General features: G+C 35.3%; 1 protein-coding gene and 1 pseudogene across 1 annotated transcript; both read right to left on the reverse strand.

The window, feature by feature from the left end:
- Positions 1-60551: 60551 nt before the first annotated feature.
- Positions 60552-237855, reverse strand: FAT4 (FAT atypical cadherin 4). Its single transcript, XM_036997876.2, has 18 exons — positions 237739-237855; positions 232134-237320; positions 157708-157839; positions 141449-141710; positions 139794-140144; positions 133215-134137; positions 132400-132574; positions 113473-113653; positions 102514-102764; positions 96214-100563; positions 86696-86800; positions 81712-82019; positions 76639-76724; positions 75801-75980; positions 72226-72350; positions 70374-70591; positions 65833-66094; positions 60552-63579 (listed from the first exon to the last, which is right to left on the reverse strand). The coding sequence occupies exons 2-18, from the start codon at positions 237306-237308 to the stop codon at positions 61715-61717; spliced, it is 14949 nt and encodes a 4982-aa protein (XP_036853771.2). The 5' UTR covers positions 237309-237320; positions 237739-237855; the 3' UTR covers positions 60552-61714.
- Positions 237856-281118: 43263 nt separating this feature from the next.
- LOC108409547 (nuclear distribution protein nudE-like 1 pseudogene) lies at positions 281119-281724 on the reverse strand (annotated as a pseudogene).
- Positions 281725-288358: the final 6634 nt, after the last annotated feature.

Consider the following 288358-nt stretch of genomic DNA (forward strand, 5'->3'; position numbering starts at 1 on the left):
GAAACCTTACAAATTTAGCTCATGTAATTTTAGAATGAAAGGAACCCTATTCAAAAAATAAAACCTAAGGAGCATTACAACATTTGGATCTCACTTAGGTGATAAAATCCAGAACTTTGAACTGATTCTGTATTGGGATGAAACTTTAAGGGTCTTAGGAAGGATTGAATGTATTTTTTAGAGGAAGAGGGCCAGAAAACAAATAATAAATAACTACAGGGTGTACTATGCTGGATTAGAGATCATCAGGCATTCTTCAAAGCTTCTCCCATCAAGATGTGGGACCCATCTCCCCCTCCTTTGACCACAGAAGGGATCTCTGACCACTTTGACCAACAGAGTAAGATGGAAGTGAGACTGAGCTAGATTGTTGTCTCAGTCCTTAAGACACTGACAGCATTTATTTCCTATCCTTTAGAAAATTTGCTTTTTGATTCCATTTGCCATGCTGTGAGAAGCTGAAGCCACATGGAAACACCACATGCAGGCCCCCAGCAGACAGCCCTGAGTTCCCAAATAGTAGTCAAAATCAATTGCCAGCTCTAATAGTGAGACATCTTGGCTATTCAGCACAGCTGAGTGTCAGCTTTTATCCCCAGTAACTAAATGACTGTAACCATGAGAGCCTTCAAATAAGAGCCATCCATCTGCTCCTAGTCAAATCTCAGTGCTAGGAGAAAAAATGATGAATTCTAGTTTTAAGTTAGTATGTTTGTGGAGGTATATTATATGACACTAGAAAAATTCCCATCTTACTCTTTTGCTGTCCAACAATTTCAATAGTCTCACCAAAACTGTGTCATTTTTGCTACAAGTAGTTGTGTAGCCATGTACTATAATTTGCAGACCCTGGATTCAGGAGTGTCCTTGAGATTACAACCAATTGAATGTGAGCAGAAATGAATTCCCTTACCTAACCACCATGTCTCTGCTCCAGATTTAATTTCCACTTACAGTAGCTCATTACTATTATTATTATTTGCCCAGAAAAACATTTTTTTTTAGGTTCATTTGAAATCTCACCTCCTTCTAGATGATCCATTCTCTTACACATGCAGACTCATCACACTTTTTCTGCCATTGGAACCAGTACCTCTTCTTCTGTTATCCCATCACACTTGAATATACTCCATATATGGAAGTAGGTAAATCTCCCCATTCATTATTGTTTTAGTCTGTTTGGGCCTTTCTAACAAAATACCACAGACTGAATGGCTTATAATCAACATAAATTTCTTTCTCACATTACTGGAGTCTGGAAGTCCAAGATCAGAGTGCCACTGTGTTGGGTGAGGGCCCTGACTTGACTTGTATCATCACGTTGTGAAAGGGGCTAGGAACTCCGTGGGACTGCTTTTACAAGAGCATTGATCCCATTCATGAGGGGCACTTCCTAAAGGTGCCACCTACTAATACCATTCCATTTGTGGGTCAGGATTTCAACATGAATTTTGAGGCAACACAAGCATTCATACCATAGAAAATATGTTAACATCTAGATTTCAAGGAACTAAATTTCTAGTATGCAGCCCAATGCCAGATACATAGTAAATAGCTTAAACATGTTGAATAGAAGAGGAATACATTAATTAACTAAAGTCTTCATTTATATTCCTTAGAATTTATTAAGGTAAATTGTAAAAGCCAAATTTTAGATACTATGTTTTATATCTTTTTTTTTGCCCAAATAAGTAAAACCTTTTAAGGAAAACTTTGGAGTTTCCTTCTATAAAATGAGGACTGATGCAAATTTATACATCATTGCTTTGGGTAGATACAAGTGAAAGGATGAAGAAAGACACTGAGAAATTTACTTGAAAATAAATTCACTTCAAATATCCCCCTCCAAAAAAATTTCACCAAAGTTGCAAAACATTTAATATTGTACCAAGCAAGTTAATAATTTGCTATAATTAAAGTCAGATTACTATTTCAGTCATACTGCTATCTGTTTTAGGATTATTTTAAAATTAACTGTTAGCAAAGAGTATCTTCATGTTACTGTCATAAGTTCTGGCTAAATAAATTTCACTTCTTCAGAGCTCATTAGATCTTCTCTTTCATGTACTTTAGAATGCCAGCACAATTTTAAATAGAAAACAAAGAAAGAAAACTCCAAACTTGAAGCAAATTATTTATTTTTTATTTATCATGGAGTGATATTTATAGTTCAGTCTGTACTAGCACGTGTACTTGAAGTTTTCATAAAAGAAAACATACACTAATTTGAAATGTGGTTTCTTCCTTAAAGCCTTGCATAAATAGCATATGTATGAAGAAAAATCATTGTTGTTGCAATAGTAACTTCAAGTGAGGGACAAAATTTGTCTAGTCTCTTCAGTACCTTACAATATTTTATTATTTCACTGTACCTTGGGATATAGACACAGATTATCTTTATTTTGCAGGGAAGTAGACTGCTGGAGTCTCAGATCTTTCCATTTGAATGATAATCCTGTTACTATTTCAAGTCAACACTTGGGCTGAAGGAAGATCTGGTCAGCACTGTGAACTTGAAGTTGTATGTCTCAAGTTCATACAGTCTCAAGAAACTGCTCAATATTTTCTTTCTGAAGTTTGAGTTTTTTTACATGTCAACATTTTTATATTTAAGAAAAATAATGTTATAGTCTGATCTATAGGGGATAAAATATTGCTCTTTTGAATACTAACACAGCAATTTTTTAAAAAAACATAATATTAAAGGTATGTGGCATTGTTAAAGATGAAACGTGTGTGAACATAAACCTAATTATGCTCCCACCTTGATGTGTAAGATGCTTAAGCACAAGAAGTGATTCAATAGTAAGGTGTTGAGATGTAAAATTGATACTTTTACACTTCTAGTTTTCTGACATTATTGGTAAATCTAACTAATTCTGCTTGGAAATTCTACTCTCCTTTTGAGAGCCTGGCTGGTACCTGCTTGTAGACAGAGCTGAAGAACCTGAACTCCCTTCCCTGTACTTTGTCCAATGGAGCACATTTTCCTTTCTTTTCCTTTTTCTCACCAAGTCTTCATATGTTCTTAATGTTTAATTTTATTCTCAATTTTTATACATACTTTATGTACACATATACATTCATTTCTTTGGGAGTAAAGGAATAATGTTCTTATGGGTCATAAGATATGTACATGTTCAAATAAAATAGAGGCAGCCAAGTAATTTCCTTGTTGGTTGTACCAATTTCACTATTCCTACATAATTTCACTGCCTTTTTCCTATATAAATTGTTCAGGCAGAATTTCAGTGAAATGTCTATTTAAATTCCACGCACATTAATTAGTAGATTTTTCATTCCTTTTTTTTTTTTATTTTGTTGAAGAACATTATGTTTACTAGGCTCTCCCCTAACCCAAGTCACCCCCACCAAACCCCATTACAATCACTGTCCATGAGCATAGTAAGATGTTGTAGAATCACTACTTGTCTTCTCTGTGTTGCAAAGCCCTCCCCTTTCCCCTACCCCCCACTTTATACATGCTAATCATAATACCCCCTTTCTTCTTCCCTGCCCTTATCCCTCCCTACCCTCCCATTCTTCCCAGTCTCTTTCCCTTTGGTAACAGTTAGTCCATTCTTGGGTTCTGCGATTCTGCTGCTGTTTTGTTCCTTCAGTTTTTCTTTTGTTCTTATACTCCACAGATGAGTGAAATCATTTGGTATTTGTTTTTCTCCAAATGAGAAAACTTGGCTTATTTCACTGAGCATAATACCCTCTAGCTCCATTCATGTTGTGGCAAATGGTAAGATTTGTTTTCTTATTATGGCTGAATAATATTCCATTGTGTATATGTACCACATCTTCTTTATCCATTCATCTACTGATGGACATTTAGGTTGCTTCCATTTCTTGGCTATTGTAAACAGTGCTGCGATAAACATAGGGGTGCATCTATCTTTCTCAAACTGGGCTGCTGCATCCTTAGGGTAAATTTCTAGAAGTGGAATTCCTGGGTCAAATGGTAAGTCTATTTTGAGCATTTTGAGGAACCTCCATATTGCTTTCCACAATGGTTGAACTAATTTACATTCCCACCAGCAGTGTAGGAGGGTTCCCCTTTCTCCACAGCCTCGCCAACATTTGTTGTTGTTTGTCTTTTGGATGGCAGCTATCCTTACTGGTGTGAGGTGATATCTCATTGTGGTTTTAATTTGCATTTCTCTGATAATTAGTGATGTGGAGCATCTTTTCATGTGTCTGTTGGCCATCTGAATTTCTTCTTTGGAGAATTGTCTGTTCAGTTCCTCTGCCTATTTTTTAATTGGTTATTTGCTTTTTGTTTGTTGAGGAGCATGAGTTCTTTATATATTTTGGATGTCAAGCCTTTATCAGATCTGTCATTTACGAAAATATTCTCTCATACTGTAGGGTACCTTTTTGTTCAATTGATGGTGTCCTTTGCTGTACAGAAGCTTTTCAGCTTGATATAGTCCCAGTTGTTCATTTTTGCTTTTGTTTTCCTTGCCCATGGAGATATATTCATGAAGAAGTCACTAATGTTAACATCCAAGAGATTTTTCCCTATGTTTTTTTCTAAGAGTTTTATGGTTTCATGACTTACATTCAGGTCTTTGATGCATTTTGAATTTACTTTTGTGTATGGGGTTACACAGTGATCCAGTTTCATTCTCTTACATGTAGCTGTCCAGTTTTGCCAGCACCATCTGTTGAATGGACTGTCATTTCCCCATTGTATGTCTATGGCTCCTTTATCAAATATTAACTGACCATATATGTTTGGGTTAATGTCTGGAGTCTCTAATCTGTTCCACTGGTCTGTGGCTCTGTTCTTGTGCCAGTACCAAATTGTCTTGATTACTATGGCTTTGTAGTAGAGCTTGAAATTGGGGAGTGAGATCCCCCCTACTTTATTCTTTTTTCTCAGGATTGCTTTGGCTATTCAGGGTCTTTGGTGTTTCCATATGAATTTTTGAACTATTTGTTCCAGTTCGTTGAAGAATGTTGCTAGTAATTTGATAAGGATTGCATCAAATCTGTATATTGCTTTGGGTAGGATGGCCATTTTGACGATATTAATTCTTCCTAGCCAATAGCATGGGATGAGTTTCCATTTGTTAGTGACCTCTTTCACTCCTCTTAAGAGTGTCTTGTTATTTTTCACGGTATAGGTCTTTCACTTCTTTGGTTAGGTTTATTCCTAGGTATTTTATTCTTTTTGATGCAATTGCGAATGGAATTGTTTTCCTGATATCTCTTTCTATTGGCTCATTGTTAGTGTATAGGAAAGCCACAGATTTCTGTCTGTTAATATTGTATCCTGCAACTTTGCTGTATTCTGATATCAGTTCTAGTAGTTTTGTAGTGGAGTCTTTAGGGTTTTTTATGTACAATATCATGTCATCTGCAAATAGTGACAGTTTAACTTCTTCTTTACCAATCTGGATTCCTTGTATTTGTTTTGTCTAATTGCCATGTCTAGGACTTCCAGTACTATGTTAAATAACAGTTGGGAGAGTGGGCATCCCTGTCTTGTTCCTGATCTCAGAGGAAAAGCTTTTAGCTTCTTGCTGTTCAGTATGATGTTGGCTGTGGGTTTATTGTATATGGCCTTTATTATGTTGAGGTACTTGCCCTCTATACCCATTTTGCTAAGAGTTTTTATCATGAATGGGTTTTGAATTTTTTTGAATGCTTTTTCAGCATCTATGGAGATGATCATGTGGTTTTTGTCTTTCTTTTTGTTGATGTGGTGGATGATGTTGATGGATTTTTGGATGTTGTACCATCCTTGCATCCCTGGGATGAATCCCACTTGGTTGTGGTGTATGATCCTTTTGATATATTTTTGAATTCAGTTTGCTAACATTTTATTGAGTACTTTTTTTTTTTTTTTTTTTTTTTAGGGAAGTGTCTAAAAATAATTTATTTTTATTTTATTTTATTTTTTTTTTTGAGAGGGCATCTCTCATATTTATTGATCAAATGGTTGTTAACAACAATAAAATTCAGTATAGGGGGGTCAATGCTCAATGTACAATCATTAATCCATCTCAAGCCTAATTCTCGTCAGTCTCCAATCTTCTGAAGCATAACGAACAAGTTCTTACATGGTGAACGAATTCTTACAGAGTGAATAAATTCTTACATGGTGAACAGTACAAGGGCATTCATCACAGAAACTTTCGGTTTTGATCATGCAATATGACCTATAAACCATCAGGTCAAATATGAATATTCATTTGATTTTTGTACTTGATTTATATGTTGATCCCACATTTCTCCTATTATTATTATTATTTTTATTTTTAATAAAATGCTGAAGTGGTAGGTAGATGCAAGATAAAGGTAGAAAACATAGTTTAGTGCTGTAAGAAGGCAAATGTAGATGATCAGATGATCAGGTGTGTGCCTATGGACTAAGTATTAATCCAGGCTAGACAAGGGCAGCAAGACATCCACGGATGCAGAAGATTTCTCTCAAAGCAGGGGGGGTGAGGTTCTGAGCCTCACCTCTGTTGATCCCCAAATTCTCACCTGATGGCCCCCCTGCGACTGTGCCTGTCTTAGGTTGTTCCTCCCTTGAGGAATCTTACCCGTCTCTGGCTAACCAGTCATCTTCCGGGGCCATACAGGGAAATGTAAAGTTGGTAAGTGAGAGAGAAGCCATATTGTTTGCAAAGGTTAGCTTTTTACTTCTTTGCAGATTTATGCCCTGTGGCTTCTATGCCCAGCACTTGTCTCGAGGTATCTTTACCACCTGGAGGAATTATGATACTCGGTAAATTCGATATGAGGCACGGATTCTATTTAAGGTTTGTAATTAGGAAGGAAGAAGAAAAGCTATAGATGTAGCATATGAAGGAAACTTGGGAGGATTGATTATTTCTTTGACATATCTTCTTGTATAGTACCTTAAGTATGTATAGGTTTTAAACTACTAACTAATTTGCACACACATATTAACATAATAGGAATACGGTGACATAAACAAAGCAAATCTATAATTACCAGCCATCTCCAGTGAAGCCAAGAAAGCCATTTAGGCACCCTAGGCATTTGTGAAAATTTATCTATGATATGATGGATATTTTCCAACTGTACTTGAACAATCAGACAAATTAAAGCAGCCCATTTCTGGGATCTGTTCACATCCCATATGTTCTTTTAACCATAGATAGTCTATAGTCATGAGATTTTGGGGTGCTACAACTTGCACCCCTCCCAACTCCTGGTTGAGTTCCAACAGTACAGATCCAGTCAAATTTGTTGTCTCACTGTATGCACATGCCAGCCTAGACATCTCCCTTCTCCTTCTTATGGCAAGTCCAGGAGACGGTGGGCTGGATGCAGCCACAACCGCAGCATCGTCCGGATCCCTGTGGAGGCTTTTTGATGATCATCCCCCGGCACGAGTCCTCCAGAGAGTGCTGATGCCGGAAGCTCCTCCTCATATCGTATCTTAGTTCATTTTCTGGGTATCCAAGCTAGGCCTTGATCTTCTGCATAGAAACAGACAGACCCTTTGCCCACACTTTGACATGCCCTCTATACCACTGTGCAGAACTCATTGGAGGTCAGCACACAGTAACTGCTTTTTTTTTTTTTTTTTTTAATTAAGAGAAAGGAATATTATCAGAAAAGAGTACCTCCATAGCTGATCATCTGACACCCTTTAAGTGATCATCATTAAGGATATTTAAAGCATGCGTTGATCTTTGATTTACCAATAGTTTTATCCTGTTAAGGAGTAATCCCCCTTTTCTTTCTTTCTTTCTTTTTTTTTTTAAATTTTTAATCTACACTTACCTGAAGAATACTATGTTTACTATGCTCTCCCCTATATCAGGTCCCCCCTAACAACCACATTACGGTTACTGTCCATCAGCTTAGCAAAATGTGGTAGAGTCACTACTTGTCCTCTCTGTGTTGTGCAGCCCACCCTCCCCTTTCTCCCTCCCCCCCATGCATGCTAATCTTAATACCCCCCTTCTTCTTCCCCCCCCTTATCCCTCCCTGCCCACCCATCCTCCCCAGTTCCTTTCCCTTTGGTACCTGTTAGTCCATTTTTGGGTTCTGTAATTCTGCTGCTGTTTTGTTCCTTCAGTTTTTCCTTTGTTCCTATACTCCTCAGATGAGTGAAATCATTTGGTATTTCTCTTTCTCCGCTTGGCTTATTTCACTGAGCATAATACTCTCCAGCTCCATCCATGTTGCTGCAAATGGTTGGATTTTTCCACTTCTTATGGCTGAGTAGTATTCCATTGTGTATATGTACCACATCTTCTTTATCCATTCATCTACAGATGGACATTTAGGTTGCTTCCAATTCTTGGCTATTGTAAATAGTGCTGCGATAAACATAGGAGTGCATCTGTCTTTCTCAAACTTGATTGCTGCGTTCTTAGGGTAAATTCCTAGGAGTGGAATTCCTGGGTCAAATGGTAGGTCTGTTTTGAGCATTTTGACGCACCTCCATACTGCTTTCCACAATGGTTGAACTAATTTACATTCCCACCAGCAGTGTAGGAGGGTTCCCCTTTCTCCACAGCCTCGCCAACATTTGTTGTTGTTTGTCTTTTGGATGGCAGCTATCCTTACTGGTGTGAGGTGATACCTCATTGTAGTTTTAATTTGCATTTCTCTGATAATTAGCGATGTGGAGCATCTTTTCATGTGCCTCTTGGCCATCTGTATTTCTTTTTTGGAGAACTGTCTGTTCAGTTCCTCTGCCCATTTTTTAATTGGGTTATTTGTTTTTTGTTTGTTGAGGCGTGTGAGCTCTTTATATATTCTGGACGTCAAGCCTTTATCAGATCTGTCATTTTCAAATATATTCTCCCATACTGTAGGGTTCCTTTTTGTTCTATTGATGGTGTCTTTCGCTGTACAGAAGCTTTTCAGCTTAATGTAGTCCCACTTGCTCATTTTTGCTGTTGTTTTCCTTGCCCGGGGAGATATGTTCAAGAAGAGATCACTCATGTTTATGTCTAAGAGGTTTTTGCCTATGTTTTTTTCCAAGAGTTTAATGGTTTCGTGACTTACATTCAGGTCTTTGATCCATTTTGAGTTTACCTTTGTATATGGGGTTAGACAATGGTCCAGTTTCATTCTCCTACATGTAGCTGTCCAGTTTTGCCAGCACCATCTGTTGAAGAGACTGTCATTTTGCCATTGTATGTCCATGGCTCCTTTATCAAATATTAATTGACCATATATGTTTGGGTTAATTTCTGGGGTCTCTAATCTGTTCCACTGGTCTGTGGCTCTGTTCTTGTGCCAGTACCAAATTGTCTTGATTACTATGGCTTTGTAGTAGAGCTTGAAGTTGGGGAGTGAGATCCCCCCTACTTTATTCTTCTTTTTCAGGATTGCTTTGGCTATTCGGGGTCTTTGGTGTTTCCATATGAATTTTTGAATTATTTGTTCGAATTCATTGAAGAATGTTGCTGGTAATTTGAGAGGGATTGCATCAAATTTGTATATTGCTTTCGGCAGGATGGCCATTTTGACGATATTAATTCTTCCTAGCCATGAGCATGGGATGAGTTTCCATTTATTAGTGTCCCCTTTAATTTCTCTTAAGAGTGACTTGTAGTTTTCAGAGTATAAGTCTTTCACTTCCTTGGTTAGGTTTATTCCTAGGTATTTTATTCTTTTTGATGCAATGGTGAATGGAATTGTTTTCCTGATTTCTCTTTCTATTGATTCGTTGTTAGTGTATAGGAAAGCTACAGATTTCTGTGTGTTGATTTTGTATCCTGCAACTTTGCTGTATTCCGATATCAGTTCTAGTAGTTTTGGAGTGGAGTCTTTAGGGTTTTTTATGTACAGTATCATATCATCTGCAAATAGTGACAGTTTAACTTCTTCTTTACCAATCTGGATTCCTTGTATTTCTTTGTTTTGTCTGATTGCCGTGGCTAGGACCTCCAGTACTATGTTAAATAACAGTGGGGAGAGTGGGCATCCCTGTCTGGTTCCTGATCTCAGTGGAAATGCTTTCAGCTTCTCGCTGTTCAGTATAATGCTGGCTGTGGGTTTATCATATATGGCCTTTATTATGTTGAGATACTTGCCCTCTATTCCCATTTTGCTGAGAGTTTTTATCATGAATGGATGTTGAATTTTGTCAAATGCTTTTTCAGCATCTATGGAGATGATCATGTGGTTTTTGTCTTTCTTTTTGTTGATGTGGTGGATGATGTTGATGGATTTTCGAATGTTGTACCATCCTTGCATCCCTGGGATGAACCCCACTTGGTCATGGTGTATGATCCTTTTAATATACTGTTGAATTCTGTTTGCTAATATTTTATTGAGTATTTTTGCATCTACATTCATCAGGGATATTGGTCTGTAATTTTCTTTTTTGGTGGGGTCTTTTCCTGGTTTTGGTATTAGGGTGATGTTGGCTTCATAGAATGAGTTTGGGAGTATTCCCTCCTCTTCTATTTTTTGGAACACTTTAAGGAGAATAGGTATTATATCTTCTCTGTATGTCTGATAAAATTCTGAGGTAAATTCATCCGGCCCAGGGGTTTTTTTCTTGGGTAGTTTTTTGATTACCACTTCAATTTCTTTGCTGGTAATTGGTTTGTTTAGATTTTGTGTTTCTTCCTTGGTGAGTCTTGGAAGTTTGTATTTTACTAGGAAGTTGCCCATTTCTTCTAGGTTTTCCAGCTTCTTAGCATATAGGTTTTTAGTAGTCTCTAATAATTCTTTGTATTTCTGTTGGGTCCGTCGTGATGTTTCCTTTCTCATTTCTGATTCTGTTGATGTGTGCTGATTCTCTTTTTCTCTTAATAAGTCTGGCTAGAGGCTTATCTATTTTGTTTATTTTCTCAAAGAACCAGCTCTTGTTTTCATTGATTTTTTCTATTTTTTTATTCTTCTCTATTTTGTTTATTTCTTCTCTGATCTTTATTATGTTCCTCCTTCTGCTGACTTTAGGCCTCATTTGTTCTTCTTTTTCCAATTTTGATAACTGTGAGGTTAGACTATTCATTTGTGTTTGTTCTTCCTTCTTTATACATGCCTGGATTGCTATATATGTTCCTCTTAAGACTGCTTTAGCTGTGTCCCACAGAAGTTGGGGCTTTGTGTTGTTGTTGTCATTTATTTCCAGGTATTGCTGGATCTCCATTTTAATTTGGTCATTGATCCATTGATTATTTAGTAGCATGTTGTTAAGTCTCCATGTGTTTGTGAGCCTTTTTGTTTTCTTTGTAGAATTTATTTCTACTTTCATACCTTTGTGGTCTGAAAAATTGGTTGGTAGAATTTCAATATTGTGGAATTTACTGAGGCTCTTTTTGTGAGCTAGTATGTGGTCTATTCTGGAGAATGTTCCATGTGCACTTGAGAAGAATGTATATCCTGTTGCTTTTGGATGTAAAGTTCTATAGATGTCTATTAGGTCCATCTGTTCTAGTGTGTTGTTCAGTGCCTGTGTGTCTTTACTTATTTTCTGCCCGGTGGATCTATCCTTTGGGGTGAGTGGTGTGTTGAAGTCTCCTACAATGAATGCATTGCAGTCTATTTCCCTCTTTAGTTCTGTTAGTATTTGCTTCACATATGCTGGTGCTCCTGTATTGGGTGCATATATATTTAGAATGGTTATATCCTCTTGTTGGACTAAGCCCTTTATCATTATGTAGTGGCCTTCTTTATCTCTTGCTACTTTCTTTGTTTTGAAGTCTATTTTGTCTGATATTAGTACTGCAACCCCTGCTTTCTTCTCACTGTTGTTTGCCTGAAATATGTTTTTCCATCCCTTGACTTTTAGTCTATGCTTATCTTTGGGTTTAAGGTGAGTTTCTTGTAAGCAGCATATAGATGGGTCTTGCTTTTTTATCCATTCTATTACTCTATGTCTTTTGATTGGTGCATTAAGTCCATTTACATTTAGGGTGACTATTGAAAGATATGTACTTATTGCCATTGCAGGCTTTAGATTCGTGGTTACCAAAGGTTCAAGGTTAGCTTCTTTAGTATCTTAGTGCCTAACTTAGCTCGCTTATTGAGCTGTTATATACACTGTCTGGAGAGTCTTTTCTTCTCTCCCTTCTTATTCCTCCTCCTCCATTCTTCATATGTTGTGTGTTTTGTTCTGTGCTCTTTTTAGGGGTGCTCCCATCTAGAGCAGTCCCTGTAGGATGCCCTGTAGAGGTGGTTTGTGGGAAGCAAATTCCCTCAGCTTTTGCTTGTCTGGGAATTGTTTGATCCCACCATCATATTTAAATGATAGTCGTGCTGGATACAGTATCCTTGGTTCAAGGCCCTTCTGTTTCATTGCATTAAGTATATCATGCCATTCTCTTCTGGCCTGTAGGGTTTCTGTTGAGAAGTCTGATGTTAGCCTGATTGGTTTTCCTTTATAGGTGACCTGTTTCTCTCTAGCTGCCTTTAAAACTCTTTCCTTGTCCTTGATCCTTGCCATTTTAATTATTATGTGTCTTGGTGTTGTCCTCCTTGGATCCTTTCTGTTGGGGGTTCTGTATAATTCCATGGTCTGTTCGATTATTTCCTCCCCCAGTTTGGGAAAGTTTTCAGCAATTATTTCTTCAAAGACACTTTCTATCCCTTTTCCTCTTTCTTCCTCTTCTGGTATCCCTATAATACGAATGTTTTTCCTTTTGTATTGGTCACATATTTCTCTTAGTGTTGTTTCATTCCTGGAGATCCTTTTATCTCTCTCTATGTCAGCTTCTATACGTTCCTGTTCTCTGGCTTCTATTCCTTCAATGGCCTCTTGCATCTTATCCATTCTGCTTATAAATCCTTCCAGGGATTGTTTCACTTCTGTGATCTCTTTCCTGACATCTGTGATCTCTTTCCTGACATCTGTGATCTCCTTCCGGACTTCATCCCACTGCTCTTGCATTTTTCTCTGCATCTCATCCCATTGCTCTTGCATTTTTTTCTGCATCTCTGTCAGCATGTTCATGATTTTTATTTTGAATTCTTTTTCAGGAGGACTAGTTAGGTCTGTCTCCTTCTCAGGTGTTGTCTCTGTGATCTTTGTCTGCCTGTAGTTTTGCCTTTTCATGGTGATAGAGATAGTTTGCAGAGCTGGTACAAGTGACCGCTGGAAGAGCTTCCCTTCTTGTTGGTTTGTAGCCTTTTTCTGGGAGAATAGCGACCTCTAGTGGCTTGTGCTGGGCAGCTGTGCGCAGACAGGGCTTCTGCTTCCTGCCCAGTTGCTTTGGGGTTTATCTCCGCTGTTGCTGTGGGCTTGGCCTGGCTGGGGCTGTTCCTCCAAAATGGTGGAGCCCCGTTGGAGGGGGAGCAGCCAGGAGACTATTTATCTCCGTAAGGGGCCTCTGTGCTCCCTGCTGCCCAGGGGGTTAGAGTGCCCGGAGATCCCCAGATTCCCTGCTTCTGGTCTAAGTGACCTGTCCTGCCCCTTTAAGATTTCCAAAAAGCACTCTCCAAACCAAAACAACAACAGCAACAATGAGAGAGGGAACAGAAAGAAAGAGAAAAAAAAAAGGAAAAAAAAGGAAAAAACAAGCGATTTTTTTTTTTTTTTTTTTTTTTTGTCCTCAGGTGCCGGTCCCAGGCACCCGCTCACTGGTCCTGCTGCCCTGTCTCCCTAGCACCAGGGTCCCTGTCCTTTCAAGGCTTCCAAAAAGCACCCACCCACCGGTCCCGCAGGGAAGGAACGCTCAATATTCTTTGTCCTCAGGCACTGGTCCCACGCACCCGCTCACCAGTCCCGCCGCCCTGCCTCCCTAGCTCCGGGGTCCCTGTCCCTTCAAGGCTTCCAAAAAGGACTCGGCAAAAAGAGAGAAAAAAAAGGGGAAAGACGCGCGATTTCTTCCGTCCTCAGGTGCTGGTCTCAGGCACCCACCCACCGGTCCCACAGGGAAAAATGCAGGATATTCTTTGTCCTCAGGTGCCGGTCCCAGGCACCCGCTCACCAATCCCGCCGCCCTGCCTCCCTAGCACCGGGGTCCCTGTCCCTTTTAGGCTTCCAAAAAGCACTCGCAGAAAAGAGGAAAAAAAAAAGGGGAAAAACGCGCGATTTCCTCTGTCCTCAAGTGCCGGTCTCAGGCACCCGCCCACCGTTCCCGCAGGGAAAAACGGGGGATATTCTTTGTCCTCAGGCGCCGGTCCCAGCCACCCGCTCACCAGTCCCGCCACCGTGCCTCCCTAGCACTGGGGTCCCCGTCCCTTCAAGGCTTCCAAAAAGCGCTCGCCAAAAAGAGAAAAAAAAAAAAAAAGGGGAAAAACGCGCGACCTCCTCCGTCCTCAGGCACCGGTCTCAGGCACCCGCCCCCAGGTCTCGCAGGGAGAAACGCGGGATATTCTTTGTCCTCCGGCGCCGTTCCCAGGCACCTCCTCACCGGTCCCGCCACCCTGCCTCCCCAGCAACGGGGGCCCGTCCCTCTAAGGCTTCCAAAAAGCGCTCGCCAAAAAAAAAAAAAAAAAAAAACCGCTCCGGTTTCTCTCCACCCGCCGGGAGCCGGGGGGAGGGGCGCTCGGGTCCCGCCGGGCTGGGGCTTGTATCTTACCCCCTTCACAAGGCGCTGGGTTCTTGCAGGTGTGGATGTGGTCTTTATGTTGTCCTGTGTCCTGTGGTCTCTATTTTAGGAAGATTTTTCTTTGTTATATTTTCATAGCTCTATGTGTTTTTGGGAGGAGATTTCCACTGCTCTACTCACGCCGCCATCTTGGCTCCGCCCCCTTTATTGAGTACTTTTGCATCTATGTTTATCAGGGATATTTGTCCGTAATTTTCTTTTTTGGTGGGGTCTTTGCCTGGTTTTGGTATTAGGGTGATGTTGGCTTCATAGAATGAGTTTGGGAGTATTCCCTCCTCTTCTATTTTTTGGAAAACTTTAAGGAGAATAGGTATTATATCTTCTCTGTATGTCTGATAAAATTCTGAGGTAAATCCATCCGGCCCAGGGGTTTTTTTCTTGGGTAGTTTTTTGATTACCACTTCAATTTCTTTGCTGGTAATTGGTTTGTTTAGATTTTGTGTTTCTTCCTTGGTGAGTCTTGGAAGTTTGTATTTTACTAGGAAGTTGCCCATTTCTTCTAGGTTTTCCAGCTTCTTAGCATATAGGTTTTTAGTAGTCTCTAATAATTCTTTGTATTTCTGTTGGGTCCGTCGTGATGTTTCCTTTCTCATTTCTGATTCTGTTGATATGTGCTGATTCTCTTTTTCTCTTAATAAGTCTGGCTAGAGGCTTATCTATTTTGTTTATTTTCTCAAAGAACCAGCTCTTGTTTTCATTGATTTTTTCTATTTTTTTATTCTTCTCTATTTTGTTTATTTCTTCTCTGATCTTTATTATGTTCCTCCTTCTGCTGACTTTAGGCCTCATTTGTTCTTCTTTTTCCAATTTTGATAACTGTGATGTTAGACTATTCATTTGGGTTTGTTCTTCCTTCTTTATATATGCCTGGATTGCTATATATGTTCCTCTTAAGACTGCTTTCGCTGTGTCCCACAGAAGTTGGGGCTTTGTGTTGTTGTTGTCATTTATTTCCAGGTATTGCTGGATCTCCATTTTAATTTGGTCATTGATCCATTGACTATTTAGAAGTGTGTTGTTAAGCCTCCATGTGTTTGTGAGCCTTTTTGCTTTGTTTGTACAATTTATTTCTAGTTTTATACCTTTGTGGTCTGAAAAGTTGGTTGGTAGGATTTCAATCTTTTTTAATTTACTGAGGCTCTTTTTGTGGCCTAGTATGTGGTCTATTCTGTAGAATGTTCCATGTGCACTTGAGAAGAATGTGTATCCTGTTGCTTTTGGGTGTAGAATTCTATAGGTGTCTATTAGGTCCATCTGTTCTAGTGTGTTGTTCAGTGCCTCTGTGTCCTTACTTATTTTCTGTCTGGTGGATCTGTCCTTTGTAGTGAATGGTGTTTTGAAGTCTCCTAAAATGAATGCATTGCAGTCTGTTTCCTTCTTTAGTTCTGTTAGTATTTGTTTCACATATGCTGGTGCTCCTGTGTTGGGTGCATATATATTTATAATGGTTATATCCTCTTGTTGGACTGAGCCATTTATCATTATGTAATGTCCTTCTTTATCTCTTGTTACTTTCTTTGTTTTGAAGTCTATTTTGTCTGATACTAGTACTGCAACTTCTGCTTTTTTCTCCCTATTGTTTGCATGAAATATCTTTTTACATCCCTTGACTTTTAGTATGTGCATGTCTTTGGGTTTGAGGTGAGTCTCTTGTAAGCAACATATGGATGGGTCTTGTTTTTTTATCCATTCAGTGACTCTATGTCTTTTGATTGGTGCATTCAATCCATTTACATTTAGGGTGATTATCGATAGGTATGTACTTATTGCCATTTCAGGCTTTAGATTCGTGGTTACCAAAGGTTGCAGGTTACTTTCCTTACTATCTAAGAGTCTAACTTAACTCACTTAGTATGCTGTTACAAACACAATCTAAAGGTTAGATTTTTCATTCCTTTGTTCACCAATCTGTAGGTTATATGAGATGAGATTTTGTTTTGTGCATTACAGTCACTTATATCTTTATTTTCTTTGTGCTATCTTTTGATGTACAGAATCCCTTATCTTTAATGAAGTCCATTTTACCAATCATTTCTCTAATGTTAGTGCATTTTGTATTTGGTTTAGGAAATCTTTCCCTACTCAAAATTCATACTCACTTTCAATTGCTTTTTAAGAGCTAATTCTTATGCCATCTGCATTTATATATACAACCCAACAGAAAAGATTTTGAGCTCTGTGAAAGATGTGACCAAGTTTTTATTTTTCCTATCAATATTCATCATTCTGAGAGTATTAACGAAAAGATAATTCTTCTGATTGTTTTTCAGTATTACTATTGTTAAAAATTAAATATCTACATATGAATGAGTTCACTTATGGAATCTTTATTCTGCCCCATTGGTGTGTTTATCTATTAATCATGATTCGGTGTCACACCAATGCTGCACTATCATAATTCGTGTAGCTTTATAAAAAGGTGTGATAGTCATCTTTTAAAAATAGCCCTAATTTTGACCTTTTGAATTCCTGTATGCAATTTAGTATAAATTTGGGAATTCATATAAGAACTCATAGAGATCTGGGGGGCATAGCATAAAATGTACACAAAAATTTCTGAGGAGCTTATATTTTTTAAACAGTGAGTCTTCATATCCCATGAATATGGCTTTTGCATTTATTTTTATTTTTTAGTACATTTCTCTCAATAGTATTTCATCAATTTTATGTAAATTTCATGTACATTTTTCATTACATTCATTCTTATTTTGTTTATGATGCTCCTATATAGAGTACCATCTTTAAATTTTTATTTTCAACTATTAATTGTTAGGATATGGAAATAAACCTGTATTTTTGTATGTTAATCTGTTACCAGAAAAAATACTAAGCATTTATTTTGCATGATTTTATTTGTAGAACTTTAGATTTGTATGTGCCCAACCATATTATCTATAAATAATGAAGGGTTTTATTTCTTCTTTAACGAGTCTTTAACCCCTTAATTTTTAGCCTTGTATTTTGGCACTCGCTAGGAATTCTGGCATGAGTTTGAATAACAAAGTTTATAGAGTATCTTTATCTCATTTCCATTCTGTAATATAAGAAAAATTTCAATATATTACCTTTAATTATGACTTTGGATGTAGTTTTCCTTTACATATTAGGAGAGTTCCCTTTTATTTCTGGTTTACCAAAAGTTTTATTTATTTATCTATTTATTCAATAATGAATGGATATTAAAATGGATCACATTATTCCCTAGCACCTACTGGGAAAGTCCCATGATTTTTCTCCTTTATTTTATTAATGCAATGATTTACCCAAACCTTTGTACATTAAATCAGTTCTACATTCCTAGATATACCCAACTTTGGACAATAAATTTCCTTATATTTGGTGGGGAAAGTTGTTATGAATTATCTAGTGTAGAAGTAAGAAGTGAAATGTTTACATCATAAGTTTTGTTTGTTTTATGTCTATATTTGATAATGCCCTTTTGACAAATTTATTATAGATGAAAAACATTAAATTCTACACTTATCATTGTGAATGTTTACTAATATATATAACCATCGAATCACTAATTTGTATGTCTGAAACCAAAGAATGTACATCAACTATATTTCAATAAAACATTCTAATGTTATACCCCAGTAAAAGAGAGAAAGAATCAATAAAAAGTTGAAAATAAATATAAAAGCAAGGATCAAATATTCCATAATTTTAAGATAGAATTTGAAATTGTTGTGCTGATGTCTTGCATATTTTAAAATTTGGTAGTTGCCTAATTTTCTTTTGACAATAGCTTGGGTCATGCCCTGAACCAAGGTCTTTAACTTCAAAGTTCTATGTCAATTGCTATTTCCTTTTCTTTATGTTTCATGACACTTGTTTAGATCCCAAGTATGGTGTTTGAAAATGAAGGCAATCTTATTTATGTAATATTAAGAGAAAGTTTTTTTATATTTCAGTTCCCTCCCCTTTCAGATTACAAAGTTCCAGGCAAGCATTTAAATTCATGTTTTTGAACAATAATTTCACAAATATGCACATTCTCTTTCCTGGTATGCACTGACAGGGTGACAATATACCTACTATATTCTATTTCTATATGTTACAGCAGGAGAAAAAACAAAAATGAAAGAAATCTGGTACATACCAGTGATTCAGTAGCTTCAATATAATCTATGATGCCATAGGTACATTTCTCCCAAAAATTTTAAATAATGCTAAAAATATTTTTATTCCATTCCAGATTGATAAAAAGAAGAGAGTCTCAGAAAATTTAAACTTAAGCTGGATCTAATGATACCTAACATCAGGTCACAATACTTCAATAGTAGTAGTAGTATGGCTTCTTTTCTGACCATGGGTTTCATTATAATTGCTATTTTATGTTCCATTCATATATCTGCATTTACAATAATGAAAGGATTCCTTTAGCTTACACCTTTATAAGGATAGTAGGTAGAATAAGAGTGACAAAATATACTTTCTGGAATGATAATTAAATTAATTTTCTACAAATATTTAAACACAATTACTATATATTCTCTAAAGGGATTGGCAAATTCCTATGATATTTATGGTTAAAAGTTTATTTATTTTCTATCCATATTTACTCTTAATTCTCTTCTTTTCTCATTCAGAATATGTCATATTCTTTTGAAACGTTTAGTTAGGGTAGTCTTGACTCATTTAGATCAGAAATAGCTATTTATTTTGCTAATATTTCAATACTAATTACATGTCATTACACCTTTCTCCTCTAAGTGCTAGGCGTGTTTTGATTAGTATCTAGAAATACTATTCCTTTTCATTCTTGGTGGTGCCATCTCTTTTGTCTCTAAGTATTTTCTGAGCCTTTTAGAGTGCTGGAAACAAGTTTAGACCCTAAAAGAAGAACTGTTGCTCCTCCAGTAATGCTCTTAAATTCCCTTTCTGTTGATGAAGATAATGAATCCTAAACAATGACAAAGGGTGGTCTAAGAGGCAAGAGGCGCATACATGCAATGAACTTAAGATTGGAATTACAGATCGTGCACTGGATACTGACTGATCACAAGAGAAAAGGATATTGCCATGACATTTTACAGGGTTTTTTTAAAAATGTGATTTGAGTAGAAAGCTAGTCCATTCATATGTAGATCATGTTTATGATCTTCTCTGGTTTCAAAGAAAAAGAATAATATGCATACAGTTGTTGCTCTGGAAACATCTCAAATTTTATATCTTGCTAGAACTGTGCGTAATAGTGGAACAGTGCCCAGAACCTCAAGCAAAAAAGCAAAATCAAACCAAACACAACTACCAAAAACCAAAGAACAAAAAACCCAAATTTAATTTTGAAGATAATTGCTAAATATTGATATTATTGAAGGGTTTTAACAGTAGATTGATAAATTATCCAGGCTGCTTTTGCAGGAAAAAAAATTCAAGCTGTATAAAATTTTAAACAAAATGAACACAGGATGAGTATTTGTCTTCAAAGCAAATTGTTAGGGTTTAGTACTTTCAATCCTAAGTGGATAAATCTTTACCAGTTAGAAGCTTCAGTTGAAAAATTGTCAGGTTTTATCCAAGTTTAAAATCTAAGTGTTCTTAATTTATATACTGAGAAATAATACAGTTTGAAACAGTTATTCCCCACAGTATAATGTTGAATCAGCAGGCCTTGATTACTTACTCAGTAGGATGCCTTTGAATTGGTTAAATCAAATAACTGTCATGTTGGACAATTCATGGAGGACTAATGAAGTGGATAGCAACTGGAAAAAGCCAAAACAGACTTTTGAAAAGGGAAAATGATGACCATGAAAATTATATATCATTCAGTTTAGGTGTAAACATCCATTTATCCCTATTATGTTATAATAATTTATTATTCAAATGCATACTTAAAAGGAAGAATTTCAACTGATAAGCAATTGGTTTAGATTCTAACAAACACTGAAGAAAAAAAGACAAACATTTTAGTCTTGTACAAACCATCTGTGTCTGATTAAACTGAAAAATTGGAACTAAGGAGACTTATAAGAGTAAGCTTCTGTTAAGTTTTTCCATTTGAAATGAGGAATCAACAGTATTGCAAAGTGCATTTTACAGTTAATTACTTGCTACTGGCAATAAACAGCAATTAACAGGAAAATTTCCAAAGAACTTGAACATTATAAAATTTTTGCATGCACATAACATTAAGGGACACAAATTTATAGGAAATATTTATGCTGTGCAAAAGGGAGAATAATTTCTTTATAACAGAGGAAGCCATTTCTGGATTAAATTAGTGAATGCAATAATTCAATCTAGTCTTTCAAAGCCAGATTAATGGCTTTGGTCCAACTGACTACTCTGTATTTCATTAATAATTTTGTTTTTATTATTTTATTTTATTTTTTATTTTTTATTGGCACTGAGTGAAATTTTCCAAATGATCTATGGGGTTTGCGTTATTGCTGTGAGGCTTTTGATTATTTTCACTTAATTAAAAAGACAGTGATATTTCAAATCCCTTCTAGTTGAAATTTCTAGACTTAAAATTTCAATGAAGAGGAATAAGTTGAAAATGCTTAATGTTTTAAGCTCATAGTTATTGGGGTTTGAAAAGTAAAAAAATAATGATCTGGAATTCTTGTCAATTCTTTTCATAATATTTCTCAAATTTTTCACTTTTAAACATTTCCATTATCACTGGTTCAATGCCATTTCACTAAATACTTGGACAATTGCTATAAATTCTTAATAGGCTCTTCATTCATCCAGTGTCCCTCTTTTCCAAAACAAATTACATACTCCAAGGAGAATAAACATTTAAAAAGGTTTTAATGACTATCATCTAGCAGATTAAGACAGTAACTTTTAGTCTCATGTTAAAACTATTCTTCAGATTAGTCTCAGTTTATATTGCTAAATTCATTTGGAATATTTTTCTGAACAAATTCTCCATTTTTAGAATTCATCTGACCCCCATATGTATGTCACACAGTTTTAAGCCTCTATACCTGTGGCCAACTTCTCCCAAAGTACTGTAGCAAATAACTCTCCTGCCAGCAGTGGAGTTGTTTCCATTAACATTGCAAAAAATGCTTAATTTTTTGTGTTTTCAGTAATGCCATATTCTACTTATTCATGTATTCATACTACCATCTTCAGAAACTGCTTAGCTGCAATACTGTTAATAATAAAATTAAATAATTATGAATAGATGTAAAATAGTAATATAATTAGAAAATAGAGTTGGCTTTTTCATAATCACTATGCTAAGTAGTATCTGTGCAAAAATGAATTGAATATGCCCAATAACTGCTTTATTACTCAAATGAGATAAATGAGGTCTAGGAATCTAAGTAATAATTCCAAATTCACAAACTAGAGAGTGATGGAGTTGCACCTCAAGTCTGCTTTTCAGAGCACTTGACACAGTTGAGAATATAAAATGGACTACATAACTGAAATAGCCTAATTCATTTTTTTTTTCTGAGAGGGCATCTCTCATATTTATTGATCAAATGGTTGTTAACAACAATTAAATTCTGTATAGGGGACTCAATGCACAGTCATTAATCAACCCCAGGCATATATCTCAACAGTCCCCAATCTTCTGAAGCATAACAAACAAGTTCTTACATGGTGAACAAGGTCTTACATAGTGAATAAGTTCTTACATGGTGAACAGTGCAAGGGCAGTCATATCACAGAAACTTTAGGTTTTGATCACGCATCATGAACTATAAACAATCAAGTCAGATATGACTATTCGTTTGATTTTTATACATGATTTATATGTGAATCCCACATTTCTCCGTTATTATTATTATTATTATTATTATTATTATTATTATTATTATTTTAATAAAATGCTGAAGTGGTAGGTAGATGCAAGATAAAGGTAGAAAACATAATTTAGTGCTGTAAGAGTGCAAATGTAGATGATCAGGTCTGTGCCTATAGACTAAGTATTAATCCAAGCCAGACAAGGGCAAGAAAACATACACGGATGCAGAAGATTTCTCTCAAAACGGGGTGGGAGGTTCTAAGCCTCACCTCTGTTGGTCCCCAATTTCTCACCTGACGGCCTCCCTGCGACTGTGCCTGTCTTAGATTGTTCCTCCCTTGAGGAATCTCACCCGTCTCTGGTTAATCAGTCATCTTCCGGGGCCATACAGGGAAATGTAAAGTTGGTAAGTGAGAGAGAAGCAATATTCTTTGAAAAGGTTAGTGTTTTACTCCTTTGCAGATTTATGCCCTGTGGCTTCTTTGCCCAGCATTTGTCTTGAGGTATCTTTAACACTTGGAAGAATTACAATACTTGGTAATTTTGGTATGAGGCACTAATTCTACTAAAGGGTTGTAATTAGGAAGGAAGAAGAAAAGCTATAGAAGTAGCAGATGGAAGAAAACATGGGAAGATTGATTATTTCTCTGACATATCTTCTTGTAGAGTAACTTAACCATGTATAGGTTTTAAACTACTAATTAAATTGCATAATACATTAACATAATAGGAATACAGCTACATAACAAAAGCAGACCTACAATTACCAGCCATATCCAGTGAAACCAAGAAAACCAGTTAGGTACCCTAGGCATTTGTGAAAACTTATCAATGATATGATGGATATTGTCTAACTGAATTTGAATAGTTTGAGAAAAATCAGACAAATTAAAATGACACATTCCTGGGAACTATTCACATCACATGTGTTCTTTTTACAGTAGATAGTCTATAGTCGCAAGATTTTGGAGCACTGCAACTTGCACTTCTCCTAATTCTTGGTTGAGTTCCGACAGTATAGATCCAGTCAAATTTGTTGTTTTACTGTATGCACAGGCCAGCTTAGATATCTCCTTCTTTATTCCAATGGCAAGTCCAGGAACCAGTGGGATGAGTGCAGCTACAACTACAGCAGCACCAGGATCTTTGTTGAAGTTTTTTGATGTTCATCTTCTGGAATGACTCTTCCAGAGGATGTTGATGTTGGAAGTTCTTCTTCATATTGTATCTTAATTCACTTTCTGTGTAGCCAAATTAGGCTTTGATCCTCTTTATAAACACAAACAAACTCTTTGCCAATACTTTGATACGACCTATATACCATTGTGAAGAACCTATTGGAGACCACCACACAGGAACTGCTTCTTTTTTTTTTTTAAGAGAAAGGAGTATTATCAGAAAAATGTACTTCCATAGCTGATCATCTGACACCCTTTGAAAGATCAAAATTAAGGATTTGTAAAGCATGCATTAATCATTGATATGCAGTTAGTTTTATCCTATCAGGGAGTAATCCCCCTTTTCTTTACCTCTTTTTTTTTCTATCATTAATCTACAATTAAATGAAGAATATTAAGTTTACTAGGCTCTCCCCTATACCAGGTCCCCCCTATAAACCCCTTTATAGTCACTGTCCATCAGCATAGCAAAATGTTGTAGAATCACTACTTGTCTTCTCTGTGTTGCCAGCCCTCCCTTTTCTCCCACCCCCACATTATGCATGCTAATCATAATACCCCCTTTCTTCTTCACCGCCTTTATCCCTCACTACTCACTCATCCTCCCCAGTCCCTTTCCCTTTGGTACCTGTTAGTCCATTCTTGGGTTCTGTGATTCTGCTGCTGTTTTGTTCCTTCAGTTTTTCCTTTGTTCTTATACTCCAGAGAAGAGTGAAATCACTTGGTATTTCTCTTTCTCCGCTTGGCTTATTTCACTGAGCATAATACCCTGTAGCTCCATCCATGTTGTTGCAAATGGTAGGATTTGCTTTCTTCTTATGGATGAATAATGTTCCATTGTGTATATGTACCACATCTTCTTTATCCATTCATCTAATGATGGACACTTAGGTTGCTTCCAATTCTTGGCTATGGTAAATAGTGCTGTGATAAACATAGGGGTGCATCTATCTTTTTCAAACTGGGCTGCTGCATCCTTAGGGTAAATTCCTAAAAGTGGAATTCCTGGGTCAAATGGTAAGTCTATTTTGAGCATTTTGAGGAACCTCCATATTGCTTTCCACAATGGTTGAACTCTTTTACATTCCCACTGGCAGTGTAGGAGGGTTCCCCTTTCTCCACAACTTCGCCAACATTTGTTGTTGTTTGTCTTTTGGATGGTGACCATCCTTACTGGTGTGAGGTGATATCTCATTGTGGTTTTAATTTGCATTTCTCTGATAATTAGCGATGTGGAGCATCTTTTCATGTGTCTGTTGGCCATCTGAATTTCTTTTTTGGAGAACTGTCTGTTCAGTTCCTCTGCCCATTTTTTAATTGGATTATTTGTTTTATGTTTGTTGAGGTGGGTGAGCTCTTTATATATTTTGAATGTCAAACCTTTATTGGAGCTGTCATTTACAAATATATTCTCCCATACACCAGGGTACCTTTTTGTTCTATTTCTGGTGTCTTTTGCTGTACAGAAGCTTTTCAGCTTAATATAGTCCCACTTGCTCATTTTTGCTTGTTTTCCTTGCCCGGGGAGATATGTTCAAGAAGAGGTCACTCATGTTTATGTCTAAGAGGTTTTCGCCTATTTTTTTTTCTAAGAGGTTTATGGTTTCATGACTTAGATTCAGGTCTTTGATCCATTTCAAATTTACTTTTGTGTATGGGGTTAGACAGTGGTCCAATTTCATTATCTTACATGTAGCTGTCCAGTTTTGCCAGCACCATCTGTTGAAGAGACTGTCATTTCCCAATTGTATGTCCATGGCTCCTTTATCTAAAATTAATTGACCATATATGTTTGGGTTAATGTCTGGTGTCTCTAATCTATTCCACTGGTCTGTGGCTCTGTTCTTGTGCCAGTACCAAATTGTCTTGATTACTATGGCTTTGTAGTAGAGCTTGAAGTTGGGGAGTGAGATCCCCCCACTTTATTCTTCCTTCTCAGGATTGCTTTGGCTTTTTGGGGTCTTTGGTGTTTCCATATGAATTTTTGAACTATTTGTTCCAGTTTGTTGAAGAATGTTGCTGGTAATTTGAGAGGGATTGCATCAAATCTGTATATTGCTTTGGGCAGGATGGCCATTTTGATGATATTAATTCTTCCTAGCCAAGAGCATGGGATGAGTTTCCATTTGTTAGTGTCCCCTTTAATTTCTCTTAAGAGTGCCTTGTAATTTGTATAGGTCTTTGACTTCTTTGGTTAGGTTTATACCTAGGTATTTTATTCTTTTTGATGCAATTGTGAATGGAGTTATTTTCCTGATTTCTCTTTCTATTGGTTCATTGTTAGTGTATAGGAAAGCCACAGATTTCTGTCTGTTAATTTTGTATCCTGCAACTTTGCTGTATTCCAATATCAGTTCTAGTAGTTTTGTAGTGGAGTCTTTAGGGTTTTTTATGTACTATATCATGTCATCTGCAAATAGTGACAGTTTAACTGCTTCTTTACCAATCTGGATTCCTTTTATTTCTTTGTTTTGTCTGATTGCCATGGCTAGGACCTCCAGTACTATGTTAAAAAACAGTGGGGAGAGTGGGCATCCCTGTCTAGTTCCCGATCTCAGAGGAATAGCTTTCAGCCTCTTGTGTTCAGTATGATGTTGGCTGTGGGTTTATCATATATGGCCTTTATTATGTTGAGATACTTGCCCTCTATACCCATTTTGCTGAGAGTTTTCATCATGAACGGATGTTGAATTTTGTTGAATGCTTTTTCAGCATCTATGGAGATGATCATGTGTTTTTGTCTTTCTTTTTGTTGATGTGGTGGATGATGTTGATGGATTTTCAAATGTTGTACCATTCTTGCATCCCTGGGATGAATCCCACTTGGTCATGGTGTATGATCCTTTTGATGTATTTTTGAATTAGGTTTGCTAATTTTTTATTGAGTATTTTAGCTTCTACATTCATCAGGGATATTTGTCTGTATTTTTCTTTTTTGGTGGGGTCTTTGCCTGGTTTTGGTATTAGTGTGATGTTGGCTTCATGTAATGAGTTTGGGAGTATTGCCTCCTCTTGTATTTTTTGGAACACTTTAAGGAGAATGGGTATTATGTGTTCTCTGTGTGTCTGATAAAATTCTGAGGTAAATCCGTCTAGCCCGGGGGTTTAGTTCTTGGGTAGTCTTTTGATTACCGTTTCAATTTCTTTGCTTGTAATTGTTTTGTTTAACTTTTGTGTTTCTTCCATGGTCAGTCTTGGAAGGTTGTATTTTTCTAGGAAGTTGTCCATTTCTTCTAGGTTTTCCAGCTTGTTAGCATATAGGTTTTCATAGTAGTCTTTAATAATTCTTTGTATTTCTATGGAGTCTGTCTGATTTTTCCATTCTCATTTCTGATTCTGTTTATGTGTGTTGATTCTCTTTTTCTCTTAATAAGTCTGGCTAGAGGCTTATCTATTTTGTTTATTTTCTCAAAGGACCAGCTCTTGGATTCATAGATTTTTTTCTATTGTTTTATTTCTCTCAATTTTGTTTATTTCTTCTCTAATCTTTATTATGTCCCTTATTCTGCTGACTTTAGGCCTCATTTGTTCTTCTTTTTCCAGTTTCAGTAATTGTGATGTTAGACTATTCATTTGGGATTGTTCTTCCTTCTTTAAGTGTGCCTGGATCGCTATATACTTTCCTCTTAAGACTGCTTTCGCTGTGTCCCACAGAAGTTGGGGCTTTGTATTGTTGTTGTCATTTGTTTCCATATATTCCTTAATCTCTATTTTAATTTGTTCATTGATCCATTGATTATTTAGGAGCATGTTGTTAAGCTTCCATGTATTTGTGAGCCTTTTTGTTTTCTTTGTAGAATTTATTTCTAGTTTTATACCTTTGGGTCTGATAAGTTGGTTGGTAGAATTTCAATCTTTTGGAATTTATTGAGGCTCTTTTTGTGAGCTAGTATGTGGTCTATTCTGGGGAATGTTCCATGTGCACTTGAGAAGAATGTGTATCCTGGTTCTTTTGGATGTAGGGTTCTATAGATGTCTATTAGGTCCATCTGTTCTAGTGTGTTGTTCAGTGCCTCCATGTCCTTACTTATTTTCTGCCCAGTGGATCTGTCCTTTGGGGTGAGTGGTGTGTTGAAGTCTCCTAAAATGAATGCATTGCATTCTATTTCATCTTTTAGTTCTGTTAGTATTTGTTTCACATATGCTGGTGCACCTGTGTTGGGTACATGTATATTTTGAATGGTTATATCCTCTTGTTGGAGTGAGCCCTTTATCATTATGTAATGTCCTTCTTTATCTCTTGTTACTTTCTTTGTTTTGAAGTCTATTTTGTCTGATACTTGTACTGTAACCCCTGCTTTCTTCTCTCTATTGTTTGCCTGAAATATGTTTTTCCATCCCTTGACTTTTAGTCTGTGCATGTCTTTGGGTTTGAGGTGAGTTTCTTGTAAGCAGCATATAGATGGGTCTTGCTTTTTCATCTATTCTGTTACTTTGTGTCTTTTGATTGATGCATTCAGTCCATTCACATTTAGGGTGACTATTGAAAGATATGTACTTATTTCCATTGTAGGCTTTAGATTCGTGGTTACCAAAGTTTCAAGGTTAGCTTTTTGAGTATCTTACTGCCTAACTTAGCTCACTTATTGAGTTGTTATATACACTGTCTTGAGATTCTTTTCTTCTCTCCCTTCTTATTCCTCCTCCTCTATTCTTTATATGTTGGTTGTTTTACTCTGTGCTCTTTTGTGTTTCCTTTAACTGCTTTTAGTGGTTAGTTGATTTTATTTTTTGCCTTCAGTTAGTATTTGGTTGTTCTGCTTTCTTTGCTGTGATTTTATTTTCTCTGGTGACATCTGTTTAGTCTTAGGTGTGCTCCCATCTAGAACAGTCCCTCTAAAATACCCTGTAGAGGTGGTTTGTGGGAAGCAAATTCCCTCAACTTTTGCTTCTCTGGGAATTGTTTAATCCCTCCTTCATTTTTAAATGATAACCTTGCTGGATACAGTATCCTTGATTCAACGTCCTTCTGTTTCATTGCATTAAATATATCATGCCATTCTCTTCTGGCCTCTAAGGTTTCTGTTGAGAAGTCTGATGATAGCCTTATGGGTTTTCCTTTATAGGTGACCTTTTTCTCTCTAGCTGCCTTTAAAACTCTTTCCTTGTCCTTGATCTTTGCCATTTTAATTATTATGTGTCTTGGTGTTGTCCTCCTTGAGTCCTTTCTGTTGGGAGTTCTGTGTATTTCCATGGTCTGTTCAATTATTTCCTCCCCCAGTTTGGGGAAGTTTTCAGCAATAATTTCTTCAAAGGCACTTTCTATCCCTTTTTCTCTCTCTTCTTCTTCTGGTACCCCTATAATAGAGATATTGTTCCTTTTTGATTGGTCACACAGTTCTCTTAATATTGTTTCATTCCTGGAGATCCTTTTATCTCTTCTGTGTCAGCTTCTATGCATTCCTGTTCTCTAGTTTCTCTTCTATCAATGGCCTCTTGCATCTTATCCATTCTGCTTATAAATCTTTCCAGAGTTTGTTTCACTTCTGTAATCTCCCTCTGGATGTCATCCCTTAGCTCTTGTATATTTCTCTGCATCTCCATCAGCATGTTTATGATTTTTATTTTGAATTCTTTTTCAGGAACACTGGTTAGGTCTGTGTTCTTCTCTGATTTTGTCTCTGTTATCTTGGTCTGCCTGTAATTTTGCCTTTTCATGGTGATAGAGATAGTTTGCAGAGGTGGCACGAGTGACGGCTGGAAGAACTTCCCTTCTTGTTGGTTTTTGGCCTTCCTCTCCTGGGAGAACAGTGCCCTCTAGTGGCTTGTGCTGGGCAGCTGCACGCAGAAAGGGCTTCTGATTCCTGCCCGGCTGCTATGGAGTTTATCTCCACTGTGGCTGTGGGCGTGGCCTGCCTTGGGCTGCTACTCTTATATGGTGGAGCCGCGTTGGAGGGGGAACGGTTGGGAGGCTAGTTATCTCTGTGAGGGGCCTCCATACCCCCTGCTGCCCAGGCGGTTAGAGTGACCAGAGATCCCCAGATTCCCTGCTGTTGGACTAAGTGTCCCAGGACGCTTCCATCCGGCTGTGTGGTCCCTGTCCCTTTAAGATTTCCAAAAAGCACTCACTTTTCTTTGTCCTGTGTGCAACATCTGCAGGGACCCACTCACAGGTCTTACTGTCCTTTTTCCCTAGTTTTCAGCACCTCATGCATGCACTGTGTCTGCGCTCTAGTGTGGATGGCTGGGGCTGTGTATTTAGCAGTCCTGGGCTCCCTCTCCCTCCCTGCTCTGACTCCTCTCCTCCTGCCAGGAGCTGGGATGAGGGGCGCTCAGGTCCCGCCGGGCCAGGGCTTGTATCTTAGCCCCTTCATGAGGCACTGGGTTCTCGCAGGTGTGGATGTGGTCTGGCTGTGTCCTCTGGTCTCTCTTTTAGAAAGAGTTTTCTTTGTTGTATTTTCAAAAATATATGTGGTTTTGGGAGGAGATTTCCGCTGCTCTACTCACACCACTATCTTGGCTCCGTCCCCCTGAAATACCCTAATTCTTGCCATGCATGAAATGTCCACAAAATAGTCATTTAAACAAGACAGATTTTGAACCACTTATGGGACACATAGTACATGAATTTTCATATCTGTTACCTCCCAGCAAAAAATTTGGGATGTGTAAGTACTGGATAAACATTGGCTTAATTGAATTACTTTTCTGTTGTGTATTCATATAGATACACACACATATATATATAATATACAATATATAGTACATATTAAATATTATTCATATATAATACATATTTTTTTCTTTTATACTATGTCATTTTTCTCTCCCAGACTGAAAAACAAGACATTCATTTAATTAAAGATATGATTACATCCACCATTATTTGGATTTATCCTATGAAGTTGGATCCATTGTCTTTAACTTGTTCATTGTTTTTGAAATATATATATTGAACATCTATTACATGCCAGACACTGTTCTAGATACTGAGGAGACAGCAGTTAATAAAACAGAAAGTCTTTGGAATGATGGACTCTAGATTCTAACATGAGACAGATAATAAAATATACTGTCTAAAGTAATGGTAGTCACAGATGTTAAGAAGAAAAGCAGAGAAGGGAGAAAACAGGGTGTATGTGTGTGTGGAGGTGTAAGGGTGAGAAATTGTAGATTGGTTTTCAGGGAAGACTTGATGGAGATGCTTCTGAGTAAGGACCTGAAGGATGTCAGGTGGATTTCTTTGGATAAAATATTTCAAGCAGAGGAGAAAGAAATACCAAAAAATTAAGTTAGTGTGCGCCTAGAATATTCAAGAAACAGTAACAAGCCTGAGCAGTGAAAGCCAGAGGAAGAAGAGGCCAAGCATAAGTGATGAGCAATGCCTGTGGGGTCTCAGAGTCAGCAGGACTTCAATTTCCATTCCCCATGAGGTGAGGAGTTGATGTAGGGTTCTGAAGAAAGGACTGATACAGTCTGATGTGTCTGAACAGGCTCTCTCTCTCTCAGTCTGTCTGTCACTCTCTCTCTCTCTGTCCAATCTATTAACAACGTATTTAAGGAGGAAGGATGGAAAAAGAGATCTATCATGATGTTATTTTATAAGGTATGCAGAAGCATAATGGCAGACAGACTCAGAAGTTAGTGGGAGAGTTGACAGAGGGAATATTTTAAGGAGAGATTGATGTGATTCACCAATGAGGTTGGAGAAACAGAGCAAAGATGATTTCAAGGTATTAGAACTAAATAACTGAGAGAATGGAATCCTCATTTTCTGAGTAGTGAAAGACCACTCAGGGAGTGAATGATGGGGAGGGGTGTCAGGGGAAGATGTATGAGGAGTTCAGTTTGGGGCATTTAAATTTGAAGCAGAAAAGTCTGCTAGAATCCAATCACTTCCCTCAACCTCCTGCAGTAACCTGTTAGCTCAGGCCAGCGTCTCCTCTCCACGGATCAGTGCAGTAATTCCACGGATCAGTGCAGTGGAGTTTTTGCTCTTGCCTCCTACAATGAATTCTGTCAGCTACTAGTAGCAACTGGTGTGAAAGCCATAGCTGAGTGGGTGAGATCATGTTACTCCTACTGCTCAAAACCGTCCCATGGTCTCTCAACTCACCACAAAAGCAGATTTTACCATGGTCTCTTTTGCTTGGCCAATAACCACCTCTCTGACCTCATCTCCACCATCCTGTGCTGCAGAAATTCCGAACCCTGCCTGCTGTTCTTCTAACCACCCAACCTTGGTGTCTGCTTGGAATGTTCTTCACCAAGTACCTTGACTCCCTTCCTTAGTTTTCTGCCAGGTCTCTGCTCACACAGTACCTTATTCAAGACAACTTCCCTGATCATTTTTTTCCTAAAATACCAAGTTCCTCCACCTTTATTTACCCTAATACTTTATTTCTTTAATCTCACTTATTTAAAACATTTACTAACATACTTTTAACATTTTATTTAATATGTACTTTCATATTGCTTATTTGGCACCAGGCACATTTCTAAGATCTTTATAAATATTTATTCATTTTATCTTCAAAACACCTCAGTGAGGTAGGTAATGTTCCCCCAATTTACAGAGGAGGTCACAGAGGTAAAGAATTCAAGTAATTTTCCCAAGAACATATCTAGAAAGTGGTTGAGCCAGTGCTATTATGTCTGTTTACTTATTTATCATGTCTCCACTATGCTATTGCATTCATTTACTCATTCATCATTTCTTGTTCCCTACTAAAATGTAAGCTGCTTGAGAAAAGAAATTTTGTTTCCTTGATTGCTGTATCATCAGGACCTAGAAGAGAGTCCCATACATAGAATGGAAATGGAGAGACTTAATTGCAGAACATATGAGTAATAATCATGTTACTTAGAAAAATGAAAATTTAGAGACATCTATTGCTTCTGGTGACATCCCAGTGCCTCCAGGACCTCATTTAGAAACCACTGACCTGCATAAATGCAAACACTTACTGTGGAACAATTCTGTGTAATGTTTAACAACTCAGATTTTGAAACATTTAGAACAAGTCTGCCTATGATCCAACCCTAGTTCTGATACCTACTAGCTTTGTGACTTCAGGCAAGTACAGGCTAATCTCTCCGTACTTACTTAAAAAAAAATTATAATTGAAAATAATAATAACAATTTACCTAATGAGCCATTGAGAGGAACAATCGGTTTATGCCCATAACTTGGAAGGGTGCCTGGCAAATAATGAGCATTTAGCAAGTGTTGCTGATAAGATTATTTTTATTGTTTTTTTGTGTGTGTGTGTTTAAAGAATATAATTGTACTTGCCCAGGAGAGGCTTTTCTTAACTGAAAAAACAATGGAAATTTTCTCCTCTTCAAGTTTTCATGTCATAATTGAACATTCCTTCACTGAACTGTTCCTCATTGTTTTCCTCACATTGATTATCACTACGTAATGTAAATAAAATGGGCGTGCATAAAGAAACACTTAATTTTCCATATATTTTGTTATCTACATATCCAAAAATAATCATTGAAGTTAATCTTTATTGGTTGTGTTATCTTAAAGACAATTTCTATTATGTGTGAGGAAAAACAAAATATTTAGTATTGACATAAAACACTTGAACTTTCTTTGTAGTTATATGCTCATATACATAGCTATGTATGTGTGAGTGCCTGTATGTGTGTGTGTGTGTGTGTGTGTGTGTGTTAAGTATGCCAGAAGTACAAGTGGCTAAATCTTACTATATTTATTCTATTTGGTATTTGTCCTCAAATATCCTTTATAAGCTATTCATATTGGTATAAATCGTTGTGGTTTGAATTTATATAGGCTTTCTATATTGTAAAAAACTTGAGTCTATTACTGATCTCAAACAGGACAGCATGAACTTCTGCATATGTGTATTATTGGCACAGAACTAGGACACAAGTATATATTTGCATATATCCAACTTACATATACAGTTGGAATTTGGAGTCAGGAGGGGTTTAAATATATTCATTGGTGGGGTGGAAAAAGAGGGAACATAAGATCAGAGATAATGAAGGGGTCGGTTAATGAAGGAACTTTTGTGCTATGATAATAAATCTGAACTTCATTCTGAGGCTATTGCAGGCAAATTTGACTTCATAAATTGAACAACTTGATCACAAGTAATGTCAATTATTACATATAAATAATAGAAATGTTGCCATTAAGGGGAAAAAATGGCTGGGTTGGATAAAATAAAAAAAATCCAACCATATGAAAAGTTTTTATGTTACATACATTGAAAAAAATACAGAGAAAGGCTGAAAATGAAAAATACATATCACGAACACACTAAAAAGACAACAGGTATAGCTATATTAATGTAAATCAAATAGTTATAAGTAAAACTCATTACTAGAAATAAAATGATACTTCACATTAAATAAGAATCAATGAAACCTATAAAAATTATAAATTTGTATGCCCCTAAAAATATGATTTCAAAGCATGTAAAGTAAAATCTTACATAGAACTAACAGGAAAATGGACAATTTCAAAATAGCAAGAGATTTTTCCATGCTTCCATTAGTAACAGATTGAGCAAGTACAAAAATGTAAGTATCGAGTATAGCATATTTGAACAACATGATTGCAAACTTGAACTAATGGATATATAATTCCACCAAACTGCAATATGCACATTATTTTTAAGCACACATAAAACATAAACAAAACAATGACCATATGCCAGGTTTACAGCTTCTTTAAGAAAATCTCAAAATTAGAATCACACAGAGATTGAATCTAACAATATAATAAAACAAGAAATCCATAGAAAAAGGTAACAACCAATTACCACATTCTTAAATTAAATAATGCACTCCTAAATTACTTAGAAGTCAGAGAAGTAAGCATCATTAATATTGGATATTATTCATAAAAAAATTAAAAATAGTACATAAAATGCTACAAATCAACTGTTGTGATGTTTAAAGAGAATTATCACTGAAGGTGCATGTATTAGGAAAGAAGAAACATTAAAATCAATTAGAAATGTAGAAACACACAGCAATTTACATTCATAAATGTCAAAGAAAGAAGGTAATGAAAATAAGAACTGGAGTTAATGAAATAGAAACCAATCATATACTAAAATAATCAACAAAGGCAAAGTTGTTTTTATGAAAAGACGTTAAAAATGTTAAATCCCTTAGACTCTACTAACAGAATAAAAGAGAAAGGCACAAATAAACATCATAAATGAATGGGAAAGAGCACTATAAATATTCAGACAATAAAATATTTTATCATAATTATTATGTCATTGATATATGCACCATATGATATATAAAATGTAGTATTATTGATCATCTTATGCAAGTTAATATGCAAATTTAGATGAAATAAAAATTCTAAAAACAAAACTCACCAATATTGGCAAAATAAAGGAAGATAAGGACACTTTCATTGAAAGGAAGCATTATTAAAATGTTTTCACAAACGAAACCCTTTTCTTAGATTACATCACCAGCAGTTGATAATAAAATCTTAAAAAATACTCCATTTTTCCACAAACTCTTCCAGAAAACCGAAAAAGAGAGAACAATCAGCAAGTCATTTTATGAGGCCAAGCTTTGAGACCAAACACTGAAATATATTATTTAAAAATAACATCTACACAGTAATCTATTCATTAATTGGATACAAACATCTTAGAAAACTATATTAAATTAGATCCAGTAAATATTTTAAAAGGATGCTATTGATTTGCTATTTGGTATTTATTTTAAAAATACAAATTTGCTTCAATATTTGAAAAAACAATTTATGAAATTCATCACATTAACAACAGAAAAGAAAATCGTGTGATCAACAGAAGATTCAGAAAAAGCATTTGATAAATTCAATGACATTTAGCAAAGCATTAAGAGTAATCAAGAAAATATTCCTTTAAAATGTTAGAAGGATGAAGTCATAGTAATTGAGACATTGTAAGAATAAACAAATAATGAACAATATATAAGGGACAGGACGTAAAATAAATTTGGTGCTGCACTACAGTGAGGAAACGATGGTGTTTTCAATATATGGTGCCGGGACAAATGAAAATCTGTTTGGAAGAAACTTGGCCACTACCTCACACCACACACACAAATCGATTTGAGGTAAACCATATGTCCAGTTGTGATTGTAAAAAATATAATTTCCCAAATATTCTACACAAAAATCCCTTCATGCTCTTAAGTAGGGAAGGATACTTTAAACAGGGCATGAAAAGCAGTCACCAAAAAGGAATAGACTGATAAATTGGAATCAAATGTTTAAACTTTGTTCATTAAAAGAGAGTAGAAAGAGAATAAAAAGTTACAGAGAGGGAAAAGTCTTCCGTTATAAATATGAACAAAGGTTTCTACGCTTCATATTTAAAGAACTCCTACATAAGAAAAAGACAAACAATCCCATAGAAAATGAGCACGGTATTTTGATAGACCCTGGGTTTATGAGGTTAGGGAATGAGGAGAAATTCTGGGTTCTGGCCATGTTCTATTTCTTCAGTGGAGTGTTGGTTCCATAAATCTTAGCTTTGTGATATTGTACATGAAGCTGCACAATTTTGTTTTGACAAATTATCCGTATTTATTATTTTATGTTATATATCCATTTAAAATATTTTAAATGCAATATTATTTAGCCTCCAGTGAGAAAAGAATTGTGAGAAGGATCTTCAAAAATGAAGGAGGATGCAGCAACTAAGAGCAAATTTCAGTAAAGCCCAAGAGAAGGCAAGAGACTGGAAGTAGACAGAAAAAGGAAGGCCACCATTGTAGAGATGTTGAGGAGGGAGTCATAAACAAGCCTGATGACTGATTGAAGATGGGAAGGTGAGGCAGAGGAGAAAATTTCTTTAGAATGATTTGTAGTCTTGAGAGTACAGCTGGAAATTAATTATTAATTTCTGGAAATACTAATAAGTAAATGATATTCATATCCCATATGAATACAGAGAGAGAAATAGAGATACAGATAGAAATTTAGTAATCCTGTATTTTATTTGCAAATAGTTGAAACTGAACTTAAGGCTTAAGTCATGAGAATTGAATTCCTAAACCAGGAATGCCGTATAGACTAGACTCAAGTAAACTAGAGAAACAGTTCCAGTTCTACAGAAAGACATTCCAGTTCAGCCTGCAACGTGGGTCTTATCAATAATCAAGTTCCTTTACAGTACAAGTAAACAGAGAGCACAAAAAGAGTAAAAATGATTCTTCTTGGAAGCAATCATGTTTAATTAGCTCTTTATAAGTGGTGTAATAATTGGCAGCATTCAAACTGCTGACAGCTTTGCTTTCTCACTTTTCTTTCTTTTACTCCCTTCTTTTTCCCCAAGCTTCTTTTAGAGGAAGATCAAAGCCTTCATAGCTGAATGAATGCTAATGGTGCATACATTTATTTGAAAAGCTTTAGCCTTTAAAAATCTGCACATACCATTTTTTTATTCCCAAATGTCTGTCTGTAAGTGTATTTGATACTATTAGAGGAATTATCTCTCTTTTTTTTTTCTGTCCTTTTAAAGAGAAAACAAGTCTACTTTAACATTTTGGAAATGTTGATTACAATGAGAGTTACATAACCTTTTCTAACCCTCCACAAAAGAGATACATTGAACCACAGACTTTCCACAGAGTTAATGAGTCTCTTCCTCATGCATATGTACTTCCCTCCACATTGTACATGGGATGGGGAGGGGCCGGAGCCCACCACACAAGCTTGGGAAAATGGTTAAACCCTCTTATTGGTGTATATGTGACTCTGACAGGTGGGAGGTTTGCTGCTACAATTTGGTAAGAAAGAATGGAATATTTTCAGTTGAACAAAAACATTTCTCAGATTCTTGCAAGCATAAAATGCTTTTCCACTTTTCTTGAAATAATAAGAATTACCCATAGCAACTTTGCAAGGCTGACCCAGAGCTCTTTCAGAAATTGGAAGCCTGCAAATGCTAGTGCCGAAAGGGTGGTTTCAGAGCTATCAATGTTTGGAAATACTGGCTGAAATGTATGGTTTGATTTTGGGGTTTGACTCTCTGGATATACATTAAAATGGGCTATTTCCTGTTGTGGAGTATTATGTTTAGCCAAATTCTGGGGGTGTTATGTGTACCTGGACACTTAGCCTGAGACATAGTCTTAAGTTGCTAGTTGTTGCTCTTGTTACTTTTGTTAAAAAAGCAGAAAGATGGACAGAAAGGAGAAAGTAAAAGATTTAAAAATACCTACAGAGCTCAGGAACTTAGGGAAGCTGTATTTATTTTCCTGCTAAGATTTCACATTTTCTGGTAACTTCACAGAGTAAAGAACAGGCTGCACTGTATTAAATGTCACTTCACTAAATTAGAAAGCACACAAACAAAGGTTAGTATAGTTGACCTGAACACTCGAGTAGTTCAAAAACTGGAAAAAAACTGCCTTAAAATATCTGGTCCCCATCCTATCTAAGAAGATATACCTCACAACATACCAGTTTACACAGTAGGATATTAAAAAGAAAAGTGTTTCAACTAAGGCCCCAAAGCATTATGTACCACTTTCTCCTAAATTCGAAAATGAAGTTCAAGGACACCCTGAAAAAGAAGGCAAACAACTTTATGGTGCTTGGCTCTTAACACCATCACCTCTTTAGACTAAAAGAGAAGATAAAATGGAAAAGGTAGGATTGATGAGTATTTGGAGGGTTCCTTTCGAATAAGATCATTGTGCATCTGAGACACCCACCCACCACAAACACACACACAAAGCTGGCAGAGAGCAGGGGATTTTCTGTGAAAAGGAGTGCAAAATTCTGACAGTTTTACAGTACTGAATGCATTAACCTAATACAAGTATATTGTGATTTACGACTAGTTGGGGTATTAAATCCACCAAAGGGTACTTTATTTTCTGAGAGCATCCAAAAAAAATCTTTCACCTATGTTCAAAAAGGTAGGCAAGATTTATCTCCATAGAGAATGGCTATGAAGGGGCAATCATTAAAGAAGAGAATACAATTTCAGATTAGACCCAATGAGTCTCACTTAGTTAATGTACAGATTATTGTAATGTATTTGAAAGACAAAAATTTTCTTTACAATGAAATTTACAGAATCCTCCATGTTCAAATCTCCTATCTACCCATTTTCTGGCAAAACTAAATGTAATTCGGGAATTTAGACAAAAGTATCTCGCCTTCAGTGCTATTCATATTGAACAATGTTTGTTATTTAATATGTGAATATCTCTATGAGTCTCTATGGTAACAAAGAAATGTTTTGGCAGTGATTGTAGTGGTTCTGATGATTGAAAGGGCGATAAGAATTATTATTATTTTTAAAAATTCCAGGCTCCCTGCCAGTATTTTAGAAAGCTGTCCCTCTCCAAACTTACGATTTTATTTAACTGTAAATTTTTTAAAAGGAAGAACTTCCTCAGTGGAGACGATTATTTTGTAATGAGGGCAGTTCTGAACATTTTATAATAAGTCAAAAAATAATTAATGTTAAGGTATTCATTCTTTGTTAAACTTAGATTGAGAGCTGATTAATAAAAAGCATAAAACATATAATAATTCTTATTAAGTACTTACTATGTGCCATGCTCTGAGCTTCACATGTCACCTGGACCACGGCAACCACACAAGTAGGTCCCTTTTCCATTAATCCTCTGTACTTAATTGAGGAAACAAGAATGTGAAAAGTTAGGTAAATTCCTCAAGGTCATACAGAATTAAAATTGCATTTAATCTGACTCTAGACACTATATTCTTAATCATTTTACAGTCATCTCTCTCTCAATTTTCTATGTTCTAACCTAATATGGTTGGAGTATCCAGGAACTCTAATAAAATGAATGTGTGCTTGTTTGTGAGTTTTTGCATGTGTATTGTATGTTTGTGTGTGTGTGTGTGTGTGTATCTGCATGTTATGATAAATCCCACCCTATTCTACATATCTAATCTAATCCTTGCTGTCAAGACTCTGTAGAATCACTTTTCAGTTTATCCAAAGCAAAATTAGCCATCTCAAACACCTCTCCCTTATACATGAAATTTACTATTCTTATATAAAAGGGTAATTATTACAGAGGTAACCCATATAGTACGATTAAGTCCCATGTTGAGCTCTCTAGGAAAACTGGGAGTCTTTGAGGTTCCTTTCTTTTCTTGACATTGTGACACAGGTCTTGCCTGTCCTGCTTCTGGACACTGGTACTGCTGCATGGGCACAAAGCATATGTCTGGGTGACCAAGGCCAGCCTGGATCTCTGTTTCAAGGTTCGACCTTCCCCTCTGAGACCACAGGCTATAGGTTGGTGCAAGCTCACCTTCTGTTGGCTAACCCAATGATCTAATCTCCAACGGGAGTCTTCCATTCCTTCCAGGTCTGCCACTACCCTGGGCAGCACCTTTGTATGAATTAGAAAAAGGTCATCCTTCCTCTGGAAGAAAAAGCCCTGCATCCATGAGTAGCCTGAAAGGGGAGCACAGGTTGGATTTACTTAGTGTGTGTCGCTGGGCAGTAAATACTTGGCACAATCCTATGCAGCGGCTACACACATACTAGAGCAGCTACAAGAAATGGGAACTTCATGCCTCAGATGCTTTATATATTTCTGGTTAACAGCAATATTCAACAGAAATGCCTCCTAGTTAGGAGAGCCCTGAGTGGAAAATATGAAACCAAGCTGGTTGATGGAAATATTTGGGGGAAAAAAATAGAATTTCCTTCCTCCTATTCCTCCTGCCCATTCCTTGCAAGGGCCTTCTCCTTTTAGATTTTTTATTGTAATGGTTCTCAACTTTGGCTGAATATGAGAGTCACATGGTGAACTTAGAAAACACTGATCCTCAGGCTCAGTTGCAGACCAGTTAGATCAGAAGCTCTAAGGGAGGAGCCAGGAATGTCTATTTTTTAAGTGCTTCAGGTGATTCTAAAGAGTAGAGTCGAGAATCATTGCAGATGTGAAAAAGTCATTGAGCTATGAGGGAATGTAAGGATAAACCTGTGTAGTCTGAGCCACCTCTTCCACCAATGAGTTTGTGTGACTTAAATTATTTACAACATAGGAGGCCCGTTTCATTATTTCAAAATTCTTAACTACAGAATTCAACGCAATCCATCTCTTTCGTCAACAAGATTATCAAAATGGTGAAATCCACAATGTTGCTAATCAATTAAACAATGTAGTATAGACAATACAACATCTTTTTTGAAAACTGCTGGCTGAGTAGCAGCAAATTTATATTACCTGAGTGTCAAAGAGCAGCTTTGCACAGCCTGAATGTTCATGAGGGAATTATCATGCCTAGCATGGCCTTGTTTTAAACCTTAAACTGTAATAATTATCAAAAAGGAAAAAGAAAGTTAAGCAGCACATCCATAGTTCCCTTTGAGAAATAGCTGTTTAAATAATTCACAAGTGATCCATCTGCAGAAGCTATAACAGCACAAATAACAATGCCATCACTGGGCCTCAGTACTATCATCATGTATCAGCAAACCACAGTTAAGAGAACAAATATTTTTGGCTGCGGAGAGGTAGACTCTCGGAACACAGATTAATCTCCTTAATGGATTTTCCTTCTACCTTCATGAAAAATGCATTATGGGCTCTTAAGTCACACTCAACACATTGTTAGGGTTTTATATGATGTGGGGTTGGCACAAAGATGATTTTTCTTTCACACTGTGGGTAAAAAAAACAATGAGCTGGGTGGTTTGGAGCCAGGCTATTTAATCATTAGGTAAAAGCTGCTTACCAAGAGAAGCTGCATTATTCTTAAACTCTCTCATTCTGCAAGAGCCCCTTAAAGTTTTTTGAGAGGTAAAAAGAAATTGCATTGATGGGCTTGCCATTTGTGAGTTGTTAAAAGTATCAAAAAACTTGCTCCAGTTGACCTCTTTATTAACTGTTCTGATTTTCTTAAGGGCCAAATGGAGGAAAATTTACCTGAGGCAACTGTTATTGCTTCTGTTCATCCCCAGCCTTTCTTTCATAATTATAATTATTTCTAAGTAGCATTTCCTATGCATGTATTTACTGACATAGATATAATATGAAGATGGACATTTTTTTAGGACTGGATGGTCATGTTAAGCAGGTCACATATGCAAAGTGTTTCTATTGCCTCAGACCCAACAAGATGGGTAAAGGAACTTTGTTACTGTGCTCCTTAGAGTGTTTAATCAGATGCACAGCCAGCCTTAAGTTTGGTAAGAATTTTTAGAGGGCAGATGTGTGGCACTCTGGAAACGTAAGTCCCCTTTTGCCTTTTCTTTAGTGTTCTGTTTCAGTGTATAAAACTATTTTAAAAAACCACTGAGTTTTTATTTTCTTTGAAGAAGAGGTCAACAACTGGCCATCACATGGTTCAAATGAGTCAACACAGATCAGAGTAGAACCTGAGCCGTACAAATGAACTTAACTTTCCTGGGAAAAATCCCCTGGTGGAAGAATCACAGGAGAATTGTCACAGTTGTGCAGAGCATTCTTCTTTGAAATGACCGCAGCCACACTATGTTTGCAGCATGAGACCTTTTGGTGACTATGGCTACTGCCTGGATGTTCTGAGGATCTGGTTTTGAAAATCATTGATCACAATGTCAATGATTCATAAGATCCATGAATTTTAGGCCAAGTGCTCTCAAATGTATCACAAAAGAAATCACCTGACCCAGATATTTTGGGTTGTGATTCTATAGCATGGTTATATTTTTTCACAAAACCAAGTGAAGAAGAGTTAGGAGGGCATTACACAATTTTATGAGCATTCAACTAAGTAATGGAGTTGGAGCAACAGTATTCAAATGAAAGAGATCATATAAATCATGGTGGAGAACTACTGTGGTTCTCTATTGTGTCTTAGAGTAAATTGGTATTAGTTACATGATACCTGAACTGGTTTCTTTTTCAGCTGTGTGCAGCAACCCATGCATTTTCTGAGAGTTTATCACTGAACTCTAAACTCATGTAAAATCTAATGTGTAGTATGGCCTTAATTTCCCAAATTTCACAGTTAATAGCTTTTCTAGCAAAGAGGCTGAGTCAATGGTCCTTTTTACAGTGAACTAAGTTAATAAAATAACACATTTTATCTTACAAACACCATGCTAATTGTTACTTATTTCATTTTTCAAAAAAATATATGACAGCATAAAAAACAAGTAAACTTTTATTTTTATTCTTGCTCCACTCCAATCCATTATTCTCAGAACAGGGGACCTAAATCAGGTCATGTAAATTTCTTGCTTAAAAAAAAAATCAAGGTTGTTAATAATAAATCTAAACTTTTTACAGTAACCTAAATAACTTAGAATATCCTTGCCTTCACTTATCAACCTCTGCTCATGCCACTGTTTACCCCTCAGCCTTAATCACTGGCTGAATGCTGGCCCCCCCAGAATGTCCACATCCTAATTCCAGGCTCCTGTGATTACATTCTCTTACATGCAGAAGGAACTTTGCAAATGTAATCAAGTTAAAGATTTTGAGGTAGATTATCTTGGATGATCCAGTTGAGCCCAATGCACATCCTTACAAGAGGGAGGCAAGGATCAGAGTTAAAGAAAGAAGACAGAAGGATGGATCAGGGAAGATGCTCTGAGGCTGGCTTTGAAGATGGAGGAAGGGGCCACAGCTGAGGATTACAAGAGGTGGAAAAGGCAAGGAAATGAATTCCCCCCTAGATCTTCTAGTGGGAATGCAGGGCTGCTGGCTCCTTGATTGTAGCCTAGTGACACTACTGAGTTCCAAAAATGTATAATAAATTTACCATATTTTAATCCCCTGTATTTGTGGCAATCTGTTACAGCAGCAATAGGAAATGAATGCAGCCACATCACTTTCTTTCATTCTCAAATCAAAACCACAATGAGATATCACCTCATACAGATCAGAATGGCCACTATTCAAAAGACAAGAAATAACAAGTGTTGCTGAGGGTGTGAAGAAACAGGAACCCTCCTATGTGGGATTAATAAATAAAGAAAACACATCAGAATCCTTGTTCTGTGGAGCTTACTCAGAGTCTCCAGATCCTTGACGACATGACTTTTCTGAAAAGGGGAAAAACAAGATCAGAAGGCGAATGCGCCCTAGTGTGTCCGGAATGCCGGGCAAAGAGTAGGTCTTATGACTCCCCTTGTGTTTTCCTCAAATAAATGAATACTTCTTGGGAACGTCACGTCTCAATGGTCTGGAGACTGCATGAGAGCTAAACACAGATTCAAGAACTGTGTGCTGAATTCCCGCTTGAACCCCTACATGTATTCTATAGGTGTTAAGATTTACTTGCTCAGTAAATGTGAGGAGTGCCTTCTCGGCATTACTCTTGTGCTGCAACACCTCGAGTCCCCTGGCTGGTCTTTTCAGATCTTCAGCATTCCGTCGTGTTCCCCCAAATCTGTGGTCAGAAGTAAGGAGGCACCGACACTCCTACACTGTTAGTGGGAATGTACATTGATGCAGTCACTATGGAAAGCAATATGGAAAACCCCTTAAAAAATGAAAAATAGAAATACCATATGACCCAGTAATTCCACTCCTAGGAATTTACCCAAAGAAAACAAAATCTCTGATTCAAAAAAGATACATACACTCCTATGTTTACTGCTGCACTATTTACAATAGCCAATATATGGAAGCAACCAAAATATCCATCAATAGATCAATATTATTCAGCCATAAAAAAGAAAGAAATCTAGTCATTTGTGAGGATGTATATGGACCTAGAATGTATTATGCTAAGTGAAATAAGCCAGGTGGAGAAAGACAAATAACATATGATTTCACTTACATGTGGAATCTAAAAACAAAACAAATGAACAAAACAGCAATAGAGTCATAGATCCTGAGAAGTGACTGGTGAATACTGTGGTGGAGAGGTTGGAGTAGGTAAGTAAAGGGGATAAAGAGGCACAAAATCTCAATCATAATATAAATTAGGCATGGAGATGAAAGTACAGCAAAGAGATTATAGTTAGTAGTTCTTCATCTTTCTATGTTGACAGTGACGACACTGTTGTTGGGGTGAGAATTTAATATAATAATGTATATAACTGTCAAATCATTATGTTGAATACTTGATCGCAATATAGTACTATATACCAACTATACTACAGTAAAAAAAAAAAGTGAAATTAAAATGTGAGGTATGCTTTGTGTGAAAAAGCAATTTAATACTTAAATATACTTTCAAACAGTGTATGAACAGTGAAGCCACAGTATTTGATCCATAGTACTTATGCCAGTTTTAAAAGCATAGTTTTTTCTTTCAGATGATGTATGAAAAATATTTCCTCTTTTGAAAGAAAGGTTTTTATATTAACTTATGTTTTTACAAAAAATACTGTATGTTTTTGTCTAGCTTTAAGCTCTTTTATATTTGTTAAAGTAATGCTATAATTCTTAATAATAAACTAAAAGTTAGGAATCATTTTCTTCAGGATTATTTATGGAAACTGTCATGAAATCATTATAAAACTCCAGAACCTTGCTTTACTTGATCTAGTCTTTGAAATACTTTATACTGAAATTCCCCACCTAAAATCAAGATATGATAACCTTTTTAGATAATTATATTAAGAGATTTATGTAAAGGACTAAGAAACAACAACTAAACAACAATCAATAAACAACAGAAAATTCAATCCAGGCTTTTCTACCTAAGGAGGGTAATTATTGGACAGTGAACAATTATTTTCTTTGAAGAGCTTAATGAGAGTCACAGGAACAGAGAACGATTTTACTATTAGAGAAAAAATACTCATCACTGAAAAGCTGTAATGGAAAAACTTTTGCTGAGCATTCAAGATTAGAAATGGTTTTCTCCTGGAATACAAAACATTTAATGGATTTTCAGTTCTGTTGTGAACTTTTTCCTTTTTTCTATGCTCCTTCAGAGTTGTACAAAATGTCAGGTTCTCTTCAGCTTTATTTTATTTTTCCTTAGAAACCCTGGGCCTTTGTAAATTGCTTGAAGAAGAAAAGATTACATCTCTGTGCCAAAAGTCCAGTTTAGTTGAAGATACTAGAATTCAAAACTGAAAAGATTAGACCAAATGTACAACTGTGTATTTAAAATTGTCTGGTTTGCTACCAAGATATACAACTCCAGCTGACTCAAATTATATCTGTGCCCTGGAAATAAAACAGTCACGAGATTAATTTGCCACTAACTGAAGGGGAAAGAAAGATCAAGTGGCTCTGTTAAGTTGCATATTTTGCCCCAAATACTCCTTTTTTAAAAAAGTACACAGATAAAAGTTCACCAAAATATTTTGAAGTTACTCTTTCAGAGGCTTTTTCGTGAGCTAAACTTAGTTTTGATGCCTTAATGTCCCTGACCTTCTAAACAACAAAATAATTAGCAAATTTAAATTCTATGTTAATGAAATCACAGTATCTACTATAAGAATTTTCTGGAGTATGGCTGCTTGTTCCAACCTTTGGTGAGTCACTGGGGAAATTTATATCTCAGCAAAAGAAAATTCTGTAATTTTGATTCTGTTATTGATTAGAAAACAGAGCAATAAGAGAGTTAGAAGAACACAGAAATGTCCACAGGGGGACTGTAAGTCATTCGGTTTGTCTGATTAACTGTTAACAGCAGACAACCGTTTGTTTTGCTGGCTCCAGCCTTAGTTTACTTACTAAATTTAGAAATAGCTTCAAGCATTATTATTGCATATACAACACAGACAGCTAATTACCCTCTGTTGAATATTTTAATATGTTCCTCTGCAATGTAAGTTTTAATGATAAAGGATAAATTAAACTTATATTACAGGAAGAAAGAGAATCTACAAACTGGCACTTCTTAATTGTTACCAAAGGAAAAGTAACAACACAGTGTGGATTCAGTGGAAATATTAATAATTCAATCAACAGATGGCTAACTGCACCTCTGCAAACAGCAGACAAATTAGTTCTCAGTTACTCTCATCTATTGGGAGAAAAAAGTAGAATTATGACTTTCTGTCTTAATATATTTATATTACTATATGCCAAGATAGTTTAGTGAAATAATCTGATATGTTATAAAACAGAATTAAAAGAGTTGTTCCGTGATTTCTGTACCACATGATATCCTCATTATAATTTAGTTCTGAGAACATCTTACATTATTAAAGTTGAAGTTCACAGCTATTTAGATCTTTGTTTCATGAGTTTATCTGTATCAGTCAGCTTTCAATAGGCTATACTACAGTAGCAAATCACCCCAGTATTTCAATGCCTTGCAACAAGAAAGGCTTCTTTTTTACTCTCATTAATATTTACTGCAGCTCTGCTCCATATGCTCACCATTCCAATAACCAGGTAGAATGGGCAGCTTCTATCTTATATAAGCTATTTTCATGGCAGTGATAAATGATGGTGGATCTAGATGTTGCACTGAAAACACATGCTTAGAAAGGTCACATATTACACCTGCACATTTAATTGGCAAAAGGAATTATATGTCCATGCCTTAAGTCAGTAAGATGAGAAATAAAATTTTCCTACAGGGTTAGTCCCTGCAAGAAGATGCAGCAAAACTTTTGATAATAATCCAATCAGTCCAATGATTATTTTTCTACAATCAATTTATAAAACTTTGCTCAGGCCTGAAACTAAGTTCATGAGACACACAGCAAGACTGAGTAGACATGACAGAAAAATGAGGAGATATTACAACTGGTTATAAAATATGTTGTGATATATTTATATTTCTAGACTGGCTGAAAGTCAGAAGAATCTGATGTTATCATTCAAAACTTCCATTGAAGGATAGAAATTTTTATTAAGTCCTTCCACTTGTAGGTCTGGTTTAAGATTTGTATGGCTATATCAACAGATTGTAATGAGAACTGGTTCACTTCATATCCTAAATTTTTAATCACTAACATGGATAAATGTATGGATAAATACACAAATACATTTATGTATCATATCAATGAGGTTACAAGTACTGCAACTAAGGCCAGTGATATGGCTGCTCTTTTATTGAACATAAAGAGATAGTAACAATAAATTTTTATATCAAACCCATGTTTTAATCAGAGGATTGGCCCCTTCAGAGTCATTGGCAATATTTTAAGAACTACTCACAGTTCACTAAATACCAAAGCAATGTCACAGCAGAAAGATATTGCTCCAAATATGAAGTCATCCACAGAGCTTACCAATTTATTACCCAAAGCAATCAAGATGAGCTCCAAGCCAAAGAAATGTGGTTGGCAACTGGCTGTTGCTAAAGTCAGAACATGACCCCAGAAGCTCACTCCCAAAGCCTGAGAGATATGTCTTCTGAGTCTTCAAACACGTAAGAAGAGTAATTTTTATTAGTGTTTTAATCATATCATATACAGCGGTTATTTTAGTACCCCAGTAAATCGTGGTGTCTGTATTATAGTACTATACTATACTCCATCTGCTTTATATCTTGTCTGAGGATAATAGACCCTAATCACCTAATTCCCTAGTCAGAAACAGAAAGAAAAAAATACAGTAACCTCACTTCGAAATACCTTCTCTCACTTGTACTTAGGGACCACATATTAAACATCTTGAAAGGTAGAATGATATTGTACATTTTCTACTTTAGCCTCTAATTCTCAACACAAGAATTCAAAATTGAAAATACAATTAATTTGTTTAAAGCAACTTCTAATTAGGTGTTTTAAATTATTCTCCTTTCCACTGAGAGATAATTTATTGAGATTTTAGGAAGATATGGAAGAAAAGATCCACCTTTGCAAGAATGGAGGGCTGAAAATAAGGTACCCAGACAATCCTGAATATATCTACATTTTGCTTTACAGTCTACATATGTGTTTTCATATAGTCTATTTAATGAAATTTCTCAATCATGGGAATATTGAAGATGCTGTCACTTGGAAGATTACAGCAACTTGATATAGTAGTGGCAGTACAATTTTTAATAAATGATGTGAGATGGGAGCAAACTTCAAGCTGAGGGTTTGTTCCAAAACCCCAACTGCTCAGACGTGTTGGGTGTGAAAACAGTTCAATAGGTTGTGTCACGGGGCCGGCTCCAGGCCTCCTACACTGTTACACGACTGTTACACACCCCCAAGGGAGAAGCTTTGGCAAGAGAAGCTCAAGCCTTCTTCATTAATGTGCTTTGTGTGTTTGGCCTCAAATAGCACTTGAACCAAGTGTTTTCCTCTTCCTTCCCTATCAGTGGGCTTTTCAGTTGTAGGTGTGACTACTGGGAAACCTCAATTGACTGAACTATGCTAAGGAGGAAATAAGAGCAAAATAGGTCAACACAGTTAGTGCATATGGAATCAAATAAGGGAAAGAGCAATAAGAATTCCAGTACTTTTTAATAACATTATAACAATTTATAGAAGATAAATTCTGCTTTGTACTTAGAAACCCCGGCTCCAACCCATGTCAGATATGCTCCCACCCGTTTTAAATTTGCAAACATTGGACACAAGGAAATCCAATATTTGATAAATAATTAAGTTTTGATTAAAAACCCAGTTTGCTAACTAAGTATGTTTCATAATAAATACTTTTGTTTCTATGCCACAGTAATTTTCACTGTAATATCCTCTGTCTCTTGACAGAAAGGAGACTACACACAATGTGATTCACAGAAAAGAGAAAAAATGATTGTAAACAATAGCAACAATAGCAGTCAGCTAGTGCTAAGTTAGTATTTAATTCATTAATTGTGGATAATGTGGCTATTACTGTGTTACCCATATGGGATTCATACTATAATTTACCATTACTTAAGAGAGAACTAAGTCAAAATACTCACTTTTGAACCAAGACTGAAAATAGTTAATCCTTAATTTTTCCTTTTGTGACTTGCTGAAAATATAAAATGTTTCTTCTCTTTGTTCAGCATATTTCTAGTCTTGAGAACATTTTTGTAAAATTGGGTGTTGTAAGTGGAAAACCATTTTGGAAAACTAAAATGAACTTTTCTAAGGCATTAGTATTTGCCTAATTATTATAAAGAACTTCAGGGAGATTTTTCTATCTTGAGAATGACAGTATCTTATTTTTATAAAATAATAACATGATATAGTATTCTTAGAACAGCATTTTAAAAAGTTAGTATACTTAAATTTTAAAGGTTAAATTAAAAACTACACTTTTGAGTGATGACTGTGTCCACAAAATAAAACTTAAAGAAAATGTGAAGCATTTATTTATGAGTAATTGATTATTTTATAATTTCTAGAATATGGCTTATAAACCATCCAGGGCTTTGTAGTTCAAAGAAGATTCATTTGTTTTACTTAAGCATTATATTATGTCTTTTTTCAGTTTTATTGACATATAATTGACATATAACATTGTATTCATTTAAGGTACACAACTTAATGATTTTATATATGAAATGGTGACCACAACAGTTTAATCACTTCACATAGTTACACATTTTTCTCATGTTGAGAGCTTTAGAGATCTACTTAATTAGTAACTTTCAAATATACAATACAGTACTGTGAACCACAGTCACCATGCTGTACATACCTCCGCATGGCACAGTTATTTAATAGCTGGAGGTTTGTACCTTTGATCCTGTTTATCCATTTTCCCCTTTATCCATTTCCGTGCAACTGCTAACACTCTTGTCTGGCACCTGCCAATCTGTTTTCTGTTTCTATGAATTCATTTTTTAAACATCCACATATAAATGATATCATGCAGTATTTGTCTTCCTCTGTCTGACTTATTTCACTTGAAACTTTTAAAGTATTCTATTACTTTCAATAAAAATTGATGTATAAAAATATTATATATACATGTTCCCATCACAAGAGCAATGATTCTCCCAGATGCCATATGGCAATTTATAACTCTGGTGCTTGAGAAAGATACTAACTAATTTGGCTGCTCTAGAAATTATTATATCACCTGAAGTGGCTTGCCATTTATGCAGAGGGCAACTTTTCTTGCTGCAAACTGCAAAGGATAACAATCTCATTTCAATATATGAAAAACCATTTGCTTAGTAAGGTGAAAGAATGCATCCGGAATGGCTTTCTGAAAAGAAAACACTGTCGACAAGAAATATTTAAAAATGTAAAATCATTAGCCAAAGACAAGTGCTGACTCAGCAATATATCACAGTCACTCATATTGTATCCCAAACACAAACTCCTAAGCTTGTCCTCTTAGAACCTTATATATAAACTGCCTTGCAAGTGCACAGTGATATCTGAAAGGCTTTTCACATTCATTTGCCTCTTCTGTGGAGCAAAGAGCTTATACTTTTATACTAGGAATATTAAAGATCAGTTGGGTATCTTTTCTACTCATTTGACTAGAGGCCAGATCAGATACTACTAGTCTGAAAATAGAAACACCTGCCTCAGGATTAAAATCATTGTAGGGGCTCACTATAAGTTTAGAGAAAAATGATTAGCTTCGTCCTCTCACTGGTGATGGAGTGCTGATTATATGGGATGATTTTATGTTCTAAACACTTTACATAAATCAATCCATTTCATCTTCACCCCGTCTTATGAGTAGGTATTACTCTCACCCTTGTAATACACACAGAGGGATAGCAAAGAGGAAGTCCTGGCAGAAACACACTGGTTCAGTGTCAGAAACAAGTTACAGAGAAACGGGAAAATGCCAGATGTACAAGCCAAGTGGCGAGAACCATGGCATACCATGCTGAGAACTGGGGGCAAAAGGTGAAGCACAGTGACCAGGAGAGAACCTGGAGTAACTTGAAAGTTACTGGTGTCCTTTGTAGTAAAGTTGACTATGAACTTCAAGTTGACTCTGGGGTTAAATTCCTGCTCTACTCTGCAGCAATAATATAACTTTGCAGAAAGCCTTAACTCTCAGATGCAACTCAGAAAATAAAATTATGGTAGTTGTGAGATTTAAATGTAATCTCACAATAGAGTAATGTATATAAGATTTTTAGCATGGTCTGATGCACTCTGCACATTGTTCTTTTAGTTTTGTGGTGGCATAATTTCTCTATAGCTTTTAAAATATTGATTCCTAATTTCTAATAACATTCACTGTCACCAGATTCATATTCCAGAATTATTTTTTAGCATGACAAATCATAGTTCAATGTCCTGCAATAATGGTAGTAATCATCACAGATGTCACTCTGGCATTTCACCCTTCCCACATTTCATTGTGGGAACACACTGGAAGAAAATAATACTGGAAGAAAATCTCCAAATGGGGTTAATAAGTCTATTTAAAGAGAAGCATTACTTGTACCAGTTATTAACCGCAGCATTAAGCAAGTCTCTGAGTCTATGTTTTACTCTGTAAAATGTGATAAGAATTTTTGTCTGATCAACCCCACAGGTGTGATGTAACATTCAAATTAGATGATTCATTTGAAAACTCTTTAAAAGATTAACACATATATAGAAATATTAAGTAGTAGTGGAGAAGAATGAACTTTGAAATACAGTTCAAACACACTCCAAATCCTAGCTCTGGCTCTTATCAACCTTGTGGCAATTAGAACTCAGTTACTCCCTTTGATCCTCAGTATTTCTAACTAAAACTGGAAATAATAATACTTACTTTCAAAGGACTAAATCCATCTGCCAAATTAAAAAAAAAAGACAGAAATATATCTTATTTCTAAATCAAGTTGTCCCTAGGACTAAGACATGGTTTTATACCATTCTTGTATGTTCCATTATGACCAGCACAAGCCAACATATAGTAAATTGGAAAATGAAGCTAAAACAAACACTGGTGAAATAGTCATCATTATTCTCTAAACTTAGTAATACCTGCCCTGATTCTAATAAGTCTTGATTCCAAGGGAAGAAAATTCTATGGAGCGTTAAAAAGGAAGGGGAGATTCCTTTGTAGTCTCTGATGACTTAATTACATAGCACAACTATAAAGAACAAAAATCTGTTTACCATGGCATGATTTCATTGCATTGAGATTGTGTGGAGAACGGATGACAGCAAGGCCTAGACAGCTGCCATAATATGGGATGAAATGGGTTTACTACCAGCAGTGAGGGCAGAGCATCAAACACCAGCTTAGCTGTGGACTTCAGAGAAATAAAAAGAGCTGACAAGCCAGCCTGGTTTTAAACAGGAAGGCATTAGTTTCCCACTTTAAACCAAGAATCTGTAATGATGCTGAATACAAAAAACAGAGTCACAAGTGATTATGACAGTAATATGACAGACTAAAATAGTAATGACTTACAATTGCATATCAAAGAAACATTTTGAGGTAAACTGTGTGAGAACGTTAATTTGTTTATTTTTTGAACCACACTCTTACGTCTATTGCAATTACTATGAAGAGATTTATTTCAACTAGTGAACAAACTAAATTATGAAAGCAAATTAACAATGAAATACAATTTCAAATGTAGATTTTAATTTCATGCATCTTAGAAATTTTGTAATAGGAATCAAGTATTGGACAATAATTCCTTACTTAGACTGTAAGGTTTGATAGTGCTATAGCTTACATAAATTAAGTGCTCAATGAATATTCAGTGATGTGTAGAAGAAAGATGTTTGTAAAGAGGACTTTTAGTGCTCATTCTTCAAAAAAGATATATGTAAATAAGTCTGATTCATGAATTGAGTGCTCATCCCTTTTTTTGTAAGCCTAATGCCATAGATCTCTATTATCAAAACCTTGTGTGTATCTTCTAAGAGTTAAAAAAAATGTTTCTTTGAGCAACTCAAGTTGCAGCTGAAATTAAATGGTTGATTATGTTAAGTACATTTTAAAAAGCTTAGAATCAGGTTCAAATGCATCACCACAGGCCCTGTTTGATTTGAACTCTGCCTCTCTTCATTTCCCATTTTGAGCCATTCCCCATTCCCCCACCTTGGGCAGACACCAGGCCCCTTCCAGTTCCTGGAACACAGCGTCCCCTCCCCCCTTGAGGGCTTTGCTCCTCCGTGTGAGAGGCTCCTCCCTAGCTCCTTACCTGATAGACTTCTCTAAATCTCAGCCTCAACGTCTTTCTGCAGAAAGGCTCTCTCCACCCATCCTTAATTTCCGAATCACATCACATCCTTTCAGAACTAGGAGAACACCTAGTATAACAACTACAAATTCATTCTCTTTAAATCCTTGTTTTGAGACAATTAGAGTATTTTTTCAAGTCCCAACACTATCAAAGTGTTAAAAATACTTAAGAAGCTTCATTGTAAAAAAGGTCATGTATGATTTGCTTTGTATAGGCGGGTGTGAATCTCTGTATGTGATTGACATCAGAGAGTTGTACTCACAGGATATCCTTTCTAAACTGTTAGATTTACTGCTTTCATTTCCTTTATAAACTAATCTTATCTGTGTACTGATAATTTAGAACAATTTTTAATATTAGGGGACTATTAAAAGAAATCATCTTAGTTTAGTGGAAACTGAAATTAATATTTTTGTCCTTGAGTCTGAAATTGCTTCAAAATTCTCAATTATTCTAAAAGTTAAGACTTTACTAGGACATGCTAAGCCAGTGTTTTAAACACTTCAATTTTTTTCAATGTTTAATATTATAGGCAAAATATTTTCTTACTCCAGCTTGCTCTGGGGCTCTCCACTTATTATCTGTGTTGTATTTGTTACAAAGTGTAATTAATTAAACTTTCACAGTATTTTCCTTTGTTATTGGCCTTTGTTACTTATTAAACAAAATATAGCTAATGTTGGTGGAACCATAAAATAAGCCAAGCTAATTAATAACAGAAATGTAGCAATGAGTTGTTATTCTAAAATGGAGTCATAGTAGGAGTCAGTATATAAAGTTGTATATCATTTGTTTTGTGACACTACTGATGATAATACATTTGTACTCTGACAATAATAGATTCTGCTTTCTGATTATCTCATATGATCACTGAGTCTATAAAATATAACTTTTGTGGGTATTAAAAATGCAGCACCTTTTAGGAAATATGTAATTTGCTTAAATTAACTTCTTAAAATGTAGTATGAAATTATATTGAATACTAGAGGGAATTCACAAAAAAAAAAAACAGGACACATAGAGCTATTTTATTCAGTTCCTCCAGAATAATTAGAAAAAATACATGGTTGGAAAAACAAAAATGTAAAAAGAATTAAATCAAACAAACCCTGAATCATTTGGTCACTTTTTTTCTCCATAGTTTTGAATGTCTCCTTTCCATAGAACATAGCCACAAAGGGATTTGATAACAATTTGAATGGGACCCAGAGAAATTAAAACAAAAAATTAAAAGAGCATTGAAATTACAAGACAAATGAAACTTTGAGATGACTAGACTACTTGTCAGAGGAAATTATTCAGTAATTTTAACCAAATTATACTTCAACCCTATTTACTGCCAACTCAGCAAAACATGATGAATCTGGATGATCTCACATACTTTTTTTTGGGGGGGAATGACACTAAATTTCATGATAAAGTAAAATCCTGAAACCAAATGAGCTAGTTTCCCAATAAGTAGTGTATGACAGAACAAAGCCAACAAGTGCTGGTTCATGGCAGTAGCTTTTCTGACAGGAATTTTCACTAAGTCTTACCTGTTTACACAATGCAGGATCTGCTGACACATATTAGTAAATTGCCTAAAATGTTCTTTAAGACCCACTAAACCTATTATTCTGTTACCTTTGAAAAAGCAGTAGATTATCATAATTTAGGAAGTTATCAATTATATTGATTGCCCAGGAAACTTACTGTGGGGCACACACAAATACAAATAGAATTTTTTTGGAAAAATTAAAATAATTCTCTGAAAACAGAGCCGTACAAGTTCTGAAGTATTTTGGAAAAGGGAGAATCTAGTTGCTAACAAATCATAAGTTTCTTGAAGGTGAAAGTCATAACTTACTTACCTAGTTTTTTCCAGTGCTCGGCACACAGTGCTGAGCAGATAAAAAGAAAATGCATTACCAAGACTCACTTACAGGCTAATTTATAGGGACTAGTTATCCTTCTAATTTGATGTCCTATAATATATATATTTTTAAGTGCCCATTAAATGTAGAGTGGCCAGTAACTGTTTTAATTTAGTTATCAAACTGACTAGTAATTATAGATAACTGACTTTGCCATTTTTAAATCTGTTGAGCATTTTGGGGACTCATTCTGTTCTTGATCCAAAGTTGAAGAAATCAAGAGAGTTTTAAATGAAATGGTAATTTTTCTATTTTATAATACTGATGACCCAAACCATCCCCTTTCAGTGAACACTAGTCTATGCTCACTGTCTATAAAACTTAAAAGAAAATTTCAGTTTTCAATTCATTCCAGATCCATGCATCAGTGTGTGCAGCACGTGTTATCTTGAGCTTTTTGCATGGGTCAGAAGAAATATTTTAAAGACATGAATGGTTTCCTGTTAAATAGTAAATGATAATCAACTCGTTTCTTGATGACAGGTTTGCCAAAGCAGAAGACAGTCCTCTTCATTTTCTATTTATTCAGAACCATTTCTCAAATGTATCAGTTTCCCATAAAGATTCTATCTCATCATCTGACTTTATGACGAGCCCTACCCCACATTCGGTACATGATGTCTTTCTCTTCCTTCAGATTTGTAGCTGTACAAGAATTAACACATTTTTGGAGTAGGTTATTCTGTGTTTACTGTGTTAGTCATGTTATTTTTCTAAAGAGACATTTTGGTAGGTGTCTTATTTTTTTAGTTCCAAGTCCAATACCAACAACTGTTTTTGGCAGCGTTCTGGCTGAAGGCTGTGGAAATAGAGTAAGAAAAGGATGATTTGAGTGAGCAGACTGCTCTGGCAAATGGAATCTTCTTTAGATCAATGTCTGTACCACACTCAATATGGTTTTGATTTGAAATGGGGAACTCAGTGACCTTGCCAGGGAAATTCATACATCATTGGTTATTTTATTTGGGCTAAAATGGTACACAGATTAAGATCCCAACTTTCTGCCAGAATATCATGATGACTGTATGTTTTCCTTAGCAACCTGATTCGGAAGTTTGGTAAATTGATTCATAAACTAGTAAAATTGGAAGTATCCAAATGGGTCACCTGGAAATTATCTGCCTTTATGCAGCGTGTTCTTAAACATTCTGTGGTTCATCCCATTTAAGTTACATATCTTCAGGTAAGGAGACTCTCTCTCGTACATGTTTTCAGTATATCTACCCCGAATATATCATACATACTATGAGAATTTGATTAGCATGCACTTTTAATAAGTGCAAAGAGCCCTTAGATAACCTATGATATCAATTACACATTTGTTAAAACTGCCTATGTGAATCCTAACATAATTGTGGATCTGACATCTGCACATTGTACAGTGTATAAAAGGACTTCCTCTAAGAGTTTTCATGGTAAATGCCAAATGTCTTTATACCTTAATCCTAGTTCACCACTTGGACTTGAAAAAGATTTATTGGTAATGGAGGTTTCCTACACTCAATACAGACAACTCATTAAATATATTTGAACAAGCCTTAGGTGCCTAGAATTCAGGCATAAATTTATCATTGTGTTTTAGAGACATCTTGTTTGCCATCACTCCCACAGCCAATATAAACCTATCTCAAATCCATTTGAAAAGTTTTCCTTGCAAATGATCCACTTCATTAAAAAAACAGAAGTCAATTTTTAAAACAAAAATATCTGCAACCAGTTCTAATCAGTGGCTATCTAATACCTTGGATAAAAAAATGCCTCAGCAATAAGGAAGTAGACTACCTTACTATCATACACCTTAACATGCTTATTAAGATGCCTACAGGTCTGGATTGGTTACAGAGAAAAGCATGAATTAATCAATGTGAGCCCCGCACATTCATCTCAATGATATGTCTCTCCTTTTGTCTTCCGATCTTAGACATCAGGGCAGAGTAAGTGCATATCTACATTCTCAGGATTTACTTTGCATTTGGAGATGCTCTTATTTTACAAGATAATATACATAAATGAAGATTGCTTCAACAATGATTCTGTTTCTGGGCCTGTTGTGAATCATCATTCTTATATCCATTCATCCTTAGGATTTTTGTTGTGCAGTCTTTGCTGCTGTGCTGACAATGATCTGGCCCCACTGGTTCTCGGACTGTCCCTCTAACAGGGATTGTTTTCTGCCTCTGGGCTCCCCTAAGCCACTGCCTTTGTCCGCAACATCATCATCTGTGTGTCCATGGCTTGCTCCTGCCTCATGTAGTTCTTTGCTCAAATGTCAGGTTCCCAGAATGGTCTTCCTTGACCAACTCACCTAAAATAGCATATGCACTCCCAAATCAGTATTTAGTCCTCACCCTGCTTTAGTTGGCTTGCTAGCCCTTGTCTCCACTAGATGTTACACTGTAATGATAATACATTTATTGATTGATTGGCTATATCCTCAGCTAGAATGTAAGTTCCATCGAGGAAGGTGCTTTGTTTTTTCAATATTTTAATACATGATCTAGAAGAGTTTTGGCATATAAAGAGCACTAATTATGTTTGTGATTAAATGGATTTACCCAGGATACTGAACTTCTTTGTATTACGATGTATTGTTCTGTTGAAGAAGCGTGTTGTTCCTCATGGTCGTTAGTCCAGGATATATTTGTTTGCAATGATTATCAGAGGTGCATAGGTTATATTAGGATTAAATCATTGGTATTTGCTTGTATGCACTAACAGTGTATGCACCAAAATGTATTTGAACCTAATGCCTTTTCCGTCACTAACAGTAAATGAAAATATTGAACTCATGTGTAACACTGGCCTATAACTCTTGGATTAATAAACCATTAAACCTATTGGCTGGCTTATTAGTAGTGCTCATGCAAATTATTAGTGGTGTGTCATTTCACTCAAAATCTCAGTAATGAGACTTTAATATTCATTTCACACTGAAAGCTCTAATAAATGCATACTAAAGTATATTTCAGTTCGGGGTTTATTTTTCTTAGAGGAAGGTAAATTCAGTCATCTTGAAACATGAGTCATTTTAAAATTGAATCTATGATATAAAATAAAATGTGGAAAGAGTGCATTGCTGAATGATTGATTCAAACTGAAAAATCTTTTTCATTTTTTGTAGATTAATTTTGCTATAACATTGAATTCAAGTAAATAAAACTGCATTTTCATAAAAACAGTGATGCGTTCTTAGAAGGAATATCTGGAAATAATAAAGTCAAGTGGTGATTTCTTTTTTCCTTACAAATAAAATGTTTGTAAAAGTTATATGTTAGGCCAATTATAATATTTCCCATCAACTTTGGTGTTGGGAAACATCATGATAGCAACATGTGGGTGAGAAGTGATGCCCCAGGGCCTTCTGGTGCTCCACTTTCTTAATCCTTTAAATTTATCTTAACAAGTTATCAAAAATATCAGCTATTTAGAAATTTCCAGAAATAACCTTGAAGGCACATAAGTTCTTAATGTGCTCCTTAAGAACTAAATGATCAGAGTCCTGAGCCATGTTGCCACTCTCAGCCTACAGATCTGGCATGGAGTGAGCATATGCTGTTTCTCCCGACACCATGCTCACTAAGAGATTTTCAGTGTGCACCTGAAAGAATGTTTTTTCCACAACACAGATGCAGGAAGAGCCCCAAAGAATGCCAGATTCCAGGCAATCCAGTAAACCCTTTTAGGGACTTGATTAAAATTCTGAGGTCATGGTTTTTCGTGCTTATGCAGGACACCGCTAACCATTCACTCTGGAGGTTGTTACCTTGTCAGTTTGCCTCCATTCGCCCTCCCCACACATGTATGCTGTGCCACTTCACTAGTCCACCAATCAAGTATTCTCCATTTTCAGTGAGACTTTCACTTCCTATATTTCTGATTTGTTTTGGTCTAAGTATTTGTTCTTGGTTCAGTGGAAAAAATTTCCAAGAAAAAATTTCCAAGACTAGAAATTTTCCTCTAAAAGTCTGATCTTATGCCTGAACTGGGACTGATTAATCAAGGGAATAGAAATTCTCTATCTTAGAAAGAATTCTTAGAAAACTAGAATACAGAGTCTTGGCATCAGGTTCTTTTCCCTTAACCTTAACTATAATTATGTTTATCATTTTTATTTTTATCTCTGTTCTCAATTATAGAGTTTATATCCTTAAGGACATTGAGATGCTTCAGAGTTGCTGGAGGGAAAAAAATGTATTCTGTTTTGAGTTATGAAAAACAGTCAGCTTGTTCCCATGTTTGATGCATAAGTTGATAATTCTAAAATTCATAGGGAAATACTATATAACATTCTGACTCATCACAGGTGACTGAAAATAGGAAATTGTGTTAGTGTGTTACACTTGGTCTCTAAACCACATTATAGGAATATTGTAATTTAGATAAAGCCCACATTTTATTTCCTATTCTGAAACAAAACAATAATATCAACATTATTAAATGACAAAATAATTGGGGTATATATCCCAATGTGTTATTAATTTAGAAATATTTTATTTACTAAAAGATTTTACACAATTTATACACTAAAAACTTTTACATATTGTTAAAATCCCTATTCATTATATCAGTCAGTGTTAGGGGATAATATACTCAGCAAGTATTAGGTATGGGGCAGATATTTAATTATAAAAGTTGCCGAGATCATGAGGTAATTTGCAGAAGTCCTGTTATTTCATATGTAACTGCTTGTACACAAAAGGATCCTGTTCTGGGCTAGTCCCTTCTGAATTGTTTCACTCTTGGGTGACTGACTGCCTGAAAATGGAGGCTTGTCTTGGCTAAGATAGAATGTAAAAATAGTTCAGAATTTATGTAGTAGAGCGATCAATAAATTAGAGGCAGGTGTCTGTAAAGAGCATTCACTGTCATTTTTCCTACCCACAACTAGACTTAGAAAATTTGGGATTGGGTCCTTGGAGAAAATGAGACCCAGACATTTTTCCACAATTAACTTTAATTCATTGCTGTCCCTTTAACTACCAGCCTACTTCAAAGCTGGCCTCCAATGAACATAATCTACTGGCAACTTCCCAACATTTAGTGCCAGAATTCTTCAACAGGTTCGTAAGAAAGTTAGTCCCCGAAGTACCCAAAGACCCAACCTAGTCTAGACTCATTATGCTCTAGGGAAGTTCAAGAACTCCGACAGGTAGGAATGTACTAAAGCAACCTTAAAATATCTGTTCTGGCACTCATCCATACTCACATTTTTTAAAAGAAAATGATGTTGCCCATTCATAGTTAAACTTGCCATCCTGTGTTGCCAAGCAGACTATTCTCAAATGGGCATGAAAAGAGCATAGGAAGATAAACATTTAATATTACACTATGAATGCAAAGTATTTTAAATAAATATTTTAATTCTATTGTTGGCATTTACAAGTAGAAAGCATACAGTATGTTACAAATATCAAAATGTGAGAAATATGAATGTTACATAAGTAACAAATGTAAAAAAAGTATTTTCTTACCTTCCCTGAAAGTAAGAAAACTATTCACTATAGGAAAATATCAGTATCAAAAACACAGTTTAGGTGTAAAAAAGTTTTCACACCGTATTTAAAAAATGATCTACAAAATGATCGAAAGTAAGAAGTGCTGAAGTTTGACTTTATATAAATTATAAAAACTGGGTACTCGGGGTAAATACTGAATGGTGGAAAATAAGTCCAATCATAGGCTTTCTTTAGGTCAATTCTTTAAAATTTTAAAAGCATAGAACATTTTTCAATAAATAACTTTTAAAAGAATCTCTGAGAAGAGCTGCTGAGACTATCATTCAACAGGAGAAGGTGGCAGTGTTCTGAGGATAACATGCAATCATCTCATTCCTCATGGAAACATGATGAAAGTCAGACCACAGTTGTTTACCAAAATAGAAAAAGATTCAGAAATTTTAACAATTTTGTAAGAAGTTCTAAAGTGCCGAACAAAATGACTTAATTTTAGTACCCACTGTCGTGTAAAACTGACTCAGATTTTCAGGCATTTCTGAGCAACATCAAATATGGAATCTATAATTCAGAAAAGTGTTAATATTTAGTCTTTCATTCAAGGGTAGGAAGGCTCTTTTCTACACTTTACAAGGATGGGTTAAACCTCAGGATCTTGCAATGCAAAACATAACAATAATACTACAATGGAAACAATACACATACCCCACTGGGAAAGCACTAGATCATTTCTGCAATGGCAATAGTATTAATTTTAAAATCACAAATCAAACATTGGTAAATAAGGAAAAATTTTCCAAACGCTGCATGCCACATAACTAGTTACAAAATACAATGCATGCAGGAAAATAAATTCAACCAAGCGTATTTAAATTAAAGAGTTGTTTTTGAGTCTGTTTCAGCAGCATTGTGGTTATTATTTTTAAAAGTTTCCCTCCACCACTAGTCCATACTGGCCTGTTTTGCAAATGTGACCCACCCTAGTCGGCAACCTTACAATGATCTGAGTGTTTCTCGTTTCCATTTTTTAATAATGCCAGTACATAAAGTTCACACATACTGTTCTGCTTCCCCATCTTTGGGGACTGGCTTAGTCGTCCCACTTTTGCCTTCTTCATTTGCTGCTGCTTTTTCTGGAAGAGATGCCAAATCTTTAAAAACATCTACATAATGGCCAAAGCCAGGGCCCCAGTTCAAAAGGTTGTCCCAGTTGAAATTCCCTGCTTGCTGCCCAAGCTTCAAGGGCAGTGTGTTGTCAGCAACCCCTGCAGCTGCTGCCTGTGTGCCCACAGGTCCTCCCTCGGCCCTGCGGCCGTGGTATCGCCTAGGCTTCAGTCTGGCTCCATAATTATCTTCATCATCTGCATCAGATTCATTGACTTGAGATAATTTGGGCATTCTGGAAGTATAGACCATTGGCTTTTCCCTGTCATATTCCATTTCTGAGCAAGTGAAAGACTCATGTGAGTCACTATCAGAAGAAGATTCTGGAGCTGGAATGCCATCTGCTGGGTTCCTTGTTCTGGACAATGGCCTTCTGCAGTCTTCTTCTGAAGAAGACCTTCCATGATCTGCACTGCAGATACTTGGGTTTCTAGGGCGAGGGGTGTTGAGACGCTCCACCTCTTCAATTGAGAGTCCTACTGGAGGAGAAGATTCCAGAGGAATCTGCCCAATCGGTTGCTTTAAGCGACTCCCTGGTCTAGAACCATGCGATGCCATGGCCTGAGGACTCTTGCTTCTCCTTCCCAGCCTTGTGGCATAGTTGAAAATTCCAGGTTGGCAGGCATCACCATGCATTTCCAAGGTATTTCCATCTCTTACAGGAAGATGCAATTCCCTGGCTGGGCTGTTCCTATAGAAAGTAGAGGACTTGGAGAAAGGGGCTGGACTGTGTCGAGACAGAGGGTTGGGAGTTGGGCAAGCTGAGTGGCTTAGGGAACTGGTTCTTAAACCTTGACTATATGAAGGCTGATATGTCAAGCTGCTTGCTCCTAAGGGCATGGGGGACTGCCTGGCAAAACCCAGGGGACTGTGCCTCTGGATAGAAAACTTCGGCGTGTGGCTGCGGAACTGCTTGTAGTGTTGGATGATGTCCGCATCTGAAGGGGCAATGCTGCTGGCATTGTCAATGTCATAGTGCTCTATCTCCTGCTCCGGGGAAGCCAGGGGAGCACTGGGGATAGTTTCTGAGTTGTGAGGAATATCAGTCTCATCATAGATGAGGTACGGGTTTTCTCTTTCAATGATGTCTGGCTTAGGGTTGCCTTCAGGCTGCTTCCTCACAGTCATGTCATCCCCATAAGGGGGGATGTTGTCTGGATCATCAAAAGCAACGTTCTCACTTCCCTTTTTCTTCTTCTCCTTTGGTTTCTTCTCCTCTTTGGGATTTTTGGCCTTCTTTCCCCTGCACTGGTTACACAGAATCAAGCTCAGGACCAGGAGGGCCAGCACTGTCGCACAGCTGCCCACGATGGCAGGCACAGCCCACAGAGGCAGGGTGATCTCTTCAGGGCCCTGACTCAGAACACAGACATGTCCCCCAGGACTTCCAGCTTTGCACACCCTCCCCTGAGGACAGAGGACACCAAGACAGGCCACTACCGTCTCACAGGTCCTCCCCGTGTGTGACTCAGGGCAGCTGCAGGTGAAGCCAGAGTGCAGGCCTGGCTCACAACTGCCACCATTCTGACATGGGTGGGAGGCACAGTCTCCAGGAGGAACACACCTGTAGGCATACCACTGATTAATGCATAGTAAATCACCCCAGCACGGATTGCTGGCACAAATGTTCGGGCCACGACAACCAATCTTCACGGAGGGATCCGTCTTAGAGATGGAGGCCAAGCTATGCTTCCCACTAAAAGGAAGACTTTCTGCACCATACATCATAGAAGCAATGCAGCCATCAAAACCTGCAGGGGGTGAAGAAGCAGTAAGGCATTTCAGAGAAAACAAAGGCTGAAAGCATTGCACTAGTGGGATCTGCAAACGAGAAGCTTCACAGTCACATCATGAGAGCTTAGAAACCCCAGTCTCCAAGCTATGATCCACTTCAAAGGCAATAAATCTGTGCATCTTAGAACATAACTTAGTAAGATGTGTAGGATTTCTACAAGAATATGGAGATGATTGCTCAGATCTTGCTTGTGCTGATGATTTATGAATGAGTCAGGCTAGATTTTCTTTTTCTCTCATGTTTAATTTATTTCATCACCTATTTGTTTTATTTTTATGTCTGTATACAGAGAATTGCATACATAGAAATAAAATTATTTAAAAATACTTATAAAGAACAAAAAATAAACCAATTGTTTCAATCATTAGATCATGCATTCTCAATGGGGGGATATTGCTCTCAAGGAGTTGAACACAGGTTCTTAGGGGACAAAAGAAAAGCCTTAGTTATAACAATGGTTTGTGGGCATCCAAAGGGCAAATACAGAGGATACTATGGCATTACCATTTCACGATGTGAGGGTGGTAGTGAAAAGATCTAAAACAGCTCCTCAAAGGATCATTTTTTCCATATTGAGAAGCATTTAGTTAGTCTTGAGTGTGTTGATATTGCTAATGTTCCCACCCCAGAACACAAGAATCTGTTTTGACACTAACAAAAGAACATGATTTACACTGGCTTGTTCTTTTACAACATCCAAATGAATTATTATCCATGTTGTAGAATAAGCTAAATGATTAAGAATGACTTATGACCTGGACTTTGACTTTTATGCCTTAATTCCATTATTCTCCCACATTTTTCAATTTTCTTACTGGGAGCATCACTCCATCCTAGTGACATTTCCATCCCTGATACACTTTCTCCCTGAGCTGCTGTGCTAGCTTCTGCTTTTCCTTCTATGACTCAGTATCATGTCTCACTGTCCTCTAAACAACCATTGATTCTTAAGAGTTACTCACGTAAGGCCTTCAGCTTTCTTTTCACTGAGCACATCCATGCCCAGTACTTCAATTACCTGCTTGACACTGATAACTCCTATTATTTATTTCTAGTTAAAGTCAACTCCCAATTGTGGTCTCTTTACCCAAAGGTCTTTTTAAAGGTCCTCCAAACCCAAACTGTCCCAAACCAAAATCATGGTATTTCCCATAGACATGCTTCTTTTTGCACTGCTCTGCAGTTTCCTACCCTTCTCTTTGTTGAAAAGTCAGAACCTTTCTTGAATTTTACCAAAATAATCAACAGTTTGTTTGATTTCAATGCCCGCAATATCTCTTCTCTCTCCACTTCTAACTCTTCTATTACCACAATCAGTCAAAGCTCACACAATACCTTCACTGCTCTATCCTCCCGGCTAATTTATTTACGTAAGAAGTAAGTCCCCTACTGTCTTCCTCCAAAGCATTCTCCATGCTGTATTCTGAAAGATCTCTAATATGACTGCACATCTAGCCTTGACACTCCAAGGATTCATTTGTTTTAAGTAACTTCCCACTGTTCTGAGAATAAGACCAAAACTGCAACATGGTCTAGAGGGCTCTGCTTCATTGTCCAACTTCATCCTTCACCTGTGGTGTCAGCCTGCAATGTGCTGGGCTCTGTGACCTTGACTTAATCTACTTCCTTTCGTTTGTTTCTTTTTTTAGTGTCTGTCAATATAATGTTTCATACTCTCCCATCTTCTTCTTCATACTTCAGATTTAAGTACAAATGTCAGTTTCCCAGGGCAGTTTCCCTTTCTTCTGTTTTGACAATCTCTTACAAATCTATTTTCTTCCTTCATAATTATCATAGTTAAAAATAATACATTTACTTGTAAAATGATCTGATTGATGTTTGTCTTCCTTCCTGGACATGAGTTCTATAAGAAGAGTGGCTATTTATTTAGCCCATCATTGTACTCCTAGTGCCAAGTACAAGGCTCTGTAAAAATCTGTCATGTGAATGAACAAATGAATGAGTAAATGAAAGAATGTATGAACAGATGCTTGGTGGACCAGGAAAGCATCAATGCACATGGTCTGAATTATGAGCTGGGTGGAACAAATGCAAATGGCTAAAGTATGTGATGGCCAATAATTTATTACAAACCTAAAGATAATTATGATCATCTTAGACTATTCATAATGGATTTTATCAGAAATCCAAGTACATTTAGAGAAACAATTTTACCTTTTCTTGGTGACTAATCAACACAGGCATTTACCTGTTTGAGTATCCCGATGAGCCTGATTGGGTGGAATTCCTCCAAGAGATATAGTGAGCACATCAAGGCCCCCAAAATCTTGGATAGGGTGAATGATATCTCTGTTGTATATTCTGTCGATGGATAATATTGTGGCTGTTCCATTTTTTCCAATTAGAAAAGTATGCCAGTGGCCATCTGCGACATACACTTCAGGAATATTTCTCTCCACTTTCCCAGCAATTCCTGCATCTGATGTAAAATGTACGTTGCCATTCTTAATCTGTAGAACATGTTAAAAAATAATATGCAATTAAATTATGATATGCTTGAATAAAAATAAAATTAAAATGGAATGAAATCTTCAAATATTGATCAATGTAAAGTAGACAGAATAGCTCAAGAACCTGGCTATATTAGAACACACTTACCTATACTACCTCTAAAATTTTTGGTAACATAAACCTTCACATTTAATAGTTTCAATAGTTTTCATGGTGCTATTATTTATATGCCTAATTTTTCAAGATGCATAGGATTATTTTCCAGAACACATTTGAGAGAATAACATCATGAAAACCCATTTTAAAATAAGTAAATTATACCATCTTGCGATTACTTATATTTTAACGGCAATAGCAAGTGTAAAAAAAAAATTGGTCAGTTTAGTAAATGTCCTATAATGATCAAACATGGTAAAACTACTTGCAAAAAAGAAAAATCAGTGCTTAGTTAAAAATGAAGTGTGGTTGGAAAAATAAAGACAAAAGTACATTGTTTTACCTGTCATGTTACACACTGGAATTTTAGAAAAAATCATGCCTATTATTTAAATCATTTATTGAGGTGAAAGCTATGGTGAATAAAGGGTGAATTCTTTTTAATAAGGTGTCTGGGCAAGTCTTCACCTTGGCTGTCCTTATAATTTATCTAAAGGATATTTGGTTTCTTTTACTTTGCCTGGTAGAACATTAGGTAATAGGATGCTATGCTCCTACGTCAATTTTCAGCTACCAAGTTTCCAGTGTTATGAGTAGACACTTTAGAAAATGAAATAATTTATGAGCCAGGATGAACATTTGGTTCAGGGAGGATAATCCCTTCTCACTGCCAGACAGAGCTGGTGCCTTAGTCCGGGGATTAAGTGGCACTGCGTCTCAAATGACAGGAATGAAAGGATGGATCAGTTTGTTTTGTCACTCAGATAGAATACTGTTTTGACATGCAACATATACATCTGGTAGAACTAAAATACCAGTGTCATTTTACTTTGTGGAAAATATGCCAAGTGCATTTACTACATTATTCATATTATAATATTTTATTAAAGTAGCCTCTCTCAACAATAATATATTGCCAAACAGAGATAGGAAAAAAAAAGGAAGATGACAATAACATTTCATCAAAGGACACTGTCTCATGAAATACACAGTAAAAACAACTCCTCTTTGGTTATAGTCAGAGTTGTTTCTGGGAAGAGCCTTCTTGCAGTTCTGTGTTTCTCTCCCACTTGATCACACACATCATCCTTTCCTTTGACCAGTTTCTGAGGAGAGCATCTTTAGACTATCCCATGGAGTGGGGGTGAATAACAACATCAGTTCCCATTACAACATTCTGAAGTTTTACTTCTCCCTAGTAGTAGTCTACCTAACTCTTAGATCGTTTCTAACTTTCAAAACATCATGCCGATTGATTGCTTGGTTTTATTTATTCATGGATTTATTTATTTGTTATTTATTCATTTATTTAATCTATAGAGCTCCGAATCCCTCATGCCATCTCTGTACAATATACATAGCCTCAGTTGAAAGAAAAACAAACATAGCATACACCAAAACAATAGAACTGATGTGGAATAGAAATAAAGTTCATCAACTGACATTATTACAGAGCTCTAAACATGGAGGTATATGGTATGTCACGAAGGAGAGATTTGTGAAACATTTTAAATACAATATCAACACAGTTATGCACAATTTTCTTTTGCTTTTTTTCTCTGAAATTTTCTCTAATTTATTTTTTATATGAACAGACCCTATCTATTCTCCATAGCTCCCTTTCTCCTCATATTGCTATTGCTACCCAATCTTGATACTCTCTCCTTGAATTCTGTGGAATCCATTTACTCAACTCTCTTTAATTTTCACAAAATATCTTGTAACTGCCTTCACATGTATGTGTGTGCATGTGTGTGAGAGAGAGAGAGAGAGGGAGATGGGCCAGTTCAGAATATGCAAAAAGAATAGATAGATAGATAGATAGATAGATAGATAGATAGATAGATAGATGATAGATAGATAGATATACATACAGACACATATATAAAAGAAAGAAATTGTCAGAAAGTGGGCCAAAAAAATAAAGAAGGAAACCAGAGGCCTAGATCACTGATAAGCTAACCGATAAGTAACAGTCCATTCTAACTAACTTACTAGCCTGTATAAACAGATCGTATTCCTGTCATCAAATAACTTGCCTGCTTACAACAGCCCCTCTCTTCTGTCTCCTTATTAACTATTTTTCTAAAATCTACTTACTTTACTTGCCAAGACCCTCAGTCTCTGAAAAGCTGCTTTTCAAAATTTTTTTCATAAAAAGGAATGTGCATTTTGGTCTGCATTAGCCATTATTTTTATTCATTAGCATTTACTTTCTCCTCAGGAAAAAATCTCTAAGTGCTTGCTACCAATGTAACACAATCTAGAGAAGCTGCAAGTTTCTGTCCTGTTGGAAATGCAAGATTTCATGGTGACAAAAATGGATCCTGACATTCAGTTTCTTTCTTATAGAAGAAAAAATTCTCTCTCTGATTTTCTTCAACCACATTGTGTTTTATATCTCTTGGCTTAAAGAGATACTGTACATAAATATTTCATATGTCATTTAAATGGCACGAGGACTTGGAAGCAGCTTAAGAGATAATGCACAAACCTCAAAGTCAAAGCCTCTCAATGCTTATAGAAAATGTCTCTTATGGACTGTGAAGGTTTATTTTTTTCTTTACTTCTTTACTTTCTTTGCATGAAATATACTTTACAGTTAAAATTATAAGCACCAAACAATAACACAGCACAATGTCTTATGTGCTTTGTTTTGCAATGTCTTTGTTAGTTCTGAAGCTGGGCTCTTTGTTTCAGCTTGGAGGGAGAGTTATAACCTGAAGAAGTTCTCTTGCACTGGATTAGGGTGGAATTTCTTGGCCTCAGCACTATCAACATTTCAGGCTAGCTAGTTCTTTATTGCAAGGTGCTGTGCTGTGCAGTGAAGGATGCTTAGAGGCAAACCTGACCTCTCTACCCATCAGATGCCAGTTAGCACTGAGGCTATAAAAAATGTCTCCAGACATTGCCAAGTGTCCTGGGTGGGAGGGTGGGTAAAATTATCCCCAACTGGAAATGAAATGACTACAGGAGTTATGAGAATTTAAAAAAATATTGGCTTTTGTACTACTTATTAAAGCTATGTACATGCAACATAGCCAGAGTTGGCTTGGATGGAGATAAATTTTAAGAGTATAAAAGATGCTAAAGTTTAGAGGTAAACACCTGCTCTTATTTTTCATATTACATGTGAATTAAACCTAGTAATTTTCTACTAGGTTGTTGTTTCCTTCATTAGCTAAGCTTTTAGCAATTTTCAAAATATTGATCTATAAGTGAAAATAATTCATGAAATTTTATTTTCTTAAGAATTTACTAAAATTCATAAAAAATTATGAGTAAAATTATAATTACAACATAGAAAATAATATTAATAGAAACCAGTCAATGTACCTAAAGAAACTGATGGTTTTAAAAGTGAAGTTTTATTTGGGGGAAAGAAAGCAGAATAATAGTTTAGAAATTAAGAAAGTTACAAGCAGCGGGAATGCATTATCTAATGAAATTACTCATCAGTTTAGCATCTCATTTATAGGTGAGAAAAAAAACAAATTATGTAAAAGCTTAATGATAAATCAATACATTATTCTCATAAAATATGATGCTTAAAAACTATTTATTTAGTACTTATTTGGAGAAGATTGCTGTAATTTAACCTAAGAAATTCCAAAGACACTTAATTTCACAGGATTTACCTACATAAGCTAATTTAATATATGCTCCAGAATAAAGCCAGTAATTTTTAAATCCTCATTCTGGTACTGCCAGTTTAGTATATACATATTAGTACTTGGAATAATTCTTGGAGAAAAAATACACTTGCTTTTCAAAGACACATTTCCTTTTTGTTTTATTTTCTTTAAAATTAGGAAAAGAAGCAATATAAATTTTTATGTGACAAAACAGATTGCAACAAATTCTTTCTATGCTGGCCTATCTAGCAGTGGTCCCCACTCTAAACTAGGACAAAAGTGTTTAGAAACCAAACCATTCAGATCTTTGTTAGTCTGGCCAATGCCTGGGGAATAGTTAAGATAGATGATATTGGAGCAGTGCCCAGCACTAGTCGGAACTCCAATGGGTTGTAAAGAAAAGGGCAGAAACTATGGGAGAAATGATTTAAACCATGACACAGCAGGCGGTCTAATCAAATGAAGTCACCCTTAGCTTTTATCTTACCTTCACGGTAGTGTAATTGCTGCTTTCTTGGATATGGATTAAAATGCCATTCTCGCTTCTTGTCCTGAATTTTACTTCCAGACTGGTCACACCAAAAGGCTCCAGCATGGCACCCCGTGCGCTCTGTCTTAACAAATATTCCCGCTTCTCATTCGGACTCATGAGGTAGTCCAAGCGCCCTTTGCCTTCTAGTGATAAGGCAGTGTCGGGGGTATTAGCTAAACGCCGACACAGAAAGGGAAAAATGAATGCATCCATTTGGCACTTCATAAAGAGTTTTAGAGGTGACAAAAAAATTATAAAAAAGGGCAATAAAATACTGGTTTTGGAAATAATGTGCTCCTCAATCCTCCTCTTGGAAAAGTAATTTCCACTTGTGAATTGTTGTGTAAGTTGATTTTAAATGTTTAAAACCAATTCAGAACCAGGAAATTTACAACATTGTATGTCAGTCATAAAACACTTGGAAAAATTATTCACTATTTTATACATGACCTAAATCATGAATACCTGAAGAGAGAGCTACCTGTTTAAAATACGGAGTTGAAAATGTATTTACAATGAATTTCACTGTATTTCCATAAATGAGTATATATTTTCATAATTAAAATGATGTGTGGTCTTTAGTGAGTAGCATGTTAGAAGTTTGGACAAAGAAGTGTACAACCAATTATTTATGTTTGTAACTCACATCGTTATCTTAATAATCATGTAGAATTTATCATCATGGATCATCATGTATAAATATAATTTATCATGATCTGATAAAATGTTCAAACTTCTATAGTATATAAGTTTCTACAAATAATATAGCTAAAGAATGGATATAAAGCAAATGAGTTCACAAAGGTTTCAGCATTGACCGGTACACTTTACAAAGTAAATTTATAGTATGTGAATCATATTTCAATTTAAAAAAAGAACCTCAGGCATTTCTCAGGCCAGTGACTCATTTCATATCACAGATATAATTGTTTCTAGTTAGTATTTGTTACTTTGAAAAACATCATGCAACAATGCACTATTTTTGTGTTTTGATTTTATCCTAGGTAATTAAACACATACTTTCTCCTACTAAGATCTTTTTGATTATAGTATACCTTAATGTAATCATGAATTTCTATTCATTCTCATATTTTGGTAGAATAAAGTTACAATAAAAAAGTGGTTAGATAACTGCAATGATTGAAGTAATAACCACTTATTTGAAAAATGAAACAAGTTTATAAAAGAGACCCTACTAGGGATAATTAATAGGATGGACAGTTTGAAATTAGAGAATGCCATATTGTAATGATGGCTTGAAAATCATTAGTCTTACTAAGAATAGATTAGGAGCTAAAGATAAATAACTAATAAAAGAATTCAAAAGTAATACTCAAAATCAGTTCCAATAATTGCAAATTAAAATGCAAGTATTACCTTTTATTATAATAAATTATATTGATGTTGTATGATGTTTTTAACTTCTGTGTTCAGTGATTTGGTATTTATACTTTAATATCAAATAAAAAATATTCACCAAACAATAATAAGAAAAAACCTGAATATAGTTTTAGGCCTTATAAACTGACCAGCATTTCCTATAGGCAAAACAAAAATAATAAAATTTTATACTCATAAAATGGAAGCTGATCATTTATTTAGTAAATAACTCTAAAATGATGTTACTCTTCTTCAGATTAAAAAAAATTGAAAACATCACTATATTTTATCAATTACTGCCCATTTAATATTTTTAATATTTAGAATGAAAATGTAATTATTTGAATTCAATTACATATTAGGTGCCTATTTTTATACTTTTCATGGTTATTATAATTGCTGATGGAAAATGAAACAGCTTGCATACATTTCTCACAGTATTTCCCAGTCAGTCCTTCTCTGCAGTGACACTGCTGCCATGACCAGTAATCTGTACATGTGCCACCATGCTGGCAAGGGTTACGAGTACAAGCACCTTCTAGCCTAGGACATCTACAAGAAAATCATAACAAAGACTCATAAAGCAAAAAATAAAATTAGATATATACTTGGATATAAACCTTATTAACATAGATATAGAATGAGATATAATATGAGATATAAATTTCTATTAACCTGCTTATTTCATGTACTCATTCCATTGAAACTCAAGTTACAACCACAGTTGAAACATCTAATCCAACTAGAAGTTGTCCTGTAACACATGACCTGCCTCATTCATAAAGGAGAAGATTAATCAAAATTACATCTTATGCAATAAAGAAAAAAAAAGTGTTAATTTCTTCAAACTCATTCCTATTTGAGCAAGACATCTTTGGTTAATGTGACTTAGAGGCCACATATTTATTTGATTAAGCAATGCAGGAAGGACCCCTTTTTGTAAACACCTAAACAAGCTGAGAGCAAAGTGTATCTGGTAGAAAATCAATCCAGGCAGAGGAAATAAAGCAAGTGAGAAAGTCCTGAAATGAAAGTGTACCTGGTATGTTGGAGGAACATCCCTGGGTCCAATATGATTGGAGCAGAGTAAACAAGAAAGAGATGAGGCAGATACAGTGAGAAAGCTAAGGGGAAAGGCAGATCATGAAGGCCTTGTAAGTCAGGGTAAGAACTGATTTTGGTTTTAAAAATGTCATGCTGGTTGCTATGGATTGCATGTAAATATCAGAAAAAGGGGTCAAAGGTAAACGAAAGTTTTGGGTGAGCAGATGGATGGATGAAATTATCATTACCTGAGATATAGAAAACCATGGAGAAGGAGGTCTGGGAGGAGTCAGGAAGGAAAGCCAGAAGTTCAGTTTTAAATCCAAGCTTGAGATATTTGTTAGAAATACATGTGGGAGATTGATATGAGGATATCAAGTTCAGAGAAGAGACCAAGTCGAATATAAACATTAAAGAATCATCAGCTTTAGATAGTACATACAACCAAGGATCCTAAAAAATTATCTAAAGAATGCATACAGATACAAAAGAGAAGAGTCAAGGAGGTGAAAAGAAAATCAGCATAAGGAATCCTGGACTGTACTCTGTGCTGGTTGACAAACGAATATAGTATTTTTAGGAGGAGGGAATGATGAACTGTTCCCACTGTTGATTACGTTTAAATAAGAGGAGATCTGACCATTGATTTTAGCAGCACAGAAATAAATCATTGATTGCTTCAACAAATATAGAACAATTTTTCAAAGAAGACAGAATTAGATGGCAGCTAGAGAGGAAAATAGAACTAATAACATTTCCAAAAAAAAACTAAAATGGAAGAAACAATAGCATGCATTGAAATGAAAAAGGAACTGCTGAGAAAGCTGGAGGGCTGTTTTTAGAAAGTTTTGAGGGATGGGATCTTACATAAAAAGAGTTGGTTTTTGTATGAGTAGGAAGAGTTCATTCATAATAAAGAATATAAGGTATACTATAGGATGCACAGCATATTTGGATAAATGAACTTTTGGGAAGTTTCCTTTTGATTGTTTCCATTTTCTGAGGAAGTTAGGAAGCAAATTTATTGCTGCAAACAATGATGCAGGAGATGCTCGAGGTCGTTAGAAAGAGGAGGCATTATTATAGTCATTGAGAAGAATGGGAAAATGATTAAACTAGGGGAGTATAATATATCACCAGGCTATAGGATGGCTGCACTAGAGGTTAGAGACTATGAACACCTCAAGAGCAAGGATCTGCCTTATTTACTTATTTGCATCTGGTACCAGCCGAGTGCTTAGCTTCTGATTTAGCTTTGCTACTCACGAGCTGAATAGGTATTTTAAACTCTGGTAACTCATTTATTTCATCTGTAAAATGAAAATAATAGCATTTACCTCATAAAATGGTTGTAAATGTTAAATAGATTAATACAGTAAAATTCAAAGAATAGTGTCTGGGACAGAGCAGGTATCAATAAATGTTAGTCCCTGAAGACACTAGATAAATCGTAATGAAAAAAATGAAAGTAAGTCCTCAAGTTTGGGAGCCTTGAAATATTTGGTCTTTTGGATCTTATATTATTCCAACATATCCAGAGAAAATGACACTCAGCATAATGACACTCAGTTGTTTGGAATAAAACTACACTTAGTGAGTATATTAACATGAAATAAATGTTTCCAGTGAAGCCTGTCTTAAATTTAGAATCTTTTGTCACAAAGAGTGATAAAAAATTATATTTAAAATTCTTATTTCAAATAATTCTATTTCAATTTACAAGTTTTCTAAGAGGTCATGAAAAATATGCTTTACATGAAGCACAATTTGACTGAAAATTAATATAAGAATATTTTTTAAGATGGCATACATAGAGCAACAAATTCCTATAACCTTTTCCTGGAAAATAATGTGGCAATACTTATTACTTAGATACCTTTGGACTTAAAAAAATGTGCACAACATATTTTACAGTGAAAATCAACTCAAGATCCTTTAAAAAAATTATTTGACCACGGATAAATATAGAGAAGGATGAACCAAAACTATTAACACTGGTTAGCAATGAGAACTCTGTATTTTTCTCTGTTCTGTGATTAATTATAATGTAACAGTGCCATTTTGTAATGAAACAATAATATATAAAGGCAAATGCCATATAGCATTAAAATACTTAAGTTACAAACATTAAGAAGTACTCATAGCTCTGTCTTTGTAATTTTATTTCTAAAAATCTCAAGCAACGAAATAATGTGAGCAAAGATTTTTTTAAATATATATTAATCATGGGGTTATTAGCATATTAATAAAATGAGAAATAACAGAAGTGTACAACCATAGTTAAAATAAGATGCACCCATTTTATAGAATAGTAGGCAATCAGAAACATGACAACCTCAGAGTGTTTGTCTCTGGGTAGTTAGTATATAGGATACTTTATATTTTTCTGAATTTTCCAAATTTTCAATATGAATAATTTTGTAAATGAAATGTTATCTTCTCAACTTCAAAATATTGCTGGGAACCTAAACAATAATTAAATAGAAAAAATGTTTTACAGTTTACAATTAATCAAATTATTACTTGTTAAAAATGTATCAAGTTTGGGGGAGTATGTATGTGTACATTGCAAAACTACCTAATTTCAAATAGTTGCATGTTTACATTATTGCTAGTGCCTACGCATCCCTAGGTGTCAGGTTCCTTTCTATATGATTTTCCTATTTAACTTGTATCATCTTCAGAACAACTCTGTAGGGTAAGGTAAAGCATATACTTACGCACATGCGTACATACATTGTTCTTTTTCAACTCCAGAAAATAAGAACTAACTTTCTAATTAAATATCACATTTACATCAAACAAAATTTCACAGCTATCAGTAAATATTTAAAATTCAAAACAACATAAAACACTTGGTATTTGGGGGGCTTTGGGCACAATAATGCCACTTTTTGGTGCTCAATTATAAAGTTTTTGTTTTTTTCTTTAAAATAGTAAGAAATAAAATTGGCATACTGATCCAGGATGCCTTGTGCTGCCAAAGCTTGGCTGGGTTCCAGGGGCCTTCCGTTGACTGCAAACTCCATGATACACCCAACAAAGTCCTGGCTCTCCACTTGTCCTCTCCTCTGGAGGACTGGTTCTAACGATCTAATTCCTCCAACCGTGACTCGATTTGGCTGAACATCAAGAGTCCTACATAAGAAAGGAAAAAATAAGAATGTTAGGTGAAAAAGAGTGGATATAACTTTCTTCTGGCATGTGTTATAACATGGTAAATCTGAATGGAAAACATTACCTACTGTTGCTTATCCTCTAATCAGATACCATAGGACCCATAGAAGCAGTGAAAACTCTAATATCAGGTTGCATTTCTCCTTTACTACTATAGAAATGATTAGAAATGCCAGGAAGTTTATTAATGCAGCAGATAATATGTAGTATCTGTGCTTTTCTGTCTGTCACAATTTCTATTAAAGTCACTTATGTGCTATTGAAAAATATCTCTTGGTAATTGTCACATATAACTTTTAGAGCAGCAGGGTACTTACCCTAAACCGTGCAGAACCCAGGTCCCATGCAACAATTTCAGGAAGCTTCTTAAAGAGTATAGGTATGTTTATCTTTCCATTCTTTAGCTTTACTCTCATCTCTACCCACTTTATTTCACACCTGTTTTATACATTTTATATACTAATTATTAACTTTTTATCTTTTACAGTATGAAAATCTTTTTGGAGAGGGTAAAATATCTAACTTTCATGTGATATTTCCCATAATAAAATTATTTTTAAATGTTTAATTTTCTTTTTAATGTCAAGAAATAATAAGGATCAAACATAATTTTACTTACCAGTCATCTGAAACTGCTACATTACTGACAGTGCAATATCCTGGTTCTTGGTTCTCTGAACAGGAGTCCACAGTTAAGGAAGCTGCCTAAAAGCAAGAAAAGGCAATATTTCCCTTGGGTTCTACTGTCCCTATTGTCCTTTCAGCTAACACTTCCCAGGGTTTGTTTCTCTGTGAACGTGACTTTGAAATTGTGATAATATTTGATTTAGTATATTAAAATAAAACAGAGTTACAATGCAATGTTAATTTGTGGGCTTATATTTCTCTTATATATCTAAAACTAATATTGCAAAATCATTACATCTAGGGGATGGAAGAGTACTTTGAAAAAATCTTCTCGAGCACCCGTGTTTTATAGATGAGAAATTAAAAACGCCATTAACATCTCAGAATATCATAGAGGACATCTGGGAAAGATTCTGGGGTTTACAATCTTAAGAAATGTGTGTTATACTATCCAGATCACTTAATAAATGGAGAGACATTAGATTTCCTATTTTTAAAAGTCTTATTCTAATCATATTTAGTCACATTTACAAAAAGGCTTTGAAAATACAGTGTAAATACTTTTACAGTAATCTATGAAGACTGTCGTATTTCCATTAAAGAAAAAGGTTGAGGTAAAGTAAAATAAATCAATTAGATGTTCTTTTAATTTATAAGAATCATTTATAAATAGCATATTACAGTATATGTATGTCTAATCAGAATGTGTTACTATATATTGCTATATATAGAAACTTCAATATTATTTAAATCACAAGTCCAACAATATGATAGAAGTTGAAACTCTCTATAATGGGCAATGGCCACTGGGGATGGCTATGGTCCAGTTTAAGACCAAGGTTGTTGCATATGTATGTTATTCTGTGCTGTGCAATGTTATTATGATGTCCTTCTTTGTTCTTCAAATTACAGTAAAACTTTGTAGTTGGCAAAACTTTATATACTTTAGTTAGTGAAATTATAAGGATAATATTCAGAATTTGACCAGTGGTACTTCAGAACATGGCCAGTAAGTCACAGAAAGAGGCCTGACCCCCAATTCAGAATCACAGGAGGACTAAGTATTTCTCTCAGTGAAGACAATAAAGGGTTCTATCTAAATTTATTTTAAAGTTACAGAACAGGATTAGCCTAACTTTGTCTATTTGTATAACAAAAATATAAATACTATGTCAGTATTCGTTTATAAGAATGGTGATCATCTGAGGTTAATTTTAATAAAAGCAAAGCACAGGGAGGTTAAGCAAGTTGACTAATGTTACACTTGATTTACATGCAAAGGTATCAAGTTTTCTGTCTTCCACAATCAAGTTATTATGTATTAAAATAATTCATTTTCTTAATAGCCAGTTTTTATTATATTACATATGATTTTTAGGGATTATCTAGAATACTTTATATTTAGATGGGAGATTGGAGTAAGTATATATGTTAAATGAATGAAGTCACATGTCAAAATACAATGAATAGGCTCAATTTATAGTTATTGTGCATCTAACCTAAAATATTTTTAAATATTTCTATCTGTTAAATATAACTGATTATAAGCTCCATACAATAAACTCTCATGAGCCATGAAACTTAAATCTTGACACCTTCTCAAGGAAATCGTAATAAATACTAACATTTTAAGGAAACATTTGCAGTTCCAATTCTATATCAAGACTTTATGCCCTGTTTAGTTAACTCTTCCAATAGTTAATTTTTTCCAGTCATATATAAAATTGAGTGATATTTAATTTCAAAACAGTATAGATTTTCATGATACAGTTTATTTTGATTTAAGCATGACTCCCTTTATTTCCAAGACAAAAGGATAACTCATCTCTCTCCATGTATATCATGCAAATGTCCCTTCTTTCTAAAGATCCCTAAAGCTATCATGAACTAGAGAATATCACATGGGTATTTACCTATGCCTCAACTGGAAAAGAAAACAACTTAGATAATGGTATATTTTAATCAATTTTAATATTTGATATGTTTTTCTTATTATCTAAAAGCTTGATGATACAATTCAAAGAAAATACCAGAGGGGAACTTTTATTTGAATAGCAGCTTGTGCAATTTAATATTCAGAGATATATGTGCTCTCTTTCACTGCTGAATTTTTCTATCAGTACTGCTGTAAACTGAGATGTTTCTATCCTGTCTATGCAATGATTCAAAACTGAGAAGTTAATGATTTTGCCAGTTTCCAAAAAAAATCCTTGTGACCTGTAGAAAGTGACAGATTCAAAATCCAGTAGGAGGCCTATTTTGGATATTTTTTGAAATAGGAGACATTTTTTTCTCTGACTGAAGTACTAATGACAAGGGTGTTCTTTTTCACATTTGATATCATCTAACACTTGATGACTCTGGCCACATATTATAATTAATGGAAAGCATTTTTTCTCTCTTTTGGCATACCTAAAATTACCTCTCGATTCACTTTCCCTCTTCCTCCCAAGCCCTAGTTCGAAATAATCAAATGTTTAAAAAAAATAAAATAAGTAAAAAGTGTAAAGGGATCTTGGAGGTCAACAGGTAAAACTGTCTGTTCTACTGAGGAGTTCACTGACAATATCTTAGCAACATATCTTACACATCTTGGGGAACTGGGGAAAGGTGCCCACTAGGGTCACCTGCCATTATTAGGAAGTCGTTAGGGATAATTAAGCCCCAATCTACATACCAAAACCAGACTCCACACTTTTGTTCTAATTCTGTCAGGTTCTATATGCCCAGGTATATCAATAATCAGGAATGTGGCCATTTTCTAAATCCGCATTCTCCTAGAGGCCTTTCTCGAGCACACTAGTTAGGAATCACACTGGATTAAAAAACTTCAAGCAGAAATGAGTATAGCAGTCTATTGCTAAATCTGATGGAACAATTTTTTGTTAGACCTCTTATTAGGATTCACTAAAGTTGGTGTGGCTTTCTAGGCATATTTATGATTTAAACTATTGAGATTAAGTAAAACATTATATATATTTTTTACTTTGAAAGGCTGTATGGAACAATGTAATTGGAAACTCAGGATGACTAATATTTATTAAGCACCTATTTGATATCAAGTATGTGAAATTTTAAATATGACTTAAATAATCTATTATAATAATTGTAATAATACTGTACTGCAAAAAATGCATCTGTATTTATAGAAAAAATTTTTATTTTTTGCCCAATCTCTTTTCAATAAACAAAGCTATCTTGAACTATTATAAAGTCAGAGCTCCAATAAGTACTTTTCAATGTTTTTTTTCCTTTATAGATTATTTTTAGAATCTGAATGCTCAAAATTTCAATTATTGTTACTAAATTTCATTCTTGTTTTGGTCTCATTTTCAGAATGTTTGGGTAATTTTATTAAACAAACACCTTCTAAATAAAATATATTTTAAAAAGTAGTAGTTACAGAATATTAACACCAAATTTATAAGGAAATGGGAGACAATGTATAATTAAAATGATTAATAAATTTGCACTAATACTTTTGTTGTTTCCTCACCTACATCCAAATAGCATACAGCTAATAATCTGGTAGGACCGTGAATGCAATTTCTTCCATGGTTGAAATATCTGGACAGGTAACCTTGATCATGCTCATGGAATCATTTAGTCATCTTTAGAGCTAATCGCTATTCTTTTTTTCATAATTGGAAATAGTTCTGCATTCAAAAAATTGTTTAGATTTTTTTAAATAAATTGATAGAGAATCTTGTCCTTTCATAAGTACTATTTTTACCCATATTTGTCAGAAAAAATTAATATTTTAAGATAGCTTCTAGCTTACATCTCTGTGAAATTGGTAATTATAGAAGGTACAAAAGTTATGTTTTTAAAGTTAATTATGAGCCCAGAAAAAAAGCTACCCAAAACATAGTCCAGCAATATAAAGTATTCCCAAAATTTGGTGGCAGAAATATTTCTCTCATCAGACAAATATATGATTGATTTGATCGGTCTCAGAATTCTATAATTTTTCATATTTTTTCTAGATTTCCTTAGAGCTCAGTGATAAAACTATAGTCATTTAGAGCATATGTTTCCTTATTTTAAAAATTACTTCAGAGTATTTATTTTCTTCTTTGGCTAATTTTTCTTTTAATACATGATTTAAAATCTTAACCAATTCTATTCCTTTTGTAAGGTAAAATATACATTTTAAACAGCAGTTATGATTTTAAAACGATGTTAAAATCCAAAAATATTTTTAAATGTTTTTTTGCTAGCATTAGTTTTTCAAAAATCCTTGATTGTTGTTGAAAATAAGGGAACCATGGCAAGATAGTTGGGGATATAAATAGATGAATACACAAATAAGTCCCTACATTCTATTACTCCTCAAAGCTTTCAAATATCAACAGGGAAAAGATAATGGTACACATCCCCTTATAAAGAAAAGTACTTATTTAATGAACACAAGTACTAAATAAATACCATTCTTGTTATAACATGGGAGTCATTTAATTAAATGGAATATAATATGGAAATCTTGGACATTATTGAGCTACAACTCCGAGAATGACTTAGGTAGTCAAAAAACAAGGCTTCATCCTAATACAGCCATGTCATAAACCTCACAGATGACAGTATACTGAAGTGCTGGAGTAATGAGGATTGTTAACTACTATACTGAAGTATGTGCTGAGTGCCATCTTTAATCAATAATTCATTTATGGAGAAGTTTTCCCATTTGCTTTTAAATTTTCTCATCAGAGCAGAGATACTTTGGGGAAAAAAAAGCAGCCATTTTATGTGGAATTCTGACATGGCCTTATACATATATATAGGAAATGTATAAAGTGGAGTGTTTATGCACTAGGATATTTTCTTTATTTTGCTCCCTTTTGTTGTTTTTGAGATGTTCTCACTGTTTTTTTGAGACAAGCACACTTGTCATGAGCAAGAGAAAGACAATACCTGTTTGAGCCTGTAATTCATAACAAAATTGGTCAAATAATGTGTACACATAATTTATTCAATTTGTACCCCAATTCATGCTTTAACTTGAAGACCTGATTGACTATATATATAACAATCAAAACAAGTTTTAATGTATAATGAAATGTCTTACCATTCCTGCTCTCCGTGCAATCACAGTGTGAAAGTGCCCATCTGACACCTTCTTCATGGTGGTGAGTTTGTATGTACCACTGCCTAAATTATATGAGAATCTTAGTCTTTCTTCAGCAATTTCAAGGGCCAAAAACTCAGCCCTGTCGCCTGTCTGGTTGTCATAGTTATAAAGCAATAAGGCATGACCTTTAATAGTTGCAAATTTAACATAAATATAGTTGTTATTGGGGTCCAAACTGGGAAATTCCATGTATGACAACTCCTCAAATCCGTAACTATTCAACTCGCAGTGTTTTCCAAAGACACCTGTAGATGGGAAAATTGACAAATTAACACATCAAATTCCAGTAAAATTTTCTTAAATGATTTTGATTAAAATATTTTTAAGTCATGATGAGTCATGTTTTTAAAAATTTTTCTTCATTACTCTCCAAAGAATAAAGTCTAAATTAAATTGAAATAGAATGAATTGATGATCTTTAAAACATGTAAGAGATGATAAACTGATGCAATTGTTTTTCTTTGTCCAATTAGGGAGCATATCAAAGAATGTCCCATTTCTAAAAATTAGGATCAGTGGAATGGATTTGCCTGAAAAGATTTATTTCCTGGAAAACTTTTAAAATTAGTTTGTCAATTTCTTAAAAGTTGTAATATGCTATAATTTTCAGCTAAGGAACTTCATTCATAATACACAATTCTTAAAAAACAATTTTTATTCAATTGACACTTTTTGATGTCAGTCTCTGTACTCAAGATATTTTCAAAGGGCACAAGATTAGGGGAGGAAGTCACTGCTGTTTGGGAAGGGAAATAGTGTTTTAAGTTTTTATCTCTTTCTTGTTTTATACCCTTTTTGTGCATAGATTTATAGAAGGCTACTTGAAATAGCTCTCTATGTTTCTGAAATCCAAAATTACCATTTGTTTGTGCTGGTTCTTTTTCAAACTTGAAAAATGAGTTTTATTGATGCTACAATACTATGCCAAAATTCTTTTCCCACAAATATTAGTAGACAGCAGCAAATGATTGGAAAATTAACCCATGCCAATATATCATGATTCTTGTTAACTTGCAAAGGTTTCATTCCTTAATTTTGGCTCTACATATCTTATAAATGCATTAAATTTAGAGTCAAGGAATTGTTCAGCTGGAAGGAACCAAAACCATCATTTTACAGAATATTTAAAACTTGCCTGAGGTCACAGAACCATGGGAGACACAGCCAAAATTTGAGGCCAGAGCTACAGATCTAGTTGTTTTGACTGCACCACATTTTATATCCAAAAATGTTCTTTAAATGAAAATGGCCTAGAAGCTACTATAAAGGTCTGTGGCATTTGTCTTTTCCTTTTCTGTCAAGACTGAGATAATATTCATCATAAATGAGTAGATGATATACATAATTTATTTTTAATTAATAACTGAAGTTAAATAAAAGATAATGGAATTACAGTGATTATACATATTATATATCATGTATTGCATACATAATGCATCAACACTACATATTATTTATAATATGTCTTAAATATATTATGTTTTTCACATAGGATTTATATTTTATATTATATATATATTTTTTATATTTATATTCTAATTTTAAAAAATTATTCATATTAAATGTTTATTTTACATATACCTTATTCATATACAGAAAGATAAAAGTTAAAGAAAAAGTAAAGATGATTATAAATGAGACACATTATTAAAGAAAAACTTGTACTATGTGTTCCCTCAGGTCTCTTCTGACTAAATTTTAATAAATATATGAAAATATACTTAAAAGTGAATATAAAAATGTAGAAGAAAGCATATTGATACTGGAAAGATGTTCTACATTTTTATTCAAGTTGATACACTCTGATTTCAAATATGAAAATACTTCTTTATGGAATTTTTTTTTCTTAAGGAGTTTTGTTGTGGTTTCTAGAGCAAGGTACATTTTTATCTTTGAAATATAATACAATTTCATGAGGATTTTTAAACTGTCATTCAAATAGAATGCCATGAAATAAATTTATTTAAAGGTTTAAAAAGTTAAAATTACTCTTATAAAACTAATATGTGTGTATGTATACACATATAGTTATACATATATGTGTATATATACATATGTGCATATATATGTTTATATACAAGATTATGGTTACATAGACTCTTTTTAAAGTCTTAAACACTGTATGTTTTTCTAAAACAACCTGAAAAATCTCTAAAATTATAGAAAAAGTGTTTAAATCCAAACAACAAATCTTTCACTGATGAGAAGGTAAACAGTACAAATTTTTTCCAACTTCAAAATTATGTTTAAGATGTTGTTTTATATGATGTATGTGTAACTACCTCCAGCTATTTGAGGCATTCCATCCACCCTTTTTATGTGTATGTTTGCTTACATTCAATTTCAAAAGGCAAATGCTTTTTCTTTTTATTTCTATCTCTCTGGTCTCAAATCATGCATTGTTATTTTAAGGAATTTTGCTTTCTTTTCTTTTATAAATATTCTGTTGTCAACTGACAATGTCTAAGTTTAAACAATGTTTTTTGTCTTTGTCACTGGAAGGAATAAGAGGAGAAATTTGAACTGCCAGCTACACGTGATCTGTCCCTGATTTAATTAATTTTATTGTACTAGTTTCCTTTACTTGGGGGATCTCTGATAGGGTTAGGGGAAGGTCCATTTCAGCCCAAAACACTTTCACCCAATAGGCAATGTATCAGCTACACTTCAGCAACAATTTGTTCCTATTTCATATCAATTCCAGGAATACCTTGTTTCATTGTGCTTCACTTTATTGCATGTCAGAAATATTGTGTATATTACATATTGAAAGTGTATGGCAACCCTGTGTATAGCAAGTCTACTGACAACCCTTTTCTAGGAGCACTGGTTCATATTGTAGTGTCACTGTATCACATTTCAGTAATTCTTACAATATTTCAAACTTTTCATCATTATTATACTTCACATGATGATCTATTGTAATTGTTTTGGGCACCATGAACTCTGGGCACTCATAAAAGAGGGTGAACTTAATAAATGTTGTGTGTTCTGACTGGTCCACTTAACAACCATTCCTACCTCTCTCCCTCTCATTGGCCTACCTCCAGTGATTCAGTATTGAAATTAGGCTAATTAATAACGCTTACAATGGCCTCTAAGTGTTCAAAGGAAAGGAAGTCTCATGTCTTCCACTTTAAATCAAAAGCCAGCTTAGAGAGGAAGGCATGCTGAAAGCTGAGACAGGCCAAAAGCTGGGCCTCTTGCACCAAACAGCTAGTCAAATTGTGACTACAAAGGACGAGTTCTTGAAGGAAGTGAGAAGCTACTCCAGTGAACACATGGATGATAAGAAGAAAACCAGCCTTCTCGCTGATATGGGGAAAGTTTTAGTGGTTCTGGATAGATCAAACCAGCCACAATATTCCCTTTAGCCAAACCTAATTTGGAGTAAGGCCCTGCAATTCTATGAAGCCCGAGAGAGGTGAGGATGCCTGATTCTTTAATACTCTTCTTTGCAATTTAAATGGAACGGGATCTTTTTTAAAAAAAACTCTGTTCAGTCACTTAAAATTAGTTCTCCACTTTCCACTTCAATCCTCTTATCTTGTCCAAAAACAAATTAAACCATGAAATCTGATTATAGTTATCTGTGCAAAGCAGCCGTCTTTAGGATTATTCTCATCATTGAAAGAAAGAACTTTTGAAGATCTTAAGTTGTGGATTTTTTTTCCTTGATCTACTTTTTTACTACTTCATGGACATTAATAGTGAGCATCTCAAAGAAATTTTTAATAGGAGGGGTACAGTGAATGTCATCCTGGACTGAAAATAAAATTGTGTTCTATTCACTGTATCATCTAAGTTTTGTTTTGTTTTCATTGTTTGGCTTTAGACAAAGCTCTAATTTCTGGGCATCAGAATTATTGCTAAAATTCATGGTTCACAATTAGGTACTTTTATAATCTGTTTTTCTTTATCATTCTATTGATGTCATGTTTTATAGAAACAAAACTAGATAAAGTCATAAAATTATTTGGAAATGCATTAACACTACAATTTACTGCTCAGATTATTTTTAAATTCTACTCTCTACTAGACATTGAGATTCATTTTTCAGTATATATAGCACAATAATACATCCAAGGGAAAATTAGAAAAAAATATCCTTCTTTTTGCATATGGAGACAGACAGGGTTTTTAACTACTGCAAGACATCTGGAGATGAATACTATTTTGTGAGGTAAAACAGCCTTTAAATAAATGGAATAATCACAAATGTATGAAAAAAACCAAGTTAAAATGCAAGCTTCCTCTAAAGCTGTTATCACAGTACTTGGCTGTCCCAGTGCTGGGTAACATTTGGGTGAGACCTGGAAGGAATCTCTTAGTTCATACCACTTTAGTGAAAAAATATGTATGCATAAAAAAATTCTAACAGCTTTCTTCCTCAAAAGGACACACTGATCTGAATTTTTATTAGTTATGTGGCACTATCTACAAAAAGCCTGTCATGAAAATTGTACGTCTGTTACTACAAAATCCTTATAACAGGAGTGACTGAATTCATGTAAAAAATAAATAAAAAAAGGACCAAAGAGAAACAAAACAAACCAAAAACACCACTTTGACAAATTATTCTTGAAGATTTAAAATAGTGCTTATAGGCTATTTTTCTTAATAGGTTCTAGGCTCAAAAGAGGGCATTCATAAATATTTGAAGGGAAATGTCCTCAGGAGAAAACCTCAAATTCAATTACCCTGAGTTGATTATTTTTTTAGTAATGATCAAAGCAATATATTCAATGGGATTTCCATAATTAACTTTAAAAAACATTTAACCTCTGAGGATTTATTTTGCTGAAACCTCGTGTATAAAACAACTAATATTGCTTTAATCACCAATGGCCACAAAAACAAACTGCTAAATTGTGTGCCAAAACTGATTGATATTTTTTATCACCTTGGAAGCTATACTTACCAAATGGACAATGGCAATAGTAAGACTCCACACCACTTTGGCAGGAACCACCATTAAAGCAAGGGTTGCATTCACAATAATTGACTGAAGATTCACACATTTTCCCTGAAAGGTAGCAATCTTGTTTAAAAAAAAACTTATGCATCAATATATTAATACTACAGCATGACCATATCTAAAAATATATTCTGAGAGAAGTATTTTGGAGAAAATATATGTTAAGAACATTTTACTTGACATGAGGAAAGTGAACTCTCTCAGAGTTCAAAATCTTATTTACTTGTCCTATTACAAAGATGTGCATTATAATATTTAGGAAATAATTCACATAATCATCTTGGAAGGCTCTACTGTTTTCAGGGACTCACAAATGGTGAATATATTTAAATGTTTTCTCTGAATTTATTTTCTCTGATCAATGTCACTTCATTTTTCACATTTTATAACCAAACAGTTGAAACTTTTACAGTATTATTTTCACCAGAGGAATTTCAAAGACTCAGATTTTTCAAAAGTAAGAATCAATCTCATTTAGCTTATTTGTCAAGCTATAATCCTTTTCACTCCCAAGAAATATCCCTTATATATACCTACTGTAAATTAGAGTAAGAAATAAGAAAACATGTCAAATACACTTTCAAATACCTAGGATTTATTCTTGATTACAAATTATGTATAAATTTGCCTTTTCTCTAAAACAATAATATCTAACCAGCATATTTTTCAGTTTATAAAGGCATTTTTTATAGGTCATCTTGTTAAATTGAATCAACTAATGTTGTCCAAGTGCCTATTATGGGCCAGGCATGCTAGGAATGGGGATATGGCAATCAAAAAAGCAGATAAGTGCCTTAACATGGTGTTTCCATTATAGTGGAGGGAATTAATCCATGCAACAGGAAACACAGATGAAGGAGAAGAGGCCCTTGAAATCTAACATCTTGCCTACGACATTATAAAACTATGGCATACACCAATGTAGGTCTGCTCTCAAATCCAGGTTCCACAAAGCTATGACTGATTAACTGATTACTTGTTGGCCAAATTTAGGGTAAAAAGCCAGTTCCATTTGTTGTTATGGTGGTATACATGCATTTTTAATGTTAATTTAAATGTGTTCTAATAACACTGTTCTATAACCTTAAACTACTATTATATATATAACATATTTGTTAGAACAGCTTCTAGTTTTCTAAGTCCAAAAAAATGAAGAGATGTTACCAAGTTTTTAGTTAATTTCCATTCATTGATAGAGGGGTCTAATTATTTCATTAAATAGAGTTTGTTTCTGTAAAGCTATTTTCTACTTCTGGGCCTGATTACACTAATGCCTTTATTAAATGTCTCATGAAAGCATGTAACTTTTGTATGCACAACTAGACTTAATGTTAAGCATAGATACTCCATTTCATCATAATTATTATGCTTAAGACATAGTCAAAGTTTTTTGTTCAATTTAGTTCTCTTTTCATGGCTTGATTGTGTATCTACAGTTGTTCTGATTTGAAATTATAAGCATGAATCGGCCCTCATGACACTGCTAGCTAAACACATTTCTATATAACATAGTCACTAAAACATTTTTTTCCTTCATAAATAAAACTGAAAACCTCCTTATAAGGTAAAACAGTAACAATTGCAGAACAGCTTTCTATTCTAAGGGGAAACAATAAAAATAAACAAGTTACCAATACAGAGGCACAGAAACTAAGTTTTAAGTATTGTAGCAATGTGTTACATTAGAGAAATAGGCAGGACAACTTTACTGCAAGTCTGTACAAAATATCACACCAGAGAGATGCTGTGTCCTACGAGAATTCTCTCCTATGGTGTTTTCCAACTGAGTATATGACAAATCATTCTGGAAAAGTCAGGTTTTTTTCTTTCTTAATACAATATCAGTATTGCCCAATGAAGTATATGTAAGACCAATTGTCTATACTTTTGATTATTTATTTACTATCAGGAGAGTCACATCCCACTACTTTCATTTTTTTCCACTATAAGAGCATAAATGATTTTCACATATGCTATAGAACTAAGTAAGGTTTAATTTTCTTTTTGTTTTTTGAAAATTCCTTTTAGAGTTGTGTTAAAAGTAATGCATAAATGCATAGATAAGCATATTTTATAGGTAAGTAAAAATGTATTAAATACATATATTAACATACCTTAGGTATGGTCAGTATAACCTTTATATTGTGAAAACAAGTTAGTGGGTTACAAAATTATAAACTTCACTTCTTGAAGATTGGAAATGGGGAACAAAGGCTAACCAACTTAGGGGTCTCTGTCATGTATAGTACTTACTTACAAATATTTGGACATACATATTCTCCAAGAAAAATACATAAAAATATAAAAACCCAAACCATTGATCCTATAAATCTCAGCCATATCCTTTTTTGAATCTATTTTGTTGGGAATGATTACGTTTTTTAAACCTTACAACACAAATGAAATTTAGGGTATTTTTTTGTAATACATGTAAATATTTATCTTATTTACCCCTTACAAAATGACATTTTTTACCACAGACATGTAGGTTAAGTTTAAATATAAACTATAGGTTATTTCAGTTAGTCCAAAGTGAGAGGTAGAAAGACAACCCAAAATAAATAGCACTTACTCATGTATTAAACATATAGCAACTATGGAAATAGCAGAACTTACAAAGAAAATATTAGTTTGAGAATAAATTATTTTTAAAGTTAAAATAAATTCTAATGGAATCTGATTATTTGAGTACACAATAATATAAATACATATTAGTAAGAGAAAAAAATTCAACCTTTCAATTAACATTTTAATTTAAACAGGTGTTTTATTTTCTTATTTTTCCTTAACAGATTATTATAAAAAATGTAGAAATGACTTTGCTAGAGGTTGAGTAAATGAATTTATTGTTGAGTTTTGGAAAAACAGTCTGATTTATTGGTGTTAGCGTATACAAATTATTTACCATTCAGAAATTTAGTTTGAGTACTCCATTTAATAAGTTAATTATTTAACCATTAGTGAATTTGAAAAAGGTTGCCATTCTAGAGTCAAAGATATAGTCTGCAAACTTATTGTTTAGATTATTGTTTAAAGGACTTGTCTTTTATGTGAGGGGAAGGTGTCTTAATTTTACTTAGAATAGAAAGAAAGGTCTTTGAATGCTATTTTCAAGTTTGGAAATTTCATGCTTTATTACCCAATTAGAAGTCAGGAACAAATTCTGTATTGTTCTGCACATATCTATCTACTTAAATTCTAGTTTTGACAGCATAATGATGATCAGAATGCAGCAGTTTGAATTACTCTAACTTGTGCTGGAGCACCTTGAAATACAATCTTGGATCATTAACTTAATGCTGCAAGTCAATTAACAATTGACAGGGATACCTTCGCGTAAGCCCTATCAGTGTACTCCCAGCGACTTGAGGCTTGGGAGTACACTGATAGGGCGTACGTGAAGGTATCCCTGTCTGTCTTATGAACTAAAGGAGCTTTTTTCCTATTAAGATATGTTAACTGTCATAGCAGCTCCTTAAAAGAAAAAAGGGATCTCATTGCTTTGACGTCCATCAGTTAATTGAGTTGGTAATACATTATAAATCATATATAGGAGATGTGCTTCAGGAAGTATAAGCTCTTTGCACATGGAGAATAGGAATTACTGAAGATGCAAATCAATGCATAACAGGTGGCTAGGGTATCTCAGAGTCTCCAAGATCATAGTTTAACTTGAAGGAGGAATTTAGCATATATCTTCATGTTCAGGGGAAGAAGGTGTGATGAAGTGTTGCCCATAAATTTAATCTGTTGTGATCACCTATAGTCTTTTCAACAAAGATATATATTCAAGTTTTACTTGTTCAATAGCACATTTTAATGTTAACTGATGTAGACCAGAGCTAAATTTATTCTCACCTGTTAAATTTGGCCACCCCATAAGGATTTGATGATTTCAGATATCCTGAAGTTCATGTAGGCTTCAACTTAATATCTTAGATCACATATATATTATATCATGACAAGTATTACTTTTCATCTCTTGTACTTACACATAGAGGAGAAGGGAGACTATGTGCAACTATCAAAGCCCATTTTGTATGTAAATTGTTTACTTTATTAGCAAATATAATTCTGTAATACATACATGCTACTTATTTTGAATATTTATGCCTATAAGCTTTTTCATTATTTTAGCAGAAAGTAGCTGGTTTTTGCACACTATGTGAACAGCACCATGAAGAGAGCTCACCTAAAAACTCTGATTGAATAGCTCTATAGTTTCATTATGGTCTTCTTATATCAAAACAAAGCAAAAATATCCAGTTTAAATGAGGGCTGCTAGTAAATTTTAAAAAAAGCAAAATAAAAAACTGCTCTTCCTTTGTATTTTAAAACCTACACAAATACAATCTCAACGATACTGCACATGATTATGTATAATGGCATTCACAATATCCATAAGCTTACAAACACATGCTTGTTTTCTGCACAAATAAGAACCATTTAAGCCACTAGAAGCCTGTTATTAATGTTTTGAACTTGTAAGTTATATTTTAAGGTAAACCAACTCCACTCTTTAAAATAAAATCAAAACAAGAAATGGGCCTTTTATCCTCTCTTAAATGAGCTACTTTTCTGTATCTCACAGAAATTTCATATCATATCAATTCACTAAAGTCTGTTTATGTTCTATGGTTTCCTGGTCATTTATTATAGATAATATTAACATACGACTGCCATGATTTTAAAATAATGATTCTAAATTACTATTCCCATCTTTTGAAAGCAAATGTTTCCCAAGGTTCTCTAAAATTACTATGCACAACCTGTATATAACTTCATATGTCTGGAAAAAAATTCCTATTTATACTGTCAAATGACATAAAAGTAATGAATGGACAAATCTCATCCTCTCCTGAAATATCAGGACTTACTTGAGCTGATAGGAAAACTTCTCCATATGGTAATAAATCCCTGGCATTACTCCAAATACCACACCTAAAATGCATCCAGATGTGTGAAAGTGAATGGGAAAGGTTAAAGAGGCTAAAAATTAATTCTGCTAGGAAAGACACAGATTTAGAAATAAGCTCTATCTACATGCTGCGTTTTATAACAGCAACCACTCCTGTGAAGGGCTTACTGCAGGGACATGCTATAAATGGTGAAAACCTGGATCAGGACAACAAGTGCTAGGTGTTTACTGACTATAATTGTGCTTTTTAAGTAGTGTTCTATTAAATACAAGAAATTTTCATTTGTATAGGAAAAGAAATACTGGATTTGTTGTTATTAAGCTGCTGATTTCCTCTAAGATCTGCTGAACTTCTAAGGCATGAATAACATGGAAGACATTTTCTTTTGATTTACTGAGGCATATTGACAACTGATGTAATTTCTAGTATTATTAAACTTTGTGGAAATCTAGAAGTCAATTTTTCACATGCCCTATGCTATGCAAGAATTTATTCATCTTTTCTAATACCTATATTACAGCTAATCAAAGTTCCATTTAGTGATACAAAAATTAAATTATAGGGAAGTTTTCTCAACAATGAAACATGAAGTGATTGTAACTGGATATGAAGTTTCACTATTTTTGTTTTCAATTCCCTTTTGGTTCTTTTTCCAGCAAATAAGAAAAAGAGTCTGGAACACAAGCTATATAAGCAAATTAATTCATTCTAAATCACTCACTTAAAATATCATTATTTCATATTTATTATGTGACCCTATGGTCACAAACTTGAAAATAAACTGAAAAAAATATATTTCAGGAATAAACTGGTGGCAATCTATCTCTGCACATCTTTTGTGGTAGTCTTCCTTTCATGCTTTCATCCTTACAAGATGTTCTTCACACAAAATCCCTGTTCAGCTAATACTTAGTCACTCCCTATGGGATTCATAGGGTAAAGTCAGTTTGCAGCAGTTCATAAGCTACTCACTCTTCTAATCTTTAGCATAATTTCTAATTTCACATGAAATTTGCAATGGTGTGTGTGTGTGTGCATGTGTGTGTGTGTTGTGTGAGATGGGGGCTAGTGGCTGAGGATTATTTTAAGGAGCTAAGAAATCTCCCAGCTCCAGTATATAATGGCATAGTGTTTAAAAGTCACTTTAAAAATGCAGGTGAAAGTTCACAAAAGTAAAATATGAAAACATAGGTGATTTGAAATAATTTTGATGATCCAAAAAATATTTGAATATATACAGGTTTTGAAGAAGGCTTCACAATTACTTAATGTTAACAGAAATAAAATCTAGCTAGAATGAATATTTTAAAAAAATTTGTTCTATGAGGCACACAAATGCTTAAGCATAAATTTTGTCTTATGGCTAATTAGCTCTGATTCGCTTTTTAAGTTGCTTAGGTGCATTTTACTCCATCTTCCTGAGTCAGGTTACCTGGTGAAGACTAACTGGAAAGGGTACCTCTAAATGGATGGAGTACGCAAATAGAATTTGAAAAATTAATTACATGATTCAAAAAATTTAGTAAGATTCATATTAGTCATTCAATTTTATACTTGTTTATATCATTCTTGTTCATATCTCCAACAATGCAAGTGGAGATTTCAGTGAGCTCTGAAGATGAACAGTGTGTAAAATTAATGTATAACTTCAAATAACTCTCCTTACAGGAAGAGGTTATGGTTCAGTGTTTCACAGCTCTGGCCAGTCACTAGAGTGCAGGTTCAGTTTTCTAAAACATAGCATAGGAGTAATAATAGTATATTTCTATGCCCATACCCACCCTTACAGGGGCTGGCAGTGAGAAAGCTACCTTCTCTTAACTCCCTTTCAGCAGGACTCAGGTTTAGATTCTGCCTGTGTGTCAGTGGAGGGATATATGAAGGGTAAAAGCAAAACAGGGACCAAGTCTGGGAGTCACTCACCACAGCACTGCAGGCAGCCAGCAGCAGTAGTATCTTGCCACACCTACAGTGTCCTTATTGCTGTGGTCACTGGTGAATTTTCCTACCTTCACTCTTAGCCAGTTTGAAGACTTTGTAAGCTCTTTTCTTGTATTTAACAGCTTCTTACCTGAGGGTCCTAAAGTGATTTCAGTTCCTTACTGGTGTCAGACTAATACACTATCTCATAGACTCTGTAAGGATCAAGTAGAATAATGGCAAAAAATTCTGAGAAGATATCAAGGACTTGCTACATTGCTATACAGTAAGTGCACATCAAAGTGTGATGGAGTGTTGACACGCGTATTAAAGGCAGAGGCTCTGGCGTCATGCTTAGAGTCAAAACCTCATTAGACCACTTTCTGTGACATGCTTGAGGCAACCTATTTGATCTCTTTTAATCCCTCTAAGACTCAATTTTTTTGTATTTAAAATAGATATTATAATAATAATATCAATTTCATAGTTTGAGGGGAACTAAATGAATAATTAAATGAATAATAATGTCTATGATGCAAGGAATTTCAGACAGTGCTCTAAATAGTCACTTGATAAATATTACTAATGTTTCATAATGAAAAGAAGTTTTTCTTCCTTTCATTCCTAAAAAGTTTTCCTTTTTGGGTATTCCTAAAAGTTTCAATGATTACATTTAGAGAAGAATGCAATGCACATTTAAATATAATGAATCTAAGGAAGAAACCAACTAGAGGGAAGTAATGTGAAAGCACCAGTTCCATGCCCAGCCACAATGCAGTATGCACGCTGAAATCGGCACATGGTGTTTTTGTTCACTAACGGTACTTTCTCTGCTCCTGGTCTCTACCAAATTCATTCGCAGTTTCTCATTCTAGGACTAAATGTAAACTCATTCTAAATCTAAGTGTGAATGAGTTTATTACATACTACAATGGGACCAAAGCATTTATCAACAAAAACTTATTGTCAAATTCTCAGCGGAGTTAAGCGAATTTGGGGGGTGGCGTGGGAAAGAGTGAAAAGGCTTACTAGAAATGCTGAACTCTAAGTATGTCCATAGCCCTATTATTCACGATGCTAGGGACACAGCTCTGGTAAGACGCACCCTTACCTTGTGCCACTGAGGCTGCCTTTTTAGAAAGTCCGTGTCACCCCTCTATTGCTAGCACTGCAGTAATGCTACTACCAGCACTGCTACATACTGAGCACTGGACACTGTGCTAGGTGTTTTCCAAGCATTATCTCATTATCTTTACTCATTACAACGAGCCAAAAAGATAAGTAAGTATGATTATTCTCATTTTACACATGGGTAATTGAAGGTCAGCCAGCTTAAATAATTTCCAAAAGCTATAGCTAAATCATATACTACCAAGTCCTTTGATTCTTCCCATTACACATTATCGTTGCCCCACTTCTTCATTTATATTTCAAGGGTATTGTTTTGTTAGAAGGCAGAGCTTCTATGTTCTGCTTTGGCTTTTTTAAACTTGCTTTATATCACCATCAAGCAATTCAGGTCTCCAAATATGAAATGATAAATATACACAGATTGGCATCTTTTAAAAATATGATATACACATGAGTTTTCTTTAAAAAACTCCCTTTGAAATATTATTCTGCAAAACACCTACAAAAATATTTTAAAATATATCCTGGTCTTATCTATTTAACTAGTATTTTAAATTGTGTTTATAAAAATGACAGAACAACCCAATGTAATATATATGTTCTAAAAATGTAGGCATCTTTTAAATATGTGATATACACATGAGTTTTCTTAGAGAACTCCCTTTGAAATATTATTCTGCAAAACAGAATATATATATCTGTGTGTGTATTTATACAACACATCCTATTAGGATGCCAAATACTAGTTGAACAAATTTGCTGCAATGTGTTTAATTGTGCTTCTAGAATGTTAAGGAAAATTGTGGTTCAATTTTGTTGTAGCTTACCTGAGAAATCAGCTATTATGCTTTCTACTTGACTAGTAAAAATAATAAGGCATTTTAATCCCAATTTTTAAAACACTATTCTTGCTGCATTCTCCTCACAGTGTGGGTCAAATTTCAATAATAATGATGACTTTGATAAGATGATGATAATATAAAATAATCAACAAAAATATTTACTCACAGTGATTTAGGAAGATGATGCAGGTCTTATGCTTTAAATATACTATGCCCTTTAAACTCGAAAACACTTTGGTTTGAAGATATTACACCCTTTTTTACTCTTGTACAAACACTTAGCAGATTGGCTAAGACCTTATACTTTGGAATTAATTGTGTAGGCTTACATTCCCACTCTACAGCAAATTAACTGAGTCACCTTAGAACACTGACTTAACTTTTCTCTACTTCAGCTTCCTTGTTTATATGAACTGAGGAATAATTATTCCTATCTTGTAGGTTTCTTGCAGGAAGTACATAAAATAAATGCAGATCAAGTGCTTCGAACAGTGTCTGTCCAGTAAGAAATGCTTAAAGCATTTGCTATGATTATGTCCATTTCTATGGAAAATTATTTAAAACAGACAAAATTCATTATTCAAAATTCTATTATGCTTGACATGGCTTAAGCCTTAAAAAAAAAAAAAAGAGCCACACATTGTCATACCTGTGTATCCAGTTTTGCAAACACAGTTGAAGCTCCCTGGAAAATTTTGGCAAATGGCACCATTCTTGCAAGGATTGGGCAGGCACTCATTGATATCTCTTTCACAGGCCCTGCCAGTGAAGCCATCTAGACAGCTGCATGAAAATCCTCCCACTAAATTGAGACAGGTCCCTCCATTGTGGCAGGGGGATGGAAGGCACTCATCTATGTCTATTTCACACCAGCTACCAGCATAACCTGGCAGACACTTGCATAAGAAAGGCTGCAGAGGTTCATTTGCCACAATGATGACTGGAAGACTCTCCTGGCTCTTTAGCACGGAGCCTACAGCCAATCTCCTTACACAGCTCCCTCCATTCTGACATGGGCCATGAATACATGAGTCATGATCCACAGATTCTACCTTTACTCCACTCTGCCGGAGAAGGATCTCTTTGATGCTTTCAAAGAAGGTAGCTACGCCACTGGGGTTCACATACTGATTATTGTTTCGCTTCACAGCTGCCAAAAGAAACGTCCTATTGTTCTCTTCATAGGCTCCATAGAGTTGCACAGCAGTCCCTAGGCCTGTCAGTTGTGAACTGGCAATGCGTAGGAAATGAAGGTGGTGGTTAGTCAAGAAGTCCCTTACTGATGGGACAGCAAGACGCAGTAGGATGCTGTTATCCACAGTAGCATTGGAAAATCCAGCAAAGAAAACTCGGATATTGCTCGTTACTGTGCTGTGAACGCCATCATTGCTAAGGACAGTGAGATCAAATGTACCATCTGTGGACCTTGGCTGGGAATTCAGATCACAAGTGCCCCTTGGAATACTGAACAGGCTTGTGACTCCTGAAGTAAGGGAGCAGTGGAAGGTGTCTAACACATCTGGATCCTGTGGCTTCACAGAGCCCAAAATCCCACCAGGAAACAAGTTGCCATAATAATTAACAAATATCTCCACTGTCCGAGACTGTGAAGGATTATCATTTTGGTCTATGACTGTGATATGAACGGTTCCTGTGGAAGACATCTGAGGCACACCAGAATCCCTAGTAACCACGGACAGATAGAAGTGGGCAATCTGCTCTCTGTCAATCTCTCTAGTGGTGCTCAGGACCCCAGCAGTGTTCAAACTGAAATAGCTGGTGGCAGGACCTGTGCTCAGCAAGTAGTAGGTAAAGGGGCCTTGATTGGGAGGGAGGTCAGGATCGGTGGACTGAAGGGTCATCACCAGAGCTCCTGGGCGTCTGTTTTCCATGACTTCTCCTTCACTGACAGTCAGCATAGGCCCATTATCATTTATATCCTCTAAGGTGACTAATAGGGAAGCACTTCCTGTAGCGGAAGGGGTCCCTGAATCAGCAGCCAAAACTGTGAGGTTGTAGATGGGTAGGGTTTCTCGATCTAATTCGGCAGTGACTGTGATCTGTCCTGTCTGTGGGTTAATGGAAAAGGCTCCGTTTTCATTCCCTGATCCGATGAAGTAAGAAAACCTGCTCCAGCTGGGGACAGAGTCCGAGTCAAAGGCACTGACGAAGGTCACATGGGTTCCAGTCGGGACCCCTTCACTGATCTGGACACTGTAGATGTTCAGACTAAAAACAGGTGGATCATTGGCATCAAGCACAGTGACATTTACAGTGACCTCATCTATATCTGCGCCCCTAATGCTGCCAAAATTCTTGGCCAGTACTTTCAAAGATACCCTTTCTTCTTTTTCTCTATCAAGAAATCCAGAAACATAAATTTGTCCAGTCTTCTTATTGATCTGGAAGCCCTTCTTTCTACTGGTACCAAAAATCAAATAGTGTACCTCCCCATCAGTGCCCAGATCACGGTCACTGGCGAACACTTCCCCAACAATAGTACCTTTAGGAGCCGCCTCTGAGATTTCAAAATAGTAAAGTTTAGAAACAAAACGAGGCACATATTCATTTGTCCCTTTCAATTGTATATTGACAGTAGCAAAACTGCACCTTTCTTCCTCGGGGACATTGAAGGCTTTCACAGTAAGATGGTAGCTCTGCTTGGTTTCAAAGTCCAAGAAGCCTTGAGTGGTGATGAGGCCGGTGTTGGGGTCAATGACAAAGAGGTCACTGTCAGATGACTGTACAGTGTATGCAATTACCGCGTTGGTTCCTGAGTCAGCATCTGTTGCATTTAGGTGGATAACCATTGTCCCACTTGGGGCATTTTCTAGGACAGTAGGGAAGTATTCATCAGGGAGGAATACTGGAGAATTGTCATTGACATCAACCACATTTACAGTCACACTGCAGTAGCCCGTTCTTGCAACCCATCCTCCATCTGTGGCACTAATAGTCATTTCATGCTTCTGGCATAGCTCATAATCAAGCGCTTTGGCTAGTGTTAATACCCCCGTGGAGGAATTGATTGCAAAAATGCCTTCTTCATTTCCTGAAGAAATACTGTACTTTATCAAGCCATTCATAGCTGTGTCTCTGTCTCTTGCAGAAACAGTTCTGACAGTGGCCCCAACACTATGACTTTCGGAGATGGTTGCACTCATGTGGCTTTGAGAGAATTCAGGTGTATGGTAGTTTTCCTCAGTAACAATTATTTCAACAGTTGCTTGGGATGAGAGTGGAGGGTTTCCTTTATCCTTTGCAGTGACAGTGATCAGAAAGTTTTGATTCAAGTCAGACGTCAGGGAAGAGGCTACTGAAATCCACCCTGTGTGATTGTCCAACTGAAATTTTCCCAAATGGTTTTCAGTAGAAATTAAATACTCCACTTCAGAATTCAGTCCAAAGTCTCTGTCATCTACTGCAGTAACTTTGATTAACTTTGTGCCGACTTTAACATTTTTGGTGACTGGAGTGAAATATTTAATTTTAAGAAATTGTGGTGCATTGTCATTACTGTCCACTGTGTTGATGGTAACTGTTGTCTCACTGACTAACGAAGGGTCACCTCGGTCCGAAGATGTCACTATAAAACTATGTCTGTTGATGTTCACGTTACTGAAGCCGCTGACATTCTGGTATTTTAAGACCTGTTTGTTGAAAATCTCTCCTGTGGTGGCATTAATCCTGAAATACTCTGACTGAGATTTTATAAAATAAAACACTTGTCCATTTGATCCTTCATCAGGATCCATTGCAGACACCTGAGTCACTCTGGAGCCAATTTCAGTCAGTTCTGGGCAATCTAAATAATAGGAGGGTGTGCTAAATCTTGGAGCATTGTCATTTACATCTGTCACAAATATTGTGACATCTGTACTTACAGTCCACCCAGAATCATGTGCAGAAACTCGGATTCTGTAACGGTCTGTATCTTCCCTATTTAAAGGTCTACTAATTACAATGTCCCCTGTGCTGGGATTAATTGTAAATGGAAGACTTGTATCCAATATAGAATACCTACTAATTGCATTTACCCCAATGTCTTCATCGGAAGTTGTGACACGTGTAACTGTGTATCCTAATGGGGAATTTTCAGGAACATGGGCACTAAATATTTGAGAAAACCTAGGGGCATTGTCATTTTCATCTAGAATGTTGATGATGACTTTCACTGAGGCACTCTGAGAAGGGGAGCCTTTGTCTGAGGACTTTATGGTAAGCACATACTGAGCTATTTTTTCCCTGTCTAAAGGTCGAGTGCTTCTAATCTCACCAGTGGCATGATTGATGCTGAAGCTATGTTCTTCGTTGCCACTAACAATTTCATAATCTAACTGTCCATTGGGTCCACTGTCCCTGTCCATTGCTGAAACAGTAAGTATTTTTCGAGGAGAAAGGTTTTCCAATACTTCAGATACAAATGGATCTTCCTTAAAAACTGGAGAATTATCATTGACATCTAATACCGTTAGGTCAAGTTTCTCATAAGAGGAAAAAGGAGGGAAACCTCCATCTCTGGCCTCTATCCATACAACATATTTTTGTATCCTTTCAAAATCCAGAGGTTGACTAATGGACACCTGCCCTGTTAATTGATCGATTTGGAATGTATTGCCAAGATTCCCACTTGCAGTATAATAGGACAGAGGTTCTCCTCTCAATGAGGACCCTGTGATGGTGGTGACAAGAGTGCCTACTGGTTGGTTTTCAGGAAACATGAAAGTTTGTTCTTTGGCTCTGACTTTAGGGAAATCTGCCTTGTTCACAAATCTAACGGTCACTGTTGTAGAATCTGTCTTTGGAAATGAGCCACCGTCTTTTACGTGTACAGAAAATGTCACTTCTGAAGCTCCATTTAGTGGTCCAGCTGCCATGATCGCTCCCCTCAGTGGGTCAATGTGAAATTTTTCAGAGTTTCTACCCGAAAGAGAATAATGCAGTTCAGAATTGGGTCCACTATCAGCATCGGTGACTGTAACTGCAAACACAAATGAACCTAGAAAAGAGGGATTACACAATTAAAAAAAAAATCACACAGAACCCACATAAAACATTTGGCAGTGAGTTAACGTACTGAAATACTATATTGCTGCCGAATATAACTTCATTTTCTCATGATTACTGGGGGAGAAGAGGACCTCTTGTATCATTACCTCCAGAGTTCCCAAGTCAGTTATGCTTAATGACAGTCGTCAGGGACTGACCTGCCATTTTCTAACTAAAATCGACACAGTCAACTGTATTAAAAATTTTTCAGTATCCCTCTGAGAGAAGCAAAAGGGAGAAGCAGTGGCTAATCATTCTGAATTATAGCTCCTAGGAGAAAAATCTAACATAGCTTGACTTCCAACAAACATTATAATATGTGAGCTCTGCTAAGAGCTATGTTTCTGCCCAATGTAAAAAGATAATTACTCTATTATGACTTCAAACATCTTTGAATTACCAAAAATGTAATCATATCAACAAAAATGTTTAAAAATATTGTTGATTCCTTATACACACTGTTTCACAGCAAAAATCTTTTGTCCATGAGCTATCACATGGAGATAAGGCACAGACACATGCACATATACATACACACACATATATATACGTAAATCAGTTAAAACAACTATGAAGTAGTAAGAAATAAGAACTAACAAAGAAAGGACTCAATTGGGGTTGCACAAATTAGTGCTCGGGAGGATGTCAATGGAACAGATTGTAGCAGAAATATGCAGAAAAGCTGTCATAAGGACATTTTTTCAGTATACTCATTCAAAAACTTTTTCCAAACCTTCATTCCTGCTCCTACAGAAAAGTTTGTGACAAAAGCAAAAAGTCCTTTATTTAAAAAAAAGACCAGTAATTTTTGATTTATTATAAAAAGTGTAATGAGGAAAAGATGCTTAAGCATTACACACTCACTTTTAATAGGAGATGCTATATTGCATCACCACACATTGGCTATAATTAGGATCATGCCTGAAGGCATCATTTCAGATAAAGGCCTTCAGCAGGGATGTATAATTTTGATAACTGACTTTTCCTTTTGTGGAAAAATTTATGGATTTTTTACTTTCTACTGATATCAATTTGACATTTGCAAGAAGATGAAAGATTTCTGAGAGGAGGAATCCTGGATCCATTTAGTTATTCTTCCAATGAAAAATGTTTTAAAGAAGGAAGATTAAATTATGTCCTGTATTTACATATTTTCCTCCTTGAAAATTCACCTCAAAGATTACAAATGGCAGATTATTTGTGCGGTCCTTAACAGAGTATGCTTTTTTGGCAAACAAGCATATGAAACCAAACTAAATCTACACAGGAAGATAAATGCATATTGTCAATGAGAAAGTGGTTCAATAATAACTCCATAAACTTCATCTTTCAAAACTAGAATAAAATAAAATTAATAATAATAATTAATTATAAGTACTCATTCATTAAACATTTTGAAAATCTATCTGTGAGGAAGCATTGAAGTAAAATATTCATTTTTCCACCAACAAATATAAATTGAATGCCTGCTACCTCCCAGATAATGTTACAGGTAGTAGGATATGGCATGAGAAACAGAGACAAGTCCCTCCTCTCAGGGAACTTCCTCTCAGGGAAAAACTCACCTTCTCCTAGGAACTTACAAATTATCTCAGGGCAGAACCCTCCTTGACTACCAAGTGGTATCTGTGTTAATCATTTAACAATATTCAATAAACATGAAGAAATCATGTTAGGAAAGATGTGGCAATAACAAAAATCTTAAACACAATTGGGGGTAAAAAAATTAAATTTTCAGATTCAATGCTCCTCATTAGGCAAAAGAAATTGAACTTTAGAGGATTTTCAAACTTAGGCTCTATCAGAAATGCCCATAAAAAAATAACAGGAATGTATTTACAGAACATGTCCAATGTATTGGTTGTATTTACCCATGAGATCTCAGAGTTGGTTTGATTACCTGGAGGAGTAGGAGATGGGATGTGAGTGACATATGGGTGATGCTGAAATCTTGGTGGATTGTCATTGACATCGGTCACAGTGACAAGCACACTGGTGGAACTGGAAAGGGGCTCCGGGGACCCACCATCACTGGAGACCACTACTAACGTGTAATTCTCTTTTGTTTCCCTGTCTAACAATGCACTGGTGATGATCTGTCCTGTGGATGGGTTGATGGTGAACTGAGAGTTTCCACCAATGATCCTATAACTAAAGCAGAGAGCACAGATGGATGTTATTTCTTCTGGCTTTAATATATTGAAGCATCTACTTACTATAATTTTAAAAACTGTGCAGAAATGTAAAGAAAAACATTACAAGTGAGATCACACAAGTAAAGAAAGTGCCTGGAAGATAAATATTTCAAATTTTACGTGGATGTCATATTGACAGTCTTTACTGTAAAACGTCAAATGACCTCAAGCAGGTCTTTGCAAGGTTTGAGGACTTCTTAAATCATGAGGCTCTAAAACATACCAAGAAGACTACCTTGTTATAAATAAGTGATTCTGAAAGCAAATATTGGAGTCTTGCTCTAGCATTGTGTTTAGTGGTCAGGATCAGTAATGAACATCTGTTAAATGCATTTACAAATTATTTTTCTGCTGTGTATCATAATACGGCACAAAAGATCAGTTGAAGATCTTATTATTCAAAGACAAAACATTGTCTGTGATGTATATTGACTATATAGGACAACTAAAGAACTGTTGTTTATACAGAGACATTCTTAATTACTAATTCTCTCATTTGTTATTCCTCATGTGGCTATGTCACTTTGCTTTCTTTATATCAGGAGAGGTATGACATTTTCACGAATATTTTGATGCTAACCAGACTGACTGGCTAGGGGACAGGAGTTTCCTCCGAGAATAGCTTCTCTCTTCTTTCTGAAGAGGAAAGCTATCTGTATATCCCTGGGAGATCAGCTAGGAAAGTAGCTAAGCCTTTGAACGTTCAGAATTGGCTGTGGTCCACAATTTTTAAAGTTGGAGAGTAGTTAAGGAAATTGATGTCTTTTAAAGTTTTCTCTTTTATACCAGCAAAGAAATGCCCTGTTGGAATTAACTATGTGTTTCTATGGTTCAGTTCGTGGCCATTAAAACATAGCAACAGTAAGTATCTAATAGAAACATTAAAAAAGCCTGCATTGCCTCCAATGGAGTGTAGATTCCTCCTATTAAGCTTGCAGGTTAAAACAAACATTTCAGCATTTTCATCCTTTCTTAGAGAAATAATGAACTTCCAGGGAGCTGAAATTTTAAAAAATAGAGGTCCTATAAAATGAGCACAAAATAGAAAACAGAATAGAAAGGGAGTTTTGTTGAGAAATGATTTCAGTATTTATAAAGTACTTGATATCACTCAGATGTTTAAAACTTTTTTGGCACAGGTCAGAAATGATTGAGAATAGCACTGCCTATATTTTCTAAACAAGAAGTGACTCTTTATAAAGTATAATTACTGACCTTATACAGTAGAAAATACTCCTTTTTCAAAATAAAAATATTAGAGGTTTGTAAATGAATTCTGAAAGTTAGAATTTCAGGACTCATGAAATAATTGAATCATTTTACCACTCTGATAAAGTCTGTAGGAACCTCAATTATGTGTGATTTTATTCTGGGAAACCTTGTTTCTATCAGTGGATTAGAAAATACCATGTAACTTAACAGGGAAAAAAGTAATTCACATTACCACAAACTTTCTTACAGCTTTATGACAGCAAAGGTCATCTCTCAATCAAACACTGGTTCCCTTAAGCACTCACCGAGAAAAATAAAATAAGAATGATGAAAAATGCATGCAAATTTCGATTTGGATGTTTTGTATCTGATCAGCCCATGGCACACTAGAGAGAGGAATGTGTTTAAAGGCAAGTTATGTGAGTTCTGGTTCAGGTTCAGCTAAATACTCCATAAACAAATCTTGTACTGTAAATCCTTATTCTTTATCTATGTCCTAATAGCTGCTATGGCCCACATGATTGTTTAAAAGTAGGTAGTATAGTTACTATTTTTAAAAGTTAAAAATAAACTGCCATGTTGATATGTGATTAACTTTTTTCTAGACTTTACCTGACTCTGAAGTGCATCAAAAATATGAGGTATTCTGTAATATAATATCTATAATACCAGTTCCGTGCAATTTACACTTGGGCGTTAAAAGTACTAATGAGACAGAAGGAACACAAGTGATTCTACAAATGGATAGACTGCCAAAATAATATGCCCAGGTTTTCCTCACCTCTGTTATATAAGTCTTGGTTTGTTCTCATCCCTTCATGTATCTCCCTTGCTTCTCTGGTCCACATTAATTTCTGTTTAAGTTATGAATTTTTTCAGGTTGTGTTTTGTGCTATATTCTTAACTCTGAACATCTACACTGGTCTTTAAAGGTCTGCAGCATCTTATTGTGTTCATGTGTACCAAGAATGCAACAAGCAATTTTGTATACATTTTCATTTACTAAGAAAAATCCTGACAGTTGATTTTGTTTTGTACTTTTTTCACAGATGAAGAATCTGAATCTAAGTAGACTAATAGAGTTGTCCAACAAGCATACAATCTGCAAATGGTAAATCTAGAGTTTGAACTTCTTTGTGACTTGCACATGCCCTTTCCCCATTGTACTACAGTATAAAGAAGGTGAAACTCGATCTGAGGGAATGTAGTGAAGACAAGAATTGCTGCATCTGCTTGCTAAGGCCAAAAGGAACTCTTGATCAAGGTTTGTCAATACAGAACTGGTTTACATTGATTTAGTTCAATGCAAATCAGCAAATGTGCTATTTATTTTTTGCTGATACAAGAATGAAAAATTACTGTTTCACATTATTGGCACAAACTGAGATCTTTGTTATCTAAAATCTAAATCAATTGTTGTTGCATTTATAAAGCTAAAATGTCCCCATTTGATTTTTTTAACCATTTTTGCCTATTCCTTAGCTCAGCACAAGGCACTGCAGAGTATGATGCAAGAATACAATAATTTAATAATAGTTAAGAGACTGTACTCTACTCAGGAACAATTTACTTGGACATGAATTTTTGACCTCACTCATAGCACTTAAATTCATAAAATTCCTCAACCTTTCTAAGGCTTTTCTCTCCATCTATACAGTGTTGATGACTTACATATTCCTTTCATTTGTTAGTTTTGAGTATTAAATATAAATTCATATGAAATGAACTTGCCATTGTAATTGACACACGATAAGAATTAAAAGTCTAAGTTTACACACACAACAGAGTATATACACATACAAATTATAATACATATTCTAATATATGTTATCTATTTAAATCCATCCATATATTTAGTTATATAGATCAGCTAAAAGAGGGAGACATGAATAAATAGGCAAAAAATTCTGTCTTCAAGATTACATCTTTTTTTTTTTTATTAGGCAAGGTACAGGCTTCTATTTAGAGATACAGTGAAAGGACAGAGCTCCTGGCTCATGAAAGGAGGGGACAAGAGAGTCTCCAAGCTTACATCTTAAGTGAAAAAAATAAATCTAGAAAAGTAAACATATAACAGGCAGGATGTTTATGTGCTATGAAACTGTTCAGAAGCATTGCTCTAGACAGTCCGTAGACAAAGAGACTGCTTTGGACTGGAACGATTCAGATAAAGTCTTCCTTGGAGAAGGGTGAATTGAAGCTACGTTTTAAAGGGGTTGCCTATTTTATAATAGCATTGAGAAGGAAGAAAGAAGGTGTTCTAGGCCTGGAGTCAGTATTTTTTCTTTTTTTTTGCCTGAAGGACTAGGTAGTAAATATGTTCAGCTTGCAGACCCTATGAACTCTGCTGCAATATGGAACTTGCTGTTACAGTTCAAAAGCAGCCACAGACAACAGGAGTGCAAATGGGCATGGCTATGTTCAAATAACATTACAAAAGGCAGGGCACTAGGCAGCATTTGGGCCACAGTTATCAGAACCTTGGTCTAGGTTATAGATGGACTTGAGCAAAGCCATAAAGCTTGAGAAAGAAACATTCTATTCCCTGGAGCAGAAAGTGACCCAGTGAGGCTGAAAGTTTGGCGACATGCTGAGGATTTGCGCAGAATAAGCTTGGAAGCGGTTGGGGCCGTTTATGGAGTGACTGGAATAAGGAGTCTGGGCATTATGCCACAGGCAAACTGGAATTTTAGAGATTTTGAGGAAGGGAGTATCATTGTTAAAAGATGAGCCACTGAATCCTCAAGCTGGTTTGTATTATTGCCATTGCCCTTTCACTCACTGACTCAAGCTTTGCTTTCCCTAAATTACTTCCTACAAGCATTTAGAAAGGACTCATCATAAACTATAAACTAGTCATGTTATTGCCCAGCTTAAAACTTTTCCGTTGTTTTCCTCCATTAGATGCAGAAATAAATGTGAATTTTTTTCATATGCTTTACAGGGCCCATTCCTAATCCACACCAACCATATTGAATAGCTCTGTTTCTCTGATGCCATGCTTTTTGCATAACTCTTTGCCTTTGTACCTGTTACTATTTTTGCCTAGAATGTCTTCCATCCCCTATTTTTTCCATAAAATTCTTTATCTTTCCAAATATCATCAATTACTTGAAGCTTCTACTGAATTCCCCAAGTAGTATCGATTTTGTTGTTCTTTGCACCCATTCTGTGCCTAAACTACACGTGTTATAAAGTACTATAATTACAAGATTACAAAGTTACCCCTATATTAAACTGTTCTTATGATATCTGGAGTGCCTAACTCTTCAGAACTTAACAAGCTGCCTGGGACACAATAAGGCACTCTTTCAAAATTGTACAGTATAGTGCAGTATATAGAGTGGAGGGATTAGAAAACAAAGCCAGGGAAGTAAGTTAATTTTTATTCTAATAGTCCAGGCATGATGTAATTATAGACTGAACTAGGATCTTGGCAGAAAGAATGCACAGAAAGAGTGGGTGCCAGATGCATTAGAAAAGAAGAAACATGAGAATTTGTCCACTGACTGAGCCTGGGGGAGAGGATGATCCTTAGCCATCAATCGTGGACGGAGGAAGCGAAGCAACATCATGGAGAAAGCAGAATGCCAAGAGAAGAAAAAGGAGAGGCGGGGGCTCCTGGAGTGTTGTGTTTATGATGCTGTAGAACCTGCAGGTAGAGATGCTACTAGAGTTATAAAAACAGGTGAGAAACTCTGGGATGGATTCAAGTTGATGGTACAGTTTAGAGGGTTTCTGCACAGCTTTATGCTCAAGTTTTTGTGTGCTTGCAGCCATAAAAATGGATTGATCTACCTTTTTCTGTCTCTTCCACATACATGCACACGTACGTATACACCACACAGGTATATCTGGACACACCCACACACATACATGGATAGACAGATGGACAGACACACACACACGAAGACAAAGAAAGGAAAAAAAAAGAATGAGGAGAAAATGATGTGGGGAATGTCCAAATTACTTTGTAGAAAAAGAAAACGGAGATATAGAAGGCAAATTGGGAGGTGTGGTCAGAGATGCAGGGTGAAAAATAAGAAGTAATACTTACAAGACATTGAGGAAGAAAAATAAGATGCCAGAGGGGGGGGGTGGCCTGTAGTGCAAATATTGCAAAAAATAAAGGAGAATAAAGACAGAAAAGGGTACTGGACTTGATACATTTCAGTAGAATCCTTGGATAGAGCTTTTGCTTTTTGTTTCTTTTGGTAAAGTAATGAAGGAGAAAATCAGATTGAATGGTTTTCAGTAGTAAGTGTCTGGAGAACACTGTGAGATAGTAACTCACCCTGTCAAAAAAGTGAGAGTAAAAGCAGCTATGATAAAGAGTATTAGTATCAATCCTTCAACATGTTTATTTAGGTTCCAGTAACTATTATGTTGCAGACATTGTGCAAGGAAGAGTATGTTAGGAATAAAATAGATATAAGGAGATATAAACTAAAGCATATATGGTCAATTAATATATGATAAAGGAGCCATGGGCATACAATGGGGGAAATGAGAGCCTCTTCAACAACTGGTGTTGGCAAAACTGGACAGCTACATGCAAGAGAATGAAACTGCATTATTGTCTAACTCCATACACAAAAGTAAACTCGAAATGGATCCAAGACCTGAATGTAAGTCATGAAACCATACAGAAGACAACACAGGCAAAAGTCTCCTGAATAAAAACATGAGCAAATTCTTCCTAAACACATCTCCCCAAGCTAGGGATACAAAAGTAAAAATGAACCTATGGGACTACATCAAACCAAAAAGCTTCTTCTGTATGGCAAAGGACGCCATCAACAGAACAAAAAGGCATGCTACACTGTGGGAGAATATATTTGTAAATAACATATCTGACAAGAGATTAACAGCCAAAATTTATAAAGAACTCACATGCCTCAACACCTAAAAAGCAAATAACCCAATTAAAAAATGGGCAGAGGATATGAAGAGACAATTCTCCAAAGAAATTCAGATGGGGAACAGGCACATGAAAAGATGCTCCACATCACTAATTATCATGGAAACACAAATAAAAATCACAATGAGATATCACCTCACACCAGTTAGAATGGCTAATATCCAAAAGACAAGAAACAACCAATGCTGGCAAGAGTGCAGAGAAAGGAGAACCCTCCTACACTGCCAGTGGGAATGTAAGCTCGTTCAACCATTGTGGAAAGCAATATGGAGGTTCCTTAAAAAACTAAAAATAGAAATACCATTTGACCCAGGAATTCCACTCCTAGAAATTTATCCTAAGAATGCAGGATCCCAGTTTCAAAAAGACATATGCACCCCTATGTTTATCGCAGCACTATTTACAATAGCCAGCATATGGAAGCAACTTAAGTGTCCATCAGCAGATGAATGGATAAAGAAGATGTGGTATACACAATGGATTATTAATCCATAATACACAATGGATTATTAATCAGCCATAAGAGGAAAAAAAGAAATCCTACCATTTGCAACAACATGGATGGAGCTAGAGGGTATTATGCTCAGTGAAATAAGTCAGGCAGAGAAAGACAAGTACCGAATGATTTCCCTCATTAGTGGAGTATAACAACGAAGCAAAACTGAAGGAACAAAACAGCAGAAAACTCAGACTCCAAGAAGGGACTAGTGGTTACCAAAGGGGAGGGGTGTCAGAGGGTGGGTGTCAGAGGGAGGGAGAGAGAAGGGGATGTTTAGTACACATGGTGTGGGGAAATCACAAGGAAGACAGTGTAGTACAGAGAAGGCAAATAGTGAATCTGTGGCATCTTACTACACTGATGGAGTATGGGGCGACTCGATAATATGGTTGAATGTAGTAACCACATTGTTTTTTCTTGTGAAACTTTCATAAGAGTGTATATCAATAATACCTTAATAAAAAAAATAGATATAAGGAGGATAAAAGGAAAAAAATTAACATTATTGACTTTTGTGTCCAATAATTGTGTTAGAGATATTTATGTAGAGTAACTTATTCCATATATAGTACTTAGCACAATACAGGTAATCAATACATATTTAACTATCACAAATTGCAAAGAAACAATTCGTATCTTATACTGATGTATATAGTAAGCCCTAGAAACACTAAAATGACTTTCCTAAATCATGATAGGTAAATAAAGGAAGATCCAATGCCAGATATTCTTAGCATTTCTGTAAGAATGAAGATTTGACCCAGCAAAGAGGGAATAACTTAAAGATCCAAGGGGGAAATACAATAATGGTTGGAGTGGAGGAAATTGAATGCAATGGGATTAAGAAGCACAGAGTAATGTTGACCCTGTCAATTTAGTTTTATGGATTTCTCCAGTGTTGTTTAATTTAAAAGAATTAGAAGTGAGATTTGAATGGAGATTTGGTCCAGTTGGAAGTAAAGTGGGTACATATCCATAAAAGCTAAGTTCTGGAAAGGATGTTTGGAAAGTAAAGATATAAACTAGATAATGACTAGGAATTAGTGCAAACTAGTTGACTAGAAGGGAAAATATTAAAAGTAAAAATATGAAGTGTATAACTCAACGTAAGTGCATCCATAAGAATGTATAAGTTGATCAAAATGTACTTAAATAATTATTGTGTGGCTACTATGTACAAAATCATGGTAGATAGACCATAAGGGAAATTAACAAATTATATGAGACATAGAGGATTGTGCTATTAAAGAGCCCATCAGTAGTTGGGCAAATGACACACATATGAAATACAAAATAGGCAATATAAAAATTAACCTAAAATAGGTCTGTGAAGCAGAAGAATGGATAGTGCTCCCAGATTACATGAATAGCCAGGAGTGGTTAATACTTAAATTGCATTATGTTCCATGAAAAAAACATCAGGTCAGAGTAAATAAAGTTTAGGCTGGCATAACTACTTCCTTTATTTATGAAAAATTTTTTAAATTTAAGCTGTAATAATTATCTGTCATAAATTAATTTAAAAGTGAATTTAATTGTTTTCACAAGATAAAAATAACTTCAGTTTTATTTTATCTGACTGTGTGACAGTTAGTATAGCTATTTAAAGATTTTTACAGATGGGTTTTATATATTTCCATGAATATAAAAGTATAAAGTTAAATCTCTGATGTTCAAGGAAGAAAATACAACCTGTCAACTGCACAACTAAGATACACAACTATCAAATCAAAACACATCAGACATACAGTACAACTCTGTAAAACCTTCTGAAAATATGAAAGGATTTTCTAGACCAACTTTACATTGATCATCATTGCTCACAAATATAGGATAATATTTAGCAGTGAAACTTTGGCATACACTAGAAGAAAATAGCATGACATCATATCATTTTATTCTAGAAACTGGATGTAGGGATCAAATTTGTAAACATTCAGCTTCATAATCAGATATTGAAACATCTCAGACAAGAGTAGTGTCCCACTGTTGATTTGCAATATTCTAATGATATTTTTAGAGAAAGTCTTTTCTGCATGTCAGCTCAAGATTTTTTAGATTCCAACACTACAATAAATAGGATATGTCTTCCAAAAATCTAGGCACTATTCTAAGCCATTCACTTTAATGTTTTATTTTTCCTTATAATAACTCCACAGTCAGTTGTATTATCAGTGTACCTATTTTACTGGTGAGAAAACTGATGCCTGGAAATGTTAAATAGGCTGCCCTGTAATTAAATCAGCATTTAATTCTACACACCTTGATTCTCAAGGCTGTGCTCTCAACATTCAACAGAAGATTTTGTTCTTAGGATATGGATTCCATCATTTCTGTGCTTTGATAAAGGACAAGTAAAGGAGATGATATTTAGTGGCCTTTTGGGCTCATACCAGCAAATTAAGATGCACCTGCCTCTCTCCAGGTGGTGCTAAGCACTGTGACCTAAACAGGCACACACACACGCGTATATATATATATGACTATATGACCCTGGGCATAAATCTTCCCAGTCCTTAAGGATTTGACTGTATAAACCTCTGGGAGTGCAGCTCTTCTCATGGAAATAGGTCCCAACCTTCTGAACGACGTTTGTGTGTAGCCTTCTCTTCTTTAGCAATGCAAGCCTGTGTCCATTTTCTCCTGGATGTCCTCCTGTATCTCTGGCCAGAATTCTTAGTCACCCTGGTGAGTCTTCCTTACAAACCTGCATTTCAAGTGTTGAAAAAATTCCTGGTGACCAGTTTCTGCCCCTCTCCTTATTTCTCTACATTCTCTCCTAAAGTATTCTTATTCAGTTCCTTGGCTTTAAACGTGCTCTAAACATTGATGATTCCTAAATCTGTGTCTCCAGCCTGACCCTGAACCCAAGCTTCACATCTATAATGTTACAGTTAGTATCTCTGTGCAATGACTAATAGGCATCTCAAAATATATTCATTTTTCCCGAACTTAAAACTCCTCCAATCCCACCTACTTCAGTAAGTAATACCACTGTTTGCCCAGGTGTTCAAGACAACAACTTAGTAGATGACTGTTATCTCATTCTTTTATTCCTACTTACAGTCTCAAATGTATGTTCCAAATCTTTTTACTCAATTTTCATTTCTCCACCATAGTACAAGGACACTCTTTTGTTTGAATCACTATATTAGTATCTCAATGGTGTCAATAGTTTCTCTCTCTAAAGCCTCTCTATATAGCCCTGCCTCCTCTGATCCAGTCCAAATACAGATCAGTTTATGTTGCTTCTTGTTTGAAAGGATTCAACAGTTCCTCACCTAAAAATTAATGTACAAATCCCAATTCCTCAGCATGAACTAGAAGCCTTTATGTGGCCTATATGACCTGGCCCCTGACTATCTCTCTGACTTAACTTTCTTACTCTGATTCAGACTCACACTCTTCTCAGTTAAACACACCAAGCTCACTAAAGAGGTGACCTTTAGGCTGCAAGTACTGGGAGTGATGGTATGCCACCTTCATGCCTGGCCTTTAGGAATGCTGGAAGGTTTCACCTTAGGTTATTGGAGCCCAGAGTTGCCATCTAAGAAGTCCAAATACCCTACCAAGGAACCACACTGAGAAGCTCTGGGACCACAAGATCCAGGACAGGGGCCCAGCTGAGTCTAACCTTCCAGGCATCCCTATCAAAATACCAGCATGCGAGTGAAGCCATCGTGGACGCTCTAGGACAGCAGATCAGAAGGTAAATACCACCCAGTGGCAGCAGTCAACCACATGACACAGAAGAATCTCCCACTGAACTCTGCCCTAATTCCTGAACTATAAAATCATGAGATATATAACAACAAAAAAAAAAACAGAATAAAATTTTAGAACCATAAATAAAATCGTTATGTTTTAATTGTCACTTGAGGCATCATTGGTTAGTCAGCAATAGGTAACACGATAGAGTTATGTTTGTAGATAATGCAATTTCCAGAAGAATTACGCATAATATTCATTTAATCCAAAGACAAATGTTGAATGAGGAAAATAATCAAAAGTGACAAAAGAAATTGTGCCAACCTGATAACGGCATTTGTGGAAGCATCAGCATCTGAGGCGTTTACCAATACAACATCTGTTCCCGTTGGTGCATCTTCAGGAATTGTTGTGAAATACATTTTACTGGCAAAAGTGGGGACATTGTCATTGACATCATCTACTATGACATTGATTGTTCCAGTTCCAGTCAGGGCAGGGGACCCTAGGGGGAAAAAAAAAAAACAGACTCAAGTGGATGTTTATAAATAACAAAGATAATAGCAAATTTAACAATATATAGCTATAAACAGCACTACTGAACAGAGTTTAGAATACATCTTAAGTAAAATTTTTGAACACACAGGAAAGTGACTGGGTGATTTTTAATTCTGCTACAAAACTGTTTTCATTTATGAATTAATATTTCAACTTTTTCCTACTGGCACTACACAAAAAGTATGTAGCAACCTCATTCTATTTTAAAGGTACTGATTTAACAAAGTAGAACGCAACAATATCACTTTAATGCCACAAAACAGGCACTGCTGGTTTCTCTGAAATTACATTAAAAAATAGCGTAAGCCAGATTTGGAGAATACCCGTGGGCACTGGACATGGTCTAACTAACAAGGCAGTGTTAAAAACTGTATTTCTAGCTGGGACTATCAACATTGACATCAAAAATTTCAACTAGGATTCTGAGGTCTTCAAATACCTTTTTTAGTATTAACTAATAATTTTTTTTGTGGGAAATAAAGGTTCAAGTTGTATCTCAAAACTGTACTCTTCTACTAGTTGGAAGTATCACTATATCAAGCTGACTTAGAACTATTTTTGTTGCATTTATTAAATATTTAACATAAATGTAAAACAATTCATTTTTACTTCCTGTTCCATCTCTGTTTTCAAAGTATAGTGAAATGCATTTAACAAAACCTTGGAGTACACTGTCTGCACTGCCACACAGTTAGCCGACTCTGGTGAAGGTCAGATGCCATATGTGGTTAGATTCTGTGGGTTGTACCATTATCTTCTTTAGTTGTGTTTTCAAAAGTTAATTTCTCTAAATAGAACCCATAAAGATCTGTTTAACTGTATCTAATATAAAGCCCCGGATACTCTCCTTTTCTGCTTAAAGTATTTTTTTTCCTACCAAAAAAAAACAAACGGCTTTACTTTATGTGAACTTTAAATGTTACTTATTTCTAGCATTCAACATTTTGTAAATAAATCCATACATCATTCATTCATTCTCTCTTTCCTTTGTCTGTAAAATGTTTACAGAGTACCCTTTTAGAATCAGAGAATGGTACTGAGATTCAAAACCTTCCAAGATTATTTTTCCTAATGATCTTGTGATTTGCTGATGTTTTTCTTACTACTATTCAAACTTTTTCTATAGTCTTAGATGGTAATTACTGATGGCATAATACCAGTCAGTTTTTATGCTCAAATGTTAAGGAACCCAAATCAAGAGATTAGCAATTATGGAATGCAATGGTTTTGCAACCTGTTGTTTTTGTGTTTTATACAAGGAGGTTCAAATTCTGTTAGATAAAAAATGAGTATGGCAACTGAGCTGGGCTCTGTAATGAAGCATACCCCCTAAAAATCTATGCAATTAAATTTAGGCTGCATGCCAGTAATTGTTGCTATATATCTATATATCTATATCTATATCTATATCTATATCTATATCTATATCTATATCTATATATCTATATATCTATATATCTATATCTATATCTATATATCTTTCTCAATAATATATTTTATATTGAGTTTTCCATATACATCAATATTTTAAATTTCATGGCTGCCAAGATCTTACCATTTAGGTGTTACATTAGGTATTAAGAGATTTTGATTTATCCTTTCAATTATTCCTTGGTAATATAAATATATGAGACACTCAGTTCTCAAAACTTTCACAGCCTTGCAGAAGACATTTTGAGTTAGAGATTTAAAAATGAAAAGTTCAGAAATTATGGTGAGAGTTTAAAGACCTGAATATTTCTAATATGCTGTCTAATCAGCAATGACTAAATAAGGTTTCTCAAGATATTAGAGATACCATGTGACTCAGAAATTCTATTTATGGGAATTTACCTGAAGAAAACAAAATCACTAATTTGAAAAGACATATGCACCACTATGTTGATTGCTGTGTTATTTACAATAGCCAAGATGTAGAGATAGCCTAAGTATCCATTGGGAGATGAATGGATAAAGATTTGGTACATATAGACAGTAGAGTATTACTCAGTTACAAAAAAAGAATGAAATCTTGTCACTTGCAACAATGTTAATGGACCCAGTGGGTATTATGCTAAGTGAAATATGTCAGATAAAGACAAATACCATCTGATTTCACTTATATGTAGAATCTAAAAAGTGAAACAAACAAAACAGAAACAGACTCATAAACACAGAGAACAGGCTGATGGTTTCCACAGGGGTGAGGGTTGGGGGTTAGGTTGAAACAGGTGAAGGAGGAAAAAAATTAGTGAGAATGTTTGGTATCTTGATCAGGGTCTTGATTATATGAGCGTATAACCATGTCAAACTCATCAAGTTGTTCACTAAGATTTGTACATGTTATTGTATGTATCTCAGTAATAAAATATATATTTTTTAAAGAAGTAACCCAGTAACTGCTAAGTAAGGTTTAATCTTTGGTATTCTAAAGCGTCTGATGACACACACAGGAAAACCACATAAAATGACTAACTCACTTAGTCAGGAACATGTGATTTCTTACTTTGTCTATAAAGTACATAAATATCATTGCTAATGTGTTTTCTGAAGTAGTAAGAAAAAAGAAAAAATCATTGTTTACCCAGGAAAATATTCAACAAGCTCAACCTCACCATCTTCAGACCAGAGAATATCTTATTTTTTCTGAAGATTTTGAAAGCACACCAGTGACAGCAGATGGCTGTGGCCCCACAGACAATCCCATATCCATGTGGGGTCTCTTCTCAAGCCAAGAATGACCCCCAGAGTCTCCTTATCTCCCCTTATTAACTGCCACAACACACTTTATGAGCACTTGAGGTTCTTCTCTTTCTATTCTCTTCAAGGATTACAAGACCAATGTCTCCAGTGGCCTCGTTTTTTTGTTGCCTCAGGGGATGTGCAAGCAGTTCTTTATTTTTTTCCATTTTACAAGGAAAACCTTACTAAGACATTTTTCTAAATCTTTAAGTCTCTTATTCAGACTTAGCTAACACCAAATTTGAACTCTGACTGCTGTATTTTTATCATGAACTTGGGAATCAGGCCCAACACTGCACACCCCACCCCAGCCTCACCCTTGTTCCTAGCAGCATGAACTCCAGAAGTGAGTTGGTCAACTCTATAGGAAGGAAGATGAAATCAAGGGAGGAAATCAGGAATGCCCCCTGATTTCCAGGGAGTGAGTTTCCTTACTACTTCACTCTTCTGAGATGAAGGACACAAGTTCCCTTGTCCTCAGCCCACACAATTCTAGGCACTTTCTCCTACCTGCTTACTGAGTGATGAAGGCTGCTTTTGTCTTTGCTTTTCTCTGCTTGTTTGCTGGCTTTTGAACCCTTACTCTTAACCATGGGAAGAACTGGTCTAGGGTGGTGATGTCCTGTTTCCCAACTTTTTAAAATATATCCCAAGTGAAGTGCCATGCAATGTTTACTGTTACTTTATCTTCAGTCCAGAACCTTCTGCTGGCTCCAGGCTGATACATACAACTGACTATTTGTTGTCTCATCTTGCAAGTTAGAAAAACTTATTCTGTGTAAACTTAGCCCATATGTTTACATATAAACTGACAGGCATATGCATATATACATATATATGTATATGCATGTTAATGAACACTTATTTGTTACCAGATGTATGTATTTTGTATATGTATTACTTATTTAATAAACAGATTCCATGAAGTAGGTATTATTTATTTTTCTTATATGAAGAATTTGAGACTCTAAAAATGTAAGCAATTTATTTACATTTAGCCATAGAGGGCAAAGAGAAAGACAATTTTGAACTCTCAAAAACAGACATCCTTTCTCATTAAGTTCATTAAGCTCAGATAAAACTGTGCCATTCTTAGTGCAGATGTTTTATTCTATATTATTGTTATTACTATCAATGTCGTTCTGCTCTATCCTCTATTAAATTGTAAGCTAATTAAAAGTAGGAACAATTCTGTTTAATTCAACTTCATATAAACCCATAATCCATACCATTAGGTCTTGTCCTCAATCTGTGTTAACTTTTCCTTTTATTCTGTTTACAGAAATCTGGTTTAGTGACTACGTAGTTGAAAGTTCAAAGAGCTGAATACTTCTAGGCATATACATCTGGGAATACAGGCCACACCCTGAGGCTCATGGCAGAGAACAAGACTGTGAACAAAGGTCAAGGTTTTGAGATAGTCTACTACTTATAAACAGAGGGTCCCAATTAATCCTGAATCCCATGAGAAGAATCAAAACAGTAGGGGCCAATGTTTAGCTAGGAAAGATCTGATAAGGATAAATTATACAGGTAGTGGCATAAGAAGGTAAGATTATTCAATTTCATCTGGGATTGATTTTTGAGAAACAGATGCAATCAGAAGAAGCAGCAGGACATAATGACACAGATGCCAAGAGGATAGTGAGACAATGACAGAAGTTAATGAAAAAAATGAAATAAAAGGTCAAGGTCTAAGAAATGTATAATTATAGAGGCTAGGAAGGTGCAGTGGACATTTGAAATACAATTAGAATTCAGAAGATGAAATTCAACTTTCATTTTGTAAAATTTTTTGTATTGTATATATACATTTGTAAATGTACATACATACAGATAGGCAAATATATAAATGTAAAATAAACATGGGTAAAATGATAGGAACCTTCTGAAATTTTTAGAGCAAATAAAGATTATATATGATTCTAAAAAACACTTTTAACAGTGTGCAAAAAAATCACACACACACATACACAAACATATCCAGAGAAAGACACTGTTTGTGGTCCCTCCCTGCTTTTGACCTGCAAACAAGGGGGGAGACACGATGAGATATCGAAGATTTGAAAGGCCCAGCCAGGGAACTCGAGGCTTCATTGTGCAAGAGTGGTGCTGAGAGGGCATCCTTTGTATTTATTGAGCAAATACATGTTAACAACAATAGAATTCTTTGTGGGGGACTTAATAGACAACCATTAACTAACTGTAAACTTAATCCTCGGCAGTCTCCAGTCTCCTGGGGCACGACGTCTTACAGGGTATTGAAACAATAGCAAGGGCAATTAGGTCACAGAAACTGTTTTGGTCTTGTTTGTTCTGTTTCTGATCACTTATCAGGAATTACAGGAAAAATAATCAAGTCATATATGATTATACATTTGATTTCTTTACTTGATTTATATATTAATCCCACACTGTTTATGGAATAATCTTCTGATAATCCTTTGCACTGTGGGTAGTTCTAGGCTTGTCTGAGTCGTATTTTATACTCTTGAATTTGGGAAATGATTAAATTAGTGTTGCCTTTTAACACTGGGGACTAAAAAGTTCAAACATCAAAATGAAGTTCAAGGTACAGATGTAACTTGTTTTACTGCACTCTGCTTCATATTGTTTCTCAGTTATTGAATTTTTACAAATTGAAGGTTTGTGGCAACCCCGCATGGAGCAAATCTATTGGGGCCATTTTTTTCAATAGCATTTGCTCACTTCACATCTCTTTTCACATTTTAGTACTTCTCACAATATTTCAAACATTTTCATTATACTTATATTTGATGCAGTGAGCTGTGATCAGTGATCTTTGATGTCACCTTTGCAATTGTTTTGGGTACCATGAACTGCATGCATATAAGACAGCAAACTTAAGCGACAAATGTGCATGTTCTGACTGCTCCACTTACTAGCCACTCTGCCCTTTCTCTCCTTCTTCCTGGGCCTGCCTATTCCCTGAAACACAACAATATTGAAATTAGGCCAAATAATCCTACATGTTCAAGTGAAAGGATGACCACATGTCTCTCACTTCAACTCAAAAGCTGGGAATGATCAAGTTTAGTGAGAAAGGCGTGTCAAATGCCAAGACAGGCCAAAGCTAGGTATCTTGTTTGGCTGACTAAACAGTTAGCCTGGGTGTAAGTGCAAAGGAAAAGTTCTGGAAGGAAATGAAAAGTGCCACCCCAGTGAACACATGGATGATAATAAGAAGCAAAACTGCCTCATCACTGATAGGGAGAGTTTCAGTGGTCTGGAGAGAAAGTCACACCAGCCACAACATTCCCTTAAACCAAAGCCTAATCCCAAGCAAGGTCTGAACTCTCTTCAATTCTTTGAAGGGTGGGAGAGATGAGGAAGCAGCAGAAGAAAAGTTAAGCTAGTTTGGTGCATGTAGTTAAAGGAAGGAAGCCATTTCCATAACAGGAAAGCACAGGTGAAGCAGCAAGTACTGATGTAGAAACAGCAGCAAGTTACCCAGAAGACTTAGCTGAGATCAGTGATGAAATGTCTACACTAAGAGAAAGGTTTCCATGTAATGAAAAAAACCTTTTATTAGAAGATGCCATCTAGGATTTTCTTAGCTAGAGAGGAGAAGCCAATGCCTGCCTTCAAAGGTCGGAAGCACAGGCTGACTTTTTTGTTAGGGGCTAATGCAGCTGGTGGCTTTAAATTGAAGCCAGTTCTCACTTACCATTCCAAAAATCCAAGGCCCTTCAGAATTATACTAAATCTTCTCTGCCTGTGCTCTATCAGTGGAATAACAAAGCCTGGATAACTTCACAACTGTTTACAACATTGTGTACTAAATATGTTAATCCCATTGTTGAGACATAGTGATCAGTAAATAAGATTCCTTTAAAATATTATTACTGATTGATGATGTACCTGGTCACCCAAGAGCTCTGTTGGAGATGGGTAGAGTGAGATTAATGTATTTTTCTTTCCTGCTGGTACAGTATCCATTCTGCAGCTCAAGGATAAAGGAATCATTTTGACTCAGATCTTATTATTTAAGAAATACGCTTCATGAGGCTATATAGAGAGTTACACATATAATGTCTGCTATACATAGTGATTCCTCCATTGAATCCAGGCATAGTAAATTGAAAACCTTCTGGAAAGAGTTTACCATTTTATATGCCATTCAGAAAATTCATGATTCATGGGAAGAGGTCAAAATATCAACATGAACAGGAGTTTGGGAGAAGCTGATTACAATTCTTTTGGATGTCTATGGGATCGACTTCAGTGGAGGAAGTCATTGCAGATGTGGTGGAAATAGCAAGAGAACTAGAATTAGAAGTGGATCCTGAAGAAGTGACTGGATTGCTACAATATTATGATCAAACTTGAACAGATGAAGAGTTTGTTTTGGATGGGCAAAGAAAGTGGTTTCATGAGATGTAATTTACACCTGGTGAAGATGCTGAAAGGATAGCAAAGGATTTAGAATATAACATAAATGCAGTTCATAAAGCAGTGGCAGGTTTTGAGAGGACTGACTTAATTTTGAAAGAAGTCTATTGTTAAGACATTATCAAACAGCATTACATGCTATAGAGAAATAATTCATTAAAGAATAATTGATGCAGCAAACTTCATTTCTCTCTTATTTTAAGAAATTGCCACTGCCACTGCAACCTTAAGCACCTACCACCCTGATCGGTCAGCAGCCATCATCTAGGAAGGCTCTCCACCAGTAATAAGTTTAGAACTCAGTGAAAGCTCAGATGATGGTTAGCATTTTTTTAGCAATAAAGTATTCTTAATTAAGGTATGTGCATTGACTTTTAAGACATAATGCTATTATTGCACCTTTAATAGACTGTAGTATAGTGTAAACATAACTTTAATATGCACTGGGGAACCAAAAAATTCATTTGTCTGGTTTTATTGTGATATTCAGTCTGGGAATGAACCCATAGTATCTCTCAAGTGTGACTGAAATTTAAAATAAAATTTTAAAAAGAAAAATGTTTCAGACAACTCCTCTATCAGAAAATATACCTTTAGTAGGAGTGGGGAATGAATCTAAATGGCAATTGAAGTTCAAACTGTAGGATGATTATGTTTTTTACGTTAGCCCTAATAAATTAAACATGCTTTCCTAAAACTTGATAAGCTATTCAGGTGAAATAGGATTTTTGCCTAACTGAATTCTGTTGTTTTGCAGCAAAGCCTATTTCACTCTTGACATTAAACATTTGGTGACTGGGCCCCCTGACTGTGTGTGTGTGTCTGTTGTAATAAAGTATTAGCCTCTTTTTTTTCCCTTGAAGGAAACACATTTTCTCAACGTAAGTAAGCCAATTTCCATATTGAAAGTCTATGGAAATTCAGCCATTCTGTATTAACATTGAAAGTTGTTTATGGTTAGATTTAAATTTGAGTCCAGAAAATGTATAAAGCAAATAAGTATGGAACATTTTAAATGTGACCAACAACTTTGTATTTTTAAAATTCCATTTCATGATATAATTTTAACTGCAAATTAATTCTACAAATTTATTTATATAAATTAGGTATATACATACTTAAGTAATACTTGATTTTTAAAGTATTTCTGCAGGAATCTTTATCAAAAACACTATTGTTTAATAACATATGATTGTACTAAGTAGAGGTGAGAAGTGAAACTAAAGAAAATATTTAGTAATGTTATGAAAATGATGCTGAAAAGTTGCACAACCATGTGAATTTAATTAATGCTGCTGAACTTTACACTTAAAGTGGTTTTATGTCATGCATATTTTACCATAATTAAAAAAATTATAAAGTAAAATATAATGTGAATTAAATATTTCATCTCCCATAAAAAGCATGTTATGAGGAATTAACTTTTTAAAAGACATTACAAAAATTCTCAGTACATGCTGTAACTGAAACACTAGAGTGTATAACCAAATTCTAAACACAACCTGCCTCCTGCCTACTTAGTGAAAATATCAAATTATGTACTTATGGAATAGTTATCAAAAGAGGCTACAAAATGATCAAGTTTCAACAGGATAAAATTTTGAAAGGAAAAAGAAATCCTCACAATGAGATTATTATTTTCAACATATTTAATGTTTATCTTTCAAGTAATATAAATGCTTTCCTTAATATTTCAGATAGTTTATTTCCATTTCAAAGTAGGGTCCTTTATTTACTCAGGTTGGTAGCTTATATGAAGTGAAGAGTAAACTGAAATTACTTTATTAAATTTTAATTCTATGCAACATAACGGCAATTCTAGCTCTCTTAAAATTTTGGAAGTTAAATCATCTTTTTTTGTATTTGTATCTTATGAATATACAAATGAACTTCTATGCAGGAAGAATTTTTCCTCCTAAATAGTAGCTGATTTAAAGAGAAGTATTTGAATAAATAATTTACAACCATACTTATATCACTGTCAGATACAGTAGAAAGTTTTACTAGAAGTAAAAGGAAGTAGAACAATCACCCATTATCAACCTTGGAACAAAACCTCATCTAAGACAAAAATTCTGGTAAAGTAATCAAATTAAGCTCAAGATGGCATCACTCATGCTAAGCTCCATGTCAGCCAACCAAAACTTAACTAAATTTCTATGCTTGGCTCACCCAGAAAAGGAAGGCCTTGATCAACCACTTAGTGCTTGCTTGCTCAGCACAAATTCCCTAAACTGGCTCCAAGGCATCTCTGTGCTCCATATAAGGAAAGTAAACCTGCTTTAACCAATCAGTAAATGTCCACTATGACTTCCTTGTCCCTACCCTAAAGCTTTAGACTGTAAAAAAAACTCTTGTCTTGTGCAGTTCTTCCAAGGCTCTGTCTTCCAGATCGCATGCTTCTTGATTCATAAATTGCTGAATAAATACCTACTAGATTATTAAATTGGGGACATTTTTTCTGTTAACAGCTCCAATGGAAATAACCCAAACTGCCTTAGACTCAATACATAAATTACTTTCTAGTCATTGAAGATAACCTTAGCACTACTTGATTTATGGAATCATTGGTGCCTTATGAAAGTTTTGCAGTTTTCATTATTAAAAATTCTCATCACAATAAACAAGGCAAGTTCTTATCTAACATTTTCCCACTAATAATACTGACAAAGTGCAATCTTTCTGGAACACTTAAAAAGAACTATTTTCAGATGTAAATTGTCATATTCAACACTTCTGACCTCTCTTTTGATCAAAGAGTCATTTGTAATGCAATGACCCTGTCAACTAAACAATATGACAGATAGTAACTCAAATGTCATCATATCCTCCACAAAAAAATAAAGCGTGGTAATTAGCCCTTTTAGCTTTCAGAATTAGCTTTTGCAAAACAGCATCATGTTTCCCCTCCATTAAAAAATAATTTCCAATTCCTGCATAAGAATGAAGTTTATTCCCTATTTCAGTCAGATGATAAATGCCCTTAATTAGAAATGCTAATAATTGAACTTTCCTCCTCAGAACTATTAATCATGCTGACACATAAAAGCTTCAGCACTAAACTTTCTGGCTAAATCTATTGCCAGAATATATCTTTATCCCTTTAGTATATTAGACAGAAGAAATAGATAAAGAATAATGTATTTAATTGTGCATTGACTCTCCCTTCTCCAAATTAAATGCAAATACATACACAGCCCCACTGACTCGTTTGTTATGCATGTATATCATACATATTGCATGTTTTTAATATCAAATATAACATTATTTTTGCACTGTGCACTTTATAAAACCGCCTGGATATGCATTTCCTGATTTGATGAGGTGAACAATCCTTTAATTTTGAATTCATGAATGTCCTTATTTATGAACTGCTTTAATGTCTAAAATCTACATTATTTTTAAATCAATGTTCTTTTTAATATAAAATAATACTTAATTCAAAGAGAAGAAACTCTTATAAACATGGTCATTATAGACAAGCTAATAGGTGGAAAGCAGTAAGTAACGGTTAAGAAGTACTCCCCTTGATGAGGTTGACTGGCTTCAAATCCTGTTTTCTCTGATAAACAGATGCATGCCTGAGTTACGTTGCTTATGCTCTCTAATATTACTCTTGTTTTTGTTTTTGTTTAAATCCATAAAGTTGGAACAATAGCACCTAATTTATAGGGATGTCATGAGATTAAATGAGATAATATAGTACAAATTCTGGTATACACGAGCAGTCAGTATGCACAGAATGAATATCATCTAAAATTTGTGACTTCCCAAGTTGCATCTCTACTCAAAAGTCTTTCCTGAGAACTAAACTTTTATGCCTAATTATCCACACTAGACATAACAATAGCTAAATGTAAGGTATCAAAAAATGTTTTGACAATTGCCCTAAAAAATCTATTCTGCCCCCATCTTCAAATGTCTCAGGCCAGTATTCCAGGACTCAGGCTTGATTCAGCTCTTTCCTAACTTCCTACTCTTCCAGTACCATCATTAAGTCCAATTGCCTCTACCTTCAAAGATAGATGAAATACTTAGCTCCTTCACATCACCTCTACACTGCTACCTAATTTCAAACACTAGCATCTCTCTCAGGGACTGTTTTCATGGCCTTTTAGTCACCATCTCTATTTTAATTTTTGTTCTTCATCACTACCAAAAAACCCATCTCTTTTTCGCAAAACCAGATTTTTCCAAATTCCCCTGTCCTCCGCCTACCTAAAGCTTAACAAGGCTTCACCTAACTCTGAAAAAAATTAAAGCTCCTTACCCTGGCCTAAAATTTTACATAATCTAGCCTCTGCTTAACCTTTTTCCGAGACGACCCCTCTCTTTGCTCTAGTCCAGCTATCCAGGACCTCATGCTGTTCTTTGGATATAGCTAACTTGATGGCTGACTCGGCTATTTCATCTACAAACTCTATTTACCCAGATCTTCACTTTCCTGACTCAACTTACAACAATAATACCTCCAATTCCTCACTCCTCACTCTTTAGCTACTTAACCTGTTCTATTCAGTTTCATCACATCTCATATCACTCCTGGTCTGTGTATTATAATTTGTATTATATTTATATAATATCTATATAAAATATAGACATTATATACATAAGTGTATATATATATATATATATATATATATATATATATTTCTGAGTAAAATGTGACCTCTATGAGGACAGAAACACTCACTTTTCTACCATTATATCTCCAGTACCTAGAATTCCTGGAAGGAGACTTCTCCATAAATATTTTCTGACAAAGCAATACTAAGATGCTTATTATACATTAATACATCCCAGAGAATTGCATTAATACATCCCAGAGAATCATAAGAGTCTCACTGACTATAATCAGACTTCACTTATAAGGCCTATTAAACTAGCATCATAGTTTGATTTTAATAAATGCAAAATGACAATTGGCAAGAATAATTGGCAAAATTACCATCTTCCACCTGTTAGGCCTAATGAATTTTTTATATCTTCTTCTACTTAGCAATTTAATTTGAATAATGCCACTTAATTTAAGCTTGTTTTCAAAAGATCAATATTGAAATGACTGATGTTAACTAATTTGGCTTCACTTAAAAATATTTTGAAATATTTATTTATTTATTTGGAAAAAAACCCACTTGATTGTTTTATTCATTAGAACCCAATGAATAACATATAAGAAGAAAAGCTTTCCTAAAATTGCAGTTTGGGAAATTTATGTTATTCAGAGAGTCAACAGATTCTGATTTATAAATACAGCACAGGTAAGCAAGAATGTGGTTGAAAGGCAGAAATCCTGCATATTGTTCTGGACTCTGCTACTCTCTAGGTCTGCAAGCCTTGGCAAACTGCCTAATTATTCCAGGATTCAATCCCCTTATCTTAAAAATAAGGAACTGGACTGGCTCATCTCCAAGAAGTCCTCTGGCTATAAAGTTATTATTGTAAGTCGGATTTTTTTAACACAGTTTTTTCATATATAGTTATCTTTAAAAAAATCCCTCTGTATTGCACACTGAGTTATAACTGTAACATCGCCCTCTTGCCCTATCACTTGGTTTTACTGCTTTCTTGCATACTATTTCAGTTCCCTAAGAGAGTAGCAGCTGCTATTAATGGTTCACAGACTGAATTTACTGGTGAGGTGGAAGAGCATCTTAAGTTAAAAAAAATGTTAAGAGACCTGGAAAAATTACTTGTGTAGATGTACATCTATTGAAAGAGCTTAAACACCAAAATTTCCACAACAAAACCCAAAAACTAGCAAAATTTTTAAATTACGTATATGTGAAAAGTCATAGGCCTTTGTTATAAGCCACGTGAAACCCGATATGATATGCAGTATATATTATTTGTAGCTAAAAAGGTGCTCGGGCATTTGGGAGATATGGAAGGCTCACTCTTTTCTGTTTTGGGAAGCTCAGATGTAAAAGAACTGCCAAAGGATAAAACTTCTCAAAAGCACATATTTTCTGTTTATGCAGACTTTGAATCAGTGAATCAAATTAAGAAAAGGTAAGCAGCACAGCACAGAGTAGAGACAAGAACCATCTAAAAACATAGATGATAACAGAATTGAATAAGAGCCAGAAGGTTCAGGGGAAAGTCATGAGAATATAGCTCAAGCAGTATTTTAAGCATTTGAAACTGAATTAAAGCCATAAAATGCTTCAGTGGGTCCTTACATACGACTGCAATTTATCACATCACACTAAACACCACAGAGCCTTAAAAACTTGTGCTGCTTTTCAAAGCAGAGGTCAATCTGAATGACCACAACCAATGCAGCAAAAACTTCTGGAATTTCAGCCATGAGTTAAAAAAGACTGGAACGTTTCCTTTTGGCAGGTCCTTTGAAAAAATCTGCAAGTGCTAAACAAATAGCAATCAACTAAATATACCTATGCTAAATCAATATAAAATAACAGTTGCATACTAAAATAAGATGGTGATTAATTGATAACTAATTATCATTGTTTTCCACTCATTAAATCATTCATTCATTCAGTGAATGTTTAGTAAGTACTGGCTATGTCTCAGGTTCTATTCTGGGTGTTTCTGAGAATTCACTTTTGAATAAGACTTAGGAAGTTCACATTCTACTGGAAAGATGATAGCTATTGATGGAGCAAACAAACTATACATATTCATATGTATTATATATAAGCATATAATTTTAGATAACAATTAGTGTTAAGAAATGACAACAAGGTAAAATAACAGAGAGTGACCAGAGAGAAGGTAAGTGGGACCTTAGATTAGTGGTCGTTAAGTCCTTTCTGAAAAGTTGACACTTTACCTACATATATGACAAAATGATGAAGACATGAATGTGCACTCCCCTCTCCTCCAAAACAGAAAAGCAAAACAAACAAACAAAAAAAACTCAGCTGGCTACAGAGGAAAACACTCCAGACAGAGAGAAGTACAAGTGCAAAACGGAAAGATAGGAAAAGGTTGGCATTTTTTAAGAGGCCAGGTAACTGGCATTGCAATTTTCAGTAAATGTTTAGCAGCTGCTCCCTAAGAAGCAAGTCACCTGATTTGTAATGTTTGCTGATCTCTGCAGGTAAATAACTCTCCCACTGGCTGATTTGATATATGATAATACTGAACTCAGAGTTGGGTAGTGACAATGGCTGAGCCTGCCCAGTGCACCATGGCAGGCCCCTGATAAAAGGGGACAGAGGGTGGTGATAGAAGAGATCAGAGAGGTAGACTGAGGCCAGTTCACTTAATGCCATATGATCAAGGGTAAGAAATGCAGATTTAGTTCTTGGAAACCACTGAAGGCTTTTTGAAAAAGTGAAGTGGCACTATGATCTAATTTATGCTTTTAAAGCTCACTAGCCGCTTGTTGGAGAATGTGCTGTGAGGGACACAAGCCAGGCAGTTAGGAAGCTATCACTGTAGCTCTGGCTTAAATAAAGTGCGGCTAATGAAATTAAGGAAGTGGATAAATTCAGGACATTTTTTGATATATATATATACTTTATATATGTTCTACTTCTCCTTCTCCATGGACTTGTTGCCTGTGGGGTGCAGAGAAAGAGACATGAAGAATGATAACAGCAATTGTGAAATTGTGCACATAGAGCCATTTATGGAGATCAGTGAGGTTGGGTAGAGTCAAAAAGTTCCATGTGGCCTTACTAAGCTTGAGATTTCCAGCAAACATGCCGACTAATATTAATAGCTAAAAGAAGATATGCTCTTACTTATTCCAACTGATGTGCTTTTCACGTAGGAATTGGTATATCTACTTTATAGATTTGAATATGAAGGCAGCTTGATCAAGGTCATGCAGCTAGCCAATGGCAGAGGTGGAATTTACAACCCAGTTTAACTATAAACTATGTATTTACCTCTAGCATACATTGCATTTTGTCAAGTCATTCACTGAGTTAATTTTCTGAAGTGTATCGCTCTGGGTTCCCAGATACGTCCCTGCTACTTACTACATTAAAATTATTTTATTTATTGCACAGGTGAGACTATACTAAGGAAAACTCTTGAAAGGAAGGTTAGTTGGGAATAGAATGCCAAGCCATATGAAGACAGTTAGTCACTGCTTTACAGCCAGCTCCCCTCTTAGAAGGAACCACATAAGGCTGGATTCTCTGGGTACTTGCATCACTGTATCAGGTGGAAGCTTTAGCCTCCTAGGGATTTCTGCTTGGTACAGTACATATTTCTAGAAGAAATAACAGCAAGCAATAATATACAATGAGAGCAGAATATCCATAGTTTAATTGTAGTTAAAATATCATCTTTAATTGAGTTGTAGTCTCAACATAAAGCAACTGTAGCTATTGTTTAGTAACTTAATCCTTAATCCTAAAGGGAAAAAAAACAAGGTGGAATTATTCTACTCTACTCTGGTTTTGTTATATAGCAATGTAACATTCAGTCTCACACATGTGATACTGTGGTTGTAGCTCATTCTAAGCAGGGGAAAGGAGTATTTAGAGAGTTTCCAGATGTGCTCCTCTATAGCCATGCAGTCAGTAAATAAAAATATGATAGTGGAATGCTAACATTTTCCCCAAAAAATATTCAAAGTTTAGAGGGCTGCTGATAAAAAAGCTGCTGCTTCAATTGCTGCCATATTGCCAAAGTCATCCACTCTTTCGGCTGCCATCAGGTAAGAATTTCAAAAGAGCAAAGGGGAAATGATTTGTGAGCTATGGAATAAAACTGTCAAGCTCTTTTTCTTGTTTAGAACACTTTGATATTTCCCTGGTTCTTAGAACACTGCAAATTTGAGAATAACATGGCATCTGGGATCTAAAAGCTGTCATATTTTTCTGAGTTTTCTCATGTCACCTACCAATTTGACTTTTAAATCATAGCACTGAATATGTATTTTAAATCCTGTGTCAGAGACTTCATTCCTGGAACATAAGATTAAACTGCGGATTCTGAAACCTGATATCTATAACGTTTTCACATTCTCCTCATGGTTATTTATGATACCATAAGTATGCAAAGGAGCTGAACATAAAGTCATGGTCATATATGAGTTTTAATGACTTTAAGATCATCTAGTTAAACTTCTCCAACAATTTCTGGTGATTTTCTACATCATCCATATTAAATGATTCAGAAAACAAATCGAATAACTACTGTAGTGGTCTCAGTACAGTGTTCAAAATGAAACCTAATATAACCTACAGTTTAAAGAAAATTTTTTAAACAAATCCATGTATTTTTTAATAATTATGTAGTATGGAACGGGGCAAATATTTCTAAAAATTTAAAAATATTTAAAGTACATGGACTACAATTCTTATTAAAATCATTATAAACACTATGTGATTCGTATACTTAATAAAATATGTTGTGTCAATTAAACCTTAAAATACCCTACTTGGTAATCAGTATTATTCCCATTTTACTAAGACGATACTGAGATTAAAGGAGATGATAGACCTTGTCTGAATCATAAAGAAAATTATGACAGAAAAAGAATTCAAAGTGAGATCAATTCAAATTCAAAGCTTTTATCATTAGATTATATAGACTGCTATCAAAGCTTTTATCATTAGATTATACAGACTGCTATTGGGTATGCTTTGCAAATAAAATAATTTTGGAAATAAGTTTTTTTCTTAATTTTATTTTACCTACATACTAAAACCATCAGTATACCCTGAACTTGAAAGTCAGATATGCTAGGGTCTGAATCCTACTCTACTATTTATTAGCTGTATAATCCAAGGCAAATTATTTAGCCAGTCTGTCTTGGGTTCACTGTGAACAAAGTGGAAATAAAAACACCTAAGTCTCTGAGATGATAAAGAAAAGTAATGTGTAGGAATGGGTTAATCTCTGTAAAACCTGGCATACTACATGATACAGATGGCCATATATCAAAAAAAAGAAAAAAACACAATCATTCTCTTCCCCTTCACCATATCCCAACCCTTGACTGCATAGGCACACAAAAAGAATTTAAATTCTCAGAATTATGTGGTTGAATACAGACTTGTCTACATGGTTACATTCTTTCTCTGCCACAGATTTTGACTTAGAATGTTCCAAAGTACTAACTCTCTGTCGGATGGGCTGTGCCTGCCCATCCCAGATCTCCCAGAACTGTGCCCCAGATTCACAGTCACATCCTGCCCCCACCCTAGGATGATGGACATGTGACACACTCCCTGTGCAGCAAGTTCCACAGTGACTGATGCCTGGTCCTGGTTTCTCCTCCCCCACGTCACCTCCACAAAGGCTGTGGTTTTGTGTGTGCCTGGAATTGACTACAAATTTCTACTTGTAACTTGAAAGGAATGCTGAGATGGGGGTGTTTTAGTAATAAAATCTTGGTTCTAAACATCTGACTCTGCAGGTTTCTATTTAGTTTCATCTTCTCTTCTCTCCATGTGATTCTTGAAAGACTGGATTTGCTAAGCAATGTGGTAGTGACTGTATTTTCACAGGAGAATGCTTACCCTTCTTGTCTACTAATCATAAAGCAAATACTAATGATACACATAATGAAACATGTTTCAGATCAACTTAGTTTAAGCTTTATGTGGTTACCACACCACATTCTGTCCCTCATTTCTCAGGATTTTATAGTCAGCATAAAATAAAGCATTGCCATTCAAAAGCATTTAGAAAAAAAATATTTTTAAAATTCTTTCATAAAGCAATAGTCTTAGATAATTACTCTCCCAAAAGTAAATAACATATGGAGAAAGCCACCTCAGTTAACAGTCAGTGGCATTATCATTTGGATATTTAACATGATCTATCATTATTTATAAACTCAAAATATCCTGCTCTCTTTTTACGAGAAATGGTGAAATCAAACAATATACCAGATACTCTGAATTGGTCATATATAACAAAAATGCTAATATATTCATTGAAAACATTTCAACAAAAGCAAAAAAAACCCCAGCTCATTTGAAAACTCAAAACTATTCTTCTGTATCAGTATACACATATATATAAATGAATGTACGTATTATATTCATGAATATTCATATTATAATTTCAGTCATTTGAGGTTCCAACAAATCTGCCTTAGTTTAAAACAACTTCCAACATTTAAAAAAAAAAGTGTCAATATTATTAAATTCTTTAATACTTAAATACTAAGTTGTGACAATTTGTTCTACGGATACTCTTTTTGGCATTCTGTATAGCTTCATCAAATGCCTATTACAGCTACTTACAATTTTGCAGAACCTAGAAGACTAATGAAATATACTTCTGGACCCACTCTCTCAACTCCATGACCAGTTAGAACCGTCTGCATGTTTTCAAAGCTAAAGTGTTTGAAACGCCTTGTGGCTGAAGTGGTTCACATGAGGTCACCCTCAGAGGACACATTTTGTCTTAGAGAGAGAGAGCTATGTTTGTACTGTGCTCAAACCCTTGACCACTTACATGTGAATTTCATAAAGTGATATATGTGCTATAAATTATATATAGGTATGATAAGAATTCCAAGCATTAGTAAATTTCAACAAATATTTAATTTAATGGTAGGCAAAAATATTTTCATTTATTCATATTATGAAATTCTTCACAACTGAGCAACAGACGTACCTGAATCTGTAGCTGTGATCATCAAGACAAAGTGCTCCTTTGTTTCCCGATCCAAACTTTGTGTTACTCCAAGTTCTCCACTAGCCGAGAGAGTAAAAGCATTGTTTACATTGTCACCAAATAGAACATATGAGAGTTTGCTATTATCACCTTGGTCATCATCTCTTGCCACCACCTATAGGAGAGAATAAGCATGCCGGGAATGTGAGTAAAGCTAATACAATGTATGCCATGAGATAAAATGTATCATAAATAATAGTGAGGTGGAGTTGTATATATCAATATTAGAAGGTTTCAAAGACATATGTTTAAATTTCAATTAAAAAATGGCACAGAGTAGTATGTTTATTTATGTAAAATATGCATAAAATCCATGTATAGCAGTTTGGAAGGCTTCACAAAAATTTTTAACAGTAGTTTCATCTCGGTATTTCACCTAGTTGGATTTGTAAAGAGAGAACATAGAACTATCTAAGCATGTTTTCAAACTTTCACATCAATTTATTTTCTATATGCAACTATTATTGTTATAGTGAAACAAAATTCAAAATATGGAAATATATAAAGGTGTGTATAATATATCCAAAATAACGTAATTGAAATGCAAATTACAATTTTTATCCAAAAGATTGATAGGTTCTTAGGTATAATTTTCATAAACTTTCCTTTCCAAGGTTTGCTATATCTGCAACCAGTCATTTATGGATGAGAATGAAGAAGAGGGTGGTGAAAGCAGGACCATTGTAGGAAAGGGGAACTTTTAAATTAGATGTCTTAAAGTGAATATAATATTTGTTTTATTGAAATATACTGACCTGAAGAATTGTTCTGGGTAGTGTCCCTAAATTCTCAGGGACATTTATAGAATATGGAGATAGCTCAAATACGGGAACAAAATCATTAATATCCAGTAGAACAATGCTGACAGTAGAGGTATCAGTTCTGGGGCTACTGCCCCGATCTGTTGCCTGAACAGTTAAAAGGTAAGTAGGGGTCTTTTCTCTATCCAAAGGCTTAGCTACAGCAATGGCACCTGTGACAGAGTCGATCCGAAATTCCTGATTCGCATTACCATTCACAATGCCATAACGAACCTGTCCATTTGTACCTTCATCTCCATCTGCTGCATATACTTGTATTATATCTGTTCCAGTGAGTACATTTTCATTAATTTCCACTTTATACAAAGCCTGTGCAAAAATAGGATTGTTATCATTGATGTCAAGTACCATAACTACGACCTCTGCAGATGAAGAGAGAGATGGTTGACCTTTGTCTGTAGCCACCACTGTCAGTGTATAATTAGAAACCTCTTCTCTGTCCAGTTCTCCAGTAAGCCTTACTTCACCATCAATGGTCCCAATACTGAACTTGTTTCCCAATGGGTTCAGTAGAGTGTACTCAATATAGCTGTTTGGGCCGCTGTCTGGGTCAGTTGCTTGAGCTTTGAAAACAATAGTATCAATAGGTGTGTTTTCTGGAATGTATGTCAGTTTAGGTGAAATAAAGGTTGGTGGGTTATCATTTACATCCAACAAAATAATGGAGACTTGAACAGTGCTTGTGAATCTGGAGGCTGGAAACTGTGGCAGGTCATGCACCTGCACAACCAGGTTGTAGAAGGATTGACTTTCCCGATCCAAACATTTTAGGACTTTCAGAACACCATTCTTGTCAACTGTAAACTGTCCAAGGCTATCGCCTGAAGCAATGCTATAAGCCAGTTGGGAGTTGATGCCTGCAAGGGAAGGAGAAAAAATTAATTTTTCTTAAATGTGTGCTGATTTCAGACTAATCTGCACCAAAACCACTGGCATGAAACTTTGCATATTTGATATATTATGACCCCCAATGCACTTTTTGGATGATTTAGCATCAGTTAATTTTTTTTGGAAGTAACACACATGTATTATTCTTTTATTGTTAACTTTTAATCTGTTTACAACCTGGTGAATAACTGACCTATGTACTGCTTGCTATTTACTGCAATGTTGAAATGCTAAATTACAAAAGTAAAGGGCAGAAAAGTATTCCATGCAGGTATTTTTCTAGTCACTTCCTTATTTCTGTCACATAATATCTGAGAGGTCACCATTAACAGTGTCACACTCTAGACTATTAGCCAACCATTTGTAACTTCAATAACTTACTGAGGCTGACACCAATTTTCAGAGAGGGTAATAAAATTTCTGAAGTACGGCATTAGACATGGATGTTTTAAGTCTACCTCTACATTTCTTGTCAGAACCAATAAATACTTTTTAATTCCTATTAAGCATCTGGCTAATGGCCTTTGCAAAAATAATTCTTTCTTAAAGTTTATTATGTATATTTAATATGTTTTAAAAGTATTCTCTGAAGGAAATGTTGGCAGTAAAATGATAGACAAAATTGTCCAAATGTCAATGTTCACACTATTATTGGACTATATTTAGATAATATTTTACTTGTTTTTTCCTAGGAGCATGTGTCACTTTATAATTAAAAAAAAAAGATATATAAACCCCATTTCAGAAAATGATTACAGAGATTTTTCTAACAAAGTTGATGTACAGATTGGATCAGCCTATTGTTTTAGTAAACAGCTTAAAGGTAAATAACAGATAAGCAGTGAAAGCAGAAAGAAAAATCAGAATTCTTGCCCCAGACCACTGTTTTCTTCACTGGTCCATAATGTCACATGCATTTTGTATATTATCTCCTAAAGATGTTGGAATGTCGTAAAATATTATAAGAACTGCTAAGAAACATATTGTATATGTGGATCATGTATCTTTAATGAATATTTTAAACTGAGATTTTATACTAGGGAAAACCTGTTGAGTTACATAAATTGCTTAGAAATAGCTTCTCTATTTTTGAAGTTCATTTCAGCTGTTCAGGTTTCAGAATGGTGTTTAATCTGTGCCAAGAGCCTTATAGAACAATTTGATCACTGTTTTCTTCTTTCTCTTGAAAAATACTCCTTCTCAGGATTCTATGAATACTTGAATTAGCTTTTGCCTTTTATTGAAACCTGTCAAGTTCCTTACAAAGACACTTTTTAGTGGAGTAAGGGGATTTACTTTTCTACCATATAAATCCTTCTTGTTTTTTAAAAATGCTAGAATTACTCCTTTCCTGTGATTTCATGGTCTTTATCTAATGTCCCTTGTCTATATGTTGATGCAGAGAAAAAAAAATTATTAAGATTACCTTCAGGCACTGACTTATTCACAAAAATTTCTAGGATAACAAGGGTAGAGTAGACCTTTGAAAAGGTAGGATTTTCACCTTTATTGTAAATTGTGCCTTTTAATCTTTATAGTTTATTTAAGACTATTCACAAGTAAAGGAAGCAGAAGTTGTAAAGTTCAGAATAATTAGGACTGTGAGGATCAGAAAAAATATGAATAAATAGTACCAGTGGAGGCCACAAGCCAATTCACCAGCAGGAGATAGAGAATTTTAAGATCTGGATAGAACAAGGTCAACAGCCTACTTCAGCCCTTAACTTAAAATGCCACAGCTTTGGGGAAAGAAAAAGTTTCATAAACTGGTACAAAAAAATAGTTTCTATCAATTGGTCAATATATTATGTATACATACACACACATATACACATATATACACATCCTTAGAAAGAAGTTCCGTTTAAAATATATAATATATATTTTATGTAGATATTATACATATTGTATATTTTATATGTATATTTAATATATATTTTAAATCAAATTACTGTCAAAGGAAATTTTCTGCATTTCTTATGGCTAAATTGATCAGTAAGTGTTGAATTCCTACTGTTTGAGGCATAATTTCAGACACGATTATTATTGAGAACAAATTATGAAAACACTTGGATAAAAATAATATAAGTAGAGATATAAAATTTAGTTCTATGAAAGCATATATAATCTTTCATGCCCAAGATCAAAAGAAATTAGAAAAACTGACAAAACTGTACATGGCTACAAAGAGACAGCCCAACATTTCTATGTAAATCAACTGTAATACAAGCAATGAAATTAAGGTTCTGAACACCCTTGGTCCACCGCGTATGCTACTTCTTTGAGTAAACAATTAAATTTCAGAGGCAAAAAGAGAACAGAACAGCAAGATTTTATAGCCTCCTGTAAACAGCAGCACAGACTCTTTTTTTAAGGGAAAAAGTCTGGTGGGGTAGATGGGTGAACGAAGTAGTAAGTGTTAAAACCTTAACAAGAACCATGAACAAAGGAAAATTTGATTTTATATTTAAATTCATAATGACAAACACAGATATTAGATGATTAACATCTTTGAAAGAGTAAACATAAAAATACAACTGCTTTTGTATAAAATACTGCAACACCATCTAAGAAATAGCTCTCATCTCAGGAACTGAAATCTTACTACTGTAATTACAGGCCATGGAAGCTGTCTATATTTACTTCACTGTAACAGAAAGGACTTTTCATTCTTGACAAATCTAAGTCACTTTGGGCATGTATTTTCTACATCTAGAAAATACATGAGGACATATTGCAAATTAAAATTCTCTCTGAACATTTGCAGTATCTTGAAAAATAGAGAGCTCAGACTATTTTTCTCTCTGCTTTTTGCATCAAATATGCAAATCATGAAACAGCACATACATTATTTTAAAATTCTTTCATTTGTCCCTAAGTATTGAGAGTTGAGTTTAGTGGGCTTTTACAGACCACCAGATCTTGAAACTTAAAGCTGCTCATATTTCTAACCAGTTGTGTTCAGTGTTCTGAAATTGGCTTAGTTACATGATTCTCTCTGGCATTTTTATCGTGTGTGCATGTGTAGTTATGTTGGGTTTTTTTTGGTTTTCTTGTTTCATTTCAGTTTCATGAGTAATTTAGCACCAGGAAACCTAGCACGTAACCATAAGTATATAGTTCTGTTATGAAATGTGCACACTTATTCATAATCCATAAATAATGTGTCTATTCTATAATGAACTAGTATCTGTCAAGTTATCATACAGCTGTAACACACGGAACTGTTTCAGAAGGTTTTCGTTTTCACTTACGAAGCAGTCCCAACAAGGTCATCAGGTCACTGGAATATGAAACTCATTTACAATTCAAATGATCTGCATTGTGCACCAAGCATATATAGGTCAATTTATTCAGCAATAGTTATAATTGCTTTATTCTCAAAACAGCCTATGACTTCCTAATATTTTGAAGAGCATATTAATTTATTTCCATAATAATAAAATAATTATCAAAGCTGTATTTCCATGAAGCTTCAATTTATGATCGTTTGCCTCAATGTAATACTTATTTACCTGTGTTCATGAAAGCCTTGAGACAGATACATGTTCTAGTTATCTTGTGAAAACAGTAAAAGATTTGCTTTATTCCTATTAAATGATCATGTAACCTTAAACTTTACATTAAACCCTGAGAAAACATACATGCAAATAACAGAGAATGTTAAATTGATTTTCATATAAAATTTCTTCATCTAAGAAGATGAGAATTTTACCTCATCAGGAAACTTTTGATCAGAAACTAGATAAATTGGTTAATTTAAGAAATGTCTATATAATATTGTTTGTGAAATACTTTAAGAAATATTTAGTATCACTGAGTTGGCAATTTTAGAAACAGTTACCCTCCCTTATAAAATCACCATTATCCTTGAAATTTAGAGAGAATAGGAACTGTGTCCTATATTTTACATCAAGGTACAGGAAATTACACTGATAAAAGTATTCAAAACTGAAACAATGGGAAAATGTAGCTTGAAACTTTTATACAACACAATTAAAGGGAAAAAATCCATGTAAAGTAACTTACAGTCAATTATTAAATGTGTGTGCATATGTCTACATAGAATATTCCAGCAGGTTTTCACAAAGAAGTTCTTTATATTTTCCCAGATCCCTACTATTTAAGATATGAGGGTAAATGAAATTTATTCCAGGGGAGCACACAATGCGATGAAAGAATGGGGTGTCTCTAATACATAATAAATTAATCAAAAAGTTCTTCACTACAGAAAAGTTGGAACCAGTCATTAGGATAAAGAAGAAAATATTCCTATCTGGAGCAGATAAATACTAGAGAAATAAACTCAAAATATTAAGCTAATTGTGTAAAAATGTTTAATTGGAGCCAAACACAGAGCTGGGCTGAAATACAGGAAATAAAGTATTCTTAGGCCAAGACAGGGTACATACTAAGTACTCCAAAATATCGGTTGCTGTTATTAATAATAGCAATAGTGCTAATACTGGTATTACAGACATTTCTATTTTAGATATAGTTATGTATCCAAATATTAATTGTGCCTGAGTAAGAGGGGCACAGAAATGAGGGGAATCCTTAAAATACACTTATTCAGTTCTAAAGAAGGTACTTCCAATTTTGTGAACTGAAATATATTTGCTACTGTGCTTTTTATCTCTTATATTTTTCTAAGTGACATTTCTACACACTCCTGAAAGGAAACTAAGTGCAGAGCAGAATGTTGAGACAGAATGGTATTCTGAGATTACGTAAATCATCTAAGTCAGTAAGAATCAGGAAATTATAAATTAAGATCAATATGCCTGTGTCACTAGGCATATCCTCGGCTACAGACCTATTTCTTCTTCAAAGTAATATCCCTTGTTTTCTCAATTGATAGGAGGTTTTGCTGCATCCAATGAAAGGGGAAACAATATATTAACTTTCCAAACAGTTCAGTTAATAACAGATAACCTGTACAGTGTTACTTTAGTGCTGTAATATCTGATATGTGCATTTACAAAACAAGTCTTAGAAGAAAGTCCAGGAGAGTCGTCATATTTTAAAACAAAGTTTGCCAAATGCTTTTGCAATTAACAAAATCAAACACATGGAAAGCCTATATTTATTACAAAGTCTCAGCTTGATTATATAGCCTAAATTAGAGAGTTGACTGCCTTTGAGTAAAAGCATGAAAATTTGACAAAAAATTATTTGCAGTTTTCAGTCAGAAATATAAAACTATACATTCCTAAGCAAGTTTTAATACTGATTTTCCTCTTGCTTTCATATTTTATCCTTTTAATTTTAAAATAATATACGTAAACAAATATTTTTATTTAACTAACAAAAACCTACAAAAAAGCTACTTTATGACTTCTACACTACTAAACTGCAAAACTGACACACATTCGGGGGGTAAAAAGGAAGGTAAAGTTTATAAAGTCTACAAAATGCTAATAAGGCATGCCATGTAACTGTTATAATGAAGAATTTAACTGATAAAGTACTTAACTTCTTTAATCCCTATAAATTACAAATTATAAAATTCCATATAAATAATTATAAATCTAAATTTTGTGACAACTGAAGAGAGGAAATAAATATAAATCTGATGACATTTTTAATAAGGTTTTTAAAAAGTATGTAAAATAAAGTACATACCATCATCTGCATCAGTGACATTAAACACAAGAACAGTAGATCCTAGAGGTAGATTCTCCATTAAAGATGTGCTATAAGAATTCAAGCTGAAAATAGGTGGGTTATCATTTATATCTAGTATATTGAAATAAACCCTGATGGTAGTAAATTGTCCCCCACCATCTTCAGCTCGAACAGTGAGGATATAATATTGTTGTGCTTCATAATCTAACATTCTAGTCAAATTAAAGACTCCAGTAACTGGATTCAGGAAAAATATGCCATCTTCATCATCTTCATTCACAATATATGTAATTTCTCCATTCACACCGGAGTCGTCATCTGTAGCTAAAAGAGCTGCTACCAAAGAACCTATCAAAAAAAATAGTCTAAAATTAATAGGACAAGGGTTTTACTAAGATAATATGTACAGATATGAAATTCTTTTATTTGTATAGTAAAATATTTTAACTAGAAAATCACTATGAAAATGCACTGAACATAACATTCAGCAAACTTCTCTATTAACACCAATACTACTAACATTCCCACATATTAAGAAAACATAGAGATATCCCATAGATCTTATGTTGCTTTGTAAATGTTCCGGTGAATTAGTACTACTTGGACATTATTTTTTCTACCTGAACTACCATTTCATAAACATATTGATGACTTCAGTGAATATATTTTGGGGTTTATTGCTAGTATCTGGAACTGGAGAATCCAAGCAATAATACAGACTTATGTCCAAGGGATACCACCTGACACTCCTAAGGTCATTGCTACAATCAAAAGCAAGAAATAAATGTGATTGGAATTTCATGAAGGTCACGTACAACTAATCCTGAGGAGCGAAGGGAAAAATGCAGTAATAAATAGTCTTCTATAAATATTTAATTCCTTTATCAAATGAGTTTCCAAAATGTTTGCCTTTATATGCAAAATAATTCTAAATGTAATTCAGAATAAAATTTTAGGTTTAGGTAAGAATTTGCAATAATGGAAACGAAGTATACACATACCAGAAACAGATAATTAATTACTCCAACTCAACCATAACAACATATGTTCAAAAAAGCAAGGTGATAATTCAGGATTCAGAGTCTAACACATATTGAGCACCAACTAGTCCCCAAACCCATATTAGCAAAAAACTCACAGGTATTTTCTAAATTAACCTTTGCCCTAATTCTAATGGAAATTATTATTTCCAATTAACCGAAGAAGGAATTGAAGCTCAGAGAAATGAGTTAACTTGCCCTGGTCCACAAAGCTTCTAAGTTTTGGAGCCAGAATTCATAAGTTTTCATGTTTTTCTCTGCATTTTCTATACAAAGCACCACAATCATATTAGACATTCTTAAAGTGGAAAAATAGTAGCAGAACTGTGCTTGCCAGAAAAATTAACAACTCATCACAAATATTTTCAGAAATAGAAATAACTGTAATTAGTAATCAGATGAATTGCTAACCTCATTTGCTCTCAAAAGTCTTAGCAATTTGCTTGGGAATTATATCAAAGACAGTTAATTAAAATTTAATATCTAGCACATATATTTTTATACCTAGTAACATATGGTAAAAATTAGTCACTGATAAAGAGTAGTCAAAACGTAGTACACAATTGTTCAAAGACAATCCCTGTAAGATACACTTAAAAGCATGTCACCTACCTGGGGTTGTGTCTTCTGAAATGTCAAAAGAGTACACGGGTCTGGAGAACTTGGGTGTGTGGTCATTCACATCACTGACGGTGATATTAATTCTCATATCTGAGGACTGAAGACCATCATCTGCACGAACCAGCAAGGAGTATTTGGAACGGCGCTCCCGGTCCAACCGCTTTGTCGCTATCAGATCTCCAGATTCAGGGTCAATGCGAAAACTGTCATCAGCACCACTAATGATAGTGTACGTGACGAGAGCATTTGCACCCTGAGAAAAAAGACGGGCATCTGAGCTAGAAGTAGAGCAGTAAAAGTACCACCTCTTTGTTGAGTAGGTATTTGGTAAAGTGAGGCTTTTTCTTTTTTTTCATTTGACACTAGAAGATTTTATATGTAGTTTCTGACATATTTATGGTAATTATATGGTTTAACAGAAACATTCAGTAAGAATTTTAGATTTCTAATGTTGAGATATTTCAGGATGAGATCTACTTTGATGCAGAAGTTATGTGGTGAAATCTTCTGTATGACAAATGATTGCAGGTTTTGTCTCATAGAAATGGTTAAATGACAATTAGAGATTTGGGAAGAGGTTTGAGAATAATATCTGAATGTCAAGGTATGTAGGTGACAGCTGAAGCTACAAGAGTTGTTGAAAATTTAAATTAAAATAGAGAATGGAACAGCAGTATAAGGACTGAGTATCTGTTTAGAGAGTGGGAAGAAGGAGACAAGACAGGAGTTGAGGAAGGAAGAAGAGGGACCAGAGAGGAGACCCAGGGAAAGCACATGCCACAGAGGTTAAAGGGAAGGTTTCAAGGAAGAGTAGAGAGAATTAAAATTAAAGAACCCATTGAGATTTGATGAGGGGGATGTTAACTTCATGCTATTTTAAATATTAGTATTTTATGTGACATGGTATTTTATATGACAGTGTTTGTTACTTTTATTCTTGTTCTACTATTTTCTTGTAAGAGAAATATAATGGGTTAAGTGTATTTGATGAGTGAGATGTGTGCAAATGAATAATTGAAATCAAAATATGATTGAGTTGCTATCTATTCCAAGGAAAATATGTTTTCCAATTTCCTGTCCTATGTAATTATTGAGTTTTGATGCTGAGGTATAACCAGTGTCAAGAAGGATATTAGAAAGAACATAAATTTAGGGTGTGTAGGAATACAAGGCTGACATGCTGGGAAATTAGTGCCTCCACACTGTCCATACATCTTTTCCATCACTGATCAAATGTTTTATCCTCATGGTCAAACATATAAGGGTATGATTTCTAATAAAGGCAAAAAAAAAAACACTCTCAAAAGGTATTTGCTCTACTTTTGTATTGCATTCCCCAAGCCAATCTTAATACTTTGTAAAGTAAATCCCTCAAAGCACACTTTAACTTAGTAATGCAACAGCTGAATTTAACACTATACTACTTTTATCTTGTATATTCAGGTATACATGAAGTTTCTGACATATTTATGGTAATTGTACGGTTTAACAATAACATTCAGTAAGAATTTTAGACGTCTAATCTGACCACATTCTGTACTATTTGTGCTATTTCACTAAGAAATTTATATTTTCTAGTAAAACATTTCAGGTATGAAAAGAGGTACATTCATTCTGACCTATTAAAATGGTTAAGTATTTGGAAATTAGGGGAAAGCAAAGAAACAAAAACATATTTAAAGCCTGTACACAATTGGTTTGAAATTTAGAAATGTCCTATCTACAAAATGCTTGCAACATTTCATTCTCCTCAGGTTATGGTAATTCTTCTGAACAGAAGCAAAGGTGTCAGTATGTTGATTCTTTTTCATATTCTAAATCAGCTGATGTGCTAAATTAGTAGATTTAGTAAATGTCTGAAAATGTCTGGCCAAGAGTGATGATCTAATTGGGTCTTTTGATACATCTATTTACTTAATATTCAAAATATGCAGTATCAGTAATAGCACAAGAAACAAATATTGTATTTCAGCTACAGTGCAGTGGAAATAAGGCTGGTTAAAAATATTGTACTCTCCTGAGGAACCACAGAGACAAGAGCACGTGGAAGGAATTCTAAAAGTAAATAGCTATAAATTGCAAATGTGTTTTACAACCTTAAGTAGTATTTTCAAAAACAAGTATGGCAACATGAAAAAGCTTGAGTATCCTGGCCCATTACAAGCATAATAATTCTGTTTATAAAAGGAAGCAAAAGATACGTATCTTGACTCAACACATGTTTCAAATGATATTTAAATTAAGTTTAATATGCACATGTTGCTTTCTAAAACTGATTTCTTTGCCCAGGGGTTATTCTTCAGTACCCTACAAAAGTTTCTCTAACACGTTAATATTTATATTCGAGTTAGTAATTAAGAAAAGCATATAAATAATAAAGAATATACCAACACATAATTTGCTGCTGACCCACATAATCTCAGTGTTTTAAAGAATTCAATTGATCTTTCAAACTCACTCCACTGGATACTTATGTGACAATTTAATGCTGACCACGAAGTAAAAGAAACCCGTTGCATTCAATACTGACTCTCAAACTGGATGACGGATGAAAACAGAGCCATGATTTGACAGAGAAAAACATTTCAAATATTATATATATTTTTCAAGTTTTTATGTTTTCAACTAAAACATAGCTGAGAATAGAGTTGAAAGTAGAATAAAGATTTATCTAAAAGCATTAATATTAATGGATTGCTAGCCACTCAAAAAAGGAAATAGCCAATAATTCTGAATGCTGTAGGAAGCTAGGTATCCATTCTGCTTGGCATAAGGCCAAACAAATGTTGGTTCCTCATGTTAGGAGTTGAAATAGTCAGTAGTCATTAAAATGCTACTAAAAAATTTATGAGAAAATATATGCAAGCAGGAAAGCAAACTCTCTTAACTTAATCATTAAAAATAATAGTCCAAATGCAGTTTTACAAAAATTCCCTCCTTTCCTTTAAGTTTGTGTGAACCTACTTCCTCCTTTCCATCATCTCCTGCCTTTCCCCCTCCCAGTAGCATCCCCTGACACAGAGATCCTATTACAGAATACTTGGCAATCTTTATGCCTTCAGGCACAGTCACTCTCTACAAATTGTCAGCATCCCTACCTACTCCTGAACTGCCAACAACCCTCCCTCTGCTTCCCCATGTCTTTCTGTTTATAGCTTTACACTTTTCTGCCCTTGCACTTCCATCCTGTCTCACTCCAAAGGCATTTCTTATATGTCCTAGATACCATCACATTACATTCAGTATTGTTATTAAACTGCAGTTGTCTAAGTCATAATACCTGCATAGTTACTTAGATTTTTCTTAAACTTAAAAACAAAGCTCAATAGAAATAAAATAAAGTGCACTAAAATCTTGTGGATGTAAATACCTACAGACATAAGGACCTTCCCAGTCTTCCTCAAATCTCATCATAAATATAAACACATTTCAAAAGATAAACATAAAGGCAGTGCAAGGGTATGTAAACATATGCAGACAAAAAATAAATAAATATGCAGGCAGCACTACATTTGTATTAGCCCTTATTTGCCATATCTTGAAAAGAAAAAATAGGGAGAGAAATAAAATTATAACAATATCAACATAATAGTATTAAAAGAGTGAATGTTGGCATCTCTATCAAGTAATCAGGTCTTAAGAGAGTAGTGTATCCTATTAGATATAAATACATTATAATTAACATGATTATTGCTTCACTGAATAAATCATCTGAAACAAATGAGATTTATTTGTTCTATTTCTACAGAGAGTATGGCCAACAAAACAGTCATTAAAATTACAATTACAATTATTGGATGTGAATTCCCTTATAACAATTGCATGAGCTTTTTTGTTGTTTTGATAAAATAGAATTTAGGAAATTTTATGAATTGAACTATCCAAATGTGTATAACCAACAGTTAGCTTTAAGAAAATGTAGTATTTATGGAACTATAGATTGTATTTCATATCTATCAATGATAATATAAATATTCAAAATAATAAAAATAACTTTTTTAATGGCACCTAGAATTGGGAAGAAACTTTTCTCAGTTGTTACAGAGGAGGCAGCAGGCCCCAAATGGAGTCAATTGTCTAAATCACATGGCAGCAAATCAAGACTTAATACCTAACTGCAGTTTCAACACCCCCCCCCAATGAAACCGTTAACCGGTCAACATGGAATTACATGATCAGCACCAGTGAGATGATCACCAGACCCAAAAGATCCCTCCTTCCTCTTAGAAATGCAACCTTACCTTGAACAATGCATTGTGTGGTAATAATTTCCTTTTTTCACCCCTTTTCCATCTTTACAAACCTTTCCTTTTATACAGCTCAATGGAGCTCATTTCTATTGCTACATGGATACTACTCAACTCATAAATCACTGAATACAGTCAATATGATCTTTAAATTTACTCAGTTGAATATTTGTTGTTTAACTGATTTGGTGGCAGTGACAGATTCAAGGAAACTTCTGATGCCTTTGGGGACCATGAGAAACACAAGTGTATCACCCTAAGCACCTTTTGGAGTTCACTGTTTTTCTTGCCATGGGTAAGTTTCTCTGGGTTCTGAGATTAGCTCTCTTTGCCCTGAATTTCCAGTCCAACTGGCTTTTCAGTTCAGGGCTTAGTGGATCAGCTTGAGCTGGCAGATGGTTTCATCCAGAATCAGAGTCTTTAGCCTTGATTCAGTCCACATTTCCCCCAGCTGCTTCAGATCCCTTTCCCCACTTTTAGTCCATAGTCCCTATTTACTGGAGTCTACTGGTTTCACCCTCACTGGGAATTGCTGGTGGTGCTCACAGCCTTTTCTTGGCCAGTCTTCAGCAACATTCTTCATTGCTACTGGTATGTTAAGATGCACATATTTGTTTCTCTTGTGTTATGTAGGTAAGGCTACTGCTAACAAGGTTCTTGAAAGCCAAAAAGCAAAAGAATCGGTGGGTGCAGACTGAGCCCTTAAAAACTAATAGATTTCTCACCACCGAACTCAAAGATGCCTGCATTAGGATAAATTAGTACCAAAATGGGTTAGATGGACACTAGCAAGACCACCTGGCAACCTCAAGAAAATTTCTGTGCAGTGAGGTACACTGTAAGACATCATACATACATCCCCAACCCAGCTTCCTGAGGAACCTACAGGCTTAGCTGAAAATAAATAAATCCTTAAAATATAAAGGGTTAGGCTCACCACCTTCTAGCACACCTGCTTATTTTATGTCTAAGTAGTATTGTCTCAGAAAACATAAGCATCTACAAAATTTTACAGAGCTGTTTTGTGTAAGAACTCGGTAACTGATGACTTGGTGACCATCCAGGTTCAGGGTTCCAGATACGGTGGTACAGAAAAGTGGGTTGTACCCCATTTGCAGCAAGATATCACTAGACACAAAATGGGGTTAAACTACATTTGTGGCTAGGGTCCTGCCAAACTGCTGCCAGCCCTTGGAAGAATGACATCCTAGAATTACAGTGACCTTCATGAGGAATGTTCCACCTAGGTAAGATCATTTAAAAAGTGCATATAAAAGCAAGGGCTCCCAAATCAAAGGAACAAGAAGAATAAGATACCTATTAGCGTACAAAAGCCTCCAAAAGACTTCAAATTCTAAAAGAGCTTCTTTAAAAGACTTGTTATAAAAGGCTAATGAATAATTAATGGTACATGAGGCACCCAAAATCAAAAACAAGAAAAGATTGATATAAGTCCTATTGCTTCCCTTTATCCTCTATTTGACTATTCATTCTCTTAATTCTGTCTGAATTGCCTTTCTGCAACCATAAATAAAGTCTAGCAAGTTAATGAACTGATACACCCCACATCTACCATTGAAGGAGGTCCCACAGGGCCCTACCCAAAGTTGACAGAACTCTGAGGGATTTTTTGATAAAATTGCTGTATTAGCAATTGCTGTCTTAAATAGCCAGGTCATAACTTGATTATAAATAATGAAAAACCTTGCCAAATTTTGGTAAATACTGGGGCTACAGGTGGGATCCTGGAAAAACTGGCAGAAACTGGCTAAGGTTGAGAATTCTTGCCAGAGTCAGCTCTTCTGGATCTCTGTCTGAAGTACCCAGCAGAAAGAGGAAAATAAAATATCTTTTGCACCTTCTTTTGGAATGCCTCTTGAATCCAAGGGGTTTTTCAGAACTGCCAGAAATATTTACTGTTTGTCCCAGCTAAAAGCTACAAGGTAGTTCTGTGGTCAAAAACTGGTCAAACTGCAGAGCCTGAAAGAAAAATTTCATTATGCTTTCTCCCCTAAGCTAAAATAAAACTATGAACCCAAAGGGACAAAACCTTCTAAGGCCCTTGTGGAAAGATTTATTGGTGAATCAACTTATGATATCATTTAAGTTACAACCCAATTTTTTGAGGAATTGAGAGTTTCAAATCCTTATAACTCTTTGAAAAACTAAAAATGCAGCTGTAGAGGCAGTTCAGAATTCACCTATTCCTTTTTACCAATCCCTAAGCCTCCCCTATTTATCTTAAAAGGTTTATAAATTGCATTTTCGTCTATGTGTTTGAGATGTAAATATTAAAGTGTATACTTCAGGGAGGTAATTCTTACCAGAAAAAAAAAAGGAAGGGAAAGGGCATTTAGAACTTGGACTAATGGAAAGTCTTGAGTGTACAGAAACGATAAGGTCTCTGTTTGCATTTCTTTGTGTGTTTATATGTCTATATATATGTTGTAGATATGTGGTATTTTCCACCTGCAGATCATATTACTAAAATTAAGTTCTAAAAGAGGTCTATTTAATTGGAGTAAACAAACAAGCACTTACATTAATTTTGTATTCATAAAGCTTTAAAAAATATAATAAAGACTAACCTAATGCTTTTCCTTGATCTGGGAATATATTCAAGATTAGAGTTAATCGAAGTTTTTAGATAATTATAGACATGTTAAATAGGCTTGTCTTAAGAGTTATCAACACTGAATATAAGGCAGACATATAACTTTCATCTGACCTGGATTTTTTAATGAAATAAGTTCATATTATCTCTGTTATAAAATTTGTCGGCAAGAAAAATTACTTAGTATGAAGAATTTTTTATAAGTAAACATAATTGTAAAGTATATCAAATAAATATATGTAGGATAAAATGTTTTTAGTTGACCTTTTAAAATAGTTTTCCCAGATCTTTTTCACAACCAGAAGCCTTAAAGTTTTGCTAGATTAAGTTAAATGATGAACCGAGTTAAATTCATTGAATTTCCAGATCATTTCTATATAAGATGAAATACTGAAACATTAATTTCATTAACTACTGAAGTAGATGAGCTTATCCAGTTTCTGCTTCCTTTTAGAGAGAAATGAAAAATATTTGGGTCTATTAGTAGACATGATTGATGCCACACTGAGAAATTTTCTATGAGAAAGCACATTTCTAGAAATTATAAAAATATTTATAAATTTTCCAATCTACAGAATACTAATATAAAAAATAGTTCATAGTTGCCCACTTCTTGATTTTGACTAGAAATTCCCAAGGGTTTAAACTAGAAATTCCCAAGGGTTTAAATTTCTAACATATGAAACACTAAAACTATTAAAAATAATAAGGGAAAGGAATTTTATGTGTGGTCAAGACTCACCAAGATTGGAATGAATTTAATTAAGTAAATGAGTTTTAATATCAAAAGTAAACTGGTGCAAAAACAGAATTTTTTTTTCTTTTTGTTAAAGGACAAAGTTAAAAAGACAAAGCACTTTTGTTCTGCTCTTTATTAAAGATTATAAAAGGTTTGCCTTTACCTTTTAAAGTCATCTGCCTAAAAACAAGGATTTTGTGTTTTGCCAAAATAATTTCAGGTCTCTGATTAGTTAAACATAGTATTCTGAGTATTAAAAAAAGTAAGTATGGCTCAGAGCTATGTAACCTTCTGTATTTGCCTGTGAGGTTTTTAATTATCATTTTAATTAAATAGATGACTAAATATTTTTTCACAGTGATCTGTTTCTATTTGCCTAAGTGTTTTAAAACCTTTTTCATATTTTTGACAAAATTCCCCCAAATCAAAATCCAAATGAAATATTTTTGACCTTACACTAACTGGAATTTTTAAGAGGGTCCCTGGAATATCCCAAAAGATTTGCTCTATCTCCTTATAAAAACAGATATTAAACCAATTAGGTTTATCTGATATGTTAAATTATATAGGAAGCACTATCAAATAAAAATTAATCCTAATTCATCTTTATGTATATCCTATCTATCATATAGATATATGTTTTAAGTGTTCCAGAAATTATGTAAAATTCCTGGAAATCTGGGATGTCCTGGCATAATGTTATTAGTCATAATTCCAGTTATGATCTTAAAATGTTATGTGTCACAGAAATAAGCAAATTTCTTTGTTAAATGCATTGTAATGAACTCTCATCAGAGAGTTGCCATCATCAGTTCATTGGCCATTTTTAATCATGGCCTTTTTAAGTCTTTTTTCATTTATAGATGGTTAATTGTTTCATTCTGATGGCTTCTGCAAAAGTGTTTTGTTTTCAAGGAGATTCATGGAAACTACTCTAAAATATAGGTTTTTGATGAATTAAAGATTAAAAAAAAAAAGAAGAACAAGGTATGAATTTCCAATGCTAATGAAAAAACTGGATTCAAACAGAACAAGTATTAATTACATAAGGCTAAATGAACTAAGGAGGATGATTTTAATTCTTCATGACGTTTGTTTAGAACATTGCTGGTTCTTTAATGTTTTGTTTTTCCAAATTTAAGAAAAATTTTTTCTTTTCTCTTCCTATGGCCTACAGTAGATTAGTAAAGTACACCTTTGCAAATAAAGATGAAACATTTATTTTTTCTTGTTACCTGATCCCTTCATAATTTGGAAACTCTTCAGTATTATTTTCATAGCACTATAGTCAGCTATTTGCATAAGTTCAATGAGAATCTGTTCTCCTTATAACAGTACACCCTGGAAATATTGGTTATATCACCAAGACTTTGACTAGAATGTCATATTTGAAAGAAATACACATTGACTCACTAATGACCAGAGAGCTTAAGGAACTAAGGTTGACTTTATGGAGCCAATAAAGCCCTTTGGAAAAAAGGAATAGTACCTTGCTTAAAGCTTCCAACAAAGCAATCTTAAAAAGAGCTTATGTTATCAATCACTATTCTTGTTGCAGTTATGTAAATAATCAGAACAAATCTAATGCAAACAAATTCGTTGTACTGTGATAAGCTTAAAAAAAGTGGGGATGATTGTAGAGAGAAAAATTATGTTTGCACTTTCGTAGATAATCGGATTTTAGTCCTGTTAATTGTCTTTGAGGTTTTGTTATAGGCTTATAAATTAAACTCCATCCTGAATTATTCTCATTTCCTCAAATCCCTAGCTATGACTAACCAAACTAGCATTTCCAATATTCTCCCATCTTTCTGATTTGGAATCACTAAGAACAAAGACTGCTCTTGAATCTCCTCTATACAGACTATGGCAGGTGTTTCTCACTACCCAGAAGACAGCCAGACTTCAGGTTCTCAGACCTTGCATATACATCTCAGAGCTAAAGAGGTCTCTACCTGACATCTAGGCCTGTACAAAAAAGAAGGTACCTTCAGGTCAAATTGACTAGAGGGAGAAGTTGTCAACATCAAGGCAGACTGCTTCTTATGAAGACACCAGATCAAGACTTTATACATTAATTAAACATGAAAATCTCTCTTCTCTTTCATTTCTTTCCTCTTACACTGGCCCAGAAAGATCATGCTATCATCTCTATCTCCCAGGCTATTGCTAAGGGAGGTAAGCTTTGCCTCTCAGACTGCTGGATTTGTCATCAAAAACTCCTATTTCTCCATTAACAGTGCCACATTGGTGGGAATGGTTTGTGCCCTGGCAGGGTTTGTCTTTGTCTGTAGTAACTACCATTCCCCTGGACCTATGAATGTCTAGACAGCTGGCCTATAGAGGGTGATGCCTCTTAGGTTAGCCAGCTGTGGTCCTTACTTTCCACAAAGACACCTCATTGGTTGACTCCCTTGGATTTATATTATTAAGTTAGAAAGGATTCACTTCCTTTGATAGGACCCTGTTTTTCCAGTTTGCAGTAAATGTAATGAGGCTATGTTTAGAAACCTCTTCCTAACTATTGGAAGTATTGCAAAACCTGCTACTAAGATGATAGCTGCCCAACCAGAATCCTTAAGACTCTTTGGCTAAAGTTGTTCCCTTGATTATCTTTTCCCTGGACAAGGAAGTATCTGTGCTGTGACTAATATCACCTGTAGCACCTGGATTAACATTTTTGTGGAAATTGAAATTCAGGTACATAAAATCACTGGGCAAGCCACTTGGTTTAAAAACAGTGACTATTTCATTGGGGTCTTTCTTTGATATTTAATTTTAATTGGTTTGTTTCTTGGGACCATGGCTCCAAACTGCACTCCAAAACCTTGAGAGTTGTCCTGCTTATAACTATCATACTAATCTCCCTGGAGTGGTGTATTCTCTCCAAAACCTTAAAGTCATGTTCACAGCCACTAACCACTAAGAAAATTATCTAAGACTGGAACATCAGAAAAAGAATGAAGAGACTGGCCAACTTAAGAATTGTTAACCTAAGGTTGTGGCCTATGAATATCACAGAGATTGAGCAAAAAGCATGACCACACAGAAGACTGACAAAAGTAGCAAGAACTACAGAAGGGTTGCTGAGAGTGGTGTTAATACCTTATAATTTGATTATGTCTCTCAGTTAAGCTAAAAGTCTTATCCAAAGGGGTGAACTGTTACTAAAGGAGACAGCAGCCCCAAAATGAAGTCACTTGAACTAAAGCCAATATTAGTAAACCAAGACTTAATACCTAACCTAATTATAATTTCAACCCTACACATACAGGAATTAGCCTTTACCCAGTCAACATGGAGTTACAGAATTAGCACTAGTGAGGTAATCCACCTGATAGACCCTTTCCATTCCCCTTAGGAAGGTGATTTTGCCTAAAACAATGCACTCTGCTAATAATTTCCTTGTTCCACTCCCTTTCCACCTTTAAAAATCTTTCCTTTTCTATAGCTTGGTAGAGCTCTTTCTCTTGCTAGATGGGATACTGCCAGATTTATGAATCATTGAATACAGCCAATCTGATTTTTAAATTCACATAGTTGTATTTTGTTAGGACATCAGATTAACTAGAAGGTACTAAAAATCTAAAACACCAAATCTCTTTTAATAGAAAAGTACAACTATCTATATGTGTATGTTTTGTTTCTTTTTCCTTAATGTTTTGGCAAAATTTAAAAATGACTATCTAACTAAAGAGATGAAAGACTTGTACTCTGAAAACTATAAGGCACTGTTGAAATAAATTAAATGAGACACAAATAAATGGAAATCAATTCCATGTTAATGGAAAGGAAGAATTAATATTGCCAAAATGGCTATCTTGTCCAAAGCAATTTACAGATTCAATATAATCCCAATTGTTTTAGAGCCACTAATCTTAAAATTTATATGAAACTACAAAAGACCCCAAATAGTAAAGTGAACTTGAAAAAGAAAAACAAAGATAGATATCATACTCCATGACTTTAAGCTACATTTCAAAGCTATAGTAATCAAAACAGTATGGTACTGGCATAAGAAGACAGATCAATGGAATAGAATAGAGAACCACAGAAATAAACCCACAGCTATGTTGGCAATTAAGTATGACAAAGGAGGAGAAAATAGACAATAGAGAAAAGGCAGTATCTTCAATAAATGGAAAACTTGACAGCTACATGCAAGAGAAGGAAACTGGATTATTATCTAGCACCACACAAAAAAATAAACTAGAAATGGATTAAAGACCTAAATATAAGAAATGAAACCATAAAACTCCTAGAAGAAAGCAGGTAAAAATCTAGAACATAAGCATGAGTAATTTTTTTCTGGATATGTCTCTCCAGGCAAGTGAATCAAAGGCAAAAAAAAAATAAACAAGTGGGACTACATTAAACTATAAAGCTTCTGTAAAGCAAAGAAAACCATCAGCAAGACAAAAAGGCAACCTATGGTATAGGAAAAAATGTTTGGAAATGATATATCTGATAAAGGGCTAACATCCAAAACATATAAAGAATTACTCAACTCAACACCAAATATATAAACAACCCAATTTAAAAATGGGCAGAGGACCAAAATAGGTATTTTTTCCAAAGAAGAAACACAGATGGTCAATAGGCACATGAAAAGATATTCCCATTTACTATTCATCAGGGAAATGCAAATCAAAATCACAATGACATACCACCTCACACCACTCAGAATGCTCACTATCCAAAAGACAAGAAATAACAAATGTTAGTCAGGATGTAGAGACAGGGGAACCTTCTTACATTGTTGGTGGGAATGTAAATTGATGCAGCCACTATGGAAAGCAGTATGAAGCTTCCTCAAAAAACTAAAAATAGAAATACCACACAACCCAGTAATTCCACTTCTAGGAATTTACCCAACAAAAAGAACATCTCTGATTCAAAAAGATAGATGCACCCAGCTGTTTATTGCCATATTATTTACAATAACCAAGATACGGAAGCAACCTAAGTGTCCATCAATAGATGAATGGATAAAGAAGATACGGTACATATACACAATGGAATATTGCTCAGCCATAAAAAATAAAGCAATCCTGCAATTTGTGACACAAAGACGGGCCCAGAGGGTCTAAGTGAAATAAGCCAGGCAGAGAAAGACAAATGTTATATGATTCCCTTTCATGTGGAATCCAAAACCAAAATAAAACAAAATGAACAAAATTGAAATAGACTCATAGACACTGAGGATGACTGGTAGTTACCACAGTTGAGGGGTTGGGGTAGAGAAGTGGGATATAAAAATTAATTAATTAAATAATTAAAATAAAACAATACACATTTTTAATGGCTGTCATTACATTTATGTATTCACTGTTAAAATTTGTGCATTTATTTATTTATTTACCTTTTAAAGGTTAATAAATGCATTTATGAAGATCATACTCATAAGCTACAGTGAAGTTTTCAGATATTTCTGGGGTTTAATTAAGGGTAAGGAAATTAAAACCTATGACCTATGTTAGGCTTAACTTAAGGGAGAAGTGAATACTTATTTCTGGGAAGGCTATTCTCCTTTCTGAAACTCCAGAACATTAATTAATCACTTAACCTAGCAAGAAGAAAATAAGTCATGGGATTTTTCATGGGAAAAGGTAAATTACAAACCATATAAGTTGCCATACAGTTAGAAGCATGATGATTATGTAAGTTAACTTAAAATATAAATATAGAAGACAGTAATCTAAATTCTCCCCAAAAATTTAACAGTCATCACTTAGCACTAACTTTATGTTTACTAATGGAATTGAAAATCCATTAGGTTGCTTAGATAATATCCTTAAAATATATAAAGCTATTATTGAATTATATATTTTGTTTTATAAATATGTACATGCAAATTAAAGGACAAATTGAAAGAGAGCTTTAAAATTTTTAAATTTAAATAATCTGTTTTTTTAAATTACAAAGAATACATCCATTCATGATAAAAACTCAACAAAATGGGTATAAAGGGCAAGTACCTCAACTTAATAAAGGCCATATATGACAAACCCACAGCCAACATTATACATTACAGCAAGAAACTGAAAGCTTTTCCTTTAAGATTGGGAACAAGACAAGGATGCCCACTCTCCCTAGTTTTATTCAACATAGTTCTGGAGGTGCTAGCCATGGAAATCAGACAACACAAAGAAATAAAAAGAATCCAGATAGGCAAGGAAGAAGTTAAACTATCCCTGTTTGCAGATGACATGATATTGTACATAAACAACCCTAAATAATCTACTCCAATACTACTAGATCTAATATCTGAATTCAGCGGAGTTGCAGGATACAAAATTAATACACAGAAATCTGTTTCATTCCTATACACTAATGATGAACTAACAGAAAGAGAAATGAGGAAAATTCCATTCACAATTGCATCAAAAAGAATAAAATACCAAGGAATAAACCTAACCAAGTAAGTGAAAGACCTATACTCTGAAAAACTGCAAGACACTCATGAGAGAAATTAAAGAAGATATACCAATAAACAGAAACACATCCCATGCTTCTGGATAGGAAGAATTACTATTGACAAAATGGCCATCCTGCCTAAAGCAATCTACAGATTCAATGGAATCCTTATCAAATACCAACAGCATTCTTCAACAAACTAGAGCAAATAGTTCTAAAATTCACATGGAACCACAAAAGACCTCGAGTAGCCAAACCAATTCTGAGAAGGAAGAATAAAGCAGGGGAATTATGCTCCCTGACTTCAAGGTCTTCTACAAAGCCACAGTAATCAAGACAATTTGGTACTGGCACAAGAACAGACCCATAGACCAATGGAACAGACTAGAGAAGCCCTGATATAAACCCAACCATATATGTTCAATTAATATACAATAAAGGAGCCATGGATATAGAATGGGGAAATGACAGCCTCTTCAACAGCTGGTGTTGGCAAAACTGGACAGCTACATGCAAGAGAATGAAACTGGATTATTACCTAAACCCATACAAAGTAAACTCAAAATGGATCAAAGATATGAATGTAAATCCTGAAATCATAAAACTCTTAGAAGAAAACATAGGCAAAAATCTCTTGAATATAAACATGAGCAACTTATTCCTGAATGCATCTCCTTGGACAAGGGAAACAAAGTCAAAAATGAAGAAATGGGACTACATCATGCTAAAAAGCTTCTGTACAGCAAAGGACATCATCCGCAGAATAAAAATGCAACCTACAGTATGGGAGGATATATTTGTAAATGACATATCCAACAAAGGGTTAACATCCAAAATATATAAAGAACTCACATGCCTCCACACCCAAAAAGCAAATAATCTTATTAAAAAATGGAGAGAGGATATGAACAGACAGTTCTCCAAAGAAGAAATTCAGATGGCCAACAGGCACATGAAAAGATGCTCCACATTGCTAATTATCAGGGAAATGCAAATTAAACCACAATGAGATATCACCTCACACTAGTTAGGATGGCCAACATAGAAAAGACTAGGAAAAACAAATGCTGGCGAAGATGTGGAGAAAGGGGAACCTTCCTACACAGCTGGTGGGAATGTAAACTAGTCAACCATATGTGGAAAGCAGTATGGAAATTACTCAAAACTCAAAAAACTAAAAATAGAAATGCCATTTGACCCAGGAATCCCACTCCTAGGAATTTACCCTAAGAATGCAGGATCCTAGTTTCAAATGTCTATCACACCCCTATGTCTATCACAGCACTATTTATAATAGCAAAGAAATGGAAGCAACCTAAGTGTCCATCAGCAGATGAATAGATAAAGAAGATGTGGTACATATATACAATGGAATATTATTCAGCCATAAGAAGAAAGCAAATCCTACCATTTGCAACAACATGGATGGAACTAGAGGATATTATGCTCAGTGAAATAAGCCAGGCAGAGAACGACAAGTATCAAATGATTTCACTCATCTGTGGAGCATAGGAACAAAGCAAAAACTGAAGGAACAAAACAGCAGCAGACTCACAGAACCCAAGAATGTACTAACAGTTGCCAAAAGGAAAGGGAATGGGGAGGATGGGTGGGAAGAGAGGGAGAAAGGGAATAAGGGGCATTACAATAAGCACACATAACATATGGGGGGCCCAGGAGGAAGGCAGTGTAGCACAGAGAAGACAAGTAGTGACTCTATAGCATGTTAGTATGCTGTTGGACAGTGATTATAATGGGGTATGTGGTGGGGACTTGATAATGGGGGTAATCTAGTAACCACAGTGTTGCTCATGTGATTGTATATTAATGATACCAAAATTAAAAAAATAAAAATAAAATAAAATAAATTACAAATAAAATAAAAATCAATACCTTCACCACTGAGATAATAATTTGGAATGATAAATTCATTAGAAAAAGGATATTCATTACAAAAATATTTTTTCATTTGAGAAATTAAAATAATTCAGTTAAGAAATATAAAATGAAACCAGCAGTTAGCATAGTTGTGAATTGCTGATCAAAAGAAAATTACCTCTTCATAATTTCTATGTTAGCATTCTAACAACACATTTCAACAGTTAAGGTTCTTAGGAAAAGGGCACACAATGCTTATAATTATTGGGTAATAAAAGTTGTCAAAATATAATATAAATTTGATAGATCACTGAAATACTAGGTTTTAAAAATTCAGAGACAGGCTCTGAGTTACCTCATCTGCATCCATGGCTGTAAGCTGCATAATCTTAGAGCCATCTCCAATGTTCTCCTCCACAGTGAGATCAAGCACATCTGTTGGAAATACTGGTGGATTGTCATTGATATCCTGAAGTGTTATTTCTACCTACAAAGAGAGAAAGAACTGATACATGAATGCCCTTGTATCTGCAAGATAACCAATTAAAATGTATAGCAAAAGTCCAGTCCACTTAACTTTCCCAAAAGAATCAGGACCTTTATATGTAACTCCAAACAGAAAATACTCTAGAGAAAGTTGTGAAATCTTTAAAGAAAACATAAAATCCAAGTAAAAATTGTTTGACCTGTTGGTAGTAAAAACTGATTTTAAATGGTCATACCAGAGTTTATACTAGAAAAAAGGTCTATGATATGATCAACTGTTATTTTAATCCCCAGATTTGTGAAGAATTGCCCATATTCAGGGCTGTCTGCATTCGACCATTAGATTTTGCCTGACACACCAATGAGGTGGCATAAAATTTTTTCCTTAAATGTTTATACATTAGCAATAAATGTCTGGGGAAATAAAGAAATTCACATTTTATTTTAAGAAAATTTTCCCTTTAAAATCAACTTTCAACCTGTAAGGGAAGAAAAATACACATCTTTTCTTTCTATTTCCACTCCTATTAGCACTTCTTAATGTGTCTAAAGTTAAATAATCATTACTTTGAGATGTAGTGTTTGTATAAATTTAACATATTAATAGCTTTGTTTGAAAGATCCTAGTCAGAGTTATTTGTTTTCTTACCTAAGAAAAATTGTCTAGAAGGAAGGATTTGTGAAGTCTAAATAATAACTTCAAACCATGTGTTTTCTCTTGACTTAGTTGCTAAAAGCTGAATATCTGATTTAAAAAAAGGGAAGATAGCTGCTAATAAAACCAAAAGTTTCCCCAATTGGGTCACAAAATTAAGTCCTGGAGAAAGACCCGTCTATACATTTAGCTGGGATATAACCAAGACATTTTTCTCATAAGATGAAATGTCATTTTTTATAGTTATACTGTAAAAACTCAATCAGACTCGAGTGATGAGGATGACTATGAAGATGGAGGGGAGCAAAAGAATTCTGGTTTGTCCTCATTCAGGAGGAGGCAGGGTGGGATGGAGAGAGATGTAATAGGTAGGATTATCACTGTTCTCTGATAAGGAATGAGCGGAAAATATGGGAGAGTTAGATAAACAAACGGATGAGCAACTAATAAAAAGAAAAACTTAGAAAACAGTATACAAAATTAAGTACTTAATAATTATTATACCTTTAGTAGGAGAGCTTTGATAACAAATGGCTCATATTAGCCTAGGGAATGGTGAGAAATCTGCCACTTCTGGTTTTGGCTGGCATCATTCTCTACACCACTACCTTTCAGAAAAGATTCACAATAGCTACAACTGCAGCCTAGAAGGAGTATGTCCAACTTCCTTGTATATATATTTCAAAAGACTGAAAACTGCAGATTTAAGAATTAATAACTTTGAAATCTCATCTGATGTTCATCCAATAATATAATTTTTAATGTTCTTCAGAAATTAGCAATTATCTTCATATTATATACGTGTGAATTTTCATATACATGTGCATAGTCTTTAAGATACACAAAAAATATAAATGAAGTGTAAGAGCAAACTAATTTGAATACTTCAAAATTCAACTCTGACTCTTAGTTTAGTAGAATTTTTCTTAAATTCCAAATTTTTTTAAATCCTTAATTTCATGATTTGGTCTAATTCACAACCAACATGCCAAACTTCTGTATGCCTGTGTGTGTGCATGCTGGGCATATGTGTGTGTATGTATATGTGTAAAAGAGAAAGAGACATTTTGTAAATGTGTGAGACAATGTGCATTTATTAATGTGTGTGTTTGTGAGTGTGTGTCTCATATTAGGAAGAACACTAAATTAAGAGTAAGGAGAATTCAAATCAGTTTGAATTAAATATGACATAAAAGATACATAAGGAAAGAATACCACACACTAGAAATGTGTTAGGTATACCAGAAAGATACCTCATTGTGAATGGTGAATAAATGAACTGAATGATCCCCTTATGTATTTTAATAGTTATACCACAATAACTAACATATATGTGCCAGACATTGGTTTAGGTGATACGTGTATATACATGTGTGTACATATATACAAATACACACACATAAAAAATACTAAGAGCCCTATGAAGCAAGTACTATCACCTTCCCATTAAATAAATGAGTTAACAAAGGTAAAGAGGGTAATTACCCAATACCAAAGAGCATGTAAGTCAGTAAGTTTTCTTTATTACTATGTAAATTTGTCTCTTTCATGTTTAAGTGTGTTTTCCAATAAAAACAATGAATTATATTTGAAAAATATATGTCATAGCTATATAAGTATGTTTTCATAAATGTGCATATTATTTATGTCTGAAATCTAGATGACTTACAAATAAAATAATTAGCATATAATCTTGCATTAGCTAATAAATCTCTGTTAGAATTGAAAAGCAAAACAGGACTAGCTGGTCTCTAGCTATAGCGCTAGAAGTCTTTGATCATGTATGCTATATGAGGTTTTGGCTAACTCCATCATTTCAGGTACAGAAAAGTGTTCTATTTTTATTAGAAAGAACAAATTTAGTTAATTATTAATGAACTCAAAACTAAGCATTTCTGGACATATCTGTCATCAATCAGTTATAAACATAGGATGTAGAACATTTCATCATTGTATTCTAATATATACAAAGGTTATATATTTTATTAAGGATCCCATAGGTCACCCATTTAATTAGTTTATCTGTTATCCTCAAATCAATATCAACTTGCCAATTAAAAAGTTAAGAACTTCATAGGCCATTTTGTTTTTTGAAAATCTAGATATTTTCTCCTAATTGTCCAGTCTCTCTTTCCTACTCCACAATTCCTCAGATATGTTTGAAAAGTTTTCAGCATGTCTTTTCTAAATTCACTCAATAACCTCGGGTGTGAACTATCTAGGAGAAATGATTTGAGCTCATTGGCATAAGTGGGTGTTAGGCTGCAATCCCTTCCCTTCATTTCTTCTGATACTTTGTGCCATGTTACTACCTACCAAGATTTCCAAGATCATTGTGCGTCTTTGTTTATGAGGGGGTCACTGATTCCAGTATTTATTCTTTCAATATTTTAGAATCGGCCACATACAGGCATATGCTAGTCACGGGAAATATAGAAGAAAATGGTAGGTTCCCATTTCTTGTAGGCAAGATGTTTGGTAATGGAAATATGTACAAATAGAAACATTCACAATTATGTCTGAGAAACACTTTGTTGATGTCTCGATTCCAATTTTGTTCCCTCATCATGGATAATTCCTTGAAGTGCTTTACTTCTTGCTCTTCTACGATCCTCTTAATGATTCCAGATCCTAACATGTTTGGCTCACTCCTGGATCTGCTACCAAGGTAGGGCTTGTTCCTTGATTATGCCTTCTTTTAACTAAGGTTTGATATGATTGGTTCTGAAATAGTATCATATAAAATACAGGAATCAAACATTAAAAGTTTAAAGAAGATATCTGGGAAAAAGAATTAAGATATTATAATTTTTAAAGACTCCTTTATTTCCATACAAATTATATCACTTTAAGTAATATAGACAATGGTTATTAGTGGTTCATTTAAAAATTCTGAGATTTTAAAGTAGCCAACAATATTATTCCTAAACTAAAAAAATTGTATATGTTGAAAAAATGCATTCATTATTTTAAAAGGCAAAACAAAAACGACCGCATAGCTAAGCTTTTGGGATTAGCATTGCCCCCTCAGTGTTTCACATTTATCTTTACACTTGATTAGACCTGAAATAAGTAAAATAGTTGCACTTAAATATTTTGCACACACACAAAAAAACCCATCACATTGTGCACTCAGAAGCTATGAGTATGTATAAAATACAAAATATGAGTATGTATAAAATACAGAAGTGGCTGTATTTTAATAAAAACAAACAAAAACTTCTAACAGCCTTCATAATTTAAGTTGAGGGGGAATTGTCAAGGTATCAATTCTGAAACTTTGTGAAAATTGACCTTCATAGATGAAAGAAACATTACACCATGAAGATAAGGTCCTTGCATATTTTATGTCTGCCTATCAAAAGTTGACCTTTGAGCTTAGATATTTGGCTCTTCAGAAACATATGTGGTTTCACCTGCTACAATTACAAGGGCAGTTGGTAGCTTTGTGGTTGACTAACTCATAACAAAAACCTCAGCTGCAGCTAATGGTTGATCCATAAGTCCTGTCTGATGCTACCACCTCTGTCACCATTTAGGGACTTCCAGAATAATGACTTTCTTGGTCAAGACACCTGATCCCTAGGCAGTGAAACCTAGGCAGTGAATTTGTCTCATGTTAGAGATAAAAACATGACTAAGATTAATAGGGCTAATGACCAATTAATTCAAGAATCCTTTATATTCAGCTTCCTGAATAGTTAAATGGATATTTAAAAACCAAAAATCTTTCTGTGCAAGTTATTGCTATGAGTATAATGCTTTCCTCTTTTTACTTTTTACTGTAATATGCAGTCTATCCTTTTATCTTACAGTGCAGCAAGTATGAAATTTTATCTTGGGGATTTAGTCTTAAATTTTTAAGTGAATAAATCAGAATACAAATATAATCAATAAGCAATTGCTAATTAGCAAGAGCAATTATCAAAAATCATTACTCTTGTGCAGCTACAACTATAAAAACATAGTATCCACTAATTTAATTGACATTTGGAAAATAACACACTATAGCCAAGGCTAAGGAATTGACTAACATAGCAAGGTCTACTAGGAGTTCATTCCCTACTTAATAAATTTATCTTTGCTTTGTGGTCATAATCTCAACCACAACTAAGAATATATTCTTAAATTCATAAGCTCTTTGCAAGCTAAATAAAATGGTTCCTTGTGAATCAAGTTGAAATTTTGAAATCCTTTTTTTAATTCACAACCTTCCGATAACCTACTTAAAAAATATTGTCCTAATAAATAAGGATGAAAGCAATCTGCATTTTTTCTTTTTGGGAAACTACAGAATTTATAAAACACTAAACATTCAGAAACTCTACTTATTTCCAAGCAGACATATTAAAATTTTTAGAAGGAATTTTAAATATCATCACGTCTCTCTCGTTTATTTTACAGAGAATTAAAGGCAAGGCATTGAAATGTCAAGTGATTAATCTATAAAAACCAATGGTTGGCCTCTTTACTCTAGCCTGGTGATTTTTCCAGGGACCTGTGGAGAGAACCAGGACTGGGGGGCAATCTGGGTTATATACCTTGAGCTAACGCCTTTAAACTTCACATGAAGACAATGATCTTTCATATGAAATATGCATTTGATATCAACAGGAAAATTATTTTGAAGAAATTAATATTTAATTATCAAATACTATTTTATCTACATTCTTGCTCTCATTTTTGAGTTTCTTCATTTCCATTAAAGGAAAATAATCTGTGAGAGTTTTTATGATCAATGCCACTAATGCCACTGGAAAACTATTAGTCATTTAAGAAAAAAGCGTTGGGTTTATAAGTAAAGAAATGTAATCTAAAATTTCGGTAGATAAAAGTGAAATTTGTTGCTTTTAAAATGTCTACAAAGAAGCTGTATCTTTTTCTGAAAAAAAAAGCAATCATAAATACTCGTCAGAAGTGGTTAAAATCTAAATGGTTGGTAGGATAGATATAAAGTACATAAACCACATAGTAGTAAAAGAAGTTGCATCAAGGTAAACAGTGCTTGATTACTGCTTTCATGTGTGGTAAACAAAATTATTTACATTTTGTCTTTTGTTTTTGTGAAACTGACATCCAAAAGTTAAATTCCTCAAATAAAATTATCACTTAAACCACATACGTTGTGACAAAGCATTGCACAAAATATAATGATTAGGATTCACATGTATTATTTCCAAATACATTATAATACCATCAATATTGTGTTTAAATACTCTTTTAATTAGCAGTTCTGCCAAAACTATTTATTTCATAATAGCATTTGTTGTTTGGATTTCTTTAATAGATTTTTATATTAGAGAAATTGATCACTGCAAATGTTCAGGTTACAAAAGATCACTTACACTCTTCAAATCAGTGACTTTTAAACCCGGAGATTTTGAAAGAAAGAATTGTCTTCTTCTTTTTTGCATTCCTACAACTTACCCTAAGCCTAGCATGTAACTTTTCCCTTAGAGATATTCATATTTTAAAAGCAAGCCCAGTTTATTTTTATATTTTTATTAAAATCACATGTTCAGCAAATTTAATAAAATAAAATATGTTATTGATATGTAAGGAGTGTATTAATCAAAGCTGCCCCATGATACAATGATATTTAGAACCAATTCAATCCTATTGATTTATTACTCCTTGTGTGCCCATCATGTATTAATTTATACCTGATATAATTCAGTAACCTCATACTCAGAATGATAAAATTCAAAGAACCTCAGAAATGTTGGTAGGAATATAAATTGGTTCAATCATTGTGGAAAGCAGTATGGAGGTTCCTTAAAAAACTAAAAATAGAAATACTATATGACCCAGGAATTACACTCCTAGGAATTTACCTGAAGAAAACAAGATCCCTGATTTGAAAACATATATACACCCCTATGTTTATTGCTGCACTATGTACAATAGCCAAGATATGGAAGCAATCCAAGTGTCTATCAATAGATGAATCGGTAAAGATGTGGTACATATACACAGTGGAATATTATTCCACCATAAAAAGAAAAGAAATCCTACAAATTGCAACAACATGGATCAGTCTAGAGGGTATTATGCTTCGTGATTTCACTCATTTGTGGAGTATAAAAATAAAGCAAGGAGGTGGAGCCAACATGGCGGCGTGAGTAGGACAGTGGGAATCTCCTCCCAAAAACACATATATTTGTGAAGATACAACAAATACAACTAATCCTAAAAGAGAGACCAGAAGACACAGGACAACAGCCAGAATACATCCACTCCTGCGAGAGCCCAGCGCTTGGTGAAAGGGGTAAGATACAAGCCCCGTCCTGGCGGGACCCGAGCACACCTCCCCCCAGCTCCTGGCGGGAGGGAGAGGGAGCCCAGGACTGCTAAACACCCAGCCCCAGCCACCCGCACCAGAGTGCAGACACAGTGCATGCATGGAGGGCTGGAAACTAGGGAAGTAGGGCAGCAGGACCTCTGAGCAGGTTCCGAAGCTGATGCCTCTGTGACAAAGAAAAGCGAGTGCTTTTTGACAGTCTTAAAGGGACAGGGACATAACAGCTGGATGGAAACAACAAAGGTCACAGTCTAGTGGCTGGAAATTACAGGGAAAACTGGGTGCACTAACCCACTGGGCAACAGCTCTGAGACCCCTCATGGAGGTAAACAGCCAAACAAACCCCCCATCCATTACCTCTCTCAAAGCAGAGAAGCAGCCTAAGGCAAGCCCCACCCTCAGAAAGGGCGTTTTCTCCATATCAGCCAGGCAAGACACAAAGACCCAGTCTACACGCAATTACCCAACACAAGCCACTAGGGGTCACAGTTGTCCAAGTAAAGAAAGGACAGTAGCAAGTGAAAAGTTTGGCCCTCCCAGCTGGCAGTCGATAGCACCTGTCAACATGAAAAGGCAAAAAAATATGATCCAGACAAGACTAACCCAGATAGCTTCGGCATCTGCTACATCTTCCCCTGAGGAGGAACCTGGGGAGATAGATTTAGCCAGTCTTACTGAAAAAGAATTCAAAACAAAAGTCATAACCATGCTGATGGACTTGCAGAGAAATATGCAAGAACTAAGGAAGGAGAATACACAAATAAAACAAGCTCTGGAAGGACTTCAAACAGAATGGATGAGATGCAAGAGACCATTAATGGACTAGAAAACAGAGAACAGGAACACAGAGAAGCTGATGCAGAGAGAGATAAAAGGATCTCCAGGAATGAAAGAATTCTAAGAGAGCTGAGTGACCAATCGAAAAGGAACAATATACACATTATAGGGGTACCAGAAGAGGAAGAGAGAGAAAAAGGGATACAAAGTGTCACTGAAGAAATAATTGCCAAAAACTTCCCCAAACTAGGGGAAGAAATGGCCTCTCAGACCACAGAGGTACACAGAACTCCCATGACAAGGGATCCAAGGAGGGCAACACCAAGACACATAATAATTAAAATGGCAAAGATCAAAGACAAGAACAAAGTATTAAAGGCAGCCAGAGAGAAAAAAAAGGTTACCTACAAAGGAAAACCCATCAGGCTATCATCAGACTTCTCAACAGAAACCCTACAGGCCAGAAGAGAATGGCATGATATACTTAATGCAATGAAATAGAAAGGCCTCAAACCAAGACTACTGTATCTAGCATGAATATCATTTAAATATGAAGGAGGGATTAAACAATTTCCAGACAAGCAAAAGTTGAGGAAATTTGCCTCCCACAAACCACCTCTACAGGGCATCCTACAGGGAGTGCTCTAGAGGGGAGCACTCCTAAAAAGAGCACAGAACAGACCACACAACATATGAAGAAGGGAGGAGGAGGAATAAGAAGAGAAATAAAGAATCATCAGACCGCATTTATAATAGTTCAACAAGAGAGTTAGGTTAGACAATAAGACAGTAAAGAAGCTAACCCTGAACCTTTGGTGACCACAAACTTAAAGCCTGCAATGACAATAAGTTCATACCTCTCAATAATCACCCTAAATGTAAATGGACTGAATGCACCAATCAAAAGACACAGAGTAATAGAATGGATAAAAAAGCAAGATCCATCCATATGCTGCTTACAAGAGACTCACCTCAAACCCAAAGACATGCACAGACTTAAAGTCAAGGGATGGAAAAAGATATTTCATGCAAACAACAGAGTGAAGAAAGCAGGTGTTGCAATTCTGGTATCAGACAAAACAGACTTCAAAATAAAGAAAGTAACAAAAGACAAAGAAGGACATTACATAATGATAATGGGCTCAGTCCAAGAAGAGGATATAAACATTATAAATATATATGCACCCAATACAGGAGCAACAACATACCTGAAACAAATACTAACAGAACTAAAGGAGGAAATAGAATGCAATGCATTCATTCTAAGAGACTTCAACAGACCACTCACTCCAAAGGACAGATCCACCAAACAGAAAATAAGTAAGGACACAGAGGCACTGAACAACACACTAGAACAGATGGACCTAATAGATATCTACAGAAGTCTACATCCAAAAGCAACAGGATACACATTCTTCTCAAGTGCACATGGAACATTCTCCAGAATAGACCACATACTAGGCCACAAAAAGAACCTCAGTAAATTCCAAAAGATTGAAATCCTACCAACCAACTTTTCAGACCACAAAGGCATAAAACTAGAAATAAACTGTACAAAGAAAGCAAAAAGTCTCACAAACACATGGAGGCTTAACAACACGCTCCTAAATAATCAATGGATCAATGACCAAATCAAAATGGAGATCCAGCAATATATGGAAACAAACAACAACAACACTAAGCCCCAACTACTGTGGGACACAGCAAAAGCAGTCTTAAGAGGAAAGTATATAGCAATCCAGGCATATTGAAAGAAGGAAGAACAATCCCAAATGAATAGTCTAATGTCAAAATCATTGAAATTGGAAAGAGAAGAACAAATGAGGCCTAAAGTCATCAGAAGGAGGGACATAATAAAGATCAGAGAAGAAATAAATAAAATTGAGAAGTATAAAACAATAGCAAAAATCAATGAAACCAAGAGTTGGTTCTTCGAGAAAATAAACAAAATAGATAAGCCTCTAGCTAGACTTCTTAAGAGGAAAAGAGAGTCAACACAAATCAACAGTATCAGAAACAAGAAAGGAAAAATCACGATGGACCCCACAGAAGTACAAAGAATAATTAGTGAGTACTATGAAAACCTATATGCTAACAAGCTTGGAAACCTAGGAGAAATGGACAACTTCCTAGAAAAATACAACCTTCTAAGACTGACCCAGAAAGAAACAGAAAATCTAAACAGACCAATTACCACCAACGAAATTGAAGCAGTAATCAAAATACTACTAAAGAACAAAACCCCCGGGCCAGATGGATTCACCTCAGAATTTTATCAGACATACAGGGAAGACATAATACACATTCCCCTTAAAGTTTTCCAAAAAATAGAAGAGGAGGGGATACTCCCAAACTCATTCTATGAAGCTAACATCACCCTAATACCAAAACCAGGCAAAGACCCCACCAAAAAGAAAACTACAGTCCAATATGCCTGATGTACGTAGATGCAAAAATACTCAACAAAATATTAGCAAACCGAATTCAAAAATACATCAAAAGGATCATACACCATGACCAAGTGGGATTCAACCCAGGGATGCAAGGATGGTACAACATTCAAAAATCCATCAACATCATCCATCACATTAACAAAAAGAAAGACAAAAACCATATGATCATCTCCACAGATGCTGAAAAAGCATTCAACAAAATTCAACATCCATTCATGATAAAAACTCTCAGCAAAATGGGTATAGAGGGCAAGTACCTCAACATAATAAAGGCCATATATGATAAACCCACAGCCAACATCATACTGAACAGCGAGAAGCTGAGAGCTTTTCCTCTGAGATCAGGAACAAGACAGGGATGCCCACTCTCCCCACTGTTATTTAACATAGTACTGGAGGTCCTAGCCACAGCAATTAGACAAAACAAAGAAATACAAGGAATCCAGATTGGTAAAGAAGAAGTTAAACTGTCACTATTTGCAGATGACATGATATTGTACATAAAAAACCCTAAAGATTCCACTCCAAAATCACTAGAACTGATATCGGAATTCAGCAAAGTTGTAGGATACAAAATTACCACACAGAAATCTGTGGCTTTCCTATACACTAACAATAAACCAATACAAAGAGAAATTAGGAGAAAAATTCCATTCACAATTGCATGAAAAAGAATAAAATACCTAGGAATAAACCTAACCAAAGGAGTGAAAGACCTATACCCTGAAAACTACAAGACACTCTTAAGAGAAATTAAAGAGGACACTAACAAATGGAAACTCATCCCATGATCTTGGGTAGGAAGAATTAATATAGTCAAAATGACCATCCTGCCCAAAGCAATACACAGATTTGATGCAATCCCTATGAAACTACCAGCAACATTCTTCAATGAACTGGAACAAATAATTCAAAAATTCACATGGAAACACCAAAGACCCTGAATAGCCAAAGCAATCCTGAGAAAGAAGAATAAAGTAGGGGGGATCTCACTCCCAACTTCATGCTCTACTACAAATCCATAGTAATCAAGATAATTTGGTACTGGCACAAGAACAGAGCCACAGACCAATGGAACAGACTAGAGAATCCAGACATTAACACAGACATATATGGTCAATTAATATTTGATAAAGGAGCCATGGACATACAATGGCAAAATGACAGTCCCTTCAACAGATGGTGCTGGCAAAACTGGAAAGCTACATGTAGGAGAATGAAACTGGACCATTGCCTAACCCCACAGACAAAAGTAAACTCAAAATGGATCAAAGACATGAATGTAAGTCATGAAACCATTAAACTCTTGGAAAAAAACATAGGCAAAAACCTCTTAGACATAAACATGAGTGACCTCTTCTTGAACATATCTCCCGGGCAAGGAAAACAACAGCAAAAATGAACAAGTGGAAGTATATTAAGCTAAAAAGCTTCTGTACAGCAAAAGACACCTTCAATAGAACAAAAATGAACCCTATAGTATGGGAGAATATATTTGAAAATGACAGATCCGATAAAGGCTTGATGTCCAGAATATATAAAGAGCTCACATGCCTCAACAAACAAAAAACAAATAACCCAATTAAAAAATGGGCAGAGGAACTGAACGGACAGTTCTCTAAAAAAGAAATACAGATGGCCAACAGACACATGAAAAGATGCTCCACATCGCTAATTATCAGAGAAATGCAAATTAAAACTACAATGAGGTATCACTTCACACCAGTAAGGATGGCTGCCATCCAAAAGAAAAACAACAACAAATGTTGGCGAGGCTGTGGAGAAAGGGGAACCCTCCTACACTGCTGGTGGGAATGTAAATTAGTTCAACCATTGTGGAAAGCAGTATGGAGGTACATCAAAATGCTCAAAACAGACCTACCATTTGACCCAGGAATTCTACTCATAGGAATTTACCCTAAGAATGCAGCAATCAAGTTTGAGAAAGACAGATGCACCCCTATGTTTATTGCAGCACTATTTACAATAGCCAAGAATTGGAAGTAACCTAAATGTCCATCGATAGATGAATGGATAAAGAAGATGTGGTACATATACGCAATGGAATACTACTCAGCCATAAGAAAAGGGCAAATCCTACCATTTGCAGCAACATGGATGGAGCTGGAGGGTATTATGCTCAGTGAAATAAGCCAAGTGGAGAAAGAGAAATACCAAATGATTTCACTCATCTGTGGAGTATAAGAACAAAGGAAAACCTGAAGGAACAAAACAGCAGCAGAATCACAGAACTCAAGAATGGACTAACAGGTACCAAAGGGAAAGGGACTGGGGAGGATGAGTGGGTAGGGAGGGATAAGGGTGGGGAGAAGAAGGGGGGTATTAAGATTAGCATGCATGTGGGGTGGGAGAAAGGGGAGGGCTGTACAACACAGAGAAGACAAGTAGTGACTCTACAACACTTTGCTATGCTGATGGACAGTGAGTGTAAAGGGGTTTTATGGAGGGGACCTGGTATAGGGGAGAGCCTAGTAAACATAATATTCATCATGTAAGTGTAGATTAATGATAAGAAAAAAAAATTTAAAAAAAAGCAGTTCCTGTGTGGTGACCTCCAATGAGTTCTACACAATGGTATAAAGGGCATATAAAAGTGTAGGCGAAGGGTTTGTTTGTGCTTATACAGAGGATCAAAGCCTAATTTGGCTACCCAGAAAATGAACTAAGATACGATATGAAAAAGAACTTCCAACATCAGCACTCTCTGGAAGACTCATGCCAGAAGACGATCATCAAAAACCCCCAACAAAGATCCACACACTGCCACAGGTGTAGATGCACTCATCCCACCAGTTCCTGGACTTGCCATGGGAATGAAGATGGAGATATTTAAGCTGGCCTGTGCATACAGTAAAACAACAAATTTGACTGGATCTACACTGTTGGAACTCAACCAAGAATTAGGAGAAGTGCAAATTGTAGTGCTCCAAAATCTTACAGCTACAGACTATTTACTGTTAAAAGAACATATGGGATGTGAACAGTCCCCAGGAATGGGTTGTTTTAATTTGTCTGATTTCTCTCAGACTGTTCAAGTTCAGTTGGACAATATCCACCATATCATAGATTAGTTTTCACAAATGCCTAAGGTGACTAACTGGTTTTCTTGGTTTCACCTGAGATGGCTGGTAATTATAGTGATGCTTTGGTTATGTAACTGTATTCCTATTATGTTAATGTGTGTGCACAATTTAATTAGTAGTTTAAAACCTATACATGCTTAAATTACTCTACAAGAAGATATGTCAAAGAAATAATCAATCTTCCCATGTTTTCTTCCGCCTGCTACTTCTATAGCTTTTCTTCTTCCTTCCTAATTACAACCCATTAATAGAATTTGTGCCTCATATCGAATTTACCGTGTATCACAATTCTTCCAAGTGGTAAAGATACCTCAAGATAAATGCTGGGCATAGAAGCCACAGGGCATAAATATGCAAAGAAGTAAAAAACTAACCTTTTCAAACAATAAGGCTTCTCTCTCACTTACCAACTTTACATTTCCCTGTATGGCCCCGGAAGATGACTGGTTAGCCAGAGACGGGTAAGATTCCTCAAGGGAGGAACAACCTAAGACAGGCACAGTCGCAGGGCGTCCATCAGGTGAGAAATTGGGGATCAACAGAGGTGAGGCTTAGAACCTCTCCCCCCACCCCCGTCCTGAGAGAAATCTACTGCATCTGTGGATGTTTTATTGCCCTTGTCTAGCTTGGATTAACACATAGTCTACAGGCACACACCTGATCATCTACATTTGCTCTCTTACAACACTAAACTATGTTTTCTACCTTTATCTTGCATCTACCTACCACTTCAGCATTTTATTAAAAATAATAATAATAAATAGAGGAATGTGGTATCCACATATAAATCAAGTATAAAAATCAAACAAATCTTCATATTTGAACTGACTGTTTATAGTTCATAATGCATGATCAAAACCAAAAGTTTCTGTGATGACTGCCCTTGTACTATTCACCATGTAACTTATTCACTATGTAAGAATTTGTTCTCCATGTAAGAACTTGTTCATTATGCTTCAGAAGATTGGAGACTGACGAAAATTAGGCTTGGGGTGGATTAATGATTATACATTGAACATTGAGTCCCCTATACAGAATTTTATTGTTGTTAACAACGATTTGATCAAAAAAAATAGGAGAGATGCCCTCACAAAAAAAAAAAAAAAAGTACACACTTCCAACTGTAAAATAAATAAGTAACCGGGATGTAATGTATAGCATAAGGAATATAGTCAAAATATTGTAGCAACTTGGTATGGTGATAGCTGGTACCTAGAATTATCATGTATATAAATGTTCAATCACTGTGTTGTACACCTGAAACTAATGTAATACTGTGTGTCAATAACCCTTCAATAAAAAATAATTATCTAAAAAAAAAATAAAATAAAAAAAATAAAGCAAAACTAAAAGTACAAAATAGCAGTAGACTCAGACACAAGAGGGGACTAGTGGTTACCAAAGGGGTAGGGTTGGGAAGGGTGGGTGGGAGGGAGGGCAAAGGGGATTAAGGGGCACCATAATATGGGTAGATCACAAGGAAGGCAGTAGAGCATGGAGAAGACAATGACTCTATAACATCTTACTATGCTGATAAGCAGTGATAGCAGTAGAGAGGGGGTGAGGACTTGATAATATAGGTAAGTGTTGAAACCACTCTGCTGTTAATGTTAAGCTATCCTAAGATTGTATATCAATGATATTTAATTTAAAAAAAAGAGCCTCAGAAAAACTTGTATATTTTTGTTCAGGAAATCTCCCACTTGGGAGGCTGGAATATAAACTACTAAGCAATGCCATCACTACTTCAGAAGCAGCTATATTAAACACTGTGAAAGTCATGAATGAACCTAAAAGAAAAACTGAGCTCGTTCAAATGTGCATTACCCTTAACAGGTCCTTATGATGTCACTCCAATAGCAATACATGACACCCTAATTTATACTGCATAGGTGCCACTGAAATTCAGTGAGGAAAAAAAATCCAGTCTTACACTCAAAACATTTTTTATTTCATCCAGAGTGAAACAAGATGCTGAGACCTACCACTTAGTTTTCTTATGCAGGCTCAAGTAAGGAGCTGAAGTTGAAAACAAGTTAACCAAATTGAATTCACACCAGGATCAGTACAATCCTCATGCCAGAGCTGTCACTTCCTTTGGCCATGAAAAGGAAAACTCCACCTTTCCTGTCTGAGATGAGTCCTTGTGTGGAGTATGAGTTTGCTCCAGGTTTCAGTGAGAGGCTCAATGCTGAGGGACAACTAGCTATCACTACGTCAGGGTGGTATGTGCAAAGGAACATTCTGCTTGACATTAAACTTGAGAACCAAGTGCAACATTTATTAAACAAAGACATCAAGGTCCAAATATCAAAACCATGGCTCAAGTGAATAATCAGATTTATATTTAAAATGTTTGGCAAGAGCTGGACATGCTCATCTGCCAACCACTACATGATTCCTTTAACTCAGTGGACTGCCATTTTGCTTACTAGGATAGCCATGCTTCCAATAACAAGCCTTTACTTAGCAAATTTATTTCAAAGCCTATAAACACAGAAATTATATAGAAGTCATAATTAAATTTCAGTGGAAAGTTTGACCTCCTATGTTAGTTTTTTAGTAGAACAAGCTACATAATTTCATCTGACTCTTTTTTAAAATTTCAAGTTTGGAGTTATATTCAGTCATTAGTTAAAAATAGAATTCAATACTCTCTTGTACTATCATTTATGAGTTTAAACTCTAAGTACTTCCATTTCTTAACAACATGAAAAGCTATATTGCCATGAAAGGACGGTGCCAGGGTTGGCATATTTCCCTTAATTTTGTTCCTCATTTCTTTCCCTATTTTGGGTCACTGCTGGGAATTCTGCTGCCATGAGTCCGGGTGAAATATTTCACTACATCCAGAACACTTCATCATGTTGCAGAGCCAAAAATCTATTATGGTTTGCAACTGACTCATAGTTTAGTTATGAGAAGGCCCTAGCAAAGAACAGTTTACATTTTAAAAGTTCTCAGTGTAAGGAATGTGATGTTTGGGCTCCACAGGTACGCAAGGTCTGATCATATGCTGTGAATGATGTTTTTAGGTATCTATTTATGATGTATAACCCACCTGATTCAAAATAGTAACTCTAATATATATATCATATATATACATATAAAAACTATATGAAACAGTGTGCTGTTTCATCTTGATGGTATTTCTGAACTTCAGAAACTAAAATCTTGAAGAAAAGAAAATGGGAGAATTCAAACTTTGGAGAGAAGACCCATGGTACCTGATCCCATATTATGAAAGACTGGCAGGGGCGAGGTGTGACCTATTAGGGAAAACCATCCTGAGCGCACAGGTCTGTTGCAGGCCCAAGCTGTACTGAAGTTTCAGGGATCATCAGAAAGTAAACCTATGCATTTAGGTATAGTTTTTCTTCAGAGAGACAAGAAAAAGTTGAAAATGATTGCATTTCACTAGAAAATGAGAACTGAAATGTTATTTTATATACACTAAACTTTATTTTTCTACATTACTTTATATAAAATACTTTAGTAAAAGAAGGGTAAGTTAAGATACTATTCTCCTTGAACGTTGAGGTTAATAAGTGTTTTGTCACTTCAAATTTTATTTCTTAAATTTAAATTATATGTATATTTACCTGTGCATTTATTTCACACAAATTTGTACTGTCTCTATTCCAAGTGCTCTGGAATATGAGGAAAGAAGGAAGCCTACACATTTCAGATTATTTTTGGTTTAATTTTAAAATCAAAGTAAAAATAAACATAATGAGTTTTAATGCAGAGCTTATTTCTCATATAAGCTACATGTAACTGTGACCAATTATATTTCTGAAACAAAAGCATTACATTAATCTCTAGCCACTAAAACTCTTCCAGCAGTCAGCAGCATGTGTCCCTGGGATTTCAATATAGGAAAGAAATATGTATGAGTAACAGTCAGACTTGGAGAGTAGCCAGAAATGACAAGAACGGCTAGAAGTGCGGAAAGGACATAGTTAACTCCACTCTTGAAACAAAATGCTTTCCATAACTCACTAAATGTGTGGTGACATAATAAAAAGCTAGTTTTGTTGCACTTTCAATATTGTTCAAATTAGAACCAAATAAGGATTTCTCTTAAGGCACAGGCAATCATGTGTAACCACTTCAACTTTTCCTGAAATCAATACTGCATAATTTCTGCGTTTTAACAGATTCTTAAGGATGCCCAAAAGTAAATGCAGAATAAAAGATCAAGTTAAAATATGTGTGGTTGCATATGAAACTCATGGAAGCTTTAATTCTGTTCTTTAAAACAACACCCTGCTAAACACCCGTTAGTACACATTTCAATAGATGTAATCTGAACGTGGTAGACACATCAGAAAGGAAATGTAGTTTATTTTGTAAGCAAAAATTATTCCACCATTTTTTTCTTTGCTTTCATTTTTGTCCAACAGGTACTGGATTTTAGAAAATACACAAGGCTTCTATTAAGACTGCTGAAAAAATACAATAGTCTGATTTATATTAAAGATACAAACTGTGGTAGATTGAATCATTGATCCCAATTCTTCACACCTCCTTATAAGCAACTTCACAGTCCCTCTAAACACAGGTGGAGTGTCTCTGTCTGGACTTTGGGCTCATTCATGATAATTTTTTAGGTCAATGGGATATTTTCAAGTATGACCCAAGGAGAGACTTGAAATGTACTTGCTCCTTTGTACCTCTGTTGTGATCACTTGAATAACATGTCTCTGCTAGTCCCCCAGTATCAGAATGAAAATAAAATAACAGGTACTGCATTGCGGAGTCCCAGCTAACTGAGACACTTGTAGCCTGAAGCAGAGCTTCCCAGCTGAGCCTAGACTAGATTCCCCCACAGACGCAGGAAGAAAAATAAGTATTTCTCTGGGCCTTTAAGACATTCTGGCTCTTTACTATGCAACATTATCATGGCAATATTTAATAATACACAAATCAAAACAGTTCATTAATTGGATATTTTACTTAATTTTCATGTTCTAAATAATGATTAGTGTTCTGTTTAAAAAAGATGCAAAAAGAAGATAAAAAGTTAATGTATACCCATTATCTGTAATATGACTTGTACTGCGAGATTAGTTTTATTGTTATGAACTTATTAATAAATTCCCTACCCTGCATAACTTTCCATTCACAATTAACCTGCCATAACCCTGTATTTTAGAAAAACAAGTCAAAATAAGATATGACTTTCCCTTCCCCTACCCACAAACCAGAGATTAGGGGAATGGGTGGTAATACCTGATGTAAAAGAAGCTAAAATAATGGGTAGGTTGAGTTAATTAGATTGTCTTTCTTAAGACTAGACAATTATGGAAAGATAGGGAACACTACAAGAGAATAAAATGGCACAATTACAATGAGAGAATGCAGCCCCCATGGATATTTGGACTCCATTTTTAGTGGCTTTCTAGTACCTATGAGGTTTGGCTAGACTTTTACTTTTACGAAATTACTGCAATGCCAAAATAATCCCTCTGCCCCATTTCACCTTTACACATCAGTCTCACTTTGGAAGAAATCTCCATTACTTGATACAAAAGACATAAAGGCTTAACTTACAGCTATTCTTTTTGATTTTAGTGACTTATTAGTATATTGCTAATATTACAGATTCAGACTGCTTCTCTTCTAAGCTCCAATGGATAGGTTAGTTCTAGCATAGTGTCTATCATACAGAAGGCACTTAACATATGTTTATTCAATGATTTAAGAGTCAATATGTTCATTGAAATAGCACATTTTGTTTTTAAATACACACAAACAAAAAGAATGGTGTTTTATATGAAAATTAAGAGCAGAGGAAACAAGCAGGGCTAAACTATCAACTATTACAATAACATCAAGGAATGAAAGTCCTGAGAATCAAAGTAAGAACTGAGGACAATATTTAAATACCAAAAATAAATTTTCTATAAAAAGATGTTTCAGTATGGAAGGCTATTTATCTTCTTTTTCTCATTGTCAAAGCCCAAGTATCAAAGATTTTTTAGTGAAATAACAGCATCCCAAAAAACCAATATATTTTTAAAAGATATTTCATTTTCAAGAAATCTTCACACTCTTACAGAAATATATTCTTCCAATAGTAAGAAAAAATCATGCAAATATGATAAAATATTTGTATACTTATGCAAAATATGAGGTAAGACTCAAAAGTAATGAAAAAGACATGCCAACGATAAGTTCTTACTCACTACAAATAATCATCTCCAGGAAATAACATGGTTTGATTATTTGTTCAATACACTCTCATTCCTTTTTAATTTATGACTATATTACTATCAGTAAGATGATATCAATAGTTGCTTTGATGGTATTTTTCAAATACAGGCATATTTCCTTTACTGAAATCAAAAAGGAAAGAAAAATGTGTTGTGTAATCTTTTATTACTAATTAGATTTTTTTGCACTCATATTTAAGAAATGATCACATTTTTTAAACACCTGTTAAGTATGAAAAGATTAAACTATATCTGAGAAGGGGATTCATAGAATCCTGGTAGTACAGAATTACAAGCATTTCAACACTGTCAAAATTCCTAAGAGGACAAAAGAAACACTGAAGTTCTCTTGTCTAGACTAATCGAATTTTCAGCCTGTTTATGTTAATAAATGTTACAGGAAATCTGTCTCTTTCCTCTGGTCGCTGCATTTAAATATTACAGCCTGTGATTGCTCAGCTCATCAGAGAGTAATTTTTAGTAAGAGAATAAACTATAGGTTTAATAGTCTTTATTAACATTTTTTCTAATACTAAAGAGTGATTAAGCATTGTTAACATGTTTTAACTAACAATTTTTAATATTCTAAATATTACCATAAAAAGCATTATGCAAATTCTCACAAATTCCCACTAAACTACCAAAAACATCTATACATTACATTTTATGGATCTGTCTTCTCAAAAGTATTCCCTTAAAAAATACCTCAACAGAGACTATTCATTGTTCCAACAATGAGTTGATTTTTGCAGGTTAGTATTGTTGATTGTGGTAATAGCATTCAAAACAGCCAAAGTTTACCTCTTTTAATTTTTGTCTTTTTAGCAAATAGGCATCTTCACCTACCTCATTTCCCTAAAAATAAACTCCATGGATGTATGGGAATTTCCCGAAGAATAAATTCTACAAAACTTCATAAAAGCATGGTTCTTTAAAGTATAGCATATATTAATTAAATAAGTTCAAAATTTAAAGAGAAAAATTCAATACATACAATTTATTTAATAGAAAATTTCACTGTTTTTTCTTTAGAAATAGATCTACAGTCTATTGCTTTCATGTTTCAGAAGTTAGTTTAACATGCATATAGCATATGCTTTTCAATCTCTTTGTTTTTAATCATGTAAATAAACAGAAATTTATTCTCATTTTTTAAAAAGTGTATTCTTTATCAAAACAAAGGCACAACAAACTTTATGCTTCCAAACAACTGCAAACTCAAAGAAATTGCACTGAACCTGTAACCATCTTTTTTATTTCATGTAGTCAAGGTTTCTCTGTTGCCTATTGTGTGGATACATTTATTTTTCATGACACATCTTTTTTTTCTGCATAGAATGGACTTCCCGTACAACCAAGGAAGTTGTAAAATAAGCAATTTTTATAAACATTTTCCATTAGAGGATATAGTACCCAGTTACTCCATGGCCAATGAAACTGTCTTAGGAAAAGTTAGTTCAGTTTACTTCCTACATTTAAAATTTTCATAGTAGCAAATGAAAAGTAATCTAAGTTATATTACAATGGCAAACATTAGGCATGGGATTTTTCTCCTAGTTTATAGGATAGTCTTTTAAACTTTGTTAAATGTAGAAGATATACTCATATGCATTTGAAAAAATGCATTACACATTTTGGTGAGCAGGAATGGTAATAAATATTTATTTAGCATATGAAAAAATAAGTTTACAAAACCAAAGATTAGAAGATATGTCTAAAATTCCTAGAGGTGAGAATCTAGAACAAGATAAATATTATTTTAGTAAAAGAAAATATTAAAAATTGTTCACATGGGGGCCCAGTTTGAGAAGATCTATGATATCCAAATATTTTATGATTCATCTGTGATAAGAAAAATATTTCTGACCCAGTACCATCTCAGTAAATATTAAATTACAGTTCACATTATATTAAAAACTGCTGTTATGTCATATATTGTTACCTTTCTGAGCAACAACTATGCTTCTGTAATTATATTTTATTAATTTATCCAATAAATATTTATTGAGGACTTACTATATGCTGTTCTAAGTGATAGATGTATGACAATAGATAAAATACCAACCATATTTTCTGACCATCTATAGCTTACATTCTAATGACATTCTTAAAATTACCCTTTATATTGGGCTTTCATAATGACATTTTGCTGCAAACAGGTTAGGTTTTAAAATACTATATTCTTAAATCTGTATGTTCAACTCAATTAAAAATAAGCAACCAATAATGCAATAATTAATGTGGGACAGAGTTGACATACTTTTTATCTGGCAACAGCTATTCTCACATCTATGAATTCTTTTAAATTGTAAGCTTTTCAGTAGAAGAGTGGTGTGTCTTGTTCTGCAGGTCTTAATTAAGCTGTTACATCCCTTACATTTTCAGTTTCTCTGCTTGAGCAAACTATTTATTAAGGGAACCAACAACATGTAATTTACACTCAACTACTTACTAGGGAGAATGTGTGTATGAAATAATGAACAAGGTTTTCTCTACTTCAAATGAATATTTTTTTTAAATCTAACTTTTTATTTTTTTTATTTGCTAAGGTAATATTAAAGTCAACCATAATGTCCTAAATCTTCTTTGGCTTGTGAGGACTTGATAAAATTTTTGAGTCTGTTTATTCATGACTAGAGTGGTTTTAATTCTTAGAAGTCTAGTACTCTGGAAAAGCAAAGGTTAACTATAAAAATCCAAAATTTAAAAGTTTAATTGGGTTAATAGTCTTTTAAATTGTGCATGATTACTCAGAACATAAGTAATAAAAGAGTAAATAATGACTCAAGTGTGTATTCATTACTACTTATGAAATAATACATTTAAGGGTTTCCAGAGGCTTATATTTAAGCAAATATTAGCAAAACCAAAATTAACTTGTTTTGACTCTACGTTCAGAAATAATAACTGTAAGGCAAACACACATAAGGGTAGAACAAAGCAGCATAATCTGGACTGGAAATGGTACCAACTTAAATACGTAAAAATATAACTTGGTAAAATCTTTTTAAATCTACAATTCTTATACAAATGAAAAACCAACAAAAATTTATAAATGAAATGAATATCTGATAGAATTCAAATTTATATCAAGTTGATAGCAGTAATTGGGTATGATGGACATTGTTTTGCTGAAAATAAATTCTCCATTAACAGTGTGAGATCTGGCACAGGTACCTCTGTGTTATCTAAGTCCCAGCCTTGATGCCATTATCCAGTCACCTATCATCTTTGTTAAGCCTCCCCTTCTTCATATATAAAAGGGGGTTCCCAAATGCAAAAAAAGAATGCAGTTTTGCATATTGTCAGGCAAATGGAAGGTAATCATATAGAGAGGTTTTATATAAGTGTGTTGTGCAAGTTACTATGAATCTAATTATTAAAATGAAGAGCTTACTAATAATTATGACACATTAAAATGTTTAATAAAATCTTGTAATCAGTTAAAAATAGTAACTGAGTAGTTCCTTAAAATGCGACTATGGACAGCATCAAAAATCAGGAAAATCTTTTGAGCTAAGTTACAAAAGACATCTACTGAATAATGAAAACTACAGAGTCCAGGGCAGAGACCTAAAAGAGCTTGCTGGCTTTTAGTGCAGTGGTTCCCAACCAGGTTAACAAATTAGAGTAACTATTTCCAGGCCCAAACTCTGGGGAACCCCACTCTTAGGGCACCAAGCAGGTTGCAGTGGTCAGAGCAAATACATAAAGATCGATCTTTCAGTGAAATGAACACTCACACAGATGCTCATTGGACCTACAGGTGAAGCAGGATAGGAAATAAAATCATTTTCCTTTTGTCTTTTCTATAGTAATAACTGCCTCAACCAAAAATATGCATGAGAAATAATTAAGCTGTTTTGCCAAATGTGCTGTGCCACTAAATTTTAAGACAAAAGAGGGTGCCAGTGAAAATGTTCTTGCTATACTTTCAATTTAGAATTATTAAGAAGGAACCTAAAATAATGATCAAACTTCCTTTTAGTTGGTTTTATGAGTTGCTAAATCACTAAGACCCGTAGGAAAATTTCAAACTTGGCCATTAAATGTAATGATACTGGCTTCTCTCCAGTGATAATCTACAAAACAACACTCATGAGTCTTTATTCATTTTGCCCTGAAGATGCCAAGGTGTGTCTGTGAATGTAGTTACTCAGAAAAAGAAGTGTCTATGAATTTAAAATTACCCACAAAAAGCTACTCAAGAAATGTAAGGGACAAATGTCATGCTGGATGATTTATCTGATGCTAACAAGCCTACATTGTTTTTCTAGGTACTGACGTTACAAATAAATGTGTTCTTTTAATCATTTATTTGCATGCTTCTGGGAATCTACATCTGAATTATTAATCATATCTTAATTATTCATTGTGTTTTTACAAGCAATTTCATTGGGGTTTAGCTCGGATTATTCGGTAACCTCTGCTATACCCTTGTATTCATTAAGTGGCTTATTTAGCAAATACTGATAGAATACCACCACTGCTACAATTTACTGGGTCAAATGATCTTGAACAACTGAAGAGAGACAGTAAGGATCCATCTGGAAAGTTCTGTGAATATACGAAAAGCCACCAAGTTGTACCCTTTGAAAGAGTGAAATTTATGGTATGTGCATTATATCTTGCTAAAGCTCATAAAAAATGGATAAGAGTAATCAGTAAATCCATAGAATGAGGAAGTGATGCTCACTTCTCATAACTTATTTGTACTGAAGTGAAGACTGGATATTAGTATTAGAGACTGATATTTATATTAGTAGTATTGAATAGTGTACTGTTGAAGTGTCTTTTATAAGTAGCAGAAACACACACACAGTCTAGTTATAGAAATAAACCTTCATTAGAAAGAATATTTTTAGGCACACAGTATTAAATGTCAACTTTTTTTAGAGCTCTGATCTTTATTTTGATCTTACACCTCCTTTTGGATAAAGCAAGCCTTTGTTAGAGCAATTAAGAAAAAATAGAGATAAAAAGAAAGCAAGATGTTGACTTGCTTCCTATATGTGAAACTACATATGGCAATTCTGATTTAAACAATTCATTGAATTATTGTTATTTCACTAAAATAAACTTAAGTTATAGATTTAAATCAGTTCATCCTTCAGCTTTAATGCAAATTTAAAAAAAGATTTCAAATTTGTAATTTTTTAGGAAAAAAGGAGTTCAGTTATTCATACCAGATTATTAATAGTGGCATACCTGTTTTGTTCTTCTGTGTATTTTCTAAATTCAGGACAAACCTCTCAAAAGAGATACATTGGTCATGTTACTCACTCCTGTGTTCCCCTTTTTAAGGATCACACGACATTAAAAAGCACACAGTGCACAAACAACAAAAGATGGAAACAACCCAAGGGACCATCGATAAGTGAATGGATGGAAAAACATGGTCTATACATACAATGAAATATCATTCAGGCTTAAAAAGGAAGGACATTCTGACACATGCTAGAACATGAGTGAACCTTAAAGACATGTTAAGTTAAATAAGCCAATCACAAAAGACAAATATTGTATGGATCTACTTATAGAAGGCATCCAGAGTAATCAACTTCATCGAGACAGAAAGCAGAATAGCAGTTGCCAGGTGCTATTGACTAGGGAAATGGAAAATTAGTGCCTCATAGATACAGAGTTGTATTTCGGAAACATGAACAGATTCTGGGAGTGAATGGTGGTGATAGACCTGTACACTTAATATGGTTAAATGGTAAATTTTGTGTTATGTGTATCTTACCAGAATTTAAAAAAAATCTTCAATGTTATGGCCATATTTTCATCATTGATACTAAACAACAGAATGAATAAATGAATACAAATGATAATAAAAAATATCCCAAATTGTTGCAGGAAAGTTAGGCATTTTTTTCTTGGCCATTCTAAGGATAGGCAGTTGTTTCTTCTCTCTTAAAAAACAATGTTGATAAGATTTTAAACATTAAGATCAGCTGAAAGCTGTGCTGATTTTACATTATTTACCTGAAATCATATCTCACTTATGCCCTCCAACTGTAGCAAATGTGTATCAGGTATCTGATGTGTATTTACTTTAATGGAAAAGCAAAACTGATATAGATTTGTCTAGCATAAGGAGACATACATATCATGCATGAAAAACATAATTCAAGCTACATAATATGACTCTCTCGGCATATTTACTCTTAAACTATTCTAAGATTGTGTAGTGCCAAACACAATATATATTTTTTGTCGCCTTGCCAAAGTGAAACTTGACTACTGAAGTCTAAAGGATGTACAATAACAAAGCGCAAATAGATGAGATTTTAAATTTGCTCAAGTAACATTTGGGGCTATGCAAGCATGGAGAACATGATTACCTTAAAAAGTACAGTTTCCAGGAATTCTCATAAGAATTCCTCTGCAGGCATTTGGCTACAGTTCAACTTTCTCTTTTTCCCCCCAGAAAAAGGTTTTGGATATTTTCCTATCTTGACATTTTAGAGAGATCTAAGGCATTGCCAAATGTCATCTGTGCATGTGGTATTTTTTCATCATATTTTTTAGAAAGTCTTAATTTGCATTCAGTTTTGAGTTTCAAATCAGGAAAGTCTTAAATTCAATGGAAAGAGTTAACATTTTTATTCATACCACATATATATATCCTAACTAGAGAAATATCACAGACTTCCTGGCTTGCCTCCAAAGCCCCTACCAGTCAGGCTTATTGGCTCAATTCCCATTCTACTCTAAAACATATTTTTAGTTTGCTTTTCTTTGTCTTTTTCATATTTTAACTGCATAAATTGTTTACTACTAAATGCTATGGAGCTTCCCTCCAAGCGATTTAGATAAAACACACAGTAATTTAACAATCACTAAGTCATGCTGGAAAAAACGACTTTCTCAATCATACAATTCATTTCCACAAACCCACACTGACTTTCTACAAATCTGGATTTGCACTTGAATCTGTTTAAGCTCTTCTGCCACAGTGAAAGGCCATTTCAAGATCCTCTGTATTCTTTGCCAAAGTTTCTGTCTATAAATACTTAACACTTCATACTGGCTCCAGAAAAATAATTTCCAAACTAGTAACAAATACTAAATTGACTATTTAGAAAGTCCTATAAAACCTAAAACAGAAGAGCATAAAAAAAAACTGGTTTGGTAGACTTAGAGAGTTTTACACCATCAGGTAGGAAATGGCGTTTTCCTCTTTTGTTCATTATATCTACCTACCTGAGACAGGGTGGAACTTCCACAGACACACACCCTTTCCCCTAATTTAAAACTATGTTAGCTTTGTTGGCAAAAGTCACCAAATCCACTTATTATATTATACTAAGTTTGCAGCAATTTCTCACATGCTTCTCAAGGAAAGGTGGATGCTGTAGATGTCTGAGTATAAAAAGTAATGGTCACACTTAAATTTGCTCTATAGGAAAACCTTTCCATTTCAACCATCTCTCTTTGAAATCAACTCAATTTGAACAACTAATTTCTTCACTTTCTTTGACACATGGTTTTAAAACTAGTTAGAGTTATGTTCTTTTTTCTCCCAACATGACATTTAAGCTGTACGTATGGATGAATGGATGGATGGATTCGTTTGTATTTGTGCTTTATTTGAAATTGAGGTATAATTGACACATAAAGTTGTAACATACATTTAAAATGTACATCATGGTGATTTGGCATATATATACGATAGTTTCCCTTATCCACAGTTGTGCTGTCCACAGTTACAATTCCCCGTGGTCAACTGTGGTCCAGAGGAAAATGATCATATTTCTGATGTATTGCCAGAGGGTCAATAGTAGTCTAGCCTAAGGTCATAATGCTGACATCATCCACCTCACTTCATTTCATTACACAGGCATTTATCATCTCATATCATCAGAAGGGTGAGTACAGATCAATAAGGTATTTTGAGACAGACCATATTCACATAACTTTTATTACAGTGTATTGCTATAGTTGATCCATTTTATTATCAATTATTATTGTTAATCTATTATTGTACTTTACTTATAAATTAAACTTTATCACAGGCATATATGTATAGAAAAAAAAAGCATATATAGGGTTTAGTACTTTTCACTATCCACTGGAGGTCTTGGAACTTACCCTCTCTGGATGAGGGGGGACTGCTGTACATTGTGAAAGGAGTCACCCCACCTACTTAATTTATCACCTTATGTATTTATCTTTTTGGGGGTGAGAATATTTAAGTTCTAATCTCTTCAATTTCAGTCATACAATATAGTGTAATCAACTCTAACATTATGTTTTATATTAGATCCTTATTCATCTTACAGCTAAGAGTTTATACTTTTTAGCAATCTCTGCCTATTTCTCCCTTCTCTCCAGCCTCTGGCAAGCACTATTCTGCTCCGTTGCCATGAGTTCTTATATATTATGTATGTTTTAATGGGTATTTAGTAGACATTTAATAGATCTTTAATATCTATGTATACTTAAATATTAAGTCATGTATTTTTCCTACTTCATTGCTGTTCATTTGTAAGTGCTTAAAATGATCTTTTATTTTCCTGATAAGGGTATACAGAGTCTAGAAATAGGACATCTGGGTTCAAATCTATTTCTGACAGTCACAAATTACGTGAGCTTGGGACAGACACATGAGAACCTTCCTCATCTGTTAGATGTGATAAGTAAGAGTTTCATAGACATTTTATAAATATTAAATTGTTTATAATATTGATGTTGTTTGATGCACATTTGCTATGTTAAAAATGAAGGAGAAAAAAATGTTCTATAAACAAACACTAAAGCATTTTTAATGTCTCCCCTATTAGTAGTTTTAATCAAATATTCATTTCCCATTCTCCCTTTCCATATCCTATACTTCTTAAATTTAACCATTTTCCTCTTTCCCCACAGCCAATACTCCTGTTCAAATGAGAGTCATAACTCTCCTAGCTTACTGCAATAGTCTATTAATCCCCTGGCAAAAGTCTTTCTACTCTCAAATATGTAATGGTTCTGGTGAGAAATAACAAGAACCTAATTAGTCTACTAGAAATGGAAATGGCAGTATGAACAATAAAGAAAATAAAGAGCAACAATGATGAGACTTGACAATTAAATTACACATAGGAAGTGAGAGAGAATGAGGGAGAGAAGTCAAAGTATAAAGCTGAGGTTTTGAGCTTGAAGTGTTTGTGTTTAATATCAGAAGAGAACCCAGTCTCCTTTGCACAACATGTCTGCTCCTGTGGCTATTTGAATGAACTCCATACCACAAGTTTAACCTAGATTGCTCTGTGGTTCTCCAGATGCAAGTATCTACCTGCCTGGTATTTCCACTGGGTGTCAAGAATACCCTCACATTTAACAAACCCAAATTACATTCCCCCCCTTCCCATGATTGCCCCATCTCCAGTGCCCCCTAACTTACCATCCATTTAACCGTTAAAGGCAGAAACCTAACACTAGCTTGCCCTTCCATCCTCCTCCACAGCCACATCCAGTTCATCGCCAATAACCACCAGTACCACCTCTTCAATGTATCTCAAGTCAATGCCCTTTTCTCCAGCTTTATTGCCACTGCCTGCTCTCTATGTTAAACTACTAAGGCCAGAGCTACTACTCTAGGGCTCCATGCTCTCTATGGTAAACTACTAAGACCATGACGTCCTCCATCTCTAGCTGCTCTCTTTGCATCCACTCATGGTTCTATAATGGTTTTATAAAACACAAATATGATCAAATCGATAATTTGATGAACTCTTCAGCGGCTCCTCCTTTTAGTATGAGAAATAGCAAACCTTTAACCTGACTTCTGAAGGTTTTCACTCACACCCAAGTGAACTCTCCTGGGTCATTTCGTACTTCTTTCCTTTCTGCACTCCATGTGAGGCTCAATCAGCTTCTCATTTTTCAATTACTCAGACTCCTGCACTCTCCCACCTCAGGGCATTTATGCATGCTGTTCTTTCTCATTGGAATGCTGCCTCCTGACCACTGAACTCTGCCTAATTAATTTCAAGCGATCCTTCAAGCAGCAGTTCAAATAGCACTTCCATAGTGACTCCTTTTGTGATCCACAGTCTAGTTTCAGTTCCTTCCAATATATTCTTAAAATACCCTGTTTTTCTATTAGACATAACATTGAAATGCTTTGTTAATAATTGCTTTTCTCAATGGACAGGATGAACTTGAAGTGGGTTGAGGGGCTAGATTTCCAGGCAGAAATTTCCAGCAAATAATTGGGATATGATGCTTTTGAATGATGCTCTTGAATTAAAGAGACATGTAAAAACTAACCAACATAAATGTGACAATTGATTCTATGAGATTACTAAGGAGATATCGGAAAGAGAAAAAAGGGAAAGTCCAATGAAAGTCCTCTGAGCAAACTTCCTGGTTAGTCAGAAATAGAATAGAATGCAATACTCAAAATGAGCAGGGCAACATTCTACCTAAGCAGCCAAAGTATGGTTTGAACCCAACCCTGTGCTTCATGGGGGAATGACGTTCATCCCAGTGGTCCAGGTCTTGCATATGAGAACAAATGAGTGGGGCTCGTGGCTGATGTAGGACATAGAAAGACAGGGATTCAGCAACAATTATAGGGGGAAAAAATGATCACTTTTCTTTATGGATGCCTTTGCTTCCTACAACAGCTCTTCTACTTCACTTCCCTATTCTATATTGTAAAACTCAGGCCAGACATGCTGCTCTTGTCAGACTCTGTTCTACCAGCCAAGTGAATAACCCCTTCTCTGTGTGATGTTTACAGTTTATAATACTCCAAAGTTTGGAAATATCACAATTTTAAAATCCTTTGGTTGACTGTCCTCCATCTTATGACAAAATTCATTTCCTTTTATAAATGATTTTATACCTAACACAATCCCTTGTTCAGGGAAGCAGGTTGTGAATGAACATTGGTTAGATTGCCTCTCAGCATTACCACATCTTCATACCTTTCCCACTTCTAAGCAAAGGCAATGACTGCATTTCCAAAATTTCTTTTCACCACTCCAGCCCTTACTCCCTCACTAACTACTGAAAACACATCACCCTTGGTTTACTCTCCCCAACGACATCTCCTTCACTATGCCTTCCAGATTAACATAATCTGATGGATTTCATTCTCTTTATTCCCACTGCACCTTATCATAGTTCTTTTGTTGTTTGTTATACTAAACTGCCTCTTATGCATAACTGCTTTATATGCTTAGTTAATAATTGACCAAAATCCCAAAGAACAGATTTTTTTCCCATTATCTTTGAATTCCCTCCAACATCTATCACAGTTCCTCCCTGAGAGAATTGAGATCTAATACATATTCACTGCAGCTAACTGAATTGAACTTTGCCCCATAAGGAAAAAAATGCAATGTTGAGCCATACAATAACTAGCAATTTGACGTTGAACTTAATGAAAAGTACTTGAAATAATACACACTAGTGAACGTGTCTCCACAAATACTTATTCCAGAATTCAGCAAAATCATATTTTATATGTTTACAATATTTACTTTCACAAATTAAAATGTTAATGAAGTAAAGATAACTGTGCCTCCCATGTTATATCTGAAATCCATTCCCCTCCCTAAAGGTTTGTTGAGTTTTAGGATTATATTCAGGGAGATGGCTATAAGTGCATCTGTATTGTTGTTTGATGCAAATAGTATAGGGGCATTATAATTATCTCTCAGTGGGTCAGCTTTTCCTATCAGACTGTGAGCACGTTAAAGACAGTAGTGTTTACTCAGATCCTTGGACATAATAGGCTTGTTTAAACAGTTGCTAAATTAGTTGACTACTTGAGAAATAATGGCTTAATAGTGTGGTTGTCCTAAGGGAGCAATAATAATAATAATAATAATATATGACCTGTGCACTAGGTCTCTGCTAAGAACTTTGTGTTCATTGTGCAATTTTATCCTCCTTAGAAGCTTAAGAGGGAAATGTTATCCATATTGTCAAGATGAAGACATGGAAGCTTCTTGAAGTTAACTGACTTGATAAGATCACAAAGCTAGTAAATTGTGAAGAGTGGGATATGAATCCAGACATCACGATGCTAGATCTCTTCACTGTTTTGGAAAGAGGAAGGAGGTGGTCATCCCAGGGTGACAGCAGGTTGGTGCTGGTGATGTGAAAAGGAGAAACAATGTGAAGGGACATGACAGTTTTTAGATAATCAGAGGGTTAACAGAAGAGAATAAAAGGAGAAACTGAGGGAGAGGCAATGAATGGCAGGAGGGAGAGAAAGAGAAGACTTTAGGATGGTTGAATTTAGGTTAGTTTGCTCCAAAGGAAAGTCCATCTATGGCAAGTGGCTGAGTGGACTCCAGTGGCAAGTCAGTAAGTACTGTTTTTGAAGTAAGGTTAAGGAGTGTGAACATTGGAATTATTTTTTCCCTGAGATCCAGGCTAGGGCCAAAAGTATAAGAAAGATAAACAGGAAAGAAAATCAAAAGAAAAATCACACAATAAATAGACAAAACTTAAAGACATTCATTCCCCGAATGTGGGTATCATAGAAATGTTTCAACATTAATTTAAATGCAAGTAGGATTTTCTTCTGACTGCTATTCTCCACTATTTCAGTTTTCCCTTTGAAGCTTCTCTTTTCTATTGGAATATTATACTCACACCATTAAAAAGGTACATGTTTTTTATTTTAAGGAAAATTATGCAAGATTAGAATTATAAATAATTATCTTATAAATACTTATGTTTTCAAGACTGGTAAATGTTACACTACTCTAGTTGGTTAAAAAGTCAATAGAATAGCAGTATGTCAGGCAGTGTACGGTCTGCAAATATCCCATTTAGCAAAGATGTATGAACACTTAATGAAGGATTTTCTAAAAAAAATGATAAAATGATTGTGCCATTTATAGTGAACAAGTTTGTATGATTTATAATACCTAGAATGTGGGTTCTAAGGAAAGTACAGAGTAAGTGGTTGTACTTTCCTCTCTAGATGCCTTCATTCTTTTGACAGATATAACTTTTGGCTCCTAAATCCATAAGCCCACACCAAATCCTCAGGAAAGATGAAAAGTATGGATGTAAATGGTAATAGAAAATCATGTATCTCACAATGTAACAGGTTATTTGTCCATAATGTCCCAATTATTTAAAAAATAGAGACTTGAAGTTTAACATCATTCTTGTAAAGAAAAAAAAAAGACTAATACCAGTCAACTGAAATTCCATTTTAGTTTTTCCCTAACTACACTCTCATAATAAAATTGCAGGGCTTTCTTCCCTCCTCCTGGCTTCCTTAAAAGAACTCTAGGTGGATTTATGTGTTTAAAGATTAAATAACTACAAAAGAAACTAATACCAAAGTACAAAAGGAAATAATTTTCCAGCTCTATAAAGTAGTTAGGCACTCTTTGATATGTGAAGGGGAAGGTATATAGGGCCCAGTTCATTCATCTACAGGATTTGACAAACAACACTGAGAGGCTCTCAAGCTGTTCCCCACAATGAACTAGAGTGTCTTTGGTAAATGACAGCCCCCTAAGAGGAAGGTCTGATCCTTTTGTAAAAACCCTTGATTCAAACATATCCATAGAGCACATGCCAGCAGCATTCAACAATTCATGCTTTAGTTGTTACACTTTAAATTGGAGCTAAAACATTTTGTTTCTCTTAGTGAAAGGACTAAAATTCACAAGAATGAGCAGTAAAACATTTCCTGTATCTTTGTTTGAAAACCTAATGTTATCAAATACAGCTAGAATGTTAACTGTGTTTCATTTAGTTAAATGACAGTGGGCATATTAGTAAAATATTCTGTGAGAATTCTATTTGATTCCTTTGTTTTGTTATTATTATTTAAAGGTCCAATATTGTCTGGGTTAAATTTTAAATCTATTGCAGATCTTGTTTTACAGGTATTTTTTGCTCTTTAGAAATCTGTATCAATTTTAAGTGGGCAAATGACAAATATTATAGATCAAGAGATTGTACATCTGCCAAAATGTATCAAAAAAACTGATCAAGAGCAACTTATTCAGACATATTTATTCACTGGAAAAAAATCTAGCATTTTATTCTGATTGTTTGTGACACCTGACAAGTTATAATGCTTTTTTTATTTATAGAGGCTCAGAAACACAGACTTTTACACTTGAGTACACTGATGAGCAATTACTCCATTCATTCAAATATTGCTTTATATTGCACTTTATATAGCACATCATATGGTCTATTCACTTTATTTTATTCATTCATCATTATTGCCATTTGCTTGGTATGATAGCAGGCAATGGGAGATGTTTGGAGAGAATGGTTATTGTGAGATTAATAAATAGAAGAAATACAAAGGCACAGTCAAACCCTCAGGAAACTTACTTTTCATATTTTTAGACTGATGAATGTTCAACAAAGAACTATTGGAGGTTTAATGAAATGTCCCACTTTCTGTTATTGGTGAATGACTTTCATTTGTATATGTACTGTATTAGGTTAAATTATATAAAACACTCTATAAACCAACTATATCTTACTCATATTGCTTACTGCTGATCTTACTGATTGAATAATACAGTCACTTTGAGAAATAGCTCTCACACGGGACAGTTTCAAATATGTAAACACAGTCCATGACTTATAAAATGACAAAAAATTAGATCACAGTTTTAGAGCAGAATATTATTACTATAATCATCTGCATACATAGAAAACTTCTTTTCATATTCCTTTAACCGATCAAAAAACCTTCAGACTGGTTATTTGAATACCAATCTGTTACCTATTAGTTCAAGTATCTGTATAAAATAAACATTGATTCAGACATGTAATAAATCTATAAACAGCACTTCTCTACATTTACTTTGAAGACAAATTACCAAGGGAGGTAAAGATGTCATTCCCTTTATCACAGATTCAATTTTAAGACATGACAAGAAATAAAAATGTATGACTTCTGGGTGACTTTGCTTTTCTCAAGCTGAGGAATGCAAGCCAGGGTGTACTATTATTGTTAGACTACAAAGATAAGACCACCCTGAGTGGCTCGTGTGAACACTGTCACAGCTGCTTCTCTTCTCTTTGAAATCATTCAAAGTGATGCATGAAGACGAGGCTGCTTTTATCAGCCTCCCACTCGGAGTCTGTTTAGCCCACTGAGGAAAATACTTGTGATACATTGCTGACAGCAAACAAAACACGATCCAAGCAGCAGGGCTGCTGCTCACAGGATATTATTATGTCAATCAAGGGATGCAGCTGTGATAGAGAAAATCCTCTAACACAAATAAACCGGGGAGAGTGGGGAAGAAGAAACTGTGCATCAGTGTTACACATATCAGTGTTACATAGTTGTCAATGGCCCTGTAGTGAGACGATCTGTTTTAAAAGATCTTTGAAATCACTCATCATCATGATCATCATTATCAAATATGTTTCTCTCTCCCACAAAGTATCTCTCTTCTCCATTCACTTGAGTTCATCGATTAGTGGAGAAAAAAAGCAAAAAGATTGAAACCATTACCATCTCCACATCACCAGAAACAAATGAATGAAAACATATTTCACCTGTAACATTTAAAGAGGCACTGTTATATGTGTGATACATAAATTATATCCCTTAATCTTTACCCTAAATGTAGGTGTTTTTCCCATTTCACAAATAAGATAACTGAAGTTCAAAAACATTAAGTATCTTGACCAAGAGCATAAAGTTGTATAAAGAGCTGAGATTAAACCATATCTGGGGTAATTTTTTCTTATCACCACAGCACCAGAATCAAACTTTTCTTACCATTTACCTAAATTCATTTGGAATCAGACCTAGAATTCTTTAATGAGATGGATCAAAGGAATTTTTATTTTTGTTGTATTTTGTTATATCAAAATATGTGGAGACTACTGATTTACTAAGAGAACCCTCTGTCTCTCTATATCTATATCTATATCTGTATCTTTTATATACACACACACATACACAACTCTAATGGATATCTTAGAAGCAAATTTTACTGTAGAAATGTCAGTATGTTTTAAAATTAAAGGAAATTTAATAAATGTATTTATCAATCATTTTCTTGGACATGAATAATTCTTTAAAAAGGTCTTTAACTCTCTTGTCAGTATCAATGTATGAAGGTCTAAAATTAAAAGAGGTAAAAATAAAAATTATCAACAATGGGCAGGGAACTATTTGGGAAAAGTGAAGTATCAAAATTATTAAGTAGAGGCTATACTAAATTTCTTTATATGCATATCTGAATGTAAAAACACATGGACCATAGGAAAGTCTGCCATGATATAAATGTACTGTTGAAGCTAAACTACTATGATTTTCTCTCACATTTCTAAGTCCAAAATATGGGAAGTCTCAGAAACAATTCTAAAAATACTGTTTTCAATAGTTCTTTTAGGATACCATGTTTGATCCAAGACTCTGATCAAGTTAAAAACTAAACTTTCTTTTCCTTCTTCCCCAATTATTCCTATCAGTTTCTTTAATTAAACTGTGCATGACTTGTTCATTATTCTCCCATCTACCAATCTTTTCTTTGTTCTTTGATTTCTATTTTCTTGTTGGATTTGAGGATTGACACTAAATTTTCCATCTCCAGCCTTTGGCCCTCTAGTTTGCGGTTTAATTTAACTCCCTGAACTGGCTTCTGGAGACTAAGAAAGATGAACTCTATGACTGTTTAAACTGGCCTGAATCTCTTTTTTCTTATTTGACATACACTGTTGCTATACATCATATAAGAAAAGAGAATTATACTCTGCTCAGCATTCTATCAGCAAAGACATAATCACAACTCACTTATGGATGACCACAAAAAAAAGGAGTCTATGTGTGGAATTTTGAAAGTTAACTCTATCTACATGTAACCTCAAAGCATCTTAATTATTCCTTTCCGCATTTGGTTCAAAAACTATACCTAAAAGCAAAATATATATATATGTTGACAAATAGAAATGCTCATTAATTAAAAATCCCTAATAAATATTTTTCCATTAACTTTAATATCCACTAATAAGAGAACATGGTAATATATTTGTTACCTAGCTAATCTACGGACATATAAGGCAAAATCTTTAAAAAGGAATTTCTAGCTATATTGCTCTATAGGATTTTTCTAAAAAATTGTAAAAGGCAATAAAATTACCAGTCTTCATGTTTGAAACATACAGGCTTTTTTCTTAATAGCATACTTTCAAGTATTTACTTTTTCATGTTATGAATTACATGCATTTGGGGCTATTTGTTGAATAGCAGCATATTATCTGCCTATGATGACTGAACTCTAATTCAGTCTGAAGAAAGGATGGTTGATTATAACATTTCTGACATCTTTGGGTCAGTTCTATAATGATGGCTTAGCAAATTCTCAAACACTACAGTGCAAACAAAGCATATTTTATCTTCATTTTGAAATTTTCAGCCATTAAATATTTTTCTCTAAAAATTAAAATGTAATAAATATTCATTTGTAAGTAAAGATATGTGTATCTAAGTTATATTACAGAAACAGCAGACATCCTTTATAACACAATACCACCATTGAGACCTTTTGCTTAGTAATATACACAATTTAAACCATGGTCCTTCCAAATCTATGTTACCATAAATCTATGTTACTATTACAGTACTCTTTTTCTGTTTTGGAAGATAATATCAAGCATTAGACCAACTAATAAAATGAAAAAGGGTGGTAACAAATTATAAAATGGTTTTACATTAAAATATATTTATCTCACTTGTAGGCCAATTCCCATGGGACAAAATACAATTTTAAACTAAAAAGAAAACAATGGAATTTTTAATTTTAATATGAAACGATGTCAATAGTGGACAGATGTTGAGATGATGCTTAGCAGGCAATGAATAGTTTCTTTGTTTGTGATGAAGTAATATTTTGGTGAAACTTCTGTTGACTATCACCACTAAATGCTGGCTGGTTTTCATTTTCAAATTATTGTAAAACTGCTTGAATAAAAAAGTCATTCAAACTGAATGCCAAACTTCCTATGGAACTGAACATGTCTTGAAAAATAAGATCTGGTTTGGGTCATTAAAATCTTTATTAGTCATTAAGAAGGTACCTTTTGTGTCCTTCTAAAATTTGCCAACTTCTAAAATTTCAGAAGGATTTGAGAACATCTTCAAATTAAAGTGGAATCATATTTGAACATACCATACCAAAGTGGGCTAATTGTGAATCAAAAACACATTCATCAAGGACTTATTATGTACAAAGCGCTCTGCTGGGGAGAGGGTAAGACAGAAATGAATCATTTTCCTAATACCACCACTGCATCCCATAGAATTTAATATAGTCTTATGGCCTGTGTAGATCATGCCAGCTTTTTTCGTTTAATGCTAAGATTGCAGTATGTTGGAGAAGTACAGGAAAGCCCCAGTCTCATTTCACAGAAGGACAACTTACATGTGTTGAGCATGCAAAGGAGTAGACTGTTAGCTCTCACAGAGGAAAATGCTCCTATTATCAATTATCCATATGGGGAAGTGATCTGAAGAAAGACGCTTTGAAATCAGGACCTCAGAATTTCAATTTAAAAATATCTTTGCTGTAATATGCACAAATGGAAAACTTGAAAATACTGATGGTTAAGCTTAAAGTAACAACTGAAAAAGAACTCTAAGAGGAACAGTCAAGGACAGGAGATACATTTCTCAAATCTGTTGGCAAACTATGTGCTGGTGCATTTTCAAACAAAACACAGTGATTACCTATTCTGTGCAAACTTTTTTTATCATGAAAAATGAATTGTTGTATTAAAAGTGAGTGTTAAGTAGAAGAAAGCATTTAAAACAGTTAAATTTGGAGCTGCTCTAGTTGAAATAGGGAAGAAGGAGACAAATACTGGTGACATAGCTTCCCCAGGCCCTTGAGGACTCATCAATTCTAGTTTGGAAATCAATTCATTAAGTGATTAAAAATGTTTGCAGATCGAGGATTAAAGATGGTGGCGTGAGAGGAGAGACAGAAGCTTCTTCCTAAAACTAGACACAATTAGGAAATTTAATTGGTGCAACTAATCCTGAGAGAGCAACTGGAAAGAAGACGGCTTCAGACTGCACACACCTGGAGAAAAGAGCAGACCTTACAGAATGGGATAACTACCAGAGCTGTGGCTCCATGGGAACAAGCCTCTCGCCCACCCCAGCTCACCCCCCCGGATGGAGAGAAACAGAGCAGGGAGGGAGTGGAGGCATGGGACTGCTGAATACCTAGCTCCGGAGATCTGCTCTGGGAGCACAAACCTACATTTCATGGTGCTTTCATGAGACTCACATGACTACCGGGTTGGAAAGTTAATATAGGCAGAGTTTCTGGGGAGACTGGGATTCCGGCTGCTTGTGGAAAGCAGGGATCCACATCCGGCTGCTCTGGGACAAAAACATACCTGTGTGACTGGCCCACTGGCTCAGGCAGTGGAGACAGGCACAGCAGCCGGGAGGCAGGGAACAGCTCTTTCCTACTCCCAGGCACCAGTACCACTCCTGTGATCCCCAACATTGCCTCAGGGGCTGAGCAGCTCCAGAATAGAGCTTCTGGACACTAGAGGGCGCCATATGCAAACAGGAAACGCCAAAGGAACTGTGTCCAGAGTAAAATTACTAATACAACTCCTGATAAAGATTTAAATGATATGGACCTCGTGACTCTTCCTGAAAGAGAGTGCAAAATAAAAATCATTAACATAATAATGGAGATATGGAAAGACATCCAAGAACTCAGGAATGAATTCAGGTCGGAATCCAATCGTTGAAGAGCACGATGGAGGGTATTAAAAGCAGGTTGGATACGGTGGAGGAGACAATAAATGAAACAGAAACTAGAGAAGAGGAATACAAAGAAGCTGAGGCACAGAGAGCAAAAAAGATCTGTAAAAATGAAAGAATATGGAGAGAACTGTGTGACCAATACGAGCGGAACAATATATAGGGATACCAGAAGAAGAAGAGAGAGAGAAAGGGATAGAAAATGTCTTTGAGGAGGTAGTTGCAGAAAACTTCCCCAATCTGGGGAAGGAGATAGTTTCTCTGGCCATGGAGATCCACAGATCTCCCAACACAAGGGACCCAAGGAAGACAACACCAAGACACATAGTCATTAAAATGGGAAAGATCAAGGATAAGGACAGACTGTTAAAAGCAGCCAGAGGCAGAAAGAAGATCACAAACAAAGGAAAGCCCATCAGGCTAACATCAGACGTCTCAGCAGAAACCTTACAGGCCAGAAGGGAGTGACATGATGTATTTAATGCCATGAAGCAGAAGGGCCTGGAACCAAGATGACTTTATTCCGCAAGATTATCATTTAAATTTGAAGGAGGTATTAAACAACTTCCAGATAAGCAAAAGCTGAGAGAATTTACCTCCCAGGAAACATCCCTGCAGTCTATTTTGGAGGGACTGCTATAGATGGAAGTGTTCCTAGGGTTGGATAGCTGTCACCAGAGGTAGTAAAACCACAGTAAGGAGGGTGGACCAGCTGATTGCAAGGCAAATGGAAAATTAAATTGACTATCCCCAATGTCAATCAAGGGATAGACACAGAATTTGATACCTAATATATAAAAAATGAAGGAGGAAGAAAAAGGAGAAGAAATAGGTAAGAACCTTTAGATTGTGTTTGTAACAGCATACTAAGTGAGTTAAGTTAGACACTTAGATAGTAAGGAAAGTAACCTGGAACCTTTGGTAACCACAAATCTAAAGCCTAAAATGGCAATGGTACATACCTATTGATAATCACCCTAATGTAAATGGACTGAATGCACCAATCAAAAGACATAGAGTTACTGAATGGATAAAAAAACAAGACCCACCTACATGCTGCTTACAAGAGACTCACCTCAAACCCAAAGATATGCACAGATGAAAAGTGAAGGGATGGAAAAAGATATTTCATGCAAACAATAGTGACAATAAGGCAGGTGTTGCAGTTCTAATATCAGACAAAATAGACCTCAAAACAAAGAAAGTAACAAGAGATAAAGAAGGACATTACATAATGATAAGGGCCTCAGTCCAATAAGAGGATATAACCATTATAAATACATATGCACCTAACACAGGAGCACCAGCAAATGTGAAACAAATACTAACAGAACTAAAGGAGGAAATAGAATGCAATGCATTCATTTTAGGAGACTTCAACACACCATTCACTCCAAAGGACAGATACACCAGACAGAAAATAAGTAAGGACACAGAGGCACTGAACAACACACTAGAACAGATGGACCTAATAAACATCTATAGAACTCTACACCCAAAAGCAACAGGATACACATTCTTCTCAAGTGCACATGGATCATTCTCCAGAATAGACCACATACTAGGACACAAAAAGAGCCTCAGTAAATGCAAAAAGACTGAAATCCTGCCAACCAACTTTTCAGACCACAAAGGCATAACACTAGAAATAAATTGTACCAAGAAAGCAAAAAGGCTCCCAAACACATGGAGGCTCAACAACACGCTTCTAAATAGTCAATGGATCAATGAACAAATTAAAATGGAGATCCAGCAGTATATGGAAATAAATGACAACAACAACACAAAGCCCCACCTTCTGTGGGACGCAGAGAAAGCAGTCTTAAGAGGAAAGTATATAGCAATCCAGGCATATTTAAAGAAGTAAAAACAAACCCAAATGAATAGTCTAACATCACAATTATCAAAATAGGAAAAAGAAGAACAAATGAGGCCTAAAGTCAGCAGAAGGAGGTTCATAATAAAGATCAGAGAAGATATAAATAAAACTGAGAAGAATAAAACAATAGAAAAAAATCAATGAAACCAAGAGCTGGTTCCTTGAGAATATAAACAAAATAGATAAGCCTCTAGCCAGACTTGTTAAGAGAAAAAGAGAATCAACACACATCAACAGAATCAGAAATGAGAAACGAAAAATCATGACGGACCCCACAGAAATACAAAGAATTATTAGAGAATACTATGAAAACCTATATGCTAAGAAGCTGGAACACCTAGAAGAAATGGACAACTTCCTAGAAAAATACAACCTTCCAAAACTGACCAAGGAAGAAACACAAAATCTAAACAACCCAATTACCAGCAAAGAAATTGAAGTGGTAATCAAAAAACTACCCAAGAAAAAAATACCCAGGCCAGATGGATTTACCTTGGAATTTGATCAGACATACAGAGAAGATATAATACCCGTACTCCATAAAGTTTTCCAAAAAATAGAAGATGAGGGAATACTCCCAAACTCATTCTATGAAGCCAACATCACCTTAATATGAAAAGCAGGCAAAACCCCACCAAAAAAGAATATTATGGACCAATATCCCTGATGAACATAGATGCAAAAATACTCAATAAAATATTAGCAAACTGAATTCAAAAATATATCAAAAGGATCATAAACCACTACCAATTGGGATTCATGCCAGGGATGCAAGGATGGTACAACATCCAAAAATCCATCAACATCATCCACCATATAAAGAAAAAGAAACACAAAAACCACATGATCATCTCCATAGATGCTGAAAAAGCATTCGACAAAATTCAAAATCCATTCATGATAAAAACTCTCAGCAAAATGGGTATAGAGGGCAAGAACCTCAACATAATAAAGGCCATATATGATAAACCCACAGCCAAGATCATACTGAACAGTGAGAAGCTGAAAGCTTTTCCTCTGAGATCGGAAACAAGACGGAGATGCCCACTCTCCCCACTGTTATTTAACATAGTACTGGAGGTCCTAGCCACAGAAATTAGACAAAACAAAGAAATACAAGGAATCCAGATAGGTAAAGAAGAAGTTAAACTGTCACTATTTGCAGATGACATGATATTGTACATAAAAAACCCTAAAGATTCCACTCCAAAATCACTAGAACTGATATCGGAATTCAGCAAAGTTGTAGGATACAAAATTATCACACAGAAATCTGTGGCTTTCCTATACACTAAAAATGAACCAATACAAAGAGAAATTAGGAAAACAATTCCATTCACAATTGCATGAAAAAGAATAAAATACCTAGGAATAAACCTAACCAAAGAAGACCTATACCATGAAAACTACAAGACACTCTTAAGAGAAATTAAAGAGGACACTAACAAATGGAAACTCATCCCATGATCTTGGGTAGGAAAAATTAATATAGTCAAAATGACCATACTGCCCAAAGCAATATACAAATTTGATGTAATCCCTATCAAATTACCAACAGCATTCTTCAACGAACTGGAACAAATAGTTCAAAAATTCATATGGAAACACCAAAGACCCCAAAGAGCCAAAGTAATCCTGAGAAAGAAGAATAAACTGGGGTGGAGGATCTCACTCCCCAACTTCAAGCTCTACTACAAAGCCATAGTAATCAAGACAATTTGGTACTGGCACAAGAACAGAGCCACAGACCAGTGGAACAGATTAGAGACTCCAGACATTAACCCAAACATATATGGTCAATTAATATTCAATAAAGGAGCCATGGACATACAATGGCGAAATGACAGTCTCTTCAACAGATGGTGCTGGCAAAACTGGACAGCTACATGTAAGAGAATGAAACTGGACCACTGTCTAACCCCATACACAAAAGTAAATTCGAAATGGATCAAAGACCTGAATGTAAGTAATGAAACCATAAAACTCTTAGAAAAAAATATAGACAAAAATCTCATGGATATAAACATTAGTGACTTCTTCATGAACATATCTCCCTGGGCAAGGAAAACAAAGGCAAAAATGAACAAGTGGGACTATATCAAGCTGAAAAGCTTCTGTACAGCAAAGGACACCATCAATAGAACAAAAAGGTACCCTACAGTATGGGAGAATATATTCATAAATGACAGATCCAATAAAGGCTTGACATCCAAAATATATAAAGAGCTCACGCACCTCAACAAACAAGAAGCAAATAATCCAATTAACAAATGGGCAGAGGAGCTGAAAAGACAGTTCTCCAAAGAAGAAATTGAGATGGCCAACAGACACATGAAAAGATGCTCCACATCGCTAGTTATCAGAGAAATGCAAATTAAAACCACAATGAGATTTCACCGCACACCAGTAAGGATGGCTACCATTCAAAAGACAAACAACAACAAATGTTGGTGAGGTTGTGGAGAAAGGGGAACCCTCCTACACTGCTGGTGAGAATGTAAATTAGTTCAACCATTGTGGAAAGCAGTATGGAGGTTCCTCAAAATGCTCAAAATAGACTTACCATTTGACCCAGGATTTCCACTTCTAGGAATTTACCCTAAGAATGCAGCACTCCAGTTTGAAAAAGACAGATGCACCCCTATGTTTATCGCAGCACTATTTACCATAGCCAAGAAATGGAAGCAACCTAAGTGTCCATCAGTAGATGAATGGATAAAGAAGATGTGGTACATATATACACAATGGAATATTATTTAGCCATAAGAAGAAAACAAATCCTACCATTTGCAACAACATGGATGGAGCTAGAGGGTATTATGCTCAGTGAAATAAGCCAAGCGTAGAAAGACAAGTACCAAATGATTTCCCTCTTATGTGGAGTATAAGAACAAAGGAAAAACTGAAGGAACAAAACAGCAACAGAATCACAGAACCCAAGAATGGACTAACAGTTACCAAAGGAAAAGACACTGGAGAGAATGGGAGAGTAGGGAGGGATAAAGGCGGGGAAGAAGAAAGGAGGTATTATGTTTAGCATGTATAATGTGGGGGGTGGGGGAAAGGGGAGGGCTATGCAACACAGAGAAGACAAGTAGTGACTCTACAACATCTTACTATGCTGATGGACAATGACTATAATGTGGTTTGTGGGGGGGAGTTGGGGTAGGGGAGAGCCTAGTAAACATAATGTTCTTCATGTAATTGTAGATTAATGATAACAAAATAAAAAAAATGTTTGCAGAATACTTTAATTGCCCTTCATATAATCACATAGAATTATACCATATTTAAGCACAGCACTTCAATGCATGAGTCTTCATAACTAATTTGTATGTTATACAAATCATGAAAATTAAAGTAAGAACTATTTGAACAACTCAATTTCTTTATAAAAAAAGTGACTATTAGAGAAAATAAGTTATACCATAATAAAGCTAAAAGCTTAATATATCTACTGTTTGTTGAAATGCTCCAATAGCATCTATCTTTCTGAAATGCTACAAATTGCTACAGTAAATCCCATGCATAAAATGGTGTATCCTTCAAACACAAGTTTACCTTGAGGTGAGAAGAGTCAGAATTCTGTTTCAAGTGGGGGAATTCTGAAGAATTCTGAACAGTCCATTTCTCTCAGAAAAAAGAATACCTCATGGTAGGAAAAATTGTGAATACAAAAACTTAGTCATGGGTCATGAGCAGTAGGAAGCTTGTACAAATATTCCCTATGTTCACTGACAATTTTTGAAAACCAAATTTCTGCCCTCACTGACATGCTTCCTAACTTCATATGTAGTTCAGTTCTATAGTTACTGAGATCAAGTCATCACCTGAAACAGCTAAAAATCTAAGGAATGAAGAAGAGCTTCTGTGCACACAATGAAATTAAACTTACTTTGATCATAAAGAGAAATGTGTAGATTTGTGGTATTGCAGACAGGCCGATACAAATGATATGACTAAACAAGAAGTTTCCTAACAAGACAGTAGAAGAGAGCAAAAGAAAATGTATGTGAAATTATGTTTTGCTTATTTATGACTAACACTACTGCAATGGAAATTGTAAAACTAAATGTCGCAAAGCACATGGACCAAAATTAACAAATATGACATTTGTGAAATATTTTAAAGTAGTCACTGTATCAGGGATGGTTCTTGTATTTCATCTGTACCATTTAATTCGAAATTGGCGGCAATAAGGTTATGTCAATAAAAATTGTAATCCTAAAATTAAACATTCCTATGATTCATTGCCTTTGCATATAAGTTCATCAAATAAAGATGAAGTAAAACAGTATTTAAAAAACAGAAAACAAGGTGTGCTCCAATCTGACTGATCAGCCACATCACATGACCATAAACAAGTCCACAAAGTGTTCACCTGGTGGACTGACAAGTGGCGCAAGGCTTGGAGTCAGGAATCTTCTACGGAGAAAACTCAAGTCACCATCCTCATGCCTCTAATCTGATATTAAAAATAGTAATTCAAGTGTCCTTCATTCCAAATTGTCAGAATGGGAAATATGATGAACCACCCAGCCTTCAAGAGTCAGGCATTCTTCTTCAAATCCAATGGACTGCCTGACTGGGAAAGATGAATAGACACCTCAGAAATCTTTCTACTCCATGTCTGTCCCTAGTCACATTAAATGGCTTACAGCAGTGCAGGAGGGGACAGAACTTTCAAGGAGATCAGCAGGAGCTCTGTAAACTTGTTCTGTTTTCCTATGGACAACAGCCAGTACCCATTTCTCCAAACTTGTAAGGATCCAAGCCTTCCTGGAGGCCCGTCCTGGGGACAAAGGTGCTCCTGCAAAGCTGTTACAGACAGGGACGTTCGAGCTGCATGAGAAACACAGTAAACAAAAGCAAAAACTACCGACTCAAAACACTGTCTATACAACACATCCTTCCTTCCTAGTCTTTCACTCCTTACAAAGACCAAACGGGATTCTTTCTGTCGTATACAAGAAACTAAGTCATTGAAGCTGTTTTTTTTTAAATCAGCATTACAGAACAGGACTTTGTATGAAGTGCTCATTTTTTAATTTAGAAAATGTAAAATTACAGTCATTCTAGGGCCAACCCCAAACCAATGGATTTTCTCATTTTCTTTGAAGTTACATGGCCTTAGTAGAGAAAAAGCTTCAAATCTCTCATCTTGTTGGGTAGAAAGAAACAAAAAACACTAACTGTGACCAAAGATGCACACAACCAAGTGACTTCAGCATTCAGCTGCTTTTGAAGTACATGAATCTGCTGGAATCAAAATTTACTGTTCCTTTGTGTAACTTCCAGGAGCTGTCCTACCCAGGAAAAATCGTAATATAAATTACTAATTACATTACATGTGAACTTTTATGAAGTACCAAATAACTAAGTTTTACTGGATAGAAATTTACTGAATTCAAATTTAATTGAAATTAATGGATTCACACAGGGAAACCTGACCACAGTTAAAAATAAATTTAATATAGCTAGTAATTATAAACTCAATATGAAGGTCCAAAATTTCACATTGAGTTTAGGGTCTTATAAAAGCACTCTGGATTGTATTAAACCAGGTTTCAATCAGTTTTCATTGTCTTCACCTTTGAAAAATTAATCACAGTTATTTGTTTTGTACTTCTGAAATGAGCCTTTGTGTATTTTTAAATCATTTGGATATAGTTTATGTAACATGAATATCAAGTAAAATGACAACATTCTAAATGATTCATTGTTTATTCCAAAATGCACTGCTGGCATATTTAAGAGTTTAGACATAAGCATATATATTTAATCATGTCATAGCTTATAGTACATATATAAATCTATTAGTGTTATCTGCATGCTTATATTCCTGTAAATCTCTTTAAGTATGAACTTTAATTTGGAATGCAAGAACATTCGTGCGCAAGTCCAGTATTCCATATCTGTCTGTGGAAGCACAGGATCATTTGTGGAAGGGTATGAAAGTCATTCACAAATTAATTTAAATCTCTTAAACTTACACTTTCAACCCATCATTTCATCTCACAATTTGGTGTAATTTAATCCATAACATATGTGTTAATATATTATATATAATAGAAAACTGTATATTTTATTACTTTTCCTAACTACATCTCTTTCAAGCTACAAGTGTTAGCCATTATCTTTAATATACTGAGAAATTCTAAACATATGCCAGTTTCAGTAATATTTCACATCATTTTATAAACTTCAACAAAAATGCCTTTTTTATTTTCTTCTCTAGACTTAAGAGCCCTCATGTTTTATACATTCATTATACTCTTTGAAACCACTCTCAATCATTTTATGTCCCTTTCCAGTACCACTGCATGTTTCTCAACTGTAGAAACCAAACTATATATAACATTCCTAATGCATTGATTATTTTTTACATGATGATTTATTTTAGATTCTAATGTTCCTGAATTTGGTTGGAATTTTGAAAAATAACTACAATTTTCCAAGAATTATTTACATAAAATTCTCAGATTCTTCTTTATCCTTTATTGCCATAAAATACATCTGTACTTTTCTTTGATGTGATCACTTTAATGTAAACTATCCCCAATTTTATAAAAACATAGGACACCATTTTACAAAAAAAAGCCTTGCTTATGTCATTAGTAAAATACAGCATTTTCAACATAATTTTGGTTGAGATTATCCATTTAGACAGCATTATATGGTTCCAGGTTTGAATATTTACCTGGATCATCTGTATATATTCCCCAGGATTATTACTTTATGTACCCATACATAAATAACAGCCCCTCCAATGAGATATCTAGATTAAGAATATTATTTTCACATTAATTAATTTCCTCCCATTCTAATACCGTGGTCTTTATTCAATTCCACAGTAAATCATCATTGATTGCACTCTTGCTGTCAAGCGCTAGACTCAGTACAGTGGATACAGTGATGAACAAGATAAATAAGGACAGAAAGGATCTCTCACCTTTCTAAATTGTATGTGTTAGAGATAGAGCTTCATTCTACTGTAGATGTGGACACTTTGATATTTTGTTGTGATGTTCTCTGCCTTTGAAGTTATGTATTTATTGGGCCATATTATAATATCAAAGGCTGTGTTTCAGTTTATGAGATAAACAGCTATTTCCTTAAGCATATTTCTTACAATACAGAAAACAATATATTCAAGGTTCTGCTACATTAGCTAATTTTAGGATACACAGTAACTAAATAAGTAGGTATTAACATAAGCATTTTATGGATAATAGTTGTAACTGATGGTCAGAAATATGTGGCAGCTTTCTGTCACAGAGCTAGTTCAGGGGCTGAATGATGTGAAATTTAAACCCTGAGCCCTCTGATTTCAAAATTTATTATCTTTCTAAGAGCTCCTTTTCATTGTTAAATTGTAATTCTTGTCAACTCTAGAAATCCCATATAGTAGATGCAAAGGTTATTATGCATCAGTGGATTATTATTATAAAATTGCTAACCCTTAACCAATAAACCCAATTAAAATAGCTAAGTAATTAGTTTATATCCAAGTAAAAAAGTGAATTAATTTTCAGTCAAGTAACTCACAGATCCAATGATAATAAATAATAGTCTTGGGTCTTTTCAAACTTTAGAAAATATGCATTAAAACCATCTCAACATTTTAAGTAAGCCATACTGATTTTCAAAAATAAAAGTGATTATTATTTCAATTTGGTGAAAAATGGATTCAAACCCCAGTGAAAATACAACAAAGTGAGAATTCTTACCAAGTGTAACTTATAAGTAGTATGTATTCATGATTTATATTAATGCTGTACTATATATAATATATATAATGTTCAAATTATGTATTAAGTATATAGTCAAACATACAAAATAATTTTTCTTTTCCAAAATGAATGTTTTTGGTTAAGTGTTAGCAGCCATCTCTTTAAATATCAACAAACTGAAGAATTAGTAGTAAAAGAGATCATTCTAGAAAATTATTTTTCCACCAGAAGTATAATTGACACTTTAATTTCTAAAAATAACTGTACATCTTACTGTACTGTTTTTATTCTGTTTCTTCTTACACCTTTTTTTGTATCATTTTTAACTAGCCCCATTAATAGGCTAGTCTTTCTATCTACAGACCTATAACCCATCATAGAAAGTAGGTCATATGATTGAAATATTTATAGATAGATAATATATATTATGCATATTATATATGCAAATGATATAAACTATACATGGAATATATTTGGTAACAAATATTTCTGATTAATAGTTACTAATTAAAGCCATAGGAACTAAAATTAAAATATTACTTATTACTTATCTTCATAAGATATCAATTCAAAGAATGCCTTTATTCTTTCACCAGTTTTTGGTAGATGGCTTCATTAAAAATAAATATTCATTTTGCATTGCACAATACACTTCATTACTCATGAAAAATGCAACCAAGTCTATATTCACTGTTAGCCACTAATTTCTCCATTACCTTATCATAATTTATTGATGCTCTCACTTGTTAAACACAAGCATTTATAAGGTCCCTAGTGTATATACTGGAATTTTGATATTAGATTCTGCCTACATAATAACATTCCTGTTGTTTCCATAAATTTAATTCATAGAAAATATCCATGGATTCATTAAGTTGATATTAAAGAAAAATATGCCTTTTAAAATTCACTAAGACAATAGCTAAATATTGAACCATATTTTCTATATAATTTAATATAATGCAAACACCCTAATTTATTAATACAAGATTTAAAAATCCAAAAATATGCAAGGCTGCTAATTCATTTGGTTTGGAAAAATAAGCCTGTTAGTATTAGTATTTTTATATATTCCATGAATAGCACTGAGCGTACCTCTCTAGCTCAGGCATTTTTAAGCATTTGCAATTAATTACTCCCACGTTTTTCCCTTCAAAGAGCAAAGTGCTTCCACTCTGGAGAGTCACTGAATTATAACCTAAATATTTCTTTTAGCACAGTATAGACCCTCTTTAGGGAAAAGGGTAACACTTCCATGAAGCGGTACAGAGGAAAAGTCAGTCCACTTCAAGACACAGAACTACTGTTCCTATTCACGGTTTTGTTTTAAATCTTCCCTTGTTTTTCCTCAACAAACCATCACACAATGCTACTGCGTGTTCCCTCCCAAACTGCCGCTGTCAATACCAGGTTGTTCAGCCCCTGAATATGCGAGCAGGCTTGAGTCAGTCTTCCCATGAAAATCAAGTCAATGACCTGCCTCCTTGGCTTCTTGTGAACCAAAAGACAACCATAATTTTTCATCCTTTCCATTCTCACATGTTGTAAATGTTCACTCAAGTCCACAATCCAATACAAAATGCGTTAATTCCTCCAAAGTGAGTTCACCGTGCATGATTTAATTATAACCAATTGGACATACTTTTTCACTTTGTTTTTGAAAAAAATAATTCAAGGATCTATCTCTAAGAAAGTTTTCATTCAACAGTTTTGCATTACCCTTATTATCTAATCATGTGTTAGAAAATGAGGTTTTTTTCCTATTGGTTTGTCCAAAAAAAGTATAGACATAAAAGTTGTATCCACAAACTTTTTATTCTTAAAGACCCAAGTTTAGTAAAGTGACAACTCTATTTCCCACCACATACTGTACCCCAACTTGAAAAACAAAAGAAGAAGGAAAACAGTGTTACTGCTTTTATTTCAATTCCCTCACATTTTGCAGTTGGCATTGAAATCAGATATACAAAATTATACATAGTTTTCCTAGATTTGCATTTAAAAGATTGTGCACAAGCTTCAATACAGGTTGCTTTTCCGTGACCATAGAAACATCAGAAATGTCGGAAAATTCAGTCCACTGAACTTCAAATGACTTTATTAAAGTGTCACTAATCAGAGTTAAAAGACACAAAGTTTTAGTGTTTGGGCTAACAGCATGAATAACTCTCAAAGTCTAATTACCTACTAAAAGCATTACTTAAAATTAAAAAAAAAAGTCTGGTTGAAAGCAAATTAAATAAAAAAACCTTCACTGCCTTCCCCAAAAGATTGCTCTCATACAGATAACGACGGCTCAGCTGAACTGTGATAGTGAATATGCTGTACTCGTTGACTGGACAGCTGAGAAAACTTGCCTGGATAACATTGAAAGTACTATATGTATAGATTGACTTAAAATTTAGATGTCTGTAATACCTTGGCTTAAGGATAAATCCAGAACTCCACTTACAGTTAATAATGTAAGTTATGTAAACTACAAGTTTTTGAAACTCTGAATGCATTCTAATTTAATTACAAGCCAAAAAGAAATTCCAACATGCAAATGTAAATGAAGGTTCATTAAAAATGCATGCAGGCAATATTTAGGAGAAGGGAAAATCATTAAGTGCTGCTAAAAAATCGGCACCCTAGCAATAGATAGTATAAGAATATTTTTTAAAGTCATGCTTCCTATTACTAACAGGGAAGTAAAGGAAAAATAACATATAATTTATGTATGATTTTTTTTGTGTGTTATCAAAGTCAATATTTGTTTATTTGCATTTATAGGGTTATAATAAAGACATAAACAAAGTCCAAGAAAAAAATTAAAGGAAAATAGTTTACTAAAAAGAAAACAATAGGTATTGTTAGCTCTTTACCCTTTCTTTTCCAGTGGCTCTTTATATGTTCTTAGACATTTCTCTTTGGCCTTAAACAGAAGGTTAACAGGAGAAGAAACCTGAAATGCATTGATGTCATTTCAAACAGTCTCCCAATGAAAAACACAGAAAATCAAACTTAGCACCTTCACTAGTCAACACTTCTCTTTTTCAAAGATTTTTTTCACTGCCTACTCCAATGTAAGAAATATACTGCGATGATTAAGCGGGACAATAACTTGCTCTATTCACTGTTTCCTTCCAGAGATGCCTGGACACTGACCTAGTTTAGCAATTTCACAGACACTTGCTAATTGCCTATAATGTGTAAAATAAAACATCAGCCACTATAGAACTTTAAATAAAGGATGATCTTTGTTTCTTTAAACAATTCTCATATGTCTAAATTACAAAAGTATTTTCTAAAGGTAAAGGAGGAAAATCATTTCAAAACCATAGGTACACCAGGACCAAAAAAAGTAAACCCAGTTATTCTCATACAATTAACTTCAATGAATTAATTCTCTCAACATGCATCAATCATTCCCATATCAAGCACTTCTATGGACACTGAAGAACCAGGGATGGGTGAGAAATGGCCCAGGCACAAAGAGGTCACAATCTGGTGGGGAAGACAATTGGAAATGCAAGTAACTGTAATTCAGTGTAGTGTTACGTTGGTGGTGTGAATAAAAAGGTAAGAAACTGAGAAGAAGGGAATAATGAATTCTGCCTGGAAGGCAACTATGGATTTTTTTTTCATAGGGTCTTGACCTAAATAGAGATGAGTAAAAGAGATCTTTCAAACAAGAAGGGTGAGTAATGCCCATCAGCTTAAGCTCAGAAGGAAGCAATAATAGCAATTAGGTATTTCTAACCTGGGGACTGGTGTTTGGGATATGCTTTAGAAATTTCTTGCAGTGAAAACTTTGGCTCTAACAGAGTATCTCATCAGTAAGCTCACAAGGAAAAGTAAGTTATAACGGCCTGTTATTCTTGCTATGCTCATAATTCTTTGTTACCTAATAAATTTGTTTACAGTTTTTTAAAGTTACTTGGAAATTCACTCGCCACAGGAAGGGGGGATCAACACAATATATTAGTAGATGAATGGATAAAGAAGCTGTGGTACATATACACAATGGAATATTATTCAGTCATAAGAAGAAAACAAATCCCACCATTTGCAACAAAATGGATGGAGCTAGAGGATATTATGCTCAGTGAAATAAGCCAGGCAGAGAAAGATAAGTACCAAATGATTTCACTCATTTGTGAAGTATAACGACTAAGCAAAACTGAAGGAACAAAACAATAGCAGTCTCACAGACTCCAAGAAGAGACCAGTGGTTACCAAAGGGGAGGAGGCAGAAAAGTGAGGTGGGGAGGGAGGGAGAAGGGGATTAAGGGGCATTATAATTAACACACACTATGTAGGGGGGTCACGGGGAAGGCAGTACAGCACAGAGAAGACAAGTAGTGACTCTACAGCATCTTACTATGCTGATGGACAGTGACTGCAATGGGGTGTGGGGGGTACTTGTTAATATGGGTGAATGTAGTAATCACAATGTTGCTCATGTGAAACCTTCATAAGATTGTTTATCAATGATGCCTTAATAATAAAAAATACAATATATTAAAATAATACATATATAAAGCAGGTAATCTTACTCAAATCCACACATAATGTCTCTTGGATATGCTCTGGCAAAATTTACAGCACTGCTCAACATTCTTCAGGAGGTTACTGCATTGTAGTAGCTGAGCTATTAAGAGGTCCCTACAAATTTTAAAATGGAGATTGCTCACTATATCAAAAAAAGTCTCTGTCATTATATCATTAATGCACTCCTCCTGCTCATGTCCTCTAACATCACAAACCAAATCTGTATCTACTCATCCATTACAACATGACATGGTACTGTGACTGCTGTTATTGTTCTTGATCCTCATTTGACACTCTTGGGCTGAATTTTCTTTAGAAAATGCCTGGTGTTCTCTCCCTGCCCATTTATGTTTAGCAATTCCTGTAAGTCCAAGATCAAACTTCCCTTCAGGAAGCCCTTTCAAACTAACCTATCTAGTAATGTCTTTAATTAATTTACTTCATATACTCTCACACGATTTTTGATACCATTCTTTTTGTCTATAGGCTTTCTTTTTCTCAAATTTCTCTCAGAATAGAGCCAGTATCTATTTTTACTTTATTTTCGTAAGCAGCTAAGTTCTTCACATGAGTTAATAATCAAACTCAGAATTTTAAAAATATGTTCAAAAGGCTGAGATGCACAAAATTATCAAGAACTGCTATTAATACTCTATCAAGAAATAAAATTAAAATTTCATCACTTTTTTCAACCAAATGGAATTATAAATCAGATGAAAATTCTTCACTGATGTAGGGGTCGAAATAGAATAAGTGGGTGGTAACACAGACTGGTGGTGACATGGGAGGAGTCTCTTGCTCTGGTGCAGTGGATTTCAGCCCTGGCTGCTGGAAAGTAACCAGCCCCTCGAACTGAAGCAATTTTAATTCATCACTGTTTTTAAGCCAGTGGAGATAGAGTCCATCATAATAGGAATAAAACATTGACTTACTTCTGAAAATAACTACAGAGTCTGCACCACACTTTTTAAAGTAATGGATGTATAGATATATGCATCTACATATGGTCATGAAACATAACGTTATAGTTAGGGAACTATATATGTGTGTATATACATATATGTAGTTACGGAACAATTTGACTAACAAACCTTGGACACTGACCTTGCTACTTGCAATAGCAGCCTAAATAAATTTCGTATGAAAATAAATATAAGTGTAATAAAATGATTTATAATACAGATCTAAATGTATTGCCGGATACAGGCAACAGAAAACTAAAAAAGGTAATATAGCCGTAATTCAGCAATAATAATCTAAGGGACACAGATGAAATTTAGCAGCCTGAAATTTGCATCATGAAGCAATTTAATAAATTTCCTGAATAGTATTTTGATTAGAGGCTTACTTTTAGAATACATTCAATCTAGGTAAGAACCAACAAAATATAATAGCATATTTTAACTTTATTTTTTTTAATTGTATTTATTTAACTTTTCTACTAAATCAGTAGTTCCTTCTGCAGACATATAAGGAAATAACTCAGCAATTCTCATATCACTTAGTTTTAGACAAATCAAGTAACTATAAAATCTCACTACAAATATAATTATTGGTGAACTAATGGAAGCCTTTCATAGGATAAATTAAATTACCTACTAATAATTTTAAACACTATATATAAATCAGGCTTTATGCACACACACAACTTGCATTTTTTAAATATATGGGTTATCTTTTTTTTCAGAATATATAAATGTCACTTAGTGAAAGCGAGCTCTGATCAGCCAATAAAGATAGATTAAATTCATTTATTTTTCAAGAGAGTTTTCAGGGTTGCGTTGAAGGTCCTAAATTTTTTTTTCTCCTGTTTTTGTTGGTGCAATACACTTGTCCAATCTTGTTTGTATGTGATTATATGAAAGTCACTCAATTTATTTGACTAAGGAGATTTGCATGTATATTTGACAACAAATAACAAAATTCTATCTCTCTGGTGACAACCTCATAAGTACATTTTGCATTAAAATAGGCCACTGAAGAAGTGACCATGGGTTCTTATTTTGACTGCAAATAATAAACTTCTAAGTTGAGTTATAGAATCTTAATAAAAATTTAAAATAAGATTTTAAAAGTTATAATACCAAGAGCTATTATAACAATATCAATTACAATTTCATATTTCATAACAAAAGTTACTTTTAATCACTTGAACTGTAAGATATAGGATTACTGGAGCTTAATAAAAATTGTACTCTCAAAAATACCTTTACATTAACTACTTCATATTGGTAAGATCACATCTGCTTAATCTATCAACAACAATCATTATGCTGAAATTTAGTTTATAGATCAAAAGTTAGAATGATTTTATAGCACTTATTAATATGCTTCATAAAAATCATTCCTATGTAATATTAACATGATCATATATTTACTCATTCACTCATTCATTTATTCAACAAACATTCAATTATGCCAAGATCATTTTTTACTTTGGGAGAATTCATATTTTATATTATTTGATGAACTGTTGAAACAAAATACTTTGGAATATTTCCTGTCACCTCTGTTAGAGATTTTATTTTGCTTACCTATATGTACTCATTTTATAAAATGACAGAAAGAAAGGACACTTAGGAAATAATTAATCTTTTGTATATGAGGGAAAGCTACACAGTCTCAATAAATCAATGTCTTTGGAAGACACAAAAGATTTCTGGTTTAATTCAAATCCTTTATTTAAAATGCCAAATGTCTTTATATTATGCAGAAGTGCTCCAGATGGCTAGGCACATGTTTCAATTAAGCTAAATTACAACTTCTTTCAAGTGTTCTTTTAGTCTTTTGCTTATAGAATGTATTTTGCATATTAGACATGTTTACCTTAGAACCAAAAACACAACACAGAATTACATAAAATATATCATGCAAAAGTCTAATAAATTATTTAAATATTTTTTATTAGAAGCCTACATTTAGAATGCATAATTAAAATCAGCTACTGATTCTATCTTGATATTTACAGGTAAAAATATTTTTATTTGTAAATGTAAATACTTTTTAGATAAGGGAGAATATAAAAGAGGTAAAAATACTGCATAGTATACTAGTCAGAAATTTAAAAAGATATTGAGTACATGGTGAATCCTAACTTTTTTTTAAGTTTGGTTAATTATTAATCAATTTTCTCATAACTGGACATTACTATGCCTTCCATGATTTCATTTTTCAGAAGATTTCAGATATAAGAAACACTTTGGGATTCTATACCAACAATGACTGCACAACTGTAGAACTATAATATGAAAAATGAAAGGTCTTACTCAAGTTATTAAAGTCCATAATATATAATTTACTATTGAATCTAAATCTCTAATATTAGCATGAATGCTTATATATATGTAATGCCTCAAGCCCATCTCATGTAATTTTAAAAGCACTCCATACATTCTGTTCTGACCAAAAGATCCTTATTTTAGTTCTTTTTAAATAAAATCTCTTTGGGATGGCTCATAGAGCCATTTCTTATACTTGGAACACTATATAGTTGTTTCATACTGGTTTTTTTTTTCCTGTGTATCCTTCTGAAATGTTGCTTTCTCCTAAGCTTCAAAGTGTGACTTATTCCAACAAAAATCTATAGTTCTCATTTTCTTTCTAAGTGTACAATAAATGTAAATACAGATACATAAAAGCTATATTGTTAAATGTAAGAGCGCAATGGGAGGATTCTGAAAATTGATAGCCATTGAAACATATTTATATGAGCTTATTAATCAATAAACAGAGACATATATTTTTACTTTTTTCAATTCACATTATATTTCACTAGTTGCTACAGATATTTGACATAGATTGTCAACTATCGCCCAATGATTATAGTATTTTTGAGTAGCTATCAAATTAAAAAAGGTAAACGACGCATGCTCAATCCATGTGTTGATCCAACTACTATTACCACTACTACTAGTACTTCAGAGAAGAGTTTCCAACTTTGCAAGGTTTTGCAAATATAAAACCTAACTTATCAAAGAGGAATGGTTTCTTTGAATTAGGTCTTTGGGCCATTTGCATCAGAATCACTTGAGGAACTTAATATATTCTAAAGACCTTCCTTGAATCTTCTGAAAGTAATCTGCATTTCAAATAAGCATCCACATAAAGGATTCTCATATACACTAAGTTTTGAGAACTAATTAAACTAAAATACATATGAAAACTGAATATTTTTAAGCTTAAATTTTCCTTAAATTGAGCAACTACAAAATATAAACAATATAAACTCTTGGAAAACTACATTGAAGAAAATAATGTTTTCATACATTCTCCTATTTTGTATGAGTTAGTGATAGCTTAAAGAATATTTTCCAGATTCATTTGATTAAAATCCTCCTTCTACATTCAAACTATTTTTTGTACTTATGACTTATATCAAAGAGGACTTCAAGTGATATCTTAAAAATAGTCACATATAAAATTATACAAATAATATACCACATACTGTGAAAATATCAACTGCTTTTTTAAAGGTTCTCAAACTGGTATCTTTATCAGAAACTTCAGTGAGAATGTGCCATTGGCCGGATGAGTTTTGGAGGAATGTCTAGCCTCCAATCCTGGCTCTCTGCCTTTCTACTGTATGACTCAAAGTGAGCAAATTTGTCCTCATCCTAAGTTTCCTTATCCTAAACCTAAGTTTCCTCATCCAAAAATGGTAATAATAACATTTATTTCACAGCATTATTTTGAGATTTGAATTGAAAACATAAATAGCCATTTGTTCTTAATAGTTTTATTGTTTTAGGGGCAGTTGCTATTACTGCTCAATAATTATTCTTTAATAACCATGTTGTTATTGCTTAATAACCACTAACAAAGTGGTTATTAAGAAATAAGATTGAGAACAGATGAATAAATATAGTTCCTGACCAAGATATGCAATTACTTCATCAAACATAAACATGCATTGAGGCATCTTAAGGCAATGGTGGCTGCTGAGGGCTGAGACTGTAACAGCACAGAATGGTTCTGTGTCTAAGCAGGAAGGGAGGAAATGCACAGGAGGACATAGAAGCAGCCTTAGACCCAGTACACTAGAGTTTCTCTGGGACAAGACCCAAGGTGGGCATACGTTAAGCCAAACTCCATCTAGCTACATGATAATATATAGAATATTTTTAAAATGGGAAAATAATAAAGGAAGGCTTGTTTTACAGATGTTTTCTCAGAATGTTGAACAAGAAAATTTTTTCACTTCAACTAGTTTAAAATATGCAGGTAACTCATTATGAAGTACAAAAACTGAACACTTAAGCAGGATAAAGGATTTCAATTGTGTGAAACCAGTTACTCTAATCAATTGGTAAAACTTTCTTTCATCATAACAATCTTACACATGTTCTAATAACGGTTTATGTGATGTTTGTCTTCCTGTTAGACTTTTTATCTCTTGAAGGCATGGGTCTGAAAAATACAAATTTAAATCCCCAATCCTGAACACTATGCCTGCCTAATTGAATAATGGAATGAAAGTTAAGGATGAGAAGGCAAACAAAGGCAAATAAATCGTTCACAATAAAAAAATAAGAACAAGTTCCTAGTACTTATCCCTTCTAATTTAGAAGACCCTGGTTATTGCTTAAGTGAGAATGTGCAGAAACAAGATTTTAGCAAGGTGAATATATCTGGGCAAAAGGCCAGAAAGATTAAGATCTCTTCTATTACTATGTTCATCTTCCATCTTAGAAGTAACACCGTAAGAAAGTTCTCAAATTTGTTCTTATTTAAAGGCAAGGATAAGAAGATGTCATTTATGCAGTTCTCAGTGTGTATCCTCGCTATCTTCAGACAAAATCAGCATCTATGCAAATAAAAAAGGTGACAGAGAAGTGAACTAATACTCATTATGGGTGCATATTCTGGGTACATTTATTTATTTTATCTCTACATTGGCTTTCCCAAGGTCATGAATTTTGCCCAAGTTGTGTCTGCACCAAAAGACCTAGCACTTCCCACTGTATTGCATAGTTTCTCCAAAAAAGGTGTTATTTTTCTTCCAATGTTTCCTAAATTTGAATTCAGCAATATTTGTTTACCCACTACTGTAAGAAAAACTTTATATGCAACTATGCTAATCTTCAAAGCAACTCATGTATAAATATGCCTGGTTATATATATAAAGGTGGTTTAGTATATTTGTAAGTGCAGGCTCTGTATTACCTCTTATTCCATTACTAAATTTATATCAATGAGCAGTTACTAAATTGAAGTTGAATGATCCTTTTTTTTCTTCTCCCAGAGCCATTATTAAAAACAAAACTGATTCATTAATAGTTAAGTCTTTAATTACGAGACATTTGTTTAAGTATATCAATTATAGAATTCCTTCTTTCCAAGTTATTTTAACATCTAATTTAATTTCATAAATTATAAATTTAACCCTTAGCAAATATAATTTTTTTGTGTTTTCTAAGCATGTCTTTCCTTTTAATTTGATTGATGGTTGATTTAGTATGATTCTTTGATGTTCTTTGAAGCAAGATTGTTAACTTTTTGAAAAAAATTATTTGATTTTATTTTCTAGTTTTACAAAAGTGAATATATTACATAAATATTCCAAACAGAAAAGTAAGGTCCAATTACGATATAAGTCAACACTAAAGATAAATACTTCTTTTATGTTTATGTTTCTTTTTCCTTTAATCTTATTCTTTCTATTAAAGAAAATCATTTAGAAAAGTTAAAGAGTAGTAGAGTACTGTGGTAAGAGACAAAGCTTTGGAACAAAGGAACTCAAATCCTTTTTGAGTTTTTTTTGTCATTGTTTTTTATATTCCATCTGTGAAATGGAGATACCATGAATTACCTCAAAGAAGTTTTGAGAGAATTAAATGAGATGATATGTGGAAAGCATACAGTATAGTGAGTGATTCTTAGGGTGAAATTCATCAAAAATTAGCATCATACTATCATTCCAGTTCTGCTTAAATTTATTTGCCTTTGTAATCATAGTACATTTAAAATTGTTCCAATACAAGTGCCTTGATATCAGAATAAACATATTACTCTGTTTCATTTCCTCTATTGACACAAAGAAAACTTCTTATTCAGAAAACCAGAGATAGAAGGACAGTTTTCAAATAACCTTTCTTAGAAATAGAACTTAGCAATTTGCAATGCTTGCAATGATCAGACATTAGCTGGAATATTTGAAGTTCTGTCTCTACTTAATGTTTCAAAGATGGTATTCAATTGAAGTAAAGGTCTTTTAGAGTCTAAATATGTCATGAAATCTAATTTCTGGCATAGTATTAACAAATTGTATACCTTATCTTTCAATAAAGTTTTTATTTTTATTGTGCTCCCTTGATAGGCTACCTATGGTTTAAAATGATTTCAGTATTTGATACTCTCATCAGAGCACAGTCTATAAATTGGAAAATGCTTATCTGGATTTGCTTTGTATCTAAATGTTAAAAAGAATCTTGCATTTTTTTAATTAAGTCATTTGCAAAATCGATACCTTTAAAACCACATTATTTCCCTACCTTAGCTAATAACCTTTTTTTCCTTAGCTATGTCTTTCAGCTCACTAGCCACTGTCATCTAAAAATTGTTTTTCTACTTGATAGAGTACACTGAAAAAAATTACCACAGATGTGTTTTTTAATGTGCTTCTTTAATAACTTTTCTTGAACCAAGACATAAAATGTGTAAATTTGGTTTTATTTCCTGTCTACATGGTGTCATTAGAAATGTCATCAGAATTCCTGCACGAACAGTAGCTATTTACATGCCAGTAGATGTTTACATTTTTTTTCCCCTAATCATTGCCTTCTGGACCACACAAGGAGTAAGTAACTGAATGTAGCATCAATGAAAGTAAACCAAACAGCCCCTTAGGAAAATCTTCACTGCTGTATGTACCAGATATTTTTTGTTATGACACTTAATAAGGTAACTGGTTAGAATTATCTCCCTTTTATAGATGAATACACTGTAGCTTAGAGAAGTTTATAGCTTCTGTTTCAAAGTTATATAGCATGAAGGGTAAAGCAAGGATTTGAACAAAATTATTCTGCCTTTCAAATTTCTGTTTATTTTAGTATTTGACCATGCAGGGCACAATTGCACTCACTATTAATAATAACATAAAATTCTTTCAGAAAGTGAAGTATATATTAAATCCTTTAATCAAGGAAAACTAAATCTACTAAAAACTCAAGTTATGAAAATAAAATTTAAATTATAAAATGTTTACCCTGTGCATTTTTATAACATAATTAGCTAGCATAATGAATTTACTTAGGCCTTTTCTTTTCAAATAGTAGTTGATGTAGAAGGTAGAGACAAGCTAACAAGTAAACGTACAATGTGACTGATTTAATTTTAGACTTGTATAACAAACTACTCTCTGGGAGAATCACCTCTGCTTAATGTTAATACTGCTCAATAGCAACACTGCCTCATCCTCTACTATCTATCATCTTCCATGATCAACTTTTGCTTTTTAACAGAAAGGGATCCTCTGAATGTATTCTCTTGGTTGCTGAGCAACTGAAAATCCTTCATCTAAGTATAAGCACACTGACACACACAGAAAAGTGCTGAGAAGAAAGTATAGTAATAGACACCTCTATCAGTACAGACATCTGTGTTCAGTTTGACCTAAGTTTTTGGCAAGCTTGTGCTGTCCCTCCCATCCCAAGCTATCTTGTACTATAAAGAAAATTTTTACTCCCACTTCCTTCATTTACCAGAAAGACACAGGTCAAGTGGTGTTCTAAATCTGTCAGGCTCTGGACTTGAAATACTAAAGATTCATTACTTGTAAATAATTACAACCTCAATGGATCAATAAATAACTTTCTTTATTTTATTATGCAAAGCAATACAGTATTAAGCTGGCATTGAAATACAGGCAATTCTGTCCCACTTAGTCATATATGTGAATTAGTGTTTCATCTTTTTAGTGGACAATTTAATGTACCATCTTTCAAACACTGACTATGAGTCAATTTTTGTAGAAATTAAAGGACTGCCATACAGCTACTGGTGAAGAAACCTGTTACAATAAAGCAATATAAGAAATTCAATAATATTTGAATTATTTTTCTAAAAAATGTACTCAATCTAAGACACAAATTGCTAGGTCTGTGACAAGTGCTTTAACCAATTGCCTTAAATTAACAAATTTTGCCTTAAAAATACGATGAAGTCCCCTTGTGGGTTAAGCTAAAATCTTCCTGAAAATCCTATAGTAAGGTTTTCCCTGTGATATGCTACAGATATGTTGATGTGAAAACCCCAATAGTAATGCTCTTTGTGTGATTATAAAATATTAATCCACTACATGAAATAAAGCCATACATAAGCACTTTACCAATGGGGAATCTCTTCTGAAACATAAATAAATTATTTGCTAAAATTGCATTTCTACAACTTGTCATAAACCCACACTAAAAGACATCACAATAAAGAGATGTTGAAAATCTGTCATTGTACTATTGAGGGTAGCATTGAGAAAATCATCACTGGAAAAAATCACTCTTTGAGCATCTGAGACAAATTCCTATTAGGTCCCTGTATTTAGAAAATCTGTACTTCTTATGTTAACTCTCTTATGCATGCATTTATGTGTTTGTTTAGTCTCAGGACAGGATGACTTATATTCCTGATCCTATTTCTCTGTTTGATTCAGCCTTTAAAAAGCTAAACACAAACTAAGCAAGGCTACCTAAGTCATACATTTCTGCACACTGATCTTATAAATTCCAGGATTATGTTTTAATTATACTTCTTTTTACTTCCCAGAAATTCCCAGGATTATGTTTTAACTATACTTCCTTTTACTCTCCAGATATATATATTATTATTTTTTTCCCTTAAAGAACAAGGAGTTGTATACTCTAGAACATTATACCAAGAAGGAAAGAAGCCCAATGTGTCTGGGTATCTTCTTATTTTGAAATTTTCAGTAAGTAACAAAACATTTTTTAGGGGAAATGTTTTAATAACAAATTAGAAAAATCTCACTTAAGAGGTTACCTGACTTTGTATGCTTTTTGAAAAACCAAGTCATTTTGAAGAAAAGATAGATTTACTTTGTTTGATGAAACCAATTTGACATCAGTTAAGGAACTGCAGTTGTTGACAAAACTATTTTCAAATAGTTCAACACAAATAGATAAACGCAATTTTATTGTAGTTGACGTTTCACTACCAAGAAAATTGAGAGATGAACCATCCCAAGTTAAATCAGAGAGAAAGCTTCAAAATGAAATGGATGTTGAATAATCTAATATTTTAATTTGGTTGTTTCCTAAGCAACTAAACTTCTCAAAAAAGTTTCTGGATTAATATATTATTTCCTTTAAAGGATTATAACTACTATTGAATTATGTCAACAACAATAAAATGGTGGATGGATAAATAGCATTAATTTAACAACAGAATGGGGCTGGGTGTTGACCAAAGTCAAAAAAGCCTGGATGTTAGTCTAGATTTGTGACCACACACAGATCATGAGTTTCTCAGTGCCTTTCCTTAAAAGGAAGAGAAAAACCTGACCTTACTTCTCTGTTAGGGAAACCAAGAAAAAAAGGATAGCACTCTAAAAAACACTTTAGAAATATGAAGTGTTTTATTTAATGTTAATAGTTCTTTAATTTAATGGTTTAATTTAATTTAATAGTCCTTTAATATAATAGTTTTTTAATGTTAATAGTGCCTATCTCTGTACTTTGGCAAAAGAGAAAGGGAACTAATTTACTGCTTTACTGTGTACCTTTCTTTTTTTTCCTCACAAGAAGCTGTGAAATAGGTACTATCATTCCCATTTTAAAGGGGAGGAAAAGGAGATTCTGAAGGCAGCCAGGACATATGCATCAGGATTCTTCCAGTTCAGAAGTATATACTCTTTCAACTAAATTTCAGTCAGGATGAATTATTAAGCAATATTTTCTTCGCTATATTTTATTAATCAAGTTTACTAATATTACTGATGTGAAATGTTGAGTAAAGACATTAAATCTGAAAAAGAATGACAGTACTTAAGCTTATCAATCTTGAAAGCAGTAATTTTTAAAACGTATCTGTATACTCACTGCTAAAAAGCAACACAGTTTACGCTAAGTTTAGATTGCTCTCTAAAGCAAAATTAGGTAAGTTCCAAGGAAATGAGAAAACATGGTAATGGTGTGGCTCTATTTTGGTATACATTCTAAAATGTTCTATTTCACCAAAATATCCATAAAATAAGCATTGTAATCTCACAGTACTTCAGACACTAAAGATTTCTGGAGGTTGGGTTACAAGGCTCTTACTCAGTCAAGTCATGCAGCCACTGTCATTTTGTCCAGGAAAATCAGTCCTGGCCCATTAGCTAACTTCACTAATTTCAGAAGAAGCTACACAGCTTGGCTTGAGATATGAAAAATGACTCCTCTACTTCAGTGCGCCACTGACTCAGCTCCTGGCACTTGAGCAACATATTTGCAGTGTGTTCAACAAGAATTCCTTAGTTTATCAAAGATTTACCAAATGTCTGCAATGAGCCAGCTCTATTATAGGTACTGTGAATACAACAATAATAAACAGATGAAAACCTTTTCCCTCATGGAACATATATTTTGGAGGGAAGACATACTATAAACAAAATAAAGAAGTAACATATGTGTTATGTTGGGTGATGACAGAGACTATGAAGAAACAAAAGGAAAGAAAGAAAAAGGAAGGTTGAGGGAAAGAGACTTTGCAAGACGACTTTGAGAAAAGATGCCTGGGAAGTTTGAAGCAAGAAGCCCAGACAGAGCACAACTAGCACAAAGACCCTGAGGCAAAAGCACCAGAGGCCAGGCCCTGGAAGACCTCACCGTTTGCTGAGCAAGCTCAGCAGGGGAGAGCCCAGAGGAGAAGTCAGAAAGTGACTGAGGAGAGCTGGTCACAGAGGGCCTTAAAGGTCACTGTAAGTATCTGACTTTTACTGAATGAAATGGAAAACTGTGAGTTTTGTGCAAATGAGTGAAATGATCTGACCTGCATTTTAAAGTATCATTCCAGATGCTAGACTAGCCTAAAAGACAGAAGCAGGTAAGTCATTCATTCATTCATTCATTCAATCATTCAACAAAAATTATCGTCTACTATGTTCTGAGTAATGTTCTAAGCTATTGAGGTGTATCAGTAAATGTAGCAGATAAACATACTTGGCCTTGTGGAACTTCATTTAGTGAGAAGAAAACATACCACAATCAAAATTAAAGATCAGAAAATGATATCACACACAGACATTTATGCATGTGTAGTGTGTGGATGAGTATGTGCATGTGTATATATACATATATATATATATATATATATGTATATATATATATATATATATATATAGAGAGAGAGAGAGAGAGAGAAGAGAGAGAGAGGAGAGAGAGAGAGGAGAGAGAGAGAGAGAGAGAGAGAGTTTAAAGTACTGTGATTGGTTAAGCTCCTCAATGGAATAGTGTAGATGAGAAAGGAAAGAATTTCAAGAACTGATTACTGATTCCAGGGGTATTCCAACATTTAGCATTTGGGAAGAAGAGAAGAAGCTGGTGAAAGAGGCTGGTAAATCCTATAGAGAAGGAATATGAAAACCTGCAGCAGGAAAATGGAGACCAAGCAGGATGAGAGGGCAGCTACAAGTTAGTAAAGAAAGGTTAATTCTCACTTAGAATACTTGAAGCATGGGAGGAAATTATCGAAATACATGTCTGGAGGAAAGAACATTCTATGACAGGGATGAGAGAGGAGCAAGAGCTCTGGGGCAGGTGTGTACCCAGCAAGTTCTGAGAATAGCAGGAAGCCAGTGTGGGTAAAGCAGATAAGCAATGGAGGAGAATAGTAGGAAATTATGCTGGAGATCAGTAAGATGTCTTCAGTAATTAAAGGGAAGGGTGATGGTGTCTTAGACCATGGTTGGAACAGTAAAAGTGATGAGAAGTGATCAGTTTATGGATCTATTTTTAAGAGAGAGCAAAGATTAGATGACAGACTGTATAAAAGGTATGAAAGTGAGGAGTCAAAGATGACTCTGAGTTACTTGACCTGAACAATGAAAAGATTGGAATTGCCATCAATTAAGAAGAGAGCTGAAGGCAGAGTAAATTTTTACTGGGGAAGATAGGGGCTCAGATTTAGAAATGTTAATTTCCAGATTTGGAAAATGAGTATGGAGTTCAGGAGAGATATATGGTGTGCAGATGAAATTTTGGAGTCATCAGCATATGTATATTATTTAAAATCATGAGATAGATTGAGATCCTCAAGGAAGTAATTGCAGAATGAAAAGAGTTTCAGGAACTAATTCTAGAGACATTCCAACATTTAAAATTTGAGGAGATGGAGAAAAGCAGATGAAAGAGGCTGAGAAGGAATTGGATCAAGAAATAGGGTAAAAATTCAGAGTCTGATGACTTAGAAGTATGTACACAATAAGCACTGAGAACTGACCACGGGAAGTAGAAAGGTGGCTACTATGGTGGCCTTGGTAAGAGTAATTTCACTGGAGTGGCAGAAGTCAAGACTAATGGGGGTAGATTTAAAAGATAATGAGAAGAAAGAAGGCAGGTATAGGCAACTCTTTCAAGAAATTTTGCAAAAAAGGGAAAAAAATAGTTGAGGCTGTAACTGGAAGAATGGAAATATATTTACACCTCAAGTTTAAGAACTCAAAATGAAGAACTGACAGGTTATAGGTGCATTTATTCAAGCTTGACCTAAGAACCCTAAACTAATACTAGTACTGGGTCATTACCTAAATTTCACTTTTCCTTTATTTCTTTCAGTCACCAGTATGAGGAAAAAGAGAAATATGAAAATGACTTTTTACATAGTAAAAATTGTATGCCAATGAGAGTACAGAAAATATCAACCATTCTTACAATACATAGTGTTAGCTAATGCTGTGTTGGGATTAAATGTGCATAACCTGGAGTCAGCCTGCTGGATTCACATTCAGCTTCTACCATAAACCAGCTCTGTAAACTTAATTTCCATCAGCCTTGGTATTCTCACGTGACAGATGACAAAATGTCACATGTACCTCCAAGATTATTGTGAAGGCAAGACTATGCCTGGTGCTTAACAGTGTCTGACATAATGTAAGCACTGTATGTTATGTTAGAATCTATAAATGATCAAGTGTTTCAGAAAAATGTCAAGTAATCTGAAACAGATAATCAGTTACAATTTCATTCTTTCCCACTGGCTAGCTGTCAAGCAGGGTTCATAAATGTCTCAACATTTCCTCAATATCTCAAAACTTGGTTTTCCCTTATTGTTTCTTAAATATGGATATATGTCTGAAACCTGAAAAAGACTGTGTCCCTATAGTCAATTCTTGATAACCATATATAAATTATCTGCCAGTTAGATTATATTTCATCTTCATGACTTTTGCTCCCATTTTAGGATATCAACAGCAGGGAAAATCCAGCAGTCTTTGTATAATGATTATATACATGTTAGAACATAATATGATATATATATGTATATACATATATACATATACATATATATTACATGTATTTTATAGACAATATTATTCCAACTGAATTTTTAGAAAATTCTTCATTTGTCTGCATTCCTCATACACTCTCCTCCTTATTTAATGTACTATGAAAACTTGCCACCACTCAGGCTGAAAGAACTGGAAAATATTTACCATAATATATATTTAGGACCTGTAAGAAACTTTTCAAATCAACTTGCTCTCTATAACTTTCTAGTTACTCTTTTTTATTTCTACCTGCTAGCTCCTAATTCTGAATACCACCTACTTTCATGGGATTATAAAAAGCTGAGCCTCAGATTTATTAATTCTTGGAATACAGGACCTACCTCAGGGCCTGTGGAATCCTTTATAGACACTAAGTCAACAGTCCCTCACAACTAATGAGGTTCTTAGGCAGTTTTTCATTGTAATGATGACAGAGTGCAAGCTGCAAACAATGTGATAAAAATTGATTCTACAAAATGTTAAGTTCATAAATACTTTCCAAAACTATTCCTAGAATAGTTGCCTCGAAATCTAGTGGAGCAATAAAGGATTAAAGTGCTTAAGGTTTTAATAAGGGCAAAAAGGGAATAAACAATATATTCATAAGAAGATAAATTATGTTTATGGAATCTATCACCAAAACAGAGAGAGCAAATCAAGCATCCTGAAGCCATATGTAAAACATGCATCATGAGCTTACTTGGCCATCAGTATTCCTATTTGTGATACACATTTGTACATGTCCTGAAAACTTAGAGAGCTCTTTAAGTCACAGTATTTTGTTTAATAAATTTAAAAACATACTAATTAGGAAAAAGCAAAATCAGAAAATAATCCCAGGTTGTGTTTCAAAAAAACACCCTGGAGATCAAAAGAAAAGGAAGCAGTAAAATATTTTCTCCCTTTTAATATAATCTTCACACTCTCTTCACCCCAACTTCATATTATTCCTCAGAGAGTAAGATTTATCATCTATGAATCCAAAGATGGTTTCTCCATATCCATAAATGACAGTGACTGCTTCCAAACTGCACACAGCACTGTGGATTAGAAGCACTCCATACACCTGGGCTCTCTGTTTCCCTTCTAGCACAGCCTCACCCTTGGTCCCTCCCTCAGAACTACTTCCACAAATCCTCAATTTGGCATCCCTGCTAACGTCACTAACTGACCCACAGAGATACAGAGTGTCTGCTGGTGGTCTTGACTGAAGCAGGCAAAACGTGTGCTTCCCTTAGTTCAAACAATGCCTAATACTACTTTATAAAGATTTTTAAAGAACAAATAAGGGTGTGAAAACAAGATTATTATTAAAAGCATACATACATGGTCTTATCTACAGATTAAAGAGCTCTTGTCTTAACCAAAATCACAGAGTGCCCTGGCATTCTAGAATAGGAGTTATGAGTACAAATAATGAACTTATGGAACTCAGGAATGCGGTTTTCCTCTGTACCTAATTTGAATTTAAGCAAATCATTTAACTTTACGGAGACTGTTTCCACAGGTATGAAGTAGGAATGACACTACTAGGGCTATTGTGAGGTTCAAATGATAAAATCCCTAAAAAAGCACTTAGCACTTAGCTCAGTGCCTGAACATCACACACTCAATAAATGTTAATATAATAATAGTTATTATTATTATCATTATTATATACCCAATTCCATTGCTTATAATTTGCCTATGAGGGATGATACGCAGGTATGAAGATATTTAATCTAAGGTGTACTAGCTCTGATTCTAAGCCCTCTGGAAGAAAATGATTTGGTATTCAGCACTGATCTTATAAATCTACCCTAATCTCATAAATCTAACTCTCATTTCTCTTGGAAATCTTGATGATTTCCCTGTGAAAAAAAAATTAATTCTCTATCCAATTGCTAAACTCATTTCTAATATCTAGAGAACCATAGTCCATTCACCTAATAGAATATTAGGTCTTTCATAGTTCTAATAAAATACTTCCAGTGACTTTTTTTCCTAACTGAGTGGCAAAAATTTCAGTACCTAGCACAGTAGTTCTTCCATGGTGGATCATGGGGATCTAAGCATACCAGAGACCCATTAAAGAGGCCTGGGGAATCAAAGCTGTCTTCATAATAATGCAAAACATTGTTTGCCTTTTTTCACTGTATTGACATTTACACAAGAGGTGGGAAAGCAATGGTGGTAAAACTGCTATTGCCTCAGCGCAAATTGAAGCAGCAGCTCCTAAGTCTAGCAGTAATTGCATTCTTCATTGTAAGGCACTCACAATAAAAATGAAATGACAGGTTCATGTAAAAACTGAAGAAATTTCCTTGAAGAAATAGTAACATTATTAATTTCATTCAATTGAAGCCCTTAAATCTTGATGTCTTTTTATTATTTTGTGTGACAAATAGTGAAATGTGTACAAAGAACCATTAATCTGTACTAAGTGCTGTAGTTTTCTCAAAGAAAAACATGTGTATGATTGTTCAAGGTACAAGGTGCATTAGCTGCTTTATCTCTGTAATACAATTTTTGTTTGAAAGAACCACTGACGGAGATACTATGTTTTTTCAGACTTGAATGTGTGGCACACATTTTTTGTTGTTGCTTACAAATGAACAAAGGGAGCCTGATACTTCAAGGAAAACAACTAACAACACATGTTACTACTAATGTGAGCTTTCAAGTGAAAATTCCAAATTTGGAAAACTTCTACATCACCATTAAATTGAGAATCAATATACTTAAGGACCTTTGTAATAAGATCCTTATCACGTATACAAATACTTTCCAAATGATCAATGCCTGATATTTCTAAGTCATGCATATGTGAAAGATCCATTCGGAATGCAAGATATATCAATATATTTTTATGTAACAAATTATGGAGTTCCAGATTCCCCACTACAAGTAAGTTTTAAGAAACTGCCACTTGTGGAGTTCTGGTGTAGTATCAGAAATAAAATGACAATTATCTGAAAGGATATCAAAGTATTTGTCCCTATCTAACTCCATATCTGTGAGTGAGAATGGACTCTTCATATATTTTAACCAAAGTAACACATACAATAGATTGAATGAGAAGATTTGAGAATCCATCTGTCTTCTCTCAAGCCAGTTATTAAAGGGATTTATGAAAATGTAAAATAATGTTTCTTTTTTCATTATTTTTTAATTGGGCAAAAGAAGGGTTATTTAGTAAAATAAAAAATGTTATGTTTAATATGATTCTTAAATGAGTTAATGAATATTTTTAAATTTTCTCAATTTTAGTATTCAAAATAGTAAATATCAATAGACAAGATACACCTAAACAAAGCTCTTTGGTGTCCTTGACAATTTCTAAGGGCATAAACGGATCCTGAGACCAAAAAATTTGAGAACTGTGACCTGGATATATATACAGTACTTCCTTAAACTCTGAGCTCCATGTGAGAACATCCACCTTTCCTCCTTGAGTTTTCTGACAATTCTCAATTCATCTGTAGAGATAACTGATATGCCCTAATAATAAATGTTTATTATGTCCTTACTTCAATTAATGCTCAGTGTCAAATTTCCCAACTTCCTCCAATTTCCTCAGCTTCTCTCTGTTGATTTATTCCTGAGGCACAAGAACACATGTTCTTTTCTTAGCTATTCTAGCATCTCATTCAGCAACCATGAACTGAGTACCTGCTACACATCAGGTAATACATATTTTAGGTTCTGAGATAATAAAAGATCAATGAAACAAAGCCTCTGACCTTGATGAGGTCCAAAGAAGTGCCTAAGTTGCATGTTCCTACACAAAACATTGTAAAAGAGAACTGCTGGTTGAAGTACTATGTCTCTATAATTTGGTAGAACCTATAAAAATGGTACTCATATGAGCTATCCTAACATAATCAAGGCTCCTCTGAGAATACAAAGACACAAAACAAAAGGATTATAAACCTTGTGTCTGCAAACCAAAGACGGTCCTATTCATATCAAAGGTTTAATATGATAGACAGGATAAGTAAAGGTGTATAACTGGACAGATCTCTGGAATGGCCAATATCAGAGTCACAGTCCCCAGCCCTCCTCCTCAAGTGTCAGAGCTTAAAAAGTAATGCAGATTAAATCATTTCTCATTTACCCATGGACTCTCTGCTTACCCATGGAATGTGATCAACCATGACTCTAGCCAGAAACCTGAGTAAGCAATCTGGACTCCTATCAGTGTACATGAATAAATGTTTTAAAATGCATTGGAGCAAAGTTTTCACTTGGAAACAAACAATTTAAAGTTCACTTCTACAACCAAAGGTAATTTATAGCTTCTTTTTGCATAATCATGGTACATTGTTTGAGCAGAAGGAAAAAAGAAATTTATTCTATTTACTTGAAAGACACAACCAATAATAACATTAAATTCTCGCTCCCAACTACTGCTTTCAATATTCTTTGGAGAAACACATTTGCTTTTAATTTTAGGAGTGGTTTGGAGCTTGAGAACTCAAACTTGGTTTACCATTTCAGCACTTTGGTTGACAGAAGATACCCTAACAGATAATTTTTTGTATAAAAAATCATATTAATGAATTCTCCCCAGATTTTTAAATAAATAGGGCATAGTAAATATGAGTAACTTTTCATATTGGTATTATTTGAGATTTAAAAAAGTGACATATTGTCCCCTAATACTAACAAAATGATTTATAATTATTATTTTTAACCCTCATGCCTGTTGCAGAGATAGCACTGCTTAATAAATTTAAAGTAAGCCAATCTTTGTACACCTAATGAGAAAAGAATAAGACAAAATAAATCTTCTATGGTAATAGTGGGCATTTATTCTTATTCTCCATATTGTTCTAATAAAATGTAATGCTCTGAACCAAACAACAGCAACCAATGCTGTAGTTTGTTTTACAGTTTAACAAATTTGAGTAAAGTCTAAAATGGCTTAATTGCCTGTCTTTAACACATATTTCAGTTTTCAAACTAAAGGAAGACAGAGATGGGATGGGCTCAGGGGAGAGGTAAACCCAATCAAAATAAAATTAGACATAAGTCATAGCCTGAGTTAAACCAAATAGCTCAATATATATAAGACCATGTTAAGATTTGAAAATACTAATTAAATAAAGGGGGATATCTGGGTTAGAAGTCCCTTGGGGACTATGTATATAAGATAAAAGTGAATTACACTTAGAATTATATCTCTAAAAATTTTATCTCTATTAAGAATTATATCTCTAATGTCCTTCAGACCAAGAATACACTGCTCTATCCATAGAACATGTATAACTAGTTATTATGAAAAAGTCACAGGATATTAAAAAGGATAATAATAATAAATGAACATCTTAAATGAAGAAAATCACTCACCTCCCCAAAAAAGAAAAGAGAGCAAGAAAACAAACACACGATCCTCAATTTCACTAGCATATTATGTCTTGGTTCCTGCCAAGTATCACAAACCACACTTGAAATTTTGTGTTTTTGGCTGACTGACACCAGAGTGTCTTTGAGGGGAGTGAGGAGGGAGAGAGAGAACTTAGAAAATAGCAACCAAGGGCTTTCCAGAGTCAAGTTACATCATTTCTAGTTGATTATCAAACAACATGGGAAGTAGTTCAATTAAAAAACAAACCAATGATACATGGAGGCAGTAGCTTAAAATGTACCTCAGAGAAGGCCAAGCTTAGAATCTGGCTTATGCTGGAAATGCTAATTTCTTGCCCACTAGCAGGCAAAACAACATGTACCTCCACCTTGGCACTGAACAACACAGATTTGCATCAAGAAGCATCCTTAATCTCTGATAACTCACAGCACATTTCATACTTTAGTTCAAGAGGGAAGAGAAATAATTACACTAAATTAGAGATAGTGCCTAAAATGCTAAAGCAAATGAAATCAGGAATCTCCCCAAACTTGGCTCAGCACATTAAAATTAGTCACTGTGTATAAAGAAACTGCCAAGACTGCTGAAGATGTAAAAGTTAATACTGTCCTGATGTTACCTGTCAGCCCATCCTCCACTGCCACTCCCCGCAAAAAGCTCAGCAACAATGCTGACTTCTACCAGAGTTCATTGCGGACTAGCTATTTCTTAAGTCTGAATTACCCATTTTCTAGAAGACTTCCTTACTAGACATGCTGTGTTTAGTATGGTGACTGAGCTTAGATAAATAGGTATTTTTGTGTGTGCTTCTGAAATGGCTCGAGATCTCTCCCCAGCCTTACACATACGATTGCTATGAGATAAAACATAAAAGGAAAACTTTTGTTTGGTTTTGAGCAGTGTTAAATCCAAATTTTATGTAATTTTTATTAGTCTTTGTGACAGATTATTTTTATATGCGCCTGTCAGTAAAATTAAGAAACAAGAAAGGTAAATAATTTCAGAAAGTAAATGTAAAGAGAATGATCTTTCTAAAAAGCACATCAAAAAAAATAATCAATGACTGCAAAATCATTACCTCTGCTCTCTGTGTTCTGGGAAAAGCAGTTGATTTTTCTATGGCGTAAACATCCACCAGGTAAAGACATGCTCCTTGCTCCCGGTCCAGAATGGCTGCAGTCTGAATGATGCCGGTTTGTCGTCCAATAGTAAAGAGACGCCCAACAGTTTTCTCTTCACAACGAACTGAAACAATATAATACTCCACTGGGGCTTCAGATCCTCGGGGGCTAGCTGCTTCTATGGATATTACATTGGTACCTATGGGTTCTCCTTCCTTCAAAATAGTTATATATTTGGGTTGAGTAAAAACAGGTCCATCAAGGCCCTGCAGAATGACAGTCAATTCAGTAGTTGATTTCCTCCTTTCAGGGCCAAGGTCTGTTGCTGAAACTATGAGGTTATAGATCAGCTGTGACGGCACCAGTGCTGAAGCGACTCTCAAGTCTCCACTGTAACGATCCACAATGAAGGTGTCTGTATCCCCATTGATGATCTCATACTCCACCTCTCCATTAGTGCCTTCATCTGGGTCAGCAGCCATAATTTTTGTCAGAACAGAACCAATCATAGCTGAAGGGTCCGCAGCAAGGGCATTTTGTGATATAAACATCGGAACATTGTCATTGAGGTCTGTAACCAATATGGTCACATTTTTCAAAGCATATCGCCTAGTTTCTATAGGCACAGCTTGATCATTGGCTTTTACAGTTAACTCAAAGAGATTAGCAAACTCCCGATCTATTTCAGCATTAGTGTATATAATGCCTTTGACATCATCTATGCCAAAGTGGTTGCCCCTTGGCATCTGTTGAATGATCGTATAGGATAGTTGCCCATTAATGTCTGCATCAGGGTCATGTGCAGTCACTGCAATGACAGACGTTCCAATGGGAATGTTCTCAACAATAGACTTGAAAATATCCCCAGGCGGAAAGCTAGGGGGATTGTCATTAAAGTCCCTCACATGTATAACCACTGACATCGTAGATGAACGAGGAGGCCTTCCTTGGTCTTTTGCGGTTATATTTAATTTGTACAAAGACTGTGTTTCAAAGTCCAGTTTTTTGGCAAGAAAAATACTCCCAGTGTTAGGGCTAATGCTAAAAGTTCCATGGTTGTTAGTCCCAGTAATACTGTAACGTAAATCAGCATTGTCACCCGAGTCTGAATCAGTTGCAGTAACAGAGGACACAAGTTCACCAATTCTCATGTTTTCCAAAACATCAACAAATAGTGTTGATTTAGGGAAAGAGGGGGTATTGTCATTTTCATCTAAAATATCAATATTTAGAGTACAGGTTGAATTGAGAGAGATTGCCCCTGAATCCACTGCTTGAATCACAAGGGAATAGGCAGGTGTTGCTTCATGGTCTAATTTGCCAATTAATGTCACCTGACCAGAGGTACTGTCTACAGTAAACTGTCTTTCTTCATTTCCTTTTATTACAGAATAATGAATAAGTCCATTATTTCCTTCATCAACATCTGAGGCAGATACTCTTAAAACTTGTGTCAGATTGGCTGCTGACTCTGATATCGTAGCTTGGTAAAAGTCTTTTAAAAATTTGGGAGCATTATCATTTATATCTTTCATGTAAACATGTACCATGGCCTGATCCTTCAGAGGCTGAGGGAGCCCCTGATCTGTTGCAATGACAGTAAAGCTAAACACTGCAGTCCCTCTCCGCCTCATAAGAGACTCCCTGTCAAACTGATGAGTATTTGTAATTTCCCCACTAACAGCATGCAACTCAAAATCTGGCTGCACCATTTCAAAAGAATACCTAACTTCTCCATTTGGCCCAAAGTCTTTATCTATAGCACTTACTTTGCCCACAAATGACCCAGCTCTCAGTTCCTCTTCAAAGTAAAATGTATAATTGGTGCTGTTAAAAAGAGGTCTGTTATCATTTACATCTTCTAAAATTACAGTAACATTCACAGTAGCACTAAGAGGTTCCACTGCTCTGTCAGAAGCAACGATCAGCAAAACATATCTGTCTTGAAGTTCACGGTCCAGTTCACTCTTTATGTACAACTGACCATCTGGGAATATGCCAAAAGCATCCCCCGTATTTCCTTCAGCAATGCTGTATGCAATTTCACCATTTGCTCCTGAATCCTTATCCAAAGCTTGCACTTTAAAGAATCGAGAATTCACAGGTTCTGACTCAGAAAGTGTGACCTCATAAGAAAGTTGGTCAAACACTGGGGGGTTGTCATTTACATCATGGACATAAACTGTTAAGATGAAACTGGAGGAGAGCTGTGGAACACCCATATCAGAGGCCAAGATCTCTATCTGGTAGGAACCAGCATGAATATCCAGGGGTCCCAGTAGACTAATATTACCACCCTTTTCATTGATAGTAAAAAGGTTCTTGGGGTTCTGCTTCAGGCTATAGAGTACCATGCCATTGACACCCTCATCAGGGTCCACAGCTTTGGCTTGAAAAATGCTGTGACCTGCCTGCCAGTTCTCCACCACATTCACACTCTCTACTGCCTGAAGGAAATGGGGAGAGTTGTCATTCAAATCCTTAACTGTTATGTTAACCATAGTGTCTCCAGTCACTGTGCCCCCACTGGCCACTACTTTCAGCTGATAAAAGGATTGCTCTTCTCTGTCAATCACACTTGCTGTGGTAAGTTGCCCAGTGACCTGGTTGATAGCAAACATACCTTTCTGATCCCCAGTGGTAATGAGATAACTGATGTTGGAATTGAGATCCATGGTGGATGCAGACACACTACCCACATGATATCCCCAAGCCACATTCTCAAAGACCACGAAGCTATAGGCAGCCTGGCTGAATACAGGTGGATTGTCTTGAGTGTCCAAAACAGTGATGGTTACTATTGCCTGGTTGGGGGACTGTAAATTGCCCCCATCAGTAGCCACTATCTGTAACTGGTAAGTTGTTTTTTCTTCTCTGTCTAGGGCCATTCTGGTAGAAATAACCCCATTTTGAGCATTGACCTGAAACCGAGACCTGTCCCCAGCTGATATACTATATTTGACAGTTCCATTGAGACCCAAGTCTGGGTCAGTGGCAGAAACTGTGGTGATGTAGCTTCCTCCAGGCTCATTCTCCTGAATATGAGCAAAATATTGTATTGGGTAGAACACAGGGCTGTTGTCATTCATATCCAGGAGACTCACATTTATTCTAGCCATTGATGACTGGGGTGGGGAACCCAGATCTGTGGCCAGAACCAACAGGGAATAGAAAGCTTGCTCCTCTCTGTCCAGGGAGGAGATAATGCTCAACCTCCCAGACACAGGATCCAGACGAAAGGACCTCTGGTCTGTCTCAGCCTCTTGTAGGGAGAAGCGCACTGTCCCATTGTCACCCAGGTCCCCATCAGTTGCCCTGAGCACCAGTAGTTCTGTCCCTGTTGGAGCGTTCTCAACCACGGACACATCATACCCTTCTGGCTGACTAAATACTGGCTTTTCATCATTCACATCCAGGAGAGTTACTACAAGCTGGGCATAAGAAAACTTGGGGTGAACCCCCTGGTCCCGAGCGCTGATATTCAGTACAATCTGGGAAGCAAGTTCACGGTCCAAACCCCCAGCAGCCCCAGTGGTCACCAGGCCGCTATGTTCACTGATATGGAACCAACCTAGCTCATTGCCAGAGACGATACTGTAACGCAGATTAGCATTGAGACCAGAGTCGCCATCAGTGGCAGATACTCCACTCACATAGCTTCCTGGGGGCGCCTCCTCACTCAGGTTCACTCTGTACACTTGCTGTGCAAAGACAGGAGGGTGGTCATTGATGTCATTGACAAAAATCACCAGGCTTGCCACTGAAGAGCGCGCCTGGACTGCTGCGCCAGGGGGCGCCCCGTAGTTATCAGAGACCGAAACTGTTAGGTTGTAGGAGGGGATGCGCTCGCGGTCCAGGGCGCTGGCCACTTTGATGAGGCTAAGGTTAGGCACTTTGCTACTCTGCACCTCAAAGTGGCGCTGCTCATTGCCTCCAAGAATCTGCACAGAAATGTTCCCATTGGCCGCCGGAGAGTCTGCGTCCGTCACGGTGAGCAGAGCCACCACAGTGCCCACTTGGGCGTTCTCGTCTACGGAAGCGTAGCGCGAGGTGGCAGGAAAGTAGCGAAATTTCACCACCGGGTCATTGTCGTTGACATCCAGTAGCTGAATCAGCGCCTCCGCGCGCCCGGTAAGGGAAGGCACGCCTCGGTCCATAGCCTGCACTGTAAGCGAGTACTGACGCCGGGACTCGAAGTCCAGGGGCTCCCGCACCGTGATAAGCCCCGTTTCGGGGTCCATTTGAAAGGGTGTCCCCTCATCCTGCAGCCGATAACGGATGTCCGCGTTGGTGCCCTCGTCCGCATCCGCCGCCGCCACTTGGAGGACGCTTGAGCCTACAGCCGCGTCCTCAGGCACCCCCGCCTGGTAGTGGGAACTACCGAAAACCGGGGGGTTGTCATTAATGTCTTGCACAGTCACGTTTACCTGAAGGTAGCCCCGCCTCTTCGGCTCGCCCTTGTCCTCCACTTCCACCAACAGCTGGTACTGCGGCGTGACCTCACGGTCCAGCCCGCCCTTGGACACCAGGTGCAGGAACGCGCCCTCGCCGCTCGGGTTCAGGGTGATGTCCAGGCGGAAGCGACCCGCCCCGTTGCCCTGGATAATACGGTAGGAGCGGTGGTCCACACCATTGGAGCCGATGTCCGAGTCGGTGGCCGTATCCAGGATGACTTGGCGCCCGCTACTACTGTCCTCCTTGAAAGTGACCACGATCGAGGGGTCCGGGAAGACGGGGGCGTTGTCGTTGAGGTCCCGCACCAGCACTCGCACCTCCGTGGGGTAGGTGGGCGAGCTGGAAAGGACCACCAGGTTGATCACGTCGCTGGGCAGGTTCTCGCGGTCTATGGTGGCAGTGGTGTACAGGGTCCCAGTGCTACTGTTTATGGCAAACAGGGCGTGGCTTTCGCTGAGCCGGTAGGTGAAGCCAGGGCGCGTCTGGATGGTGCCCACCAGAGTGCCGGGAGGTTGCTCCTCCAGCACTTGGAACACTTGGCGCTGCTCGGCCCCGCTCACCCGGACCGGTCCCGGTAGCAACGATAGCAGCCAAAAGACGCGAAGGACCCGAAATACTGATAGAGTGGGCAGTGGGAGCCACGGGCGGCCAGGAACCCAGTCGGCTGCCAAGTCCATGGTCCTGACTCCCTGGAACGGTGTGATAAAGAGAAGGAAGAAGTGAGGCAAAACGAATGATAGCGACAGGGATTAAGTAGCCCCAACAAAAATGCCGCCGATGGATCTGAGAGCTCTGCTATTTCAAAGAACCTCCAGCCCAGCAGAAGGAAGTCGCAACAGGGCAAGTCTGCAGGTAGCCATTTGGACGTGTAGTGCGAAAGAGATGCGTGACGAAAAGCCGCAGGGCATTCCGCGGGTACTCCTGTGCGTTGACGAGCTCCCAGAAAAGTTTCCTGAACCTCCTTTATTTTCCCCCTTCACTTTGTGTTTGAATCCAGAGTCTGGGCGTTTACGCCCGGGTGGATGTGAGTTGGGAGAGGCTGCCTGTATTTAAGGTGTATGAGGAATCATTGCGAACAATTTTGTCTTCAGAAACTTTAGAACTTACCGACCGCGAAGAAACTGAAGAGGTAGAACCAACGTCGGTAGCGACGTGTGGAAAGAACCACTGCGCGCAGGGGAGGAGGTGATGGGGAACCGAGAGATTATTGAATTCTTTTCCCAAAAGTTGGAAACGAGGGATTTCCTCAAGTCCTCACTCCTCAAGAACGAGGCTGCAACGCCTCTCCAACCGAGCTGCAGAAGTTGCCTCTGGGCCCAAGCGGCGGCGTCAGTGCGCGAGCAGCTCGGAGCTGCGTTCCAAGCGCTGGCCTTGGGTCCGGGGCTCCGCTACCCGGGAGCGCTCAGCTCCCTCCCTTCTCCTCCCGCAGCTGCCGACGCCTCCCCTGCTGCGGCTTCGAACCTGAGGCTGGGCGCAGGCAACATCCAGTGCTCCTCGGCATTTCTTTTTTTTTTTTCTTTACCTCGGCAGGGGCGCCTGCAGACCCATTATTTGTACATCCAAACGGAACGCAGGTTCCCCTTTCTTCTTGGCCTCGCAGGAGTCGGGCTGGAGCAGCGCGTGGTCCCCGAGTCACCTCCCCTCAGCATGCCAGGGGACTCGTTCTTCGGCAGCCCCAGTCAGAAGCCCACTCCAGTGCGCCTCGCCCTGCCCTCGTTATCTTTTCTTTTATTGTCCCTTGTCAGTTTCACTTTGTAATCCACAAGGCTTTTGTTTGGGAAGGGGTGGTTAGTCCCTCTTCCTCCTGCACCGCCGGCGGGGGAGGCGGGAAGTCGGCGCGGCCGCCGCAGCTCGGGACGGCGCCTGTCAGCGCTCTCCTTGTCGCCTGCGCGGCTGAAGGTAGTACCGCAGTAGGGCTGGAGCTCAGCGAGCCCCTCTCCACCTCCGGCGGGTCCCTCACACTCTCCCCGCCCCTTTCCCGCTGCACGCGCGCGCGCGCACACACACACACACACACACACACACAACACGTCGCCGAAACAGAAACAGAGGGGGAGGGAAGACCGCGAGCTGCAGCAGGACTCAGAAACTTTGCTCGCCACTCATTGATCCCCGCACTTTAGTTCTCCCGCATTCCCCTGGCTCCGGGTTCTGTCACCTACTGCCCCTCCTTCGCCGCAGCCCCATTGGGCCGGAGCTGGAGCAGCCCCGCCTAGCAGTCCTACCCTGAGCACTCTCGGACCCGTTCGGCCTCCGACTGGCTTCTCTGGATGCTAATCACTCCAGCCTCTCGGAGGACCGTAGGCGGTCGGGTGTGGGAGCCCGGCGAATCGGAGGCGCTGAGAAGGAGGGTAGGGGTGATTCCCCCGCGATTCCCCCGCCCCCGCCCCCCGTTTTGGTCTAATCTTGGCCGGAGTCTAAGCAGTAACAGCAAAAAGCTGCCACAGTATAGATGGGGGTGGGGTCAGGTTTGCAGATAAATAACTTTAGTGGCGGGTCTGGGGGAAGACCGTTAGTTTGCTAAGATAGTAATAACTTAGGCGTATGGGGGTCGAGAGAAATAAAAGACAGGCGGGGGTGATGGTGGTGGTGAGGGTCTGTTAGAGCAGGGAGGAAGGATTAAGCAAAGCCTGTCTGGGAATGCACAGCGCAGATTTATTTTAACCATTTCCTCCCTCTTCTCTTTCGATGGCAGGGTAACGAACTGCTGCACAAAGTGGTCCGACAGAATCCGAACCAAATTCTGCCCATTCCTCCTCTCTCTACAGAGTGAGTTCTCTGAATTTTAGCTAAACCCTCAACTTGCTCCCACTTGTCCCTTCCCCCACCTTCCAGGTGACTGGGGGGCACTGAGGCCTCGGTACCAACCACACTTTGGACTTCCTATAGGAAAAGCCCGGGGAACTCGGTGTTTGTTTTGTTTCTCTTCGCAAATGGATCCCAGGTGCCAGTAGCCAAACCTTAGCGCTTCAACAATAACAATGGTAGCCCTTTGGAAAGATGGAGATCTTTTCCTGTTGCAGTTTGGAATTTTGATCTCTGTTAGAGTATTTCCCTCTAGACATTTTTGTAGCCAGAGAATCCTGATGAAGTTTTGTTCCATTTTGTTTTGTATTTGTCTGGGGAAAGGATAGATGTAACAAAAATAAAAGTAAATAAAATGAAATTTTAAAAATGCCCATGGGCAATGTTCTGCGTTCTGATTAGCTCCCCTGCTCTTTACTGTAGCTAATTTTCTGCGGTGGCTATGCATCGATTTTTTAAGAGAAAAAAAATAAGTGACTAGGAATCAAGTCAGTATTATTTCCCCTTTAAGAGAAACCTTTTAGAAGTAAGTTAAGCCAAGCTTAATGGAAATATAGGTTATATGTCATACATTTCTGCCACACTGACCCCTCCAATTTAAATCTTGTCTGAGCCCTGAGACAATTCAGCCATGAGTAAATACTGCCCTCTGCTGTTTACTCTAAATCTTACGTCTTTAGTCTCCGGGTTTCTTACCTAAAATTAAATGCAGACACTAGAAGGATCTGGTTACAAGGCTAATTCCTCCTTGCCTAGGGATAATACCAAAGTAAAAAGATCTTTAGGAATCTCCTAGTGCTTTTCCTTATTTAATGTTAAAAATATTTTAAGAACAATAGAGCAGACAGCAAATTCAAGTGGGTTGATCTAGGCAGCTTGTAACCCAAACTGATATGTGGAAACCTGAATAATAAAAACCCTATCACCAGTACTTTTGTTTAGATTAGAACATTCACTTCTACATATTCCTCTACTGCATATAATATATATACAATATATATAATAAATGAGTTGGAAACACAAGAGAGTTAAATTTCACCATTTCTGTACTTCTAGGACTTCAAAACTTGAAAGCATCAGAAGGAATTCTTTATAAAAAAGACATTTTTAAGTCTTCTCAAATCTCGTATCTCTGCCAAGAAGTTACAATCTAAATACCATTATTTTGGTGTAATTTCACCAACAAAGATTTGTAGATAAAAATGGAATCAACAGTTTTTACACACCCAGGATATGATGCGTGATTTTAAGAGAATAAGAGGGTTTTTTTTAAAACTGTATGTTGTTTTTTGTCAATGAACTACAATTCAATAATTCAAAGATTAGGTAGGAAAGAGTAGAAAGAAAACATTTAGGTACTTTCGCTGTTTTGTTGGCTGTTTGAAGAGCCTGTGGGATAATCTTCATATTTAGTCTCAGTAGTATTAAATTTACATCATTTATGAATGGATTGAATTTGGGGAACAGGTGAAAACCATTCATTTTGTGGAATGGAGAGTATTAATTCTGTGTAACAAATATTTTTAAATAAAAAACAATATGGCAAAATTAAGTAATACAGAAAATGTGTATATATTTAGTATGTAAACTAACTTTTTGAACAATTCTGAAAGAGGATTATCAAAAATGATTTAGGCAATAGTATAGATATTTGAATAAGTGGAGCTTTCCATGATGACTAAAATAATGCATTCATTTATAGATAAAACCTACACAAAAAATGGCAACCTACTAATCTAAGGTATGATACAGAACATGGCTTTAATGAAAGACAAGTTGTGAAATCCTTATTATATTTTTCCCCCTAGGTTTCAAAAAATGTGATATGTAATGCATGATTAAAAATAGGGATGCCCCCAAAGAGTAAAATGAAAGAAAATAAAGACATAAGATTATATGGATGAAGAAACAAAGTTTAGTTTGTTTTTTCACCAAAAGCATAATTATTTTAAGAAAAAAATTTCTTCCACCACTCTTCTCCCCTCCCTTCCTTTCCTTGTCTGCCTTGTATTCCTCTTTCCCTTTCTTCCTTCTCCTTATCTCCTTTCTTCTCTTTTCCCTTCCCTTCCAATTTCTTGACCTCTTTTCCCTTCCCTTCCTAGGGTTTTTGCCCTACTTTCATGTCTCTACCTCTATCCTCCCTTCCCTTCACATGACCCTTCATTCTTTGCTACACTTTGTTCACTTTATTCAGCCGTACCCTCCTCTCCTTAGTATTCTTCAATTCCATTCCTAAACCTCCCGAGGCAAACATTCTACGGAGTGGAATGTGTATCTTTTTGTTTCCATGTTTTTGCAAAATATGTATTATCTAGTTATCATGTATTTTTACTGATTTATTTTTTATTGAAATATAGTTAACATACAATTTATATTGGTTTCAAGTATACAACATAGTGATTTGACAGTTATCTACATTATTAAATGCTCACTCCAACTAGTGTAATTACTGGCAAAGTAGAAAGATGTTACAGAATTATTGAGCATATTCTCTATGCTGTACTTTTATGAACCAATTTACATTATGAAGATTTTGTGCCTCTTTATCCTCTTCACCTATTTCACACACACACCCCAAACCCTCCCTCATGGTAACCATCAGTCTTTTCTCAGTCTCTATGAGTCTATTGTTATTTTGTTCATTTTCTTTTTTTTTTTTTAGATTACACATATAAGTGAAATCATATGGCATTTGTCTTTCTCTGCCTGGCTTATTTCATTTAGCTTAATACCCTCTAGGTCTGCCTGTGTTGTCACAAACAACAAGATTCTTTTTTCATGGATGAATTATGTATATGCACCACATATTCTTTATCCATTCATCTATTGATGAGCATTTTGGTTGCTTCCGTATCTTGGTTATTGTAAATAATGTGCCAGTAAACATAGGTGTGCATATTTCTTTTTGAATTAGAGATTTTGCCTTCTTCAGGTAAATTCCTAGGATTGGAATTACTAAGTATATGATATTTCTATTTTTAGTTTTTTGAAGAACCTCGTGGTTGCACCAATTTATATTCCCAGCAACAATGTAGGAGGGTTCCCTTTTCTTCATATCCTCACCAACACTTGCTATTTCTTGTCTTTTGGATAGTAGCTAATCTGACTGGTGTGAGGTGATATCTCACTGTGGTTTTGATTTGCATTTCCCTGATGATTAGTGAAGTGGAGCATCTTTTTATGCCTATTGGCATCTGTATGTCTTCTTTGGAAAAATACCTATTCAGTAACTCTGCCCATTTTTTAATTGGGTTATTTGCTTCTTGGTGTTGTCATATTGTCAGGCAGCTGCATCTGGGGAGGGCTCTCCCTGCACATTAAGTGAAACCTCAACTTGGATGGGCGGGAGGGTGGGGAGGGCTTTTTAACTTTATTGAGAAAGAATTCTCTAACAGGTCAGACAATAAGGAAAGAACTCATTAAAGCAAGAGTAGCAGTGGATGGCAGCAGTTGGACAGGCAGCAGAGAGCAAGGAAGAACAGAGGGAGGAAAGGGAAGCTCATCGAACTCCTGCTCAGCATAGGGCAAATTCCCTGCCATCTCCTAAAGCCAGAGTCACCTGGTAGCTAGTGTCCATTTGAATCTGTGCAGTACACCAGGATTTGGGGGAGCCACAGAGCAATGGATGGAGGTAGATTATGTTCTGAGAACTTCCCAGAGGCAAAGAAAGGAGATTTTGGGGGAAGCTACTAAAGAAAATGATTCTACAGCTGCAGTCCTGTCCAGCACCCAGGCAACGGGAATTTATAAGCCCAGATCAGAGATCTTAGTTGCCCTTCCCTACCTGTCTGAAGTAGGACAGAGAGAGTGAAGACTTGAGGTGAAGCCTAAAAATTGAATGAAATACCTAAGTAATGAGATGCTTACCACTCACAGCAGTGAGAAGTATTTATTTAAGGCAAAGTACACACTCAAAGAAAGGGGAGCAAGGGCAACTTCAGAGAGGATGCATGCCTAAAGGCTTAGGATTCTGTCTCTTAAGGTTTTCAAGAATGGGGGAAAGGGTGGGGTGAAGAGTAGACTAGACATGTAGTCTCCTGATGACCATCTCCAGTGAGAGACATTGTGTCATCATCTATAGTCTGTCCTCTAGATGTTCTGTAAGGTAAACTTAACATAAGAAATTTCTTGTTCCTGTTCTTCACTAAGATAATGGTTATTCTCAAGCAGTGCAGACATATTATTTAGTACTGCCTTTCCTGCTTTAAGATAGGGTAGGTTATTGGCTGATTACCATAAAAGATGCTAGAAATCTTCCCTCCTAACTCTCTGTTTTTTAAAATGGAATCTCAGCCCTAAGATGGAGTCTCACCTGTCCTTCTATACTGTTTATTTCTCAACATTTTTCATCATAAACATGTCTCTGCCCTACTTCAGTATGAGTTCTTCATGTATTTTGGATATTAACCCCTTATTAGATATATCATTTATGAATATATTCTCCCATATAGTAGGTCACCTGTTGTCCTGGTTTGGGTTACACTGTGCATGTGTCTTACCTTGTTTCTTACCTTTTTCACCATGAACTATGTTTTTCAGATTTAAACATGTTGCTATGTGTCTCTCTGAACTGTTGTTTCTGACTTTTGCCTTTTCCTATCAGGTATGTATCCATGACTGTTAACCTATTACTTGCATAGTTATAGACATCCAATTTGACTCTAGCTCCCTAACATCACAGATCAGTCTGCAGTGAACATCCTTGTAATTCTTCCTACGTGGAAATGAATTATCTTTGGGATATATGGTGTCAAAGAAAGAGGCCTCTATTCCATATCCAAATGGAATAGCTGACTGCTTGCTAAGCAAGAGAGAGCTGTGTTTGTAGCATACCATATTTCAGAGCAAAAAGAATGAATCTTAGGTTTAGGGAAGCATGAAGCTCAGAGATGTCAAACTTTCACAAAATGGGAGGGATTAGAGATTGGTTAACTTTTTGCTAAGGAATTGAAATTAATAGACTGTGGTTTTGCAGATTGGCTGAATTTCAGATGTGTTTTTCCTGAATGTGAATGCAGCATTGATTTGGGATGGATTAGCAGTGGTTCTTACAACTGGTTTTTGATAACATTGGAACAGGTGGATATGATTTTGTCCTTATCTATGTTATTTCTCTTTCCCTTGTTTCTTTGGTCTGGCTGTTTTGCTTTCCAACTTTTTGTGCTAAATGTTTAAATCAGTATTTTAGATTTAATTTCCTAATAAATATATTTAAAGCTGTATTTTTCCTCAAAGTACTGCATTAACCTTAATCCCCAAAATATTATTTACAAAATATCTGATGTGGTGATTTCATTATCAGTCATCTGTAAATATTTAGTAATTTATTTTATGGTTTCTTCTGTAGCACAAGATCATTTATTAATATATAATTCGATTTCAAAATGTGTAAACTAATAATTTCTTCTCCATCAAATCCTGCTGCCTTTTACCATTTTCCCTGGTATATGGAATCGGTATCCCTTTGTTACTAGTTATTCATTGTGCTATATTCAAAGTAGATAATCTGTGATAGAAAAAGTCTCTAATTTATCCCCTTTCATCTTTTCTTAATCCACTCCAGTCAGTTTTACCCAAAGCAATCCACCACAATTTTTTGTATCAAGGTCATAGTTGATCACTTCCTTCTCTTTGGTTAACTTTGTGTATTTACTTCTAGGACACCATCCTGCCTCACAGACCACTACTTTGCAGTCTCAGATGTTGTGTAGCACCCCAGGACTAAATAGACAAATTGCCTCCTGTTTTCTAAGCTCTCAGTTCCTTGGTGATTTCATGTTGTCTCAAGACTTCAAATAAGTTGATAACACTAAGAAAATAATGCAAATTCTGCATTTCTTGTATGCAGTGTCCTATCAACATCAATTAAGTTGTTAATCATCCTATTGAGATATTGTATATCATCACTGATTTTTCTGTTAGTTTCATGTATTGATACTAAAAAAAGCATATTAAATCTGTGTTTATGACCTCCGATTTAAATCTCCTTATATGTTATGTAGCTCTTCTTGTTTGGTATTTTAAGGCTTTTTATCACACACATGCACACACAAATATATTATATTCCTTGTGAATTAAACTTTGTCCAATTAAGTTACAACTCCTTTTTTCCCTAAATAATGTACTTTTTCTTAAAATCTACTTTTGTCTGATGAATGTACAGGTAACTAGCATTCTTTGGCATTATCATCACAGATTATTTTCTCTATCCTTTTACCTCCTATTCCCTGTACTATAGTATTTTTAAAGTGTCTTTTTGACATGTCATATTTGTAAATATATTCATTGTTTTTTATTGACATTCTAATCATTATCTCACCTCTATTTTAGTCTATTTAGACTTAATTTAACTACTCATATTTGTTTATACTATCGAATTTTGTGTTTTGCTATTTTTTTGTCTAGTTTTATGTTTCTTGCTTATTTCTGTGTTTCTTACTCCCTGTTTAATTATTTTGGATGATGTGTACTCTGGATCAGCTATTTTAGTTTTATCTCTAGAATTTAAAAAAATGCATTCTTCTCAGAGTCTAAAATAAATCAGTTCATTAAGAAAAAAGGAGGTTTCTTCTAAAACAATACATTTTAATTTACTTCCCAATTTACATCTTACTTGGGTTTTCTTTTTAATTCTTCATTTTAACCTTGCATAGTATTTTTATTTTTTAAAAGGTAATGATATATTTCACACTTTGTTTTGCTTTTCAATCCTTCTTCTATCACAAGCATGTTATCCTGGACCACTTGCATGTTGCCTGAAAAACATCCTTCTGAATTTCCTTTGGAATGGCAGTTGCTGGTAGAAGCCCCTGTTCTTGAAATATTTTTTTCTTTAAGAATAAAATTCCAGATTCTAAATTATTTTAGAATCATTTAAACATAGATTTTTATATCGTATGCAACTCTAGTGCAAATATGAAAAAAATATAACAAATAAATCAAGACATTTTTAATACTACACTTTGGTAGTTCAATCCACATGAATTCATTTTTTTTGTCTCAGAATCATCACTCTCCATATTTATCATCATCATCAAGTCACACAGAAGTTTGACTCTCATTTTTCTGTCAATCTAATTCTTATTTATTTTTATATCTTGCTCAAGGTAAATTGTCAGTTTATTCTGGCTGTTAAAATATTTTTATTTTTGATGTTTTGTAGATTTACCTTGTACATATTGTAGGTGTAAAATATATTTTTAATCCTGCTTAGAAATCAAAGTCTTAATGATGTAAATCATTCTTTCATTATTTCTGGATAATGTTCAATCATTATATTTTCATATCACTCCTAGTTTCCTTCTCCTTGGTTTTCTTTCTGGAACTCTACTTAGACATACATTAGGACTTCTCATTATATCTTCTACGTGTCTTAATATCACCTTAATATTTTCTTTTTTACTTTCTCTGTGCTTAACTCTGAATAATTTTCTGACACCTTCCAGTTCACTAATTCTCTCTTTATCTGTGTCTAAATTACTTCTAAACCCATCTATTTAATTTTTTAATTTAATTACTAAATTCTTACAATTTACTATATCACTGTGTTTTGCAGTTAACTATCCCCTGAGGATATTTTCATTTGCTTTTCATTTCTTTGAACATGTTTAACATAGTTTTGATATTATTTTAAATATGTCTTATAATTCCAATGTAAGAAAGAGTTAATCATCTGTATCTGCTTCCCATTGTTGTTGATAGTTTCAGCTTATAGTAAGTTGTTCCGTTGTATAATTACTTTTGTTTGACGATGAACTGGTTGTTTTAATTGGCAAATTATTTGTGATGTTTCTTCAGGCTTAGGATAGGTTTACTCCTGTAAAGAAGATCTGATTATGGTTCCATTAAGTGTTTGTGGGTTACTACTAGACTCAAACCACTACCGTTGTCATGGAAACTAAGATGCCAACAATAAAAAAGAACAATATTTTATGAGTAACAATAGTTCATGAAATAATGTTGCCAATTAAACCATAAAAAATGCTGTCTCATCCCTTTGAATTTTTATTTATTTAAAGACTTCTTTTACATTTAGTTTGTTTCTATGTGTCATTCTTCAATATATGTAAAAAGGAAACCATAAGCATAATAAATTGGACAAGACAGATTTTAGATTTCTTTCATTGAAAATCCAGCTCAAAGTAGTATAGCATTTATTGAGAAACTCCCCCATTATTCTCTCTTCGATTTTTTTCTGATCTACTAACTGCATGTTTGATGTTTGGAGATATATATATAGGTATCTAAACTGAGGACATAAGACTTGGGGTCTCCAACTTTAATAGAAGTCTCCTATATATATATACCCTCATTTAAAGTGAAAGCCCATATTTGTGAGGTTTGGCAAATGTCCTTATGACAAAAGTTACTTCAATGTTGAGTATACGTCTGTGGGTTCACAGGTTTTCTGAGACCTCATATTGCAAATTCCAAATTGTCTTATCATGTCAGATATTTAATCTTTTTAGAAAATATTTTAACATTTAGTAATTTTAGTGGTAAATAATAGCCTGGCATATTACCAGAATAGGAAGAATATCTCCATTATTTCTTCAAGTGTTTTCCTCTATTTTTCCTTCTTTTGGAAATCTTATTTAGTATTTATCTTAAGTCAGGTCTCTAGCTGTTTTTGCTATTTTATGGAAAAATCCCTCAATCTGGTGTTGCAATCCATTAAATTACTCTTATCCTATATCTAATCTACCACTGATTAACCTTTCTTCCTCTGTATATTAACTCATATATTTTCATACCTATTATTTTTACTTCACTTTTAAATGAACTTTCTTATTTTGTTTTGAGAATATCTTTCTATCCATCAGTAATCTATCTTTAATACACATATTTTAGATTCTTGATCCATGTACTTAAAATTCTCTTCTTATTGTGGCCTATCTTGTCCATTTTGTCTTTCTTTAAGGTATTGATTTCTTTATGTGTGTAGTTATTTTGGCTTGTGAGCTCTTGTCTGGTGGCTGTTGGCTGTACTGGTAATGTGCTCTAAGAAGGGATCAAAAGCCAGGCCTAAGTCTGAGAGTTTAGAGCAGGAATTGGCAAAATTTTTCTTTAAAAGTTAAGATAGTAAATATTTTAGGTTTTGAGGGGCAGACAATCTCTGTTACTTTGTCCTTGTAATGTGACAGCCGCTACGGATAATGAAGAAATTCCTGGGTATTGCTGTGTTCCAATAAAACTTTATTTCCCAAACGAGGAAGCAGCTCAATTTGGCTTGAAGGCTGTCATTTGCTGACCACTGTTTTAGAACATAGGAGATAAACGAAAACTCTACCAGATGACCATTGTTGATCATTTCCATTTGTAATCTTTTTGTTTTTTTATATATAAATTTGTATATACATATCTAAAGTCAATACTTTTAATATGATTCAAAATATCTATCTCTCTTACATTAACTGTACTTTTTTTTCTTTTTACCATGTGAATTTTTGTAATCTTACATTTTAAACTGTGAGGAGTTTAAAGTGACAATCTCCCTAAATTGTAATCCATAGCCCTGGTAGGGAGCAGGACAGGATAGTCAATGCCTAAGGGAACTATTTAGTGGGCACTTAATTCATGAGGACACTGATCTCTTGGATGCTGATTCCAGTTTCTGCAGAGAAGCAGGCAATAATTACCTCAGGGCAACTCAGGGTAGAGGGAAAAGCTTTTTTATTTCCTAAACATTCTCCCTTCCAGTTTTTACAAAATTTTTCTGGACCTTATTATTTGTTACTTAGCTTTCTCCTTCCATTATTCACATCTCCTTCATATGTATGTAACTATTATATATGGTTATACAATATGTGTGTTTACCCATTTTTTTCTGGACAGTGTTCAATTTACAAAGATTATGTGGAAACACCAGTGTATGTAAACAAATCTGGAACTATACGATAGAAACTAAAATCATATTTTTTATCATCACACTTATGGGAGAAACAAAATGAAGGGTTAGTTTGAAAATCCTTCATAATATGGTACATGTGAGTATGCAAGTAAACCCACTGAAATGGAAATTGCTTATACTAAATGGGAGACTCGATTTCTGAATATTATGGCAATTGCCACAAACTAGTAATTACCTACCATAATTTGGAGAAACTGCTCAGTCCAACAAATGTTTGTGACAATCTACCCTTTTATTGAAATATTTATGTCAACAGTTGGACATATTTTAATCTTTAACAGGTATAAGTATCTAATTTAATATGAGTAATAGTCATAGTCTGCATTAACATTAAAATGCATCTCATATTGAATTTTGTGCTAGACTATAAAGAGAATAAAGAAAATAGATAACTTTAATTTGTTCATAATATATATATTTGTCATGTCAGAGAACTGTTAAGTAGAATGATATGATAATCATTCTAGGTTGCTAAACTTATGAAACATGAAAAGTTTTGAAAATACAGAACAAATTGAACTGTAACTTCTATCAACAACAGACAAGTGGAGAATAAGGAGAGTCCCACCAAAAGGGCTGATTCTAAGAACACAAACAACCTTGACCCACAGCCAACATTTTATCATATTTTCTATTTTAAATTTATTTAAGATAATATTTAAATTTATTTGAGCTAATTTATTTTGTATTATTGCTTACTATGTATTCCCTTGCCTTTGTAATATTATGTATTATTTTCTTAGCTGAATAACATTTTTTTACAAGAATAGACCAAAAATGAATTGTTCCTTTAATATTGACATTCAGGATTTTCTAGGTTACTTTGCTATTAAAATTTGTGCTTTGAAAATCATCATTCATTCATCCAGGTAACTTTGTGTCAGGTACTTTAGAAGCTACAGAAGAAACAGTGGTGAATAAAATAGAGCTTCTGCCATGTTTAGTCTAATTACAGAAATTTAAAAAAAAATTTAACTTTTAATGACCCTTATAACTTATTGCCATGTTCTGCATACCAAAAGTGATGTACCAATTTATAATCAAAACTGAAGTATATCAAAGTTCACCTCCCAGCAAAACAAAAATATAAACATGTTTGAATGTAGCACATCTTGAATCCTGGCCACTTAAGGGGATAAAATGATTGTCTTCTTTTAATATGTACTTCCATTATGTTTTTTTGTATTTTAGTCATTTTTTCCTTTTGTTAACAGAAATTATTCATGTTTATTGCCAACTTAATTTAATCAATTGGGGGGGTCTCAGATATTTTTTTGATTGTTGCTCCTATTGTCATTAAACTTACTTGTTTTTGCTTATAAACAACTACTTGTCTTTTAAATTTATAATTATTTCCTTTATCCAGAGATAAAATATGTATTCATAAAACTTTAATTATACTTACCTCTTTCTGCTTTTCTTTCTATTTCTTTGTCATAATTATGTTGCATCAATTGGCATAATGCCACAAAGGCAGGGAAATACTTTGTTTTCTCCGAATCTAGCATATGCATAGAATTAAGACAGTACTCAACAAATATCTGTTTAGTTTCATACTATTAGGTTTACTAAATTTTAAAGTAAAATAAACATTTTAAGAGTAATAATAAGTGCTTTCAATTCCTCAGTCTTAAACATTGTTTTTTAAAATGTGGTAAAGGTTGGTATTCACAGGTGATTCCAGGGAACTCAGAAGAAGATACTAAATGATATGACAAATGAGAAATTTAAAAAAATCAAAACATTGTAATGGATATTGTGGCTTGACACTCATCTTACATTAAAAATTTCCAGCCTATTTCCAGAAGCTTTTTTTCAGACATTCTTTTATCCATGGTTATCCATGCAGTGTTCCTCTATTTAATTGCACACACATAAATTTGTTAGGCAAACATATACAGATGCCCTTTCTTTTTTCTTTAGCTATTTCTCTGCCAGCCAGCACAGCCATAGTTGCTTACCCACACTGGAGTGTGAGTGTCATTGTTCAAGCTGTATGTGTTGAGAAGCAACAATTGCATCATTTGCAGCTGTAACAAATTCCTAACCCCTGGACCACAGTTACTTTGATGTGTTAATGAAAGTAATTATTCCAATGGAGACCTCCTATTTTTCCACCTTGCTGATTGTGGTAGAAGTCACAGTGCCCATGGTAAAAGCACCATCCAAATAATTCTGAAAGAACCTGATTCGCTAAATGTCCTTTTTGGAGCCAACTGCCTAATAGTTTGCTGGTATGACCTTGGCTGGTACAGTCATAGGTGGTAAAAATTATTCTGTTTTCAATTTTTTTTCAAGCACATTGTTTGTTCTCAGAATAGCAAACATCACATATCATCCTTTTGATTACAGAGTGACTTAAGTGAATAGTCATATATGATAAGCATAATTGCTCAAGATTTAATTAATGTGATACAGTTTGAACACAATAATATAGATTCTCTTTAATAAAGAAGACTAAAATCTATTATGAGTCAGAAGTAATGAACACAAAACACCTTGGAATAAAAAGAAAACTCAGAATTGGCATTTCCTAGGAGACAAAGGAAAAATAACAGAGGATCTCAGTAGTACTTAAGCATTTTGAGATTTTATGGTACTCAAAGTCCTTATTAAAAAGAAAGAGTGCATTATCTATACTGCTTAGTTGGAATATTCCAGATGTTTTTTGTCTTTATAAATATATCACAACATCTTAATTCTTTGTTTATTTGAATTGCTCCTTACTCATGTCTCTTTTTCATTCCATTCTTAATCACTGAATCTGTGATTAAAAATGGCAAACATGTGTTTTGAGAAGAAACTAAGCTATGATTTTGGTTGTGGGTAGTAATTTCAGAGTGGCAGAACATAATAACCTCTTCCTTTCCACCCTGCTCATGAGCTAGTACCTAGACACAAAGAAACAGCAAACACAAACACAAAAAACATAGAAAAATAAACTCTTTTTCAGTTCAAATACTTGTGTATGGTTATTCTGAGGAGATGTTTCTGGAGAAATAAATAAAAAGTGGCAGTTTAATGTTTAGAAAACAATATTAAGCTAAAGTAATATAGCCAATCACAGATAAGATGTAATTGTGGTTAAGACTCTTAATTTTTCCTCTTAAATAAAGACCAGTTTTAGAATCTGACAATCATTGGTTCCATCTTGATTCTGCTTCCTATTCTCTAAAGGGTCAAATGTAAGTAATTCCAATCTTCCACAACTGACTTCTTCATTTGTAAAATGAGAGAAATCAGTTCACATGGTAACTGTAAACTGATTACTAGAATAATCTGCTAGAGTATGAAACACACCTCAATTTAATTATAAAAAGTTTTAGATAAAATTTGAAAACTGTTAATCATACCTATATTGGGGAAAAGCTGAAGAATAATTTCAATTTTTGTGGAAGGAAACAGTTTTATTCATTAAAAACAGAAATGCATAGTTATATATATATATAGAATTTCAAGATTTATATTATAGTAAATTTTTACAAACCTTAAGCAAGAAAAATAATATAAACATTGAAATAATTATAAACAGTCAAATAATATGATATGGTTGTATGAAAGGAAATATTAATAGACTATTTGCTGTAAAATACATTTGAAAATATTCCAATGAAATAGATTCAGACAGGACAATATATAAATATTTAATTCAAGTGTAATAATAAAATGTATGAAGTTGAACAGAAGCTTTCATAGGTAATCATAGTGATACATAGACAAGTATTTCAGAAAAAATGAAAGTTGTATTCGCTCCAAATAAAAAATACATTTGAAGAAATTTTAATATTATTTAATACTTTCAGTAAAAAAAGTCCTTGAATATTGCCTTATTGCAAATAACCAAAATATGACTCTACAGTCCTAGCACCAAGTTCTTTTGAGAATCTATATATTACATTTGAACAATATTTTATAAAAATATTTCATTGCTTTTGAGTCAGGAGACTGGTGCTAATAAATTTACATCACATATTTTAAGGGGATAGTCCAAGCACCTTCTAATCCTCAGTCTGTGACATGTTATTTTTTCTCTTTTTAAGAGTTTTGTTCAAAAGACTGTGATTTAAAATAAATATCTTTGCTTTGATAATTTGTGTTTCACCTTTACCTCTTGGAGGATGCATTATGAATATTGCCTCATGGTAGACTACTGCTTGAAAATATTAAATCTGTCTGTTTTTTTCATCCCTTTTCAATGATTACATTTGTCATATAATTACATAATTCAAGACATTAAATTGATGTTATTAAGAAGGTGGAAGGAGATAACACACTGTGCTTCAGGGTCTCACAAAGTGGCAATCACAGTGTTGGCCAAGTGGATCTGATCTGAGGCTCACATGAGGAGGGATAAGCTCTCTGACTCACAGTGTTGTTGGAAAAATTCGGGTCCTTCCTTGCAATTTGCCAGACTAAGGGCCTCATTTTCCTGCTCAATATGAACGAGAGGCTACCCTGAGCTCCTTGGCACATGTCCTCCACCTGGCAGCTTGCTTCTTCAAATCCAACAAAAGAGAGAATATCTTAGCAAGATGAATTACAATATTTTGTAATATATATACATAATCTAGGACATCATTCACTTTCAGCATATTTTTTTTGGTTATAAGAAATTCATCAGTCCTACCCACACCAAGGGGAGGATATCAGATAAAGGATGCATACAGGGTGACATGGATGGTGGGGGGCATCTTAGAGCCTGCTGAGCAAATTCCAGAATAAAAACCATAAAGAAAGAACTGTATTTCTTTTCTTTTTTATTTTAATTGAAGTATCACTAACATGCAATATTATATTAGTTTCAGGTATACAACATAGTGATTTGACATTATATTACAAAATGATTACTACAAATTTTTAGCTATCATATATCACTGCTCAAAGTTATTTACAATATTATTGACTATACTACCTGGGCTGTGCATTTAATCCCCATGACATTTATTTTTATAACTGGAAGTTTGTACTTCTTAATCCCCTTTACCTAGCTCACTCATTCCCACATCTTCCCCTCCGGCAATCACCAGTTTGTTCTCTGTATTTATTAGTCTGTTTCTGTTTTATATTTTAGATTCCACATTTAAGTCATTACATATTTGTCTTTCTCTGACTTACTTCACTTATCCTAATACTTTCTAAGACCATCCATGTTGTCACTAGTGATAAGTTTATTCTTTTCCATTGTGTATGCATATATGCAAACACATATGATTCCACTGTATATAATATATGTATAAATATATACCACACCTTCTTCAGCCATTCATGAATTGATGGGAATAGGTTGCTAACAAATCTTGGCTATTGTAAATAATGCTGCAATGACATTATATACATGCAATGTATATCTATGCCAATTTACATTCCCACCAACACGGCACGAGGGTTTCCTTTTCTCCACATTCTTGCCAACACTTGTTATTTCTTCTCTTGAGATGATATCTAATTGTGGTTTTAATTTGCACTTCCCTGATATTTGGTGATGTCAAGCATCTTTTCATATTTCTTTTGGCCTCTTTGGAAAAATAAATGTTCAGGTCCTCTGCCCGCTTTTAATTCTTTTTAATCAGATTGTTTATTTTTTTCTGGTGTTGATTTGTATGAGTTCTTTGTATGTTTTGGATATTAACCTTGTATTGGACATCCCATTTGCAAATATCTTTTTCCATTCAGTAGGTAGCCGTTTCATTTTGCTGTTAGTTTTCTTCTCTGTACAAAAACTTTTCAGTTTGATGTCACCATCTCAATTGCTTTTTTTTTTTGCTTTATTGCCTTCGTCTGAGGAGTCATTCAACAAAATATTGATAAGACCAATGTCTAAAAGTTTACTGCAGATTTTTTAAAGGAGTTTTATGATTTCAGGTATTACATTTAGGTTGTTAATCTATTTTCAGTCTATATGTGCACATGGTATAAGAAAGTTGTTCACTTTTTCCAAAGGCATTTATTGAGAAGACTATCTTTTCCCCAATGTATATTCTTGCCTCCTTGATCATGTATTAATTAACTGTGTAGGTGTGAGTTTAATTCTGAGCTCTCTGTTCTCTTTCTGTGTGTGTTTTCTTGCCAGTACCATACTGTTTTGATTACTGTAGCTTTGTAGTATAATTTGAAATCAGAAAGCATGATACCTCCAGCTTTGTTCCCTTTCTCAGGAGTGCTTTGGCTATTTGGAGGGCTGTTTTTTTTTTTGATATCATTAATATACAATCACATGAGCAACATTGTGTTTACTAGATTCCCACATTATCAAGCCCCCACCACATACCCCATTACAGTCACTGTCCATCAGCATAGTAAAATGCTATAGAGTCACTACTTGTCTTCTCTGTGCTATACTGCCTTCTTGTGCCCCCACCCTACATTATGTGTGCTAATTGTAAAGCCCCTTATTCCCCTTCTCCCTTCCTTCCCACCCAAACTCTCCAGTCCCTTTCCCTTTGGTAACTTTTAGTCCATTCTTGGGTTCTGTGAGTCTGCTGCTGTTTTGTTCCTTCAGTTTTTGCTTTGTACTTATGCTCCACAGATGAGTGAAATCATTTGGTACTTGTCTTTCTCTGCCTGGCTTATTTCAGTGAGCATAATAGCCTCTACCTCTATCCAAGTTGTTGAAGATGGTAGGATTTGTTTTCTTCTTACGGCTGAATAATATTCCATTGCGTATATGTACATCTTCTTTATCTGTTCATCTACTGATGGACATTTAGGTTGCTTCTATTTACTGGCTAATGTAAACACTGCCATAAACACAAGGGTACACATGTCTTTTTGAAACTGTGATCCTGTGTTCTTACAGTAAATTCCTAGGAGTGGAATTCCTGAGTCAAATGGTACTTCTATTTTTATTTTTTTGAGGAACATCCATATTGCTTTCTACAATGGCTGAACTAGTTTACATTCCCACCAGTGTAGTACGGTTCCCCTTTCTCTGTATCCTCGTCAGCATTTGTTGTTCCTAGTCTTTTCTATGTTAGCCATCCTAACTGGTATGAGGATTTAATTTTCATTTCTCTGGTAATTAGCAATGTGGAGCATCTTTTCATGCACCTGTTACCCATGTCTGTTAATATCCTCTGCCCATTTTTTAATAAGGTTATTTACATTTTGGATGTTGAGGGGTGTGAGTTCTTTATATATTTTGGATGTTAAACACTTGTCAGATGTCATTTATAAATATATTCTCCCATACTGTACAATGCCTTTTTGTTCTGCTGATGCTGTCCTTCACTGTACAGAAGCTGTCTAGCATAATGTAATCCCATTTGTTCATTTCTTATTTTGTTTCCCTTACCTGAGGAGATGCGTTCAGGAAAAAGTTGCTCATGTTCATATTCAAGAGATTTTTGTCTGTGATTTCTTATAAGAATTTTATGGTTTTAGGACTTACATTCAGATCTTTGATCCATTTTGAAGTTACTTTTGTGTATGGGGTTATATAATAATCCAGTTTCATTCTCTTGCAAGTAGCTGTCCAGTTTTGCCAACATGAGTTGTTGAAGAGGCTATCATTTCCCCATTGCATATGCATAGCTCCTTTATTGTATATCAATTGAACATATATGGTTGGGTTTACATCTGGGCTCTCTAGTCTGTTCTTTTCGTCTATGGGTCTGTTCTTGTGCCAATTACAAATTGTCTTGGTTGCTGTGGCTTTGTAGTAGAGCTTGAAGTTGGGGAGTGTAATCCCCCTCACTGTATTCTCTCTTCTCAGAATTGCTGTGGCTCTTCAGGGTCTTTTTTGGTTCCATATGAAATTTAGAACTATTTGCCCTACTTCATTGAAGAATGCTATTGGTATTTTGATAGGGAGTGCACTCAATCTGTAGATTGGTTTAAGCAGAATGGCCATTTTGACAATATTAATTCTTCCTATCTATGCATATGGAATGTGTTTCCATTTATTGGTATCTTCTTTAATTTCTCTTATGAGTGTCTTGTAGTTTTCAGAGTGTAGATATTTCACTTCCTTGGTTAGGTTTATTCCTAGGTATTTTATTATTTTTGATGTAATTGTTAATGGAATTGTTTTCCTGATTTCTCTTTCTGCTAGTTCATCATTAGTGTATAGGAATGCAACAAATTTCTGTGTATTAATTTTGTATCCTGCAACTTTGCTGAATTCAGATATTAGATCTAGTAGTATTGGAGTGGATTATTTACTGTTTTTTATGTACAATATCATGTCATCTACAAACAAGGACAGTTTAACTTATTCCTTGCCTATCTGGATGCCTTTTATTTCTTTGTGTTGTCAGATTGCCATGGCTAGAACCTCTGGAACTATGTTGAATAAAAGTGGGGAGAGTGAGCATCCTTGTCTTGTTCCCAATGTTAAAGGAAAAGCTTTCAGCTTCTCAGTCTTAAGTATGATGTTGGCTGTGGCTTTGTCACATATGGCCTTTATTATGTTGAGTTACTTACCTTCTATACCCATTTTGTTGACTTTTTATCATGAATGGATTGACTTTTTATCATGCTTATATTCAAGAGAATTTTGTCAAATGCTTTTTCAGCATCTATGGAGAAGATCATGTGTGTTTTGTTCTTCTTTTTGTTGATGGGATGGATGATGTTGATGGATTTTTTAATGTTGTACCATTCTTGCATCCCTGGAATAAATCTACATGATGGATGATCATTTTGATGTATTTTTGAATTCCATTTGCTAATATTTTGTTGATAATCTTTGCATCTACATTCATCAGGTATATTGGTCTGTAGTTTTCTTTTTTTGTGGTGTCTTTGCCTGGTTTGGGTATTAGAGTAATGCTGGCCTTGTAGAATGACTTTGGGAGTATCCCTACTCTTTTACTTTTAGGAAAACTTTAAGGAGAATAGGTATTAGGTCTTCACTAAATGTTTGATAAAATTCAGCAGTGAAACCATCTGACCCAGGGATTTGTTCTTACGTAGTTCTTTTGTTACCAATTAAATTTCATTGCTGGTAATATGTCTATTCATATGTTCTGTTTCTTCCTACGTCAGCCTTGGAAATTTGTATTTTTCTAGAAAGTTGTCCATTTCTTATAGGTTATCCAGTTTGTTACCATGTAATTTTTCATTGTATTCTCTCATGATTCTTTGTATTTCTGTGGTATCTATAGTGATTTTTCCTTTCTCATTTCTCATTCCATTTTGTGTGTAGACTCTACTTTTTTCTTGATAAGTCCAGCTAGGGGTTGATCTACTTTGCTTATTTTCTTGAAGAACTATCTTCTACTTTCACTGATTCTTTCTTTTTTTTTATTCTTCTTGATTTTATTTATTTCCTCTCCAATCTTTATTATGTCCCTCCTTCTACTGGCTTTTGGCCTCATTTGTTCTTCTTTTTCTATTTAATAAATTATGAGTTTAGACTGTTTATTTGAGATTTTTCTTCTTTCCTAAGGTAGGCCTATATTTCAGTGTTCTTCCTTCTCAGCATGGTATTTGCTGCATCCCACAAATTTTGCAGTGTTGAATTATTGTTATCATTTGTCTCCATATATTGCTTGATCTCTGTTTTTATTTGGTCATTGATCCATTGATTTTTTAGGAGCATGTTATTAAGCCTCCACCTGTTTGTGGGCTTTCTCATTTTCTTTGTGTAATTTATTTCTAGTTTTATACCTTTGTGGTCTGAGAAGGTTTTGGTACAATTTCAATCTTTTTGAATTTACTGAGGCTCTTTTTGTGGCCTTGTATATGATCTATTCTTGAAAATGTTCCACATGCACTTGAGAAGAATGTGTATCTTGTTGCATTTGGATAGAGTGTTCTCTAGGTATCCGTTAGGTCCATCTGTTCTAATACTTTGTTCAGTGCCTCTGTCTCCTTAATTATTTTCTGTCTGGTTGATCTGTCCTTTGGAGTGAGTGGAGTATTGAAGTCACCTACAATGGCTGCATTGCATTCTATTTCACCCTTTAATTCTGTTAGTATTTGTTTCATGTGTGTAGGTGATCCTGATTTGGGTGCATAGGTATTTATAATAGTTATATCCTCTTATTGAACTGACCCTTTTATCATTATGTAATGTCCTTCTTTGGCTCTTGTTACTTTCTTTGTTTGAAGTCTATTTTGTCTGATAAAAGTACTGCAACTCCTGCCTTTTCCTCCTTAGTAGTTGCATGAAATGTCATTTTCCATCCATTTACTTTCAGTCTGTGTATGTCTTTGGGTTTGAAGTGAGTCGCTTGTAGGCAGTATATAGATGGGTCTTGTTTTTTTATCCATTCAGTGACTCTATGTCTTTAGATTGGTGCATTCAGTCCATTTACAATTAGGGTGATTATTGAGAGGTATGTACTTATAGCCTTTGCAGACTTTAGTTTCATGATTACCAAAGGTTCAACAGTAATTCCCCTAAGATGTAACAGTGTAAATTAGCCCACTTGGTGTGCTACTACAAACACAACCTACATGTTCTTTTTTTTTTTATCCTTTTTCTTCCTCCTCCAGTCTTTATATATCAGGTATCATATTCTGTACTCTTTGTCTATCCCTTGATTGACTTTGTGGGTAGTTGATTTGATTTTGCATCTGCTTAGTAAGTAATTGTTGTATTTTCTTTGCAGTTGATTTATTTACCCTGGTGACAGCTATTTAGCCTTAGGAATACTTTCATCTATAGCAGTTCCTTCAAAATGCACTGTAGAAGTAGTTTGTGGGAGGTAAATTCTCTCAGATTTCACTTATCTGGAAATTGTTCAATCCCTCCTTCAAATTTAAATTACAATCTTGCCTGGTAGTGTATTCTTGATTCCAGGCCCTTCTGTATCATTGTATTAAATATATCATGCCACTCCATTCTGGCCTGTAATGTTTCTGCTGAGAAGTCTGATGATGGCCTGATGGATTTTCCTTTGTACGTAATCTTTTTTCTTTCTCTAGCTGCCTTTAAAAGTCTGTCCTTATCCTTGATCTTTGTCATTTTAATTATTATATATCTTGGTGTTATCTTCCTTGGGTCCCTTGTGATGGGAAATCTGAGCACCTCCAAGGCCTTAGAGACTATCTCCTTCCCCAGATTGGGAAGTTTTTAGCAATTATCTCCTCAAAGACACTTTCCATCCCTTTTACTCTCTCTTCTCCTTCTGGAACCCCTATTATGCAAATATTGGATTGATCACACAGTTCTCTCAATATTCTTTCATTCCTAGGAATCCTTTTTTCTCTCTGTGCCTCAGCTTCTTTGTATTCTTCTTCTCTATTTAAATCCCTCCATTGTAACTATCATTTCAGATATGTAATTTCTTAATGAATAAATCTCTGTCCTAAATTTGTCCTTGAGTTCTTGAATATTCTGTACCTCTATGAGCAAGTTTATGATTTTTATTTTGAACTCTTTTTTCAGTAATATTGCTGTGTTCAGTTTCATTTGGCCCTTTTTCTGGTGTTTGCATGATTTTTGTTTGAACCAGGTTCTTTTGACATTTCATATTTTTATGTGATGCCTCCTAGTGCCCAGAAGCTCCAGTCTCTGGAGCTACTCACCCCCTGGAGTGATATTGTGGTTCACAGGGGAGTGGTGCTTTTTCCTTGGTGGAGGCAATAGCTATCTCCTGCTTCCTTGCTTCAGTGCCTGTCTGCACTCTTAGACCTGTGGGCCGAGCACACAGGTGTAAGCCTCTGTGCTTTGCATCTGTAACTGTGGTAGGCGAGGTCTTGCTCTGGCTGGCCTGATACCAGGGTAGAGACTGATGGTTTGCAAGCTGGTGCTGGCAGGCTAGGAGGAAGGTGCAGCAGTCTGCATATCAGAGTAGGGGTTGTCTGAGCTGAGTATCCAGCCAGGGGGATGGACCACCTGAAGCTCCTGAAAGTTCCCAACTTGCTGGGAAGAGCACACCCAGAAAACCTTGTCCACCTACCCCTTCACTGTGCAGCAAGCTCTGTGCAAACCCCACCACTTCATCATCCCTCTGTTGTTAGGAAGCCTCTCAGACCACCCACCTTTCCTTTTTCCCAGAGCAGCCAATGTGGTTCCCTGTCTGGCCCAAATGGTTTGAATCTCAATCTCTCCAGGTATTCCACCTGTCTTAGCTTTCCAACCCCACTAATCTCCAGAGCACCATGCAAATTAGGTTTGTGCTCACAAAACAGATCTCCAAGCCTAGGGGTTCAGCGGCCCTAGGCTTCCACCCACTCCCTGCTCCATTTCTCTTCTTCCCCCTGGTGAGCTGGGGTGGGAGAAGGGCTTGGTTCCTGCCAGATCAAGGCTTTGGTATGTTACCCTGTTTCATGAACTCTGTTCTGTTCTCCAGATGTATACAGTCTGGTGCATCCTTTTTTCCTGTTGCTCTTTTAGGATTAGTTGTATTAACTATATTTTCATATTATATGTGGTTTAGGGTGGAGTTCTATGTCTCACATCTCACGCTGCCATCTTGAATCTGTTTTCTCTATTTGGAGTCCTCTGTGGTTCCATACAAAGTTTAGATTTATTTATTCTAGCTCTATGAAAAATGTTATTGGTACTTTGATAAGGACTGCACTAAATTTTTAGGTTGCTTTGGATACTATGGATATTTTTAACAATAATTCTTCCAAAATAGCAGCACAGTATATCTTCCAGTTACTTGTGTCATCTTCAGTTTCTTACATCAATATCTTATAACTCATAGAGTACAGGGCTTTTATCTCCTTGGTTAAATTTATTCCTTGATATTTCATTTCTCTAATGCAATTGTAAGTGGGATTGTTTCTTTAATTTCTCTTCCTGAAAGCCCATTATTATTAGTGTATAGAAACACATTTCTATATATCAATTTTCTATCTGTAACTTTATTGAGTCCATTTATTAGTTGTAATACATTTTTGGTGGTCTTGAGGGCTTTCTATATAATATGTCACCTGCAAGTAGTGATAGTTTTACTTCTTTCTTACTAATTTGGATGCATTTTACTTATTTTTCTTGTTTTATTGCTGTGAAAGGAGCTGTATTTCATTGTTTAAGTTAATTAACATCTTCTTGCAGCCCTCGTGTAACAAAAGATATATTTTTCTAATTAAAATGTTTTGTTAAAACTCCATTGTACAGATTGGGATAAAGATGGTGGTGCGAGAGGTGAGAGAGAGGCTTCCTCCTAAAACTGCATATAATATGAAAATATAATTAACACAACTAATCATGAAAGAGCAACAGGAAAGAGTACTGCACCAGATTTTATATACCTGGAGGAAAGAGCTGACATCACGGAACAGGGTAACGTACCAAAGCTGAGGTATGGTGGGATCCAAGCCCTTCCCCAACCCCAGCTCAATGGCTGGAGGAAGAGAAACAGAGCAGGGATGCTGTGGAGCCTGGGACTGCTGAATACCTAACTCCAGAGATCTCCTCTGGGAGCACAAACCTACATTTCATGGTGCTCTCATGATACTCTCATGATTAGGGGAATGGAAAGCTAAGACAGGCAGAATTCCTGGAGAGACTGAGATTCCAGCTGCTTGTGGAGAGCAGGGATTCATATCCAGCTGCTCTGGGACAAAAGAAAGGTGAGCAGTCTGAGAGACTTCCTAACAAGGAAGCCCTTAGCAAGACGTCTGCTAAAGGATCAAGGATTGCACAGAGCATACTGCTCAGGAGAAAAGACAGGTAGACAAAATTGTCTAGGTGCACTCTGTTCAGCAGGTTGGGAGCTTTCATGATTTTTATGTGCTCCAGCTCCCTGGCTGGCTACACAGCACCAAGGAACCACTCCATGATAGGCAGCCTACTGCACCTTGTTCCTGGACAGCCCCACCTGGCTCACAGACTGGCAAACACTACCCTGGCCTTAGGCTAGCCAGAGGGAAGATCTGTCTAGAGACACTACAAACAGAAATCCTATAGGCTTATACCTGTGTTCTCCACACACAGGTTCAGGCAGTGGCAACAGGCACAGCATATGGGAAGCAGGAAACAGCTCTTTCTTCCCCCCAGGGATGAATACCACACCCCTAAGATCCCTGACATTGTTTCAGGTGCTGAGCAGCTCCAGAAGGAAGAGCTTCTGGACACTAGAGGGCGCCATATAGACATTTGAAATGCCAAAGGAACCTGGTTCAGACTAAAATTAATATAACTGCTGAGAAAGATAACATGGACCTCATGACTCTTCCTGAAAGGGAGTTCAAAATAAAAATCATTAACATGCTAATGGAGCTACAGAAAGACATCCAAGAACTCAGGAATGAATTCCGGTCAGAGATCCAATCATTGAAGAGAACAATGGAGGGTATTAAAAGCAGATTGGATATGGTGGAGGAGATAATAAATGAAATAGAAACTAGAGAAGAGGAATACAAAGAAGCTGAGGCACAGAGAGAAAAAAGGATCTCTAAGAATGAAAGAATATTGAGAGAACTGTGTGACCAATCCAAGTGGAACAATATTCACATTATAGGGATACCAGAAGAAGAAGAAGAAGAGAGAAAAAGAGATAGAAAGTGTCTTTGAGGAGGTAGTTGCTGAAAACTTCCCCAATCTGGGAAAGGAGATCAGGCCATGGAGATCCACAGATCTCCCAACACAAGGGACCCAAGGAAGACAACACCAAGATATATAGTAATTAAAATGGTAAAGATCAAGGACAAGGACAAACTATTAAAAGCAGCCAGAGAGAGAGAAATAAGATCACATAAAAAGGAAAGCCCATCAGGCTATCATCAGACTTCTCAACAGAAACATTACAGGCCAGAAGGGAGTGGCATGATGTATTTAAATGCCATGAAGCAGAAGGGCCTGGAACCAAGATTACTTTATCTGGCAACATTCTCATTTAAACTTGAAGAAGGGATTAAACAACTTCCAGATAAGCAAAAGCTGAGAGAATTTATCTCCCAGAAACCATTTCTACAGACTGTTTTGGAAGGACTGCTATAGATGGAAGTGTTCCTAAGGTTTAATAGCTGTCACCAGAGGTAATAAATTCACAGTAAACAAAGTAGAACAGCTAATTACTAACCAAATGCAAAATTAAATAACTGTCCCCAAAGTCAAGCAAGGGAGAGACAAAGAGTACAGAATATGATACCTAATATATAAAGAATGGAGTAGGAAGAAAAAGGAGGAGAAAAAGAAAAGAACCTTTAGATTGTGATTGTAATAGCATACTAAGGGAGTTAAGTTAGACTCTTAGATAGTAGGGGAGTTAACCTTGAACCTTTGGTAACTACGAATCTAAAGTCTGTAATGGCAATAAGTACATATCTGTTGATAATCACCCTAAATGTAAATGGACTGAATTGCCCAAAAAAAAGACACAGAGTCACTGAATGGATAAAAAAACAAGACCCATCTACATGCTGCCTACAAGAGACTAAGTTTAAACCCAAACACATACACAGACTAAAAGTGAAAAGTTGGAAAAGATATTTCATGCACATAATAAGAAGAAAAAAGCAGGAGTTACACTACTTGTATCAGACAAAATAGACTTCAAAACAAAGAAGTCACAAAAGACAAAGAAGGACATTACATAATGATAAAGGGGTCAATCCAACAAGAAGATATAACCATGATAAATATCTTTGCTCCCAACACAGAAGCACCTACATATGCAAAACAAATACAAACAGAATTAAAAAGAGAAATAGAATGCAATGTACTCATTCTAGGAGACTTCAACACTCCGCTCACTCTGAAGGGCAGATCAACCAGGCAGAAAATAAGTAAGGACACAGAGGCTCTGAACAGCACATTAGAACAGATGGACATGGAACTCTACACCTAAAAACAGCAGAATACACATTCTTCTCAAATGCACATGGAACATTTTCAAGAATAGATCACACATTAAGCCACAAAAAGAACCTCACTAAATTAAAAAAGATTGAAATTGTACCAACCAGTTTCTCAGACTACAAAGGTATGAAACTAGAGATAAATTATGCAAAGAAAATGAAAAATCCCACAAACACATGGAGGCTTCACAACATGCTCCTAAATAACCAATGGGTCAATGACCAAATAAAAACAGAGATCAAGCAACTTGACAAAAATAATTCAATATTGCAAAATCAGTGGGATGCAGAAAAGGCCATGCAAAGAGGAAGGTACATGGAAATACAGTCCTACCTTATGAAAGAAGAAAAATCCCATATGAACAGTCTGAACTCACAATTTATTACATAGAAAAACAAGAACAAATGAGAGCAAAAGTCAGTAGAAAGAGGGGCACAATAAAGATTAGAGCAATAAATAAAATTGAAAAGAATAAAACAATAGAAGAAACAATGAAAGCAAGAGTTGGTTCTTCAAGAAAGTAAATAAAATAGATAAACCCCTAGCCAAACTTACTAAGAAAAAAAGAGAGTCTACTAACATAAACAGAATCAGAAATGTAAAAGGGAAAATCACTATGGACACCACAGAAATACAATGAATTATTAAAGAATACTATGAAAAATTATATGCTAATGAACTGGATAACTTCGAAGAAATAGACAACTTCCTAGAAAAATACAACCTTCTGAAGCTGACCAAGGAAGAAACAGAAAATCTGAACAGACCAATTATGAGCAAAGAAATTGAACTGGTATTTAAAAAACTACCTAAGAACAAAACCCATGGACCAGATGGCTTCACTGTTGAATTTTATCAGACATTTAGAGAAGACATAATACCCATCCTCCTTTAAGTTTTCCAAAAAATAGAAGAGGAGGGAATACCTCCAAACTCATTCTATGAGGCCAGCATCACTTTAATACCAAAACCAGCAAAGACACCACAAAAAAAGAAAATTACAGACCACTATCCCTGATGAATGTAGATGCAAAAATACTCAATAAAGTATTAGCAAACAGAATTCAACAGTATATCAAAAGGATCATACACCATGATCAAGTGCAATTCATCCCAGGGATACAAGGATGGTACAACATTCGAAAATCCATCAACATCATCCACCACATCAACAAAAAGAAAGACAAAAACCACGTGATCGTCTCCATAGATGCTGAAAAAGCACTTGACAAAATTCAACATTCATTCATGATAAAAACTCTCAACAAAATGGATATGGAGGGCAAGTACCTCAACATAATAAAGGCCATATATGAAAAACCCACAGCTGACATTATACTTAATAGTGAGAAGCTGAAAGCTTTTCCTGTAAGATTGGGAACAAGACAATGATGCACACTCTCCCCACTTTTATTCAACATAGTACTGGAGGTCCTAGCCATGGCAATCAGACAACACAAAGAAATAAAAGGCATCCAGATTGGCAAGGAAGAAGTTAAACTGTCCCTGTTTGCAGATGACATGATATTGTACATAAAAAACCCTCAAGAATCCACTCAAACTATTTGACCTAATATCTGAATTCAACAAAGTTGCAGGATGCAAAATGAATACACAGAAATCTGTGGCATTCCTATACACTAACAATGAACTAGCAGAGAAAGAAATCAGGAAAACAATTCCATTCACAATTGCATCAAAAAGAATAAAATACCTAGGAATAAGCCTAACCAAGGAAGTGAAATACCTATACTCTGGAAACTACAAGACACCCATGAGAGAAATTAAACAAGATACCAATAAATGGAAATACTTCCTGTGCTCATGGATAGGAAGAATTAATATTGTCAAAATGGCCATCCTGCCTAAAGCAATCTATAGATTCAATGCAATTCCTATCAAAATACCAACAGCATTCTTCAACAAACTAGAGAAAATCATCCTAAAATTCATATGGATCCACAAAAGACCTCGAATAGCTAAAGCAATCCTGAGAAGGAAGAATAAAGTGGGGGGAAATATGCTCCCCAACTTCAAGCTCTACTGCAAAGCCACAGTAATGTAGACAATTTGGTACTGGCACAAAAACAGAGCCACAGACCAGTGGAACAGAATATAGACCCCAGATATTAACCCAAACATATATGGTCAATTAATATATGATAAAGGAGCCATGGACATACAATGGGGAAATGACAGCCTCTTCAACAGCTGGGGTTGGCAAAACTGGACAGGTACATGCAAGAGAATGAAACTGGATTATTGTTTAACCCCATATACAAAAGTAAACTCGAAATGGATTAAAGACTTGAATGTAAGTCATGAAACCATAAAACTCTTAGAAGACAACATAGGCAAACATCTCCTGAACATAAGCATGAGCAACTTCTTCCTGAACCCATCTCCTCAAGAAAGGGAAACAAGAGAAAAAATGAACTCATGGGACTACATCAAACTAAAAAGTTTTTGTATGGCAAAGGACATCATCAACAAACAAAAAGGCATCCTACAGTATGGGAGAATATATTTGTAAATGACATATCTGACAAGGGGTTAACATCCAAAATATATAAAGAACTTACACACCTCAGCACCCCAAAAGCAAATAACCTAATTAACAAATGGGCAGAGGATATGAAGAGACAGTTCTCCAAAGAAGAAATTCAGATGGCCAACAGACACATGAAAAGATGCTCCACATCACTAATCATCAGGGAAATGCAAATTAAAACCACAATGAGATATCACCTCACACCAGTAAGGATGGCCAGCATCGAAAAGACTAAGAACAACAAATGTTGGTGAGGATGTGGAGAAAGGGGAACCCTCCTACACTGCTGGTGGGAATGTAAGCTAGTTCAACCGTTGTGGAAAGCAATATGGAGGTTCCTCAAAAAACTAAAAATAGAAATACCATTTGATCCTTGAATCCCACACCTTGGAATATACCCAAAGAATACAACTTCTCAGATTCAAAAAGACATACGCACCCCTGTGTTCATCACAGCACTTTTTACAATAGCCAAGATATGTAAGAAACCTAAGTGTCCATCTGTAGATGAATGGATAAAGAAGATGTGGTACTTATATACAATGGAATACTATTCAGTCATAAGAAATAAACAAATCCTACCATTTGCAATAACATGGATGGAGGTGGAGGACATTATGCTTAGTGAAATAAGCCAGGCAGAGAAAGACAAATGCCAAATGATTTTTCTCATTTGTGGAGTATAGCAATGAGCCAAAGTTGAAGGAACAAAATAGCAGCAGACTCAGACACTCCAAGAAGGACTAGTGGTTACCAAAGGGGAGGGGTGTGGGAGGGCAGATGTGTAGGGAGGGAGAAGGGGATTGAGGGGTATTATGTTTAGTACGCATGGTGTGGGGCATCACGGGGATAACAGTGTAGCACAGAGAAGGGACATAGTGGATCTCTGGCAACTTGCTGCACTGATGGACAGTGACTGCATTGGGGTCTGGCTGGGGACTTGATAATATGGGTAAATGTAGTAACCAAATTGTTTTTTCATGTGAAACCTTCATAAGAGTGTATATCAATCATACCTTAATAAAAAAATTAAAAAAATAAAAGAAAATGGACAAAGGGGAACAATTGGGCAAAGGAAAGCTTTGTAAAAAACTTGGGCAACTTATGTGCATAGGAGAGAAATGTACTCATATAGAAATGAGTTTAAAGATTGATTCTTACATATTCTTACCATTGACCTTTAAATTTTGAAGAAAACATCTGACTAAGGTCATATCTTTGCAGACCACTGAGCCATCTGTCTGAGCAAGAGTGCTGATTTGGGACTGCCAAGCTTCATGGGTGCATGAGGACTAATATTGCCCTAACACTCAGCCAGAGAGCATCAGAAGGAAACAAGTTCAGCATATATTGCAAGCTGTATTGTATTATATATGAGCAATCATGCCTTTTTGTTTTTCTCATTTACTGAAGTCAGTAACAAATTGTTGAAAAACCCTAGAAGCCTGATTCTTTTGGAAACTCTGATATAGGCCCATTTGGATGACTCTCTGCTAATGAACCTGTCTCTCTTGTATTTCCATACCCAGTACTGGACCACAGTACGAATGTGTTGGGTGTAGGTATCCAAAAAGGACATTTTAGAAAATTCAGTGCACAAGGCAGAGTTTCTAGCAGGTAGAGTGCCCAGGAATCCACACCATTGGCAGTAGTAAATGTTTGCAGGCCAAAGATCCTTAGGCTGTCAGTATCACAAATAGGTGTGACATCAGTTTTGGCTCACTGTCACTCAGGAGCCACTGAGATATTCACAGCTGCCTCAGTGTGATCAGTCTATCCTGGATACATTTTCTAGTACCCCTTGGTCTGGAATTGATCTCCAAAAGTTCTTCTTCAGGGTGATCTGGCCCTGGTTCAAGAACCTAATCATTTACAAGTGAATCCTATTCTGGTTCCCTGAGGGCTCCTATAAACACGGCTTCAATCTCATTCATTCATTCAATCAATCATCCTAAGAACTAATAACCAAGCATCGGGCACTGTGGTAAGGTCTGGGAATTAAAAAAGAAACAGAAAACAGTCCCTGTCCTATCAGGATTCATTGTTGGGGAAATCTCTGCAAGCACGAAATTAACAAGTAGGGTCAACATTACACAGGAATTGTGTACCAGGTGCTGGGGGATTAGGATGGGTGCAGGGAGGAAAGGTAAAACCCAACTCTTTTTTGGGGAATCAAGGTACTTTTCCTGATGGCAGACCCCTGAATGGAGAGTAAGTAGGAGATTTTAGGTAAGAAAGCCTAGAAAGGATGGACCCCTTCCTCATTATCCCTTTCTCCCCCAAACACCCTTGAAGATTCCAATTCATTCAGATATAATTGGAGATATTAGATAAGTGAAGGACTTGGTCCAACATTACCATGCATTGTTCACTTTACATGAAGTTGTCAAAACTACTGTCCTAGTCTGGATCTATCTCTATGGCCTGACTTTAGGGGTATAAGTTGACGAGTTATCACAGCTTGATAATAATTCTGGATAATGGACCAAGGGAGGGCTTGTCTTGCTGGCTTACTGTCCTACTAAGAACCAGGTAACAACTTAAAAGCGGGCATTGTAGCTTATATGTCTGATTTACTCTACAGATCCTTTTAAAATACCTTAATGAAGACTGTTGATTTGATCTGGAGTTTCTTGTGCTCCAAGATGATAATTAACTTATTAAAATAACTGAACAGCAGTTCTGCTAAATGATGTTTGGTGGCCTGGAATTGATAATGTGTTTTCCATTCTTTTCTTTTAAATTGCACAGAAGGCAGAAGTAAATTAAACCTGGCTAGATTAAGTTGAAAAGGGAAGTGAGAAATTTCTTTCCATTTTAAAAGTCCATTTGCTTAAAGTGTTATAGTTACAAATAAGAGCTCTAATAACCCTGTGAAACTCATAATAAAAGAATTAGTAGATTGTGAATCAGAGGTTATGAAGAAAACTGCTGCTTCCTTCAATAAAGAGAGAAATGTTATAATTGATAATTTATGTGTATTATTAGCTCAGTAAATTTCATCAGAAGGGTTAAGATGATAAGCCACATGTTCTTCTCTACCTCACTTCTCATGGAAATATCAGGGACATGATGAAACTACATCCTGATTTCTGCTTTTTGTGCCCATCTGAAAATAAAACAGTAATTTGAGTAAAAAAAATAATAATGAATGAATGAATGAATAAATAAATAAATAATAAAAATAAATAAATAATTCATAGATAATGACAAAAGACCCCAAATAGCCAAAGCAATCCAGAGAAGGAAGAATAAAGTAGACAGAATTACGCTCCCTGATTTCAAGCTCTCCTACAAAGGCACAGTAATCAAGACAATTTGGTTCTGGTAAAAGAACAGACCTATAGACCAGTGGAACAGAATAGAGAGTCCAAATATAAACTCAAGCATAATTGGTCAATTAATATATGATAAAGAAGCCATAGATATACAATGGGGAAATGACAGCCTCTTCAACAGCTGGTGTTGGCAAAACTGGACAGCTACATGTAAGAGAATAAAAATGGATTACTGTTTAATCTCATACACAAAAGTAAACTCAAAATAGATCAAAGACCTGAATGTAAGTCATGAAACCATACAACTCTTAGATAAAAATATAGGCAAAAATCTCTTGGACATAAACATGAGCAACTTCTTTATGAACATATCTCTCTGGGCAAGGAAAACAAAAGCAACCATGAACAAGTGGGACTATATCAATCTTAAAACCTTATGTACAGCAAAGGACACCATCAATAGAACAAACCCATCCTACAGTATGGGAGAATATATTCATAAATTACATATCTGATAAGGGGTTGACATCCAAATTATATAAAGAGCTCATGCACCTCAAAAAACAAAAAGCAAATAAGCCAATTAAAAAATGGGTAGAGGAGCTGAACAGACACTTCTCCAAAGAAGAAATTCAGATGGCCAACAGACACATGAAAAGATGCTCCACATCGCTAATCATCAGAGAAATGCAAATTAAAACCACAATGAGATATCACCTCACATCAGTTAAGATGGCCAACACCCAAAAGACAACAACAAATGTTGGCAAGGATGTGGAGAATGGGGAACCCTCCTACAGTCCTAGTGGGAATGTAAACTAGTTCAACCATTGTGGAAAGCAGTATGGAGGTCCCTCAAAAAATTAAAAATAGAAATACCATTTGACCCATGAATTCCACTTCTAGGAATTTACACTAAGAATATAGCAGCCCAGTTTGAAAAAGACATATGCACTCCCATGTTCATCGCAGCACTATTTACAATAGCCAAGAAATGGAAGCAACCTAAGTGTCCATCAGTAGATGAACAGATAAAGAAGATGTGGTACATATAATGGAATATTATTCAGCCATAAGAAGAAAACAAATCCTACCATTTGCAACAACATGGATGGAGCTAGAGGGTATTATCCTCAGTGAAATAAGCCAGGCAGAGAAAGACAAATGCCAAATGATTTCACTCATCTGTGGAGTACAAGAACAAAGCAAAAACTGAAGGAACAAAACAGCAGCAGACTCACAGAACCCAAGAATGGACTAACAGTCACTCAGGGTAAAGGGACTGGTGAGCGTGGTTGGGAAGGGAGGAAAATGGGGCATTATGAGTAGCAGACATAATGTGCGGGGGTACATGGGAAAGGCAGTATATATAGAGAAGACAAGTAATGATTCTATAGCATTTTACTACGCTGATGGAAAGTGACTGTAATGGGGTATGTGGGGGTGACGTGATAACGGGGGGAGTCTAGTAACCATAATGTTGTTCAAGTAATTGTACAAATGATATAAAAATATATCTAAGTTTAATAGCCTTCAATTAGCATTATTTTTTTAATTTATTCATTTGAAACAGCTTTTTAAACTACAAGTCACCTTGAATATCACAGAAATATTTTTTAATTGATCCACATCCACATGTTTAAAAAGTTCCTACATTAAAATTTCATTATATTTGAGAAAAAAACTTTAAAGGAGCTATAGTCTTGGAGGACCCCTACATTTTCACAGGTGTTATTTCCAGGACCTCCATCAGCTCACAGAGTGAACATACAGGATCTCTGACCCTGTGACTCTGGTGGTGGAAAGGAAAGAGTAATCATTCTGAAATACACCTAGAGCATTCTTGGTAACAAAGGTCTCTTCAAGAGGAAAAGATTTTACCCAGAGCCTTACCTCAGATAAGAGAAGGGAATTTTTTCCCATTCCAACCCATTCTGGCTGCCTTATCTAACCTAAGGTGGTGGTGGCGAAGTTAAGCAACTATAGCAACGCCAGTCAAGTTCTTGGCCTAGAGTTGCAGCCCCACTGGAAGACTGAGATTTAATCATAAGATGACAATATTGTCCTCTTTCCCATACCTTATCGCCACACACAGGATTCCAGGACAATGATAGTGAAAGTAGCTGAAAAAGCTGCAAGATGCAGACATACATTGATGAAGGACTTAGGGAAGCCCAAAGTGAAGGAGATAAAAATAAAGGATATAAGGCCACAGGCATCTAAGGGATATAAGCTACACAAACATTAATCACTGCCCAGCTCCTACTCAGATTAGCATAAACTCTCCCTAAGACCTATTTACCTCAGTTCTTATTTCCCAAAACAATATGAACTGTATTCAAGAAAAAACTACAAGGCATACCAAAATGCAAGAAAATCTGAAGAGACAAAGCAAGTATGAGTATCAGATTCAGATATGACAGAAATTTTAGAATTATGCAGAAAAGAATAAAAAATAACTACCAATGATATGCTAGGAGCTCCAATTTAAAAAGTAAGACAAATCTAAGAATAGATGGCTAATGTAAGCATATAGTTGGAAACTGTTAGAAAAGTATCCAAATAAAATGCTAGAAATCAAAAACTATAAAAGAAATGAAGAATGCCTTTAAATGTCTTATCATTGTGGACATAACCGAAGAAACTTTCATTGAGCTTTATGACAACTCAATAGAAACTTCACACACTAAAATGAAAAGAGTAAGAAACCAAAAAAAAAAAGTGCAAATAGAAACTTGAGATATTTCTAAAAGTAACATAGTTTATCAGGAATACCAAAAGGAAGATAAAGAGAATACGGAGCAGAAAAACATTTGAAGTAATAATGGACAAATTATTTCCAAAATAAATAGAAAACACAAAATTATAGATCCAGGAATAACATATGATAAATACAAAACAAACAATAACTACAATTAGGTGTATTATATTTACACTACAGAAAACCAAAAACAAAAACAAAAAATCTTTTTTTTAAAACACTTTACCTTAAGGGGAAGAAAATAAGAATTACAATGTACTTCATATCAGAAAAATGCAAGCAGGAAGAGCAGAATAAAATATTTAAATATTAAAAGAAATAAATAAATACTATTGAAAGAAAAAAGAAATTCTAGTCCCAGTAAAACTGTTCTTCAAAAGCATGATCTTCAAAAGGGCATAAAGACTTTGTTTCTTTTGTCTTTCTTTCATGTGTACATTCACACACACACACACACACACACACACACACACACACACACACACCAGCAGACATGCCCCATAGGAAATATTAAAAGAAATTCTTTAGGAAGAAGGGCAATGATGTAAGCCAGAAACTCAGATTTCCATAAAGAAAGGAATATGGTTTGAGAAGGAACAAATGAATGACAATGAAATATTTTATTTTTCTTATTTAAATAGATCTAAAGTATAACTACCTTTTTATAGAAATAACAGCAATGTGTTGGGAGATTACAGCATATGGATAAGTGAAAGAAGTGACAGAAATGTCACAGAGGGAGGAGGGATGCGTTGGAAGTATGCTTTATAGGAAACAGTATTGCGTGTGAAGTAGTGCAGTTTTTCTTGAAAGTGACTTATGTTAATTTAAAATATATGTTTCAAATGCTAAGGAAACTACTAATATGTTTTTTAAAGTAATAAAATGGTTGGTATTCAAGCCCCTAGAGAGCTTCCTGGGTTAATCTAAAATTGGCCCCACAGAGGCAGAGGGCAAGGAGAAACTGAAGAAAGCAGCTGACCGCTCCAGAGTGGTAGGCAGCAGGTTTGAAAACAAGGAATTAACATACGAGGTTTGTGATAGGCTGCCCATGGTAGCAGATCTCCACATCAGGCCACCAAATCTCAAAAGTTTACATAGAATTTTAACTGGGCTCAGTCATGTCTATCCTTTGGATGATCTCAACAGCACATCACTACCTCAAGACTGTGTCCTCGGGTCAGCTCCTGGGAGCTGGGGGAGTCGAGTGTAATGCACATTTCTGGGGCAACGGTTGGGGTGTAGGGCCTCCCATTGCCAGGGTCCAGCTTGGGTCAACTGATGCTCCTATTCTCTGGATTACCTCCCCCAACAACAATTGCTATGCTAAAAGAGGAGAGAAAACTCAAATTATATTACATACTCAATGAAATCCACAGAAAGCAGAAAAAAGAGGATAACAGAAAAGAAACAAATATTTAAGGAACTTAAAAACTTACATACATGGTATATAGTAATCCAATTATAACGGTAGATAAGGCAAACAAATATACCAATTAAGAGACAGATTGTCAGAATGAATAAAGCTATATATTGTCTGTAAGAACACCCATTTTAGGTATAAAAACTCAGAAACAATAAAACATTAAAGGATAGAGAAATGTATACAATACCAACACTAACCAAAAGTAAACCAGAGTAGCTATATTAATCTCAGAAATAAGAGACCTCAGAACAAGGAAAATTATCAGGGATAATGAGGGGCACTATGTTATGACAAAGAGATTCAATCTTCAAGAAGACATAACAATCCTGAACATGTGTGTATCTACTAACAAAGCATCAAAATATATGAAGCAGCAATTGGTAGAACTGAAAGAAATAATAAACAAACAACTATTGTACTTAGAGACTTCAATACTCCTCTAAGTAATTGAAAGTTCAAAGCAGCATAAAATCTTAAGGATATCGTTTACCTGAAAAGCATTATCAGTTGACTTGACCCAATTGATATTTACAGAAGCCTCCACCATTGACAGTGGAAACATCTTCTCAAGATAACATGGCACTTGCTAATGTAGAACAAATTCTTGGTCATAGAACATACCTTCACAAATTTAACATAATAGAAATTATGCAGAATAACTTCCCAGGCCACAGTGGAATTAAGTTAGAAATCAAAAATAGAAAAATAACTGGAAAATCCTAAATATCTGGAAGTTAAACAACACACCTTAAAATAAAACATGAGTTAAAGAAGTGTCACAAAAGAAACTTTAAATATTTTGAAATGAATGAAAAGAAAATCATAACATCAAAATGTGCTGGATGCAGTTAAATCAGTGCTTAGAAGAAAAATTGTATAGCATTATATAATAAATAAAGTAATATTAAATGTGTGTACTAGCTAAGAAGATATAAAATTGCTGACCTAACTTTCTACTTTAAGAAAAATTAACAACTGAGAGCTAAGGGAAGAAAGAACAAACATTGGTACAGATTAGTGTAACTTAAGAAGAAGAGAATAAAGAATACCAGGAAAACCAAAAGCTGGTTCTTTGAAAAAATAAACAAGTTGATAAACTTACAGCCATTCTAACAAGGACAAAAAGGGAGGAGACAAATTACCATTATCAGAAATGAAACAGGGGTCATCATTACTGATTCTGTGGATACTACAAGGATAATGAACAGATAACAAAGAGCTCTATGTCCATGAATTTATCAACAGATAAAATGGACCAACTCCCAAAAGACACCAATTATGAGAATTCATACCAAAAAATAAATAATCTGAGATGGCCTATCTCTATTAAATAAATGGAATCAATAATTTATAACTCTAAAAAAGAAAGCCCTGGAGTCAGATGCTTTCAGTGGTGAGTTCCATTAAACATTAAAGGAACAAATGATACTAATTCTATATGTCTTCTACAAAATAAAAGCAAAGGGAATACTTTCCAAAACAGTCTATGAAGACAGAATTATCCTAATAGCTATAGAGTAAAGGGTTAACTAAGCAAACCAAGATGACTCAAACCCCTGCACATTCCCAAGAAAGGCTTTTCTTCAGCTACTGGGAGATACCTCTGAAACTTGCAATGTTGCATCTAATAATAGTGGTCTTGTATACTTAAATTCTTGGACCACATTGTATCAGTTTGATTAGGTGATTCATGCTAACAATATGACTTATGGTGAATGCCTGTTTGTATGTTTGAAGTCATGAGCCATGCTGTATCTGGGAACTGGAGACTAAATTCAGTTATGCAGGAGCTTCACACATACTTGACTCACCTACCAAAAAATTCCCTGGACATCAAGGCTCAGGTGAGCTTCTCTGGTTGACAGTATTTCAAATGTGTCATCACACATCATTGCTTGAAAAATTAAGCATCACACTGTGTGATTACACTGGGTGGGGACATCTGGAAGCTTGGAACAGGTTTCTCCTGGCCTTCACCCATGCACCTTTTTCCCTTTGTTAATTTAATCTTCATTGTTTTATTTTAGAGACTGGGAAGCCCAAGATAAAGATTCTGGTCTGTGGAGGTCCTGGTGATAGAAGCCTTCTCACTGTGTCCTCATAAGGCCTATCATTGGGGCATGCACATAGAAAGAAAGAGAGAGAAATAGCAAGATATCTCACTCTTTTTTAAGACCACCAACTTTGTTAGATGAGAGCTTATCCTTATGAGTCCATTTAACCTTAATTAACTTCTAAAGTACCTATCTCCAGATGGGTGGGAAGGGAGGGATAAGGGCAGGGAAAAAGAAAGGGGGCATTACGATTAGCATGTGTGGCAGGGGGGAGGACACGGGGAGGGCTGTGCAACACAGAGAAGACCAGTAGGGATTCTGCAGCATCTTACTATGCTGATGGACAGTGACTGTAATGGGGTCTGTGGAGGGGACTTGGTGAAGGGGAGAGCCTAGTAAACATAATGTTCTTCATGTAATTGTAGATTACTGATACCAAAATAAAAAAAAAATCCTATTGGGAGTTAAAGCTTCAACATAGGAATATTGGGGAACACAGTACACCTAATAGCAAGCACTCCACCCTGCCCAATTCAAGTCCTTGTCACATGTAAAATATATTTATTCTACTACAACAACCCAAAAGCTTTAACTCATTTCAGCATCAGCAGAAAAGCCTAACATCCAAAGTCTCACTGAAATATCCAAAGTCAGATATGGGTGACATGAGGTAAAACTCACCCCAAGGCAAAATTCCTCTCCAGTGTGAACCTATGAAAGTATACAAGTATATGTGTTTCGAAAACACAACTGTGGGACACACCTTCACATTTAAAAGAGAGAAGTAGGAAACAAGGAAGGGTTGAAGTTACAGAGAAATGCAGAACCTAGCAAGACAAATTCCATTAGAGCTTGAGAACTGAGATAATCCTCTGTCAAATACTCCTCAGTGTGATTTTCTTTTGTTGTAGTTTGTTCAACATAATATAAAAAGCAAAACACAACTCTGAAATCCTTAGGTGCTGATTCTAAGTAAGGTGATAATATTTAGTTTATATACTAATACCAGTACTACTACTAATTTTATGTTAACCTAATATAAGGTGAGGTTTACATATTTTGGTTATTTGACAAATATAATTAATATACTAAAAAATAACAAGAAATTTCGTGGCATAGGAAAAAAATGTTTAGGTCCTGATGTATCTAGTTCCAGTGTCAGACAGAAGTGGGTTAAAATCCACCTCTACCACCTAGTGCCTGTGATGCTATAGGTACAGTTGTTAGCATTTGAGACCAATCTAGAATCTAAGTATCTCTGCCAAGGGCTTAGGTCAGTACTGCCTGAGGGGTGAGGGGCATAGCACTTGCAGACCAGAGATGTCATACGTATCGACCTCAAAGGCTGGTAGTGAGGAATGAATAAATAACTCATGTAGAATGCTTTGTATATTAATAATGTTACCACAAACAAGCTTCCTACAGTGATTAAATTAGGTCAAAAATGATGGAAGCTCACATTGTATATTGCAGACCTGCTGTCTTACCTTCTATATCTAAATGCCAAGAAGTCACTTCTAAAAATGTTGTTTTCAAAGTAGCCACACGGTGGCAGACTTTAACCAAAAAGGCACAATGTTTCTAGAAAACATCTGTAACACCAGGTTAACAATTTTTTTTTTATTCCACTCTATCTGTGCTACTCCGACTCCAGATTCAGAGAGTAATGGGGAGCAGCAGTGAAGGACCGAAAATGTCCTCTTGAGTAGCAGAATTGTAATCAGAGGTGAGAGATGTCCACACCTGCCTTTTTCTCGGAAATCCTTCGAGACTACATGTTAAGGGCCTCCAGCGGCAGCTCTCTGTGAGGGTGCTCTCTTCCAGTGCTCAATTACTACTCCCCACCCCACTATGGCACCTAATGTTCTTGCTCTCTGCTGAGGCCACCTTCCCCGTCAAGAATAATTCCTAGGAATGCATCTTATTCTAGCGTGATTGCTTTCACCCGGATGCCCACTTGGGACTCATGGAGAGTGTGTCTCTGGCTCTCTGTTGGTGAAAGTACAGCTAACCCGAGAGCTCTTCCAAAACACTCTAGAAACAACCTTATCACATGTAAAATATATTAATACAGAACACCCATGTCTCACACCTCTGTGCCTGGGCCCAACCTGGGCTCCTCTGTCTGCCACACCAGGGCTGGCAGAGTGCAGGCTGCATGCAATGGCCGCTGCTGGGCCATGCCCAGTCCCAGGATTCTGCATGGTATCAATACTGGCTGTTTTCTCTTCTCGCCGTAGCACCGCTGGTTTCACATGATTGCACTTTTGTGGGTCACAAGTTGATACAAATGTGTATTACTTGGTCACTGGATGCAGAAGTTCCCATTCATCACACCTGCCTCATCACCCTACCCTGCTGTACTGAGAGGATTAGTTGTGTTTAGGACATTGCATATCTTCTAGAAGTTCTCCCCCAAATCAGGTTGACATATGCCCTCCTCCCAAGCTCCCCCCAGGCATCTTCAATAGTCATGATCGTGTGTCCCCCAACTCCACCCCCTACAGTGTGGGCCTGTTGCTGTCAAAGAGTCAGGAAGGTCACTGAATTAGGGAGCATTTTCTGCACCTTCTGATTTTGCTTTAACAGTTATCATTCCATAGACTTGCCTCCAGAGCACCAAAGTGCCCGTCTGAGCCCAGATGCAGGAGCCTCTGGGGCCTGGGCACACACAGGGCTGTGCCTCTGTGCTGTCTCCTCCTCCTCACGTACTGCCTCAGACTCTGGGTAGGGGGCGGTGGCTACTTCTCACCAGCTTTCTGATCCCTCAGCTAAATGACATCTTGGGGAGAGTTTTTGTTTTGTCTCCTGAGGGCCTATCCAGTTGGGTTAGGAAGAGTTGGGTGGCCTGATTCCAGGGGCTGGCCGGTACCAGCTCCTGCAGGCTAGCCTGACCGGAAGTGGTTGTCCCTGTGCATCCTCTGATTACTCTCATGCTCCATTTACTGTTTACATTTGTTTTATTGTACATAGGTTTGTAAACATTACTGCTTAAGACATTTGTATATAACTTGGGCTTTGTAGCTTTTATTTATTCAGAATTTATATGGCATGTTAATGACTTATGATGCTAAAGGATGAAGCGAGAGATTTAAGACAAGAACCAGCAGCTCGGGAAAGACAACAGGAAGTAACAAGAAACTCAACTCTAGACCGTGAAAAGATGGATTCTGCTGCCCAAGCGTTACTTTCTTTGCCAGCCACTCCTGTTGGAAAAGCTTCACCAAAATCTATGCCAAACGGCTTTGGTATCAGTCCACTAACTCCTTCTGCCAGGATATCATCACTAAACATGGTAGATATTTTACAGAAAGTAGGGGCTTTAGAATCAAAATTAGCAGCTTGCAGGAACTTTGCAGAGGACCAAGCATCACGGAAATTCAGGGAATTTCAGGGAATGTTAACTAGGGTGATAAACTGCAATGGCACAAAGCTCTCCCGATCAGGGCATACGTCTTTCTTTGCTAAAGGGGCAGTGAACGTCTTTGACCCAGCTCCTCCTCCTTGACTGGGCCCCTTGCACCTGCTGTCAGCCCCGGGGGTGCTGCCTCTCAGTGCGTGAGCACCCAGCCTCCAGGTGGGTGCTCCTGCTGTCCCAACAATCCATACAGAATGGGTCAGTTCTGTAAAGCTGCTTATCACACCATATAGCATTTCATCTTTCTGTGTCTTGTCTACTTTTTTCTTTTCCATCATCTTCACCTGTCTGGGCTTATACCACCCAAATAAAGGTGCTTTATCTAAACTCTTTATCTAAAACTCAGGGTCTACTTTCTAAAGGACCTAGGCCAAGATAACTGAAAAGTCCCTTTCCCAATGCCTAAAATATGTATTCAGCACTTACTGCTCATTTTCTCTTCTATGATCTCATATATACTGTTATTTCCCTTTTCTTTTTCTGTGTAATTTATTGTTTCCACATTAAAAGTTTTGACGGGAAGTATTTTTCTTTTTTTTTAACCATATGGTGGTCTATATAGCTGCCCAGGGTATGTATCTCTAAACAGAGACCAACAAAGATGCCTGTTCCTCAAGTTCACTTTCTAAAAATGCATTTCTTTCAATGACCTGATTTAGCTTTTGTTCAAACTCTTCCAGTGAGGCTTCTGTTGCCCTTTGTGCACACTCCAGGTCATCATTGGCTTGCTCCAGCTCTCTCACGTACTTATGCAACCGCTTCTTAACGGCCCGAGCCTGACTTAAACCATCTTCTGGTCCTGTGACCTGCTTGTAGCTCTGTGCGTACTGATGTTCTAGCTTCTCCTTTAATGTCTCCACTTCATATTTCAGTCTTTGGTTATCAGCTTGCAAGTCTCTCTTACTTTGTTCAGCCAGTACTAACTGTGCCTCCAACTCTGCTTCTAATTCTCTGCTTCTTTCCTGGAATTCAACTAACTCATCCAGAGTTTCCTGTAAGCTTTATTTATATTTGAAGGGAAGTTCCTTCCAGTAAGCGGTTTCCTCCTCTAAACTAGAAAAATATGGTATGTCTTCACAATTCATGATCAAGAAAACCTCCAGTGTGTCAAAAGCGCATGTTTGCCACCGGTTAGCAGAAGTCTCTGCTCCACTGTCCTGGCCAGGGCCGCACAGCCGCACAGCAACTGCTCCCCTCCACAGTCCCAAGCTCTGAGCTCCCCTCCAGGCATCTCAGGGTCTGGCTCCTCCCCAACGCCTCAGGGGTTGCCTGGATATTCTATGACAGCGCAGGGCCTTAGCATGCGCAGGAGCGGGTGGGTGGCCAGGGCGGGGCTGTGGTGAGGAGGGCTTGCAGGGGGCTGGGTCAGGCCTGGTGCGCTAAAGTCAGGCTGGCAGTGGCCTAGTGCGCAGGCGCTCCCAAGCACCGTGATGGGCCAGTTTGGGCCTCGAAGGTTTCCCTGCACACTTTGCCATTCGGGAATGTGGCGCCACTGTGGATAAAAGTTGGCTTTCCGGTTCCTTCAAGTGTCTGTGTTTCAGTGTTCTTGTTCACATAAGATGAATCTCATGTCAGATCTCACTTCTGAGTCCATCCCCAACCTCTACATAGAGTATAAGGGGTGTTCAAGTGTCCCCATCACTTTCTCACAAAGATCTGTGTGGTTTATGGCACATCCACTAGCTGATCTTTTTTTTTCTTCTGCATGTTATTTATTTATAATTTTTTAAATTAAGGTAGTATTGATATATACTCTTATGAAGGTTTCACATGAAAAACAATGTGGTTACTTCATTCACCCATGTTATCCAGTCTCCCTCATACCCCACTGCAGTCACTGTCCATCAGTTTAGTAAGATGCCACAGAGTCACTACTTGTCTTCTCTGTGTTACTCTGTCTTCCCATGATCACCCACACACAGTGTGTACTAATCATACTCCCTCTCAATACCCTTCTCCCTCCCTCCCCACAGGCCCTTCCCACCCCTCCCCTTTGGTAACCGCTAGTCCCTTCTTGGAGTTTGTGAGTCTGCTGCTGTTTTGTTCCTTCAGTTTTGCTTTGTTGTTATACATCACAAATGAGGGAAGTCATATGGTACTTGTCTTTCTCTGCCTGGCTTATTTCACTGAGCATAATACCCTGGAGCTCCATTCATATTGTTGCAAATGGTAGGATCTGTTTCTTTCTTATGGCCGAGCAGTACTCCATTGTGTATGTACCACCTCTTTTTTATCTATTCATCTACTGATGGACACTTATGTTGCTTCCATATCTTGGCTATTGTAAATAGTCCTACAGTAAACATAGGGGTACATATCTCTTTTTGAATCTGAGAACTTGTATTGGAATGGAATTCCTGTGCCAAATGGTATTCCTATTTTTAGTTGATGAGGAACCTCCATATTGCTTTCCACAATGGCTGAACTAGCTCACATTCCCACCAGCAGTGTAGGAGCGTTCCCCTTTCTCTGCATCCTCACCAGCCTTTGTTGTTCTTAGTCTTTCTGATGCTGGCCATCCTTACTGATGTGAGGTGATGTCTCATTGTGGTTTTAATTTGCATTTCTCTGATAATTAGTCTTCTTCATGGGAGGAGTTCATACTATGTTCTTTTCATTTAGTATATTGTCATGTAACATAATGCTTAAGAAAGAACCTCATCATATATGTTTAATAAGACATTTAAATAATGCACACTTTTTATAGCCAACAATTTTTACCAATTTCACTTGTATTTTATATTAGAAAAAGAAATTTTCTATAAAATTTCCATTTCACCAAAAAGGATGTATTTCTCTTTGTTTATAGACTCACAAGGTTTTTAAGCTTCATCTATTTTAAAGATCTTTAAAGGCAAATGAAGATCTTTATTTTAACCACAGTTTGTTATTCTCTAATTCTTACTTGCCTTAAGGCCCCAAAATGAACCAGCAGAAATTTTCCAAAATAACATTTAGCAAGTAATGATAGCAAGCCAGGAATAGAGGGCATAGGGTTTGTCTGTAATAAAATAGACAAATGAGGTTCTTAAGAAGACAAATAAAAAGATAAGCATGCCAAAGAAGAAAATTGCTCAATTACAGGCCCCTTTAATTTATGGCCCTCTCTGTTACTGTTTTTACATCTCTGTAGGCTGAATTTGTAGCTTCTGAAAACTTGCAAAAGGCAAGAAAGTGGCTTTTGTAAAACTTTCAGATGTTAAAACCTATCATGAATACACCTTATTATGTGTTATGTTGACATAGTTTGTGGATTAGTATCTAGAAATGTCAATTCTCTTAAACTGGATAATTGAGCATTAGCAATGGGAGGGACCTTAGAAATAACCTGCTCCGGTCCCACATCTGAGGGACCCAAGGCAGAGAAAAGAAGTAATGCACTAACACCATACAGCTAGGAAATGGGAGAACCAGCTTTAGAATTCACAGATCCTCAATCTTTGTACAGTGCCCTGTAAAGCAACTCATTATTTCTTAGCTGCTTAATTAAAATTAAATGAATGTGATGAGCTCTATTATCATAATATTGTGTCACCCACTGTAGGACAATGTGTATCTTTAAAAATCATGCAATACAAACTTACAGTTGGTGATGTCAAATTTAGAAGTGAGATCTAGAAAATGTAAACAAAGACACTCCTTTGAGGTTGTTTACAGAAGTAAGGAGATCATGGATATTGTATTATACTGATAAAGATTTGTTTCTAATTCTAATATTAAAAATGTACTTTGTAAGGTAAGACCATCACAATGTAGAATACACTTAGACATTAATTTACAATTTAGTGTCATACAATGAAATTGGTGAACATGTTGTGCATATTAGTGTCTTATAAAATTAATCAATAATTATTTAATAAATATTGACTTTAAAGTAGTAAGCTTCAAATGACATAGATGAATTTGTGAAAAAATTGTAAAAAGTATAGAGGGAATTGATTGATTCTACTTATAAAACTCTTATCAATATAATAAAAGTGCATCAGAGGCTTAGAGAGAATTCTGATTTCTTGGAATAGGAAATGAGGAAAATTAGATTAAAAGAATGAATAGAGACCAATATTCATAGAAAAGCCATTATTTGAAACTGGAATGATGATATTTCAGTTGATGACTTCTCAACAGTCTCTTTTTTTTAAATGAATGAACTTTATAGAGCAGTTTTACATTTACAGAAAAATTGAGATGAAAAGTACAGAGGGATACAATATCCCCCCATCTCTATGCAAGCACCTCTATTATCAACATCCCATACCAGTGTTGCATTTGCTACAATTGATAAACATACATGATAAATCCTAATAATTTAAAGTCTGTAGTTTAAGTTAGGGTTCACTATTGCTGGTGCATATTATATGGATTTAGGCAAACATATAATGACATGTATCCACCATTATAGTACCATACACTGTAGTTCCACTGTCCTAGAAATCCTTGGTGCTCTGCCTATTCCTCCTTCTCTTCCCTCTAACCTCTGGTAACCAGAGATTTTTTAAGTCTATATTGTTTTGTCTTTTCCAGAATGTCATATAGTTGGAAGCATACATTATATAGCTTTCTTAGATTGGCTTCTTTCAGTTACTAATATGCATTTAAGTTTCCTCCATCTCTTTTCATGGCTTGAAAGCTCACTTCTTTTTGGTGCTAAATAACATATTGTCTTGATATCACACATTTATTTATCTATTTACTACTGAATTACATCTTGGTTGCTTTCAAGTTTTAGCAATTATGAATAAAGTTATTGTAAATGTATATACAGGTTTTTGTGTGGGCATAGTTTTCAGTTCTTTGGGTATATAGCAAGGAGTGTGATTGCTGGATCATATGGTGAGAGTACATTTAGTTTTATAAGAAATTTCCAGTCTTTCAAAGTGGCTGTACATTTTGCATTCCTACCAAGAGTGAATGAGAATTCCTTTGCTCTATATCCGCACCAGCATTTAGTTGTCAATATTCTGGGTATTAGTCATTCTAATAGGTGTTCTGTCAACATTGAGTTGGATGTTTTGGGTCTGCAGCCTCTCTTCATAAACTTTAGAATCAGTATTGAATCTTCCCATTCATGAACATTTTCTCTCCATTTATTTAGTCTTTCTTTGATATTTTTTATCAGAATTTTAGTTTTCCTCATAGTTCTTATACATATTTTTGCTTTATATCAAAGTATTTCATTTTTGTGGTGCTAATGTAAATGGTAATATGTCCTTAATTTCAAATTTCACTTGTTTATTGATGTCATATAGGAAAGTCATTGACTTTTGTGTATAAACCTTGTATCCTGCTACCTTGCTCTAACCATTTATTAGTTACAAGAAATTTTGTTAATTATTTTGGGTTTCCTATCTAGACATTTATGTCATCTGTGAACAAAGACAATTTTATTTCTTCCTATTTAGTATAACATTTGTTTCCTTCTCTTGTCTTATTGCATTATCTGTGACTTCCAGTGCACTGTTGAAAGAATTGGTGAGAAGAAAATGTCCTTACCTTGTTCTCTTCAAGTCAAATAAAATCCTTGTTTTATTCCTTAATCAAATCAAAAAAGCTTCAAATTTCCCACAATGAAGTATGATGCTAGTTATAGGTTTTTGTTGATGTTCTTTATCAAGGTGAGGATGTCTCCCTCTATTCCTAGTTTGCTGAGAGTTGTTATTATGAATGGGTGTTGGGTTTTATTAAATGCTTTTCATCAGTTCATATGATTATTCTTTATTTTTTATTTACTTTTATTTTTTAAATTTTATTTTGGTATCATTAATCTACAATTACATGAAGAACATTATGTTTACTAGGCTCCCCCCTTCACCAAGTCCCCCCCCCCACATACCTCTTCACAGTAACTGTCTATCAATGTAGTAACATGCTGTAAAATCACTACTTGTCATCTCTGTGTTGCACAGCCCTCCCTGTGCCCCACCAACACTATCCATTCTAATTGTAATGGCCCCTTTTTTTCCCCCCACTTGTATCCATCCCTTCCCACCCATCTTCCCCAGTCCCTTTCCCTTTGGTAACTGTTAGTCCATTCTTGGGTTCTGTGATTCTGCTGCTGTTTTGTTCCTTCAGTTTTCCTTTGTTCTTATATTCCACATATGAGTGAAATCATTTGCTACTTGTCTTTCTCTGCCTGGCTTATTTCACTAAGCCTAATACCCTCTAGCTCCATCCATGTTGTTACAAATGGTAGGATTTGTTTTCTTCTTATGGCTGAATAATATTCCATTGTGTATATGTAACTCATCTTTATCCATTCATCTACTGATGGACATTTAGGCTGCTTTCATATCTTGGCTATTGTAAATAGTGCAGCGATAAACATAGGGGTGCATCTGTCTTTTTCAAACTGGAGTGTTGCATTCTTAGGGTAAATTTCTAGAAGTGGAATTCCTGGGTCAAATGGTATTTCTATTTTGAGCAGTCTGAGGAACCTCAATACTGATTTCCACAATGTTTGAACTAATTTACATTCCCACCAGCAGTGTAGGAGGGTTCCCCTTTCTCCACAATCTCGCCAACATTTGTTGTTGTTTGTCTTTTCAAAGATGGCGATCCTTACTGGTGTGAGGTGATAACTCATTGTGGTTTTAATTTGCAATTCTCTGATGACAAGCGATGTAGAGCATCTTTTCATGTGTCTGTTGGCCATATGAATTTCTTCTTTAGAGAACTGTCTATTCGGCTCCTCTGCCCATTTTTTAATTGGATTATTTACTTTTTCTTTATGGAGGTGTGTGAGCTCTTTATATATTTTGGATGTCAATCCTTTATCGGATCTGTCATTTATGAATATATTCTCCCATACTTTAGGATATGTTTTTGTTCTATTGATGGTGTCCTTTGCTGTACAGAAGCTTTTTAGCTTGATATAGTCCCACTTGTTCATTTTTGCTTTTGTTTCCTTTGCCTGGGGAGATATTTTCATGAAGAAGTCACTCATGTTTATGTCCATGAGATTTTTGCCAATGTTGTTTTCTAAAGTTTTATGGTTTCATGACTTACATTCAGGTCTTTGATCCATTTTGAATTTACTTTTGTGTATGGGGTTAGACAGTGATCCAGTTTCATTCTCTTAGATTTAGCTGTCCAGTTTTCCCAGCACCATCTGTTGAAGAGACTGTCATTTCCCCATTGTATGTCCATGGCTCCTTTATTGTATATTAACTGGGCATATATGTTTGGGTTAATGTTTGGAATGTCTATTCTGTTCCACTGGTCTGTGGCTCTGTTCTTGTACCAGTACCAGATTGTCTTGATTATTGTGGCTTTGTAGTAGAGTTGGAAGTTGGGTAGAGAGATGCCCCTCCACTTTATTCTTCCTTCTCAGAATTACTTTGGCTATTCAGTATCTTTGGTGGTTTCATGTGAACTTTTGAACTATTTGTTCCAGTTCATTGAAGAATGCTGTTGGTAATTTGATAGGGATTGCATTGAATCTGTATATTGCTTTGGGCAGGATGGCCATTTTGACAATATTAATTCTTCCTAGCCAGGAGCATGGGATGAGTTTCCATTTGTTAGTGTCCTCTTTAATTTCCCTTAAGAGTGTCTTGTAGTTTTCAAGGTATAGGTCTTTCACTTACTTGGTTAGGTTTATTCCTAGGTATTTTATTCTTTTTGATGCAATTGTGAATGGAATTGTTTTCCTGATTTCTCTTTCTATTGTTTCATTGTTAGTGTATAGGAAAGCCACAGATTTCTGTGTGTTAATTTTGTATCCTGCAACTTTGCTGAATTCTGATAATAGTTCTAGTAGTTTTGGAGTGGAGTCTTTACGGTTTTTTATGTACAATATCATGTCATCTGCAAATAGTGACAGTT

Source organism: Manis javanica, chromosome 5 (genome assembly GCF_040802235.1).
Source record: "Manis javanica isolate MJ-LG chromosome 5, MJ_LKY, whole genome shotgun sequence".
Taxonomy (NCBI): domain Eukaryota; kingdom Metazoa; phylum Chordata; class Mammalia; order Pholidota; family Manidae; genus Manis; species Manis javanica.

Coding starts and splice junctions, on each gene's coding strand:
- FAT4 (XM_036997876.2), bottom strand. CDS start 237,308: ATGGACTTGGCAGCCGACTGGGTTCCTGGCCGCCCGTGGCTCCCACTG. Junction 134,138..139,793: donor TGTCACTGATGCAGATGATG/GTATGTACTTTA, acceptor CTTCCCTTGCAG/GCATCAACTCCCAACTGGCT. Junction 100,564..102,513: donor CCCATCTCCTACTCCTCCAG/GTAATCAAACCA, acceptor CCTCTTTTCTAG/GTTCATTTGTGTTTGCAGTT.